Source organism: Centropristis striata, chromosome 8 (assembly GCF_030273125.1).
Source record: "Centropristis striata isolate RG_2023a ecotype Rhode Island chromosome 8, C.striata_1.0, whole genome shotgun sequence".
Lineage (NCBI taxonomy): Eukaryota > Metazoa > Chordata > Actinopteri > Perciformes > Serranidae > Centropristis > Centropristis striata.
Genome location: NC_081524.1, coordinates 39,079,650 through 39,334,701, shown reverse-complemented (window position 1 = coordinate 39,334,701; position 255,052 = coordinate 39,079,650). Strand labels below are relative to the sequence as shown.

The 255,052-nt window shown below is 38.5% G+C and overlaps 23 protein-coding genes and 1 long non-coding RNA gene across 32 annotated transcripts; 10 read left to right on the top strand and 14 right to left on the bottom strand.

Annotated features, from left to right (window-relative positions):
• Positions 1–10,278: 10,278 nt before the first annotated feature.
• Positions 10,279–19,802, top strand: zbtb32 (zinc finger and BTB domain containing 32). The gene is made up of 4 exons (XM_059338492.1): positions 10,279–11,299; positions 12,232–12,335; positions 15,531–15,701; positions 18,032–19,802. Exons 1-4 carry the CDS (start codon positions 10,284–10,286, stop codon positions 18,259–18,261), a joined length of 1,521 nt encoding a protein of 506 aa, XP_059194475.1. The 5' UTR covers positions 10,279–10,283; the 3' UTR covers positions 18,262–19,802.
• Positions 19,803–36,713: 16,911 nt separating this feature from the next.
• Positions 36,714–41,604, top strand: igflr1 (IGF-like family receptor 1). The gene is made up of 8 exons (XM_059338505.1): positions 36,714–36,847; positions 36,933–37,080; positions 37,297–37,324; positions 37,429–37,461; positions 37,988–38,054; positions 38,148–38,225; positions 38,402–38,503; positions 40,000–41,604. The coding sequence occupies exons 1-8, from the start codon at positions 36,763–36,765 to the stop codon at positions 40,323–40,325; spliced, it is 867 nt and encodes a 288-aa protein (XP_059194488.1). The 5' UTR covers positions 36,714–36,762; the 3' UTR covers positions 40,326–41,604.
• Positions 41,605–43,881: 2,277 nt separating this feature from the next.
• Positions 43,882–82,833, bottom strand: kmt2bb (lysine (K)-specific methyltransferase 2Bb). Of its 2 annotated transcripts, none has more exons than XM_059338452.1 (36): positions 82,469–82,833; positions 79,790–79,853; positions 76,068–79,613; positions 75,786–75,967; positions 75,510–75,629; positions 74,561–74,747; positions 73,955–74,186; positions 73,797–73,864; positions 72,781–73,029; positions 71,910–72,016; positions 70,429–70,554; positions 69,508–69,621; positions 69,195–69,341; positions 69,006–69,098; positions 68,539–68,656; positions 68,334–68,447; positions 66,585–66,769; positions 65,181–65,282; positions 63,481–63,591; positions 63,250–63,326; positions 62,486–62,709; positions 62,278–62,381; positions 61,992–62,129; positions 60,740–60,898; positions 60,536–60,653; positions 60,357–60,435; positions 59,744–59,904; positions 59,485–59,637; positions 56,281–59,392; positions 55,733–55,833; positions 55,434–55,571; positions 53,123–53,375; positions 52,183–52,290; positions 51,359–51,442; positions 47,871–48,000; positions 43,882–46,715 (listed from the first exon to the last, which is right to left on the bottom strand). In XM_059338452.1, the coding sequence occupies exons 1-36, from the start codon at positions 82,796–82,798 to the stop codon at positions 46,440–46,442; spliced, it is 11,610 nt and encodes a 3,869-aa protein (XP_059194435.1). In that variant the 5' UTR covers positions 82,799–82,833; the 3' UTR covers positions 43,882–46,439. The 2 variants fall into 2 exon arrangements, with proteins under 2 accessions (XP_059194435.1, XP_059194436.1); XM_059338453.1 differs by having other exon boundaries at positions 82,493–82,833.
• Positions 82,834–87,010: 4,177 nt separating this feature from the next.
• On the top strand, positions 87,011–90,035 carry psenen (presenilin enhancer, gamma-secretase subunit). Of its 2 annotated transcripts, none has more exons than XM_059338523.1 (4): positions 87,011–87,123; positions 87,455–87,533; positions 88,479–88,583; positions 89,553–90,035. In XM_059338523.1, the coding sequence occupies exons 2-4, from the start codon at positions 87,473–87,475 to the stop codon at positions 89,690–89,692; spliced, it is 306 nt and encodes a 101-aa protein (XP_059194506.1). In that variant the 5' UTR covers positions 87,011–87,123; positions 87,455–87,472; the 3' UTR covers positions 89,693–90,035. The 2 variants fall into 2 exon arrangements, with proteins under 2 accessions (XP_059194506.1, XP_059194505.1); XM_059338522.1 differs by having other exon boundaries at positions 87,016–87,123; positions 87,452–87,533; positions 89,553–90,034.
• Positions 90,036–91,592: 1,557 nt separating this feature from the next.
• hspb6 (heat shock protein, alpha-crystallin-related, b6) lies at positions 91,593–94,688 on the top strand. 2 transcript variants are annotated; one of them, XM_059338518.1, is made up of 4 exons: positions 91,593–92,187; positions 92,281–92,438; positions 93,315–93,437; positions 94,095–94,688. In XM_059338518.1, exons 2-4 carry the CDS (start codon positions 92,283–92,285, stop codon positions 94,251–94,253), a joined length of 438 nt encoding a protein of 145 aa, XP_059194501.1. In that variant the 5' UTR covers positions 91,593–92,187; positions 92,281–92,282; the 3' UTR covers positions 94,254–94,688. The 2 variants fall into 2 exon arrangements, with proteins under 2 accessions (XP_059194501.1, XP_059194502.1); XM_059338519.1 differs by lacking the exon at positions 91,593–92,187 and having other exon boundaries at positions 92,217–92,438.
• On the bottom strand, positions 94,607–101,772 carry proser3 (proline and serine rich 3). Its single transcript, XM_059338524.1, has 13 exons — positions 101,136–101,772; positions 100,429–100,537; positions 100,068–100,342; positions 99,780–99,931; positions 99,016–99,119; positions 98,359–98,444; positions 98,129–98,259; positions 97,687–97,925; positions 97,088–97,584; positions 96,395–96,587; positions 95,244–95,409; positions 94,876–94,957; positions 94,607–94,750 (listed from the first exon to the last, which is right to left on the bottom strand). The coding sequence occupies exons 1-13, from the start codon at positions 101,144–101,146 to the stop codon at positions 94,699–94,701; spliced, it is 2,097 nt and encodes a 698-aa protein (XP_059194507.1). The 5' UTR covers positions 101,147–101,772; the 3' UTR covers positions 94,607–94,698.
• Positions 101,718–106,251, top strand: lin37 (lin-37 DREAM MuvB core complex component). Its single transcript, XM_059338511.1, has 9 exons — positions 101,718–102,069; positions 103,583–103,658; positions 103,749–103,799; positions 103,941–103,970; positions 104,191–104,276; positions 104,435–104,595; positions 105,336–105,467; positions 105,613–105,686; positions 105,863–106,251. Exons 1-9 carry the CDS (start codon positions 102,036–102,038, stop codon positions 105,948–105,950), a joined length of 732 nt encoding a protein of 243 aa, XP_059194494.1. The 5' UTR covers positions 101,718–102,035; the 3' UTR covers positions 105,951–106,251.
• A 1,137-nt stretch (positions 106,252–107,388) lies between these two features.
• Positions 107,389–109,161, bottom strand: LOC131975746 (chemerin-like receptor 1). The gene is made up of 2 exons (XM_059338500.1): positions 109,032–109,161; positions 107,389–108,602 (listed from the first exon to the last, which is right to left on the bottom strand). Exons 1-2 carry the CDS (start codon positions 109,039–109,041, stop codon positions 107,524–107,526), a joined length of 1,089 nt encoding a protein of 362 aa, XP_059194483.1. The 5' UTR covers positions 109,042–109,161; the 3' UTR covers positions 107,389–107,523.
• Positions 109,162–114,067: 4,906 nt separating this feature from the next.
• On the top strand, positions 114,068–120,532 carry LOC131975757 (nonsense-mediated mRNA decay factor SMG9-like). 2 transcript variants are annotated; one of them, XR_009394748.1, is made up of 6 exons: positions 114,068–114,756; positions 114,846–114,953; positions 115,632–115,757; positions 115,848–115,992; positions 119,791–119,929; positions 120,232–120,532. XR_009394748.1 is itself a non-coding variant. In XM_059338514.1 (5 exons), exons 1-5 carry the CDS (start codon positions 114,585–114,587, stop codon positions 119,867–119,869), a joined length of 630 nt encoding a protein of 209 aa, XP_059194497.1. In that variant the 5' UTR covers positions 114,069–114,584; the 3' UTR covers positions 119,870–120,532. The 2 variants fall into 2 exon arrangements, 1 of the variants encoding a protein (XP_059194497.1); XM_059338514.1 differs by having other exon boundaries at positions 114,069–114,756; positions 119,791–120,532.
• Positions 120,533–121,462: 930 nt separating this feature from the next.
• Positions 121,463–123,657, top strand: LOC131975759 (urokinase plasminogen activator surface receptor-like). Its single transcript, XM_059338515.1, has 5 exons — positions 121,463–121,597; positions 122,092–122,208; positions 122,291–122,437; positions 122,852–122,965; positions 123,084–123,657. Exons 1-5 carry the CDS (start codon positions 121,552–121,554, stop codon positions 123,284–123,286), a joined length of 627 nt encoding a protein of 208 aa, XP_059194498.1. The 5' UTR covers positions 121,463–121,551; the 3' UTR covers positions 123,287–123,657.
• Positions 123,658–124,939: 1,282 nt separating this feature from the next.
• LOC131975766 (uncharacterized) lies at positions 124,940–126,131 on the bottom strand. Its single transcript, XR_009394749.1, has 7 exons — positions 126,039–126,131; positions 125,913–125,960; positions 125,806–125,832; positions 125,677–125,715; positions 125,515–125,580; positions 125,386–125,419; positions 124,940–125,137 (listed from the first exon to the last, which is right to left on the bottom strand). It is a non-coding gene; the product is annotated as an uncharacterized LOC131975766 (long non-coding RNA).
• Positions 126,132–128,672: 2,541 nt separating this feature from the next.
• On the bottom strand, positions 128,673–130,938 carry LOC131975745 (chemerin-like receptor 1). Its single transcript, XM_059338499.1, has 2 exons — positions 130,812–130,938; positions 128,673–130,382 (listed from the first exon to the last, which is right to left on the bottom strand). Exons 1-2 carry the CDS (start codon positions 130,819–130,821, stop codon positions 129,304–129,306), a joined length of 1,089 nt encoding a protein of 362 aa, XP_059194482.1. The 5' UTR covers positions 130,822–130,938; the 3' UTR covers positions 128,673–129,303.
• A 4,219-nt stretch (positions 130,939–135,157) lies between these two features.
• On the bottom strand, positions 135,158–137,301 carry LOC131975744 (chemerin-like receptor 1). Its single transcript, XM_059338497.1, has 2 exons — positions 137,288–137,301; positions 135,158–136,845 (listed from the first exon to the last, which is right to left on the bottom strand). Exons 1-2 carry the CDS (start codon positions 137,295–137,297, stop codon positions 135,758–135,760), a joined length of 1,098 nt encoding a protein of 365 aa, XP_059194480.1. The 5' UTR covers positions 137,298–137,301; the 3' UTR covers positions 135,158–135,757.
• A 368-nt stretch (positions 137,302–137,669) lies between these two features.
• On the bottom strand, positions 137,670–140,396 carry LOC131975752 (chymotrypsin-like protease CTRL-1). Its single transcript, XM_059338508.1, has 8 exons — positions 140,309–140,396; positions 139,833–140,034; positions 139,589–139,689; positions 139,406–139,485; positions 139,238–139,319; positions 138,954–139,134; positions 138,676–138,806; positions 137,670–138,062 (listed from the first exon to the last, which is right to left on the bottom strand). Exons 2-8 carry the CDS (start codon positions 139,876–139,878, stop codon positions 137,901–137,903), a joined length of 783 nt encoding a protein of 260 aa, XP_059194491.1. The 5' UTR covers positions 139,879–140,034; positions 140,309–140,396; the 3' UTR covers positions 137,670–137,900.
• A 211-nt stretch (positions 140,397–140,607) lies between these two features.
• On the bottom strand, positions 140,608–144,718 carry hsc70 (heat shock cognate 70). 3 transcript variants are annotated; one of them, XM_059338478.1, is made up of 9 exons: positions 144,697–144,718; positions 143,519–143,707; positions 143,202–143,407; positions 142,857–143,009; positions 142,231–142,786; positions 141,939–142,141; positions 141,638–141,836; positions 141,287–141,519; positions 140,608–141,082 (listed from the first exon to the last, which is right to left on the bottom strand). In XM_059338478.1, exons 1-9 carry the CDS (start codon positions 144,716–144,718, stop codon positions 140,888–140,890), a joined length of 1,956 nt encoding a protein of 651 aa, XP_059194461.1. In that variant the 3' UTR covers positions 140,608–140,887. The 3 variants fall into 3 exon arrangements, with proteins under 3 accessions (XP_059194461.1, XP_059194460.1, XP_059194462.1); XM_059338477.1 differs by lacking the exon at positions 144,697–144,718 and having other exon boundaries at positions 143,519–143,723; XM_059338479.1 differs by lacking the exons at positions 141,287–141,519; positions 144,697–144,718 and having other exon boundaries at positions 140,608–140,973; positions 141,773–141,836; positions 143,519–143,723.
• Positions 144,719–145,653: 935 nt separating this feature from the next.
• Positions 145,654–156,707, bottom strand: si:dkey-238d18.4 (TBC1 domain family member 15). The gene is made up of 10 exons (XM_059338494.1): positions 156,107–156,707; positions 152,744–152,929; positions 152,059–152,171; positions 151,307–151,410; positions 149,586–149,653; positions 149,320–149,466; positions 147,161–147,251; positions 146,900–147,048; positions 146,654–146,795; positions 145,654–146,568 (listed from the first exon to the last, which is right to left on the bottom strand). The coding sequence occupies exons 1-10, from the start codon at positions 156,315–156,317 to the stop codon at positions 146,400–146,402; spliced, it is 1,380 nt and encodes a 459-aa protein (XP_059194477.1). The 5' UTR covers positions 156,318–156,707; the 3' UTR covers positions 145,654–146,399.
• Positions 156,708–159,917: 3,210 nt separating this feature from the next.
• On the top strand, positions 159,918–163,336 carry LOC131976767 (uncharacterized). Its single transcript, XM_059339921.1, has 8 exons — positions 159,918–160,152; positions 160,249–160,638; positions 160,759–160,788; positions 160,962–161,000; positions 161,098–161,209; positions 161,899–161,973; positions 162,176–162,242; positions 162,374–163,336. The coding sequence occupies exons 1-8, from the start codon at positions 160,056–160,058 to the stop codon at positions 162,446–162,448; spliced, it is 885 nt and encodes a 294-aa protein (XP_059195904.1). The 5' UTR covers positions 159,918–160,055; the 3' UTR covers positions 162,449–163,336.
• Positions 163,337–165,957: 2,621 nt separating this feature from the next.
• Positions 165,958–167,287, top strand: LOC131975755 (myelin-associated glycoprotein-like). The gene is made up of 4 exons (XM_059338512.1): positions 165,958–166,046; positions 166,130–166,171; positions 166,258–166,635; positions 166,848–167,287. Exons 2-4 carry the CDS (start codon positions 166,132–166,134, stop codon positions 167,123–167,125), a joined length of 696 nt encoding a protein of 231 aa, XP_059194495.1. The 5' UTR covers positions 165,958–166,046; positions 166,130–166,131; the 3' UTR covers positions 167,126–167,287.
• A 2,237-nt stretch (positions 167,288–169,524) lies between these two features.
• Positions 169,525–175,605, bottom strand: LOC131975749 (myelin-associated glycoprotein-like). The gene is made up of 9 exons (XM_059338504.1): positions 175,557–175,605; positions 175,020–175,379; positions 172,701–172,991; positions 171,321–171,572; positions 170,964–171,221; positions 170,772–170,862; positions 170,237–170,329; positions 170,040–170,112; positions 169,525–169,949 (listed from the first exon to the last, which is right to left on the bottom strand). The coding sequence occupies exons 1-9, from the start codon at positions 175,603–175,605 to the stop codon at positions 169,914–169,916; spliced, it is 1,503 nt and encodes a 500-aa protein (XP_059194487.1). The 3' UTR covers positions 169,525–169,913.
• A 1,486-nt stretch (positions 175,606–177,091) lies between these two features.
• si:dkey-238d18.5 (uncharacterized) lies at positions 177,092–193,285 on the bottom strand. The gene is made up of 18 exons (XM_059339919.1): positions 193,211–193,285; positions 192,674–193,033; positions 190,383–190,673; positions 189,013–189,264; positions 188,663–188,920; positions 187,283–187,373; positions 186,773–186,865; positions 186,576–186,648; positions 186,466–186,489; positions 183,539–183,593; positions 182,972–183,337; positions 180,733–181,023; positions 178,869–179,120; positions 178,519–178,776; positions 178,327–178,417; positions 177,838–177,930; positions 177,611–177,683; positions 177,092–177,504 (listed from the first exon to the last, which is right to left on the bottom strand). Exons 1-18 carry the CDS (start codon positions 193,257–193,259, stop codon positions 177,469–177,471), a joined length of 3,006 nt encoding a protein of 1,001 aa, XP_059195902.1. The 5' UTR covers positions 193,260–193,285; the 3' UTR covers positions 177,092–177,468.
• A 2,463-nt stretch (positions 193,286–195,748) lies between these two features.
• On the bottom strand, positions 195,749–202,909 carry LOC131975737 (myelin-associated glycoprotein-like). 2 transcript variants are annotated; one of them, XM_059338491.1, is made up of 11 exons: positions 202,881–202,909; positions 201,556–201,670; positions 201,015–201,380; positions 199,759–200,049; positions 198,573–198,824; positions 198,223–198,480; positions 196,815–196,905; positions 196,381–196,473; positions 196,122–196,194; positions 195,966–196,031; positions 195,749–195,801 (listed from the first exon to the last, which is right to left on the bottom strand). In XM_059338491.1, the coding sequence occupies exons 2-10, from the start codon at positions 201,599–201,601 to the stop codon at positions 195,996–195,998; spliced, it is 1,506 nt and encodes a 501-aa protein (XP_059194474.1). In that variant the 5' UTR covers positions 201,602–201,670; positions 202,881–202,909; the 3' UTR covers positions 195,749–195,801; positions 195,966–195,995. The 2 variants fall into 2 exon arrangements, with proteins under 2 accessions (XP_059194474.1, XP_059194473.1); XM_059338490.1 differs by having other exon boundaries at positions 195,761–196,031.
• An 8,018-nt stretch (positions 202,910–210,927) lies between these two features.
• Positions 210,928–217,636, bottom strand: LOC131975748 (myeloid cell surface antigen CD33-like). 2 transcript variants are annotated; one of them, XM_059338503.1, is made up of 10 exons: positions 217,348–217,636; positions 214,791–214,872; positions 214,565–214,638; positions 214,077–214,460; positions 213,678–213,974; positions 213,450–213,549; positions 213,293–213,328; positions 213,148–213,180; positions 212,750–212,764; positions 210,928–212,119 (listed from the first exon to the last, which is right to left on the bottom strand). In XM_059338503.1, the coding sequence occupies exons 3-9, from the start codon at positions 214,608–214,610 to the stop codon at positions 212,752–212,754; spliced, it is 909 nt and encodes a 302-aa protein (XP_059194486.1). In that variant the 5' UTR covers positions 214,611–214,638; positions 214,791–214,872; positions 217,348–217,636; the 3' UTR covers positions 210,928–212,119; positions 212,750–212,751. The 2 variants fall into 2 exon arrangements, with proteins under 2 accessions (XP_059194486.1, XP_059194485.1); XM_059338502.1 differs by lacking the exon at positions 214,791–214,872.
• A 1,247-nt stretch (positions 217,637–218,883) lies between these two features.
• Positions 218,884–243,799, top strand: LOC131975717 (uncharacterized). Its single transcript, XM_059338461.1, has 30 exons — positions 218,884–219,096; positions 219,597–219,674; positions 219,772–220,164; positions 220,257–220,553; positions 220,667–220,766; positions 220,894–220,929; positions 221,032–221,064; positions 221,161–221,202; positions 237,415–237,441; positions 237,923–237,987; positions 238,087–238,464; positions 238,553–238,834; positions 238,918–239,211; positions 239,391–239,768; positions 239,868–240,155; positions 240,238–240,531; positions 240,816–240,845; positions 240,950–241,294; positions 241,393–241,683; positions 241,966–242,059; positions 242,165–242,212; positions 242,462–242,488; positions 242,617–242,661; positions 242,738–242,764; positions 242,843–242,890; positions 242,971–242,997; positions 243,088–243,126; positions 243,223–243,285; positions 243,381–243,414; positions 243,663–243,799. Exons 2-30 carry the CDS (start codon positions 219,629–219,631, stop codon positions 243,687–243,689), a joined length of 4,098 nt encoding a protein of 1,365 aa, XP_059194444.1. The 5' UTR covers positions 218,884–219,096; positions 219,597–219,628; the 3' UTR covers positions 243,690–243,799.
• An 856-nt stretch (positions 243,800–244,655) lies between these two features.
• On the bottom strand, positions 244,656–249,786 carry LOC131975760 (urokinase plasminogen activator surface receptor-like). Its single transcript, XM_059338516.1, has 5 exons — positions 249,676–249,786; positions 246,128–246,244; positions 245,899–246,045; positions 245,360–245,473; positions 244,656–245,244 (listed from the first exon to the last, which is right to left on the bottom strand). Exons 1-5 carry the CDS (start codon positions 249,719–249,721, stop codon positions 245,042–245,044), a joined length of 627 nt encoding a protein of 208 aa, XP_059194499.1. The 5' UTR covers positions 249,722–249,786; the 3' UTR covers positions 244,656–245,041.
• Positions 249,787–255,052: the final 5,266 nt, after the last annotated feature.

Here is a 255,052-nt window from a genome sequence, read left to right as displayed (position 1 = left end):
CACTATTCATTTAATGCGGAAGCCTAATTCCTTCGAAGTTTGTGGTAGGACCTTTTCCCTTTCATATTTTATTGTGAGACTCATAACCTTCTCTTTTATCTGCTGGTTAACTGGTTGTCTGTGAAAAACAAGAACAGTCTCAGTAGCATAGTTAAAGTGTGCATCAAGATTATTGGAGTTCAGCAGAAGGACGAGGGCACAATTTGGGAGAAACACATGGCTGAGAAAAGAAAACAAAATAAAATTATCAACTCACAAGATCAACGAATTCTCTCTGATGCCTTCAGGCCGATTAAAACAATGTGCCTACAGAGACTTTAAGTTGTTACTATAAGTCATTTTCCCTTCTGCTATTAAGCTTCTTAACACAGACCAGACCCAGTGGCGGTTCTACACAGGGGCCTCCAGGGGCCACTGCCCCTGTGAAGAAGCCCTTTGGCCCCTGCTGTGGCCCCTGTGTCAATTTAATAATAAAATGATCAATTTATAATGATGAATGACAGTAGCCTGGCTAACACCAGACCAAATCTCATTTGAGACACTTTCAAAATAAAAAGTAATGGTGCACAAAAATGAGAAATGTCATTGTCGTACAAAAATAGTTGTTATTGTTGGTGAGTCTCATTGTTTAAATCAGTGTATTTGTATCTTCCAAATATACTTAAATTAGATTTTTAAATAAGGTAAAATAAAGGTTTTGAATGCTTAAATATCATCTCTGCCGTTTTTTAATGTGCTAATGTGCCCCTCTGATTAAACACTGGCCCCTGCTTGGCCCCCACAGTAAAACTGGTCTAGAACCGCCGCAGACCATACCCATTTTAAGTGATTTGAGAGTTGTTCCTCCTACTGGTTTTATATGGTTTTCATTTAAATATGTTTTCCTTTACGGTTCTCATCGTACCTCGTCCCTCCTGCCGTCCCGTACCCCAAATATGTTTCCTTTAACTTATTTATTCACTTACTTTATTCATTGTCTGTTGTCTGTATGGATGTGCGGACTAGGAAAGCTTCAAATGGGGGGTGAATAAAGTTGTCTGATTCTGATTAATGCGCCTGCAGTCTCAGTGTTACTTTTTTGTGAGATAGCTATAAAATGAAATGCATTACTTCGGCAGGAATAACTATGAACCAGTCGTTAGAAAAGCCTGATTCTTCACATGCATGATTTCTCTCTTTAAGGAGACTGAGACTGTGGTCATACGACTAGGAAACTTAATTTAGTGATTCATCTCACTGAGGCACATGCAGGAGATTGAACATTGATCATGATGTCACCTGTATAATGAACCCTATAATGTAAAAGTCACAGTAAGAGGAAGGAAACTGTCTGACTAACCCATCGTGGAAATTTTGTTTTCTTCTTCTTTTTTTTCTCCTTTGTTGAATTCTCTAGAAAAAGAAACCTAAAGTACACCTAGAAGGTGGCTAGAGGAGTGAAAGCAATTGATGAATGTCAATTCATTCATGTGTCAGACATTGACGTAACATAAAGAACATTTGATTGTAAAACTTTTAGCAAAGATAAGAATCTTTAGGTGTAAGATAAGGTCTCCTCTCACTTCTCAGTATGGGGTTTCAATAACTCCTTAACCCACAGTGTCATCTCTGTGAGGCAGAAGTGAAGTTCACTTTCTCTGTCGAGAGATATCACCTCGTTGCCTTTAACAAAACGGAATAAACTAAATTTATCTTTCAATTAATTCAATTTAATTCAGTTTTGAATACTTGTATTAAAAGGCCCCATATAGACACATAGGGCAGCTACTATATGAGATGCAGTTCAGCTTTTTATCTAATTCCAATGAAAACCAATTTGCGTCATTATAAGATGCTCAGATAAACTAACAAGAGAGTGAAAATCTGTTAGGGGTGAGTGGGAGGTGTGGTGGATGTTTGTATCCTGTTTGAAAGGGAAAAGTTCCATTCATCCATGACCTTTAACCGCTAATACGAACTCGGATCGGTCGCACAGAGTCCCCATTAAACCTGAGCTGCATGTCTTTGGACTGTGGGAGGAAACCAGAGTCTCACCACTACACCACTGTTTAGCCCCAGTAAATCCTGTTATCCTGCTATTTTCCCAACTTTAAGCGAGTACATTCGGTGCCAGTACATTTCCTATGAACATGGACGTTTATTTTGAAAAGCCGATATGCATGTAATGAGCAGAAACAAGCCCGCTGTTCCTAAAACATCCAAAATTGACACTGGCGGGGTACTTAGAGGGTCCAATTTCACTGACCAAGCGTCAGTATATGATGAGTTGGGTGCGAGAACATGTTGGGTATTCAGAAACTTTAAACAAGTTGTCAGGACTTCAGTGAGGCTGTGATGCTACAGCTAACATTACAGTGACAGTCATTCCCCGGCTGCAATGAGAGTGCAGAGAAACACTGATTAATCAGAGCGCGTTTTGAACATTAAAGCATGTAAATATGTTCTAGTAGAAACCCAACGGTACAAGTATTATCTTGAAAATATGCGCAACATGTGCACCAGGGCTGAAGCATTTACATGAATTCTAAAAAACAATGGTACTGTACAGAGAAAACCATACAGTACTTTTAATGTCAACCTCCAAATCATTGTAACTTTGTTAGTGAGTAGTTTCCTTTCAACTTGCAATGAGTCATGATATACTGTAGCTGTGGGGGTTCATTTCCTGCCATTTCTACGCATATGACAGCTTCAAACAAATCATATTAATGCGCTGTATGCTGTGATAAGCATTAATAAACATCAGACCCTTGATACAAACCGACTGATTAGCTGCTTTGACACAGTTCCCAAGCACAAATTTACCTGACAGTCACTAGCGTGGGTAGGCCTCACACTTCCTTCACCCACAAATTACAAAGAAGCGTCAAGCCCCAGCCCCTCGCCCTGCACAGGTTCACTTCTTCCAAACCACAACACTGACGGGTAGTCCTGCTTACCCAGATTACTGTGAACAGGCTCTGTGGCTGTACAGTGACAGTTTGCCATTGATGCCTCCAGCGCACATCAGTCATCTTGGTAGCGGTTCCTCTGAAGTTGACTGCTTACATACCGCCACTGTGGTAATGTCAGACGACTCATATTAGCCCCGAGTTTTATCACATCGCACTCTGAGTGTGTCTTTTGTTTAGTTCACTAACACTTTGATTCATTCAACAAAAACAACAATATGAAACCCCTCAGTATGCAGAGATTAAAAAGCTCAGTAGGTAGATCAAAGGTGAAGTTGCTTACTTGTTGAATTAAAATAAAAATATCATGAACATCATATGAGATGCGTGGGTGCTGAGGGACACACTAATGCTTGTCGAATGTGCATCGGCAAGCATTTACCTCAAATACCCCACACAGTTAGACACCTCAGTGAGTCAGCATTGTGCCGGGCCTGATGGTGATTGTTAAACTGACGGTGAGGGGATCGGAGGTGCTGAGGAGTGTGGTGTGGGGGCCTGATAGTTTTGATATTACTGGAAGGTGAAGTTCTCAGCTCTAGCTGTCTCCTTTCCATGTAGCGCAAGATGACATTTAAATGTTGGTATAATGCTAATTTCTCTGAGATGAATCGATGAGATCACACTGTCCAGTGGTTTCACAGTCTTGATCAGCCTCGACTTGAGACCTTCAAATGTCACCATATACATATACATGTACATATGCACGCACACAAACACATACACACAGCCTTTATTTCCATAAAGTTATAATGGATGGTCAGCCGTTTATAGCTGCTAAAAAGAACGACTGAATATGGAACAGCAGTTTAGATCGGAGGAGATCCGAAAAAAGAAAAAGAAAAAGAAATGTCGTCATCGATTCCAAAGAATCCGCCTTGTGTTTAACACTAAATGTCCCTTTACCACATGTGTGAAAATGATGTATGGGTGTTTAAATGCCGCACTTGGAATTTAGTACACAACTGCAAAGTTGATGCAACTTGGGTTGTGTTTTGCAGCCACTCAGGATGTCAAATGTTTTCCAATACCAATTTTGCAAGGTTTAGCACACAAAAAAATACCCAAACTGGCCAGCATGTTTACTCATAATATCCATGACACATAACCATCATTGCATAATGGAAAAATGGAGAACAACAGTTAATCTACCAAATGTAAAATGTGTTTTTTATTCTTGACATTTACAACATATTACATGTATATATATTATGATCAACAACAACTCTGGAAAAAAAATGTTACTATTTATAACATTAATCTAAAATGTTAGGGTCATAATGTTTAAGAGCTATGGACCGATATTTATTTAATGGTAAATGGTTGACATACTCTGTCATTAAAATTGATTATTTATTTTTTTGGACATTGAGTGAAAACAAAACTTGAAAAAGAAGGACATCTTGTACAAGACTGTACCCCAATCAACAGTCCACATGGGAGGTTCTGGTTGTTGGGTTGTTGGTTTGGCAGCAGGATTATTATAACTATCATTATAACTATCAACTATATTATACTAGCCAGATGTTCATGAAACTTGGTGCAAGAGTCGAGCATTGGCCGAGGAATACCTCAATTATTTTTCACTTTCATTAACATTCAGAGATAGGGCCGAGACCACATCTGTGCTCTCATGTTTTAGCCATTTTCATTTCTCTATACTTAACCCTTTATCAGGCAAAGAACTATATTTGGTAGTTAGAGTCAGGTAATATTTCGAGAAAAAAGTTGCAAATTTACTAGATTAAAGTGGCAAACCTACAAGAAAAAAAGTTGCAGATTTAAGAGATTTAAAGTGGCGAATCTGCACGAAAAAAGTCACAGATTTAAGCGAAAAAAGTGGGAAAAAAGCAACTTTTTTCTCCCAGATTCGCCACTTTAAATCTCATAAATCTGCGCATTTTTTTCTCGTAGATTTGCCACTTTAATCTCGTCAACTTTTTTCTCAAAATATTATTTTCGTATGTTTTTGGGTTTTTTTACACATTCTGGCAGTATGTAATATCCTCCAATATTCTCTAGGGTTGAAATTTGGAATTTGCAAGTATTTCAATGAGTGTCCTATTAAGGGTTAAAGTGGTGAATCTGGGAGAAAAAAGTTGCTTTTTTCCTACTTTTTTCGCGTAGATTTGCCACTTTAAATCTCTTAAATCTGCAACTTTTTTTCTTGTAGATTTGCCATTTTAATCTAGTAAATTTGCAACTTTTTCCTCGAAATATTACCTGAAGTTACCAAATATAGTTCTTTGCCTGATAAAGGGTTAAATGTCCAATTTGGACCTTCTTACTAATCAGTCTGGACGACTGGAGCAAAGCTTCTGCATGAGGTCAACATACATTACTATATAATTCATTAAACCAGGTTTTTTGGTTCTATCTGTCAATGTATTGTGTTCTCAAAAACACTGATTCAAAGTATTACATTGTTGAGTTTGGTGTACCACAAGGCTTTGTTTTGGACCCACTGCAAATTCATAAATCTACATTATGTTTCCGAGCTAGCAACTATAAATTTGGCATTCATTTTCACAGATATGCTGATGACACTTAACTTTATACAGTATATTCTCTACTTGAATGATATTGAGCGTAACATTACAAAACAGGCAAAAAAATGTTTTGTAGGTGAACAATTGTTTTGTTGTTGACATAATGCCTTTGAAATAGTGTTGATAATAGAGTGATTATTCAGTTTGAGGTAAATATCAGACATTATTACAAAATTCACTTTTATTCACAGTTGTATTATTAATATTTCAAACAACAACAAAAAGCTGTGTTCAGAATTTTGACTATGAACAATAACATTTGGCACATAACACCATTGTATCTTCTTTCTGCTGCACCCAAATACATACTGTACCAGATGTGACTTCAAAGGGCTTTTGCATTGTCATATTACCTGGGCTTACACTCTCTCCTATTAATCAGATTGCATTGCATCAGAAATTCTACCATCTGCTCTCCAATTGCAATTTATTTGCAACAATCTATCCCAGCTGTGGAAGAGAAAAGAGCAGAGAGCACTTTTGGTTAATTGTTTAGTTTTCGTTTCAGTTTGTAATCAACATTATTTTTCTTTTTACATCTAGAACATGTCTGATTGTGCTAAATGCGTCTCTTTTTATGATGTTTTGTTTTTATTTTTTCTGTCAGGGTTGTTTCCAGTTATTGTTTCACATTTTTTGACCACTTGGAGGAGAAAAACTTCAAAAAAAACTTCCTCCAATGACCCATAAATTCAGTCTCTTTTAGCTCTGCTTTGGTCTCCATCAACTTCTGGGGGAAATGTCTGACTTTTTAGCTGCTATATGCTCCACTATCTTCACCAGCCTCATGGTAACTCTGTCTGCAGGATTACAGTTAGAATGTTTTTATAAATATACACATTTGATTTGCATTATATTGTATTACAATCTAGGAAAAAATAGCTCAAATAAGTAGAAGTAATAGTAGATCAAATAAGATAAAATGAACAAAAAGAGAGTACAAGAATAAATAGTCTGCCGATTAAATAGAAAATATGTAGTTTTGACTGTTAATGACTAAGTAGCCAAACACAAAAGGGTCATAATGTACACATGTATCTATTGAGGTCTGCTAACTGACCAGCTCTCTACAGTTGGCCTATTTTTACAGGTTTTCACACCACAGACATCTGACATGTCAAAAGGACGATATTTCTATTTCAGAGGTGCACGTTTTAGCGAGGCCTAGCCCTGCATACTGGTACCACTGGGCTTTTGTCTCTGCTTCCTGTCACAGATCGGTCTTTGATGTGGTTTTTGTCTCAGCACAGAACAACCTATTAATGTAGTGACCAGCGTGATGCTGGAGGGGCGGAAATCATGTACATCAGTAGGGCATGCAAATATCCTCTAACCACTGTCCTTGTTTCTCTCCCTCTCTTACTCTATGACACACACACACACACACACACACACACACACACACACACGCACGCACACAAAGTTTAATTATTTGCTGAAATGAAATCTTTCTTACTTTCAGGAAATGTGTTAAATCTTTTGTTACATAATTTAAGTTTTGATTTACATGCAATATTGATATACTGTATGTTGCCTGTACAACAATTGAAGAATATCAAATACTAAAACTGCCTCCTTGCTTTATTCACAATGAAAAAGACTAATTAAAGAACTGATTTACTTGGCAAAAAGTCAATCTTTTATCGCAAAAATGTAAAGAAACTGAAATAATAATCAATGAACCAATAAGGGACAGAGGAAAGTTGAAGAGGAGGGACTGTGAAGACAAAGGAGGAAACCACCGTGTCCCTCACCAAGACAGACATGTCACTTTACAAGTTACTTCACAGTCATGATGCGAGGTAGCTCACCATTCTCCAGGGAGAACATTCACTAAACACCAGGTAAGTGTCTCACTCACACGGCTTACTGCTTTTTAACTTTCCAACACTTGAAACCACAAGCAGCTATTTTTTAACGCTGCTCATCTTTGGTCTTGTTTCTGTGATGTACTGTAAACACAACCTGCTGTGCCACGATTGATCTCCTGTGGCCCATGGAAGCTTCAAAGTTGATGCTTTACTTTCGTGACTTTCGTCCTTTACATGTGAGCTGTGGGGAAGCTGGCTGTAAGTTCATGTCCTGTCAAAGGATGTGTAAATCTGACTTATGCATGCAAGTTTTTTTCCCCCTCGCTAAGCATTGAGATAGTACTGTGACTGCAAAGACCTGCTAACTATGTCACCACTCTGCAAGAGTGCATTGTAGATTTCAGCAGCATCAGGGGGATTTGATTATTGCACAAGCCAGTTGATTAAAAAACTCAAATATATTCTAAAGATTTACCCAATTTAGACACAGAAAAGCACAATAACAAAACAGAAAACAATACAATTAAATAATAGATTTTAAAGCCAGACTTTGAGGAACACTACATGCAGCTCTTCAATGCATAATTTAAAATTAAACATCTCATTAATGTGAGTATGAAGACAGCTGCAATACTTGAAAATACAATCCTTCAAAGTTAAACACTGCAGCTTATGGATTTGCGCTCCACTCGCACTAAAAGACAGCATTACGTAACAACACATACACTACTTTTAAAGTGTCTGCTAAATTTATCTCCCGGCACATAAAACAACCTGATTATTGAAGTTTCTTTAAAGTTATTTATTATACAATATATTGTCGAACACCGTGCAAATCCACCCGCGAAATTACTTTTGTCACAGTGCCGTTACTATGACTGCTATAGTAATAAAATTACTCCACGCTATATTAATAATAACAATAATAATAATAATAATAATATTATGTGACATTTATATGAATTAAAAAGACCAATGTTAAATTAAATACTTAAAGCATTAATTAAATATGTAATAATAATTATTAATTAATTAAATACATGAAGACATTTTAAAAAGGCATAAAACGTTTTTATTTATTTATTATTATTATTATTATTTATTGTTTTTGACAGGCTGAAGTTGTATGATAGGATGTTTGGGGAATAAACAGTCCTGATTAGGCATCGCATGACTTATGACAGCCGTAAATGTTGTTATGTCAGAATGCATAGTGCTCTATACTCATGTACGCAGACGATACAGTAAGCTTCGCTGAATTGATGGATGTTCAATTTGCATGAAAATTTCCATATACGTGCTCTCAACACTGTGCTATCATTGTGTTACTGTAATAGCTGTATTATGAAGTTAAATAAATAATTTACATAAACAAAAATAAACTGAAAGCTTGCTGCTGGGCCTTATCAAATACAGTAAATCTAAGTGACATTCTGATACTACAGCTGCAGTACTGTCACTTTCACTCTCTGCGTTACATGCGCTTTTAAATATAGATACATCATAAATTAAATAATTCAGAATTTATTTTGGTGCAATTTTTTTTTTAAGTTCCTTAATTTAACTTAACTTAAGACCAGAGAGATTGAGTTTTGGAGAGCGCGCAAAAAATGCATACACATTAAAAAGAAATTCCAGTAAGAGACAACTAAATGTAATTTCGTTTTCACATCTACTTTCCATTTACAGTCACCATCAGAGGACAGAACGGGGTTGCAATTGTGCAAAAAAACCTTCTGTAATAGCTCACAGTACTTGTGACCTCCGCTGCAGAAACCGACCACACACTGTATAATCATAAAAGTTCATTATAGACTTCAGACTGTGTGAAGATGACAACTTCTCAGGCATCCGGTACACTCAGCCGCAGCGTTTTCATCCATGTATTCTCAATTTGAGGTGTAAAATTCCAAGTATTTTTGTCATATACTTACCAATTTACATATTCCACCCCTGCATACTCTTGTATTTCGTGTTTATCATATCCAGATACAGACTTATTGTTGTTGACATTCAAACTTTACTCATGTTTACTAGTGTGTACAGTCATTAGTCATGGTTTCATATACTGTTAGGGCTTTGTGGCTTTAGAGCGTGTATGTGAGCGCTGAATATCAAAGCTTTCAGAAAACACAGTACATTTCCACACATAAACCAGATGTTCAGTCACGGCATCAGACACAGTTTTGATTGAGGAAAGTTTTACTGCAAATAATCATAGTCTCAAAAGAATTGAATGAATCCTACTGGGTGTGAAGATATAAATACAGTCATAGAAAAAATTATTAGACCACCCTTGTTGTCTCTAATATCTTGTTCATTTTAATGCCTGTACAACTACAGGTACGGTTGTTTGGACAAATATAATGATAACAACAAAAATAGCTCATAAGAGTTTAATTTAAGAGCTGATATTTAGCCATTTAACATGGTTTTCTTGATAATGATTTTGGTTATAATCAAGTAAACCATGTTAAATGTCTAGATAAATTAAACTCTAATGAGCTCTTTTTGTTGTTATCATTATATTTGTCCAAACAACTGTACTTGTAGTTGTACCAGGGTAACTATGTATGTGTGTATGTGTGTATGTATATGTATATGTATATGTGGGTAAGTCAAGTGAAATTTCATTAAAAAAAATGTATAACTGTAAATTACTTGATATTTAAATCACAGTTACACCAACTCATTGCAACATAAACAAATAATGAAATCGGCTCGGGTACATTGTGCCCCCTCAACTTTCACTACAGGTAATGCTGTCTGGAAAAAAAACTGTACAAACCACAGAGAAATATTTTATCTGTTAATCACAAGCCAATCCCTGCTGCTGATTTGCAAAGTGATTTTCCTACTTGCAATTTCTAGAAATGTCAAATACCACCCAGAGCACCGACTGTGGGCATTATCTGATGGGATCTCTCTTTTGTTTCCTTTGACTCTTGATAGCATTTCAACAAACTTCAGAAATGATCCGAATCAACAACACCCAATACTTCCACTTCCTGCAGCAGGCAGACATTTTACGCCGCTCGGGGTCACTTTGTGATGCGATCATCTCGGTAAAGAGTGAAACTTTCCGGGCCCATCGGCTGGTTCTGGCTTGTGCTAGCAGGAGACTAGCGCAGCAGCTAGCCCAGGCAGATATAGACAGCCCCGTCCACTGCACGCTGGAGTACTTCTCCCCTCACACCTTCCAGCAAGTTCTAGACTTCACCTACACTCAGAATCTGGAGGTGTCTGTGGAGGACCTGCACCTGCTGCTGGAAGCTGCTCAGGTGCTGGAGATGAGGCCGCTGGAGGACCAGTGCCTGAAGCAGCTGGACAACCTGGACTACAGAGCCGAAGAACAGAGCAGAAGACGAGACATCACATGTGTAAAAGAAGAAGAAGAGAGCAATCACAAGAAAAAAGGAAGTCCAGTTCAAGAGGAGAAACTCAAAGAGACATCTTCCCCGATCGAGGAGGCAAACGACTGCATTGTCGTAGAAAACCTGTCGCCCTCCGACCCCGAGGAGAACCCCATCAGTCCCCCGTCCCTCAGAAAGAAACCCAGACTCCACCCGGCCTCCTCCACCTCCCACAGCAGAGACAGTGTCATCACCCGGCCTGCCAGCAGCACCTCCTCCTTCTCTCCCCCCTGGACTTTCCCTACAAACATGTGGAGCTCCGTGAGCACCCTGAGGCGGATAGCCGAGAACTATTCCACCTTATTTGCAGCCCACCCTGTCCAGTCCCAGAACCAGTCCTCCGTAGCGTACCCCTTCTCCCTCTCCAGCCCACACACCTTCCCCCTACTCAGCTCTCACTTTCAATCCCCTGTTCACAGCTCCATGTTGGGCTACTCAGGCTTTTATCCACGTTATACACAGAACCTTTACCCCGGGGCCTCGGGCATGGGCAGCATCATCAAGCAAGGGCTGTTGAAAAGAAAAAAGCCCAACCAGAGAGCTTTTACTGGGACCATTCAAACCAGCGAGCAGAGGTTAGTCTACACTTGGACTTGATTTTGGAAACTTTTCGTTTTTTATTTTCAGTAATAATCTCCCTATTTTTCCTCTCACAGTCATTTGGAATCCCCTAATTTGCTCAATTGTTCCCTTGCGATGGCTTTGCTACCTGACTCACTGCTGTTTGTGTCAGTCGAGCCTCCTGCACTTTCCAACTAGAGCAGTTTCACCTGTTAACCCTTCCCTGCCAGTCCTAGTCACTCTTTTTTTTTTCTTATGAATTATAATTCTTGTTTTTAGACCAGTCATAGCACAAAATAAATATAATTTAACCTCCCAATGAATATTAATAAACATTTTAACTATTTTTGTTTGATTGTTTGACAACTCACTGCTGCCCTGTTGTGAAACCCACTTTGTTTTTTAGTGATTTACCTCCTTTTGTCATTGCTTCATGTACAGTGTTCCACACAGTGTAACTAAACAGCATTAAAGGGGAGCCCCCTAAATTTCTCCCCTCCTTTGCAGAATTCAAGCTTTTCCACCCACTGAAACACAGTTTCACAGAGTTTCAGTGTTTAGACTGGTCGCTTCTGCACCGCATTAAATTGTTCAAAACATTTTGTGGAAAAAAAAAAAAAACCCTGCAATTCTTCTGTTCATTCAGCTCATTAACCTGTTCCTTGTACTTTCACATTATGTGAAATTTAAATGAGCTTTTACCCTGAACGAGCACTATAAATATCTTGTGGTTGGAACTGGAGAGGAAGGAAAGGGTGTTAAAGGATGTAATCTCTGATAACACATTATGTTGTAGAATATGCAGACTGCGAGGCTTTTGCTTGCTGTGTATTCCTCCATTGATGTATCGCTTTTGAGCATTAAAAACTGCTTCTTTATTCATGTTAAAAGGGTACAATTCGTGGAATTTATTGCAATCAGAAAATGTATATTTTTACTGTTACAGTGAGGCACCTAAAGGCAGCAGAGAGAGAGTAAAAGACTGCCGACACTGCAGTCGAAGCCGACTCGGTGACCCAGTGCTGCGGGAGTCCGCCTCCACACCACCAGGTAACTACAGGAACACAAAAGAAAACTTTTTAATAAACACATTGAACATTTGAGTATCACTACCCAGTACCACCAGGGCTGCACCATCATGTGTATCCATTTAACAAGATAGTCAGACAGTTCTTGCCGTGACCCCTAACCTCTGCAGACACCAGCTACGTAGCTACGCAATGGAAAGTGATAAAGTAGAGTTGTGGTTTTGAGAGCATGGTGCAGCAGGAGCAGGAGTGTGGTTACTCGATACAACTAGATATATGCAGTACAGTATGCACTGCGTCTTAACAGTGGCTTGTCCTGTACTAAACAAACATCATACAAACTGATTTATGAGAATAATGACTGTAATATAAATGTAAGTCACTGCAATAGCATAAAAACATACTTAACCCATAAGAACCCATGGTGACACCTGTGTAAAAAACACTTACAAAAACAACAAAAAGTCAAAATAACGAGAATATAGTCAGAATGACAAAAAAAAGTTGAAATGAAAAAAAGTCAAAATGACAAAAAAGTTGAAATCATGAAAAAAAGTCAAAATGACAAAATATATGTACAGTTTTTGTCATAATATGCTTCTTGTTTTATATATATATACATGAACATATATGTACAGTACTGCGCAAGGGTTTTAGGCTAGTGTGGAAAAAATGCTGTCAAATAAGAATGCTTTTAAAAATAGAATTGATGAATTTTTTAAAATCAAAAACTAAATGCTAAATCTTCGAGAATCTCCCATATTCAGCTTTATGCTTCACATTAACTCATTAAATCCCTAAGAGACACATACTGTGACATGACTGTGGTCATGTGACTGTGACTTCTCCAAAATATATGTGTGACTGGAAACAGAAATGTGGAAAAAGTAGCTGATTTCAAAAAGCTTATTTTTTGTTAAGAGGCTAAATTTAAACCCATTTAACAATTCTAATCTATTAATAGTTTGTCCTGTATTGCATTTAACTCGTTCTGACCATATTTCCTGAATTATGATATATGTTATGGAGATGCAAACAAAAATGGTATTTCATTCATTATTAATTTATTATTTTGTTACTTAAAAACTAATCTGAAAAATGATTTATTGTTAAACAGCACTATTTTTTTATTTTAAAATAAGACATATTATAAACATAAATACCATAAACGGCCATTGTAACGTATATGTCACATCACAGATCTTTGACATTTAGGGGTAGAATTTGTGTGTGTGTGTGTGTGTGTGTGTGTGTGTGTATGACAGTTGGTCTTGTACAATCAGGCTGATTAACATGTTTTATCTGATGGAACATTATGTTCATACTCACACAGATAAGGTTTGTGCTTTACAAGTGACCTACTCCGATGCTGTGTAATAACTTAAAAAGTACTATGACTACATCATACAATTTATGAATTTCTATTCACATCATAGCTTTCAAGAGTGTCTCTCTGGCGAGGTTACTTTATTAATTCCTTGAAATGAATAAAACAGCACCAGTTTGATTGATATTTCTTTGATTACAAAAAAAAAATCTGCACATTTTATTAAAATAATCCAACACAAATGTCACTGATATTCCCTCCCTGGCTCGTACACACACAAAAAATCACACAGGAGAATAAAAAAAAAACAGATATGTCTGTTTTTGCAAATTAAAAAAAGTAAAGCAAGCAAAGAGATGTTGTTGTTTGTGCAACTGAGGCGAAATATTGGACAGGAAGCGTGTTAATGACAGCAGGTCTCTGCATGTTGTCTTTAGAGTGGTGAATGCTCAATTGTTGTGGTTCTTTCTCTCAATTTCCCCTACTACAGTACTCCCCCTACTTATTTCAGCATCCGGTCTATACTATGAGGCCCAGGTTTTTTACCTGAGAAACCCTAAAAAAAATATAAGGTACTGAAAGGTTTCAGTTAGAGCTGCTACCTAAACCTCAAAATCACACCTTTGTCATTTTTAAAAACTCGTAACTCGCACACTATGTGGCTGCAGACGACAAAGACGCGCAGACTGACAGGAAAGTGAGCTCGTACAAACTGAATTTATTGTCTTGCAACAGGATGCTGACCAAAAATAGATTTGAGCCTCTGAACAGTGATTAAAACAACTGTGTCGCTTAATATGTTTTTTACAGCATATGCAATAAACTGTATGTTTTTTATTGGTATTGTGAATAATTGCATGTTGAGGAGGTATTGGAGTATTATAATCCATTGATTGTGACTGCTGCTATCAATTTAACCAAGACTAAAACTAATCAATTGATGATTCGGTCTATACAGTAAGAATACAGTGAGAAATCCATCATCAAATGTTTGGACAAAAGTCGAAATTTTTAATTTAGGAGGTGAAAAATGACACTGGAGATGCTGGAACTAAAGAAATTAATTTGCCAATTCATTTTCTTAATTATTTGGCTAATCAAGCAGCTCTAGAATGATTTGAGTCGGTAATTTTTTAATTTGTTTGTCTGTAAGTGACATATAATGTTTCCCTATATTGTCTATATAACAATAAATATAAACAATCAGAGATAGAAAACGTAACAATACCACAGTGTAGAACTACTCCTCCATTAAAAATATTACTTTTGTAGTATTACCATCACGATATACTTAAAGAAGCAGCAGTAAAAAAAAAAAGAAGAAAAAAAGAAAAATGGCTCTTTTCAGAATAATATATATATTCTAGTATTGGGTTATAATTATTGATGCATTAATGTGTATATAACTTGAATGTTGCAGCTGGTAAATATAGGGCTAATTTTAATTATTTCCCATACTGATGGGTACCTTAATCCATAGCAATACATTATAATTTATAACTGATTTATAAAAATTTTAAATCAATAATCTGAATTTGTAGCTGCAACAAAATAAATGTAACAAACAAAAATACAACGTAGAAGTATAAAGTAGCATCAAATGGAAATACGAGTTCCTCAAGTTTATACACAAGTAGATGTAGTTAGTTACATTCCACAACTCAATTTACAAATAATAAGAGAAAAAGAAAAATGCATAAAAGTGCAGTTTTACAACTAAAATTAATGTTTGGATAGTATGAAACAGGAATAAAAGTGTTGTGGTGTTGGCTGTTGGAATTGAGAGTAAAAAAATCTCATTTTCTGTTAACACCAACACCCAGGCTTCTCATTTCCCACCCACAATGTTCACACCTTGACCTGTTTTCCCTCATCCTGTTGTTTGCGAAGGTTTGGCCTGTGCAGGGTGTCAGTTCTGTGGACGAGGAGATGTGGTGCAACGCAGACAACAATCACAAGATCAACAAGAACACAGAGGAGAAAAACCCTACCAGTGCCAGCACTGTCCCAAGAAGTTCAGTCTGAAACATCAACTGGACACACACCACAGAGTTCACACCGGTAGGAACGCTCTTTAATAAGCACTGCAAGATTAAAAACTTTTTCTGAGAGTAACAAAAGTTGCGTGTCTAAAGCCAGAGAGATCAGAGACATGATTGCTGTATATTGCCAGTAAAATAGGCCATTTATGACTAATGTTCTCATTGACTCTAACAGGGGAGCAATACTTTTACCTTAAAAGGGCCATGTCAGCACTTATGAATCTTTTAGACAATTTACTACAAAGCATTAATGATTAATTTCTTCCAAAACAGACTGATCCATTTTAGATTTTCTGACCAACTTCCAGGCAGCGGACAGGTTTCACTCATTTTAATACTATGAAACATACCATACAGGAACTGGAAACTTGCAGATTTGAAACTTGAAAAGCGTGAGATTGAAAATTAATTCACTCAACAATGAACATCACGTCTGCCTTCAGTGCCTATAAAGATATTTTGGTTATTTCTGAAGTAGAATGCTATCTAAAGTAAATATTACCATACAATGATACAAAAAATGACAGAAAAATCAGGCAGCAAAATAATAATAATAATAATAATAATACATTTTATTTGTAATGCACTTTACATTAAAGGAAATCTCAAAGTGCTACAGGTTAAAAGCATAACATTCTAATTATAAAAAGGATAAAAAAAAAAGGGAAAAAAACTGCTAAAAACAGAAAACATGCATACATAATCTAAAAACCATCTAGATGAATATTCACTGTGAGGACTACTTTTGTCACGTAATTTGCTTTTGCAAACTTTGCCGCTGTGCAAAGTGCACGTAATCAAACACTGGCCCAAAAAACTACAGCACGTGGTTTAAAAAAAATTGGAAAAAATGAAGCCGAGAAGATAGATAAGTAAATGTGCAAATGTGCACGCAAAGCAGTACATGACTAATGACTAGCATTAAAACATTAAATACTGATTAAAAACAGGAACTGTAAAAAAGCTATCATAAATTTCATCAATTTAATGTGGTTAAAATGTGTTAAATGACATACTCAAAAATGGTTCAGCATTTCAAATGAAATGTGGAACTAAACGACAATTTCTAAGAAATGTGTTGCCCAAAAAACAATGCAAATCATCGCCGACAGACTGTTTATTGTGTCCGATACAACTTAGATTGTTTCACTCTTTCTCTCACACACATGCATATAAATGATTTGCTGTTAACTTTTAATGTTATTTGAAAATTTTGCTCAGAATAATAATTGATACCAATTTAACTAATTTATTTAGTTTTTTGTTGTATCAACATACAATCATGAATATCCTCACATCTACGTTTTTAATGGAGATCTAAATTATTTGTTTAAAGGTGACCCAGGTTAGGTGATTTCGCTCTAAACAAAGAAATAGTAATAAAGCAAAATATATAAAATTATCAATTGGTAAAACATTACACCTACATGTATAAATCCCTCTCTTCCTTCCTGATCTCCTCTCAATCTGCTTTTTTTTCAGATCTTTATTTAACAATGAAAGAAATACAGGCATTCAGTATATTAACAAGTTATACAAAGAAAAATGTCAGTTACAGTAAATTAAATACAGTATATAAAAATAAAATAACATAATAAGGCACATAGGGTATAAGGTGCTTCTCTTTATATTAGTCTGGGGTTTCTGAAAATACGTTTTTAAAGTGTAAGAGAGCGCGTTCACATTTTTTTATTTGGCATCAACTCTAAAGTTTCGATATAACATTTTAATTCTCTTGTGAAAACGTTAAAGTTAGGGAGGGATTTGGAAAACTTCACCTTGTGGATGTGAAACTTTCCTATCAGAAGCATCAGATTTGTTATAAAGAATACTGTTTTATCATTAGATTCAAATTTTGAGATCTTTAGGTTTAAAAATGATCTGTCGGTCTGTCCAGTCTTATCAAGTATGAAGATTTCCATATCCCTCCAAAATATACAGTACAGGCCAAAAGTTTGGACACACCTTCTCATTCAATGCGTTTCCTTTATTTTCATGACTATTGATAGTGTTCATTAGATGATAGTGTTCATATAGTATATAGTATATTCATATATAGTGTTCATTCATAGTTTTGATGCATTCAGTGAGAATCTACAATGTCAATAGTCATGAAAATAAAGAAAAACGCATTGAATGAGAAGGTGTGTCCAAACTTTTGGCCTGTACTGTACATGACAATGGGCAAGTATAAAATAAATGTAAAGTTGTCTCTGGCTCATCTCCACAGAAAGTGCACATTTCACTTATATCAGCAAACCTGGAAATTGATTTATTACATGGGTAAATATGATGCAAAATTTTAAAAAGAACCTCTCTGATTTTATACCTCCTCCCTCTGCTTCAAAGGAGAGAAACCCTTCGAGTGTCGTCTGTGTGGTCAGCGTTCTCGGGACTACTCGGCCATGATAAAACACCTGAGGACTCACGGCGGGGCCACGCCCTACCAGTGCACCGTGTGTCTGGAGTTCTGCAACAGCCTGGTGGCCATGCAGAGGCACGTTAAGAGCCACGCGGTGCAGGACTTCCCTCCTGACTGGACCATCAACAGCACATACCTGTACAACTCACACATCTGAGCCAAACACACACACACACACCTCTGTCTACACACAGTTCTCATGAGTGAAGCTTTAGTTTGTACCACCTTTACATCTGAGTCACAGAGCAGAGCAGACATCTTTCTGATGATCATTTTACAACACTTATCATTGTTTCAAACAGATGAAAGGCACAAACTGGGGCTATCACAGGTGTTGCAATAACTCATATACAAACTGAAACTGCTGCATATTCACATCTATAGAACAGAGAAATGCAGCACGGATTTCCAATAACATGTCAGAAAAGGGACTGAAAGTGTTTATCATTTGACATTAGGTCATGTACGTGCATTAAAGCCACAACACAGCTCTTCCTCGTCAAATGATGCAGCCACCTTCCCTCTTACTTTCACAATTATTGGCATTGCTTGCGAGACAAAAGGCAGACAAATCCCAGACAGGTAGCCTACCATATAAGGACAGCTGTATTTAAATAAAAATGACAATAAGGATTGTAGTAGGCGACTAAAAATCTCACTGGACTGCTTTTTAAGAAATGAGACTTTAAAAAAAAACTAAAAAAAGACGAGCTTTTGCAGGCAGCTTGGTCTGTTTGGCGCACTGACTCCCTCCCACCACTAAGGGGCGCTAAAGCATCATAGATGGTCACAAGGCCTTCTTGCAACAGTGTGTGATAACTTTTATAAATATACAGTTGACCTATATTTTAACATTTCACTCAGTTTTGTGAATGAAATGGGTATTTTTTATGTTTTGAGATAAGATGGATATCGGACATTAACAGTGATAATAAGTTACCATGGCGACAGGCTCGTCCAGCATTATAAAAAGCAGTTAAAACAACCAAAGAGCTAATAAAACAATGACCAAGCATCAGGTATGAAGAAAACATGTGCAATTAAAAAATACAAAGTAAGAAGAAGCAATTGATTACTTTTTAATTTTTTTATTATTATTTTTAGAAAATATGCAATAAGGGCAAAGAATTGTATTACAAGTTCCTAAAAAAAGATCAGAAAAACATGATTCACAGACAACAAACTCATCAAAATGTATCTAAATCACTGTTCTTTTTTCACAAACTTCCTGCAGTTATTGGGTTCACTATTTGGTTTAATTGTACAGTTTATGAGTTGTTTACTTATGTGTTTACTTAGGTATACTTATGCTTGATTATTATACGAAATATCTATAAAATACTAAGTCAGGTGTCGTCGCTTTACCTAAAAAGAGAGAAATGGTCCCTTCAGGAGAAAGATTTAGAACCACTGATCTAGTAGTGACAAATAGTCCATATAACAATAGTGCATTTTTCTATTTCACTGCTGCGGGGCTGCTAAATTCACTAGTTGCAGTCCAAAGACATGGATATACTGAGTGAATACCAAGTGGTATTTAGCAACCGCCTTACCTCTCTGAAAGCATCACACAAGTTATACGACTGTGAAGTTATCCTCATGGAAAAGTCCTCATATCTTATCATATATCGTATTTATGCAGTATCTTTATGTGTGTTGTTTAAAATAAATAAAAACATGTTTAACTCATTCTTCTTGTAGAGGCTTTAATGAATCAATAATCTGTGTTTTGGACATCAAATGAAGCAGTTTACAACAGCTATCTTGGCTTAATACTAGTGTTCAAAATAATAGCAGTCCGATGTGACTAACCAGATTAATCCAGGTTCTTAGTATATTTTTTATTGCTATTTGGCTAACAAGGTACCAGTAGGTGCAGTAGATTCTTAGAAAACCAACAAAACCCAGCATTGGTGATATGCAGCTCTTAACCCTCTATGGCACGCGTTATGATGCCAGTTAGGAAAGAATTGTTGGGAGTGTTTTTGTCTTAAATAGACTAAATAAACATAATCTGAAGAAGTTTTATAATTCTTTTTTTTTTTTGGAAGTTTTTTGCCCGTAGGCAACATTGTCCCATAACGGTTCACAAGTGAAAAAGTGAATTAATTTGAACATCCTTTATTTAATAAATATGTGTAAAAGATTCAGTAGCTTCATCAGGGTAGAATACATAACATTTTAATTTTAATAACATTATAAAAGCAGCTTTTTTAACCGGTTTCTTGTCTGAATGTTGCCTGTAGGCAACATTGTACCATTGAACCAACGACCCATTGAAATGAATGTCTTGAACAGTCTAAGTGTATGAAACTATCAAAAATGAAGGTTTACTCTCCTATCAGTAGGAATATTTTTTTTCCAGATGGAAAAGGGCCAGGAAATGACATTTTGAGTGATTATTTGAGGCGCAAAATGGCAAAGCTGTTTCCTTTGGAAAAGTCTGCAAACTAGGGTTTCAATATGGCCTCCTGGAGGTCATGTGACAAATCAAAGCATTGCTATTGGTTCCATATACTCTTCCCTCTTTTTTAAAGTATTGCATCACTCAAAAACATGCATTGTAGAAATTTGACAGGCCAAAAATGAGTATGATGTCAGAGGGCAACACCGTACTATAGAGGGTTAAGGCTGTGACATTGGGCAATTAGTTAAAAGGGGCGTGTTCAAAAACATAGCAGTGTCTGCCGTTGACTTTAAAAACTCAAAACTATTTTGTACAAACTTTTTTGTTTCTAGGATTTATCAATCCTGTGATCACTAAACTAATATTTAGTTGTATGACCTGTTTTTTTTATAACTTCTTCACATCTGTGTGATGGATCAAACAACTTGTGGCTCCTTTCAGCTGTTATTCCACTCCAAGATTATTTAACAACATTCATCAATTCAGTTACATTTCTTGGTTTTGCTTCAGAAACAGCATTTTTGATGTCACCCCACAAGTTCTCAACTGGATGAAGGTCCACTCCATAACATCAATGTTGCTGGTTTGAACCAGATTCTGCTGGTTTACTGGTGTGTTTGGGCTCATTGTCTTGTTGAAACACCCATTTCAAGGCCATGTCCTCTACAGCAGTAGTTCTCAACCTTTTTGAGTCGCGACCCCCAATTTAACATGCATGTTGTCCACGACCCCCGCTCACTGAACAGAATCTCACAGTTCAGATCACCCAAAAAAAGAAACAAAATGACCAAAAAAAGTAAACAAATGACCAGAAAAGGACACAAATTGACCAAAAAAAGACCCAAAATGACCAAACAAAGACCCAAAATGACTAAAAAAGACGCAGTATGACCAAAAAAAGACTGAAAAGACAAAAAATGACCAGAAAAGGCACAAATTGACCACAAAATGATTAAAAAAAGACACAAAATGACTAAAAAAAGACACAAAATGACAAAAAAAAAGACAAATTGACCAAAAAAGATACAAAATGACCCAAAAAAGGAAACAAAATTACCAAAAAAAGACACAAAATTACCCAAAAAAAAGACACAAAATGACTAAAAAAAAGACACAAAATGACCGAAAACACATGAACACATGAACACTTTAACACAGTGGAGACAGAGCTGACTTCCAAAATGATTTGGCGACCCCCAGAAATCATCTCGCGACCCCAACTGGGGTCCCAACCCCAAGGTTGAGAATAGCTGCTCTTCAGCATAAGGCAACACGACCTCTTCAAGTATTCTGACATATCAAACTGATCCATGATGTGTCCTGGTATGAGATCAATAGGCCCAACACCATAGTAGAGGAACATATCATGATGCTTCATGTCTTCACTGTGTTCTGTGGTTGAATTCAGAGTTTGGGGCTCGTCTCACTAACTGTCTGCGACCCTCGGACCCAAAAAGAACAATTTTACTCTCATCAGTCCACAAAATGTTCCTCCATTTCTCTTTAGGCCAGTTGATGTGTTCTTTGGCAGATTGTAACTCTTCTGCCTTTTTTTAACAGAGGGACTTTGTGGGAGATTCTTGTAAATAGGCAAGGCAAGTTTATTTGTATAGCACAATTCAACACAAGGTAATTCAAAGTGCTTTACATATACATTAAAACAGCAAGAGACGATTGAAAACAGTAAAAACAGCCAATTAAAACAGGGAAATAGAAATAAAAATAGAGATAAGATAAAATAAGATACAGCAGGATAAAAAAAGAGATAAAATAATAAAAAGCACAAGTCAAACATTGTGTAGTTAAAAGTAAGGCCAGTAGAGCAGATAAGTGTTAAAGTTAAGATACGCTGCAGGAAACTAGAGTGTTTTTAGTCCTGATTTAAAGGAGCTGACCTCACATCTACAGGTAGTTTGTTCCACAGGTGAGGAGCAGAATAACTGAAAGCTGCCTCACCTGCTTAGTTCTTGTTTTTGGGACACACAACAAGCCAGTTCCAGATAGATTATCTTCACACAGACGTCTTCTAACTGTCACAGCACTAACAGGTAACTCCAGACTGTGTCTGATCACCTGGAGCTGATTATTGGCTGAGCCTTTACCATTCTCATTATTCTTCCATCCATTCTGATGGTTGTCTTCCGTTTTCTGCCACGTGTCTCTGGGTTTCTCTCCATTTCAAAGCATTGGAGATCATTTTAGCTGAACAGCCTATAATTGTTTGCACCTCTTTATAACTTTTCCCCTCTCCAATCCATTTTTTAATCAGAGTACGCTGTTCTTCTGAACCTGTCGTTCTCAACCTTTTTGAGTGGCGACCCCCAATTTAACATGCATATTGTCTGCGAGCCCCGCTCACTGACGAATTTTGGACGAATAATGAAGCAGAGAACAACTAAAACATCTCCCTGTCTGTGCTACTTTGGGATTTGTCAGAAAAGACACAAAATGACCAAAAAATTACATAAAATTAAGCAAAAAAGGACTCAAATTGACCACAAAATGACCAAAAATGACCACAAAAAGACACAAATTGACCAAAAAGACACAAAATGGCCCAAAAAAGAAACAAAATTACCAAAGAAATGACACAAAATGACTAAAAAAAGACACAAATTGACCAAAAAGGAAACGAAATGACCAAAAAAAGACACAAATCGACCACAAAATGATCAAAAAATGACACAAAATGACCAAAAAAGACACAAAATGACCAAAAAGACTAAAACACATGAACACTTTAACACAGTGGGGACAGAGCTGACTTCTAAAATGATTTGGCGACCCCCAGAAATCATCTCGCGACCCCAATTGGGGTCGGGACCCCCAGGTTGAGAATAGCTGTTCTGAACAATGTCTTAACGACCCATTTTCCTCAGGCTTTCAAAGAGAAATGCATGTTCAACAAGTGCTGCTTCATCTTAAATAGAGGCCATATGATTCACACCTGGTTTTCACTAAATTGATGACCTCACTGATTGAATGCCACACTGCTATATTTTTTAACACGCCCCTTTCAACTAATTGTCCAATGTCACAGCCTTAAGAGCTGCATATCACCAATGCTGGTCTTGTTGGTTTTCTGAGAATCTACTGCTCCTACTGGTACCTTGTTTACTATGTAGCAATAAAAAAATATACTAAGAACCTGGATTAATTAATTACCCCGATAATAAAACATGCAGATGTCGATGTTAAAAGAAAGTGCTGGGGGAAATGGGGGCACCTTAAATCTTTTAATTCATTAAAATAGATAATTTTTATCACTTTGCTGGAATCCAAACTACAGACTCTTCACTCAACAATGAACTTCACGCTCTCTGATCTTATTTGAGAGACAGAATTGGAAGAAACTCAACCATCTACGCCAGTTTATTACGTTCAATTTTGAATCCCAAAAGAACTTTCCTCTGGGGGAAATCTTATTTTGCCTCTGTACATTTTTTCTGATATGGTTGTTTGTGCATTTTTTATCCATTATATCAAAAACATTTTTTAGAGAAGGTATATGAATAGTAACATTTTGATAATTTAAGTGACGTTTTATGAACTCAATCATACCAGTTGGGATGGCCTTTACAATAGAAACAAACTCTCTGTATTTGACTGGAAAGGCTTTAGCTTCTAGGAAGTTTCCGTAACTACACTGTAAAAAATGTTTGTAGAAATTACAGTAAAACACTGTCAAATTATATCAGAAATAGGGTGTGAAATTAAAAATGTAATATCACCGTAGTAGACACTTTTAATTACCGTAAATCAAAGAATAGCACAAAACTTTTACTTTTTTCTGTCATAAACTTTAGAAAACACAGTTTTGCTGTAAAAAATATTAGATTTTTCATTTAAAATGAATGGAGAAATACCATAACGTCACAAGGACATAACTACCCTAAAAATAATAGCAGACCAAAGGACCTAACAAAGGACCTAAAATGACCAAAAGAGTCACAAAACGACCAAAAAAAGTGACAGAAAACGACAAAAAGAGACACAAAACCATCAAAAGAGACACAATAGGGATAAAATGGCAAGTGATTTTTCAGTCTAAATGACAGATTTAGCTGATATTTACATTTACATTTACAGTAGAAAACCCACTCACTGTATTTTTTTACCGTAAATTAAACAGAATATTTTTTACAGTGTATAAAGATTCCCTGTCAGTTTAACTTTCACTGAAGACACTTACCCTTCTAGTGAAGTCACGCTGGTCGACTTCAAAGCTGAATATTATTCATTATTCAGCTTTCGTCCGACTATAACATATAAACAAGTCGAGCCACGTGACTCCTGGGCTGCTATGGCTTACCATTTTTTAATTGTGTGAAGAAAACTAAATGAGATTTATTTAGAATATACTTTTTTAAAACCTGCAGACAAGGTACCTGCCTACAGAGGCCTCACTTTCTGCCAAACAGCATCTGGGAGAAGAAGAAAATACTGATTATGCCACAAAAAATAAGCCAATTAAGCATAACTATTAAAAATCTACAGAGAGCTGAATTAAAAGTTCCCTAAAGTAACATTAAAACTCATCTCTGATGCAATATTCAAAGGAAATAATCAGCTCAAAAGGCCTCCTCTTCACTTAGCTTTCACAACTTCCTGCACTTATTGCGTTCACCACTAAGGTTAACGGTACAGTTTATCAATTGTACTACACTGTCATTGTTATGCATTGAATATAATAAGAAATATAAAATATGTCACTTAGTCAGTTTACTCAATGATAGAAAAGGGAGTCTCTTATAGAAAAAAGTTAACAACCACTTGTTTAGCTCAATTCTTTAATATTATTATACCATGAGACTACATTTAATCCAGTACAGAATATTTTGTATCAGCTGCTGTTTCTCGAAAGCTTTTTTCAGCACTGCCATCACTTTCATCGCCCACAGACGCTCTCTCATCCAGAATGTTGTCAAAACTGAATTTACTATCTGCCAGAAACATGAGCTGCAGTCTGGCAGCGGCCCCTGGTAGGTGGCAGAGCCGGCCCAAGCCTCTATGGGGCCCTCAGCAAAATTAAATTTCGGGGCCCTCTATTTCTGCCAATAATATTGATTGTTGATCATTCACACACCTACTACAAACTCATTGTGGCTCTGGCAGTGTTGTTTACATTATGCTATTGTCAGCCTGATATGTCTTCACACATTTAAGGGGGTGTCCCAGTTAATTACATAAATAATAACAATGCAATAATGATACAAATGATACCAATGAATGAATGATGTTTTTTAATCTAAAAATGTATCACATTCAACTATAGAGTGACTTGGGGTTGATTTACACAACAATCCAAATGGTAAAGCATTATTTTTACTGTAAAAGTGTCATCTGGTTTATTATTTTTGAAAAACGTGAAAACATTCCTTTATCTTGGCGTTGTTGACATAAAATTGTATTTTTGTTCAATAATATATCTTTGATCATATAGAAAGTGTCACTCATGCATGCAAAATAATAAACAAAATATGTACATATTTTTTGTTAATTGCTCTTGGGGGCCCCCTAGTGGCCACGGGGCCCCAAGCAGTCGCTTAGTTCGCTTATGCTTGGGCTGGCTCTGGTAGGTGGTGTGGATAGTGGCGGTTCTCCACAGGGGCCTCCAGGGGCCACTGCCCTGTGAAGAAGCCTTTGGCCCCTGCTGTGGCCCCTGTGTCAAATGAATAATAAAATGATCAATTTATAACGATGGACGACGGAACCATTCTTATCTTTTTTTTGTTCAAACAATATCTCATAGTACACAAAAGGAACCCAGAATGTTACATTGTATAATAGTTTAATTGTGCAATAAAAGCTAGTGGGTGTGGAGCCAGCAGCCGGTCTTCTCCTGCACTGTAACAAATTGCTGTAAGAAAACAGCCAAATTATGACAGTAACATACCGTTTTCCATTAATAAGGTATAATACTGTAGAAAACAATGCATTCTGGGCAATATTTGTAGGTAGCCGTTTCCGTTTCCCATAATATATATATATATATATACACTACCGGTCAAAAGTTTTAGAACACCCCAATTTTTCCAGTTTTTTATTGAAATTCAAGCAGTTCAAGTCAAATGAACAGCTTGAAAGGGTACAAAGGTAAGTGGTGAACTGCCAGAGGTAAATAAAAAAAGGTAAGCTTAACCAAAACTGAAAAATAATGTACATTTCAGAATTATACAAGTAGGCCTTTTTCAGGGAACAAGAAATGGGTTAACAACTTAACTCTATGGAGTCTTGGGCTATTTTGTCATTTTTTAAATTCTTTTCATGTCTTTGTAAGTCATTTTGTGTCATTTTGTGTCTTTTTTTTTAGTAATTTTGTGTCTTTTTTTGGTAATTTTGTGTCTTTTTTAGTCATTTTGTGTCTTTAAGTGTCTTTTTTGTCATTTTGTGTCTTTTTTTAGTCCTTTAGTCCAACATAAAATGTGATTTTTGAATCTTTTTTTTAACTTTCAAAACACTATCATGCTCAATAAAGAATTTTAAATGTTGCAAATGTGCATTAATTTCAGAGTACACTGAGACATTAAACTGCATCATTTTCAATTAAATTCTGGAAAAGTTGGTGTGTTCTAAAACTTTTGACCAGTAGTGTGTGTGTATATATATATATATATATATATATATATATGATATTTCCTAAGTCTCTTCTTGTACACATTTTTAATGGCTGTATTTTACTTAACTAACTCATTCAGTATATGGTTTATTAAAGTTACTGAGGTTACAGTAAAGACAGCTCTTAATCCATAGTTATTGGCTTTCACACAGTAATATGCTCTATTTACAAAAAATGACTGCATTGTATAATGCAACAATATTGCAACTAGCTTCAGCACTATACTGTGTTTTAGTCTACTGTAAAAATCAATGAAATGCAGGATTGTTCTGTAATTCAGTTTGTGGTTTTATCACAGTAACATACTGTAAAGTAGATAACAATAGAGGAACTGTAAAAATAACAGTAGAATGCTGGAACCCTGCTGCCAGTATTTACTGCTAATCTAAAAGACAATTTTTTACAGTATCTGTCACTCAGGGCTCGAGACAAGGAAGTAATTAGTAAAACAGGATCTGTTTCAGTGTAGGAGGTTTAACTTGGCACATCATGCCTGTGTATGAAAAGATGACATGGAAGTGGCTGTTGTTGTTGAAGTACATGTCATAAATATAATTGGCCACAAGATGTCGCTATGTGTTTGAAACAAGAACTCAATCTTGATGATTTCACATAACCATTACTTAGAAAGTGACTAAAGGTATAAGTTCCCATAAAAACTGCTTACGATGACGTATGTGGTTTATCTTTAGGAATGAATTACTGGAAAGTAGGCATTATATTTTCTCAGCTCTTTGTTTTTATATCACCTCCTGGATACCTTGATGTGCAGAGCACCAAAACGTTGGGGTTGCTGGGGTTACTGTTGACAAAAGTATGTAACCACTGAATCTGATACAAGTTACTGCACTAATGATGACTTTAAAAGATTTAGTTTTCCAGTGTTCATTTGCTACTGGAAATGGCATTAAGGGCTGTCTGTTTTCAATCCAATTTAAATTCCATTGGGATGGAGGAGTAGCAGGATCATGTTTTTTTCTCCTCAGTAAGAACTTTCTTGGAAATATGTCACACACAATACTACAGACCCAATGGTATTAAAGCAGTAAATTCTATTTACAAAAACTTGGAGCTGAAACACTTATTCCTTATCTGTAGCACATAACACATATCATCCAAACACACACTCCATATAAGGGCAAACTTCCATAAAAACAAAGATTTATCTACCCACGTGTATTAAACACTGTGTACATATGAACTGATGCTGGATAAAACGGAACACCAACTTGGGTTAAACTTGACAAAAACAAACATATTTTTATAAGCAGGTATTATCCAACTCAAAATATGTCAGCCAACTGCCAGAGATCTTTTTAAAAATATGTTTTATCCAATATTCCTTCCAGACAGTCAGTGATAAAAACAGGATTAACGATTTCCTGCAGACTTTTTTTAGGGACATTCAACTTCCTGTTTTTCCCAAAAACCTTGTGCTTTTATTAGTTTTCTGCCCTCAGCATTACAAAAAAACAATTAGAGGTTATCTAAATGACTACCCCAATGACACAGGCTTAAGAAAAACAGACTATCTAGACTGTATGTCTCAACTTTCCTGTTTAGGTTTCAGCCTGCAGCCAAACCATTGAGATTGGCTTGGAAGTCTCCTTTGTGGTGATAAATTTCATGGGAAAATTCTGAACAGTTTTCATTGGAACCAACCACTGAAGAAAATGGTAATCATGTGTAATTTTCAATGCTGTGCACGCTATCATAAAAAATACCTTAAAAAGTGAAAGCAGAAATGAAACCAAAAAAGTGTTGCAATCATAAATAATGTGAAGCATTGTAGCAGATTTAATTATGTATAAACTTTCGTACAAACCGTATCTCTCTTTGACTTTGTATTGATCACTCACCTGTGGCCTCAACATTTCCCTCCAAGATAATAATTATCTTGAATTGTTGTCATCTGAGCTGCTAACGGACCAGTTTCCAGAGCTATTAGAGTATAATTAACTCAGTCTGACCCAGTTGCAGAACCAAATACAATCTCCAAACTCGCAGCTGTTTGGCATGAAGGACCTCTGCATCCACTAAGTGGAACCTAAGAACCTAAGAAGTCTGCCCGCTTCTTAGGTTAGGATATTTTGCCAAACATGCAACCAACCATAAATGCATTTATCACCAGCAGCATTTACATTTACATTTAGTCATTTAGCACAGTAGTTCTCAACCTTTTTGAGTCGTGACCCCCAATTTAACATGCATGTTGTCCGCGACCCCCGCTCACTGAACACAATCTCACACGCACAGTTCAGATCACCCAAAAAAGAAACAAAATGACCAAAAAAAGGAAACAAAATGACCAAAAAAGACACAAATTGACCACAAAATGACCAAAAAAAGACACAAAAGGACCCAAAAAAAGAAACAAAATTACCAAAAAGACAGAAAATGACTAAAAAAAAGACAGGAAATTACCAAAAAAAAGGAAACAAAATGACCAAAAAAGACACAAAGTGACCACAAAATTATCAAAAAAAGACACAAAATGACTAAAAAAGACACAAAATGACAAAAGAACACACAAAATGACCAAAAAAAGACATTAAGTGACCACAAAAAGACTAAAACACATTAACACATGAACACTTTAACACAGTGGAGACAGAGCTGACTTCCAAAATGATTTGGGGACCCCCAGAAATCATCGACCCCAATTGGGGTCCCGACCCCAAGGTTGAGAATAGCTGATTTAGCAGACGCTTTTATCCAAAGCGACTTACAGGAAGAGTAAAAGCAAACAATCAGGGTATAGTGCAATAAGAGCTATTAGTGCATCAAGTGCTAGTGATGATTCTTTAAGACAGTAGTTCTCAACCTTTTTGAGTCGCGACCCCCGATTTAACATGCATGTTGTCGGCGACCCCCGCTCACTGAACACAATCTCACAGTTCAGATCAGACAAACTCAGTTGATACGACGAATTTTGGACAAATAATGAAGCAGACAACAACTAAAACATCTCTCTGTCTGTGCATTTATATATTTTTTTGTAACAGTCAGCTTCGAGCCAGAGACTCCTTGTAAAGTAATAACTTGCTAATTTGGGATTTGTCAGAAAAGACACAAAACAACCCAAAAAAAGAATCAAATTGACCAAAAAATTACATAAAATTAAGCAAAAAAGGACTCAAATTGACCACAAAATGACAAAAAATGACCAGAAAAAGACACAATATAACCAAAAAGACACACATTGACCACAAAATGACCAAAAAAATACACAAATTACAAAAAAAACCCACACAAAATGGGCAAAAAAAGACACAAAATGGCCAGAAAAAGACTAAAAATTACCAAAAATGACACAAAATGACTGGAAAAAAAACAACACAAAATGGGCAAAAAAAGACATTAAATGACCAAAAAGACAAAAACACATGAACCTTTTAACACAGTGGAGACAGAGCTGACTTCCAAAATGATTTGACGACCCCCAGAAATCATCTCGTGACCCCAATTGGGGTCGGGACCCCAAGGTTGAGAATGGCTGCTTTAAGGAGTATAATTATGGTGTGGTCTAGGAGAGAAGATGCTCTCTGAAGGTCTTCAGGAGGTTTTTAAAGGTAGAGAGGGACGTTCCTGCTCTGGTAGGAACTGGTAGTGGTTCCACCAGCGGGGAACAAGAAACGCAAAGAGTCTGGATTGTCTTGGACCAACGGGGGGCAGAGCCAGAACCGTTCATTGGAAGAGCACAACGGTGGTGAGGTAGCATATGTCTGAATCAGGTTCAGGTAGGTAGGAGCAGTACCGGAGACAACTCTGTAGGCAGCATTAGAGATTTGAATTTGATGCTGCAGCAGGTAGAAGAGGAGCTCAATGAGCAGCGGTGGGACATGTGAGCAGCACACCCTCATGCAACCTGGTCTCACAGAAATCCGTGGAATAGCCACGGAATCGCTCAAATTTCTGTGAAACTGACACGGATTTCGCTACAATGCAAGTTAATGACAGTCATATCCCGTGGCTATTCCATGGATATTTGTTCCTATTGGTTTATTCCAAGTCATGTGACTTTCAAGGTCCCGGCGGGCAGAACAAAAAACATGGCGGACAGTTCTCTCATTTTGAGTGAAAAAAATCAGTATTTTGACTTAGTTTCTGCATAAAAATGGATTTTGATCACATTTCTAGCGAGAAATATATGTTTTATTTTCTAAATATTCACTCAGTGAATGTACAAAATCACTTTGTATGTTGGAATAGCCACGGGATATGACTGGCATTAACTTGCATTGTAGCGAAATCAGTGTCAGTTTCACGGAAATTTGAGCGATTCCGTGGCTATTCCACGGATTTTGAGTTAAGCGAAATCCGTGGCTATTTCACGGATTTCTGTGCGCCCATGTTGCCCTCATGGCAGGTTGGAGACACAGTGGATGACCAGTAACTGATGGTACGCTGTGTCTCCATGGAGAAGCGAGAGCTGAGATCAAACCGTCACACCTAACCGCTCCGGTCACCTCGGAGGAAGTAGAGCCCAGTAAACAGGAACCAGGTGGTGATGTCGCACAACTAGAATACACATAGAAACCAGCAGAACTGGAAGTGAATGTCAGAATTTCAGTCAAAATTACTTTGTTTATCCCCGAGGGGAAATTCAGTTATTCTGTTAGCTCCTGAAGAATGAGACAGCCTGATGGCTGCAGGACGAAGGATCTTTATCATCTCTCCAGACGAGAAACAGAGAGAGGAGCTGTCCACTGCTGTTTTTTGGTCCATAAAAGTGTGTCCAACCTGGCTCCAACCACAGAAGCAGCTCTTTAGACCAGTCTGATCATCTCTGTGTGTGATGCTGCCTCCACAACAGACTGCAGCATCTTATTACAGATGTCAAAAGCTCTGAGAGAAAAAGAGGAGGCTCTGCCCCTTTTTGCAGAGCGTGTCTGTTACTGATACTGATAACTTGGCACCACCTCCATGTCCACCCAACAGGCATTCACTGGCTGAAGAGGGGCTTGAAACTGCGGAAATCTCTGATCATTTCCTCAGTCTTTGAGGTGTTCAGTAGGAGACAGTTCAGTTCCAGTCCCTGAAGGCTCTTATCAGATCCCTATATTCAGATTCCTGTCCATTCCTGATACATAGTGTGGCAGGTGATAGGTATATCTGCTGTCCTATTATAACATCGCTTGGTTGCAAACTCAGGGAAAGCCCCTAGCATGATGTCTGAAAGAGGAAGAGCTGAGTTTACATCTCCCTAGAAAAAGGAAAGTACTCAGGAATGTCACTATTTATATATACTGTAAGGTTTAGTTTAGTCTACTATAATTCGAGAGGAATTTCCCCAACATCATACAAAACAACACATTGTTTCTGTTGGCTTAACCAGGAGCAGCATATTGATTAAACATTGTCAACAACTGTTACTATTGTGCTGCAATCAAGGTTTTGGTCAGTTGCTTCACTTTTAATTTTGAGCCAATAAGTTCTTAAAGTGGTCCAAAAAAAATCCACTGTTTATTCATATGTTTGGCAGGCTGCACAGACTTTCCGGGCAAGATGTCAGAAAACCCAAACCACTGCACACACACTTTTGACCTTTATAGATTTTGGACGTTGACCATCACCTAATCTACCCTGGGGAGGCCCCAGAGGGCCCGTGGCTCCTAGCAGGATACAGTCGAGAAAAAACAATACAATAAACACTAGCAGCACACGATCATTCGGATAATCATTTGGGCTCCAAGGTTCTTGCATTGATTTAAGACCTGAGGACATATTAGTAAAAAAGGACTGTCATACAGGCAGGCTAAAAAAGTATTCATATCGCTTACTTAAGTAAAAGTATTAATACACACTGTGAAATTACTCCACTACAAGTAAAAGTCCTGCACTCAAAACCTTACTGAAGTAAAAGCACAAAAGCATCAAAATGTACTTAAAGTATCAAAAGTAAAAGCACTCATTATGCAGAATGGACCCACTCAGATTGTTATTTATATTCCGAAAATATTATTTGATTATTATTATGATTGATGCATTTATATAATCAGCATTTAAATGTTGTCAAGGAAGGGCTTATTTTAACTACTAAATACACTGTTATGTGGTTTAATTTGTAAAAATGTGTAATCAACTTAAATGTATTATGTTTTTCATGTTAAATCTCAAACTGAAAAGTAACTAACGCTGGCAGCTAAATGTAGTGGAGTAAAAAGTACAATATTTGCATATATTTACAATATATAAGTATAAAGCTAAAAAAGTAAAATAAGACACAAGAGCACAAGACAGCTCGAAGGGTTTTTAAAAGTCACAACTTCAACATATAAAAGGAGATGTGCTGAGCTGAGAGGAGGCCAGTCCCTTCCATCCAAACCAGACACAAGACACTAATTACTTACATTTACATTTACATTTAGTCATTTAGCAGACGCTTTTATCCAAAGCGACTTACAGGAAGAGTAAAAGCAAACAATCAAGGTCTAGTGCAATAAGAGCTATAACGCGGCTGCTCGCCTCTTAACTGGAGTTCATAAGAGGGAGCACATAACTCCCATCCTGGCCTCCCTCCACAGTCCATTTTAAGATTTTTTTATTTGTTTTTAAATCTTTAAATGGACCTCTCTGAGCTCCTCCACCCCTACGCTCCTGCTCGGTGCCTCAGGTCAGCTGATCTGCTGCTCCTGGAGGTTTAAACGGAGCTCAGAGGGGACAGATCTTTCTCTGTTGCAGCTCCCAAACTGTGGAATGAGCTGCCTTTGCATATCAGACAAGCCTCCTCACTGTCCATTTTTAAAACTCATCTTCAAACCTATTTTTATTCCTTGGCTTTTAACCACGCATGAGACTCTGCTCTTGTTTTTAGTGTTTTATGGTTTGCTTTTATTGTTTTTTAAATTGTCTTTTAAAAAGCAATGAATCTATTCATTTTAGTGTTTATTTCCTGTGTTATTAGGGCCTCGGGGCAATCGCACCGAGCACTGGTCCCATACAGCAATAGCTGTAGGGACCAGTGCTGCACTACTGTTATACTGTGGATTTTTTCTTATTCCTCTTGCGGACGCAATTTCGTCCCGCTACTATATCAAAACGTGCGGTTTGATCGGGATCGGTGTGCTATTACTTTTCTCTACGGAATACGAATTTTGGGCAAAATTTTGCATTGAAATGAATGGGACGGCTGAAAGAAAATGAGAAAAAAAGAACATTAATTGAAGATTTTCAGACGTCTACTTCTCCGGCATAATTTCACCTAGAGACTCCATTTAAACTTTAAACAGTAGACACAAGTCTTGTGTATTGGTGTATTAATTTGCGTGTCGATAGGTCATATAGTTTTTTATCAATCCCTGTTCAATGACCATGATCATTTTTGGAGAATTTCTGAGATTATAATGGGTGTGTATTGCACGGAATGTTCGTGTCAGAGTGTGTGATGTCATCGCTCAGAGTGTAGAGGGAGAGGTAAAACTGTCAAAAAATACATTTTAAAACTGCGCTCCAGGCCGCAAATTCCACTCTACAGAAATAATTTTTACATAGAAACGTAGGAAAATTTGTCTTCTCACTCACAATCCTGTGGTAAAGCTGTCAGAGTTATAGTTTGGGCGTAGGACGCAGAGATGATCCACCAACACCACCAACAGCCTCATTGGGTCCCATATTAAAAACGCAGAAAGATTTCTGAGCTGTCAGTTTTTTTAGATCGCTCTAACAAAGCTATTTTTTAATTTTTCTTCACAAAAAACATATGTAGACGTTCAGGAAGAACTCTGGACGCTCAAAGTGAAGTCGGATCAATGATAGGTATTATGGTTTTGCCAAAAATGCTTTCTGTTCGAGGCCAGAAATTCCAGTCCAACTCTGGACCTCTGTCCACCTCTGCTGTCACTGAGCCGGAACAGGTGTCAGTTAATTCTGTTGATTGCTTTGATCTTTGATGTGATTACAGTTACACACACACAGGTAACTTTATGCGATTTTCGCTACACACACACACACACACACACACACACACACACACACACACATTTTGAGGTTAAAGGGCATAGTTTGAAATCTCTGAAGAATCTCATCATAGTGTACACACACCGGCAGTAGCCCCCATGGCCCTTTCAAAATTTCCCCAGAGGAAATTTTCTAGTTTATTTTATTGTCTTTTGTTCTGTTTGCTTTTGTACAGCACTTTGTTGCGGCTGTGGTTGTTTTAAAGTGCTTTACAAATAAAGTTGAGTTGAGTTGAGTTGAGTATTAGTGCATCAATAAGTGCTAGTGATGATTCTTTGAGGAGTATAATTATGGTGTGTTGCTAGGAGAGAAGATGCTCTCTGAAGGTCTTCAGGAGGTTTTAAAGGTAGAGAGGGACGCCCTGCTCTGGTAGAACTGGTTGTGGTTCCACCATTGGGGAACAAGAAATGCAAAGAGTCTGGATTGTCTTGGACCAAAGCCAGGCGCCGTTGATTGGAAGGTCGTACTTCCTTTTAAAGGCATGTTTTTAGTCTGTGAGCCACAACAAAGCACAAAGAGGGGAAGCTTAGGGAGAGCGTCTCCAGCTGGAGATGAACTATCATCAAAACCAACAGTGTATCCTCAGAGCAGACGCAGCTGCAAATGTTATCTAAATGTACTCTATTGGGCAATATATACCCTGATTTAACATTTAACATGTCAAAAACACATGGACAAGGGTATGCTATTTATTAAAATTAACAAAATGTAAATAGGGCCCCCTGTAAGCATATGGGAGGACATACATTAAGTGAGAGGTGAGAGAAGTGAGAGTGCAAATTGACATTAAAAGGTCAGTTTACTCGTAATGGAAGGTTCCAGTCAGACGGTGGAGCAGCTGTCTTTTCCAAAGGTTAGATAAATAAGACTGATGAAATAAAATGATACATCATAATTGTGCAGATTTTTGGGTCTTTCAACATCATACTCTCATAATATACTCAAATTGGGGAATTAGGATTATGGCCAGATCTTAAATTCAGAGTCTCCACAGCCAAACTGAGATTACATATTTTTTACCAATGTGACAATGTTAATATAAAAAAAACAAGTAAATATTAATTACAAAATAAAAGTAAGCAGCAAGCAAGGAAATGCCATGTAGTGACTGATGTGTTAAACTGTGTTATGGATATTCAATCAAACTATTCAGCAGTGGTGGAGTATGTGTACTTTATTTATATAGTACTATTTCCATTTGATGTAACTATACTTCTACTCCACTACATTTTGAGGTAAATATTGTACTTTTTACTCCACTACATTTAGCTGCCAGCTTTAGTTACTTTTTACATGAAAAACATGATACATTTAAAGTGCTTAGACTTCCTCATAACACTATGTTCAATAGTTAAAATGAGCACTATCTTTACAAAATTAAAACGCTGCTTACATAAATGCATTAACACAAACTATAAAATTGTATAAAAAATATAATTGCAAAAGCTTTGGCTTGTAACAGCTCAAAAACAAAACAACAACTAGATATATGTAGTATATGCAGTTTATTAGAAAAAAACTACAATATATTGCAATAGCAGAAAAACATACTTAAAGCAAACGTGTGTGTGTGTGCGTGTGTGTGTGCGTGCGTGTGTGTGTGTGGGCGGTAGTAGTAGTCTACCATAGGTAGTCTGCTCGCCGTTTTTCGTCTTGAGAGCAGTTTAGTGAAGATGGGGCACTCTATAAAATGCAAGAATCTGACGACCTACTGGGATAGGATCATTTCGAAGTGTATGCCGTGTGAAACAAAGCAAGGTAGGTCATTATTCTTTTCTATTCTACTCTAGTCTTATCAATTTTATCGCATTTTATTGTAGTGTTTTTTTTAATATAAATACAGGATATTATATCACGCCCAACTGTGGTAAAGCTGATGATGGTGGGGTGCACGAACCCCCCCTTAAAAAGTGTACAACATGTCCCGCTGGGTTCTACATTTCGAGCCCGTGCAGCAATACTACTGACACCAAATGTGACAACAAATCAAGGTGAGAGAGCATGTTCATTAACCTGAAATAAGATGCAAAAGTCGCTCCTAGTCTACGTTAAAGCCATGCAAGAAGTCACATTGCAAACCGTGACATTTTTTATCTTACCGTGATGCAGAAACAGGCAAGCGTATGTACTTTTTCCCACCATAAAAAGTTGTGGTATTGATGGTTAAAGCCCACACGGTAACTTTTTTTCTTCCTGAATTTCTATAGAAGCGGCGCGACGACGGTTCCTGTCGCGGTGAGTAGGCTGTTAGTAGGAATTTACCTAATGTATGTACGTAGTTTCATGTGATTTCATACTTGACCCAGTCTGTCTGTCTGTCTGTCTGTCTGTCTCCTCAGACACCAACAACATCTCAACATGTTCGTGCAACGGTAATTCAGCAGAATAGGCCAATTACTTCAGTTATTACGCTGATCACCGGAAATAATTACGTCATGATTTATTTATAGAAGGAATTAACAATTAGTTTCCATGCTTCATGGCATGATTTGAGTCAAGTTTTTTTCTAATGATCATTTAAAACTTTTTTTTCTTGTTGTTATTATCAGCATGTTTATATCACTAAATTAAATAAATGTGATTGAAATCATTCTAAGCACTAATACTAGTACATAATAATGAATAAAAAAAATGAAAAATAATTAACATATGGCTTTCCAATTTCCTCAAAGATGATGTATAAAAACCTTACATGTTCTTTATAATAGGCTTCTTGTCGAAGAATATGACTATTAATTAGCAATATAAATATGAGCAATTACATTATTATTCACAGTAAGTTGCAATAGCTCGAAGCATAAAATGAAAAGAACCAAAACAACTGGTTTTGATTTGCATGGCAGATGGTTTTGTTGTTTCATCAAAAAACAACAACAGTCCTCTCTGTTTTCATTTCAGACAAACGGATCGAGCTTAAAACCAACAACAACAGCAACCTCCCTGTCCCCACCAGCCCATTTACTCTGTAAGTTGCTGCTTTTAAAACACATTTCTTCTTAGCAAGTAAAAATAAACCCTAACCTTTGTTTTATTTTGATTTTTGTTTCTGTTTTTGCAGGGGCCGTACCCTTACTTACCCTTATTCTCCTGCTTGTTGTGATATGTGCTTGTCTTATCTACAGGAAGCGAAAACTAGGTTTGCATATTAAAAAAAGATTTACACACATGTAAATTACCAGTGGGACGTAATTCTGTGGTCAGACTTTTGTGCAGACGCCCAGACTTTGTCTAGAGCCAACATTTAATGAAAGATTCTTATTCTTCCAGCTGGATCTGGCATATAATAAAACGGTTTCCTCTTGGTTAACACAGGCCAGCACACAGTGTTGAGTTACAGCAGAAGATCCTCATACAGCGCAGGCTTCTCTTCGCTGTCTACTCCACCCAGCTGCAATGACCTCGAGGACCTTCTGAGTGAGTGCAAATTTATACAACTAACGCTAAATGTTCCATGTATCTATATATACATGTGTGAGTCAGTCTGTGACATTATAAGATCCAGGGGTGTCAGTAATGTGTCGGTGCTTTTACACAGATTAGATAAGATCCCACAATGGGGAAATTCACTAGACACAGCAGCAAAAACAGAAACAAAAGGTGTGAATATAAATAGAAGTAGTTTGAATGATTAAAAAGTAAATAAATAAAAGATTTAAACAGATCAAGATGATATAAAAGCTATGGTGAATAGTGTAATGTGTGATAGTGCTAAAAAAAAAAGGAGTGGTGATGTGAACAGAAACTAAAACATGATCAGAGTCAGACAGCGGTCGGAACTGACACCGTGGGTGTATTATTTAAATTATCATTATACTTAGCTCTAATAATACCAAGCAAAGGTTAAGTGGGTGGGATTAACCCTTTTTCAGGCGAAGAACTATATTTGGTAACTTCAGTGGATATCAAAATGGGGTCGAGAAAAAAAGTAGCAAATTTATTAGATTAAAGTGGAAAATCTACAAGAAAAAAAGTTGCAGATTTAAGACATTTAAAGTGGTGAATCTACAAGAAAAAAAGTTGCAGATTTACGAGATTTAAACTGGCAAATCTACAAGAAAAAAAGTTGCAGATTTACGAGATTTAAACTGGCAAATCTACAAGAAAAAAAGTTGCAGATTTACGAGATTTAAAGTGGTGAATCTGCGAGAAAAAAAGTTGCAGATTTAAGAGATTTAAAGTGGTGAATCTACAAGAAAAAACGTTGCAGATTTAAGAGATTTAAAGTGGTGAATCTACAAGAAAAAAAGTTGCAGATTTACGAGATTTAAAGTGGCAAATCTACAAGAAAAAAAGTTGCAGATTTACGAGATTTAAAGTGGCAAATCTACAAGAAAAAAAGTTGCAGATTTAAGAGATTTAAAGTGGTGAATCTGTGAGAAAAAGGTTGCTTTTTTTCCCACTTCTTTCTCGTAAATCTGTGACTTTTTTCCACGCAGATTTAAAACTTTAATCTAGTAAATTTGCAATTTTCTTTCATTTCGGATATCCGCTGAAGTTACCAAATGCGGTTCTTCACCTGATAAAGGGTTAAGCGGTGAGGTTGCAGATCGCAACCAACCAAACCAAACCCTTCCCTTCCCTCACCCCTCCCTTTCCAATCGTGAAGGAGAACCTACATTGGCCTTCATAAGATTATGTAATAATTTACTGCAAGTGTCTGAAATTGCATTTTTTGGCTACTATAGAAACATGGTGGGCTCTGTGGAAGAGGACCTGCTCCCTGTGTAGATATGAATGGTTCATTAAAGCTTAGTTTTATGCGATACACAGTTGAAAACACGATTCTGAATGTTATTTTTCATGTCTGCACAGGAAATCCCTAAATCACACCAGCCCTTTAAATAAACGGAAGAAATAAATTAGCAAAAGAACTCGTTGTAACCTGCGATAAACCTCCCTTTCCTCTGCAGGTCCCAACATCCTGTCAGCACCTCTCCAGGCCGTGCTCGACAACTTGGATGTTTTGGAGGAGCTGGTGATTTTGTTGGATCCAGAAAGCCATGGAGTAAAGAATACCAAACATCTGGCTTCTCATTGCTCCTTCCCCGCCACATGGATCACATACACCTACTCCATGAAGGAGGTTAAGAGCCCTCTGAAGGCCGTGTTGGAGGGCGTGACCAGCAGGCACCCTGACTGGACAGTCGGCCACCTGGCCAAGCTGCTCAGACACATGGAGCGCAACGACGCCATCGCCGTTCTCACTAAACTTGAACTGAATGTGATTTCCGTGTGATCACCTATAATAGCACATAATCCTTTGGCTGCAGGGTAAGGCCTGCAGATGTTTCACTTCGTGATCATTCCTGATTTTTTTTGTAGTTATGCAACCTGGAAACCACAAAGAAATGTCGGGAAAGCAGACATCCTGAACAGATTGTCAGTAATATGAAGGAAATATACAGGGCAAGGGGTTCAATGAAGGGAAATTATTTTTTGCTATGGTGCTTAACCCATTGACGCCTAAAACGCCTGTAAAACCTCTGGGCGATTTTAAAATCAGCCCCTAAAACCTGAAGTTTTTCTGGAAATTCAACAGAAGTGCCAACGCCTCTACTAAATAATAGATTTTTCTGTAGCAGATAGAAATGAAATTCAAAAAGTATTTGAGAGCTTATACAAATACTACAAAACGACGTATCCGCTTTCCAGGCTTCAATGGGTTAAAGCAAAAAGTGGCAGACTTTTGAAGCGTTTATTATTGCATCTAAATTGTGACTTAATTGCAAAAAATGAAGTTTACTGAATTATTTTATAACCGCAGAAATGAATGTATATCCTCATTTTGTTAATCAAATTTCATCGTGGTTTTATTATGATTAATAATTGCTTATTTCCAGACTAAGAGATCAACAGAGGTCTCAAGGAGTATAGTCAAATTCAAGCATACAATAATTAATCATTTTACACACTTTTAAGTCTTTGTAGGAGCTTTTGATTAGGCTACTACTCAGCTCGTGATATATGTATATTATGTTCTGTGTGGTTCTGTAAGGCAGAACTTTTATTGCTGCATTCTGGAAATTTTTTCTAGAGCATTGTATTGAGCATAACATTCCAACTCAGAAAAGAGTAAACAATATAGTAGTATAGTAAATTGTGAGTGCTTTTTTTGGCATTTTCAGATAGAAGTGGTGAAATGAATGATGCTCTCAAGTTGCATCATTGGAAATGAAGGTTTGATGTTGACCACTATACTTGGTTTGGTCAAAAACAAAGTGCAATACTTAATTAAAACAAAAGCACTTTTTTCCCCAAGTACCTGCATTTATAGACATAAGGGCTGTTTCCACTACGCACATAATTTGAATATGAGCAGACTTTTGTTGGGACTTTTTTCGTCCCTGTCGAAGAGTTCGGACGTTTTTCTCCCTTGAAAACAGCCTGGTTACTGATTGGATAGAACGATATGCAGGCTGTGACTTAGCAACTTTGTTGTGATAATTAGCCACTTTTCAGCTCTGTTTAAAGGAACACTCCACCGTTTTTTCATATTAAAACATGTTATTCGGTCAAGTAAGACGAGTTGATACAGACCTCTTGCGTCTCAATGCGTGCACTCAATCGCCCTGGCGCGCGGAGCTACTTGGCTAGCACTTAGCTTAGCCCAGTTCATTCATTAGGATCCAAACAGATGGACAGTTAGAAGCGACCAAACTCCTCCACGTTTTCCCTATTTAAATACAGCTACACTTCGACTCAGCGCAGTAATATCATCACTTCCGCTCCCTCTCACTTCCGTCAGGAGTGATGATATTACTGCGCCGAGTCGAAGTGCTCCCAAGTGCTATTCCGCCATACATTATAGTTCTCCTTTTTATCCGCTTAGAAAAGCGCCACGTTTTATTTTGTGTCGCCATACTTGGTCGTTTAACTACTCGTGTAGCTGTATTTAAATAGGGAAAACGTGGAGGAGTTTGGTCGCTTCTAACTGTCCATCTGTTTGGGTCCTAATGAATGAACTGGGCTAAGCTAAGTGCTAGCCAAGTAGCTCCGCGCGCCAGGGCGATTGAGTGCACGCATTGAGACGCAAGAGGTCTGTATCAACTCGTCTTACTTGACCGAATAACATGTTTTAATATGAAAAAACGGTGGAGTGTTCCTTTAACGAGCTGTGGGGGCCCGCGGCCGTTAAGAGTAGGAATGAGTTGAAGCTGCACATTCCTAAGTACATTCCTGTTGGTTTACAACAAGCACCGGACACTCTGTGCACAGTTCACGATGCCGGTTAACTCACGATTTTGTCGTGGAGACACACAGAGTGAGCGGACTTTTGAGTGGGCGTGGCCTGAGACTTTCCCTGTGGCGACTCTTCCCTCTAAAGGAAACACGGCTATACTGAGCTGATTAAATGTTTTCACATTCCTGACTGTATTAATCTTTTTTACTTTTTTCAATAATTTTAATAAAATAATCATCGTAAAGAAATGCTGCTCCTGAAACACTGATATGGATATTACAGCCGCGTTGAGGGAGGAAAAATGTGAGAATAAAGTCATAATAATACAAGAAAAAAATTCTCCTACTACGAGATCACTGGCAGACCTCTACAAAGACATGCACTATGCACCAAGGTTATAATAGTTTTGGATTTTTCATTAGTTTTAGTTTTAATTTTGTTGTGAATTTTTGTTTTCAAATTCAGTTAATTAAGTAGTATGTATGTATTAAGTAGTTAATTAATTCAGTTTTAAGAGTGAGTTTTCTAGTTTTAGTTTAGTTTTTATTTTTTGAAAATGCTTAGTTTTAGTTTAGTTTTTATTAGTTTTAGTGTTAGTTTTAGTTATTTTGTAATGGGCTATATGTTGGGTGCCAGATTCAAAGTGGTCATAATAAATTTTGCGTTTATTTCCTTTGGTTTATCCATTTTAGCCCCAATAAGGTTATTAACTCTTACAGTTCTGGGTGTTTTGAATTTTGGTTCTAGTGTAAACATCCCAGTCTCAGTAAACATATTCACCATGTGTTGCATGTTCAAATAGAAACACTGAATTATGAATGAAAAAAGTTGACAAAAACGAAAACTAAGGACATTTTCACTATAATTTGTTAGTTTTGTAACCACACAATACAGTTTCAGTTATCGTTTTTTTAAAAACTCTAGTTTTTATTTTTATTTCAGTTAACGAAAATGTTTTTTCAATTCTAGTTTTCGTTATTTCGTTCGTTTTCGTGAACTATAATAACCTTGCTATGCACAATGTTAATTTTTTGACTTGAGGAGTGACCAGGTACATTTTTGAACAGAACACAAACCACAATGAGAACATCACCTCATTCGCGGTGGTGGTTACAAGAACAAAAGTCATAATTGAATTGAGAATAAAGTCATGCTAACACAAAGTTGCACTCTAACAAGGATAAAGACAATTGAATCAGCAAATGAGGTCAGTCTGTCTGGTGTGTCACAGGAGAAATGTGTTAAGAGTCACGTTAATGACTGGACATTACTAAGTTTAACCAATGACACCATTATAAGAGGAAATGAAAGAAGTTGTCTAAGCAATGAGGGAACCAGAGATCTCTGCCGCCACCTGAGAGAATGGCCAGTCATGGGATCAGAGTTCAGCTGTTTAATGTCCTTTCCTGTCTATTATTGCTGTGTTGATATGGTTGGATGCCATTCAGGCCGACACAGTGAAACTACCATGTGACTAACTATCATGACTTTATTCTTGAAATGACGTTTTCACTTCAAAAATGACTATTCTTGAAATGTCATAACCTCTTTTCTTGTAATATTATGACTCGAGTTCTGGAAACAGCGGCTCTAATACTTGGTTGCTTGGATGCTAAACATCCCAGTTCAAAGGTTATTGCTTCACATGATTAGTTTTCCTCCTTTTATAATAAAAAATGGAATTTATTCAAACATCTTAACATCTTTATTAAGCAAATAACATTATAAATAAAAAAGTGCATAGAAAAATTAAACAGGTTTAGAAATATGTATACAAATATTTACAAACCCAGGGTTTATTTGTACATGGTAACAAAGACGTAAATTTAAAGATCACATATTTTCTCATTTTTATGTCTTTTACACTTACTTTAAAATAACCCTACTATATATTTATATATATATAACTTTGTATATGTGTGTATATATAACATACAGCTTTCTTAACAGACTCTGGGAGAGATGGTCATGATAACTTCAGGTTCTTACTAGTGCTTTCCATCCTTCATTGCAAACACACACACACACATACACAAAATGACAGAAACAGACATATCCACCAACACACACACGCACGCATGCACACACACACACACACACACACACACACACAGACACACACACACACACACACCAGCTCTGCAGGACATTAAAACCAAGCTACTCTTAAATTATCATCCTCTCTTTTTGCATCAGTATTCCCAAACATCTGTATAAACAGCTGAGGTAGAATCCTTGCAAGGAGTTGGGAGTGACTCTGCTCTTGTTATCAGCTAGGTGATTGACGTAAATCTGAGCTCCATCCCAGTGATTGGACATGCAAGAAGGAAAGGGGATTAAGATCAAGAAAAAAAACAAGATGAAAAATTTGCTCTAAGTAGTTTGAAAAAGAAAAAGGGGAGGGAAAACGATGATCATGGGCTTGGGGAGGCAAAACAGTGCTCACTTTACTCCTGTGGCTGATTCTAAGACCGACAGTAATCTACCGTAACAAAAAATAAAATAAAAATTATTCTTTAAAAATACCTGCTTTAGAACAATTTCTGTCATAAAGGCTTAAATGCATGACACAACTGCCCCAAAAGAAAATTCAAGTAAATTAGTGAAACAAAAGGACATCAGTTGTAAACAAATCGAAGCAAAAGATACAAAAAGGGGGAGATCTCCTATTAAACTAGACCGCCGCCGTTTATACAAAGCACAAGCAACACTTTTACCATTTAAAATAGAAATCAAAACATGAATAAATATAACTACCAATTTGAACAGTGTGTGAATTAGATTAGCCTCATCAATGACGGCACTGAACATCGACTAAGAACAACATTAAACATTATTTTAAGGTGCTGAGTGCATTCTCTCAGCTCCAGAACAGACTGAATGTTTTTCTGCAGCAAGCCCGGTGCAGGAGCTAAATGCACACACTCATAGGCGTTGCTTTATACCAGTGCTCTCCCTGATTAAGAGATAAACTGTAGCAGGTTTCACAACGATGAAGATAATTTGTACGTTTGATGGTTCTATGTGCAACTGTCGGGCAGCAACGTCTTATTGCAATAGGTAATGAGCATCTGCCATGAGTAATAAAATATATATTTTAAAAAAACTGATATTCACCACAACTCTTCACTTTTGGCTTGGGTAGTGTTTGCTACATACACTGTACATCAAGAAAAAATGTGTCTTAAAGACACATTTCTAATTATATAAATATGACACTATGGTACCTACTGAAACCGTTTACATTGCTATCTATGTTTGAAATCAACACACAGGAAGAGTAGGTGACAGAGAGCACAGGATCTAAGGTGTGAAACTTAGCAGACACTATTACATTCCAATGACAATAAGAGAGAGTACTGCTAGAGTGCAGACATTTAAGATAAATGATCTCAGCAGGGTGAATAAACAGCTAAACAATTCCTGATTTGCAGGACATCTTTGTCCAACTAAAGACGTTAAAGACCTTTCAAAGCTTAGCACCATGGTTGTCTTATTATTCCCGAAAAGAAATAAGTCTAAAAAAGAAAAAATATTAACAACGCTAGAAGTGTTAAATGTGAGATAAAACACACAAAGGTTTGAGTGAATGTATGGCTCAAGAACGGACTTCACCACTGCACAGATGGGGCAATAATGTTCCCATCACTGGAGGATGGAGCAATCATGATTACAAGGTTATTACAGATGGACAACCCTCCCCCCAGAAATGAATAAAACATAGAAGGAATCTCTCAGAGCCTAGCTATAGGGTTTCAGCAATGATTCAAACAGATAAGGCTTGACGTGTGTATCAAAGAAACTCTGTTGGTGTCATCCATACTTTCCAGGAACCCCTACATGTGAACCTCTGGTTTGTATATGTCCTGTTGGCATGGAAACAAAACCACTTCCTCCACTGCTGTGGTGATGTTGCTGCTTCAGCTGTACAAGCTGAATTATTCCAGACAAAAGAAGAAACTTGCCTTTTAGGAACTTTTTGTGCAAGTTCTCTACTTCTTCTAATCCATTAAAAATGTCCACACATCACTTCTGACCAGCCAAATATTCCTGACTGGTCTCATAGTGGCTAATTCCCCTTCTGTGCGGGCTGCCAGCTGCCTCCCAAAGCCCAATCCACCTTAATTTAAGGCTTACTAGTAAAAAGGATCATTTCATCCGAGGGGCGCCTCAGTTGAGGAAGCGCCGACATCGCCGGGCGCCACAGTTGCAGTTGAGTTTACTACTGGCGTCTTCAATGGGGAACTTGTAGTCGTAGGTGAGCTCCTCCCCTCTGTAAATCTTCCGAAGAGCAAAGATGACGATGTGCTTCCGGCCCTCCACGTTGATCACTCGAGAGTAGCAGTTAGGTTCACAGGAGTGGTTGATGAATCTCGCTGCATTGCCGTGCATGGTCGCATCCACCACGTCAAAGTCATCGATGCGGAACATGTAACAGCCAATACCCTGCGGAGGCCAGAAATAAAACCTATTGACACATCCTTTAACCCAGGGGGGAGGCAACCTTTACTAACTAAAGAGCCACTGTTGGCCAAAAAGAAGATAAAATCGCAGAATGGAGCCTCAAAACTTATATTGAGCCTAAAATTAAACAGCCTAATGAGTCTAAATTAGCCTACCAACATTATTAATCATCATATTGAGCATAGGGCTGGGCGATATGGCCCTAAAAGAATATCACGATATTGCAGGCTATTTTTGCGATAACGATATTCTTGACAATATTAGGAAATACTTAAAAAGATATAGAAAATATGATTTTTTTTTTGTCTGTTTAAATAATTAAAAATCTAAAATGTAGTTTGAAGTGCAAATCTCAACATTTGCCAAACAAATTTTTTTAGTCTTGACTCTTGAGTATGAGCAAATAATAAAAATAACCATTTAGGGGTTCTGGGGGCATATTTTAATGAAATTTTGTAAAGGAAAATAAAGGTTTGTGTATGTTTTATTTAAGGCATCTTATTTTGACAGTCTTCTTGTAAGTTCTGTGGTGGATTCTCTTAACACACCGTGCTCTTATTTTGAAAGCTGCATGTGTTTAGCGACAGGGAGTAAGTAGCTTTTTGTGATTAAAACAACTTTAACCACTACATCAAGAAGTAAGAACGTTGCCAATATCATGATATGCCTTTTTTTTTTAACCATAAAAAAAATATACCGATAATATTGTGAACGATACAATATGGCACACCCCTAATTGAGCATTTATTAATATGAGTTTGAAAACTAGTCTATCTAAGGGAACTCAAAACTTAACTCAAAGTCGGCAAAATGTAAAGATTAAGGCGCCGGGCCGGAGACTTTCGTAGGCTATGAAGCACATTTTAGTTGACTTAAATGTAAAAAAAATAAAAATAATATGCTGTAAAAAGGCTATACAATTTAACAATTGAAGATACAAACAGTTTTTGGTCTACACCATTGATAAATGAAAATTTTAATGTAAAAAAAATATATATAATTTTTTTTTCTCAGCCACGGGGAGCCCCTGCAGACTCTGGAGCCACGGGTTGACCACCCCTGCTTTAACCTTTCTCAACCTCAGTTATTGCAGATTACATTAGAATGAAGCTTTACTAAGAAATAAAGCGGACCAACCTTGCCGTCGTAGTACTTCTCCCTTTTGTCAGTGAGCACGGAGCGAATGACGATGCCAGCGTACTCAATAACCATCTCGCCTGCTTCAATGTTCCTCTTGCAGAAAAGGCCACGGCCATGGATAGCAGACCTGCAACACAATAGAAAAATGTGTTTATATAATTAGTTTTTGGAGCGCCATGAAGTGCTCCAAGTGCCGCCTGCACCAGCTGAAGCACATCTGGTGTTTATTTCTGGTGTCAAAGAGTTGAAAGATTGTTGGATATTGTAATAAATTGCTGCTTGTTCCCGTCACCCAGCTCTTCAATCACAGTAGAAGAGAGTTGGGATAAATACAAATGGTCACACGCCGTCATCCTAAGGTCACACGCCGTCATCCTAAGGACTTTGTGTTCCTTGTGTTGCTTGTGTTGCTTGTGTTAGCAACCAGCTGAGCTGCATCTCTCCTGAAAAACACTTCCCTCCCAAATCGCTGCAGCACCACCAGCTGGACGTTTTCAGAAGACTAACCGGTGTTTTCAGCTGGGAAAAAATGTTTTGGTGGACATCATGGACGGGATACAAATGTAGGAAAGTGATACCAACGATAGCTTGGTCGGACAAGTACTAGGGTGAAACTAGTGTTGTGTAACAGTTGTGTTTTTGGTAATGTTAATATTCTGTATACCTGAGTGTAAAAACTACAAAAAAAAAAAAACAACAGAATATTGTTGTAAACTAATCTAGTAGTTTAGTTTTATGGGGAGAAGTGTTACGGTTGGAGGTGTGTTGTGTTTGTTTTTTCTTTTGTTTTCTTGCTTCTTTATAGATCCGCCTCCTGCTCCTCCCAGTTGCTGTGTTTCCAGCCGCACCAATGATCTATTACTAATTAGGTGTTAAATAGACGAAATCCTGAAGCAGACGCAGCTGGTGGGCCATTGTCGCGCTGTGATTTTGCCGGTTGTAGAAGTGTTGGCTGTTTTAGGTGAAACCCCTGAGCAAGGTTATAATAGTTTTGGATTTTTCATTAGTTTTAGTTTTAATTTCATTGTGAATTTTTGTTTTCAAATTCAGTTAGTTTTAGTTAGTTTTTAGAGTGAGTTTTCTAGTTTTAGTTTAGTTTTTATTTTTTGAAAATGCTTAGTTTTAGTTTAGTTTTTATTAGTTTTAGTTTTTTTGTAATGGGCTATGTGTTGGGTGCGAGATTCAAAGAGGTCATAATAAATTTTGCCTTTATTTCCTTTGGTTTATCATCTCAGCCCCAATAAGGTTATTAACTCTTACAGTTCCAGATGTTTTGAATTTTGATTCGAGTGTAGACATCCCAGTCTCAGTAAACATATTCACCATGTGTTGCATGTTCAAATAGAAACACTGAATTATGAATGAATAAAAAGTTGACAAAAACGAAAACTAAGGACATTTTCACTATGATTTTAGTTCGTTTTAGTTAGTTTTGTAACCACAAAATACAGTTTCAGTTAGTTATCGTTTTTGTAAAAACTCTAGTTTTTATTTTTATTTCAGTTAACGAAAACGTTTTTTCAATTCTAGTTTTCGTTATTTCGTTAGTTTTCGTTAACTATAATAACCTTGCCCCTGAGTGCTGCCTGGAAGCTGGGGAAGGAGAACCCAGTTGGTCCTTATATCTTTGGTTTGTGTCCTCAGAGTGTTTTAGTGTGAAGGCATTTAGGTTATTGTCGCTGTCCGTTGGATAGTAGTTTTGTGTTCGCCATATATAAATAAATCCTATTTTTCTATAACTCAACTTGCCTGGTTTTCCCTTGTTTTTTAATATACAACATCAATGGTTACTCCCGAACCTCAATTTTGGGACGTAACAGCGACCAACTGAACATAAGGTCCTACAAATTTGATCTCATTTTCGTTCATATCCATGATGTGTTTTTATTTCGTTAGTCCCCACTGTTTTCCTAGTTTTGCACTTCTCTGAGTGATCGAGAGAACTCTTTCCAAAACAAGTAGAAAACTTTTAAATTTGAGGAACATAAAAATAGCACCCATTATATAAATAAATTGTTTTTGCGGGGCAATGGATTGTCCTGTACTGCCAGTACTGATGCTCTGTAAAAATCATGTTTTCTTTATTTACATTTTTTAGACAGTACATTGATTTCACTACTGCTGAAGTTCTTCTAGCAGTCTTTTTTTAGTGGCATCTCTCCAATTTTGGGGCATGTATCAGAGTATTAATAAAGCTCTTAATACATGTTTAGGTGGAATTACTTATGCTAATAATCAATAACGAAGTAGAATTCACCATTCACTACACCTGGATAAGAGCAGATTTGAATGGTTTAAAACATTTGGTGCATCTGGAGCTGACTTCTCTCTCTCTCTTCCTTTTATTTTCTCTCTCAAAACAAAATACAAGGGAAATTTCACTGAATGGTGTTATATGAGGCCAGTTTAGAAATAAACTGCGTCATCTGAGCAAATGTGGGGTTAGGAAATAAGGATTTCATCATTAAACTAATACATATAATTCAGTCCATTTACTGAAACTGTCGGGGAGAACACAAACACGTCTTATTTATGACCAAACTCATCACTCAGCTGTACAATTCATAAAACAACATCAACATGAGCAGATTTTCCAATGGGACAGTTTTGGTAGGATTTTTCTTCAAGGGCTACTGTGTCTAAGTACAGCCAGACAGAACAGAAATTGTTCTTGCTGTGTCAGTGTCTCCCACATTGTTTAATAAGTTGCTTGCTGTTAGCCAAACACTGAAACTAGGTGTTGATAATGTTACAGTCTCAGCCATGCATTACTGCCAGAGGCTTCTCTGTGATCAGCAGCCAAGCCAAACTGTATAAATGATCTTAACTGCTTGTAAACAGGGATAAATAAATGTAGTCACGCAACTACAGGGTAAGGTCAGTTCTCCCTTATTTGGATGCAACTTGCCATCTGGCCACAAAAACATTATGGGATTTTTTAAAATTAAGCAATACTTGCAGGGATTTTACATAAACTGCAGGAAATCTTGAATGCTCTGCAAGTTCAATTACATTTAAAGAACATTACGCAAAAATGTAAAGACCTTCCCCTATAGATTGCACTAAGGCTACATAATACATTTCAATGGACAAACTCAGAGGTGGTTTAAGCTTGCCTTGCTTAAAATCTTCCGCCAGTCATCTTTGTACAAAGCCCTTGTATTCTATTAACTACTGTCATGTTATTTAATGCTTTAATTCTGATTAAAACTCTAAACATTTTCTCTATCATTTTTTTATCTTTGTGCATTCAGACACAATAGATGGCTTGTCTTGTTATGTTATTTTCAGTATGATTTCCTTTTGTACATTTACTCAGACTACAAAGAGAAAATCATTCTTTTTACTTGGATTTAAAAATGTGAAATTCATGTATACAGGTGCAGTGCCCATTCTGGGTGCGGCCGTTTGAATCGTGGGCAGTTTTATCCCAGTTGGCCCTCAAAGATTACATATAATTGTCATTATTATGGTTCTGTGCTGACCTGTACACGCCTACAGCCTCCTTGGAGGTCCTTTCCAGATGTCTGAAGCGCATGGCCATGGGTAACTCCAAACTAGTAGCCCGCCTAAGAGAAAAAGGAGACAACAAATCAATATTAAATAGCAAAAAAAAACTTTAAAAGTAAAATGTAGAGTGAGCAAAACTTTTGAGAGGAACACCTTTTTTTTTTTTACATACACTACCGGTCAAAAGTTTTAGAAAACACCAACTTTTCCAGAATTTAATTGAAAATGATGCAGTTTAATGTCTCAGTGTATTCTGAAATTAATGCACATTTGAAACATTTAAAATTCTTTATTGAGCATGATAGTGTTTTGAAAGTAAAAAAAAGATTCAAAATCACATTTTATGTTGGACTAAAGGACTAAAAAAAGACACAAAATGACCAAAAAAAGACACAAAATGACAAAAAAGACACCAAAAGACACAAAATGACTAAAAAAAGACACAAAATTACCAAAAAAAGACACAAAATGACTTACAAAGACATGAAAATAATTAAAAGATGGACAAAATAGCCCAAAACTCTATAGAGTTAAGTTGTTAACCCACTTCCTGTTCCCTGAAAAAAGGCCTACTTGTATAATTCTGAAATGTACGTTATATTTTACCTTTTTTTATTTACCTCTGGCCGTTCACCACTTACCTTTGTACCCTTTCAAGCTGTTCATTTGACTTGAACTGCTTGATTTTCAATAAAAAACTGGAAAAATTGGGGTGTTCTAAAACTTTTGACCGGTAGTGTGTATAAAACAGCAAGGTGCAAGTGGACAAAAATGTACAACTAAATGAGTGAAGCCTGACCTTGTCGACTTCAAAAGAACTTCATCTTCCTCATCATCATAAGGCCCATTGTCAGGAAGCTGTCTATGCTGAGAAGCCAGGAAGTTAAACATGTCAAATGTGGACTTCCTGTTGAGAGAAAAGAGAAATGACATCAGGTTTAGATAAGTAAAAGTAGGAACTCATTTGAAGAAGATTAAAGCTACATTAATATACATCTAAAGCAGGGGTGTCAAACTCAAATACACAATGGGCCAAAATTTAAAACTTGAATAAAATCGCGGGCCAACATTGAACAAATAAACCTTTTAATATATACCAAACATGTTTTGCTTTAACATTAAATATGGAACCAGCAACGCTTATAAACATACAATATATAACTAAATAGTGCAGACATGAAAAATCAAATTTCAAATAAAAAACACATCAATGTCATTCATTTATTAAATAAAAATTGAATAAAAATTGTATGCCTCTTTTCTATTTGCATCCTTCTGATTTAAATATCAAAATAAAGTTTTTCAACAGGTTAATACATTTAAAAATAAAATAACAATAATAAATCTAGTATTAGCGGTAAATGCGCCGTATAATACCGGCAGGTCAGCTTTTATAGCACAATAATAATATAATAATTTGATATTGGCTCGCGGGCCAAATAAAATTACACTGCGGGCCAAATTTGGCCCACGGGCCAGAGTTTGACACCCCTGATCTAAAGCATCTCACTTTATCATTTGTTATGCAATATCAAATTTACTTTTTCTCCTGAATTTAATGAAAATAAATTAATAATAAAGCATCTAAAGCATCTCACTGTATCATTTGTTATGCAAATCAAATTTACTTTTCCTCCTGAATTTAATGAGAATAAATTAATAAGAAATTCCATGCAGACATAAGACCAAAAATGCAGAACAGATGTGTAACTGATCTAAAGAGCTATTGCTTTACTAACCTAAGGTAGAGCTCAGAGCGGGCACATCCGCTGGGGTTGACCGGGAGGTCGTCCTCCTGCGTGAACTGTTTGAAGAAACGGAAGGTGTGTCGTTGGCAGCGCTGGGCGCCTTGAAGCTGCTCCAGCAGGAACACCACTGCATCATGGACCAGACCCAGCATACGAGCACCGGTGACCCTCTGAAAGGTCAAAGGTCTCAACCTGGCAATAGCTCTGGCCTCCTGCACGCCGTCTATGACTGCTTTCCACGCCACTGAAGGGAGAGTTGAGAATTAGGCATCATTAGGAAACACAATGCAGCGGCACTCCGTTTGGTCTTCCTTCTTAAAGGAACACTCCACCGTTTTTTCATATTAAAACATGTTATTCGGGTAAGTAAGACGAGTTGATACAGACCTCTTGCGTCTCAATGCGTGCACTCAATCGCCCTGGCGCGCGGAGCTACTTGGCTAGCACTTAGCTTAGCCCAGTTCATTCATTAGGATCCAAACAGATGGACAGTTAGAAGAGACCAAACTCCTCCACGTTTTCCCTATTTAAATACAGCTACACGAGTAGTTAAACGACCAAGTATGGCGACACAAAATAAAACGTGGCGCTTTTCATCACTCCTGAGGGGAGAAGATTTTTCAGGAGTGATGATATTACTGCGCCGAGTCGAAGTGCTCCCAAGTGCTATTCCGCCATACATTATAGTTCTCCTTTTTATCCGATTCGAAAAGCGCCACGTTTTATTTTGTGTCGCCATACTTGGTCGTTTAACTACTCGTGTAGCTGTTTTTAAATAGGGAAAACGTGGAGGAGTTTGGTCGCTTCTAACTGTCCATCTGTTTGGGTCCTAATGAATGAACTGGGCTAAGCTAAGTGCTAGCCAAGTGGCGCCGCGCGCCAGGGCGATTGAGTGCACGCATTGAGACGCAAGAGGTCTGTATCAACTCGTCTTACTTGACCGAATAACATGTTTTAATATGAAAAAACGGTGGAGTGTTCCTTTAACGTCGCCACTTCTATAGTCAGTCGATAAAAACACTCTTTTTCCACGCGAGCAACGAGACATGACAACTTCTTTGTCTTTTAAAATGTTTACTTAAAAACAACAAAGTATTTTGCAGAAGAAAACATGGATGAAGGAAGGTTAACATGGGGCAGATAAACTCACTATTATTAAGGCTGTTATTATGATTTTCGAATTATCATTATTATCTTTATTTTATTTTTTTCTGATTTTCAAGTTGCCTATCAATTTAGGTATAAGTATGTCTTTGTAAGAGTATTGTGATAGAGTTTAATGCTTTTGCAAGGATGTGATTTTGATTTTATTTATATTATGTTGTTTATTTTTTAAAACCATTTCTTTCTTTGTATGTTTTGATGAAAAGACTTGACATGTTTACAAGATGTAGAGCAACATGTATGTGCTGTTTTGTTTTTCTTCAAATAAAAAGTTTAATAACAAAAACAACAAAGTAAATTACAAGCCTGACGCACGGTCAAAAGACTGTGTTGCTTCCACCATGTTCTGACTAAAAAACTAAACTTAAGATACACAGTCAGTTACCATAGTTACCACCATATAGTGACATCACAATGTAAAATTTAAAGGCATAGAAACATTTCTAACCCTTTAAACATTTCTAATTGTATATTTTAAACTAACATACTCTGGAGACTTTTCGATATACTAACTTTTGCTGCTAGAAAGAACATTTTACTCATCTGGATCAAGAATGTTGCTCCAACAAAAAAATCATGGCACAATATCGTTATGGACTGCATCCCTAGTGAGTACATCACATGTATGCTTCACTCCAAAATAGATGCTTTCTATAGGGTCTGGAACCCTTACTTACACTGTCATCCTCCTTGCTTTGTGGATTTCCCCAAATCAGCCTAGCTTGTTTCATAACTTTGTTCTAAGTGCCCACTTTCTAATAAGCACCTTAAGGCCTTGTTGTGTTTATATGCTCTGTATTTATTGTCATCTGGATATTGTTGTGTCTTGCTGCAGGAGATTAATAGGGAAGGGAACATTCTGTTTTGTTTTTTTACTCCTCTTTTTTGTCATGTCTGAGCAGTTCTGTGTGTTTTGTGTTCTGAAAAATGCAATAAAAATATTTTTCAAAAAAAAAAAAACTAACATACTCTTAGCATTGCATGAATTACAATGAAATTATTATCATTCATTTTTAACTGTTTTTAACTTAAATTATTATTGATGAAATGGCCCTTATTGGCCCTTACACACAATAAACATGCTTGACTACAGAATCACCACATCAAGATGTGTTGGATGTGTTAGATACTAGCTTACCCTCTATACTGTCTGCCTCCGCACTGAAACCATCATCACTGGTTATCTCAAATCTCAAGTGTGGCTGGTCTCTGTTAGTTGGAAATTCCTCATCCTCTTCAGACCGTGGTGGTTCATCATCTGAGGTAGAAGCAGCGCCTAATAAAAAATAAAGCAATATTTATTATTACTTTTTTAATATTATTTTTAAATGTTGTGGCCACAATTTCTGCAAAATCTCATTTATGAGTGTCATACCATATGTGGCAGACGTTGCTGAACTAAGGAATTATTTAATTTTATGAAAAACAAAAGAATACCAGAGTATTTTTTCCAGTCAGTCAGGGTGCTGTGTCCCACTGATTCCCATGCATGCTGTTTGTCTTGGTCGCCCCAAGACAAATAGTCCAACGGCTCTGATCTGAGACACACGAGAGTACAAAGGCTTGTTATTCAATATTGTTTTCAGAAGCAACAACGGGAACAGTGATGGTGTTCTGATCTAGGTCATTCAAGAATATTCCACTCATAAAGCACATGAAAGAAAGTATTCAACATTTGCTTTAAAATCTATGTTTTCAGAAACACATTTTTCTCTTTCTGGCAAAAATTGTGGATACTTCCTGCCACATGGTATTTTTTTAAAGTAATATGCAGCATTGGTTGTCTGAAGGTTTCTGGTAAAACCCTGATTCCAAAAAATGTTTGACATATATTGAATTTAACCCCTTTTTTTTTTGCAAATATCCACTGAATTCTGAATTTGATGCATCTGTTTTAGTTACATTTTCAGCATGCCAACTTTTTTTAAATCAGGGAGGAAATATTTTGTTTGTTGCAGCCCTCTTTAAGACATACAAAATCTTACCCCGAGCTATCAGACTCGCTTATATGCTCCTCCTTTAACTGGTCCAGGTTCAGTACTCCTTTCACTGTCGGGGTCTTGATGCGGACTCCTGAAGCTCTGCTGGAGATAGTTGGAAAGGTGGGTCTGCGGCGCTCCTCGTCCTCACTAATGGGCTCTGGTTTTAGGAAGTCCACTTTAGACTTCTTGGTGACGATACGGTCTGAAAGTGAGGACACTCGCTTCATGCGGACATGGGTGCGTGGCCTGGCTGCAGGAGCTGTTGGTGTGGGTGTTACTACTGGAGAGCAAGGCACCACTGGAGGCTCCGGTTCAATTAAAAGGTCAGGTGGCAAAACCAATGAGGTAGGGCTTAGTGTTCGAAGCCCGCCCCACTTTGGGGTGTAGTTACTTGCCATAGCTTGATTGATAATTGCTTGAGCACTTTCAGCAGGAGTCATGGGAGGAGTCTCAGCTGACGGAGCGGGCTGCCCTGGCGCCTTGGATGACTTGGATTTTTTGGATGCACCAGAATCCTTCTTCTTCTTTGTTTTTTTCATTTCTGGAGCGCTCTCATCTTTTGGTGTTTTTGCACTCTTTCTCGGCTTCTTCACATTAACTGACGCCACTGCACCGTTGCTGTTGTGAGTGAGCAGCTGTGTAATTGTGGTTGAAGTCTGAGCTGTGGGTGTAACTGACAGAGGAGCTGCTGCTGCTGGAGGGTTGGCGCCAGCGGGCGGAGAAGTCATATTCCCAGCTGCTGCCAGCGTGGCTGACAATGCATTGCTTTGCAAAAGGCTGGCGATCTGCGTCACACAGTTGTATGAGGGGGAGCTGGGAGTGGGCAACTGGAAAGTGTTGCTTTCTGGGTTCTTCACGAAGATCTGCCCGAGGCGGTTCACCAGCAGGACGTGTGGTGTAGGGTCCACATTAGGCCCTCCCACCTCCTTCACAGTAAGAATAGCATGTCCAGGTAAAGCCTGGGGAACCACTGGCTGCTGATGTTCCAATGCTGGCCTGGGTGTTGAGAAGTTGATGGAGATAGTGTGGCCTGACGCAGCTTCTTTCTGCATAGATGAAGAGCTGTAACCGTTTAAGATCACAGGAGTTGAGGTGGTTTGGACTGACATCGGAGCTGTTGACAGTCCAGAAAGCGACGATACTGATGCAGCAGAAGAAGAAACGATGGTTACAGCTGTAGAGCCCAGTGGCTGTGTTTGAGTGGAGAACATGGGTAGAGAGACAGTTCCACATGTTCCCGGTAGGGGACAAGTACCTGACGTGACTGATAGTACTGGATCGTTTTGAGGGGCAACGCTTAGCAATGCTTGCGTCATGTCTCCAACAGGAGTGAGGGTGGTTAGTTTGGTAGACAAAGGCCCCATCGATGGGAGGGTTGACTCTTGTGACGGTGTTACAGGCTGAAGTGTGATACTCGTTAGAGGAGGCTGACTGAAACCTGGTAAACAGGGATACATCTGCAGAGGATCTACAAGGCCTTGAGGGGGGGTTTGTACATCTGTGGATAATACAGGGGGCGGATGGAGAAGATCCAACAGGGAACCCTCACTGTTATTAGCAGAATCTGCTGATGAGGGTTCTATTGTATTAGCTGTTAAGTGGTTCATCAACCCAGTACAGTGGCTGCTGTCAGGCTCTGACTTCATCTTAAATGGTGTGCCTTCTAGCAAAGGAACCATCTCAGTTGAATGTGGACTAGTGTCACATTTCTCAAGAACAAGAGGTGTTCCAGCGGCAAATCCTAAACTGGAACCCTGGAATAAATCCTGTGAATAGGAGGTCTCAGGCACCTTTGTGAGTAAGTTAGGCAGAGCATCATGAGCTGGAGCAGGAAGCACAGTCTCCTGATTTACTGAAGGAGTGTCAGACCTTTGCTCTTTGAGTGGGAAGTTTTTGGAAACTTGTTGAGAAACAAATCCCTTACTTGACTGACTGGCATCATTGGATTTCGGTGGATCTTGAGGAGAACTATGTGTCGAACTTTTGCTGGGAACTGAGATGGTGACTGATGGAGAATCGGTGTGCTTATCATTGGCTGATTCTTTGGGAAACAGACTCTGAACAGCCTGTGTGCCGTTTGTAGCTTCTGATTCAGGGACATTTTTATTGTTTAGGCTTTTGGCTTGTATCTGAGCCCGTCCAGAAGCCTCGACTTTCTGAGCATCATCGTTGGTCGCTATACTTGCATCACTCTCCGTACCGTCATCTACACCATCCAGCTGAGCCATAGGCCGGGAGGAAGGGGAAGACGGAGACTTGGAATGATCTTTTGCTCCCGGACAGCTGACTATTGTCCGTGAAAAGTCAAAATAGTGCTCCATATCATCATCAGAAGAGGTATTGGCCAAGTCATCCCTGGCTGAGGCTGCAGACCGTGGCAGGTTGGGGATGAGAGACTTCCTCTTGTGTACCTCTTGTGCTCTTCCCCAAAATTCCTCCTGATCATCACCTTCCACCACTATTTGCCCCCCACAGTTCATTGCCACACCCTCATTCAGGAGTGTCTCTTCAATCTCCAGTTCTGTCCTCATCTCTTGGCCCAGACTCATGTTGGGATCCTTGTGGAATGAAGTGTAGGGAAATTCTTCTTCATCCTTCTGTTGGTCTAAATCCCCCTGTGGCGATGTACCATTTGCTGGAGAGACGTCTTCAGGTTCTGGTGAAGCTAAGAAGTTGTGCGGCACCTCGACTGAGTCTGGTTGGCTCAGATCAAAAGACAATCGATTTCTGGGTAGATGTTGTATGGATGAAGAGAAAGACAGACTTGGAGAGGGAAAGCTTCCTGCCCCGTCCTGCCAAGGAGACTGAGGAAATAAAGATGAGGTACAGTGGGTCATTGTGTTCCCAGGGCATCGGACCGAGGAAGCACTTCTACCTCCGACTGGGCGGGGTGATGGAGAATTTATCTGGTTGTCTGGAGCACCGATTGGGAACAGTGGGGAAGTGGGAAGGGAAGACTTTCCAGCACGGAGGGCGACTGGTCCAGCCAGAGGGCTCAGAGGAGGAGGGGGCATGTGAGTGCGAAGGCCAGTTTGTGGGCTGTGGCGACGAACCCTTCGAGTATCCTCCAGATCACTTATGGTCAATATGTGGTGGGGTTTCAACTTGAGTGATCCTAAGAGGAAATCAGATTTGAAAGTTACGTTTTTTCATTAAATGATTCTCACAAAAAAAAACATTTTTTAGGTGTAAGAATGTATATTTCACCTGGGGATGGCAAAGGTCGGGACATTCCTCCAGCTGGTCTCCGAGGAATCTTTGACCTGGTACCGTGATCTGACTTGGGGGGAGGTCCTGGAATATATGTTTCCACCGTTGGGGGTTGGCATTCTGTCATTTCTGTCTCTTGGACTTCAGATTCTGGAGATTCATAAAAATGTTTAGCGAACTAGTACTATTTTCATCTTTAAATTTACAGTAAATCACTCCCTAAGGTACAGCAGTTTTTCAGCAGTAAAATACATACCAGGAAGAGGACAGGGGCTGTGAGCAATGGTGTGATTGTCTCCTTGGTCAGGCATCTCCTCCACAGGCTTCTCGGGGACAACAGGCCGAACCTCCCGCACTGTGCATGTATATTTGCACCGGCGCAAAGGATTAACTGTACTCCAGTACCAACGAGTACACCTTGTGGAGAAAACAGTGTTTCAAAAGTTGCCTTTTATTCCATGTGATTTATTCAGGGATCCACAATATTGATTTTCACAACTGATTCCTGTAATCAACAATAACCTACTTCTAATGGCTGATACAGAGAACGGATAATTTCACATTTATGCATTGTAAAAATTACTTTGTAGTTGCATCCTGAGGGGAAGAAATGCTAAAGTGTAGTGAGCAAAGACAGATTTGCATAAAAATTATTATTCCGTAACCAAATCTTACTGGCATCACAAAACTCAATATGATTATTTGATGATTATTTGTTGGCTATGCTATAATAATAACCAAAAATTAAATTTACAAACTGTAAATTACCTATTATCAGCCAATAGTTTATCAGTACATGATATACAATATATTGTGCATCCCTGCATTTATGTTCAATTAAACATTTAAAAAGGTAAAAGGGAACTTACTGAAAACCCACAGGAAACAGTTTTCCTTTGCTTGCTGAAAGTTCTGTCAGAACACCCAGTTGGTCTATCTGTAAGGAACCTGTGTAGTGACAAAGGGGATATCAATTAATTAAACATAATATCGTTATTTGTAAAAGCCAAGGGGTGAACAGAAAACCAGCTGAAAGAAAGGCACTTGCCAATCATCACGTTGATTAATTCTGGTTCCAGTCCAGTCAAGAACTTTCTGCGGGAGCTGATCCCCTCAAAATCCACATACACCCTGCGGTTCACTTCAAATTCTTGACCAGCTATCATCTGTACACAAAGAACACAAGTGATGCAAATAATGCAATCGGAATCAAATTGAACTGATACGGTCAGAGATTGATTTTGGAGTTTACCTTGCCACTGATGAGATGTCGGTGTTTGTAGCAATAGACCTTTTTATCCTCCTGGAACACACAGTGGCGGGATCGGGCGCACATGAAGTGATAGTTGCTCTGACAAGATGTCAGGCAGCAGCCCACTGTGGCTCCTGTCTGGTTGCAGCGTTCACACCGCTAAGAGGGGAAAAAGCAATCAATTATAAGATTGCATGCATACCTCATTATATTGTGTAGGAATACACACTGTTAAAGTAACGCAAGTACCGTATTTTCCGCACTATAAGGCGCACTGGAGTATAAGCCGCAGGTGTTTTAATGTTTAATTACCATATGTAAGGGTTCGTGCACAGAGGGGATTGTCGGGAAAGAGATGGCTGCTTGAGGAAGCTTCTTTTACAGCCAGATTGACTGTCTTTAACTTAAAAGCTGCATCATATGCATTTCTACGTTTGTTTTCCATAATGAGGGTTTGTGCATGAAAACTTCCTTTGCACAAACTATCTTGCTCTCATAATGTCGTTCTGTCTCTCGTTCTGTCTCTCGTACCACTCTCGGTTTCACTTTTACTTTTTCGCGCTACCCGTTTCACTCTTTTCCGGCGCCCTGCCAGATTGGCTCGGGGTCCTTCGTCTGCCGCCGATTACGTCACACAAAACGCTACGGCACGGCGACTCCGACAAACTAAGTAGCTTTCGACACAAATACACACAGACAAGTGAAAAATAGCTTAAAAGTATCTGAAGGACCCCGAGCCGACCTGGTACGTACACCTGCCTCCAGCTTTTCCTGCTGGAGCCCGCCGCTCCTCGCGGACCGGTCATAGAGCCCAGAGAGTTAAAGTTGGTGGACTGTAACCTGTAAAATCCATAGATTTATCTGTGGACACCTTTAAAAAAGGGCTTAAAACTTTTCTGTTCAGGGAGGCATTTTTAGGTTGTCCCTAGATGTTTTTATTTTGTCTCAGCATAATGTACTTTATTACCTGTGTCTTTTTTTTATCTACTGCTGATTTTAATGAGTTTTCTCTTTCTTGTTTCTGTAGCACTTTGAGATTTCTGTATGAAAAGTGCTTTACAAATAAAATGTATTATTATTATTATTATAGATTTAGGAGGTAACCTAGTGGCCGTTAGCTGTAAAAATCCATGGATTAGCCGCACCGTTATATAAGCCGCAGAATCGAAAAATGGGGGAAAAGGCGCGGCTTATAGTCCGAAAATGACGGTAATGATTTATGAGATTAGAGATTAGTAGATTAACAACCAACCATCAAGCGACCCCTGGTGACAGCACTGTGTACATGCAGTAGAGAGCCATTGTCCTCTTGGAACACCTCAGCTGACCACAGACAGCAGTTGACATGTGCCCACTCATTCTGGCCCAAGTACAGCAACCGGCCTGCTTCCTATAGAAAAAAGACAAGAAAAAACATTTGTAACCAATCAATACTGCATGTACAGTATTCACAGGCAGTTTACCCGTCAAGTTAGGTGTTGTTTTTTTTTTGCTATTTACAACGTACAATTAACTTTTCATTTTCATGGTTTACTCACATTCGGTTTGAGGTCTCCATATTTTTGGCACAAAGAGCACTGTCTCTCGTCATCCTTAGACCATCCAGTGTCTAAATCAGCTTTTGAGAGGCGGCCCCTTTTCCCTACAGAAAAAAAGTTCAGACTTAAAATACACTGCACAAGATTGAAAAAAATATATATATACAAGTAGCCAATTCTATTTAGCTCTTCAAATTGACAGCATTACCTTTGAATTTGAGGCTTACAGCCCTGCTGGTTTTGAAGTGGTTCCGGCTTGTCGGCTCCCCAGACAATGGAGAAAGTGCCTCCTCTTCCTTTACATCTAAGCTCTGGCCATTGTCCTCCTGAAGGAGCCCCAGCGGAGTCCTGGGAGAGAGCTCCTCCCTCTCCTGCCACTGGGCGTAAACATGCTCCGTTGTAGGAGGATGAACAGCCTGGGACAGCATCCCCCTGAAAGAAATCGACAGTTAAAAGCAAAGATATTTATTGTCATGTCATAAAAAAGAGCAGTGCCTATAGTTTGTACAGAATCATGATGAACTATCTCCAAAAAGTACTTCTTGAGTTGTTTTAAAATGTACAGTACAGGCCAAAAGTTTGGACACACCTTCTCATTCAATGCGTTTTCTTTTTTTTCATGACTATTTACATTGTAGATTCTCACTGAAGGCATCAAAACTATGAATGAACACATATGGAATTATGTACTTAACAAAAAAAGTGTGAAATAACTGAAAACATGTCTTGTATTTTAGATTCCTCAAAGTAGCCACCCTTTGCTTACTAGAATATAAGACATGTTTTCAGTTATTTCACACTTTTTTGTTAAGTACATAATTCCACATGTGTTCATTAATAGTTTTGATGAATCTACAATGTCAATAGTCATGAAAATAAAGGAAACGCATTGAATGAGAAGGTGTGTCCAAACTTTTGGGCTGTACTGTATGCTCATTATTATCATACAAACCAGTAAATGGTATTACTCACATGGGCAAGTCTTTGGTACAAGGGTTCCACACCTTTGGGTCTTGGCTGTTGAACCAATTAAATACTTCCTCAAGGAGCTAAAAACAAAAATAATATCAGTTAATTATAAATGCTAACTCGCCTACATTTCTAAAATGATTTACATTGGTTGACTTTGCAGTTTTGTACATCCCAAAATAATTTATTATAATAAATCAGTAATTTCTGCACTACTTTTTGGGCGTACAGCACCTTTAAATAGTAAGAGCGTGCCAGGGCAGTGGGCCTCTGCTCTTCTGGAAGATCCTCCTCTTGCTCAAGCCTCTTTCGCACAACCTGAACCACATCTTCATGGAACATTTTCTATAAAGAAAAACATTTTTTAGTATGCAGTTTTATATTTCGGTTTTCCCCATTACTGTACAGGTATGACGCCTTGCAGAACGAAACACTATTACTCATATGACCACACACTGTATCATGTGTTACAGTGGGAGGAGGTGATGATCTGTTGTTTTACTCCTCCTTTTAATTAATCATGCTGCATTTCCACTGCATCAGATGGCACAGCTCTACTCAACGTGCTCTTTTCTTGGTTTTCCATAACCAAAAGTTGTCTTTTGCTATTCTCAACCTTGGGGTCGGGACCCCAATTGGGGTCACGAGATGATTTCTGGGGGTCGCCAAATCATTTTGGAAGTCAGCTCTGTCTCCACTGTGTTAAAGTGTTCATGTGTTTTAGTCTTTTTGTTCATTTCATGTCTTTTTTTGGTCATTTCAGGGGGTTTTTGGTAATTCTGTGTCTTTTTTGGTCATTTAATGTCTTTTTTTGGTCATTTTGTGTCTTTTTTAGTCATTTTGTGTCTTTTTTTGGTCATTTTGTGTCTCTATTGATCATTTTGTGGTCAGTTTGTGTCTTTTTTTGGTCATTTTGTGTCTTTTTTGGTCATTTTGTTTCCTTTTTTTGGTCATTTTGTTTGTTTTTTGGGTGATCTGAACTGTGCGTATGAGATTCTGTTCAGTGAGCGGGGGTCGCGGACAACATGCATGTTAAATTGGGGGTCGCGACTCAAAAAGGTTGAGAACTACTGGGTTAGAGAGCATCGTCTGAGGCGAAACATTTAGCAAGTATATCGTTCACGTGTTGCCTCTACAGCAACCATCTGCACTCAGGGGATACCATCTGGAAAAATATTAAGGGAAAAATATTGGTACTAAAAATAGAGTGAGTCAAGACAAACAGAGCTGTACCGTGCAGTGGAAAAAAAACAGTCAGTGGCTTAATTTTAGGATACAAGTTTCATTTTTAAACTTTGGTTGTCAGCACTTCTTAATTTTCCTACGTGGCCAGATTTCTTTCATATCAGAAAGTCTAATTTTTGGATGCACAAGTTAAAACTACCGTCTCTAAAAATGTATTTGATGTGTCACAACGTCAATGTTATATACTGGTATTATTGTAATTTAGTGGTTTTAGGGTATCTCTCAATTCTTACTGAAATTAAGAAGTTAATATACAGTACAGGCCAAAAGTTTGGACACACACCTTCTCATTCAATGCGTTTTTCTTTATTTTCATGACTATTTACATTGTAGATTCTCACTGAAGGCATCAAAACTATGAATGAACACATATGGAATTATGTACTTAACAAAAAAAGTGTGAAATAACTGAAAACATGTCTTGTATTTTAGATTCCTCAAAGTAACCACCCTTTGCTTACTAGAATATAAGACATGTTTTCAGTTATTTCACACTTTTTTGTTAAGTACATAATTCCACATGTGTTCATTAATAGTTTTGATGAATCTACAATGTAAATAGTCATGAAAATAAAGGAAACGCATTGAATGAGAAGGTGTGTCCAAACTTTTGGCCTGTACTGTACATAAAGGCCCATAAACTCAGACCACGTAAGTGTTCAGACAGACAGTGAATAAGATGTACTCACCAATGTAGTATAAAGGCCTTTGTCGAACTTCTTGCCTACAGCCCGGAGGTCACAGGCTGGCTGTCCTTCTATTCCAATGTCAGGATCAACCAACTTTTCACACTGCAGCAAAAACCAAACATATTTGTAAAGATGAATTTCACAAGTTTCAATCCCACATCAATACTAAAACAGAATATTAGCGTATTTTCCGGACTATAAGTCGCAGTTTTTTTCATAGTTTGGCCGGGGGTGCGACTTATACTCTGGAGCGACTTATGTGTGAAATTATTAACCCATTATTACCGGTATATCGTTTCACATGTTATTTTCACACTAAACCGCCAGAGGGCGCTCTAGGCCGAGTATGAGGATGAGTCTGACGTAAGCGACGTAGAAGAAGAAGCCGCATCTTCTACCTCCGGAGTTAGCGGAGTTGTTTAAAAGTGACACCGAGGATGAAGATTTCATTGGATTTTAGTTATTTGGAGTGACACGGATGGTTTGGTAAACTTCTTAGCATGTTATTTATGCTATAGTTATCTGAATAACTCTTAATATGTTATGTTAACATACCAGGCACGTTCTCAGTTGTGTCATGTAATGTAAGCATACCGTACAATTATTCAGCCTGTTGTTGCCTCTATTCTATTTTTATTTTAAATTGCCTTTCAAGATGACATGTCTGTTCTTGGTGTTGGATTTTATCAAATAAATTTCCCCCAAAAATGCGACTTATACTCCAGTGCGACTTATATATGTTTTTTCCTTCTTAATTTAGCATTTTATGGCTGGTGCGACTTGTACTCCGGAGCGACTTATAGTCCGGAAAATACGGTAAATAAGTAAAAAGTAACATGAACTCCATCATGAACACATCATGTGACCATCACCTCAAGAGAAAAAAAATAAAAAAAAAACTTTTTCCGGAGAAACACAAAACCACCGAAGAAGAAAAAAAACTCCGTCAGCGAAAAGAAAAACAATGCAGTACCTTAAATTAATGTCAGTTGGTGATTGCAATATGTCAACCAAGGGGAAAACTGCTCCGGGAGTTTTTAAGAATCTTATCCAGTGGAAAGGGGCCAGCCACAGAGGAAATCCGCTCCGGGAAACTACCGGTATCCAGGGACAAGGTACAGGGGTTTCGGCCGTTAGTGGGAGAACGAGGCGCATGAAGATTAAGCTATTCCACTGCCTCTATCCTATTAAGCTTGGGAGCTCCGACATATTTAACCGGCAACCGGCAACCGACATCCGCCATGACAGAGAGGGACGGGGATTTAAGAACTTCCGCCATTTACGCCAGGGCAAATCGGCGCCGCACACATCTCTAGTGGGTGGATATGAGGGCGTGGACAAGCTGGCTGTCACAATGTGTCATGTTACATTAGATTCCAAATAAAAGAGAGTTAAGTGTCATACCTGTGAGCAGGCAACAAGGTGCTGGGTGAGGGTGGAGGAGAGCAAGCAGGCCAGCACCTTCTCCACCCCCGCTCTGAGCTCGATGTAGAGCAGCTCTCTCCAGGCGCTGGGCTGAGTCACGCTGCATGGCCGACAGGAATACACAACACTCTCTGGCAAACTGGACAAGATCTCATACAGCTCATCTGAAATTATTCAACAAAACAGGAAATCAGCAAATGAATTTCTGACCAAAATAAATAATATATAGTATGTAGTACAGCTGTTCTCAACCTTGGGGTCGGGGACCCCAGTTGGGGTTACGAGATGATTTCTGGGGGTCGCCAAATCATTTTGGAAGTCAGCTCTGTCTCCACTGTGTTAAAGTGTTCATGTGTTAATGTGTTTTTGATAATTTTGTGTCTTTTTTGGTAATTTTGTGTCTTTTGTTGGTAATTTTGTTTCCTTTTTTTGGTCAATTTGTGTCTTTTTTTGTCATTTTGTGTTTTTTTTTAGTAATTTTGTGTCTTTTTTTAGTAATTTTGTGTCTTTTTTAATCATTTTGTGGTCAATTTGTGCCTTTTTTGGTTATTTTTTGTTAATTTTGTGTCTTTTTTGTCATTTTGTGTCTTTTTTTGTCATTTTGTCTTTTTTTTTTTCAGTAATTTTGTGTCTTTTTTTAGTAATTTTGTGTCTTTTTTAATCAATTTGTGCCTTTTTTGGTTATTTTTTGTTAATTTTGTGTCTTTTTTGTCATTTTGTGTCTTTCTTGGTCATTTTGTGTCTTTTTTTGATCACTTTGTGTCTTTTTTTAGTCATTTTGTTTCTTTTTTTGGTCATTTTGTGTCTTTTTTTAGTCATTTTGTGTCTTTTTGTGGTCATTTCGTTTCTTTTTTGGGTGATCTGAACTGTGCGTGTGAGATTCTGTTCAGTGAGTGGGGGTCGCGGACAACATGCATGTTAAATTTGGGGTCGCGACTCAAAAAGGTTGAGAACTACTGATGTAGTAGACCAGGGGTCTGTAACCTTGACTAACAAAAGAGCCATTATTGGCCAAAAGAATGGAGCCACAAACTTATTTTGAGCCCAACATTAAAGATAAAACAGCCTAACTAAGTCTAAATGAGCCTATCAAAATGACTAACAGGCCATAATGAGCATTTATTAATATGAAGAGCGAGCAGCGAAGGCCAAAGTGCAAATAAGAGGCTGGACACCAAAGAAATATCTCAGGAAATTTGGAATTGAAAGCTCGCCGAGCTAGAAAAACTCAAAACTAGACATGAAGTTAACAAAATGTTGAGGTTAAGGCACCGGGCCGTAGACTTTCATAAGTTATGATGCAGATTTTAGTTGAGTTTTTAATGTCATGCCACATATTAGCTGCACATGTTTACAACTGAAGAATACAAATTCCAATGGGCCACCGCCAATGATAAATAAAAATAAAAATGTAAAGAAATCAGTATTCATTTCGTATAATTGTTTTGTCACAGACACAGGGAGCCACTGCAGACGGCCTGAAGAGCCACATGTGGGTCCGGAGCCTCAGGTTGACTACCCCTGTCATAGACTGTGTGTGCTTATATATCAGCAAATATTAGGGAATAACAGGTAAAATTGGTATTAGATAACCTCTTTTGGGCTATTATTCTTCCTTCTCATTTCATTTTTTGCTATTAAAAGTGCCCTGTTTTTTCTTTTAAGTTATTTTGAACCTCAGCTTTGATACCATCACTTATCCTCAAGAAGATACAGAATAAAAATTACCTGTTAGATCCTCACACTTGGCATGTACCCAGTGGTTACAGGTGCCACACTGCATCATCTGACTGTCATAGTCATTGTCCTCGTAGCACTTGAAGCAAATTGGACAGTAGTTACCTGGTGAGAGAAACGATTAGCCTCAACATGGATCAGGAATGCTAGCAGATGATAAAGAAGCTAACAGGTCATTTATCAATTCACCCCTCACCCAGTTCATAGAGTTTTGAACAGTCTGGACAGAGTCCTTTGTCGTGGTTCCAGTCAGTGTCCCAACTTTTCCCCGGTGTGACACCACAGCTTTTACACCTGATGCATGTCATACAAACCTGCACAGAAACCAGAATATAAGACCAAAAATACAGGGTTTGTATAGCTTTAGAGGAGTAATATCTAAGCACTTTTAAACCAAAAACATCACAAATCTCAAAGCCTTTAGCAACACATCAGAATTGTTACTATAAATGCAATTGTGAAAAAACTTTACAGACTTCATTTATACCCCACAGCAGGCAATGTTTATCCTCACTCAATTTTACCAGCAGTTCTTACAAATTTGATGGCATGTTTTTGCTTAAGCTTTTTAAATGTTTGCTTATTTCCAGTTCTCCATTTTCCAAACCTTCCAGACTTTGTACAAACCCTGAATAATAAATAAACATGAAAAGTGAAACCTACCCAAGCTTTCCTCTTCTTGTTTTGCTTTGGATAGTTGGGCCCCAGACAGGAAGTATGATAACAGTTCTGGCATCGTTCACACTCCAACAACGGCTGGCAAAGACATGAAAAATGTAATGCTTAATGGATGAACATAACTTATACTGAGAAGTAATATATAGCGAGACAAGCCAAAACAGCCGGATGTACCTTTGAGTGCTTGTTTTTCCTGCCGCACACATGGCAGAACTTGCAGCGACGACAGCACCAGTTTTCCTTGTTCTCTTCAGAAGGGCGGTCCGCTGGTTCAAGGCAAAACTGGTGGTAGGGCTCACAGCATACTTGGCAATATAGCATCTGCAAAACAAAATTTTAAAATTGCTCTCAAATGATATATAAACATCCCAACCCGATGAGATTCGTATTTTTCGTTTATCTGTATCGTTTGGTGTTCAAATGGTAGTGAAGCCAAAGAAACAGATCAACTATATTGAAATAGACTCTAAATGTATTAATAAGTTACCTCGTGTTGCCCTTTACTGGCACAAAGGAAGCAGACGTAGGGTGGCATAAGCGATGCAGAGGTCAATATACTTAAGCCACCCATATTCCAGACATTGTCCAAAGTACAGTCCTCCTGAAAATAAAGACATTGTGCACACAACATGATTAAGAGCTGAGAAAAGTCTCTGCTGACCGATACATGTTGTTGTATCAGTGTGAGTGGGTTTACATTTTAAGTTCTGACAGAAGGGGTAAAGTGAACTGTAAGTCTTAATGCATCATTATACATCTGTTCAAATGTGTCACTGAATTGAAACTTATAATTAACGAATCACTGACCTCTAGTGGACAAAAGTAATAATGGTGTGTGAACTACTGAATGGTTATAATGTCCTACATATCTGAGTTTGTATAAAAGATGATAAGATGGAAAAGATCAGATGTACCCTCAACGGTTCCACTAACAGATTCCACAAAACCTGGGACCCTCTAATAACTTATGTGAACAATTTACCTGGCCTGGAACTGGAATTCTGAATGATTACACCTGCCCTTGAACAATCCTGTAACATGAAGTATTAGGTGCACTTGTTGTTGTTTCGTTTTGTTTTTGTTTGTTTTTCTCCTCTTGTCTTTTCCTGTCTGTTGTCTATTACAAGTTTGTCACGCTGATTTTGAGCTTGATCTGTCTCTGTTTGTTTTCAGGATTGTTTTTTGGTGATTATTTGTAAAACAGAGAATATGATTGTTTTGTATGAAAATTGAAAAATCACAAATAAAGTGTTAAAAAAAAAAAAAAAGATGATAATTGCTTTTCTGTGGAATGAATACAACAAATACAATATTTAACCCCAATCATAGTACATTATTGCCAAATGATGTGGCTCATTTAAGAAGTGTTTATATCACAATATGTGTCATGCACTGTAAAGTGACCTACCTTGAAGTCAACCCTGATTTTGTAAGTAGGTTTAGAAGACTCAACCTCTCGCTGCTCAAACCCATGAGCCAGGGCAGCCAGGACGCTGGGGGGCGTCTGCTCCGAGGGAGCCTGAGAGGAGAGACCCTGAAAGACAACCAGAAGATGAATGACGGCAGGAATGGATTCATGTGATTCACTTGCTTACGTCTGTTGGTCAGCAAGGATGCTCATCATCTTCATTCATATTTCCCATTCCACAGTATTCACTCATACATTTAGTATGTAATATAGAGCAACAATGAGAGATTATGTACTTATAGAACTGATTTTACATCCAAGTAACACCTTTATGGCTTGTTCCATTAATTAATAGATTATTACTTTTTATGTCGTGTTTACGTTTATTCACATTATTTTGATCATGGTCATCAGATAGTTTGCTGAAGACTGCTCCTTTTAAACTTTCTTGATATTGTCTGCACTTTCAACAATCTCGACCGGCATCAGAAACTTTTTTTAAAAAGGTACCACTAGCTATGGCATAGGATACAGTGAAGCTAAGGCAGTTTTGTGTGTACGCTCCATAATTATGATGGAAAGGCTCAGACACAGCGAACCGACATCTAAGAACTATGCAGGTGGAGGCTGATTGTTGTATCGTTAGTTTCTGGGACAAAAAGCTGCACTTGAAAACACCACAAAGACATCAACCAACAGCCAACTAGCATGTACTTTCTGCCCCTGAGCGAGAGGAATTAGCTCTCCAGACCAGAAGGAGGTAGCAATCAGTAGGCAAGCATCGTTCAAACGGCACATTGGAGCACCCATGACTGCAAATATACTGATTTTTATGATCACACATGAAACAAACCAACATTTGCAGACCATTCACAAAGACCAAATCCAAACGCTAAATTGGCAGAAAAGCTGCAGACAAGGACTGACTTTAGCAAATTGTGCAGAACACCTCACAGAAACTAGGGATATATACTAGGGCTGTCAATGAGTATTCAGTGACAGCTCTAGTATATGGTTCTTGTGAAATGGATGTGGCAGAGCATTGACACAAAATGATGCAAATGAGGACAAAAAAGTTCAGGAGTGTAGTAGAGAGTGAGGCTATTTAAGACACCACAATATTATTCACCTTAGTTGAAGAGTAGCTAAACATGAACTGGAACTACTTGCTTCATGAATTTATTTTGGAAAGTTAAAACTGCAGAAATAGACCTCATGTCCTGGATTTTGCGAAAAAGGAACAGGAAGGAATGAGGGGCATTCTCAGCTACACCATTTCAAAAGTTGGCAGTGTAATATCCCTGCATTAGTGTCATAGGCTGGTGGGAACGTGTTATAAATCAATCAACGCAGCATGCTCCTTCTGGCCAGCACACTAATTGTGTGATGAATCAAATGAAACACAAGAGAATACCGCCACAAATACAAGTTGTGCGTATGAATGTGATCCAACCGACCAGCACTGATCAAATCAAACTCACCTTCTCAGGTTTACGTCGAACAGATGGAACGCGGTGTGAACTGGACTTTCGATGCCTGACTTCTTCATCTGAAATGTCTCCGAGGAATCCATCCAATGACACAAAGTCTTTAGAAGGCAGGGAAAAAACAAAATACATTATTAAGAGGCATTTAAAAAAAAGCTAGAGAATCATTACTAGCAAAAATATATTTTAGTTTAGAGAAAAGACAACCGTCCTACATTATATATGCGCAGATATACACTACCGGTCAAAAGTTTTAGAACACCCCAATTTTTCCATTTTTTATTGAAATTCAAGCAGTTCAAGTCAAATGAACAGCTTGAAAGGGTCCAAAGGTAAGTGGTGAACTGCCAGAGGTAAATAAAAAAAGGTAAGCTTAACCAAAACTGAAAAATAATGTACATTTCAGAATTATACAAGTAGGCCTTTTTCAGGGAACAAGAAATGGGTTAACAACTTAACTCTATGGAGTCTTGGGCTATTTTGTCCATTTTTGAACTCTTTTCATGTCTTTGTAAGTCATTTTGTTTCTTTTGGTGTCTTTTTTGTCATTTTGTGTCTTTTTTTTTGGTCATTTTGTGTCTTTTTTTAGTCCTTTAGTTCAACATAAAATGTGATTTTGAATCTTTTTTTTACTTTCAAAACACTATCATGCTCAATAAAGAATTTTAAATGTTGCAAATGTGCATTAATTTCAGAGTACACTGAGACATTAAACTGCATCATTTTCAATTAAATTCTGGAAAAGTTGGTGTGTTCTAAAACTTTTGACCAGTAGTGTATATTGTCAGTGGTGTTGAAATAAAATTCTGTAGATTTAGATCATGAATGAAGCATCTTCTGTCCGGCATGTCGTTCCTGAGTTTACCGTTGCTAAAGCGGGATCCAGTGCCTCTTCTCCTGGCTGGCGAGCTTGAGACAGCTTTGTCATCCAGATCAGAGTCGTAGTCCACCAGGTCAAAGTAGACGCGAGGTTTCACAACACGCTTTGGCTGCTTCCTTACTGACGGACTGTGGTCGTCTCCCTGTTGACCAGATGGTGAGTCAGCAGCCTCGTTCCCTTCATCATTACTCGAATGACCCCCGCTGAGGGAGGATCGCCGTCGCTTCGAGGCACCTTTTAAAAAAAGAGGCAGCATGTCAGCAACACACTGAAAGCTATGGAAGTGTTACGGTGTGTTCAGACCGGACGCGTAGCGAATATTTTGCGCGACAAGATTACATACAAAGTCAATGCAAACACGCGAAAAGACACAAAGACGCAAATTTTTGCCGGCGGCGCGAATCGCGGGTTTCGCGCGACGCGAATGCCGCGATTGACGCGGCGCGAATGAAACAACGCGAATTCGCGTGAGTTCAATAAATTCAACTTTGCCGAAATATTCGCGTGACGCTGTGTCGGGACAGCCTATCAGCATTGAGATTCTGGACGACAGTGACGTCATGTATCCCGGGAACCCGCCTATTCCGGAAAAATGGAGGAGAAACTTATTGTTGCGGTCTGTGGGCTTCCCGAGCTTTGTGACACATCATCGCCCTCCTAACGCAACCGGAACCATAAAGATCTTGCCTGGAGGAGGGTGAGTGAGGTCACCGGTCTGCCTGGTAAGTTGTGACAATGTGATTTCAGCTATCTGTTGTCCGACGGCGTGTTTTCCGACGTATCTCGGACTTCCAGAGCAGGTACAGGGACGCTATGCTTGTCATGGTTGATGACAGAATGAAATGGAGGAAATTATTTGGCGCTAAATAGTCTCTTGGGCGAAAATTCGCGAGTAAATTCAACTACTCGCGCGAGTAACGCGACGCGGAAATTCGCTACGCGTCCGGTCTGAACACACGGTTAGAGCAAACAGAGCTTGCATGCTGAAGTGAAATAATTACCTTTGGGTGCCGTTCTTCCACTTAGTCTGCGTGCCTTTCTCTCTTCAATTTGATCACATCTCTTATACCTTATGGTAAAAAAAAAACAGACTTTTAATTATTTTGAAACACAGTGATGAGCTCCACTATGACTAAGAATTAAGTAAATGGTAACTTACACACAACATTGCCGTTTGGTATTGGGACCACCAAACTTGGGTTTGTCGAGGCAGTTCATGCACCTGCCACAATCATCCTCGTGGTTGCAGCCTTTGCAGACTCCACACCTCCGAGAGCGATACCCAAAAGGCCCGAGTCCTTTCCGCTTCACAAAATTTGTTGGCTTCTTGACCTTAGTGACCTTTGGATCTGACAACCCAGGACTGTCTGATTCAGAAGGAGACCCAATATCTGCAACAACAATAGACATTCATCCATTAATTAGCAAAGTGGCTTTGTCATTTGTCTTTCAAATGCTTTTAAAAATACTTTGGCGGCACTAATTTTGGTTCGGACATTGACTTGCACTCAGTAATTAATATCTGGCCACTCAAAAATGTTCTCATGAGCACAAAGATCAAATGCTGGACATGGGCAACTAAAACACAGGAGTGTAACAAATGTCAGCTAAAAGAAACTCCATCAGCCGCCAAGACTGAGAAGTTGAAACTAGTCCTATCACTACATCTACTTTTAATACTGCTGCTGCAAAGTCAAAGTCAAGTTTTATGAATAGATCTCATTAAACCAAATGCAGAAAGTCCAGCAAATCAGTTTACACCTACCTTTCGGGATAGCTGAAGGGGAAATGCCAGTTCTTTCATGCAGAGGCAAGGCGCTAAGTCTGGGAATGTCGTCTGGTACCAAGGCTCTCGGCTGCCCCAGGACCACTGATGCAGCACGACACACATGCTTGATACGAGGTCCTCCTGCTCTACGGAACTCCTGGCACAGGGGAGAAATGACCTGCAGCTGGGACAACCAAAATATAAAATGTGATCAAGATAGAAGCACTGATGGAAAGTAGGGGTGGGCGATATGGCCCTAAAAGAATATCACGATATTGCAGGCATTTTTTGCGATAACGATATTCTTGCAGATATTAGGAGATACCTAAAAAGGTTTAGAAAATGTATAAATAAATACAAATCTAAAATGTAGTGTGAAGTGCAAATCTCAACAGTTGCCAAATACAAAGAAATTACTCTCGACTCTTGAGTATAAGCAAATAATAAAAATAACCATTTAGGGGTTCCGGGGGCATATTTTAATGAAATATTGTAAAGGTGAAAATAAAGGTTCTTATATGTTTTATTTAAGGCATCTTATTTTGACAGTCTTCTTGTAAATTCTGTGGCGGATTCTCTTAACACACTGTGCTCTTATTTTGAAAGCTGCAAAACAACTTTAACCACTTCATCAAGAAGTAGGAATGTTGCCAATATCATGATATGCATTTTTTTTTAACCATAAAAAAAAAATATCAATATTATCGTGAACAATACGATATGGCACACCCCTAATGGAAAGAGGCTGGAATCGATAGAGAAATTATTTTAACATCTGAATCATTGGTCATACATTTCAGTAAAGTACTAGAAGCAAAGCGCCTTTGCTCTTGCTAAGTTTGCAACCATAGCTGAAGGTAAATTAACAACAATAAATCAGTAAAAAAAGGGACATAAATGAGATCCGTACTTGGATCACCTCGAGCCTATTGATTGGTACACTTACTTGTCCTTGAGGCGGCTCTGTCTTGACTGGAACATCTGCATCGACCTGAACCCTCTGTTTCCTCCTTTGTCTCTTGGAGGACACATCTCGAGACCTGGCGCCAGCCGGGCCAGACAGCAGCTACAGGGTTAACAAGCAAAAGCAAGGCATCAGTAACCGTTTATTAAAAAAAGACAGCACTTGTGGAGGTATTCCTCATTTATGACAGGCTCTATTACATAGGCGTTATCTAATAATGTGACAGAAGTGATGTGCATGTGGACATTATGACCGTACCCCAGACGACTTAAGCTGTTTCTGCTGGTCGATCTTAATGAGCTGGACCTTGGCTTTCCTGAGGAGATTGAGCATTCGTTTATTTGCACCAGTGAGGCGTGATCTTTGTGATGCTCCCTTCTCTGCAGATCCAGGAATATCGCCTTCACCTGCACCTGAGTTCTGTTCTGTTCGCAGCACTCCTGTAGATATAAAGTAATATATGCCAAATATCTTGTCTATTATATGTAATAAAACAAATGTCATTAAATAATCTGATGCTTTACAAATAATTTTGCTTACCTGAGTGAAGCTGGGAAGTGTCTTTCCCTGCTGAATCTTTCCTGGGCTGAAGGGCAAGGGACTTGGAGTTCATAGTCCTAACACACACAGAAACTTTTCTCACAACTCCGGGAGAATCAAGGTCTTCGATCTTAAGCTTGGATTTGCCTTTCTCTGCGATTGTATTCCGTTGCCTAAGACTGATGCTCATGGCCTCATCATCAAGTCCTTCTGCTAAGTCAACAGGAGGCTGAGGATGTTTACTCACACTATCCATCTCAGGTGTGTTTTTGCTTTTGGGAAGTCCCATTTGCGCCTTCTTTAGCCTTTGATAGATCTTGAGGTGAGCTGCTTGTTTATTAAACTTGGGGGAACATTTCTTTTTTGGGGCCTCCAGCAGGTCAGAAGATGTTTCTGTGGGCTTCTCAGCTGGTGTAGATAAAAACAGATCCTCACATTTGTCCTCAGAAGTTTTGTCCAGTGTATACACTTCCTCGCTCGGCTCTTCAGGCACATGCCACTTGAAAGTAGAGTTCTTTAGAAGAGACTTCTTCTTCTCAACTTTGCCACTTTTTCTCTCAGAAAATAGGCTGTTGTCTATATCTATATTGCCATCAAGGTCCTGAGCAGAAAACAGATCAACATCCAACTGAGCTTCACTCAATATGTCCTCCTCGTCAATGGGCAGGATGGGGGATATTGCTCTGCCTGTCCCATCATCTCGCCTCTTCCCCGGGCGTATTTGCAAACCCAGTTGTAAACCCTTCTTTGGTGAGTTTCTTCGGGGCAATACCGACATTCCAGCGTCATCCATAAACCTTTGAGGAGTCTTGATCACTCGTGAGGATCTGGCACTTACAACGGGCATGATGAAGTGCTTGATGTTTTTCACAAACTTTGATTTACCAGGCTGGGCATCTACAACATCTGCAGATCCCCGGTCGACTAATGTGTCAGTTTCTTCCTGTTTCAAACCATCGTTGTCAAGCCCTAATTCCATCAACTTAGAAATTATTTTAGACTGTGGTTTTGGCCTTTTAGACCCAATAAAATTAAGGCCTGGTGGTCTCTTTTTGCACTTTTTCACTCCAAAAAGTTTGGGGCTTGGGGTTGGTGAGATAGCTGCCAATGAGGTGGAAATGTCACTGTTGCCCTCAAAAATGTCCTGGCCTTCTGGTGATTTAAGTGGAGCAAACTTCCCGTCTCTGCTCCTGTGCCTGTGTTTCTGACGCTGCCCAATCAAACTTTTACGCTTCTTTTTTACTTTTTTGAGAGACTTCCTTTTTAATCGTGGTGTTTTTGGAGCGCTTGCTTGACTTTCTTCCATCACAGATGGTTGACTATCTATCAACTGAATGTCGGTTTCCTCTTTTACCGGTGGCTGTATCTGCTCTTCTTCCACTGACAGTGTGTCCTGTTTTGCCTCGGGCGGCGTACAATCTTTTGTTTCCGACTGAATAACTTCTGTTACTAAAGGTTGAGTATCTTCCTTTAGCACAGACTCTGTGATAGTAGCTTCAACTGTAGCCAACTCTGTGCTGACAGCAGTTTCAGTTTCGGAGAGAACAGCCTTCTTCTTCTGAACAGACCTCTTTTTCCCTGGTTTATTATTTCTACATCTTCTAGGTTTGGAAGGCACAGGCAATGGGTTGGCCTCTTTGACCGGTGGTTCTACCTCATTCTCCATCTTCTGTGGAGGAACCTCAACTGGCACAGGTGAGGGATCATCAGCGACCTTTGAGGAATCCTTGTCAGGAACTTCAGTGGAGTTTACATTCACCTCAGTCACCTGCGAAGGGTCCTCAGCCAAATCCTGAATGGAGTTTTTAGGAAGACCATGTGAGCTTGAATCTTCAGCAGAAGCCTGAAAAGGATCTTCAGCAGGCAGCTGCAGCGTATCATCGTCCTGTGGACTCGTTCGAAGCCTCCGTTTCGGAGTGGTCACTGGCTTATGACTGACAGACTTTGTTTGTGGTGAATCAAAGCTTGATGTCCTCCTTCTAAGTCTCCTAGTTGGCGTAACTTCAGTGTCCAGACATGATGATTTTTCCTCGGTAACTTCACTTAGATCTTTCAGAATATCCTCTTTCTTTTCAGACACAGGGCTAACTTGTTGAATTAAAAAGGATGGCTTCGAGCTTTTATGTTTCCCAGGAGAGGAGACCTTTTTAATCTGGAGAGGTGGAACTTTCCCGCAATCCATTTTAGTAATTTCTTGCAGAGGTGTTTCATTTGCATGTTCTACCTCAACTTCCACCTGTAAAGTGGAATTTTCTTCAATTGACGCATCAGCCTTGTTTTGGGAACACTTTTCATTTTCTTCCAAGCTTTTACTCTCCTGTGGGACTGCGTTATCCAGTTTTGATTTTTTATCCATCTCATTGGAACTCTTGTTGACACTGGTGTCACAGAAAGTGGACTGATCCACTTCACTCACAGTCTTCTCTGTTACTTTGACAATGTTTTCAGCACCATGTGTCTGACTTTCTCCTTTCACTAATATTAAAGCCCAGACAAATTTTTTTCTATGTTTTTTCTTTCGAGATGAGTTCTTCCCACTGGCCTGTGCATCATATTTTGGGTTTCTGATTTTTATCAACTTTAAACTTGGGATCAGTATTTCTTCATTTTTCAAACTGTCACTGGATTGCACAGATAAATGATCAGTGCCTGTGAGTGAGGAACCATTGTTTTCTGGCACTGTAGCATCCTTATTCAGCCTCTTACTTTGCCTTCGTCTGTCACTTTTTGCCGATGGTCTTGTCTCCGCTGTTTTAGAAACTTCTGGCTTTGACTCCACCAGAATGGCATCACTTTTACTCAGACTTTCTGGTTCAGTCACACTGTCTGATACTTTTTTAGTGAGTGGGTTAGTAACTCTATTGCTCCTCCGAATAACGTTTTGAGTAACTTCAGAAACTTGCTCTGACACTATTTCCTTGCATTTTAATTTCTTTGCATTTGTTTTTGGCTCCACAGTCCCACTCTCTTTTACAGTGTCCAATTGATCGGTTGATTTTCTCTCTTTTGATTTTTGGTCATCAACCACAACTTTGGCGCTAGTCTGGCAGACAGGCTCTGCTGTCTTTGAAGCAGATCTCCCGCGCCTTCTTGAAGGTACAGTCCCCCCTCCCTTATCTTCTGTGCCATGTTTATCCTCATGAGGTTCAGTTTTTAATTTGACATGAGCACTTGAAATCTGGTCGCCCTGAATGTCCTTGGCTTTAGGCTGATCCTGGATTCCTTTTATCTTCAACTTTTTTGCAGATTTTTTATGAGGCTCCTTTACTGTTTTCATTTTCTTTTTGGCCACCAACTTTATAGTAATCCTTGGTGCTGCTGATGAAGCTGCACTTTTAGTGGACTGTCGATCCAAAGCGTTTTTTCCTTTTGAACCTTTTCTTTTCGGATCCTTTGCAGGCTCTGCTTCAGGAGATAAGCCATGTGTTTCCTCCAGAGATTTTACATCCTTTACAGGATCAGGTGGGGTAATATCCGCCTCCACTGCTGGCGTTTTAAGCGGTAGCTTTTCACTTCGTCGTTTAGATTTTGTGTTAACAGCATTACCTGTAAAAACAAAAAAATTCCTTTAAATATTACAAAATCCATGGCTCCTCCAGTGAAGCAAAATTCAGAATAGTACACTCATTTATATTGTGTTGCATGCTTAACTTAAATTTGTCTGCTGTTCATAAATTGCAGGGAAAAAAAGTCATTTGTTGCAGTAATACATTTGTCTTTACCTTTGGAAGGATTTTGTCCTTTGGAGCCTTTTCTCTCAGCTTCAAATCCTCTGAAGTCGTCACCCTTGAGAAGCAATAAATAAAATAATTAACACTTAAAGCAAAGTAACACCACTCTGATGGAGGCTGCCAAACCATCAGCAGCAAAACAATGACTGAAATGTTTAGTTTTACAGCATTAATTTTCAATTCTAGAGAATGCCATTGTAACTACGGTATGTAGATGGAGGACAGTGAAAATGTCTCTGAAAGTTTATCTATTTAGTTAAACATCTAACATAACAATGTATGTTAATCTTAGCATACAGGACCAAATGCTATGTCAAATAATAAAAAACTGGCTATTTAGGCAAGACTTTACAGCAATAATATCAATGACAGACAACAGACAATTGTTTTCATTTTTTCAACATTCAAACCATTTTTCTAATACATTACACACTAATAGAGCTTGCATTGGTAATAACCAAAATGCATATAACTGTTTTGGTAGGTCTCTTTCTGAACTTCTTTATGTAGTTGCATGCACACCTACACGACCAACAAAAAACTGCAGGGAAAGGTAGGTATGTAATTAAGATTCCCTCCAAGCACTGTCCGTCCCCCTCATGCTTGCAGCTTTGACCTGCAATACTACCAACAGCTCCACTTTTATGAATCAGGGTTATGCATTAACGATTAACGTTGCATGTTTAATAGTAGGCAGCTTTCAGTTATAATGACAGGGGTGGAACCCACTGGCTTTGACACACTTCTGCACCTCCATTTAAACATGTCGTGTTTGGTAATGTTAGCTAGCAGTTAGCCATCTCCTGCTACGAAAGCAGTTAAACTCACTTCTGTCTGCAGAAAAGCAAATCAAAACTTAGTTATCCAAGTGTTTATATCACAGTAATTGCATGCAAAAGAAGAAGGACTCTGCAAGATTGGTGTGTGCTGTCGTATTTAAACTAGTTAAAAGGCAGAGGTGGAAAAAGTATTCAGATCTCTTACTTAAGTAAAAGTACTAATACCACACTGTGAAATTACTCCACTACAAGTAAAAGTCCTGCATTCAAAATGTACTTAAGTGAAAGTACAAAAGTATCAGCATCAAAATGTACTTAAAGTATCAAAAGTAAAAGTACTTGTTATGCAGAATGGAGCCACTTAGATTGTTTTATATATTCCAAATATCATATTATATTATTATTATTATTGATGCATTTATGTATACAGCGTTTTAATTTTCTCAAGGTAGGGCTCATATTGACTATTTAATATTCTGTTATGAGGTTTATTTAAAAAAGTGTCTAATCACCTAAATTTATTGTGTTTTTTATGTTAAACCTCGAGTGAAAAGTAACTAAAGCTGTCAGCTAAATGTAGTGGAGTAAAAAGTACAATATTTGCCTCAAAATGTAGTGGAGTAGAAGTATAAAGTTACATAAAATGGAAATACTCAAGTAAAGTACAAGTACCTCAAAATTGTACTTAAGTACAGTACTTGAGTAAATGTACTTAGTTACTTTCCACCACTGTTAAAAGGACAACTGTGCCCGCATCTGCACAGCCTATGAAAACAGAGCAGTTAGCTGTTAGCCGCTAGGCTAGCTCACACCTTCTTTGTGTTCGCTAGTTTTAGCTAGCTGCTACTCTGGCCCGCTCGGCCACAGATGAAATAATTGCGATCCCTGTTTACAAATTGGCGTACTCACTCACTGGCTTTATTAAAAATTATATTCCACTCAGATTTTAGCCCAATAATAATTTAAATGAGATCAGTTGAGGGGGAAACGGTGCTAATGCAACTTATCTGCTGCTAGTATTTTTCAGTAGCTTATGTTCATTAAATGTCATGGAAAGCTATGCTAACATTAGTTAGCATGTAATGTTAGCTTAACCCTATAAAGCCTGAACCATGAAATAATTGCCAGAAAATTCAATTTTTGTAAAAAAAATTGAGTGCTTATTAACCTGCTGACGAATTTTAAGAAATAAATAAATTGCATATATGAATTCTAATCTTTATCATATTTGATACATCAGGTCTTTTTGTGCATTTTGTTGCTCACAGTTTGTTTTTCTCGAACTAACAAAAACATATAAACCCTAACATATTTAACCTATTAAGACTTTGACTTTTCCTTTTTCCTCAACCATGCAAAATACATATTTTTTCCATATAACACAACATCATACATCTGCAGATATGAAGTTTTTTAACGCAGCAATAACCTGCATATCATTTTTGCTACACCTTGTATTTTTGTGTAATTTGTTGCTCAGTTTGTTTATCTTCAACACATGTTTACATCAGGTTTTTGATGATGTAGAGGTCTCAAAAATTACTGTATCTAATATGATACACTTGGCTTTATAGGGTTAACAAGCTTGAAGCTAAAGATAATATTTATATATTATAAATTTAATAAACCCTACCCTAAAAAATATCACACTGATGATGTAGAGGTCTCAAGAATTACTGTATCTATATGATACACTTGGCTTTATGGGGTTAAATGTCATGGAAAGCTACGCTATGCTAACACTAGTTAGCATGTAATGTTAGCTTGAAGCTAAAGCTAGCTGTAGGCTAGCTAGCACAGGGATGTTGACATTTCTCCATGGCACTAAACAGTCACACTGGCACACTTTACATTCACACACAATGTGAGAAGATGAAATAAAGATACTAACTCCTGGGTCGGTTTGGGACCTCACCTCTTCACTCCCACTAGAGCTGTACCCAGCCTGGCCGAGGACCTGGTGGCTCGCTTCTATCCCGAGTAAGCGCAAGTGAGACTGGTCATCGTTTAACGCCAGCGCCAGGCTCGCGGGCCTCGGCCCTCCGGTAGTCACATCATCAGCTTCTGAGCCTGATCGTCCGAGTTGCCACCGCTTCTCGGAGCGCAAACGACTGCGTGACGACCAAGGCCGACCGGGGAAACGACCTCTGGCCGTAGCGGGTCCACCTTGGCCTCCTACGGCAGCCGCGGTTGCTGATCCGCATCCCGCTGCCGCCATCATTGCTTCAACAACAACACACACCGACGGCTAGCAGCTCGCGGAGAGACAAGAGGGAAGGCGCGCGATGGGAGGGGGGCGGGGGGGGGGGGGGGCCGCAATGCAGCATGGGAAAGTGAGTTTTTCGGTGACGTTCCAACGTGAGTGGAGGAAAACAAGGAGGGCGACCTCTGCTGGTGATTGTACGCAGTGGCGGTTCTACACAGGGGCCTCCAGGGGCCACTGCCCCTGTGAAGAAGCCTTTGGCCCCTGCTGTGGCCCCTGTGTCAAATTAATAATAAAATGATCAATTTATAACAATGAACAATGGAACAATTCTAACCTTTTTTTTGTTCAAACAATATCTCATTGTACACAAAAGAAACCCAGAATGTGAACATTGTATAATAGTTTAACTCTGTGGAGTCTTATAGGGATATTTTGTCCATTTTTGAATCCTTTTCATGTCTTTACATGTCTTTGTAAGTCATTTTGTGTCTTTTTTGGACAGTTGTGGCTTTTTTTGGTAATTTTGTGTCTGTTGTTGTGTCATTTTTAGTAATTTTGTGTCTTTTTTGGTCATTTTGTGTCTTTTTTTGTCATTGGTGTCATTTATGTTTCTTTTTTTGTGTCTGTTTTAGTTATTTTCTGTATTTTTTTTTGGTCATTTTGTGTCTTTTTTGGTCATTTTGTGTCTTTTTCAAGACACTGAAAGATTTTGAATGCTTAAATATCATCTTTGCCATTCTTTCATGTGCTAATGTGCCCCTCTGATTAAACACTGGCCCCTCATTGGCCCCCACAGTAAAATTGGTCTAGAACCGCCACTGAGTAGGGCTACCTCTGGTGGTGATTGAACGTCAAAGCTGTATTCAGAAAATGTTCAATCTAAGACAAAGCCGTTATAATTTCAGAGGGGTGTGTATATTTAAGTAAATGTCACTCCAATTTTTTTCAGTTTGCTCCAGTGTAATATGTACACATTCATGAATGGAGCATTTTTTTTCGTTTCGTTTCGTTTCGTTTCGTATCTGTTTATTTCGGTCAATACATGTCATCAAAACAAACCAGAAAAAAACAAAACAAAACATTGATCAAAGTAAACAACATGTAAACAGAGAGAGAAAATTGATAATAGACATTTGGACCGAAAAGGCTGAAGCATAGCTTATTACGCCTTATTACCCTGTTATAATTCAAGTAAATTTAAAATTTAGAAATGTACAATCTGTTATTTATCAACAAAAGAGAGAAAAGAAAGAAGCTTATTACTCATTACTCTAACTTATATAAATTAATCATCCTATTTCTAAGTAATTTTTTGAATAAGTAAATGGTATTGCAAGTTTTCAAGTCTTTCTCCAATTTGTTCCATAAATTAACAGCTGTTATCGTGGTGCATCGTGATTTGGTGTTGGTTCTGGTTTTTAACTTTTTAACCCATAAGGACCCATGGTGACACCCTTGTAACAAACACTTTAAATCTTCTAGAATCTAAGTTTAAACCCACTTAACCCTCCTGTTGTCCTCGGGTCGAGGAAGGAAGAAGAGGGAAGGACGCAAAGGGAAGTAAAAAAGGATGGAGGAAAGAAGGAAGGAAAGAAAGAAGGATGGAGGAAGGAAAGAAGAGAGGAGGAAAAGGAGAAAGAATGGAAAGGAGAGAGAGAAAGGAAGGAGGATGGAGGAAAGAAAGGGGAGGAGGAGAAGAAAGGAAGGAAAAAATAAAGAAGGAAGGAGGGAGAAAAGGAGGGAGGCAGGTAGGAAAGAGGGCAGAAAGGAAGGAGGAAGGAAAGAAAGAAAGAAAGAAAGAAAGAAAGAAAGAAAGAAAGAAAGAAAGAAAGAAAGAAGGGAAGGAAAGGGGGGAAGAAAGGAGGATAGAGGAAGGAATGGAGGCGGGAGGGATGAAAGAAGGAAGGAAGGAGGAAAGGAGAGGAAATCAGGAGGAAGGAAAGAAGAGAGAAAGTAAAGGAGATAGCGGAAGGAGGAAAGAAAAGAAGGGAAGGAGGGAGGAAAGGAAGGAAAAAAAGAAAGGAGGATAGAGGAGGAAGGAAAGGGGGAAGGAGGATAGAGGAGGAAGGAAAGAAGGAAGGAAGGAGGAAAGAAGAGAGGAAGGCAGGAGGAGGGAGGAAAGAAGGAATAGTCAAAATAGATTGGGTCAATTTGACCCAGGAGGACGACAGGAGGGTTAACAATTCTAATCCATTAATAGGGTGTCCTGTATTGCATTTAACTTTTTCTGACCATATTTCTTGTCCTGTCACAATTTTGATATATGTTATGGAGATGCAAACAAAAAGGCAATTTATATATTATTATTTTCTTACTTAAAAACAAATCTGAAAAACAATTTGGTGTTAAACAGCACTATTAATGTCACAATTTTGATATATGTTGTGGAGATGCAAAGAAAAAGGCAAAATTGTGTTTCTGTATGCAGAAAATGTGTCTAGTTTATTTAATTTAAAATAAGAAATATTATGAACACAAATACCATCAACGCCCAATGCAACATATGTCACATCACAGATCTTTGACATTTAGGGGTAGTATTTTTTTTTTTTAAACATCATAAATGTGTTCTATGTGGTTCACTTGGTCTGTGGTATATCCCTCATAATTTTCCTTTAAGGATATTTGGGTCTGGGTTCTTATGGGTTAAAAAAAAAAAAGCTAGGCAAGTTTTTCCACACAGAAAATGTTTGTAATCTTTACTCAGGCTGTTTCTAAGTAATATTTATTTAATAGACCCACTTATTTTTTTAATGAAAAGACACAAGTAAATTGCAGATTCACTGATGTCCCTCAATTACATTTTACTTGGAAATATCAACTAATTAAGCCAATGAACTGGTTTAGTGAATATTACTTGGAACGAATGATTCAATTTACATACAAAACTGAGGAAACATAATAACAAACAATCACTAAGTAATGCATAACATGAAAAACTGCTATTTTTAAAGTGAAAGCACTGAATTGGTATTTCGTTGTAGAATTTATATAGATGATTTGATGATGAAATCTCTTTTTTTCAGTGCACTATACCACTACGCCAGACTGATACGAGTCATTTTTTATTGATTGCATGAATCTTAATCTTAAAAATATATTTTTTAAACATCATTCATATAACTTTATATTCAAATTATTACATATTTTAATATATGTACCTATATTTTTACTTTTGCACTTTTTCTGTCTTTTAATCTCTAGTCTAGTGTGTGTGTGTGTGTGTGTGTGTGTTTATACATATTTAATGAGCATTGTTGGAGAGAGTAGGAGATCCAAGATTTTCATTGCCAACGACTGGTTCTCTGTAATCTTTGTCTACATAACAATAAAAAAATATATTTAAGAACATGCATATTTGTGGGTCTAATATTGCATGACTTTACAGGCATGTATATGTAATAAAGGGAAACCACATACTACAGTTTGTTCTGATAATAAATGTCATGGCTCTACACATTGTAATTCAGTAGATGGCAGCATACGTCTGTATTTTTACCAGAAGAAACTAATGAAGGAATGGTGAAAAAGAGAAAGAAACTGAAGTCTTCAACAATGGAGTACAGGCCTAATCACTTTTGCAGTGCATGCTATAAATGTGTTATTATTAATGTAATGATCTTGCAGTATAAATAAGCAAAGGAAGCTTTATAAAAGTGTTTAAACCAGTGTTGTGTCTTGGTATCAGAACTCTTAATTACCAACCACATTTCAGAGTAAATAACCCCCTCCCTCCATTTTTTTAATTTTTATTTAAATGTATCAATCAGTTGTGTGTACCACAAGGAAACAAATGAATGGCGGCAGAGCATGTGTGGCAAAATAATATCAACCCTTAGCCTTTTCAGAGCTTTCTACAAAATAAAACTATTAAATGGACGTTTTAAAAGAAATGCAAAGAAAGACACAACTGACCTCAGGCTTAGATTTGTGGGGAGGAGTTGAGTAGGTCATAAAAGCATCGTTAAAAATAAAGCTTAAGTTTAAAAGAGGAGCAGACAAGGGAAGATTAATTTATTAATTAATTAATATTATTTATTTATTAATCTTAGCCCTCGGAGCAGTAAACTATGCTCAGGACACAGGCCCATCCAACGATATATTATTTAAAACGCGTAGAAAAGCACATCAAGGCATTTAGTTGTGGCTGTGATTGAGGCATCTGCATGGTGTCTCATGTCCTCCGGGCCACTAGGTGGCGGTGTGAGTAGCTTAGCGGGTGCTACACTTACAAAAAACATTAAAGGCGTAGAAGAAGAACCCGATCCAGAAGAAGAAGGAGGAAGTGTTTTGTTTCTATTTGCGACAATACTTTGACTTTTTGGTCTTAAAGATAGCAGGTAAATTATTACATTAATGCAAAGTATTCTAGATGGGTTGAAACGTTGTAAAACGACTCCACCAAGAATCTGGAACCCGATTAAAATGACTGCTACGGCTCTTTGTTTCAGTCGAAATAACATAACGTTATAATGCTAAGCTAACAAAATGCTAATGTTGGCCTGAGGTGAATTTCGAGTCACCTGACAATGCTAACTGAGCCAGCAGGCACCAGAGGGCTGTTTTACTGCTTGGGTTTCACACATTGTCCTTCAGATTACTAACCAGCTGCACATTTATCTCAAAAGTTTAAAATGCCGTCATTGTAACTTGTTTTTCTTTCTCCAGCAGGATCCAAACACATTTAAGATGAACCTGGAACGACTTCCCAACGAGGATAAGCTCAGCCTATGCAGAAAATATTATCTTGGTGAGAATACTTAAAATTAATCATAACAGGATAAGCATCTATTTAATGTTCCTTTTAGGTTAATGTAAATTATTTTTACTGTTTTTAGTGTTTTATTGTTTTCATTGTTTTTATTGTTTTTATTTATACCTATTTGTGTATGATTTATTCTATTTTAATAACTGTACAGCACTTTGGTCAACTGAGGTTGTTTTTAAATGTGCTCTATAAATAAACTTTGACTTGACTTGACTTGACTTAATACAGTCTTGGTACTTGCTAGCAGTATCAATACCTGCCCCCTTAAGTCATACATTCATATTGAAATGATCTGATGCATTATATTTAGGTTAGAGTGGTGATAGGTTAACATTATGGCTCCACTCCTTTTTAAAGCATAGCATAAGCAACTGTAATAGATTTGCCTAAATATTAATCCATTAGTATTGCCATTGATTTTGTTCTTTTGATTGATTGATTGATTGTCTTTATTTCGAACATGCAAGCAAGTAAAAAAACAACAACAACAAAAACACGTTTAAATATTGATAGATGAATAAATAAAAAACAAAACAAAAAAGCAAAAAAAAAAATTGAGAAGACGGACACTTTCTGCAAGCTCAAAAGGGAGTAGGAAGAAGTAAAAAAACGTATCGAGTCCTACCCCTTAACAGGTCTCTATATCTATATACATATATATATATATATATATATATATATATATATATATATATATATATATATATATACATATATATATATATATATGAATAATCAATATAGGCATATACAAATATTATAAACAATTTTATGTATATATATACTATAAACACTGAAAAATGATCTGTTTCATTCTGAAGAGTCACCTTTTTCAAAACCAACATGGCTCAGTTCAAAATGTTGTTTCAAAACAAAACTTCTCATCTCTTCTCTGACATCTCATTTCTTCTCCCATCTTTTTTTCAGGTGGATTTGCCTTCCTCCCATTCTTGTGGCTTGTTAATGTCGTCTGGTTTTTTAAGGAGGCTTTTGTAAAGCCAGTCTACACGGAGCAGCTCCAGATCAAAACGTGTAAGTGTCAGAATTGCTTCTCAAATACCGGATATTTTACAAACCATTGTTGAGCTAATTTATTTGAATAAAACATCTATTTTGAATCAGTATGCTTATTATTTACTTCTTATTTTACTCAGTTATTCTCTTTACACAAATCTAACAGAATATGTTCCATCAAAGTCAGACTAGTGAGATGAACTTAAAACATGCTTAGAAAAACTTCCACAACAGAGCCTGCACTGTAAAACCCAATGTTGTTTTTTTGTTATTATAACAACATTTTCCTTTTCAATACAACAAGATTTGTCCAAAAAGTCATTTTAACCTAAAATATTGACTCAAATAGCAAGATTCATTTGAGGTAACTCCTTTGCCTTTGTTGTCTTGACATAAAATTATTTCGCAGCATTGACACTCAAATATTTAAGTCGAAACAACAAGTGGGTTTTACAGTGTGACAATGATTATCGTTATATGCATATTATGCCTTTTATATAAAAGTTTTATTATTATAATTCAAGTATCTACATACATGAGACCCATATTTCTAAGACAAATATATCATGTATTTATTTTATTGACTATAGGGTTTTGTTTTAAGAAAACCCCAAAAAACATTTGAGTCAGAATGGGATGCTAAATTAGAGTTATCATAATGTTCATTTGATCCATCAATACACCTAAACATATAAAGTACAAAAAACTAGGCATCACTCATTTTAACTTTGTATAAATCAAATAATTTCATGAGATTCTTATTTCAAGAAAGCTTTAGGCAAAGCTAGATCATTATATCGTACAACCATGATTCCACAGAAATCAGGAAATTGTCTAAAAGTAAATAAAATAATTGATGATTTTATCTATTCTGAAATTGAAAACTAGAAAATAAATGTATGGTATGTTCAAAGTGATTAACTTTTGCCTTTGTAAAAATGCTCCTTATTTTAATTGTCTCTCGTGTTTTTATCTTTTTTAATCTAGATGTCAAGCGCTCAGCGCTGGGTTTACTGTTATGGGTCGCCGTACTGACCACATGGATAACCATCTTCCAGCACTTCAGAGCAGAATGGGGGGAGGTGGGGGATTACCTCTCATTCACTATTCCACTGGGGATTCCTTGAGGCCTTTTTCCATAAAATAACTAATGATCCACAACAATGGACCAAAGACTTTTCCCTCTGTAACTACAGTGAATTTTTTGCTGATCTGTCTGGTCTCTGGAGCTAAAATCAATGGCTAATTAACATTAACAGAGTAATCCTGTATGTCTCCAAAAGAGACATGCTGTAAGGTTAGAAAAGTCATGTTTTCTATGTGCTTGACAAGGCATTTGAGAAAGTTCTTTTTTTAAGAGTATGCTAATTAATCTTGTATAGCAAACAATGGTTGTTTATGTGTGATTGGGCACCCCAAACAGTTTTTACTTGTGTATGAATGACAAATAAAAAAAACAAAATCCATAATGCCTCCTAATGTTTTTGATCCATGTACCCAAGACAGAATTTCCCACCCCTGCTGTCATATTATCTCTCTCGTATCTATGAATCTGTATTGGCTTTTTGAACGGTGACTCATAGATGAGGTACATTCCAAGGTTATAATAGTTTTGGATTTTTCATTAGTTTTAGTTTTAATTTTGTTGTGAATTTTTGTTTTCAAATTCAGTTAGTTTTAGTTAGTTTTTAGAGTGAGTTTTCTAGTTTTAGTTTAGTTTTTATTTTTTGAAAATGCTTAGTTTTAGTTTAGTTTTTATTAGTTTGTGTTAGTTTTAGTTTTCTTGTTATGGGCTATATGTTGGGTGCGTGATTCAAAGAGGCCATAATAAATGTTTCCTTCATTTCCTTTGGTTTATCATCTCAGCCCCAATAAGGTTATTAACTCTTACAGTTCTGGGTGTTTTGAATTTTGGTTCTAGTGTAAACATCCCAGTCTCAGTAAACATATTTACCATGTGTTGCATGTTCAAATGGAAACACTGAATTATGAATGAAAAAAGTTGACAAAAACGAAAACTAAGGACATTTTCACTATAATTTTAGTTAGTTTTAGTTCGTTTTGTAACCACAAAATACAGTTTTAGTTAGTTATGGTTTTTTAAAAACTCTAGTTTTTATTTTTATTTCAGTTAACGAAAATGTTTTTTCAATTCTAGTTTTCGTTATTTCATTAGTTTTCGTTAACAATAATAACCTTGGTACATTCTCCATATATACTCGTACTATATTTTGCATTATTACAGAAGGCTCCTAAAGTCTGGACAATCACTGGCGCCTGTTGTGAAACCCAATACCTTAATCCCTCCAAATGTCGCCACTTCCCTATCATCCTATATGAGTCATAACATAATCAGTGCCATTTATAGTCACTCCAGTCAAAGCTTAAGTGACAGGTTCTACATTACTAACAGGGAGAACATGTGCCCCCTCCGTGCAAACTGCTGACCTCACCACAGCGTGCCAAGAACAAGTAAGAAGTATCAGGACGTACGGTACTTTATGATGCAGGGAGTCCCTTCATAAAACTGATTTACAGGGACTAAACTAAGGAATCCTTTTAGGGACATTGTTTCAAAGTGTTGTTGTACTTTATGTGTGTATACTGAGTGAAGTGATGGAAAGTAACTAAGTACATTCACTCAAGTACTTTAGATACATTTTATTGGACAGCTTGTGACTTCACTAATAAAGATTATATATTCAATATTCAAAACAGCTTATAAAACTTATGATGTGTTTGTTGTTATAGATTAAACTAACAGCAAAATGTAACAGTTCAATTTAACTCCAACTCAATTAAACTGCTGGTTACATAATACTTTACAATAACACCCACAGGTATAAATTATGAGTAGGTTTAATATTCCCAAGTATATTTAGCAGATATAATTATTCAATGCAGGGCTTTAACTTGGAACGAATTATTTTTTTTTTTACATTAAAGGTATTACTACTTTCAATTAAGTAAATGAGACGACATTTTTTCAACATTATAGGAGTGCGTAATGGGAGGAAAGCCCACGTGCTCCTGGCATGTGAAGGGACGTCCCTGCTGTCACTGTCTGTCTGGATCAGCTCACGAGGGTCAACAACATCTCTTTTGAACTTATTTTTGGATAGATCTTCCTTGACAACAGACCTTTAAGCGTAGATTTCATAACAGGTTTTTATAAGGAAAGGAAACAAAGGAAATCATTTGTTTATATCCGGACCATCAACCCTCGGAATAAACTCCAGGCTGTAATATTGTTAATGGCTAATAAACACGTTAATTGCCAATAAGCTCGCGACAGCTGCGTCACTCCCAAAACAATACACTCTAATCCTATATAGCCGAGCCTGAACACCCAAGGGTACGTATCCAGAACATAACAGAGGCAAGGTGCCCCACGGTGAATTCCCAGCTCATTATGCAACTCCAGTATAAAACACACGCAGGAACAGTCAGGCACGCCAAACACCCAGAGGACGCAGAGTTGGAGTCAGACAGACTGACGCACCAGATCATCATCTGAACTCACAGAGCCTCATTTAGGACTCAACACCAGCAGGAACACAAGCAGTTAAACAGGCAGTCCTCTCAGCCCGCACACTCATTTGGTCAGGGAATTTAAGCAGAGGTAAGTTGTGGCCAGTGTTGTAGTCTCACTAGACTCTATAACATAGCCTCAACTGCTGTCTCCTCTTTAAACTCTTTTTTTACCCCACTGTAGAAATGGATTTCATCCTTCCACCCACTCTGCCAGCTGGTGATATCCCATGGGAGAAGGTTTTACCGCCTCTTATCCCTCGGCTGACTGGGACTTATGGACAGTATAATTGGTCTCCGAAACTGTTGATTCCAGAGATTGATAACAGCAGTTCTGCAGAGGTAGGTTAACTTACTGTATCCCTGTGTTGAAGAAATGTTAGTTCGTTGCATTCATTTTGGCTTAACAGAACAGAATGAAAACAAAAACTTGTTCAATATGGTGGGGTTTTTTTTTAAAATTGAGAATATTTATAGATTAAAAAATATTGACTCCAGGTCATTTTTAGTAGTTTTTTCCAGAGCTTTCAGTTTAATCTTAGTCACCTTCAAGAGATGAAAACACTGAAATGCACTTGAAAGCTTAAAACAGCCATTACGAAGAACATTTTGTCAAACCACCCCAATTTTTCCAGTTTGTTATTGAAATTCAAGCAGTTCAAGTCAAATGAACAGCTTGAAAGGGTCCAAAGGTAAGTGGTGAACTGCCAGAGGTAAATAAAAAAAGGTAAGCTTAACCAAAACTGGAAAATAATGTACATTTCAGAATTATACAAGTAGGCCTTTTTCAGGGAACAAGAAATGGGTTAACAACTTAACTCTATGGAGTCTTGGGCTATTTTGTCCATTTTTGAATTCTTTTCATGTCTTTGTAAGTCATTTTGTGTCTTTTTTTTAGTCATTTTGTGTCTTTTTTTAGTCCTTTAGTCCAACATAAAATGTGATTTTGAATCTTTTTTTTACTTTAAAAACACTATCATGCTCAATAAAGAATTTTAAATGTTGCAAATGTGCATTCATTTCAGAGTACACTGAGACATTAAACTGCTTCGTTTTCAATTAAATTCTGGAAAAGTTGGTGTGTTCTAAAACTTTTGACCAGTAGTGTATATTAAATGCATGGTGGCAAGAAAGGATTTTTTCCCCGGTATGTTGTGCTCAGAAGGTATTTTATTTCTATATAATAATAATAAACTGTATGGTGACTTGTGTTGCTAGGTGAACTGTGACGACAGCGGTTTCACAGTTCAAGTTGATGTGAAGCACTTCAACCCAGAGGACCTGATGGTCAAAGTGATTGGAGACTTTGTGGAAGTGCAAGGAAAGCATGAAGAAAAAAAGGTTTGTATTCTCAACGGGACATTGCTGTTAGGGGTGTGCCATATCGTATCGTTCACGATAATATCCGTATTTTTTTTTTCATGGTTAAAAAAAATGCATATCGTGATATTGGCAACATTCCTACTTTTTGATGTAGTGGCGTAAGGTTACAAGCTAAGCTAAGTTGTTTAATCACAAAAAGCTACTTACTCTCTGTCGCTAAACACATGCAGCTTTCAAAATAAGAGCACAGTGTGTTAACTGAATCCACCACAGAACTTACAAGAAGACTGTCAAAATAAGATGCCTTAAATAAAACATACAAGAACACTTATTTTCCTTTACAAAATGTCATTAAAATATGCCCCCGGAACCCCTAAATGGTTATTTTTTATTATCTTCTCATACATTTTTTTTTATTTGGCAACTGTTGAGATTTGCACTTCACACTACATTTTAGATTTTTATTTATTTATACAGACGAAAAAAAACATATTTTCTATATCTTTTTAAGTATTTCGTAATATCGTCAAGAATATCGTTATCGCAAAAATAGCCTGAAATATCGTGATATTCTTTTAGGGCCATATCACCCAGCCCTAATTGCTGTACTTTGTGTTTTATTTAGTTGTTATGATTTGACCTATCCTAAAAATCTTTTTCCCAATGTTTTGTTAGAAGGATGGTCCCGGGGTTACAACGCGGCAGTTCAGTCGGCGCTACCGAATCCCGAAGGGAGTGGACACCATGGCTTTAGAGTCCGCGGTCTCTCCAGAAGGAATCCTGATCATATCTGCACCGATGCTGCAGACCTACGACTCCAGAATCCTGGCCTGATGACATTAATACCAAACACTCAAATCTGTGCCAATCTCCACTGTGCATGAAAACAAGACGCCTTTAAGAACACACAGGCGCACACAGAAATAACTTCTGGCTCCTTCAGTCACAGTAACACTCACCATGTGCCAAAACACCCATTTGTTGTATTCCTGGCACTGTTTTACTATTCCCTGCTCTCTGAGGTTTGTATATACTGCTCTGCTGGTACTCATTAATCTTACATCATGTTTCAAGGAACCAGTCTTTGTAAATATTTTGCATTCGTAGCTCAAACTTGGTAGTTTTTTTGTTTGCTAGTTTTGTAAAATGCACTGTGTTGTAATAACAATGAATGATGCACGCAAACATACATCCAAACTCTTTAATGTGGAAATATTCCTTCAAAAATGAAAAAAATAAACTTTATTTCTTTATAAAATTTAAAAAAAAGTGTCCGTTTTCAAGTAACATGTTGCTCATCCAGGAATTCACTCAATGTAGAGTCCACTTCACTAAAAGGAAAAATGCAGAAGATTATTTACTGGAATTTGGGGTGCTAGTTTAGAGGATTTTATTTTCTAGGATGAAGTTAGAATATGGCTAATTTAGCAATTCAATTTATAGGCTGTTGTTTTACCTGATTTGCTCCTTAACCCATTTTCTCTGCTTGCGAAGGACTTGTAGTAAAGGGTCGTCTTCAAACTCTTTTTCATCGGAATCTGAAAAAAACAAAACAGTACTGTTTAAAAGAGTTATTAATAGAATATTACCAGCATTAACAGGACCAATACTATAAGTTATCGCTTTGTTATTTAAATCTTATGACAACAGGGGAGTTCAATATGAATCACAAATGTTAAAGCATGCAGAAAAAGAGAAAGTTCTAGGGGTTTGGACTGAGAGGGTTGTGGCACGTTGGGAATGGAAACTATTCATAGGTCAGAATATATATTCCACAATTAACCACAGGGTAAAGGTTGGTGCTCTCTGCTGCCATAAGCTCACCTTCAGCTTCTTGCAGCAGCTGTGAAATGACCTCCATAGAGTTCTGTGCATTGCATGGAGGAAGTGGGGATTGTGGAGGTGCAGAGGAAGAAGGGGGAACCCACGAGTGAGGGGTCCTCTGCGCTGGAGATGAATCCACCGAGGGGAACATCACCTCTGAAACTACCTGGCAACCCAATGAGAACACGCTTCTGGTTAATAAACTGGTTAAAGTGATAGTAGCTGGCACACAGCAGGAGGCAGCAGCAGAGCATATTTTAGCTACTTAGGAAAAGGTTGACAAAAAAAGCTGAAGTTATCCATGCTCCATATCAAGCCACCAGACTTGGCTGTGTGACTTTGGTCTTATAAAGGGTTAAACTGAACAACTGAGGCAGCTCTAGACCACCAACTCTTTTTTTTTTAAAGGAATCTTGTGACTTCCAAGAGAGAATAGATGGTTGTAGCTACTTCAGTTCTTCAGTTGTTGGAAAGGCCTGTCTTACAGCAAGGTTAAGTATTGAAGGATTTGAAATAAAGTGCATACAAAAACTGACATACAATCTTTTAAAGTGGCTTAAATACTTTGGCTGCTGCACCTGTCCACAGCAGTAGATTGATTAGCCTCCATGTTGGTCCAAACTTGGGGCCATCTGACTATGGATAAGTACCTCATAGACCCTCACTTAAAAAAAATAAAAACTTTAACATCAATTGATGATTTATGACATCAAAATAACAACAGTGTGACGACAGAACTGATCAAAAATATGTGGTAAATAGATTCAAACATTTTTGTTTTTTTCATTTTTTCCATGAAATTCTAACATGGTAGACATTAACAGCTGCATATCTTATGATTTAAAAGAATAATGTCTCACACAAAGTCCATCTCTTAAAGATCTCAAGTTCTGTTTTTCTTGTTTTGGATAATCACCTTGTGTAAACTAGCCTGAATGTCAAATCTCAGATTAATAATTCCTCGCAATGCCTTTTGAGCAGCAACACACTAACATCTTTCAGTTCATCACATATACTGCTGGCAAGATATCAAGTTACTATGACAGCAGCAAACAGATAAAAACAAAATATGCAGAAAGAATCTGTGGCTTTATAAGGCTCTAGTATAAGTCATACCACACAGAGAGCATTAAAGAAAATAAGATGAGAACCTGGCCTAAGGCACTGTGGATTGGAGAAGGTGGTGGTGCATGATTGGCTGAGCAGCTCTCAGTAGGAAACCTGCTGCTTCTCTCCTGCTGCTGCTGCTCGGCCCACGGCGTGACCTTTTTGGGAACTCTTTGATGTGAAGAAGTCCTGTTTGAAGTGCCAGGGCCCTCAGCATGATCCCTGTCTGCAGCAGATCTGTAAGAAATGTATATTAAGCAATCAGATTTGATTTTTTTTCCTGCTGTGTGCATGTTTGCTTTGATAGATAGATAGATAGATAGATAGATAGATAGATAGATAGATAGATAGATAGATAGATAGATAGATAGATAGATAGATAGATAGATAGATAGATAGATAGATAGATAGATAGATAGATAGATAGATAGATAGATAGACTGACTTTATTTATCCCAAGCTGGGAAATTACAGCGTAGCAGCATTACACACAGAGACAATAACAACACAATTAAATAAAAAGAAGAACCGAGGCATACTTCAAGCAATAAAATATAAAAATACAATAAAATACAATACAGGTAGTGTCTAAAGAAGGAGTATGTATTAAGGAGTAGAATAGAATTCCAGTGCAGAATAAATATGAATGTACAGTATAAAAATGTTGGTGCTATGAAACAAATAAGGTGCAATGAACAGTGTGCATAAAAAACACATAAAGTGCTATAAAATACTACCTTGTTGATTGTTTCTGCATTCTGGAGGATGGTGCCGTCTTCTTCTCAGACTCTCTTGTCTGGGCTTTCTCTTTCTTTTTCCTCTCAGGTCTTTTGTGGTGACTAAGTCCTGCTCGGTCCAAAGCTTCAGATGAAGCAGGTGGTGGGGATGGCAAATGCTCACGAATAGGCTCATCGGTGAAGGTGTTCATTGAGTTTCCGTGGACTTGGCTCTTTGGACAGACAACTTTGGTCTGAGACTCATCTGCACTATGTAAGATGTTTTGTTGCATGCTAGCATGAGATGACTGGATGGGACAGGGCAAGACATCACAGAGTAAATGCATATGGGCAGGAACATGGGCAATAGCCTGGGGATGAGAGACTGAAGGGAAGGAAGGGGGACCTGTAGTTGGGGGACATGACCTGGGGGCTTCTCTGGTTTCTGGCTGGGGAACAGTGATTTGCGGATGTGTAGCTTTTTGTGAAAATTCAGGAAATTGAGCATTCTGGTGTTGCTAGAGGTGACGCACAAAAAGTAAAAATATAAATGATTCTGTTAGTCTGGAACAAATACTAAACAAAAATATGGAGTAATTATCACACACTATGACTCCAACCTTGTATGCCTGTCCACTGGCTGAAGGATGGCTTGAGCTGGAAGCCTGCCAACTGAAAGTGGGACCCTGCAGACTGAGGTGCTGCAGGGACGGGGGCCACTCCCTGGCTTGCTCAATCTTTCTCCTTAACCGCCACTGGAACAAGATGTCCTCCTCACGGCATTTGGGGGGAGCCAGAGAAGGAGTCACAGAGGGTTTTTTGGAGGACACAGTTTGAAGAGAGCCTGAACTGACCTTTGCTGCAAATGTTCATAAACACATTGCACAATAACACTGTCACAACGGTCCAGATTGAAACATCAAGCAATAAAAAAGGGTTGAGTAACATTGAGTAAAACGGAAAGGATGAGTAGTCGGAGGGAAAGTATCAAGTAAAGTTCAAGAAAAATAAGAAAAAGGAAGTCCGAAAAAGGAAAATATTATTTTCAATACGCTGCCTTACCAGTGGATTTTATAAAACTGGGAATGAAAGTTCTTTGCACCGGCTCATCTACACTGACTGGTGAAGAGAAGTCGGAGCATCCCAGGCCCTCGGAGCTGACAGGGACAGATCCATCACTCTCAATACATTCTCTGCAGTACAAAAAGTTATTCACAAATCATAATTTGTTATTGTTTGTTTGTTATTATTATCATTGAACGTATCATCTTGGTACTAACTGGTCTTCTCACCCTCTCAGTAGAAGTCTGTTGGCCTTTTCTTGAAGGTGAAATATCTCTGAGTCATCAAATTCACCCTGCGAGGTGTCTGACACAATCTGAGAGACAAAAGAACGGACAGAACATTATTAAGCCAGTTTTGTTCTTGATATTACACAATAATGAACAATCACAATAAAGTGCAAATTCATATGACTAGATAATTAAATTTACAGCAACTGAGTAAAAAATATGTATAGCCAGTCACATAATCCGGCCTCAGACTGCAAACAAATATACAGAGGATCTTTTAGAATTGAGTTGAGAAATAAACTTGCCATGAGCAGGCTGAACAAGTCATAAATATATCAAACATGGCTGTTTAAACTATGTCTTCCCAGGCATTTAGTAAACACAGAGGGTTCCAAATGGACATGTGGAGTGGTGTTGAAATGTAAATATTTATATGCACCCTTAGCCAGCATAAGGTGTCTCTTCTACAGACACTTTGTGTCCCGGGCATTTAGACAAACCTGGCATAAACCAGGACAGGGTGCAGACCCAATAATGTAGCATCATATGCAAAGAATAAAAAACAAGATCGAGATTTAAAGAAAGAAATAAGTATACATTTGCAGGTAAGAGAAAGACATTAAAAGGATAAATTGTGGCTCAGTCAAATGCACGTACACTAAGGGATCCTCTGCATGGAGAAAGGGATCTGTCATGTTGATGCTTTCCAGCTGGACTGAAAATACCAGACCCATGGTCATCCTTATGAGGCCTGATCGCATCTGTTCAGAGGAGATTCCACAGAAACAAGGTGCACATTGAGATTAGGGGTGTGCCATATCGTATCGCTCACGATAATATTGGTATGTTTTTTTTAGGGTTAAAAAAGATGCATATCATGATATTGGCAACATTCCTACTTCTTGATGTAGTGGCTAACAATTAAAGTTGTTTTAATCGCAAAAAGCTACTTACTCTCTGTCGCTAAACACATGCAGGTTTCAAAATAAGAGCATGGTGTGTTAACATAATCCACCACAGAATTAACAAGAAGACTGTGAAAATAAGATGCCTTAAATAAAACATACAAGAACCTTTATTCTCCTTTACAAAATGTCATTAAAATATGCCCCCGGAACCCCTAAATGGTTATTTTTTATTATTTGCTCATACTCAAGAGTCAACGTTTTTGTATTTGGCAACTGTTGAGATTTGCACTTCACACTACATTTTAGTTTTTTATTTATTTATACAGACTAAAAAAAACATTTTCTATATCTTTTTAAGTATTTCGTAATTTCGTGAAGAATAATCGTTATCGCAAAAATAGCCTGAAATATCGTGATATTCTTTTAGGGCCATATTGCCCAGCCCTAATTGAGATTTATAAACTGATGATAATCAATATTCTCTGCTTTAAAAAACAGGAAGTGAGAATGTACTTTTATCTGTGGTTTTACTTGGTGTTGAACTGTGTGGTAGAGGTGAGGATGACATCCACCAAAATGGCAACTGCGTCTCTCCAGCGGAAGAAGGAAACTGCTGGCGTTCCTCCCGACTCTGCGGTCGACCATGGCGAAAGCGATCTATGTACCTTGAAGATCAAAGGTTATAATTAGTGATGCAAATAGTAACAACAATGACAATTTTCTATATTTAACACCACATTTCTGTATTACTTAGGGCCTTGCTTAAGGCTATGGTCTTGACATTATGGAACTAAAACATACTTTGCCATCACTGAATCCTGCTGTGCACTTAGTTCTGAGGAAACTGTAGATCTTCCTGCTTTCACACACTGTTTGGGTGTCTCCATGTCAGACAAGCTTGTACTGCTGGGAGGAGAAGAGCCACACTCAGTGGAGGGCCAGGATTCTGTAAAAACAGGTTGTCCATCACTGGCGGAAAAATGTTGGCCACTTTGTCTAAACAGCTTTTGTCTCTCTGGGCTCTGAGTGTGTGATTGCAGACTGGATCGCTGGTTGGAGCGTACAGGACTCAAAGACTGCAAAAGAACAACAAAGTGCAATGACTTAGGGAAGTAAAATGAGATGTGTCTTACAGAATTGTAAAGTTAGCTTTAAAACTCACCGTTTTTTTCTTGTTTTTAGACAAGGATTGGTTGCTGGATGGGTGGTAGTGTGCCTTCCCCACTCTAGATGCTGGTGGGAAGGGATTCTGCCTTGTGAACAAAGGTCCACTGTTAAAAAAACAAAAATAGCACTCATGAATTACTGTAACAACTGCTTAGGGCAGTAGTTCTCAACCTTTTTGAGTCGTGACCCCCAATTTAACATGCATGTTGTCCGCGACCCCCGCTCACTGAACACAATCTCACACGCACAGTTCAGATCACCCAAAAAAGAAACAAAAATGACCAAAAAAAGGAAACAAAATGACCAAAAAAGACACAAATTGACCAAAAAAGGAAACAAAACTATACCAAAAAAGACACAAAATGACCAGAAAAAGAAACAAAATTACCAAAAAGACAGAAAATGACTAAAAAAAGACAGAAAATGACCAAAAAAAAGGAAACAAAATGACTAAAAAAGACACAAATTGACCACAAAATGATCAAAAAAAGACACAATATGACCCAAAAAAAAGACATTAAGTTACCAAAAAGACTACAACACATTAACACATGAACACTTTAACACAGTGGAGACAGAGCTGACTTCCAAAATGATTTGGCGACCCCCAGAAATCATCTCGCGACCCCAATTGGGGTCCCGACCCCAAGGTTGAGAATAGCTGGCTTAGGGTACTTTACCAATTTGACCATTAGCTCTTACCTGGATTTCATTACAGCTTTAGAAAGTCACAGGTGATTCATAATAGACAGGCTAATGCACAGTAGAAGTTGCTTCAGTGTGGGTCTGGTCCTAACTGGAAAAATAAATTAAAGCTGGACCCGCATGGCTGTCTGACTGTGTAACGTAGGTTTTACCATAATTTACCTATCTGATAACTAGAAAAGATGACCACAGGACCACAATAGCCTTCCGAGCTCACTTTGCATGTCCACAAAATAAAGTTACCATGGAGTCAAAGTACGACAGTACGACAGAAACTGTCCATAAAATAGTAAATTAAGATTCTACAACGGGTACTTTCAAAATCAATTCAGTCAACGAGTTCAATTCGTAAATAAAAACATAATTACTCCGCTCTTTTGCCAAATAAAACACTTGCAGAGAAACCAGAAGAAAGCGTCACTGTTTCACCGTTCGTTATTTACTTCGAGACTTACAGCCAATAGGCGCCGAGTTTATTATGATGGACACGAACATCAGCCAATCACATAGAAGATCCTCTCAGCACAAGAACCAATCAGTTGACAAGAAACCGGCAGCGCGCGGAAGAGGAAAGTCTGCAAAAGCTATGCGTTGATCAAAAACAAGCTACGTTAGCAACGGTAATCTGAGCTAGTAGCCGCTACGGTCCAACAAATTATAAATCGTCCAGTCTTCAGTTTATTTTCAGCGAATGTATGGTGACTACTAGTGGCAATTCCAAGTAAGCTCATCGGTAAAATACGTAAATGTAGACGAGACAATCTATCGTACACGTTATCCAGTGGTCAAGGTGGCTAGCTGATTGTAAACGGTCTTAATCTCAGCTAGCTAAACTAGCTAACTCAACATTAGCAAACCAACGTCCTACGTCATATAATTTATAGGACAGTGGAAATAATGCATCACGTCAAGATCAAGACTGAAAGGCCAGGTGAGTAACGTTACCTTAGTATATCTTCACACTGTTGAAATAAGTCATTTTTCTTCAAAATGTTTTTTTGTTGTTGCCTAAATCAGCTGTTCTCAACCTTGGGGTCGGGACCCCAATTGGGGTCTTGAGATGATTTCTGGGGGTCGCCAAATCATTTTGGAAGTCAGCTCTGTCTCCACTGTGTTAAATTGTTCATGTGTTTGTCTTTTTGGTCACTTAATGTCTTTTTTTTTGGTCATTTTGTGTGTTTTTTGGTCAATTTGTGTCTTTTTTTGATCATTTTGTGGTCAATTTGTGTCTTTTTTGATCATTTTGTGGTCAATTTGTGTCTTTTTTGGTCATTTTGTTTCCTTTCTTTGGTCATTTTGTGTCTTTTTTAGTCATTTTGTGTCTGTTTTTAGTAATTTTGTTTCTTTTTTGGGTAATTTTGTGTCTTTTTTGGTAATTTTGTGTCTTTTTGGTGATTTTGTTTCTTTTTTGGGTAATTTTGTTTCTTTTTTGGGTAATTTTGTGTCTTTTTTTTTGGTAATTTTGTGTCTTTTTGGTCATTTTGTTTCTTTTTTGGGTAATTTTGTGTCTTTTTTGGTCATTTTGTTTCCTTTTTTTGGTCATTTTGCTTATTTTTTGGGTGATCTGAACTGTGCGTGTGAGATTGTGTTCAGTGAGCGGGGGTCGCGGACAACATGCATGTTAAATTGGGGGTCGCGACTCAAAAAGGTTGAGAACTACTGGCCTAAATCATCATCTCATGAAGCCGGCCACCTATGGTAAAATCACCTCCATCCTCAGTTGATCAGATCATGATTTTACCCCTTTTAAGATCATCACTTCTTTAACAATTTTCCACATTCATAGGCATCAGATAAGAACCCAGCAAAGAAGAGCTAGAGGGAGATTGTTTAGTTATCAGTTTAGTTTATCAGTGTTTTATTGTTGACACTAATATTGGTAACACTTTACTCTAAGGTGTCTACATAAGAGTGACATGAGCGTGTCATAAACATGACATGGGATGCATCATGAACATTAATGACACTTAGAAGTAACATTAATGCTCATGATACTTGTCATGTCATGTTTCTGACAGGCTTGTGTGACTCTTATGTAGACACCTTCAAAATAAAGTGTTACCATATCTTGCTTAAGTCACAAAGGCATGTTCAAAAATTGCCTAAGTCATTTATTTCTCTTAAGTTACATAATTTACACACAGTGTTGTTACTATGCCAATAGCCATCCTTTGTTACATCCTTTTTGAGTGAAATGATCAATAAATGTCATATGTTACACTTTTGGTGAAGTTTTTTGTGTTTCCTGCAAAACTTGAAAAAATGAGTTTGCCGATTATTTTTAACAGGGTGAAGATATTTATCTTAAACGTCCTCCTGACCTGTGCTTGTTAGCAATTCAGTAATAACACATGTATTCAACATTAGCTCTTGATTGATCAGGTGATCAGGAACCATGTTTTTAAAGCGCCCACTGTTTACCACTCGTATCATTGCTCCTGCAGATCTAGAGGGGGCTGGTGCCCGCAGCAGATTGGATGCTGTGTTAAAGGGACTGGTAGAGAGGAGTGAAAATGAAAGGTCAATAAAACTATAATTCTCAAGATTTTAAATTAATCTTATCATTGTGATTACTTTTCTATCAGAGTAATATTGTTGTATTTTGAACAGGGAGCAGAATGAGGGTGATACTGGAAAAATATCAGCAGACTCCTTAAACAAGTATGACTCAATCATTTGGATTTCAAATGTATTTGTATTTGATTATACTGTAGCTGGTACTGTGAAGTTGGTGAATATCCTTTATATTATTTCAAAATTAAATATTAAAGGAAAATTTTCTGTTTCACATTCTATCTCTAGGGATTTGTCTCCATCATCTGCTGGGAAAAGGCAAGTGTCTACCTTCAACTGAACTGACAGTAACTCGAAAACATACATACTTCTCTTTCTAGATTTGTCACCGTTAAATGAAAAATCAATGTCCTGTCAATGATTCTATTATTTCACATGGACATATTGCACGTCTACACACCATCACTGATTTTAAAAGCAGTGATGTTTTTGAATTTAGAAAGTCCTCATCCTTGGTTTGTTTTTTGTTTTCTTCCAGGCCATCAGCTCGATTTCCACAGCACCGAAGGAAGAAGCGCAAAGAGATGGAGGAGGGCATACCAGAGAGCAATCAACACAAACAAAGTAAATTAAGTGCAAATACTGTAAATGAATAAGCAAGAAATTACATTGTAGTATTTGTCCTTTTTTGTCCCTTAGTTTCTGTGTGGCCTTTTACTTCATTTTACAGCGCCTTACCTTTTTCTTAATCTCCCCATCTTTTATCTTTCTCCCCTCGTTAGATGCTTACATTATTAAGTTGTTCGATCGCAGTGTGGATCTGGCTCAGTTCAACACCAGCACCCCACTCTATCCTATCTGCCGTGCCTGGATGAGAAACAATCCTTCAGTTCGAGAGCCGCCTGCTTCCCCAAGCCCTCCTCACAGCATGGTGGAGGAAGAGGTATGTAGGATAACTAAAACTTTATTTAGAATATGCAAAAAATAAAGTATTCCTTAGTTATAAGATATAGTTTACTTTTCAGTTTGAGGCACAGCTGTTCAAGGTTCCAAGCTTGTTTCCTTTGGGATGCTACTATTACTGTGACCAAAATTATTATGGAATATTAAGTCAAATCCATTTAATTCTACATAAGTATCTATAGAATCTGAGAAAATGTTTTATTTTGTTGCCACTGTTTTTAAATTATTTTATGTTTTGTTGTACAGTTACCTTGTGTGTTTTGAAAGGCGCTTATAAATAAAATGGATTATTACTATTATTATTATTATTATTATTATTAAAATGTGTGTTTGTTGTTTGAGGAAAGGTAGTTTGCTCTTGAGTATTTCAGCTTTTAAGTGGTTTAAGTACCACAAACAAAATTAAATTCCCATCTATGTGTATGGTGGTTGTAGATATCTCTGAATCCCTGCATATAAAACTGTATAACTTAACACCACCATTGGTTAGTGAGTATACGTTTTTTGTGTTTGTATTTTGTATTAATGTAATACTTTTTACTGTCGTTAACATGATCAGCCCTTTTGCAGACAATTGACTCACTAAAAAGTATTAGTTATTTCTTAGCTCTAAAGATGCCGCGATGCCATTGGTCTTCGAGCATCATAACGCCAGGAATGGTTTGGTATAAAGGACTGTTTAGCTGAAGTCCTTTTTCCAAATGCCTTTCTCTTCACCAGCTTACAGACATGATGAATGGTAAAGGTCAGAATGTGTACAGACTCCCTCCTCCGACCTCCTGTCCAATCAGCACCTCTGGTGAACCCATCAACCTCAGGATCCCACAGACTGAAAAACCCACTGTTTCCAAGGTTCGGTGAAATATACACATAAGAATGATTGACTGTGATTTACTTACATAATGCTATTGAATTACTAATTACAGCAAATTCATTATTTAAAAAGTTAACTGATCAATTGTAACTAACTGAATCTGAACATTTTCTTTTTTCATAGTTAACAGATTCAGTTCCTGTACCAGGTTCGCTCATATGTGACCACATGGAACGTTGGAAAAAGATAAGGCAAAAGTATGTTCTTTTTATTGACCTGTGTATTGTTGACAACCTACTTTGATGTCAGGGTTTCACCCGTGGGTGTTCTTCTGTGTTACTTGGTTAACACACATATATTTATATAAATATCACTGAAATGTCCAAAGGTTTAAAAATAAATTGTGCTAACAAATATTGCTATTTTTTTCCAGATGGAAGGAGTGCTCTAACAAAAACCAGTTAAGATACAGTGAGAGTATCAAGGTGCTGAAGGAGATGAAGGAGCTCTATGATCGCTAACTGTAGCTCCCCATCACAGAAAGACTATGCAGTTGAAAAGCAGCCATGGTGTAGCAGCCATTGTTTGAACACACCTTCCATCGACACAGTTGGAGTCAAAGGACAGCAAGTACAGAACCTTGAGCCTTAAATATACCACATCTGTCTTATGCATTGCAAGAAAAAGACATTTAAAAAAAAATAGTTTGAGTTTGTTTAATTTCCTGTGCGGGATTGTGTCCCAGTGTGATGTGGGACTACTTTTTTGGTTTTCACAAAAGTTCTGTGTAGATGTCTGAATAAATTAATTCGTTTTCAGGAACACTGTGACTTCCTTCTTTCTCTGGCATTCTCAGCATTAACAATACTGATTGACGGCTGTGGACCAGTGGTTTCCAAATGGTGCCCCGCAGGCAGCACACCGGTGTGTCATGAGACAAGCTCAGGTGTGCCATGGAATTTTGTGACAACCATACACTATTAATGCAGTATGGCTCACAGCAATATTGCCAAAATGAGTGGCTTCTACTGGCAGCAGGAGATCATCTTGTCCTCATACCTAAATGTAACAATTGCTATTTTAAACATGTGGTTGATGTCAACTAGGCTGTTTAACTTTAGGCCCAAAAAGAGTTAAATGGAGTTGCTGTGGATTGGCTGATTTCCATCGCACCTGCTAAAACCACCAATAATGACCTAAATGAGCCATATCACAGAGCATTCAGGAAAAAAACACACACAATTATTCATAAACATGATGGTTTACGGTTGTAAAAAAAAATAATTTGGGCTTCATGGCTGGGTTTCATTGAATTTGGGCTACAAAACCACTGAACCACAGTTAGTAAGGCTTTATAGAAGACTTTAGACTTCTATGGAAGACTATAGAAGTTTAAACAGTAAATAAATAATGGTGTAATGAAGGAATATGAATTCAGGTGTACGTTGAGATTTTGGCTTGCACTTTGATATGTCTTGGGCACAAAGTGTGAAAACCACTGATGTAGAGTATAGTCTCTGCCATTTCCAGATAAGGTTTGAAAACAGCAACTAAAGAAAACTGATGTGGTTTCCTGTAAGATGAGATCAGCCTCTGTAGATAGTGGTGTGCACTTGTGTTAAAGGAACAGAACAATTAATTAAAAATATGTTTTTATTTACAGTATTCAAATGCATACAGCTCATTATTAAAGCTCAGTTTTGTGGATGCTGCTATGAACAATCAATCATTAAACATGGGCAAAAAATACAAACTTAAACATGAACTGTTCTCTTAAACATATTAATTATAGACAATTCCATATCTGGTGTATGTGATGTCATCAAACTGCATGCACTTTTAAGACAAACAACAAATATTTCAACTGTCCCAGTGTGTAGAGATGTACTGTCTGAATCAATTCAACATGTCATTTTCAGTTTTCTTTCTCTACGATTGATTACAATAAAATAATATATATATTTTTATATATATAAAAATAATCCTGATTTATTTAATTTACATTGCTTGTATTGGTGGTTTTAATCAGTGCTCAGCATCACTCTCCTCAGTGATGACAACTGTTTTGTGGAAGTTTCAGGAGGCTGTGGAGGCTCATTCAGTGCTCGCTGTCTCTGTCTCGGCAGCGATCACCACTTTGCTTTCTGTAAAGTTGTAGGAAGTAGCTGTGACTTTCATATCCTCAGGTGCCGTAGAGTCAGACTTCCGGGCAACCCGAGAAAAGTGTGAGGACAAGGAGCGAGAGGACATGTGGTCCTCAGCCAGGGCACTCTCTAGGACAAAGAAAACAGACTGCCCGAGTTTGTTCTGGAATTCATCACACATGAAAACATAGAGAATGGGGTTCAGGCAGCTGTTAAAAAAAGCCAAACTCAAAAACGGAGGACCTAAAATCTCAACGATGCTACCAAGATTTCTGTCAGTGTAGGACTTTAATTCTATAAAATGCACAACATGGTAGGGCAACCAGCAGATGAAAAATGCAAGAACGATGGAGAAAATGATTGGGCGAGGTCTCTTTTTCCTTGTTCTCTGCAGACGCCCTGCACGAACACCTATGGCCACATAAGAGACAAATATCACCAGGAATGGGATGAGGAAGCCGACAACAAAGCGAAAAATGCCAAGAGTCCAAACTTTTTCAAGTGTCATGGATGAGGTATAGCCACAGACAGTCTTTCCATCCCTGATTCCAATGTCTCGAAAAGCTGCATAAGGGATGGTGCAGGCCGCAGCAGTTATCCAGATGACTACACATATGACCTGCGCTTTGCAAACGGTGCGCTCGTTTTGTGCCCACACCACCACCCAGATTGACAGGCAACGATCCAGACTTATGGCTGTCAAAAGAAAGATACTGGCAAACATGTTGACTACAACCACAAAGCTGTTGAGCCTACACATGATTAGTCCAAAGTGCCATTGGTGACCTTGAGAGGCAGAAATGATCGAGAAAATCAGGAAGGCCGTGAAGAAGAAGTCAGCCAGGGCCAAGTTGAGAAACCAAACGGAGTTGACGGTTCTCTTCATCCTGCAGCCGGTCACGTAGATGACCAGCCCGTTGCCCACAGTCCCCAGTATGAATATCAGGCAGTAGAAGACTAGGGAGGCCTTACGCACATTAGTGATAACCTCAGTCCAATCTGTTTGCTGTGCAGTGGAAGTGTCGTTACCTAATGAACAACAAAGAAATGTGTTACTACACACATTAGTATCTTCAACACATTCTTAGTATGCAAACAGAAAACTGATTATTTGATTATTTTTTTCACCAGACTACATAAATTATTTTAATAAGTGCATGTAATTAACTTGCATTTGAAAATACTCAAGTCCTGACACATTCAGGACACATTCCTGGCTGCCACTATAGTACTAAATAGGGTGACGCAGTCACAGAATACTTTGTTCTTAATTGCAAGTAAACATTTCCACTTATTTCACTCACTTGCTGTTGTTATCAGAAAATATTACCTATTAACTAAAAATCAAAGTTCATACAAGTCTTTTTAGATAACCTTGGAGAGATATTATGGTAAATCACCTTCATTGTTTTTACTGCAATTTAAAATCAATGCAATTTTATGTATAAAGTATCTTACCCGTCCCCATTTTTCTGGTGTGGTGAGAGTCTTTTTGATATCTGTCTGCTTCTGCCGTTACTTTCTCTCTCTCTCTCTTTAATTACTCCTCCTTCTCTGCCCAGCTGCCAATGAGACAGTACTTCTGCTACTGCCAGGGCGTTGGAGTGGCCAAAATAATAAGAACACCTTAGTATGTAATGCAATCCAACGAGACTGCATCATCTGAAAAAAAATCAAACCCCCCTTGGTACTTTACTTAAAGCTTCGTCTGCTTTTCATTTTCATTTAATTTAAAATGCTTTTTTCTTCTATTTTAATACTCTTAGTACACGTTAGTTGGAAGCAACAGTCTGGTCGATCCAGCCAGCAGATAAGACACAGGGGGGTACACAAGAGACAATACCAAGAAGGGACCACACTCCACTGTTCTCACAGACCAGAGGGCCACCAGAATCACCCTGAAAAGATACAAATATATTTTGAAGAGCATGTATGTGAAACCGTGGATCAAGCTTGTGACATTAATATTAATATTAATATCAATGCACTGAGAGGACTTGTGTTCTTTGCAGCTTTTTACAGGATGTGGGCTGGCCTGCCACTAGTTTAAAACTATCAGCAGGAAGCAAGAACCTCACCGTTGATGAGGAAGATAGAACTGTTTTTAGCAACATAATCAAGTTATTAACAACCCATTAATGAGGAAGCAATCTCTTTTGCTATAGTTATTTACTAAATCTATAAAAGCTCTGACAGTAAAGATGAAAAAATGTTGTAAATATTAAACTTTGGATATCATGTCCGTCATGTATAATTTGTAAGTAATTATTAATTTACAACTTATTTGTTAATATTAACTTAATATAATATTTATAATATATTAATATTAACAGTTTAATATCAATCAATTATATATATATATATATAGAGATATAGATATATACTCATTTCTGTAAACGATTTGTAAATGTATCAACAAATTATCTTTTGCCAATGTAAAACAATTTAGATTCAAAATTTTCAGCTGATTGTTTGTTGAAAAAATTATTTTGACAAATCAACAATCGACAGACCAACAATAAAAACAGAGAACAAGCAAAAATAACTAACACAAAGTGAGTCTCATGCTGGGTAAAAAAACAGTAAATAAAAGTGGGTTTTAAAATGAATCTCACTATTGCCAAAGGACCCAAGTCGACAGGGCAGGATTCCCAGGAGCCACTAGGGCCAAACACAATCACCTCTGTTTTTTCTGTGTTAAAATTGAGGAAGTTAAGGGCCATCCAGGCTTTTACATCGTCAAGACAAGCCACCCTGTTGGCCTGTTTAATAGAAAATGTCTCACTTTTCCTCAGGGGGACATAAATCTGGCTGTCGTCAGCGTAGCAATGAAAAGAGACGCCATGTTTTCTAAGGATGGACCCTAGGGGCAGCAAGTAAAGGGAGAAAAGCAAAGGTCCTAAAATTGAACCCTGTGGGACCCCATATAAGAGCGGAGCAGTGGAGGTAATGTTTTGGAATGTACGTGGTACACATTCATAATTACTGGGTAAATAGAAAGTAATTACTGGGTACTTACAGGTAAATATCAGAGTCATTACTACCCTCACTGTCACTACACAGGTTGGTTGGTTGGTAATACATAATCTATAATTCCTGGTAGTTTTCAGTATATATCTAGTAAATACTAGGTAACTTGTTGGTATTTACCAGGTAAATATCAGGTAACTACAAGTAAATAATTGGTAGCTACAGGTAAATATGTGATCATTTTTGAGTAAATACCTGGTAAGTACCAGGTAAATATATAAAGTTATTATCACCCTAACAAAGTCACATATAGTAACAAAGATCAGTGGGTTTATTGACTACAATATGCAATTGCAGGTTTTCTACCAGGTAATTATTGGGTAAATACCTGGTAGATGTCAGGAAAATATCTAGTAAATATCAGGTAACTTGTTGGTATTTACCAATGTAAATACTGGGTAATTACCTGGTAAGTACTTGGTAATTACAAGGCAATTACATTTAATTACCTGTTATTACTTAATAAATACAGCGTATTACCAGGTATTTACCTGATAATTACCGGACTGTAAAAGGAAGGGTTACCAAAGTCTTTGATTAACAAGCGTGCTGACGATCGCACAATTTTTCCTTTTTTTATTTACCTCCTCGTCTGGTCCTGTCTGCTCACCGCGGCCACTAGCCACTAGCTGCTGCCCTCTTCCACCCCGGCGCAGAGACGAACAGCCGGCTCTAGGCCTGCTAGCCGCCAGCTGCTATCTCTCCAATGTCTCTACCCGGGCTTGGCCTTCGTCTGCCTCGAGATTGGACCTTCCTTACTCCGTTTTCTCTCCATTCTTCTGTAGACCAGTCATTAGCAGCTAGCAACTAGCTGCTGCATCTCTGGTCCTCTGCTAATACTCCGCTCTTCAACTCAGGAATATTACCTGCCACTTTACTCCAAACTGCCTCGCTGAAATTAAATCCCTCAGACTCCTGCGTCATCCTCGATATGTGCACAGAGCAGCCAGACTCAACTTTGTGTTTTCCAACCATGCCACGCCCACAATACTGTCTGACTGGTGCTGCGCCGCACAGCTACGACGTCATCACAACAAAGAGCACCGGGTCTGAGCGACCGGCCCCCAAAATACAATAAGGAATTCTTAAGTGAGTTTTCAAACTTCCTTGCAGGAGTGATGCCCAACTATGATCGTGTCCCTCTTGTCGGCGATTTTAATCTGCATGTGTGCTGTCCTGATACGCCTATGGTGAAGGACTTTTTAAACATTGTGGACTCTTTTAACCTGAAGCAGTGTGTGTCCGGCTCCACACACAAGCATGGTCAAACTTAGAGATTGGTGATTGTGTGTTTTCTGATCATGCACCAGTCTTATTTAGCGTTGATCTCCTCTGTGTGCCAGCTAGACGTTGTTCACCTGTCAGCTCTGTCGTGCTATTAACCCCCTCACTGCTGGAAACTTCTCTGCTGCCTTCTCTGCTGTCTGTGTGCGCCCCGATTCAGCCACTGCTGATACGGAGGAGTTCTGTTCCTGGTTTAACTCCTCCGGCCTTTCTATAATGGACTCTGTGGCTCCTCTAAAACCCAGGCAGTCTAAGGCTAGAGCTGAACCCTGGTTTAATGACAGAACTCGTGCAGCCAGACGGGAATGTCGCAGAGCCGAATGCAAGTGGGAAAAGGACAAGCTGCAGATTTCATTTCAGATTTTAAAGGACTGCTGGTGCTCTTATCAAAATATTGTAGAGGAATCCAAAAGAGAGTATCTGTCAAGCATTGTCACAAAAAACTACAAGAACCCCCGTGTACTGTTCAGAACAATTGACTCTGTCCTGAATGTCCCACAGCCTGTATGTTTAGATACATCCATCAATGTGTGTAACAGTTTTCTGCACTTTTTCATTGACAAAGTTGCCTCCACAAGAGCTCTCATCTCTCCACCCACCTTTGACCCTTCTGTTTCTGTTCCTTGCCCAGCATTTGATCAAGTGACTCAAGTGTCAACAAGTGTCAGTGTTAGAGGATGTGGTGTCCCATATGAAACCATCAGGTTGATGTGGTCACTCCCCACTTCTTTAAAAAAGTTTTCTCTTTCCTAGGGCCCTCGGTTCTGACTATTGTAAATAACAGCCTGTCCTCTGGTGTTGTCCCCATAAGCCTCAAACATGCAGTCGTACAACCTTTGCTGAAGAAGCCTTGCCTTGACAGCACAGTTTTAGCTAATTTCAGGCCCATTTCTAAGTTGCCATTTGTCTCCAAAATCCTGGAGAAAATAGTTTATGCACAACTAAAAACATTCCTTGATGAACACAGTACCATGGAGGTTTTTCAGTCTGGTTTTAAAACATTGCATAGCACGGAGACTGCTCTTTTAAAAGTTTTTAATGATATTTGAATGGCAAATGATAGTGGCAACCATGTTGTTCTTGTGCTGCTCGATTTGACCGCTGCCTTTGATACTGTTGATCACTCTATTCTGTTGAAGCGTCTGCAGCAGCTTGTGGGCATTGGTGGTAGCGCACTGGAGTGGTTTAGGTCCTACTTAGTGGACAGGACTATGTGTGTTGGTCTTGGGGCTAGTGAATCCTGCACTGCTCCGCTCTTATATGGGGTCCCACAGGGTTCAATTTTAGGACCTTTGCTTTTCTCCCTTTACTTGCTGCCCTGGCGAGACATGGCGTCTCTTTCCATTGCTACGCTGACGACAGCCAGATTTATGTCCCCCTGAGGAAAAGTGAGACATTTTCTATTAAACAGGCCAACAGGGTGGCCTGTCTTGACAATGTAAAAGCCTGGATGGCCCTTAACTTTCTCAATTTTAACACAGAAAAAACAGAGGTGATTGTGTTTGGCCCTAGTGGCTCCTGTGAATCTTGCCCTGTCGACTTGGGTCCTTTGGCAGCTTATACAAAGTCGACTGTCACAAACCTGGGTTTTAAAATGGACAGTGATTTTAAACTGGAAGACCAAATTAGTGCAATAGTGAAATCTTGTTTCTTTCACCTCAGGCAGCTTTCTAAAGTGAAATCTTTTCTTGCACACAAGCACTTTGAGACAGTGATCCATGCTTTTATTACCTCTCGGCTGGATTGCACTTTAGGGTTCATTTTAAGATTCTTTTATTTGTTTTTAAGTCTTTAAATGGCCTCGCCCCGCCCTACCTCTCTGAGCTCCTACACCTCTACGCCCCTGCACGTTGCCTCCGGTCGGCTGATCAGCTGCTCCTCAGGGAACCGAGGTCCAGGCGTAAACTCAGAGGGAATCCGACTTTCTCTGTCGCTGCTCCCAGCCTTTGGAACATTTTACCTTTGCACATCAGACAGGCCTCCTCACTCTCTGCTTTTAAAATAAATCTTAAAACCCATTATTATTCACTGGGTTTTAACTCAACATGAGCCTTTGCTCTGTTTTATTTTTTGTTTTTATTTGTCCTTTGTGTGTTTTTTTTTTAAATTAAGATTAATTTTAAAATTGAGATTAATTTTAAAACCCACTTTTATTTACTGTTTTTTTTGTTTTACCCAGCATGAGACTCGCTTTGTTTTAGTTGTTTTTGCTTGTTCTTTGTTTTTATTGTTTTTATTGTTGGTCTGTCCTGCCATGTACAGCACTTTGTATCAGCTAGCGCTGTCTTAAAGGGCTATACAATTTGTGACACTGATCTTGAGTGCCCACTTTGACATTGTGCCTCTGAATGCAGTCGACATCACTTGCACCTGCTCAAACAACCCATAATGAACAATATGAGCCTTAGCCATTAAGCTTTTTTTTACTGTCTGCAAACAAAGTGTCCTGTCCTGCCCCCCTATAGTCCACCACAGGCTCAATTGTTTTTGCTGATATTAAGCTTCAGGGGATTCATTAGTTAAAATAGGGATAACTTTCATATTCCCCCAAAATACACTTAATTCCTGTAACTAAATTCCTCTTCACTACATATATTGATAAATGATTCTGAACACATGGATGTAAACTGCAACTTGACTGATTGACAGAGACATGCAACCCTGAGGCAGTAGTTCTAGTCTCAAAACAATATTGACATGCTCATATGTAAAGTGAAAGATGCCCAATTGCACACCATTGTTAATGTTTTATTTGTGGACAGGTTTCTTCAGACTGCTGAGATGCTGAAACCTTCCACTCCATCTGCGAGCCACGACAGCACCGGCTCTTCAAGCAGTGATGATGGAGCGGAGTATTACCCTCATATAGGTGGATTTGCAATACAAACACACAGTCTCATACACCAGACAGTATTTTAATATGCAAATTAATTTATTTGAATTTCATCCTTCCGGCAGTGTTCCTCCAGAATAAGGCCAGACGGGATGATTTCTGCCCGAGGAACCTGAAGAACATGCACATGGTGGTGGACAAATTAATGGCCCACTCTCATCTCAAATACAAAGGTTCAGGAATAATCTCTTCATACAAATATATTCTGTTCATGCTTAATCCCTTTTAAGGGTCTAATGCAGGCATGTCCAAACTATTCCATTACCAAGGGCAATGTGGCTGCAGGTTTTCCTTCCAACCAAGCAGAAGCACAACAGGCACGAGTCATTTAATCAACTGATCTCATTGTTCAAACAGCTATTGGTTGAATCAGGTGTGTCAGGTGTCAGGTCTTCTTGTCAGGTCGTCTTGGTTGGAACAAAAAACTGCAGCCACACGGCCCTTAATGGAATAGTTTGGACATGCCTGGTCTAATGGTTTAGAACATATTAGTATTTGAGGTTATTGAGGTATTAGTATTTGAGGTCGGCAGCATTCAAAAGTGACCAAAACATCAGGCAGAAAGGAGGAACATAGGAACTGAGAAGTGGTCTGTGGTCACCACCTGCAGAACCACTCCTTTATTGCTAATTGCCTATAATTTCCACATGTTGTCTATTCCATTTGCACAACAGCATGTGAAATTGATTGTCAATCAGTGTTGCTTCTTAAGTGGACAGTTTGATTTCACAGAAGTGTGATTGACTTGGAGTTACATTGTGTTCTCTAAGTGTTCCCTTTATTTTTTGAGCAGTGTAGTTGCTTCATGATGCCACACATGCACCCAACCCATACTTTCTTATTTGTTTAAGGCACTTTGTCCATGCTGGACTGCAATATCCTGCCTGGCTTGGGGCAGGACTTTCTGTCACCTGAAGTCAACATGTTCCTCCTCCCTATGCAGGAGAATGATGGGGAGGATAATCTGACCAAAGCAGGTTAGAGAGAATTTGTTTTCACATAAAGCAGAACTCAATGTCGTCCTGTATCTTGTGCAAGACATGAATCAATCTCCATACCGTGTCTAGGGTCAGGAACGTACCCACTCTTCTCTCTGCTGCCGGGGTACAGAGGACATCCTGCCTTCTCCACTATGGTTTCAAAACTCCGCAGCCAAATACTGGCCATGCCCCGCTGTCAGCTATCACACACCATCCTCACTGAGAAGAACTGGTAAACATCACATTTATCTTTGCTCACTTTCCATTTAAAATAATATGAAGTTCTGTCTATTAAAGTACCATACCACTGTGGCTCATTTGGTAGAGAGGTCGTCTACAGCCTCGGCCACCAGTATGAGTGTGTGTGTGAACGGGTGAATGAGCGTGGTCTGTAGTGTAAAGTGCTATATAAGTGCACCCCATTTACCATTTACCACTAATTAAAAACAGACAGGCCAAAAACAATGTGAAGCAACCAAACACGAAAATACAAATGCTTTAACAAAAAGGGCATCATTTCTACTGTGGATGTAGGGACATTTTCATCTCAGGGCCTGTTCAAATTGTATGCACACTTTTACTGCTTAGCTCATAAAATGTGCTCCTAAAAAGATAAGATAAGATAAGAAATACTTTATTCATCCCAGCAGAGAAATGTAGGTGTTCCAGCAGCCAACATACACACAACACAACACAACACAACACAACACAACACAACACAACACAACACAACACATGTATACATACATATTCCACCTATACAGAACATGAACCCACAATACATAGCCTAGTATAGAAGAAGTGGAATGGATGGTCCATGTGCATTAGTAGCTGTTACTCATAGATAACAGTTACAGCAAGTGTGCAAATATACAGGTGTGTAAATACATAAACAGGTGTGCAAATATACATGTGCAAAAAAACGTGCAAAAATACAGTTTGGTAAATACAGTATAAGCAGCTAAGCTAAAATTTAAATAATATTAAAAAAATATTATTTTGTCCTTACTAAAAGGGGATTCATTATAAAGTGCAATTGCAGTAGGTAAAAACGTATTCTTGAATCTGTCCTTTTTGCAGCTTAGCTGCCGTAGCCTCCAACTAAAAACACTCTTTTGTTTACACACTAGACTGTGCAAAGGATGCATGTTATTGTCCATAATACTCAACAATTTCTGCACCATCCTTCTCTCCATCACCACCTCCAGGGACTCTACAGCACAGAGCCAGCCCTCCTAATCAGCTTGTTTAGCTTTTTAGAGTCACAAGCCCTTACGCCGCTGCCCCAACTGCCACAACAGAATGATAAAACACACATAACATTTTTCTACACACATTAAAGGACCTAAGCTTCCTCAAAAAGTAGAGTCTGCTCTGACCTTTCCTGTAGACAGCTTCAGTGTGTTGCTTCCAGACCAGTTTATCGTTCATGTGCACACCCAAGTATTTGTAGCTCTCTACCACCTGCAAAAAGCAAGCTATAAAAAAAAAATGATACATTATATTCTACTTTCTTCATACTACTTTTTTCCACCTATATCTGACCTAATAATTAATATAAAAAACAAATTGATTTTTGAATATTTTTACCCTTTATATGCCATGTTTATGCCAGTACATTCTTGTTTGTATAAATCACATGTTTTTTCTCTATATGCTGAATATGGTCAAAATGATGCAATCTGATAGCCTGGCTAACACCAGACCAAATCTCATTGGAGATTAGGTCTGGACACCTACAATGTATTTCTCCGTAGAGGAGGTGTGGTTTACGATCCTCCAGAGCCGTTTATTGGACGCTTAGAATGTCTATCAAAGCGTCTGTAGGTAGCTCTTAGCCAATCAGATCAGTTATACCAGATGACGTAGTAGAGCAACAGAGATGGATGTTTGTTGTGTGTGTGTCTGTGAGAGAGTGTTGTTTGCTGCTTTGCTTCTCCAGTTCTCGCTTTCTGCAAGATTATTTATTTTCACGCTTTATTCCCCCTCATGTCATTCAGCCACACACATCCACTGATTTTATGGGCAATAAACAAGCTGCTGCGGGTCTCTGGGGGCTCCGCTGTCCCCCGATTCGGAGCGAGATCACCTGCGGTGACCGGCGGTCTCACCGGCTCGGCGCAACGAGCCGCAGAAACCGCCCGTGCGGCGCTAATAGCCCCGCTACCGGTGATCTCGCTACGAGCCGGGGGACAGCGGAGCTGCCGAGAGACCTTTCGCCTTTCAACTTTCGCTCTAAACAATTTAAAACACCATCTACAGCTAAAGAGAGTTTCGCGTCCGCAGCAGCCATGTTGGATCCGGAAAGCTTCCAAGTGCCGAGTAGTACGCGTCATCGTCTCACCGTCCCTCCCCGCTCTGTGATTGGATCCCTAAAACAGGGCTAAGATAATCGCCTCGTTTCCAGACCGTCTGGAGGTTCGAAATCAAATTCGAGCGCGCAAGGCAGTCTGGGTATACCCAGGCTAGCAATCTGATGGAAAGTAGTAAAAATGATCAATTCCAAAGATTTAACAAAATGCATGTATTATGCTTTAACGTAAGTGAGATCAAATGTTGCATTTGGGAGCTGAGCTGGAAGTAACAAGATCAAATACAAATACACAATCTTGCCAAAATTCATGCCAAATGCATGAACACAGCCTAACTATTAAAAAAAATGAAGAGTGAAAAGCGACAGTTAAAAGCATAGTGTGATACAGGAAACATGCAGGGGAATAGTGTGGTTTGAGGTGTACAATAACAAATGCTAAAGACATAGTGCTTCCTTTCTTTTCTACAGCACCACTAAATATTCTACTCGGCGTCAATTTCACCTGAGCTGCCCCCACCAGAGGGAAAAACAGTCTATGGCGCTCTATTCACTTTGTACTGAATGAAGGAGTGCCTTGATAATTCCATCCGCAAACAAAAGAAAAATGCCTAAAGGCTGCTGTGTGGTTAAATACACTGCCAACAAGGTAAAGAGTGCACAATTAATCTTTCATAAGCTGACAAACAAGTTTTTAAACAGACAAACGTGAATATAGGATGCTGACTCTCGGTATGCCTGACGGTACATGTGCAGTGCATTTTGGCACTAAGTCGTATATCCATACATATATTCAGGCTAGCTACATTTATTTAAGTAAAGTTACATAATTTTGACAAGATGTAACTTGTGTTGAGGTGGAATATGGATAAATCGTAAAGCTGTGCAGTATTGTGTTTGGACATTAGCTTGCTAACATTAGCTTGCTAACAGCCACCTTGCCCTCTCTGGTAGCTGTGCTAAAATAATCATTTGACTGTTTAAATTTTATGTTTTTAGAGAAAGTTTTTCCCTCAGGTGGGCATGGTCTTCAGAGTATGACCTCATGCATGGAGCTCTGTCTCTATAATCCACATGAGAGAAACTCTCAGGCAAGAGAAATGACCAAACTACGAATCTTGGTCATGCAAGGGAGCCATTTTCACTGGGTGTGTCTAAACATTGGTTACGGACTGTTTAACCACCATTCTCCAGCTGAGAGTAGATCCGGGTTTTAATAGTTGCAACAATATTGACAAGCAGCAGCAAGTGATGCTGTATGTGTATCTTCTCTTCTGCTAACAAAACAGACCAGTGGGGTTTAATGGCTTTGTACTGTAGCAACACAGATATTTGCATATCACAGCATTTGTAAGCTAGATAACGACCGTCACAGTAATTTATTTTTTGCTAGCTTAATATAAATGTATATTTATGCAATGAAATAGTATTCACTTCCTTTTATTTTTATTCATTAGATTTTTTTGTAGTTGTATACTGGTCATAAACTGAAGTTCAAGCTTGTCAAAAGAAATGTTTGGATTTAAATATCATGGTGTAAATATATATATATACAGGTCAGCCCCCCACATATTTCTAGGGCTTCCCCCTCCTGGTTAATTAGTCCACTAATTGGTTGCTTTGGTCTTATTTCCTTAGTCGTTTTAATGTTTTTTTTTTCATGCTGGAAGGCATCTTTCTTTAAAACTATTAATGTCTAAATATGTTGTGTTTTTACAGGTTTCACTACGCAGCTCGGATCTGGGACGGGGTGAAAAAGTCTTCGGCCCTCTCTGAATACAGCCGCCTGCTCTGTTAACACTCTGGTTGAGCTGTGTTATATAAACTCGCAGTGCACGCTGTAATGTCCAATAAGCAGGTCACATAATGAAAAATGTGTCTCTGTAAGTGGGGACCGTCGTCTGTACCCTGCAGGAGTTACACTGGAGGCCCGGTCAGTGGTGAAGACTCAGAGGGAATGCAGGACAATCCTCTGTAGACTTTGGTGGGAATGATGAACCTGCGGGCTCTGGGCACTCCGTGTCAGAAAGTTGTGAATGTTGAAGGGACACTGCTGCAGCCTGTACAGCTGCAGTGGTGAGAAAAGGAGAAAACCAGTCGTCTGCACGCGTTCAAGCAAAATGTGATAATCTTTTATTTGCATTATTGACTTTGTGATAGTTTTGGTGTACTGATGGTGCACTTATGTTTTCTGAGATAAAGATATAGAATTGTGTATTTTATTTTATTTTTTTCAAACGTCAATAAAAAGAGTAACTGTCACCCACTCAGAAATAAAATGAAACTCTTGTTTAAAATATTTTGCTCTTCTCGTACAGGACAGGGACAGTGTCACGCTCCAATAGCGTGCTTTAAAACTTTCCTCAATACAAAGACAGTGATGATATACAGGTGTGATAAGGGTTGGCCTCCTTCCCGATTTATCTTGACGTTATCTTTATGTGTATTTTATTATGCAAAAAATAATAAACCAACCTTTGTTAACCGTGACAGGTGTTTGGTGATGACAGGTGTTTGGAGATGGGTTGAAAAATGTAAATAGGTAAAACATGCAAATGTGAGGGGTGTAGCTTTCATTTCTCCGAAAAGAGAACACACAAGTCAGATCAAACGAAGAAATGAAACTTAAGAGTGTGTGTTGCAGGTGAAGGTTGCCCTAGATTTTAATGGCACATCTTTCCACAAAGTTGTTTGCAAATTCATAATATTTTATATATATCCTACTGTAGTAGTACAACAGACAACCTGAAAGATAAACATAATATAAATCTTATAAACTACTTATAAAGTAAGGGTTTACCATATTGACCTACCTCTAAAAAACATCATTTACATGTTCAAGGTAGAGTTGAAGGTCAGTGTCTGCTGTCAGGGAGCTGGCCCTGGCTGGATAACTATGGACAAAAGATCTGTTTCTCAGCATGACGGATGTTTTTGGTGTGTGAAAATGCTGCATATAGAAACATAAAGTCTCTTATTTTATCGTTCCTACACTTGCTGTGTATACAGTCATTGTTTTTTTCAATTTCTTATTAATTTTAATGCCTGGTACAACGAAAGGTACATTTGTTTGGACAAATATAATGATAACAAAAATAGCTAATAAGAGTTTAATGAAGCCATTTTCCATGGTTTTCATATATCATCATATTTCATTCATAACTGATAAAAAAAGTTATCAATGCGAAAACCCTAAACACAAAAGGGAACCAAACCCTAACAGCAGATTGACTTTTGTTGCAGGTAACCAAACACTCTAAACAGAGGATCATTATTTTTCCAGGACATGTTGCGTAATAAAATACACATATCAGTTTCATTTCAAATAAATTGTCCATGCTTTTTCTAAGTATTGTATTTAGTCACTGTCAAAGGAGGGATGAAGGTGTGGTCTGGGAAAGAGGGCTGCCCCTTCTCTGGACAGCTACTTATAGCTGTAACACGTCAAAGTGAAACTCAGTTGTGTCCCACCATCTCAACATGCGTCTTCTTGCACTGATCTTTGGGATTGTGTTTCTCCCTAAAGGTAAGTTTTTGTTCTGTTACGTGTCTCAAACTTTAAGAAAAGAGGGATTTTCAATTTTCAATTACCACATTCACTTTTACAAATTGTTGCATGTTATTCACAGTGTGATTTGGTATGCAAAAGTACATTTATATTTTATTGTGCATTGTTATATTTTCATTTAATTACAGATATTTTTGCACATATGTCATATTACTTTATCTCTGTAGGACATTTATTTAAACACATTACAAATAAAACATTAAAACAAAAAATGCTTTAGGCATTTTTCACCTCATTGCCAATGACTAGTAATACAGTCTAACTGTAATGCTGCTGTTGGATACTTTTACTTGCTATTGTTTTCCTCTTTGTTCCTCACCTGCAGATAAATCTGTAAGGTGAAAACTCTGAAATGCACCTTTTTTGTTGTCATGCTATGCAATGATGTTGTCCATCCCTTGTGGAGGTTGATTCTATGTTCTTATATTCTTTTGTGACTTGTGTTTTCTTAGTCTACACTCTAACATGTAATGAGTGTGAACTGGGGAAGACAGGAACCTGCGCACCCAAACTAAAAGAATGTCCTTCCAATCAGAAGTGTGGTGCAATGAGACTCACTTCATATGTTGGTAAGGTCATTTGCATTGTGCATGTTTTTTTATTTTAAAACTGCTTTGTATTGAAGTTTACAAGCATCCTCTTTTCTTGCAGGAGGCTTTAAAATGGTTGATTACACCTCGAAAGGATGCAGTTCTGCTGAAGAATGTGTCGAGGCCTCGTTCAACTTTGGAGTGGGCAGAACTGCAGTTGCTAACAAGTGCTGCAGCTCTAAACTCTGCAACGCCAACCCGGCCCCTGGTAACTTATTACATTGCTTCTTTGCAGTGGAATGTGTAAACAACTCTTCTTTAAAGTTGATGTTAGTTGCATTTCTTATGTTTCAGATGTCCAAAAATTAACTTGTTTTATTATAAAAACAAACAAACAAACGCTGACGCCAGTCCATGTATCAGAACCTGAGACAATATGTTTGGAGCAAATATTGTTAGAGAAACAAGACTCAGATTCCAAGACAAAAATTACTTTTCCCTCCATTACCGTCTGCTCGAGCGGAGCCCGAGGGCAACTGCCACTGTGCAGCTGTGTGTGTGTGTGTCAGAGAGAGAAAGAGAATTTCCAGGTTTACATCAATCTCTTATAATAGCTCAATCATGTCGTCATCCGTCGATTCTCCTTTACATCGTCAAACAATGTGAACAATGTATGTTACAGAACCCAGCAAATCCACTCCAAATGGTAAGAAGTGCTTCTACTGTGATACAACACAAGACTGCTCTAGAACTCTGGACTGTGAGGGTAGTGAGGACTACTGCATCTCATCAAAACGTAACTGGACTACAATATTAAACATCTTTTACACTACTTTAAAGACACTTTATTGACTCTAACAGATGTGTTAAAACTTTAAACCCACACAGTAACATTATCTTTTTAATCCCCTCAGTGACTGTTGCAGAGACAAAGGTGACTATGAAGGGCTGTGCCTCCAAATTTTTCTGCTCAGGCAAATCAACTGCAGAGATATCACAATTCACTGGAGGAGAAATTAGCTGCTGTCAAGGGAACTTCTGCAACAGCGCCAGCAGCACAAGTGCTGGCCTTCTGCTCCTGGTGGCACCGCTGCTCTCTTTGATGGCGCTCTTCTAAACGGTGGAGACGGCAGCACCACTTCAGTGTGACCTCATAATGCGCACACCCATGTCCTTATCATTCCAACCAGTGAGTTAAAAAGTTTAGCAGCAAAGTTTTAAAAATACCAGTAGTAAAGTTGTGATTTCAGCTTCTTTTCTCTTCTTCTTCATGTTGGCTATGGAGAAAATAAATGTCTTGCATAGTATGATTGTTGACACCAGCTAATTATTTTTGTCTTAAACAAGAAACAGGAAGAATGTAAAAGAAATAATCATGCCATATTTCTCTTCTGAAGTGCTTTTCTACACTTGAAACCTGTGTTTAATATCAATTATCAAGAATATTTTGATGCTACTGAAAATCTGAATAAATACATTTATAAAACTCCTGCTGTGTATTTTAATTGTGTTTTCCTTGAGTGCCATTAAATCTCTCTAATTCTATTTCATACCCAATCAAGGGGATGCTAAGTTGGTGCATGGAATAATTTGCTGTCCATACAGGAGTGTGTGCAATTCTGAGCTCCAGGTCTGAGTCAGTCTGTGTTTACTGATTCCCTTCAGACTTTGATTTAAGATTTTAGGCATCCTGGAAGTTTTTTCATTTTTTATTATGTCAAAGCCAGAGCATTATTTGAGTCACTGTGAAAAGTGATTTAACACGTTAAATTGAATTTGTTTAGAGTCTATTTTTCATAAACTTGCAAATAAGTTGACATTGGGCAAACACACACATGCAAAACTGCAGATAGCCTGACTGACTGTTGGCTCATGCTAATGAAGTTGATCATCCCAGATTGAAATTTATTTCTTGGTGTTATTAGATTCATAACATACTGGAATTTAAATGTAAAAGATGATAGCCCCTTGATAATAATTAAATACTGCTGATATATGTCCCTTCTCAGTTTATCACTCTTTAACTGTGTTTTGTTAGTTATCCCTCTATAGTACGGTGTTGCCCTCAGGCAACATACACATTTTTGGCCTGTCAAATTTCTACACTGTATGTTTTTCAGTGATGCAATACTTTTACAAAGAGGGAAGAGTATAGGGAACCACTAGCAATGCTTTAATTTGACACAAGACCTCCAGGAGGCCATATTGAAACCCTTCTTTGCAGACTTCTCCAAAGGAAACAGCTTTGCCTTTTTGTGCAACAAAAAAGAACTTAAAACATCATTTTGTTGCCCTTTTCCATCTGGAAAAAAAATTCCTACTAATAGGTGAGTAAACCTTCATTTTCGATAGTTTCATGCAATTTAGTTTTATAATTGACACATGGCAACAGGGAACAAACCCCAGAAACTTAAAAAATATATAAATAACATTTCTTCAGATTATGGTTATTTAGTCTATTTTATTATATTCTATTTTTGTCTATAAGACAAAAAAAAAACACTCCAAACATTCTCTTCCTAACTGGCATCATAATGTGTACCATAGAGGGTTAAGTGTATCCTGCAGGAAATATGAGGTGATAAGAGGGATGGTTGGTGGGCCAGTAACAGTGTACCCCCATCTAGTGGACAAAGTTGTTTTGTTTTTCATAACTGGCAGTCTTTATATTCTGCAAGAGCTTACAATCCATTTTGGAGTTTTTATGGACAGAAACCCCCCAAAAAACTGACGCAAAAAAAGAGAAAAGCATAGTTATGTTTATTAAGCAGATACACATATTCGGTTACTTGACAGCTGATATATTTTCTTTAAAATTCAAGCAGATTATATCCCCACCCATAAAACAAAAAATGTACTGTGCAGTATGTGTTTAAATGTAAAATAATAACAGCAACATGGTCCTGGATGCATGTGATGTTTCCAAGTTGGCTGGAAGAACTCAGTAGTTGCCATAGACACGTTGATCCTGCATCACATTTGAAGAAAAGTAGAAACAATTCAGCATAATTGCATAGGACTTATAAGCCTGGTAGTGCATCATGTGATTAGGTGAAACATTCCCTTATTTTCATAATGAAAAAACAATTTCTAAAAGTATTTTAATTTTTTGTTGCATGTATTTTTCCTAATTCTGTGAAACATGACATAAGCGATGGTAAAAGTCTTTCAGTGACATCTGATTATGGCATTACAGCTCGTCAAAGCTCTACTGACCTCAGACCTGCCAGAGTGAGGAGGTCTCCGGGGCCTAGGACAAATAAAAGTATAAAAGGAAGTTGATCATTAATGTACAACTTAATGCCATATAACAGATTGAGGAACACCTATGCTAGTAAAACTCACTCCTTTGGGGATGGAAAGTGTTGTTAGGAGATTTGAGTATCACAGTTTACAGTGGTGGTGTTGTTTCTATGGGAGGAGGAGGGAAACATACAATATCAGTTTCTGTCTTTAATCACTATAAGGGCGCTGTGATGTAGTGGAGGAGCTTTTAGGAACACTTACGAGTAGCCGACACTGAGGTTCCCAGAGTTGTTTTGGTCTCTGCAAGCATGAAACATATTTTTAACTACATTCTTTTCTATTTTTTAATTCTATTTCCTCCAATGCTATAACAAGAGGTTGAAATGGTACCTTGAAAATCTGCTCCAGAATGACCCCCTGTGAGAATAGCATTATGTTTAATATGAAACTGTTAGAAACATGAATAGTGAGAAGGGTAGAATCTAAAACACACTTACCTGGGTTCTCTCTCAGCTTTCCACCCAACACGGTCATCCTCTGCTCTCCTGAAAAGGGTTGAAAAGTTAACATAAGGAACTTCATCTAAGGATTAAAAGTCAATGTTCCCTCCTGTGTGCTCTTACCGGGACAATCGGTTCCAAATGGACCCCCTGTAGGAAAAGCAGAGCGTTACTACTCATCTACTGTGTTTATCTAGTTCTTAATACAAGCAGTCTGCTGACATACCGTTTGTCTGGCCTTGGAGGTCTCTCCCTGTCTCTAGGATTTCTCCTGGACATTTCAATGGGTAGAAATGATTTAAGGTATGACAGATAACAAGTTATCAACTGATTTTGTCTTGCATGATATGAGACCAACAAAATAGATTGGTCTTGAGATCTTTTTTTGACAAATCTTACCTGGATAATCTGTCCCAAAGTGATCTCCTGTGAAAGAGACAGAGACATATGTATGACAAATAATCTAACTTCCCCCATGACAATGCCTATAGTTGGCATTATTAATCTTTTTGCTCCATTGATTTGCTGATGCTTTAATTAATAACACTTAGTTAAAGTGTTTTAAAAACCTAAAGGAATCTTGGCTTTTCAATCTTGGTATTTACCTGATAATTACCAGACTGTAAAAGGAAGGGTTACCAAGACTTTAAATGAAAACAGGTTGAAATCAATGATCAGTTTAAAATTAACGCCGTTAAGGTACCGAAACATGGTTCCGTTTGATTTTACATGAATCGGTACTCGGTAGTACCGACGGAATTCGGTTGGTACCTATAAAAGTACAGAATTCGGTACCCAGCCCTAATAACGATGGTTGAAAACGGTGATATTTCCCACGAAAAAATCAGCAGCCCCCATTGTTTTACAGCGGAGATGAAAGTGACCGATCCATGAAACCGAAAGCGCTAGGCTAAGTCACCGGCATTAACGTCCTTTTGCCGACTCTGGTAAACCCAAGGCTAACGTACGCGGCTAAAATAATATACGGTTTGAAGATAAGAAGTTAGACCCTGGTTTCACACCTCTTCATTAATTGGAAACACAACATTATCATTTATATTAGTTGTTAATGTGAAATGTTGATAGAATGTTAGCCAATAGCCGGCCAATATGGGATTCAGTGATGATTGCTACTAGCACTGTACAGTACTGTGTTATGTTAAGCACCTAGCAACATTGCTAGTGAGCTTAGCGTGCTAATTTTACAGAAAGTGTCAGTAACAAGTTTGTTGGACTAGTTATGCACGAGTAGTGGTAAGAATACTAGTTGACAGGAACCAAAGCTGTTAAATCTGGTTTGGGTTATCTCATCCAACAGCTAGACAATCGTTAGTTAGCTCATGTTTGCTACTAGCAGCTTAACTTGGAGCATACATTTGTGTGTCTGTTGATCTTGGAGATATTAAGTTGGGAGTGGGCTCTCCCACACTGTTTTTCAATTCAAGCCTTTTGAAAACTTGCATAATACACAATTTTCCTCTAATTTCAGATTGCAATTAAAAGAAAACTGTGCATAATCATAAACTCATTCCACTGTGGTGTGGTTACTCAGGATGTCCCTCAGCTGACTGCAAGACATTCTGATATACAATTTTTTCTGTCTTGCAAAATGGCATATTTTGTCCATGGACATATCCTCCAGCCTTAAGTTTACCCTCCTTTTGCCTTAAAAAAAATCTTGTATGTGTCCATGTTTGAAATGTAATCAAATGAGGAAGCATGCCTGTGCTGCTGCGTGTTGCATGGAACCACGTGGACCTAATGAAAGAGGGAGGCGTGCGTTTACAAGACAGGTGGTTTGACCAGCTTAGACACAGCGCCTCCATCTAACTCTTTTTGTGCCTAAAGCTAAACAACCTGCGACACCTTGACAACATTAAATAGCAATTATTACATTAAGGTATGCTAATAGCAGGCACTCATTTTGGCAATACTGCTGTGAGTCATACTGCTTTAATAACTGAGCTTGTCTCACATCACACTATTTGGGAACCACTGCTGTAGACTAAAATCTCTTCCATTTCCAGATAAAGTTTGAAAACACAGCAACTAAAGATAAAGGAAAAGCAGTTTGTGTTTGAGGATTAAATTAGTCCACAAGAGCACCCTGTAAATAACATTTGATATTCACTTTGACTAATTCATTTGACATGCTTGCTAGTCTGTTGTTGATTTAGTCAATATATATTGATAGCTGTGGGCTTAAGTAAACTCTGTAAACTTTATTTTAACAATTGCATTCAATCACTTTTGGTTAGGTATTTTGAGAGTGCTTGAAAATGGCTTGAATTGTATTCTTAAAAAGCTGTATGAACCCTACTTGGATTATGCAGTATTAATATCAGAGGTAGGGAACAGTTATTAGGACTCCTATTTCCTGTAATTCTATCAATTTTTAGTCAAGCATAAATAATGTAGGAGTCAGTGCTGTTTTTGGTATCAGAAGCACAGTAGGTACAGTTACTGACTAGGAATTACCTCAGTTGTTGATATACAAATAAACATACAAAAAACAGATTAATGTTTTGTAAGATAAAGAACTAATATGGTATGAATATGTTTTTGAAACAATCGTGGTTTCACATATTTTTAATTTTTCCTGATGTCCTCATTTTAAACATGTGATTTGATTTAATCAAATGCAAGAAGTCAGGCATAAACTGATGTGGTTTCCTGTAAGATGAAATCAGCCTCTGTAGATAGTGGTGTGCACTTGTGCTAAAGGAACAGAACAATTAATTAAAAATATGTTTTTATTCACATTATTCAAATGCATACAGCTCATTATTAAAGCTCAGTTTTGTGGATGCTGCTATGAGCAATCAGTCATTAAACAAGGGTAAATAAGCTGGAGCATCAAAAGCTTTAACAACAAAAAATACAAACTTAAACATAAACTGTTCTCTTAAACATTAATTATAGACAATTCCATATAGGATGTCTTGTAGGTTACAGATTCATTGTACAAATAATTTCCTTTAAATGTTTACAAACAATCTTAATATCTACATCTTAAAGCGGCAGCACACTCACACAGGTTTTTTTTAAATTTATTTTTACAATTATTCTGGCTGATTATTCCTTGAACATATTCAGAGTTATGTGATGTCATCAAACTGCATGCACTTTTAAGACAAACAACAAATATTTCAACTGTCCCATTGTGTAGAGATGTACTGTCTGAATCAATTCAACATGTCATTTTCAGTTTTCTTTCTCTACGATTGATTACAATAAAATAATATATATATATATATTTATATATATAAAAATAATCCTGATTTATTTAATTTACATTGCTTGTATTTGTGGTTTTAATCAGTGCTCAGCGTCACTCTCCTCAGTGATGACAACTGTTTTGTGGAAGTTTCAGGAGGCTGTGGAGGCCTCATTCAGTGCTCGCTGTCTCTGTCTCGGCAGCGATCACCAGTTTGCTTTCTGTAAAGTTGTAGGAAGTGGCTGTGACTTTCGTATCCTCAGGTGCCGTAGAGTCAGACTTCCGGGCAACCCGAGAAAAGTGTGAGGACAAGGAGCGAGAGGACATGTGGTCCTCAGCCAGGGCACTCTCTAGGACAAAGCAAACAGACTGCTTGAGTTTCTTCTGGAATTCATCACACATGAAAACATAGAGAATGGGGTTCAGGCAGCTGTTAAAAAAAGCCAAACTCAAAAACGGAGGACCTAAAATCGCAACGATGCTACCAAGATTTCTGTCAGTGTAGGACTTTAATTCTATAAAATGCACAACATGGAAGGGCAACCAGCAGAGGAAAAATGCAAGAACGATGGAGAAAATGATTGGGCGAGGTTTCTTTTTCCTTGTTTTCTGCAGACGCCCTGCACGAACACCTATGGCCACATAAGAGCCAAATATCACCAGGAATGGGATGAGGAAGCCGACAACAAAGCGAAAAATGCCAAGAGTCCAAACTTTTTCAAGTGTCATGGATGAGGTATAGCCACAGACAGTCTTTCCATCCCTGATTCCAATGTCTCGAAAAGCTGCATAAGGGATGGTGCAGGCCGCAGCAGTTATCCAGATGACTACACATATGACCTGCGCTTTGCAAACGGTGCGCTTGTTTTGTGCCCACACCACCACCCAGATTGACAGGCAACGATCCAGACTTATGGCTGTCAAAAGAAAGATACTGGCAAACATGTTGACTACAACCACAAAGCTGTTGAGCCTACACATGATTTGTCCAAAGTGCCATTGGTGATCTTGAGAGGCGGAAATGATTGAGAAAATCAGGAAGGCCGTAAAGAGGAAGTCAGCCAGGGCCAAGTTGAGAAACCAAACGGAGTTGACGGTTCTCTTCATCCTGCAGCCGGTCACGTAGATGACCAGCCCGTTGCCCACAGTCCCCAGTATGAATATCAGGCAGTAGATGACTAGGGAGGCCTTACGCACATTAGTGATAACCTCAGTCCAATCTGTTTGCTGTGCAGTGGAAGTGTCGTTACCTAATGAACAACAAAGAAATGTGTTACTACACACATTAGTATCTTCAACACATTCTTAGTATGCAAACAGAAAACTGATTATTTGATTATTTTTTTCACCAGACTATATAAATTAATTTAATAAGTGCATGTAATTAACTTGCATTTGAAAATACTCCAGTCCTGACACATTCAGGACACATTCCTGGCTGCCACTATAGTACTAAATAGGGTGACGCAGTCACAGAATACTTTGTTCTTAATTGCAAGTAAACATTTCCACTTATTTCACTCACTTGCTGTTGTTATCAGAAAATATTACCTATTAACTAAAAATCAAAGTTCATACAAGTCTTTTTAGATAACCTTGGAGAGATATTATGGTAAATCACCTTCATTGTTTTTACTGCAATTTAAAATCAATGCAATTTTACGTATAAAGTATCTTACCCGTCCCCATTTTTCTGGTGTGGTGAGAGTCTTTTTGATATCTGTCTGCTTCTGCCGTTACTTTTTCTCCCTCTCTCTTTAATTACTCCTCCTTCTCTGCCCAGCTGCCAATGAGACAGTACTTCTGCTACTGCCAGGGCGTTGGAGTGGCCAAAATAATAAGAACACCTTAGTATGTAATGCAATCCAACGAGACTGCATCATCTGAAAATTACATCAGTCTGATAGAACAAAAGTTAAGTTTGCTGCACACAGGTAGTAGTGACTCTGATGTACATTTCATTGTGTTTAAAAGTATTGCTTTAAAAAAAATAATCAAACCCGCCTTGGTACTTTACTTCATTTTCATTTAATTTAAAATGCTTTTTTCTTCTATTTTAATACTCTTAGTACACGTTAGTTGGAAACAACAGTCTGGTCGATCCAGCCAGCAGATAAGACACACGGGCATACACAAGAGACAATACCAAGAAGGTACCTTACAAGGTATGTAGCCTTAGGTAAGGCTACATACTCATTTCTGTAAACGATTTGTACATTTATCAACAAATTATCTTTTGCCAATGTAAAACAATTTAGATTCAAACTTTTCAGCTGATTGTTGTTTGTTGAAAAAATTATTTTGACAAATCAACAATCGACAGACCAACAATAAAAACAGAGAACAAGCAAAAGCAACTACAACAAAGCGAGTCTCCTGCTGGGTAAAAAACAGTAAATAAAAGTGGGTTTTAAAATGAATCTCACTATTGCCAAAGGACCCAAGTCGACAGGGCAGGGATCACAGGAGCCACTAGGGCCAAACACAATCACCTCTGTTTTTTCTGTGTTAAAATTGAGGAAGTTAAGGGCCATCCAGGCTTTTACATCATCAAGACAGGCCACCCTGTTGGCCCGTTTAATAGAAAATGTCTCACTTTTCCTCAGGGGGACATAAATCTGGCTGTCGTCAGCGTAGCAATGGAAAGAGATGCCATGTTTTCTAAGGATGGACCCTAGGGGCAGCAAGTAAAGGGAGAAAAGCAAAGGTCCTAAAATTGAACCCTGTGGGACCCCATATAAGAGCAGAGCGGTGGAGGATTAACTAGCCCCAAGACCAACACACATAGTCCTGTCCGCTAAGTAGGACCTTAACCACTCCAGTGCGCTACCACCAATGCCCACAAGCTGCTGCAGACGCTTCAACAGAATAGAGTGGGCCTTGGAGATGGGCCTAAAATTTGCTAAAAGGAAGGCTTCTTCAGCGAGGGTTGTACAACTGCGTGTTTGAGGCTTATGGGGACAACACCAGAGGACAGGCTGTTATTTACAATAGTCAGATCCGAGGGCCCTAAGAGAAAACTTTTTTAAAGAAGTGGGGAGGGACCACATTACGAGTGGAACCTGATGGTTTCATATGGGACACCACATCCTCTAACACTGACACTTGTTGACACTTGAGTCACTTGATCAAATGCTGGGCAAGGAACAGAGACAGAAGGGTCAAAGGTGGGTGGAGAGATGAGAGCTCTTGTGGAGGCAACTTTGTCAATGAAAAAGTGCAGAAAACTGTTACACACATTGATGGATGTATCTAAACATACAGGCAGGAGTCAATTGTTCTGAACAGTACGAGGGTTCTTGTAGTTTTTTGTGACAATGCTTGACAGATACTCCTTTTTTGGATTCCTCTACAATATTTTGATAAGAGCACCAGCAGTCCTTTAAAATCTGAAATGAAATCTGCAGCTTGTCCTTTTTCCACCTGCGTTCGGCTCTGCGACATTCCCGTCTGGCTGCACGAGTTCTGTCATTAAACCAGGGTTCAGCTCTAGCCTTAGACTGCCTGGGTTTTAGAGGAGCCACAGAGTCCATTATGGAAAGGCCAGAGGAGTTAAACCAGTAGCAGAACTCCTCCGTATCAGCAGTGGCTGAATCGGGGCACACACAGACAGCAGAGAAGGCAGCAGAGAAGTTTCCAGCAGTGAGCAGGTTAATAGCACGACAGAGCCTGACAGGTGAACAATGTTTAGCCGGTACACAGAGGAGATCAACGCTAAATAAGACTGGTGCATGATCAGAAAACACACAATCACCAATCTCTAAGTTTGACACAGTCAGACCATGAGCAAGAACTAAGTCTAATGTATGACCATGGTTGTGTGTGGAGCCAGACACACACTGCTTCAGGTTAAAAGAGTCCACAATGTTTAAAAAGTCCTTCACCATAGGCGTATCAGGACAGCACACATGCAGATTAAAATCGCCGACAAGAGGGACACGATCATAGTTGGGCATCACTCCTGCAAGGAAGTTTGAAAACTCACTTAAGAATTCCTTATTGTATTTTGGGGGCCGGTCGCTCAGACCCGATGCTCTTTGTTGTGATGACGTCGTAGCTGTGCGGCGCAGCACCGGTCAGACAGTATTGTGGGCGTGGCATGGTTGGATTAAACAAAGTTGAGTCGGGCTGCTCTGTGCACATATCGAGGATGACGCAGGAGTCAGAGGGATTTAATTTCAGCGAGGCAGTTTGGAGTAAAGTGGCAGGTAATATTCCTGAGTTGAAGAGCGGAGTATTAGCAGAGGACCAGAGGTGCAGCAGCTAGTTGCTAGCTGCTAATGACTGGTCTACAGAAGAATGGAGAGAGCAAACGGAGTAAGGAAGGTCCAATCTGGAGGCAGACGAAGGCCAAGCCCGGGTAGAGACATTGGAGAGATAGCAGCTGGCGGCTAGCAGGCCTAGAGCCAGCTGTTCGTCTCTGCGCCGGGTTGGAAGAGGGCAGCAGCTAGTGGCCGCGGTGAGCAGACAGGACCAGACGAGGAGGTAAATAAAAAAAGGAAAAATTGTGCGATCGTCAGCACGCTTGTTAATCAAAGACTTTAAATGAAAACAGGTTGAAATCAATCGGTACTCGGTAGTACCGACGGAATTCGGTCGGTACCTATAAAAGTACCGAATTCGGTACCCAGCCCTAATAACGATGGTTGAAAACGGTGATATTTCCCACGAAAAAATCAGCAGCCCCCGTTGTTTTACAGCGAGGAGATGAAAGTGACCGATCCATGAAACCGTAAGCACTAGGCTAAGTCACCGGCATTAGCGTCCTTTTGCCGACTCTGGTAAACCCAAGGCTAACGTACGCGGCTAAAATGATATACGGTTTGAAGATAAGAAGTTAGACCCTGGTTTCACACCTCTTCATTAATTGGAAACACACCATTATCATTTATATTAGTTGTTAATGTGAAATGTTGATAGAATGTTAGCCAATAGCCGGCCAATATGGGATTCAGTGATGATTGCTATTAGCACTGTACAGCCCTGTGTTATGTTAAGCACCTAGCAACATTGCTAGTGAGCTTAGCGTGCTAATTTTACAGAAAGTGTCAGTAACAAGTTTGTTGGACTAGTTATGCACGAGTAGTGGTAAGAATAATAGTTGACAGGAACCAAAGCTGTTAAATCTGGTTTGGGTTATCTCATCCAACAGCTAGACAATCGTTAGTTAGCTCATGTTTGCTACTAGCAGCTTAACTTGGAGCATACATTTGTGTGTCTGTTGATCTTGGAGATATTAAGTTGGGAGTGGGCTCTCCCACACTGTTTAATCCATCATTTTAAAATTCAAGCCTTTTGAAAACTTGCATAATACACAATTTTCTTCTAATTTCAGATTGCAATTAAAAGAAAACTGTGCATAATCATAATCTCATTCCACTGTGGTGTGGAATCCTCAGGATGTCCCTCAGCTGACTGCAAGACATTCTGATATACAATTTTTTCTGTCTTGCAAAATGGCATATTTTGTCCATGGACATATCCTCCAGCCTTAAGTTTACCCTCCTTTTGCCTTAAAAAAATCTTGTATGTGTCCATGTTTGAAATGTAATCAAATGAGGAAGCATGCCTGTGCTGCTGTGTCTACTAATTGCATCACCCTACTTGGGTGATGCAATATTAATATCAGAGGTGAAATAGGGAACAGTTATTAGGACTTATTTCCTGTAATTCTATCAATTTTTAGTCAAGCATAAATAATGTAGGAGTCAGTGCTGTTTTTGGTATCAGAAGTACAGTAGGTACAGTTACTGACTTACCTCAGTTGTTGATATAGCATACAAAAAACAAATTCATGTTTTGTAAGATAAAGAACTAATATGGTATGAATATGTTTTTGAAACAATCGTGGTTTCACATATTTTTAATTTTTCCTGATGTCCTCATTTTAAACATGTGATTTGATTTAATCAAATGCAAGAAGTCAGGCATAAACTGATGTGGTTTCCTGTAAGATGAGATCAGCCTCTGTAGATAGTGGTGTGCACTTGTGTTAAAGGAACAGAACAATTCATCAAAAATATGTTTTTATTCACAGTATTCAAATGCATACAGCTCATTATTAAAGCTCAGTTTTGTGGATGCTGCTATGAGCAATCAGTCATTAAACAAGGGTAAATAAGCTGGAGCACCAAAAGTTTAAACAACAAAAAATACAAACTTCAACATAAACTGTTCTCTTAAACATTAATTATAGACAATTCCATATAGGATGTCTTGTAGGTTACAGATTCATTGTACAAATAATTTCCTTTAAATGTTTACAAACAATCTTAATCTCTACATCTTAAAGCGGCAGCACACTCACACAGGTTTTTTTATTTACAATTATTCTGGCTGATTAGTCCTTGAACATATTCAGAGTTATGTGATGTCATCAAACTGCATGTACTTTTAAGACAAACAACAAATATTTCAACTGTCCCAGTGTGTAGAGATGTACTGTCTGAATCAATTCAACATGTCATTTTCAGTTTTCTTTCTCTGCCATTGATTACAAGTTTTTAAAAATAATCCTGATTTATTTAATTTACATTGCTTGTATTGGTGGTTTTAATCAGTGCTCAGCGTCACTCTCCTCAGTGATGACAACTGTTTTGTGGAAGTTTCAGGAGGCTGTGGAGGCTCATTCAGTGCTCGCTGTCTCTGTCTCGGCAGCGATCACCACTTTGCTTTCTGTAAAGTTGTAGGAAGTAGCCACGACTTTCATATCCTCAGGTGCCGTAGAGTCAGACTTACGGGAAATCCGAGAAAAGTGTGAGGACAAGGAGCGAGAGGACATAAATGACATGTGGTCCTCAGCCAGGGCATTCTCTAGGACAAAGCAAACAGACTGCTTGAGTTTCTTCTGGAATTCATCACACATGAAAACATAGAGAATGGGGTTCAGGCAGCTGTTAAAAAAAGCCAAACTCAAAAACGGAGGACCTAAAATGTGAACGATGCTACCAAGATTTCTGTCAGTCATGGACTTTAATTCTAGAAAATGCACAACATGGTAGGGCAACCAGCAGAGGAAAAATGCAAGAACGATGGAGAAAATGATTCGGCGAGGTCTCTTTTTCCTTGTTCTCTGCAGACGCCCTGCACGAACACCTATGGCCACATAAGAGACAAATATCACCAGGAATGGGATGAGGAAGCCGACAACAAAGCGAAAAATGCCAAGAGTCCATTTTTTTTCATTTGTTATGGATGAGGAATAGCCACAGAAAGTCTTATCTTCCCAGAGTGCAATGTCTCGAAAAGCTGCATAAGGGATGGTGCAGACCGCAGCAGTTATCCAGATGACTACACATATGACCTGCGCTTTGCAAACGGTGCGCTTGTTTTGTGCCCACACCACCACCCAGATTGACAGGCAACGATCCAGACTTATGGCTGTCAAAAGAAAGATACTGGCAAACATGTTGACTACAACCACAAAGCTGTTGAGCCTACACATGATTAGTCCAAAGTGCCATTGGTGATCTTGAGAGGCAGAAATGATTGAGAAAATCAGGAAGGCCGTAAAGAGGAAGTCAGCCAGGGCCAAGTTGAGAAACCAAACGGAGTTGACGGTTCTCTTCATCCTGCAGCCGGTCACGTAGATGACCAGCCCGTTGCCCACAGTCCCCAGTATGAATATCAGGCAGTAGAAGACTAGGGAGGCCTTACGCATATTTGTGATAACCTCAGTCCAATCTGTTTGCTGTGCAGTGGAAGTGTCGTTACCTAATGAACAACAAAGAAATGTGTTACTACACACATTAGTATCTTCAACACATTCTTAGTATGCAAACAGAAAACTGATTATTTGATTAAATTTAAAACCAGATCACACAAATTATTTTTATAACGGCATGTAATTAACTTCTATCTGAAAAAACTCATTCAGGACATTCAGGACACACATTTCTTGCTGCCACTATAGTATTAAATAGGATGACATGGTCACAGAATAATTTAATTGCAAGTAGACATTTCCACTCATTTCACTCACTTGCTGTTGTTACCAGAATTTTTTCCTATTCAATAAAAATTCAAGTATAAATATATAAATAAAAGTTCATGCAAGTTTTTCATAGATAACCTTAGAGAGATATTATAGTAAATCACCTTCATCATTTTTACTGCAATTTAAAAGCAATGCAATTAGCTGTATAAAGTATCTTACCCGTCCCCATTTTTCTGGTGTGGTGAGAGTCTTTTTGATGTCTATCTGCTTCTGCCGTTTCTTTTTCTCTCTCTCTCTGATTACTCCTCCTTCTCTGTATAGCTGCCAATGAGACAGTACTTCTGCTACTGCCAGGACTGATCAGTCTTATTCAACAAAAATCAAATTTGCTGCACACAGGTAGTATTTATTGCATGACTCTCATGTTTTACACATCACTTTATTTAAAGGTATTGTTTTTTTTAATCAAATCCCACTTGGTTACTTTACTTAAAGCTGAGTCTGCTATTCATTTTCATTCATTTTAAAATGCTTTTTTGTTCTATTTTACTACTTTTCCCTCCATCCACATAATCACACAAACTCATCCTACACATGCACATTAAAAAAATGAATGTAAAAGACGAAAAAGGCTTTTTTCAGAAGAGTTTTACTTTATGCATGATTTCACACAAATGCACCAAACATTGCAGTACAGTAAGTGGTTGCTAATAGTAACATCCCTGTGACAGCTAATGCTGATTCTGCATATAATCACTCATTGATCACAGGGAGGAGCAGGACGATGGGGGAACATGCTCATGTGCATTGCAAGTTTTTGTGTGTTTGCACGTTAGTTGGAAGCAACAGTCTGGTCGATCCAGCCACGCAGATAAGACACGCGGGCGTACACAGCAGGGGCGCGCACGTTGCAGTTAGAAGTTCCCCAGGAGACAATACCAACAAGGGACCACACTCCACTGTTCTCACAGACCAGAGGGCCACCAGAATCACCCTGAAAAGATACAAATATATTTTGAAGAGCATGTATGTGAAACCGTGGATCAAGCTTGTGACATTAATATTAATATTAATATTAATGCACTGAAAGGACTTTGTGTTCTTTGCAGCTTTATACAGGATGTGGGCTGGCCTACTATTAGTTTCAAACTATCAACAGGAAGCAAGAACCTCACCGTTGATGAGGAGGATAACTGTTTTTTTTAACATAATCAAGTTCTTATCAACCCATTAATGAGGAAGCAATCTCTTATGCTATAGTTATTTACTAAATCTATAAAAGCTCTGACAGTAAAGATGAAAAAGTGTTGTAAATATTAAACTTTGGATATCATGTCCATCATGTATAATTTGTAAGTAATTATTAATTTACAACTTATTTGTTAATATTAACTTCTAACAGTTTAATATCAATCAATTATATATATATATATATATATATATATATATATATATATATATATATACTAATTTCTGTAAACGATTTGTAAATTAATCAACAAATTATCTTTTGCCACGTAAAACAATTTAGATTCAAACTTTTCAGCTGATTGTTGTAAAATTATTTTTAGACAAATCTGCATTTTAAGTGTCTATTTGTTTTTTACCTGACAGGAGGACACTCCAGAAGCACCAGCACAGATCATGGCATCAGTGATTCTGTTATAACCCCAGTGCTGTTTGCACGTAGCAGGGCTGAGCAGAGGCAGGGCAGTCTGCTGCAGGTAGCGGGGGCTTGCTGAGATCAGAAAATAAATGGAGGTGAGACTAACTGCACAAATTATTGTTTCAGATTGTTCTAAGTCACGTATAGTGGCTATTCAGCAGTGCCTTTATATGTTAACTTTGTGCAAATGGAGCTGTTTATATGCAGCCGCTCACTCACAGGTTTGGCCAGTCTTGCCCCACCCAGTGGTGACACACTTGGTTCCAGAGGGGATGCTGGTGCTGGAGGAGGCCAGGCACACAGGAGACACACGGGATGTCATCTGGACCGGGCGGGACAGCCTCAGCAGGGTGATGTCGTTGTTGAAGTTCTGGGAGTTGTAGTAGGGGTGAGTGATGGCCTGGATGGAGGGGTGAGCATAAATCATTAGCCATTATAATGCCATTTTCCAATGTGTCATCTACTCAGGAAATAAGTAAAAGATTAGATTTGTGTATTCTTACCCTGGAAATTGCCATGACCTGAATTGGCTCACTGTTGTACTGGCGATCATGTTCTCCCAGGATAACACGGTGGTTTCTTGGACTGAAGAGAATTAAAAACAGAGTAGAGATTACAGAGATGGCAGTGAGGGTTTTTTTTGCGAGATAAACATCAACAAATTTACTTACGAAACACGGCAGTGAGCAGCAGTGACAACCCAGTACTGGTTGATCAGGGATCCTCCACAGAAGTGGAATCCCCTACCATCCTTAAGGTGACAATGTATATATTTACAATCTTTTATTAATTAAATCTACTGAATTACACCCCAAAAACTACAGTGGGTATGGATGCAGCATTACTTAGCCTACCTGAAGTGACACCTGCCAAGGCCAGGATCCAGACACAGCATTGTGTCCATTTACAATCTTGTATCCATTGACTTGGGGCTTGATAGCAGGAACCCCACACCCTGAAGTCAAGTTGCACAGTCAAAAACAATCTCCCACAATAGGGCAAATACACCAAACTCTTCTGTGTATTACCTTTATTACACCATTGCAGAAAATCTTTCTATAGATAAATGCATCTGTTGGTAAACCACCAGTCACTCACCCAGTGTAGAGGCCACAAGAGCAAAACAACTGACAAGCAAGAACATGGCCACGTCTAGATCGTGATTCACTTCCCTGAGTGTCAGCTGTGTGTTGCACTGGCTTTTATATGTCTATCGCTCTCACTTGACCCTGAGCTCCATGTGTACCACTGGTACCCCATCACCACACAAACCAATGTGCGTGAAGTGGCTGTGATAAGTCTGGGAAGAGAACATCTGGTGATAAGTACTGAGATGACAAATAACTGAAACTTTCATCCACTCAGTTTTATGCTTGTGTGTCCTGTTCATATGCATACAGGTCATGGTTTTTAGCAAACAAATTGTTGCATAATCATTCCATTAAAAAGCAACAACATTGCACTGCTGTCATTGCTGTTAAAAGAAAAAGATAAGAACATTTCACAGTTCTGTGCTCTTGAGTTTCTTTTAAGGAAACATTTGCACCACATTCAACAAGCTAAGCTTTTCTCACCTTTGCTCTCACTCTGGTTTTACACCTAACACGTTAGTGGAAACGAGATGCAGCTGATGTTCTTAACAGATAATATTTGACAACTTCAGCAGTGACTAGCCAATATGTAGAAAAACAGATTCTTATCAAGATGTGGTTGTTTGCAGGAACCAGTTTAATCTACATGTTTCAACAACTGCATGTTGAAAGTCTCAGTGCATACCTATTATTTATGCACAAATTAATATTCTGTATATGAGTTATTCAGAAATGGAATGCCATTAAAAGACATAAATCACACGAAACACATAATATACTTTGCGAATTAGTATCCAATTGATCTTTATTGTTTATTGTTTATAAACCACACATAAAAGAGATTACTTTTTATCCTTCATGCAAATCAGCATTTGAGTGAGACAATGAAGACAACAGACTCATTATCCTATGAGTATTTTAACTGTGTGCATGTGTCAGATTTAGTTGCTTAGTTTTGTTAGATATTAAGTTTTGAACAAACATTACAGCAAGTAAATCTTAATAAGCCTGTGATCTAATATGTATTGGACAGTATGCTGGAATCTGAGCTGAAGACAGTTTTTAGTCGACCTCCTCGATAGTTGGGCCAGAGGAGGAGCCGCCTCCAGCTCCACCAGGGAAGCCACCAGGCATTCCTCCTGGCATCCCTCCAGGCATCCCTCCAGGCATCCCCCCTTGGTATAGCTTTGAGATGATGGGGTTGCACACCTTCTCTAGTTCCTTCTGCTGGTGATCGTACTCATCCTTTTCTGCCATCTGGGTAACATAAAGCACAAAGATTTTACTGCCCCAGAAATCTTGGTGGTTTATTGCAGCTGTCTGCAGCACGAAAATTATGTAAAAAGGAAATTAGGAAATTGCTTAACATTGTTTGCACGATTTAAGGTACCCCTCTTTCACAATGTGTGAGCCAAAGAGGAACCTAGCTCAAGACCCATAGTTCCGTCAACAGTATTTTACCTGGTTCTTGTCCAGCCAGGCAATGACTTCGTTGCACTTGTCTACGATGGTCTTTTTATCCTCAGGGCTGATCTTGTCCTGGAGCTTCTCGTCCTCCACAGTGCTCTTCATGTTGAAGGCCAGAGACTCGAGGGAGTTCTTGGCTGTGACCTTGTCCCTCTGGGCCTCGTCCTCGGCCCTGAACTGCTCTGCCTCCTGCACCATCTGCTCAATGTCCTCCTTGCTCAACCGCCCTATGGGAGAATGACATATGAAGCTGTTTACCTCATGTGCAACATTGATTTATTCTTTTTTTATTTGTTTCAGCTTTTGTGCCACATCAGCTCCTGATTTAAGGATATGGTTGCCAACCTTTATCATTGGTGATGGTGATCTTGTTTTCCTTTCCAGTGCTTTTGTCCACTGCAGACACATTGAGAATGCCATTGGCATCAATGTCAAAGGTCACCTCAATCTGAGGGACACCTCTGGGGGCAGGTGGAATACCGGTCAGCTCAAACTTGCCCAGGATATTATTGTCCTTGGTCATGGCTCTCTCCCCTTCATAAACCTGAAAATAATTACTCAAATCAGATTATGTTCCACCAGTGAACACTGTGGCAATGGAGAGTAAACTTTTATTTATTTTTTTTAATCTTCAAGGTTACTCTACCTGGATAAGCACACCAGGTTGGTTGTCTGAATAGGTGGTAAATGTCTGCGTTTGCTTGGTGGGGATAGTGGTGTTTCTTTTGATAAGGACAGTCATGACTCCTCCAGCGGTTTCAATTCCCAGGGACAGGGGTGTGACATCCAGCAGGAGCAGGTCCTGCACATTCTCAGACTTATCACCAGCCAAGATGGCTGCCTGCACAGCTGTGAAGAGTTCCCAGATGGTGAAACTAATGCTGTGATGACTAGAAAGCTTTAATATGAATTACTTAATCATGTTTAGAGTTACCCACCTGCACCATAAGCCACAGCCTCATCAGGGTTAATGCTCTTATTGAGGTCACGGCCATTGAAGAAGTCCTGCAGCAACTTTTGAATCTTGGGGATACGTGTGGAGCCACCCACCAGGACAATGTCGTGGATCTGGGCCTTGTCCATCTTGGCGTCCCTCAGGGACTTCTCCACAGGATCGAGGGTACCACGGAACAGGTCTGCATTGAGCTCCTCAAAACGGGCCCTGGTGATGGAGGTGTAGAAATCTACTCCTTCGTAGAGTGAATCGATCTCAATGCTCGCCTGGGTGCTGCTGGAGAGGGTGCGCTTGGCGCGCTCGCAGGCTGTGCGCAGACGACGAACAGCTCTCTTGTTGTTGTTGATTTCCTTTTTGAACTTGCGCTTGAACTCAGCAATGAAGTGGTTAACCATGCGGTTGTCAAAGTCCTCACCGCCCAAGTGAGTGTCACCGGCTGTGGACTTGACCTCAAAGATGCCATCCTCAATAGTCAGGATTGACACATCAAAAGTACCACCTCCAAGGTCAAAGATTAGGACGTTGCGTTCACTGCCAACCTAAAATATATAGAGAATTACTAAAAGGAACATGAAATAGGTTACGGTTTGCTGTTTACTAGCTAGCTACCTTTTTGTCCAGGCCATAAGCAATGGCTGCAGCAGTTGGCTCATTGATGATGCGCAGCACGTTAAGCCCAGAGATGGTTCCAGCATCTTTGGTGGCTTGACGCTGGGAGTCATTGAAGTAAGCAGGAACTGTGATAACTGCATTAGTCACAGGCTGTGAAGACAGACAGACAGTCAATAAATGGCATTTGTGTGTTTGCGGCAATTGAAGAAACCTTTTTCACAGTGTCCATTGAAGCAAAGGAAAGTGCTTGATATGATTTTGCAATATTAGATTTTAGATAAGCTTATATAGGGTAAGAGATACTGTTTACTGTTTTTTTACTGTTCATATAATGTCATGTACCTTGCCAAGATAGGCCTCAGAGATCTCCTTCATCTTGGTGAGGACCATTGAGGAAATCTCCTCAGCGTAGAAGGTCTTGATCTCACCCTTGTATTCAACCTCCACCTTGGGTTTGGATGCGTCATTCACAACCTTAAAGGGCCAGTACTTCATATCTGACTGCACCACAGCATCGTCAAACTTACGGCCAATCAGGCGCTTAGCATCTAAAGGAGATTTAAGACAAGAAAAAAAAAACCTGTAAGTCATTTGCTCATTTTTTTTTATTTTGGACCGGTTTCTGAGCCTGTTTTCCTTTTTGGCCTTGCAGTCCTTACCAAATACAGTGTTGGTTGGGTTCATGGCCACTTGGTTCTTGGCAGCATCTCCAATCAGTCTCTCACTGTCTGTGAAGGCCACATAGCTGGGCGTGGTCCTGTTTCCTTGGTCATTGGCAATGATTTCCACTTTGCCATGCTGGAAGATGCCCACACAGGAATATGTGGTGCCTAGGTCAATGCCTACTGCTGGTCCTTTAGACATCTTAGATCAAAGAAAAGAAAGTAAGTACTGAAGTAAGTAATTGTAGCCCTTTTTATTTTGGACAGTGAACCCAGACTAGTGTATGTATTCATTATCACTGAATAAAGGATCATTTTTGATGAATATTATATCTGTTTCATACTTTGACTTTAAGAATGTGTTTCCTGTCGTATTATTCAGCCAATGCGTATGCACCTGTATACTATGTACACACATGCGTAACTTTTGAAGGTGTATCTACAAAGGTGTGACCGTTCCTGTTACATAAGTCCAGAGGCAAAGCCACGTGAGGCTCAGCTAGTGGTGGACTGGCGCCCATGTTATACTGGATTAAAGCACCTCCTGACACTCGAGACCAAACGACCAGACTGTCAAACTGCCCTTTAATTCCCTCTCTCCACTCCTCCCTCTGCAACAGTCAGGCTGATGAAATGTGATGTACTGATCCTGGAGTAGTGATCTGTGTGTCTATTTTCCGACAGCTGGCTCCAAATAGCTCACAGTTACTATAATAAGTATCAGCGTATATACATGGCAATGAATGGAAGGTGGTTAAAAGTTACAGATCATTTATCACTGACTTGTAGTTGAAACTGGCCTGGTTCCCAATAAAAACAGAGCATTTCAAAACCACAAATACACACAGAGAACTACTGTCCTAAAGGGCAGTAACAAACATATTTGGTTAGTAAAGAACTTAACAAAAGCATCCTGTTGAGACATTTCTTGTGCTCTGACAAAATTAGAAGACTGAGGCATGACATTAACTTCTTTAAGAGCAGAGAAAACTGCAAACACATATTCCACAGAAATATTTCACCAAATCACTGAGCACAAAGCTACACTTTTTAGATGCACTCTTTTCTTCTGTATGCTCAACGGCTGAAAGTAGGAACTCTGTGCTTTTAATGTTCCAGAAGTGCTTCAACGAGAACACACTATTGAATTATCACTTGTTATCCAGTTGTGTAACACAGAGCAGAACATGCTGACATTGTGCTGTTGCTTCACTGCCTGTCGCGCACACTCACACTGCAACTTTCCATGTGCAGTACCACAGAAATACATGAGTACAATAACACTATGCAGTTTCCTGTTTTGAAGCAATCTAAAAGAGTAAAAATCACATTCAACTGACACTGTTGTATGGAAATGAATAATGAAAATCATCCAAAGTTTGTTTACTGGACAGGCACTAAACTGTGTTTTTTCCTAGGGATTCTGCTGCAGCTTTCCATGCCATTGTTTGTCAGAAACCATGCAGGCCTTACTCTTATTTGGGGTTGTTCTTTTGAAACATGCTTTTGAAAGCAGCAAGCAAGACAGACTATGAAGCCAGACTGAGTGCAATGCTTCTCTCAGAAGGGGTTACCTTGCGTTGTCAGACGTTCAAGACTTGAGAGTTAACTGAGTTAGAGCGGTGCTTTAATTTCGCCCTAGCACACAACAATCCTCTCCAGCACTCCTTTCCCTCTCCTGGCAGGCAGACTAAAAGGACGAGTGTATCTGCTCTCCAGTGTATATAGCGCATGGTGCAGGGGGAGCCCATCGGGGTGTCAGGTGACCCCACCAAGGAAAGTTCTAGGCCCATCTTTCTCCTCATCTGGATTTCCTTGAAAGAAAGCTTGCTGTCATTGCCTATGTAGCCCTGTGACAGCTAAATAAAACCAAGTAACATTTAAAATGATAGGGCTTTGATTTAGCATTAAACCAAACCTGCATTGCTCTGTTATAAAAAAAAGTAGTTTCTGAACATGCACAGTATTGTTCACATGCTCTTTTGCCCACACTGCTGGGACATTGAACAGCACATCATACAAAATCATTTCTAACTGGTGTAGATATCTCTGGATATAACTTCTGGAATCCTAGACAGTAAATGTAAACTTTGTCAACAGATGTTTGATCACAAAAGGCATCAAATGTCAGCCAGGTGTTAATGCAATTTGCAATAAAATACCTGAAATAAATAGATCACATTATTGGCTCACTTTAGAGGTGCAAATTGTAAGCAGTGATGTGTTTTGAGGGGTGGCTATGGCTCAGGAGGGAGAGCAGGGTGTATAAATATAGACATTTGGCACCAGTGTATTGATAATGTATTGCAGGAGAAAGTAATACCAAATATTCCTGTATTCTTGTTTTTTATTCTCTATGTAAGACACAGTCGTGCAGTAAATTTCCTTCCCCTTACTGCATGTTCCCTCTGCCAGAGCTCAAAAACTGCACATCTATTCTTGTTACATAGGCCTCTCTGACACATGGGCCATCTGGCATCAAATATAACTGCAGTTCGTTGCAGGCACCACCTGTTGCGACACACCAGATCTTAGTGTTCACACACACACACACGTGTCGAGTCGTTTTCTTCTAGCAGTTGAATATTGCATAACCTGGAAAAACAAATCCTCCAAAGCATGGATTCTTATTTCCTACTAAGATATTGAGCATTTTATATTCATGGACGTTCAGGAGAGCAACCGAAACAACTGCCATGCAATAAATACTATACATTTATAATAAGCAGCAGATAAACTTAAGATAAGCAGCCATCAGTGTGTTTCCCTCAGTAATAAAGATTAAGATAAAGAAAATGTGTCCATGTAGGGATTACATGTCCCTTGTTACAAATTACAGTCTTACAGTCTTTGACATCATGTATTTAAATAGCAGCTATCACTTTAAAACAAGTAAACTACGGAGTTGGTAGAGAAAGTCCTCTTCTTTGCTCTTGTGTGCTCTGCAGTGTCCATTCATATAGTCCCAAGCACATCGCTTGCAGTAGTTGTACAAATGGTGCTCTGCTTTCTTCAGCGTGCTATTCAGGTCCATTTTTCCCTGAAGGCTGCACAAAAACACAAATGTTTAACACATGCATTGATTCATTCCCTTTTCTTATGAGGTTTTTATGTCTTGGCATAAAGACAAACCTGCTGGTGAACTGGATGAGTTGTACATCGTCCCTGCAGAGCAGCAGGGACTCTCTGTTGTCTAACAGGATGGCTGCGCAGATGAAGAGCTCAAAGGTGAAGTCGGTGTTGATGGTTTTCTGCTTTGACTCTGTATTGTCCTCTGCAGAGACATTTCAACACATTAAATCAGACAATTCACAGAGGAAACTATCCCTCCACATCTAGCTGTGTTTATTCTGCCATTCTTAGGTATACGGGTCTCACCTGTGCTGTGTTTTTGTGCCAACCTTTCCTGATAACGGGCTCGGTCTACTTGCTGGGAGATAAGCTCCAGGTGGTCACAGCTCAGGATCTCGAACAAACGTAAGGCGTCACTGTGTTCAAACTCCCTCTGGAAACCCAGCAGCAGCCACCTAACACATGCATGACACGTGCACACACACAAAAACATTTGCATGTGGAATAAAAACACTTATAGACCCATATTCACAAATACAAAATGGCACCAAACATATACAGATATACCTGTGGCAAAAGGTGAAGCTCTCCATGTTGTCTGTGACCAAATGAGCATAAAGCTGAGGGTCCAGTTCCTTTAACAGGGCGGCCTCCAACTCTAAAAGACATTCAACACAACTCTTTCATAAGCTGACACTGCAGGGCCTGAACTCATTTATAGACTGTGCTTTCATGCTGTGGAATCTGAACAGAAAGAATAAACTCTCATACAGGAAATGCAGCTCAAAGTGTTTTTCATCAGAAAAATGACATGCAGTGAGTGCACTGTAAAAAAAAAACCCTGTTGTTTTTACGGTAAAAAAACCGGCAGCTGTGGTTGCCAGAACTTTACCATAATAAATACGGTGCAACTTTTTCTAATATTACGGTAAAATGATATTGGCACTGTTGATTTCACGTTTAAGATTGCCATTTTATTCAAATTTGTACTCTATCATCAAAAGAAATGCTATTTTTCCATATAATTGACAAGAAAATACTTCATAAATGAAAACGCATAAATGAAAGATTTTACCTTTGAATATTACAGTATATTTTTGTTAGAGATATGATGTTTAGTTCATTTAACAGTGAGAAAAGGTTTTTTTTTTTTTTTTACAAAAGATAAATGCTAAAATTACAGTGGTGGCTTCTATATATACATTTTACAGTGTATTTAACAGTGGAGTAATGTATTTTAAAAAAAAATACTGTTTTGGCTGATATATAGATTTTCAGTGTTTCATTGTTACTAAAACTGAATTAACTCATTTATCATTTTATGTCTTTTACTGTCATGGTTTAGCAGTTTTTCATCGTAAAATCTACAGACATTTTTTACAGTGTGTTTCACATAAAAATAGACAAAGAATAAACATAATGCAGGGACAGAATGCCATAATTAATGCAAAATACAAGGGGAAATAAAACCCATATAATAATAGCTAAAAATGAGTAAATTGTAAATTTAAGACGTACAATGCATACCACACAGAAAATAAAACCAACTGAATAATAATGATGAAAATAAAGTTAGGACATATAATGCATAATATCAAGCAAAATTCAACATTTAATTAATTGCTGCATTGCATAGGTGTGAAGCAATGTGCAAAAGAGACTTACAGGTCTGTATCAGGAAAGTTACAGCTAGGAAAGAGATGAGATGTAGTGGAACAGTTCATAACAACAGACAGTCAGTAACTAACCAGTCAGTGTTCATTATTTCTGAAATATGACATAAACTAACCAGAACTAATCAGTCCAATACATTGACTGGTTAGTTCTTTCTGAAATCTGACATAAAAAGATATCTGAAGTCTTTTTTTTTCTTATCAGGACTCAGATATTCATCAATAATTAGCCAACAACACAAAACATATCACAAATTATGTATGCATGAGAAATCTCCCCCAAAACTTTAATATACACTACCGGTCAAAAGTTTTAGAACACCCCAATTTTTCCAGTTTTTTATTGAAATTCAAGCAGTTCAAGTCAAATGAACAGCTTGAAAGAGTACAAAGGTAAGTGGTGAACTGCCAGAGGTAAATAAAAAAAGGTAAGGTTAACCAAAACTGAAAAATAATGTACATTTCAGAATTATACAAGTAGGCATTTTTCAGGGAACAAGAAGTGGGTTAACAACTTAACTCTATGGAGTCTTGGGCTATTTTGACCATTTTTTAATTCTTTTCATGTCTTTGTAAGTCATTTTGTGTCTTTCCGTGTCTTTTTTTTAGTCAGTTTGTGTCTTTTTTAGTCATTTTGTGTCTTTAGGTGTCTTTTTTGTCATTTTGTGTCTTTTTTTGGTCATTTTGTGTCTTTTTTTAGTCCTTTAGTCCAACATAAAATGTGATTTTGAATCTTTTTTTTTAACTTTCAAAACACTATCATGCTCAATAAAGAATTTTAAATGTTGCAAATGTGCATTAATTTCAGAGTACACTGAGACATTAAACTGCATCATTTTCAATTAAATTCTGGAAAAGTTGGTGTGTTCTAAAACTTTTGACCAGTAGTGTATAATGTGACAGCTGATTGTGTGTACTACAGTTATTGTTGTGGACAGGTTTTTAATGCTCTTGTTTTACCACTAGAGGTCTCAAGTCTTTTGTGATTACATATATATCTTGAAGCACAGCATTTATGAAACATAAAGTTGCATTTCTTTTAGGTAATCCCACCTATTTTCCTGTGCAGACCATCAGCCCTGAAGTCCTTGGAGAACTTCTCCATGTAGCAGGAGAAACTCCAGAAAGTGTCGACCTCAGAGTCAAGAACCTCCAGGAATCGGCTGCACAGGTCATTCATTCCTTGGGCATAACTGACCTCTGGATCAACAATCAAGACAGGTGGTGCACAAAAAACAACGAAAATCAGCGTCTTTCATGGCACAACATATAGCCTCTACTCTTGTTAATCAGCTGGTGGTGGACTTGTTGTTATTTACCTGGATGAAAAGCAGCATAAGTGATGAGGATGTCTCTCAAAACCAACAGATTTCCTGAACCTTCACCCCTACAGACACAGAAATGAGCAGAATGAGTTAAAACAATGAAGAAATTAATCGGATGTGCCCTTTTTTTTTGGCAGCCTAATTTGTGACAAGCCTTATTTATGGAAATAATCCACAGTTACATAGGACATGATGATATTTATAGGGCAGGTAGCAAGAAACTCAGATTTCCTTTTTCCATTTTGAAAAAAATCTAAAATAGTTTAATTAGTTTACTTGAATGGCAAACTCAAGGTAACATGGGCTAAGTATTAATATAAAATGTGTCATATTTCGAGTGAACTATTTTACTCATCTTTAAATTAAAACCAAAGTATTTCTTTTAACTGGTTAAAAAAAAAAAAATCATGATACCCTAGAAACAGCTGGTTGTAAATTTTAAGATTTACAGCCTCATGAGAAACCTGCGTAACAATATACCAGGATCCCTTATTATTTGTAAACCTTAAAACTGGATGTGGTCTTAAGAGTTTATTTTGTTGGCTTTCAGTCTCATAACAATATTTGAAAGATTTGGTAACGCTTTATAATAAGGTCCTTAATAACCATTAATTAACAAGTAATAAGGCATTGTTCTCGCTTTAGATCCGGTAGTTGCAAAAAGCATAGTTAACTTATAATAGATGAGCAATAAAGTATATTTTAATATCAATAAGCAAACAAAATAAGATTAATAAAGGCATGGCAAAGGCATAATGGGTGGGTCATGGGTGTTTGTAATGCCATTATTAACACTTATATAAGCTTATATAACTTAATATAAAGCGTTACCAAAGATTTTTTTGTGGCACTTCTCAGCTTTATTAGAAAGTGACAGAAAAAAATGGAAAGGAGGACCCAGAGGGGAAGACATGCAGCAAAGGGACCCCGGGTCAGAGGTCAGATCTGAACCCGGGTCTGCCATGGCGAGGACTCAGCCTTAGTGGTACGTGCTCTACCAGTGAGTCACTGGGACGCACCATAAACAATATTTTAAAGCTGACTCACAACAGCCTGTTGATTGTTGTATTTCTCTCTGGTTTGACTGAGTTGAGCAGAAAGAGAATGATCCCTTTTAGCTGCTTAAAACTACATTTCTGGACAGTGGTGGTTCTACACAGGGGCCTCCAGGGGCCACTGCCACTGTAAAGAAGCCTTTGGCCCCTGCTGTGGCCCCTGTGTCAAATTAATAATAAAATGATCAATTTATAACAATGAACAATGGAACAATTCTAACTTTTTTTTTTGTTCAAACAATATCTCATTGTACACAAAAGAAACCCAGAATGTGTACATTGTATAATAGTTTAACTCTATGGAGTCTTATACATTTGTGTCTTTTTTGTGTCTTTTTTTTGGTAGTTTTGTGTTTGTTGTTGTGTCATTTTTAGTTATTTTGTGTCTTTTTGTTGGTCATTTTGTGTCTTTTTTTGGTCATTTTGTGTCTTTTTCAAGATTTTGAATGCTTAAATATCATCTTTGCCATTTTTTTATGTGCTAATGTGCCCCTCTGATCAAACACTGGCCCCTCCTTGGCCCCCACAGTAAAATTGGTCTAGAACCACCACTGTTTCTGTATGTCAACTCCCACAAACATCCTGCCAAGGGTCAGGAACCACATCACATACACTCTCTGTTGTCACAAAAACCTGCAACAATGGCTCACAATCACTCACTGATAATAGCAGAGGTCTCTGTTAGTTCTTGGCACGTCCTTGTCGATGATTCTTGTAGCTTCCCGTAGCTCCTCTTGGTCAAACGTAACCCGCTCAAACAGTATCTGGTAACAGGATGGAAACACCTTTGACTGCTACTGATTGTGTTCTCTGTGTTAACGGTTTTTGTGGAGTCCACGCATATCAATACACTTAATCTAGTTCTCACAGTTGAAAGAGTAAACAGTGTCATTGTGTTGAAGCAGCATGTGAAGTGTCACTATCTGAAAACACCAATCTATCAACTGTTCCTAGGTGCACACACTCCCCAGAGAGAAAGAGATCAAATCATATGTAAATAAATGATTATAACATGTGTTTAACATAATTAGATCCTGCTGTGTAATTTCCCTAAACACATATCACTCCTCCCACTTTAAACACATAATCGCTTCTGTCAAACCAAGACAAGAAAATATATTTAGTGGAACTACAGAAATCTAAGAACATGAAACCGATGCAGAAAAATAACAGAAGTAGATATAACATTTAAACATATAGATTAGAATTATACAAACATATATTTCACTCACACAGATTTAAAGTGGCAAATCTACAAGAAAAAAAGTCGCAGATTTAAGAGATTTAAAGTGATGAATCTGCGAGAAAAAAGTTGCTTTTTCCCCCACTTCTTTCTCTTGCATCTGTGACTTTTTTTCCATGTAGATCTGCCACTTTAATCTAGTAAATTTGCAACTTTTTTCTCATCTAACCTGTGCTTGAAGCTCCAAGAAAGCCAGTCTGTCCCTGACCTCCTCAGACTGGTCCTGGGTCTGTTGCTGCGCCTGCCGCTGGTCAAAGAACCTGACTGCTGCTACCAACTCAGCTGAAAATGATGATAGATAGGATCATGTAGTCATAGATTAGAAAAAGGAGAAAGTAGGGCAGGAAAAAGAGAAAAAAAACAGACTAAAAGGTTGACACACTTGTGTTAACCAAAACTAAAAATAATGTACATTTCAGAATTATACAAGTAGGCCTTTTTCAGGGAACAAGAAATGGGTTAACAACTTAACTCTATGGAGTCTTGGGCTATTTTGTCCATTTTTGAATTCTTTTCATGTCTTTGTAAGTCATTTTGTGTCTTTCTGTGTCTTTTTCTAAGTCATTTTGTGTCTTTTTTAGTCATTTTGTGTCTTTAGGTGTCTTTTTTGTCATTTTGTGTCTCTTTTGGTCATTTTGTGTCTTTTTTTTAGTCCTTTAGTCCAACATAAAATGTGACTTTGAATCTTTTTTTTTTAACTTTCAAAACACTATCATGCTCAATAAAGAATTTTAAATGTTGCAAATGTGCATTAATTTCAGAGTACACTGAGACATTAAACTGCATCATTTTCAATTAAATTCTGGAGACTAAAAGGTTGACACACTTGTGTTGGTGCATGTTTAAGTTTATACCGTCAGTGCCGTTGAGGTGCATCCTCACAGCCGAGGGGAGGAACTGCTGCCACTTTCTCCTCATGACCCGATAACGTACCACCATCTGCTCCTGCAGCAGAGAGCGCTCTAAAGCTGTCGAGCCGCACGGGTACATCCCAAACAGGAAACGCCACACAAGGCCACGCTCAGAGGGGCACACGCCACCTGGAACAGGGATTGAAAACCTTTTAAACCTTTATCAGGCCAAGAACTATATTTGGTAACTTCAGTGGATATCAAAATGGGGTCGAGAAAAAAGTTGCACATTTACTAGATTAAAGTGGCAAATCTACAAGAAATAAAGTTGCAGATTTACGAGATTTTAAGTGGCAAATCTGCGCGAAAAAGTTGCAGATTTACGAGATTTTAAGTGGCAAATCTGCGCGAAAAAGTTGCAGATTTAAGAGATTTTAAGTGGCAAATCTACAAGAAAAAAGTTGCAGATTTACGAGATTTTAAGTGGCAAATCTACAAGAAAAAAAGTTGCAGATTTAAGAGATTTTAAGTGGCAAATCTACAAGAAAAAAAGTTGCAGATTTACGAGATTCTAAGTGGCAAATCTACAAGAAAAAAAGCTGCAGATTTAAGAGATTTTAAGTGGCAAATCTACAAGAAAAAAAGTTGCAGATTTAAGAGATTTTAAGTGGCAAATGTACAAGAAAAAAAGTTGCAGATTTAAGAGATTTTAAGTGGCAAATCTACAAGAAAAAAAGTTGCAGATTTAAGAGATTTAAAGTGGTGAATCTGCAAGAAAAAAGTTGCTTTTTCCCCCACTTCTTTCTCTTTTTTTCATGTAGATCTGCCACTTTAATCTAGTAAATTTGCAACTTTTTTCTCTAAATGTTTTTATTTTTTACCAAATACGGTTCTTCGCCTGATAAAGGGTTAATCACCTATAGCAGTCAATAGAACTGACTAACCAGTGTTTTTAAAGACAAAAGGGTCCTTGAGCTGTTGTCATTCAGTCAAACCAATCTTTAATTCACATGTGAGAATTAGAGCTTTGCAGAAAAGAATTCTAGAAATCAATTGCTGATCTAAAATTTGCTGAACTTTACCCTGCTTTCATCGGGATTTGAGAGGAGGATTTGAGATGTCTTATGTAATGTTTTGCTCCGCTGGTTCTTTAATCCTAAGTTCCCTTGTTTGTAGGGATGGAATGTGCGTAAAGGTCAAAAGGCCGAGGAAAAGTAGGGTGAGTTTCCACATTCCTGCTTATATATGATAGAGTCAGAGTGATGTTTTAGCCCAGCAAGAACTGCAATGTGTAGCTGTTGGTTGTCCTGTGCCCGCTGCTCGATCAGCATGGCAACAGATAATGCCAGGAGCAGGTGAGTAGCAGCATATCTGTGATCAGGAGCTGGTTTAGCATTTTTATGCACTGAAGGGAGGCCACTTCAGAAGATTTATCTTCATTTATTACACTGTAAAAAATGTTTGTAGAAATTACAGTAAAACACTGTCAAATTGCATCAGGAATGGGGCGTAAAATTAAAAATTGTGTATCACCGTAGTAGACACTTTTAATTACCGTAAATCAAGGAATAGCAAAATTTTTACATTTACTGTCATGAACTGTAGGAAACGCACAGTTTTGCTGTAAAAATATAACATTTTCATGTAAAGTTAATGGAGATTTGCTATGATGTGTGAATGAATGACACAATTACCTTAAAAATAACGAGAATATTCAGTCTAAATTAGTTTTTGCTGATATTTAAATTTACAGTAGAAAACTCACTCACTGTATTTTTTACGGTGAAGTTCTGGCAACCACAGCTGCCGGTAATTTACCGTGAATTTAACAGATTATTTTTTTTACAATGTAGCTTCACACACTTCACTGAATGTTTTTGGCTAACTGGTGAATCTCATGTGATTTGATTGGGCTCATACCGACCGTCTAAATGCTATCTGTTGTTTTCTCACTGTAGTCACGCTGTGCCTGTTCTTTGCTCCAGGGGGTCAGATGCACAAAGCAATGTTCAATTTTAGAGAATAGCTTGACTGTGGCTCAGCAGCTAATGCCTTGAAGCGGAGCATCACTTGACTTCCTCTTGTCCTGCATTTATTGACCATCATCTTTCCTGTTGTAACATTCCAGCAGCAAAATTCCACTTTTTTTCCCCAGACATCAAAGCCACATGTTAATCATCAAAACTGTATTGGAAATTATTATTTTTCTTGAAATTGTTTAGAATAAAAATCAGTCTCACCAAGTGTTCAGTATAAGAAAACTCATAGAATATGTGATATATAACTATTGAACCAGCTGTGCTGCACGCCAAGCACTTTCATGTCATACAATACTGTATTCATAGGGAATGTTATGAATAATCTTTCAAACATGAATTTCACTGGATCAGGAAGTACTTTATATGTCTAAATGGGCATTATGGGATTATTTGAGATTTCAGCTTGCCCTGTTGTGACCTCAGAATCATTATTTTCTACTGAATTAAGTTCAGTCTGAGCCACTGTCAAATACTTAATGTTGCATGCAAAAAAAAGTTATTGCATAAGAAGTTTGCTATAATGTTGCTATCTAAAGTTAAGCAATAAAATTGCTATGTATGCTATGTAGGAAAATCACATAATTAATTAACTGCAGGTGCAAATTTGTAGCCGAATATCTGCACCTATAGATAGATAGATGGATGGATGGATGGATGGATAGATAGATAGATAGATAGATAGATAGATAGATAGATAGATAGACAGATAGATAGATAGGATAGAAAAAAATATTTTTTGGTCCTGTAGATATTATTTCAATCATCTATATAAATTCTACAAAGAAATAAGAATTCAGTGCTTTTCCTTTAAAATAGCAGTTTTTCATGTTATACATTACTTAGTGATTGTTTGTTATTATGTGTCCTCAGTTTTGTCTGTAAATTGAAGTAAGTAATATTCACTAAACCAGTTCATTGGCTTAATTAGTTGATATTTCCAAGTAAAATGTAATTGAGGGACATCAGTGAATCTGCAATTTACTTGTGTATTTTCATTTTTTTAAAAAGTGGTTCTATTAAATAAATATTACTTAAAAACAGCCTGAGTAAAGATTACAAACACTTTCTGTGTGGAAAAACTTGCCTATAAATGTCACTCCAATTGTTTTCAGTGTAGATAGATAGATAGATAGATAGATAGATAGATAGATAGATAGATAGATAGATAGATAGATAGATAGATAGATAGATAGATAGATAGATAGGCTAGATAGATAGATAGATAGATAGATAGATAGATAGATAGGCTAGATAGATAGATAGATAGATAGATAGATAGATAGATAGATAGATAGATAGATAGATAGATAGATAGATAGATAGATACCGTTTTTAAAGATATGCATCCTGAGTCTTGACTCATCGACCCTTCCCTCGGCGTCCATGACTCCCGGTAAGGTGAGCCGTGCGGCGGACAGAGCCGGAGAGCTGACCGCTGCTACCCTCCTCTGGAGGCGGACATGAGGCTGCTGGCTGCCCGCCGAGCTGCTCTCCTCTCCCGCTGTCTGTCGCGGACTCCCGGCACTCAGATCTTCCATCTGTCCCGGCAGAAATCACACCACGCACAGGTGAAGAGGAGCTTGTCGCATCCACAGAGCCTCGACAGACAACAAACTGTCATCCTCCTCTTCCTCCTCCTCCTCCTCCTCCTCCTCCTTCTGCACACTACTGCTCCGCAAACAGCGCGTCTCTTCCCACCTGGAGCTGGAACCAGTCAGGACTGACTCCTGCCAACATGAGTCGACTCGTTCAAGATCACAGAACTTGCTGGGTGAGTTTCACCGATGAGTTTGCAGCTCTGTCGAGTCTCCTTCTGCCATCCCGGAGTCATATGACTGCACCTTGAGACCCGAGTCTGGCCCACATTCCAGGTGGACTTCAGTGCCAAAGTTCACTCTGGATTTACCAGAATATTTAACTCCACCTAGTGGTTTCATTCAGCTGCATCAAGCACCAACAGTTGTATTCAATTCAATTCAACTTTATTTATAGAGCGCATTTCATGCACAAGGCAGACACAATGTGCTTCAAAAATGTTTATACATAATTACAGTTAAAAAAACAAACAAATAAAATAAAAAAAATCAATTACAAATTAATTGAAGAGTGCAGGTAGACACACTGTAAAAAATGTTTGTAGAAATTACAGTAAAACACTGTCAATTTGCATCAGAAATAGGTTGTAAAATTAAACATTGTACATCACCGTAGCAGATACTTTTAATTACTGTCAATCAAAGAATAGTATAAAACTTTAAATTCTACCGCCATAAACTGTAGAAAACACACAGTTTTGCTGTAAAAATATACATTTTTCATGTAAAGTTAATGGAAATACCACAATGATACAATTATCCTAAAAGTAATGGGATTATTCAGTACAAATTACAGTTTTTGCTGATATTTACATTTACATACGCTCACTGTATTTTTACAGTGATGTTCTGGCAACCACAGCTGCCGGTATTTTACCGTAAAATTAAACAGATTTTTGTTTACAGTGCAAGCTATGCCATATTCACCACATACACATTTACTGACTGTGCCTAGAGTCCGTACTGAACTGGGGAAAAGGGCATTTAGTTATGCTGCTCCTTTTTCATGGAACCAGCTGCAAAATGCGCTAAAACTTAAGGAGCTGGTTTCTCTAAACATGTTTAAATCCTTACTTCATGATGTTGAAGCTGGCTCTTCTGTCTCTACATGCTTTGTTTGATGATGTTCTGACTGTGACTCTAACTGTGCTGCTGCCTGTCTTGGCCAGGACTTTTTTTAGAGATTCCAGAGATTTTTAATCTCAATAAGACTTTCCTGGTTAAATAAAGGTTAAATAAAAAAAAATAAAAACTTACTCACACATGTGCACCCACTCCCACAACCACACACGCACACATGCACGCACACAGTTCAACCGAATGCTGTTGAAAAAAGATTTAACCTTTGGAAAAGGTTTTTAATCTGTTTTTATAAATGGCTACCGATGTGGCATGTTTAACTGTGTCAGGCAGGGTGTTCCACTTTCGTGGGGCATAAACACTAAAAGCTGCTTCTCCTTCTGTGGATCTGGTGATGAGTAAGTTGCCGCTGCCTGTTGACCACAGTGTTCTTGCTGGCTGTAAGTGATGAGCATATCTGTGATGTACTGAGGTGCTTTATAAATGTTTGACCTCAGGCTGCCATTAAATGTGTCCCTAAAACACATCCACTGGACAGAATAAGCTCTAGATGAAAATAACAAACATAATTCCCAGTTATAGTTATATCATTCCTTGATAGTTTATTTTTTTCTTTACTAGCTGTGAAAACTACAAAGACACTCAAAACAGCTACAAAGAGACACAGAATGACCACAGACAGACACAAAACTACTATCTACAAACAGATGCAATACGACACAAAAAAAGGGCAAAACGAGCACTGATGAAAAATGACACGCCCAAAACAATAACTGAGTTACAAGAATTGTTGCAAACAGACACAAAATGACTACAAAGCCCAAAACAATTACAAAGTGACACAAAAATGGTACAAAAAGACCCAAAATGACAACAAAGAGACAAAAATATCCACAGAGAGCTACACAATGACCACAAACAGATACAAAACATCTAAAAAGAGATGCAAAATGACACAAAAAAAGGGCAAAACAACCTCTGGTGAAAAATGAAAAGCCCAAAACGATAACTGAGTTACAATAATTGTTACAAACAGACACAAAATGATTACAAAGAGACACAAATGACTGCAAAAGGTGCAAAACAACCACAGGTAAAAAAAAGAAAAAAAGGGAAAAAAAGCCCAAAACAATTACAAAGTGACACAAAAATTGTACAAAAAGACCCAAAATGACAACAAAGAGACAAACATATCCACAGAGAGCCACAAAATGACTACAAACAGATACAAAACATCTAAAAAGAGATGCAAAATGACACAAAAAAAGGGCAAAACAACCTCTGGTGAAAAATGAAAAGCCCAAATACGACAATACTGTTGATGACAACAAGCTGCAGAGTGACACAAGAGGGCATACAGAGTTCACAGCTATGAAACTATGAAGAGGGGCAAAACAACCACAAATACACAAAAAGTAACGACAAAGAAAGTCAAAATGATCATTAAGAGACACAACAGCACAGAGAGAAGTGTAGTAACTGCAAACAGACAGGTAACAACAGAAAAATAATACACTGTGTGTGTGTGTGTGTGTGTGTGTGTGTGTGTGTGTGTGTGTGTGTGTTAATTTTTTCAGGATTGTATTGAAAAAATGTTGCCAGTTATTTAACTTGGATGCTAACTTAATGGCACCAGTTTATTTTGGACAACACCTCTGTCTGTCTGTTTGAAACATTTATGTGTCTTAACCAGTGGTGGAAAGTAACTAAGTACTTTTACTCAAGTACTGTACTTAAGTACAATTTTGAGGTACTTGTACTTTACTTGAGTATTTCCATTTTATGTCACTTTATACTTCTACTCCACTACATTTAGCTGACAGCTTTAGTTACTTTTCACTCGAGGTTTAACATAAAAAACACAATAAATTTAGGTGATTAGACACTTTTTTAAATAAACCTCATAACAGAATATTAAATAGTCAATATGAGCCCTACCTTGAGAAAATTAAAACGCTGTATACATAAATGCATCAATAATAATAATCATATAATATGATATTTGGAATATATAAAACAATCTAAGTGGCTCCATTCTGCATAACAAGTACTTTTACTTTTGATACTTTAAGTACATTTTGATGCTGATACTTTTGTACTTTCACTTAAGTACATTTTGAATGCAGGACTTTTACTTGTAGTGGAGTAATTTCACAGTGTGGTATTAGCACTTTTACTTAAGTAAGAGATCTGAATACTTTTTCCACCTCTGGTCTTAACTTACAAAGACTTCCTCAGTGTCTTCACACTTCTGAGTGATAGTTTTGGGCGTACTTTCTTTTTTGTAAAGAGGTGTAAAAGCACTCTATTATGTCCAGCACACATTCACTGTTCTGTTTTTTGCATTTTTAGGTCATAATAAAAGTCATACTGGTGTCAGTGTTGACTTTTCTGTCCCAACTTCCTTTTTTTTTCAAGTCCCGCTGAAACAGGAAACACACCCAACAATTTCACATCAATGTAGAGATCTAATACATATTGACAAGGCACAACAAAGCCCTACGAGCGCTCCTGGGTCCCTCTCACAGTGAGTCTGTCTATTCAGAATAGAAGCAGTTTAACTCTAGAACCGTGTAGATATATTCTCTATTGGTCAGGGTTATGTGGGTTCACCTCACAATGTCTTTCTTGAATCAGATGAAGCTGCTGGGCCTGATTGATCTTATTCTCATATTGATGCTGGCTTCACCTTCAAAAGGTGAGTGATATAATGAGTTGTTGTGTTTTTTGTTTCATTTTTTTAATCTCATGAAATGTATTTTAATAAATGTAATTTTTTTGGTTTTCAACACAGGTGAAATCTGGAAGAGTACTGTATTCCCTAAAAGAATTAATGCAACACTGGGTTCAGACCAGATCATAAATTGTACGTTTTACTTTCCGAGCGAATACCTCCATGATGATATCAAAGTGCTCTGGAAAAAAGGGCGTAGTTACAGAGAAAAGGAATTCCTTTATCACTGGAATTCCTCGTTGGTGCTTCCGGAGTACAAAGGAAAGACATCGCTCATCTATCCAGTTGGACCTAAGATGACTGAAAATGAAACTGTAGCCAAAGGAAACTGCTCCCTCAAGATCACCAACATTACGAAAAAAGAAGTTTTCCATGTGAGAGTTTTTATAAAGGAAGAGAAGAATGGGAAATACAGTTTTATCAAGGATGCTGTCTCCATTTCTTTATCTGGTAAGAATTTTATGAAAACATTTATAAGTGTAATATAAATCATGTATTGTGAGTTCAGGGAAATTAATTAATATTGTTATATTATCAATAAAATGTAATAAAAAATCTATTCAAATCCAGGTAAACAGCCAGTCTCTGCTCCGCCATCCAGTTTTTTTATTACCTCAATTACATTTCTATAACCTGTTTCTGTTCTCCACAATTTGCAAGTACCTTTTATTTTTATTTAGTTTCCTGTTTTTTTAAAAATTATTTCTCCAATAATTCCAACAAAAGGAGTCGGGTAAAATGCACATTCTAATGAAAGCTCATTTCTTTTTCAGATTTGACCACCCCACAATTAGACACTACCTCACCACCAAGTGAGTTCACACAGTTTGCTTCTCAGAACAGTTTCAGACTAATATTTAATATGTCAGTTCAGTATCTTTTTATGAAAAAGGTTTGGTTTCTCCACAGTACTTACGCAGACTTCAAATCGATGGATATATATGTCCATCTTTGTACCTGTTGGTGCATTTCTGATCATCCTTTTTGTCACTGGAATGGTCTTTTTCATCAAACACAAAAGGTAAATTCAGTTTTAACTTGTTTGTAAATTGAATGTTTGATCATGAAATGAGTTTATCCTTCTTACATATATCATGTGCAGACATTAGAAAGTCCTCCTCCAATCAGAAATATCTTTCTTATTGTCATCTGGATGTTTGACCCTGGAAAAGATGTATCTGTAGTTTAACATTGAAAGGGCTACATATGATTTTGTCATATTCAGTTTGGAAGCCTATTCTGTAATGTAGATAATTGAAGTTTTCAAAGAAAACCCATATCAGACCCAATGATCTGAAGCAGAGGGGTTTTTTAAACATCTCTTTTTGTAAATATGTTTGTTTTATACAAGTTTAATCAAAATCAAATCAAATCAACTTTATTTATAGAGCCTTTTAAGACAGCGTTAGCTGATACAAAGTGCTGTACATGGCAGGACAGACCAACAATAAAAACAGTAAAAACAAAGAACAAGCAAAAACAACTAAAACAAAGCGAGTCTCATGCTGGGTAAAACAAAAAAACAGTAAATAAAAGTGGGTTTTAAAATTAATCTCAATTTTAAAATTAATCTTAATTTTAAAAAACCACAAAGAACAAATAAAAACAAAAAATAAAACAGAGCAAAGGCTCATGTTGAGTTAAAAGCCAGTTTACTGAGGCAGACCTTGCTACGCTCAAATGGCTGACATCTTTTAACTGTTTCCACAGGTCACAATCTTTCACCAGGGAGGAATCTGGATATTATGCAAATTTCAGCCGATCATCATCAAGCCAAGCCCAAAGGTTTGTTTCATGATACAATTAAAATCACATTAGAAATCAAAATTCGAATGAACATATTATTTTCATCGCTAAATGTATTTATGAGCAAAACAAGCTGACTTTTACCTGAAGGTTAGGATATTTCACAACACGTGAACACAGACATGTTGACACATTTCTGAGCTCAAATGAAAATCCAAACGGGTCTCTTTTGTCTTTTCAGAGAAGCATCTTGCAAGAAACTTCCTGAACAGAAGGCCATTGATGAACCTATCTACATCAACACTGAGGTACAATAACCCCACTTTGTTGCATTTTATTTAACTTGAGTGAGGTAACTAAGACAAAAAACACAACCATAGTGCTACAGGAAAACTCCACAGGATACCTTTAATGTAACACAACTTAACTGTCTTTGCAGGCCCCTCCAGTTCAGATGGACCAAAGTATGGATCACACAGAGAATGTATATGCAAACGTGGATTATTCAAAATAGTACAAAAGCTGCATCTCACTAGTCTATTAGCACCTCACCTCGTGCACATATTCATATCTATGTGCAAACATGGTTTTCTTATTACGAGGAACAAAGGATTCACAGCTTCCTCAAAGGGATTTTATGATGTTAAGATTACATGCCATTAATAAAAACAGAGAACAGCCAAATTACAATTGTTAGTTATTTGCTGGCCCGTGGTTGGAAATACTGTGAGATGCAGGGATGCTTTGTAAAACATGAACTTGCTTGGTATTTTTGAGAGAGAAATTCATGTTTGTTATCAGTCATGATATCATTCAGATTGTGGACTTACTGTCAGGTCACAAGCTTTAAAACAGCAGCATTTATTGGGACACAGGCAGGTCCCCCTAAATCTGACCATGTCTGCTTCTGTAGCTGCTGTGTGTCAGTTGCCTCTATAGGCACATCTAACCATCTGAATATTGCACTCTTCAAATAGCAGGAAAATACTGCACCAATGACTTTGGACCAGGCGTTTTGTTGGCTAATTGTTTAATTGCTTTCTGCTGCCTCAAGATAACAGTGCACCAACAATGCGCCTAGCCACACCTCATTTTAAGACCAACATGTTCATGGGCATACAGAAGGATGGTATATTATATATATATAAGGTATATTTGCTACTTACACAATGTGGGTTCTGTGAAAGGGAATCACAACTGTGTTGGCCTAAAACTAGCAATGTGCCTGTCTGTGTCCAGGGGCCAATTTTCCTTTACTTTAGGCTGTTTGAAGTTATTTATTTGCATTATTTCATACAATATTGAATGCTTATTTCGAATGTGTATATTAGATTGAATATGTAACCATTGGTAATGTACTGTTTATTACTGCTTATAACCAGGGTTTTAAATGTGTCTTAACACATTATTACTTATTTTACAAATGTGCTCATTGTGACCTGCAATTGATGTTCATCTTTTAAGTGTAACTGTGATGTTTCCCTTACATTAACAGAGCATTCTAGTTTGCTAACAATAACCATAGTTTATTTAGCCTACATTAACCATAATCTTTCCCTATAGCTTCACCGCAGTGAAAAAGTGAGAATTTCAAAATACTAACATTGAACATCAAGAGCAAAAAAATCAATGTGGGGTCTTCCAGGATTGTCTGGTATTGACGTTCTTGTCTAGTTTGGCAGCCATGATAACCTGCTCCCTGACCCTGATTACACTCCCATGTAACCGGTGAGCAAATCAATGATATAACAAAAAGGGTTGGGTTGATAAAATGAACAGAATTTGAAACATTTTAACTTTTAACTTTTATTTAAGACTATTGCCTTACGTGATATATGATCCTGTCCTGGCTTGTATTTGTTGCAGTACAACAAACACTGAAGTGACCTGTTAGCCTGCCAGCGGATACAGGAAATTATACCAAGCATTTAAATTAGCACATCAGTTTTGCAAGTTGCTTGTAACATCTCATGACAGGAGTTCTGTTTTCTGAAAACTTGAAAACTTTTGGGTGTAGTGATGTGTTTTTTCTCGTCTTTCTCAACATGTTTGCCAATTCACTTCCTGTGTCATCTGTGCTGGGGCTGAAACTTCTGTTTTCTTTTCTGATAAAGTCTCCTATTTAGAGATTAAGTTATTACTTGTAATGTGACATTTAATTTAATAATAACAAAGGGTAAAAAGTGGATGTTATTGCTTGCCCACCATGATCCACAGTGTCTATTCTTCTTGTACTGCAACTGGTGTATAAAACTGAACTAAACAATGGGTGAAAGCCTGTGGTCAATAAAGTGGAAGTGTGGAAGCTGCTACTGTTGCCACTGTCTTTTGTTTTTCTGTTTTCATTTTTGTTGAGCAAGAGTTGCATTCTGATAAGAGTTTGCTGAGAAATTAGTTTTTCTTGACCTTGGTTTATCAGAGTCTCACATTCTGCTCCTGCTTATCATCACAGCTGAGTCTGTTGTTGTCCCAGGGTTTGTAGTAGAAAGTAAACAAACGCTTATTCCATACTTCATAACAACATAACACTAGCTTTAACTGTGCCTATACAGTCCTATGTTGTTATGTTAGTGTCCCTGAATGTTACCTGTAACTTTCAACGCTGAATTTTATTCATAAAAGTAAATATATGTATTTTGTCAGTTAAATACATCTTTACAGTTAAGTGGAGACACTGCAGGTAAATAGGGTCTTTTTGTTTTTTGATTTATTACAATTTTTCTGAAATGTTATGTTTAGATTCGCAAATGAGGTGTGGACTCATTAATTATTATATATATTATGCCATAATTTGCATATATTTCCAGGACATAAACTTGAACATTGGAGAAAGCAAATTTCAGAGTTCTTATTTTATTTTGTTGATATATTAGATTTCCATTTTTTTACAGAAGGAAATTTATACATCTCCTTTTATCATTTTATAAATCAGGAAATACTGTCAGAAGCCATATAAATGGAACAAAATGCTATATAAATGAGGGTATGAATGATTTTTAGACACACCCTTCTGTAAAAACCTTCAGAATATGAAACTGATAAGTTTGGTGTCTGTAAGAGGAGCTGAAGTTGAGAATTACGGTTCAGAGCATGAGAAAAAACGTCTTTTTTGAAAACGGGCTGAAAAGATTTCATACATTCTTAATAGAAATGAAAAACACATAATATTGTGCAGGGCAGTGGGAGCTTTGTAATGATGCCTATGATGAGGTTTAGACTACATTCACGGTGCTACATGTTTCAACAGAACAATAACTTTTAGTGAATTTAGCTCAAATGTACAGATGCAAATGGTTAAAATATAGGCCTAGTAAAAAAAAACATCTTAATGTTTGTTTTGGTTGTTTTCTTTATACTATTCTGAAAGATGACATGTTATGGGACAAATATATCTCAAGACCTTAAAAATGATCACTGCATGAAAAAAAAACAACCCAAAATGGCACTAATACATTCAACAGCTAATAAAAACACAACGTCTGCCATTTCTTCTCTGTGAGGCTTTATGACCTCATTATCTGACTGTCACATGATTCTTCAAAACATGCCTGAACAGCAAAGCTGTGAAATTTAGGAATAGAAATTTCCCCGAAGTTGGTTTCCTCAAAATGAAATGTGGTGACTCTGTAATTTCCCTTGAAAAAAGTGGTGGTGTTACAAATGAAACTTGTAACTCATCTATCTCCTCCCTGTAAGTTTCCTCCCTTGCAGGCTGGGTTGGCCCGAGGGCCTCGAGTTCAGAATAAAGCATGTGATGGTCTTTAAAACACAACAGTCCTTTGTTAACTTGCCTTTTTTTTTTTTTAATTTAACTTGTGATTTTTGTTGTTATCTACAGTGAGATAAATTGTAGCATCTGCTAGTTACTGGAACTCAGTGTTCTGTGCAATTCCTTCTGTAATCATTTGTTGGTGAGAAAAGTAACAGAAGTATCATGTTAAACAGGTCAAACAATGAGAGAGAGTTCACATATTGCAACAACATTCTTGGTAACACTTGCTATTTTAAAGGTTACAGCTAGACTATAAATTTGACGCCTCAGGACCCTGCACAAATCTCACAAGCACCACAAGTGAAGGTGTATTCACACAGCCAGTATAAAGGATTAAGAGGTGAGTAAATAATTAGCATTTGTGCAAAAAATTCAGCTATAAAAATACATATGTATTTAACTTTTTTGACACTTCCTCATCAGGGATGCAGCTCAAGTTGTGGTTCTCGTTTCTGCTGTTTCATGGTGAGTCTTACATTAAAATACGGTTGCATGAAATATGTCATCTTACACTTAATGATCAGTGAATCAATGTTATCTATTGTTTTCAGGAATCCATGGCGTCCATTCCTCCCGCGGCCAATGGACAGCAAACGTCCCAGCAAAGATCCAGGTCCTGCAGGGCTCCTGCGTGGTTATTCCCTGCACCTTCACTTACCGCAAGCCTCTCTCAAAGGCGGTCATCAACAGGAGGATAGGGTTCTGGAAGAATGGGAGAAAGGTCGTCTCAACCACTGTCCCCAAATGGAAACTGCCCGTAGAGTACAAAAAAAGAACCCAGTTTTTGGGAAAACTGCAAGCACACAACTGCACCATGCTGCTGGATAGTGTCAGGAAGACTGATGTCGGCCCGTTCTACTTCAGGATCGAAATGCCTCAATACAAAAGCTACTCCTACACAAAGAAAGCAGTGTCCATTGATGTCATAAGTGAGTATTACGGGTCGTTTCACTCATTTCAAAGGCAACACTCACATGTTGTGTTACTAATATTAAATATTATATTAATAACCTTGATTGTTTGCTTTTACTCTTCCTGTAAGTCGCTTTGGATAAAAGCATCTGCTAAATGACTAAATGTAAATGTAATATTTGAATCATTGTAATATGAGTCATATTTGTTTTGTATTCTGACTCTGCAGGCAGTCCACAGCCTCCGTCTCTGACCGTAGAGGTGAATGATCAAATAAAAGCCTCCTGCGCTGTGTCCCACGCCTGCCCAACCATTCCCCCTGAAATCTCCTGGAACCATGCTGGAGCCGTCAAACTCAGATCCAAGAGGCTGAACACGTGGAAGTGGGAGACGGTGTCGACCTTGACCTTTGACCCTCGACCCTCGGACTTCAACAAGCCGCTAAACTGCACCGTGCGGTACCGAGGAGGGAAGCAGGCGATGAACTCCACCGTTCTCAGAATATGACGTGATGACCACCTTTCATTGTCCATGGTGAATGAAATCAAATCTGTAGTTTAACCCTTTATCGGACGAAGAACTATATTTAACTTCAGTGGATAACAAAATGGGGTCCCTATGTAATATTTCGAGAAGAAAGTTGCAGATTTACTAGATTAAAGTGGCAAATCTACAAGAAAAAAAAGTCGTAGATTTAGAGATTTAAAGTGGCAGATTTACAAGAAAAAGGGGGACATTTTTTTTCTTTTTCTCACATATTTACCACATTAAATCTAATAAATCTGCACATTTTTTTCTCGTAGATTTACCACTTTTATCTTGTACACTTTTTCTCAAAATATTACCCCCTCCCCCGGGTCCGTATGTTGTTGTTTTTTTACACATTCTGGCTTTATGTAATATCCTCCAATATTCTCTAGGGTTGAACTTTGGAATTTGCAAGTATTTCAATGAGTGTCCTATTAAGGGTTAATGTCTTACATCTGCTACATTTGTACAAGTATACTCTCCATAGAGATGTTAATTAATATTACACTCACACAGTATGATAAAAGGGAGATACTGTTGGACTGACTGAACTACACTGTGACTTAAAAAACCTAATCAGCCAGTTAACATTTCACTGAACACTGTTATGTAATTTGAGAAACCAGAAATGACTGCTGGATCTCTTTATTCAATATCACTCACACAATCTTCTTTTTTAACACATCATATGTGGTGAAAATAGGCTTCTGTCAATATGATGTCTTGTATCTGATTGCCATTTAATACCATATATAATGTATGCTTTGTTATACTTGGTGTTAGAAGGTAATTTTACCAGGAGTGTAATAAATGTACTGATAAAAAAAGCTTGTTATATGAAAATATATTTATATTATTTATAGTATGGCACACATATTCACCATTTAATAGCAGGAATGTCAGTTGTATATTGGATCTGCAGTGACACCTCTGCCATTCAAAAATCACCCCACCACTACTGTGAGAAAGTCTTAAATATAATATCATAGAAATATTTTATGTGCACTAATGAAACGTCAACGGTTTCCAAAGGTTAATACCATTTATTATAGCTTCTCAAACAAAAAATATGCTTTCCTTAAAAGACAAAATAAAGCTGTAATTTACAAAACTTCATTGCATTCGTGCAGTCAAAAAAACTGTGTGCCTCTCCCAAACATCTCACCAACAATTATTCATTCACAGGTGCCAAGTGCCCTTATTTACTCATTACCTCTGAACCTACATGGATAATGAGCGCTCTTCTCCAACATGTGGTGGGAATTTTAAAAAAACAAACAAAAATGGCTCTTACAGGCTAGTTATTAGTCACTTTAAAGCACTTATTAATGTATTTTTTTTGCATACTTGGCTATCAACTGAGAGTTTTACCTCATACACCTTTTAACCTCTCTACTGCTATCTGGTAGTAAGCAAGGAAGTTGTTGTTATGATCTTAATATGCTTTACTCAGTATGGGCCTAATAAGGTCGTAGTACAGAGTAGTCATTCCCCCTTTCTGTGTGTGTGTGTGTGTGTGTGTGTGTATATCTATATATATATATATATATATATATGGATGTTTTTGTTTTTGTAAACACTAAATAGGAATGAAACCTGTCAATCTCAATAGACCTTCTTATTTTGTTCGATGTGTAAGCCATCACTTTAGAGCAGGGCTTGTCTCCTGTCTGCAGAATTAAATTAAAAGCAAATGCATCAACTATATCAAGAACAGCTAGAAGTGAAACAGGACAACATGACATCAAAATTAACTTTAGATTGTTCTGCATGTTGTAAATGATTCTACATTATGAGGGGCTCTCTCTCAAATGAAAAATAACAACTTTTTATAAATGAATACTTAAATGTATGGGCTTTTATTGAGGAATATTGTATCTCCCAAAGGGGATTTGGTTTACAGTTTGGGATAGTTTCAGGTCTGAGGCTCGTGCTCGTGGTTAGAATAGTGCGGCGTTTGTGTTTAAAATATATGATTATTACTTCAGTATTTTTATCGACAATGGTCAGCTACCACCAGCTTCCTCTTTGTCATCCTGTCACTTTACCATTAACACACCGCACAAGGTGCTTTCTACATTGACCTGAGCAGCACACACAGAATAGTTTCACTTTGTCACATGCTTGACTTGATAAATGAGTGAACACAATTTAACGGGGTGGATGTGTCCACACATACAGATACATAAAGGCTTTCTTAAACTCATTAAGTCATATGAAATCTAAAATCTTCTTCCCTGAATGTTTTATGAAATATGAAACTGTTTTGAGGGGCAGCTCCACATACAGTAGATGCTCAGTGTATCTGTATTGTTAACCATGCTGCATGCTTTACTTTACAGTATGTGTTAGCAGCAGGAAGTCGGCATTTCACAGCTTTGACAGCTCTGTTCTTATCTGTCACTATGATAAAGCAATCATGCCTGCTAAAGAGGAAATTCAAAAGGTGTAACTTGCGCAGAATGTGATCTTACTGAGAAATGGATTGCATAGAAAATAACAGTCATAAAAAATATTAGCAAGTACAAAAAAGGCAGTTTAATGGAGATTTTTCCCAACACATAGGTAGTCAGAGAAAAGTTCTGGATGAGAAAGCAAATACTGAAAGTTATTTTTGGGAGGTAAAAAACTTTTTTCAAAAAATATATGTGAATTAAAGGAGGCAGATAAATAGCACTTATATACAGAAGGTAACATATGAATATTTTTTTTACATCTTTCTTGACCCACAACACACAGAGAGACTGCAGCTGTTCCTCCTTTGAACTCAGCAATTGGCGTATATTGCGTCATCCCAGTCAGTCTGTTTAGGAAACAAGAATAACTCGTTCTCATCTTTCATGCATTTAAACAACAAATGAAAGAATGAATGAATGAAGAAAACTTTACAAACCTCCATGTTGCCATAAACAGGATCATTGGCATAAATGTCAGAGCAGTGCACGTCTTCAAAGCTCCTCTCTTTCCTGAAATTACAATGCAGAAGATGGTTTTTAACAAATTTAACACACACACTTCTGTTTAAAGTTTGCTTCCTTATGTTATTTTACACCATGAGGATATTTCTATTATATATGTTGAAATAGAAACCTCTTGGTTGCAGTATAATGAGGGAGTGCCACATCTTTGTCTGCCTTCGTGGTGCTCATGTGAGGTGTTGGTGCATCCTCAGATCTCCCCCTGCTGGCAGAATAGTAGATTTCATTTAGGAACCTGAAAAACTATGGGCAAGTTTCACAACCAGTGAAACCCAACAATGCAAACTTTTGTTTTCTTCTTCTTCTGTAAAGAACTTTGTTTAGCTTAAACCGTGTATGAATGTACTCTAGAAATAAACTTAACTTTCAAACGGCAAAGTTAAACACATAGCTAAAGCATCATGCCCTATCAAAATTGGAAGCCAGCCTTGACTATTATAAAGACACATTTCCACTCACTACATTAACAAATACCTCTAAATGCATGACTTAAAAGTAGTAATTATTCGTATGAAAATGTACACTTTTTAAAAAAATATCTAATGGCACTCATATTTAAATGTTATAGTTAAAAAACAAGCTAAAAAAGTAAACTTTTTTAAACTGTTTGCTTTAAATGACAGAAAACATTTTCTATACCAACTTACCATTTTTTAACAATGATAATTGTTATTAAAAGCATCACCAAAATCCCGCCTGCTCCAGAAGCGATGATAATAGCAAGAGTCTGCATCTTACCTGTGCAAAACAAACCATGTGATGTCATTTACATAAAAAGCACTCCTTTAGTTTGCAGGTATCAGTATGTAATGCACACTGGTTATTAAAAGTGTCCTTACTGTTAACAGGTAAAGAGAGTGTGAGGTTGGAGTTGCCCAGCGTGTTGGTTGCCAGACAGATGACCTGAGAGGATCCAAACTCTGCCTGCAGGGTCCCGATGGTAGCAGAGCCGTGCTGCTCAACAATGGTGCTTGGCAGGACTCTGTCTGAAAGCACAAACTGGACCATGCAGGGAGGCTTGGACTCTGCAATGCACACACACTTCATCATATCGGCCTCTGAGGAGCAGGAAGACGCTATCTTAATCTCAGGGGCATCTGGAAGCACAAGAAATATACTTATTAGTATACTTATTAGTATTTAATAAACATCTTTAAATTAAAACTTTCTCCTGTATTGTTACATTGTTTACTTACATAACACATTGAGCCCCACAGGGTTGGATTTGCCTTGCCCCACTCTATTTATGGCAGTACAGTACAGAGTTGCTGTGTTTCTGGAGACATTCAGCAGCGTGTAGCTGTTTCCTTTATGCAGCAGAGCACCAGTTTGACTGTGCCACTGATAGCTGCTAGCAGGAGGGTTAGCATCACTGGAGCATCTCAGCCGCACATCCTCTCCCTCCTTTACATCTGACTTGTGCTGCACTTTCACATTCACTGGTGCGTCTGCATGGAAACATACAGAAAACTGTTCATGATGCCATTTTTGTTCTCTTTTACAAAGTAATGTTAAAGGTGAACTGATGCCACTGCACATGAACAAACAAGATAAGAAGAGTCTCCTCCAGCTTTAGCAATGCTCTCAATGACAATACTACATGCTGATGTTGATGAGTTTACCATGTTTACCATGTTTACCGTCCCACCACCCAGTTCACCTCCAAAACCAACCCAGTTTACCCAGTATGGGTATAAAAACACTGTTTTTTTGTTTGCTTTATACCTGATTTTAGTGTTTTTTACCATTAGGCTTTCTGTTGGATCGTGATATAAAGATGTGACAAACAATAAGATTGTGACAAACTGATTAATTATTGATGGATTAATTGTATATATTCTCAAAATTTTATCAATCAATCTCTCCCAAAGTTATTCCAACTTTATGAGCAACCATGTATATATAAACAGTATAGAACAGATGAAATGTCTGCAGTTAGTCTAACAGTTGACCAGATATTTGCTCAGAACCACTAATGTCAACCACCTGGTGGCACTAGTGCTATAGGATCAATCAGGGGATCATCAAAGTCACTATGATTTATTCTCTAGGGACCACAAATTGTTGTTGAGAGCCAAAAGTGTCAAAATAACGTGGGAAGTTTTTTTTGTCTGTGTGCGCATTAATATAGGTAGAAGCAGGCAGAATGTGCTGCCCTTCATGCAGCCAGCTCATCCAGTATAACTGACAGTCAGGACGCAACAATGCTCTTTTTCCAATGCAGATGATGACTGGAAATCCTCTGACAGTGACTAAACCTGCAATAAGAGATTTCGAAGCTGCTATATTTGAATGTATGTGTGTTTTGGTAAAACTGCTTCCACATTGGGGGAAAAACCCTGAATGCAGCATGTTGTTGTATCATACTAAAATACCTGTCCATCCACTTTTTTAAAAAATATTGATTTTTAGTTTATTCTCTTCATTGATTATCTCTCGCAGTGATTAGTTCTAATTCTTTAACAGTTTTCATATTCCTTGTAACAGTGAATTTCTTTACTTCAAGAGGGCTTTATATTAATATGACTTACTCACAGTACTAAGTTGCTGTTTAAACAACTGGTATAAACACTTACATTGGACTTTGAGGACCCTGGATGCTTGGTGGTGCTGTCCTCCCTTGTACGTTGCGGTGCACTGTAACGGCGTGTTGTTATCAGTGATAGAAGGCTGAAAGGTCAGAGTAGATGTCGCTTTCCACTGGCTGTCGTCAAGCTGCTGGGATTGAATATGTTCCTGTCCGGGGTGATTCCAGGTGAAGACAGGAGGAGAGGTGGGGCAGTAGTGAGGCACAGAGCAGGACGCAGACACATTTTGACCCTCCACTATTTTGTCTTCCATAGAGAAATGGATGGTATTGAGTTCAGCTGTAGAAAGATAAAAAATAAAAAAGGACAGGCATTGGAAAGATCAGAAGAAAAGGAAAGTTTGCACTAGTTTGAAACTTTACATTCTACCCCCAAATTTGAATTTCAATTATAAAGTTCAAAACACAACACAGGAACTGAAAGCATGTTAGAGAGAACTGTAGAGTAAAGGTATAGTATAGAGAAATTCAAATATTTCCTGTTTTTCAGCTTGTTTTGATGCCATGTGCCCTTAAGACGTTGCTGTTGTTACTTTATCTCATCTATCCCCCCTATTCAGATCTACTGGGCTACTGCCGGTGTGTGTACACTATGATGAGATTCTTCAGAGATTTCAAACAATTAATATTAGTAATGTTATGATACTAAATTATGTACAAGAAGCACACCTACAACAAGCATTCCTTTTCAAGTATTTATTTATACAGCAACCTATGACCTTTAACCTCAAAATGTGTGTGTGTGTGTGTGTGTGTGTGTGTGCGTGCGTGCCTGTGTGTGTGTTTGAAGCATGTGTGTCTAGAGGATTGTGCGCGCTTACGTGCATGTGTGTGTGCATTTATCTGTAACTGTAATCACATCAAAGATCAAAGGATCAATCAGAGAAAAGATCAAAGGCAATCAGAGCAGAGAAGTCAACAGAATTAATTGCCACCAACTGCCAAGGTGCCGTAACAGAGGTGGACAGACTGGAATTTCTGGCCTCGAACAGAAAGCATTTTTGGCAAAACCATAATACCTATCATTGATCCGACTTCACTTTGAGCGTCCTGAGTTCTTCCTGAACGTCTACATACGATTTTTTTAAAGAAAAATAAAAAAATAGCTTTGTTAGAGCGATCTAAAAAAACTGTTCCCTCTTCCTTTTTTCCGAAATCTTCCTGCGTTTTTAATATGGGACCCAATGAGGCTGTTGGTGGTGTTGGTGCCGCATCTGTGCGTGTTACGCCCAAACTATAACTCTGACAGCTTTACCAGAGGATTGTGAGTGAGAAGACGAATTTTCCTACATTTCTATGTATAAATTATTTCTGTAGAGTGGAATTTGCGGCCTGGAGCGCAGTTTTCAAATGTATTTTTTGACAATTTTTCTCTCCCTCTACACTCTTGCGATGATGTCACACACTGTGATACGAACATTCCGTGCAATACACAACCATTATAATCTCAGAATTTCTCCAAAAATGATCATGGTCATTGAACAGGGATTGATAAAAAACTATATGACCTATCGAAATGTGGATTAATACACCGATACACAAGACTTGTGTCTACTGTTTAAAGTTTAAATGGAGTCTCTAGGTGAAATTATGCCAGTGGAGTAGACGTTTAAAAATCTCCAATTATTGTTCTTTTTCGCTCATTTTTTTTCGCCCGTCCCATTCATTTCAATGCAAAAAAAAACCAGTAGTGCGGACCAGTGCTTCACCCCGAGCACTGGTCCCTACAGCAATAGCCAGTGCTCGGTGCGATTGCCCCGTGGCCCTAAAAAGGATTTCTATGTCAAGAAAAGGAACTGTTTCAGCTGTGTTTTGATCAAAGTTATTTAAAGCGAGATGGGGCAGCTGGTTAAAATAAACCAAATAAGGAAGTGAGAATGGGATAACTGTTGAGAACAGAAACTTAAATGACCACTGGAAGCAACTGAGCTTTACTGTCAAATAAACTGTGAAATGATTCCAGAAACACTGTTTGAATGTTTTAATATATATATATATATATATATATATATATATATATATATATATATATATTGATCTTTGCTTGTGTTGTGTAAACATTCAAATGTAGCTTACCTCGCTTTGGATAAAAACGTCTGTAAAATGAAATTCTAACATTTGGACTCTTGGCTGTTTGCACAAATGTAATATCACATCTAAAGTAGAAAAGGTAAATTAATAACACGAGGAAATTAATTAAAGTACTGATTTTCTTGACTTAAAATTGACTCATTTTGAAAGAGAATTCTGAGGAAACACAGGAATTAACTGTAAATGTTAAAGAAGTTTGGATAAAGCTGGCACTTACTAATCATTGAAATGGAGACTGGATTTTCTTTGTAGGAATACCTTACGTCCGTCATTTCGATCCGGAAATAAAAAGGCCCTTGGTCACCGTGTTGAAGGGGATCGATCTTCAGCGTGCAGTTCTTCTGCCTGACGTCTCCCAGCAGCTCTGTTCGACCCCGATATTGCTGCATCACCTTTGACTTGTCAGAGTGATAGATGACCTGATCTGACACCTTGTGCCATATCCCAGTGAATACAGGGCTCCTGTCATATGTACCTGGGTAGTTGAATGAGCAGGGGATCACGACACAGGATCCAGGGAGACCTTTAACTGTGGACGGCACCTTAACTGTCCACTGTGAGGCTTCAGTTTGAATCACTGTGGCAGAATGCAGAAGAAAAGGAGATTAAGAGGCACAAAGAGATAAGAGGCAAGAACAAGTTGCAAAAAAATACACATTCACCTGAAATTGAACAAAAATACAACTTAAATACAGAAATATTGTTTATATTTTACATTTGTTAGCAGTAAAACAGTGTAGAGATTGTACTATACCTTTAAAACAAAGGCACCCAAAAATCAGAACCCATCTGAAAGAATACATCTTGTCCTCTCGTGGTCAGACCTGCAAATGAAGTGAGAATTTTTTTTGTCTTGTCGTTTCCCTTTAGTGAGAAATGACTTGCTGAGTTTCCATTACACTTTTAAAACACCAGACATACACTGCCTCACAAAAAAAAAATCAGATTTCTGTCACGTGAGACATAGGGCAGTCTATTAATCATCATTCATCCTTTTTTAAAGCATGTCTTGTGCTCTGAACTCTTTTCACCTATGCTGTATACTTTCAGGGTTTTACTGTCATCAATTTGTACAAGTATACTCTCCATAGAGTTGTTAATTAATGTTACACTGACACAGTATAATAAAAGGGAGATACTGTTGGACTGACTGAACTACTATCTACTACTATCTCCCAAAGGGGATTTGGTTTACAGTTTGGGATAGTTTCAGGTCTGAGGCTCGTGCTCGTGGTTAGAATAGTGCGGCGTTTGTGTTTAAAATATATGATTATTACTTCAGTATTTTTATCGACAATGGTCAGCTACCACCAGCTTCCTCTTTGTCATCCTGTCACTTTACCATTAACACACCGCACAAGGGTTTTTCTACATTGACCTGAGCAGCACACACAGAATAGTTTCACTTTGTCACATGCTTGACTTGATAAATGAGTGAACACAATTTAACGGGGTGGATGTGTCCACACATACAGATACATAAAGGCTTTCTTAAACTCATTAAGTCATATGAAATTTAACCCATAACAACCCAGACCCAGTTATCCTTAAAGGATGTGTTCTATAAGTGGACCATATAGAACACATTTCTGATGTTTTAAAAAAAAAAAAATACTACCCCTAAATGTCAAAGATCTGTGATGTGACATATATGTTACATTGAGAGTTCATGGTATTTATGTTTATAATATTTCTTATTTTAAAATAGAAAAGAACAGACACATTTTCTCCTTACAGAGACACAATTTTGCCTTTTTTTTTTGCATCTCCACAAAACATATATCACATTTGTGACTTTAATTTGTTCAGGAAATATGGTCAGAACGAGTTAAATGCAATACAGTACAAACTAGTAACGGATTAGAAATGGGTTGAAACTTAGCCTACTAAGAAAAAACAAGCTTTTTTTTACATTTTTCACATTTCTGTTTCCAGTCACAGCCACATTTTGGAGAAGTCACTTCCTGTCAAAGTCACATGACCACCACACCAGGGTGTTGAGTATACGTCGCTTGGGGATTTAATGAGTTCAGGTGAAGCATAAAGCTGAATATGGGAGATTCTAGAAGATTTAAAGTGTTTTTTTACACAGGTGTCACCATGGGTTCTTATGGGTTAAAATCTTCTTCACTGAATGTTTTATGAAACATGAAGCTGTTTTGAGGGGCAGCTCCACATACAGTAGATGCTCAGTGCATCTGCATTGTTAACCATGCTATGCTTTAGTTTACAGTATGTGTTAGCAGCAGGAAATCAGCATTTCACAGCTTTGACAGCTCTGTTCTTATCTGTCACTATAATAAAGCAATCATGCCTGCTAAAGAGGAAGTTCAAAAGGTGTAACTTGTGCAGAATGTGATCTTACTGAGAAATGGATTGCATAGAAAATAACAGTCACGAAACATATTAGCAAGTACATAAAAGGCAGTTTAATGGTGATTTTTCCCAACACAGAGGTAGTCAGAGAAAAGTTCTGGATGAGAAAGCAAATACTGAAAGTTATTTTTGGGAGGTAAAAAACTTTTTTAAAAAATATATGTGAATTAAAGGAGGCAGATAAATAGCACTTATGTACAGAAGGTAACATATGAATATGTTTTTTACATCTTTCTTGACCCACATCACCCACAACACACAGAGAGACTGCAGCTGTTCCTCCTTTGAACTCAGCAATTGGCGTATATTGCGTCATCCCAGTCAGTCTGTTTAGGAAACAAGAATAACTCATTCTCATCTTTCATGCATTTAAACAACAAATGAAAGAATGAATGAATGAATGAATGAATGAATGAAGAAAACTTTACAAACCTCCATGTTGCCACAAACAGGATCATTGTCATAAATATCAGAGCAGTGCACGTCTTCAAAGCTCCTCTCTTTCCTGAAATTACAATGCAGAAGATGGTTTTTAACAAATTTAACACACACACACACACACACACACACACACACACACACACACACACACACACACACACACACTTCTGTTTAAAGTTTTCTATTTCTATTTCTATTATGTATGTTGAAATAGAAACCTCTTGGTTGCAGTATAATGAGGGAGTGCCACATCTTTGTCTGCCTTCATGGTGCTCATGTGAGGTGTTGGAGCATCCTCAGATCTCCCCCTGCTGGCAGAATAGTAGATTTCATTTAGGAACCTGAAAAACTATGGGCAAGTTTCACAACCAGTGAAACCCAACAATGCAAACGTTTGTTTTCTTCTTCTTCTGTAAAGAACTTTGTTTAGCTTAAACTGTGTATGAATGTACTCTAGAAATAAACTTTACTTTCAAACTGCAAAGTTTGCCTTGACTATTATAAAGACACATTTCCACTCACTACATTAACACATACCTCTAAATGCATGACTTAAAAGTAGTAATTATTTGTATAAAAATGTAAAAAAAAAATTAAATATCTAATGGCACTCATATTTAAATGTTATAGTTAAAAAACAAGAAAAAAGAAAATATTTTTTTACTGTTTGCTTTAAATGACAGAAAACATTTTCTATACCAACTTACCATTTTTTAACAATGATAATTGTTATTAAAAGCATCACCAAAATCCCGCCTGCTCCAGAAGCGATGATAATAGAAAGAGTCTGCATCTTACCTGTGCAAAACAAACCATGTGATGTCATTTACATAAAATGCACTCCTTTAGTTTGCAGGTATCAGTATGTAATGCACGCTGGTTATTAAAAATGTCCTTACTGTTAAGATGTAAAGAGAGTGTGAGGTTGGAGTTGCCCAGCGTGTTGGTTGCCAGACAGATGACCTGAGAGGATCCAAACTCTGCCTGCAGGGTCCCGATGGTAGCAGAGCCGTGCTGCTCAACAATGGTGCTTGGCAGGACTCTGTCTGAAAGCACAAACTGGACCATGCAGGGAGGCTTGGACTCTGCAATGCACACACACTTCATCATATCGGCCTCTGAGGAGCAGGAAGACGCTATCTTAATCTCAGGGGCATCTGGAAGCACAAGAAATATACTTATTAGTTAGCCGTTTAATAAACATCTTTAAATTAAAACTTTCTCCTGTATTGTTACATTGTTTACTTACATAACACATTGAGCCCCACAGGGTTGGATTTGCCTTGCCCCACTTCATTTATGGCAGTGCAGTACAGAGTTGCTGTGTTTCTGGAGACATTCAGCAGCGTGTAGCTGTTTCCTTTATGCAGCAGAGCACCAGTTTGACTGTGCCACTGATAGCTGCTAGCAGGAGGGTTAGCATCACTGGAGCATCTCAGCCGCACATCCTCTCCCTCCTTTACATCTGACTTGTGCTCCACTTTCACATTCACTGGTGCGTCTGCATGGAAACATACAGAAAACTGTTCATGATGCCATTTTTGTTCTCTTTTACAAAGTAATGTTAAAGGTGACCTGATGTCACTGCACATGAACAAACAAGATAAGAAGAGTCTCCTCCAGCTTTAGCAATGCTCTCAATGACAATACTACATGCTGATGTTGATGAGTTTACCATGTTTACCATCCCACCACCCAGTTCACCTCCAAAACCAACCCAGTTTACCCAGTATGGGTATAAAAACACTGTTTTTTTGTTTACCCGATTTTAGTGTTATTTTTTTTATCATTAGGCTTATGGGTATGTGGTTATTTTGACCCAGTAACAATGTGATATTTACATTTCTGTTTAATTAATAATTATAAAAATACATATATATATATATATATTACTATTATTATTATTATTATTATTATTATTATTATTATTATACAAATAATATATATTTTTTAGCTCTTTTCATGAAATGATTGTGCCAATGACATTATTTATTGATAGATAAATTGTACATATTCTAACCAAAACTAGCACCAACCCAGTTTATGGGTATAAAAACACAGTTTTTTTGTTTGCTTCTTTACCTGATTTTAGTGTTATTTTTTATCATTAGGCTTATGTGGTTCATTTGACACCCCCGTGATATAATGATAATATATATATAATAAAATGTAATTTATACAAATTATTGTTCATCTCATATATGCAAGATCACCCATAAAGCTGAAATAATATATATATATTTTTTAGCTCTTTTCATGAAATGATTGTGACAAATTGACAGATAAATTGTATATATTCTCAGAATTGTATTAATGAATCTTTTCCAAACATATCACAATGAAAATGAAACCACAATAAACAGAGGATTGTGTCTGAAAACAAAGTTATTCCATCTTTATGGGCAACCATGTACATATAAACAGTATATAACAGATGAAATGTCTGCAGTTAGTCTAACAGTTGACCAGATATTTGCTCAGAACCACTAATGTCAACCACCTGGTGGCACTAGTGTTATAGGATCAATCAGGGGATCATCAAAGTCACTATGATTTATTCTCTAGGGACCACAAATTGTTGTTGAGAGCCTTTAGTTTTAGTCCAAAGTAGTGGACCGGCAGAGACGTGCTACCAGCATGGCTAAAAAACAGCAGGAAGAGTGTCAAAATAACTTGGGAACCTTTTTTGTCTGTGTGTGCATTAATATAGGTAGAAGCAGGCAGAATGTGCTGCCCTTCATGCAGCCAGCTCATCCAGTATAACTGACAGTCAGGACGCAACAATGCTCTTTTTCCAATGCAGATGATGACTGAAACGGCTATATTTGAATGTATGTGTGTTTTGGTAAAACTGCTTCCACATTGGGGGAACAACCCTGAATGCAGCATGTTGTTGTATCACACTAAAATACCTGTCCATTTTTTTTAAAATGGACAGGTATTTTACAGGGATTTTAGTTTATTCTCTTTAGTTAGCAGTTATTTGTTCTGATTATTTAACAGTTTTTATATTCCTTGTAACAGTGAATTTCTTTACTTCAAGAGGGCTTTATATTAATATGACTTACTCACAGTACTAAGTTGCTGTTTAAACAACTGGTATAAACACTTACATTGGACTTTGAGGACCCTGGATGCTTGGTGGTGCTGTCCTCCCTTGTACGTTGCGGTGCACTGTAACGTCTTGTTGTTATCAGTGATAGAAGGCTGAAAGGTCAGAGTAGATGTCGCTTTCCACTGGCTGTCGTCAAGCTGCTGGGATTGGATATGTTCCTGTCCGGGGTGATTCCAGGTGAAGACAGGAGGAGAGGTGGGGCAGTAGTGAGGCACAGAGCAGGACGCAGACACATTTTGACCCTCCACTATTTTGTCTTCCATAGAGAAATGGATGGTATTGAGTTCAGCTGTAGAAAGATAAAAAATAAAAAAGGACGGGCATTGGAAAGATCAGAAGAAAAGGAAAGTTTGCATTAGTTTGAAACTTTACATTCTACCCCCAAATTTGAATTTCAATTATAAAATTCAAAACACAACACAGGAACTGAAAGCATGTTAGAGAGAACTGTAGAGTAAAGGTATAGTATAGAGAAATTCAAATATTTCCTGTTTTTCAGCTTGTTTTGATGCCATGTGCCCTTAAGACATTGCTGTTTTTACTTTATCTCATCTATCCCCCCATTCTGATCTAGCATAAAACACGCAGGAAATTTGGAACTTTTTAGCTGAACAAAAGGCTTTTTCCCCCTTGACTAAACTCTCACATCACAAATATAAATGTTTCAAGTATGAGGGCAGATGAAACTGTTGTCTAACCTGCTGTGGGCACAGGATATAACAATAAAAAAATAAACTAGAATATTTCCTCTGGGGAAATTCTGAAAGGGCCACGGGGGCTACTGCCGGTGTGTGAACACTATGATGAGCTTCTTCAGAGATTTCAAACAATTAATACTAGTCATGTTATGATACTATAATATATACAAGGAGCACCTACAACACCTACAACAAGCATTCCTTTTCAAGTATTTATTTATACAGCAACATATGACCTTTAACCTCAAAATGTGTGTGTGTGTGTGTGTGTGTGTGTGTGTGTGTGTGTGTGTGCGTGCGTACGTGTGTGCCTGTGTGTGTGTTTGAAGCATGTGTGTCTAGAGGAGTGTGCGCGCTTACGCGCATGTGTGTGTGCATATATCTGTAACTGTAATCACATCAAAGATCAAAGGATCAATCAGAGAAAAGATCAAAGGCAATCAGAGAAGAGAAGTCAACAGAATTAATTGCCTCCAACTGCCAAGGTGCCGTAACAGAGGTGGACAGACTGGAATTTCTGGCCTCGACAGAAAGCATTTTTGGCAAAACCATAATACCTATCATTGATCCGACTTCACTTTGAGCGTTTCTATGTATACATTTTTTCTGTAGAGTGGAATTTGCGGCCTGGAGCGCAGTTTTCAAATTTATTTTTTGACAATTTTTTCTCTCCCTCTACACTCTGGTGATGATGTCACACACTGTGACACGAACATTCTGTGCAATACACACCCATTATAAGCTCAGAATTTCTCCAAAAATGATCATGGTCATTGAACAGGGATTGATAAAAAACTATATGACCTATCGAAACGTGGATTAATACACCGATACACAAGACTTGTGTCTACTGTTTAAAGTTTAAATGGAGTCTCTAGGTGAAATTATGCCGGAGAAGTAGACGTTTAAAAATCTCCAATTATTGTTCTTTTTCGCTCATTTTTTTTCGGCCGTCCCATTAATTTCAATGCAAAAAAAAAACAGTAGTGCAGACCAGTGCTTCACACCGAGCACTGGTGCGATTGCCCCGTGGCCCTAAAAAGGATTTCTGTCTCAAGAAAAGGAACTGTTTCAGACCAAATAAGGAAGTGAGAATGGGAAAACTGTTGAGAACAGAAACTTAAATGACCCCTGAAAGCAACTGAGCTTTACTGTCAAATAAACTGTGAAATGATTCTAGAAACACTGTTTGAATGTTTTAATATATATATATATATATATATATATATATATATATATATATATATATATATATATATTGATCTTTGCTTGTGTTGTTTAAACATTCAAATGTAGCTTTCCTCGCTTTGGATAAAAGCGTCTGCAAAATGAAATTCTAACATTTGGAGTCTTGGCTTTTTGCACAAATGTAATATCACATCTAAAGTAGAAAAGGTAAATTAATAACATGAGGAAATTTATTAAATTACTGATTGTCTTGACTCAAAATTGACTAACTTTGAAAGAGAATTCTGAGGAAACAACGGAATTAACTGCAAATGTTAAAGACGTTTTTATAAAGCTGTCGACATCACTTACAAATCATTGAAATGGAGACTGGAATGTCTTTGTAGGAATACTTTTCATAGTCCGTCATTTCGATCCGGAAATGAAAAGGCCCTTGGTCCCTTTGATGAAGGGGATCGATCTTCAGCGTGCAGTTCTTCTGCCTGACGTCTCCCAGCAGTTCTGTTCGACCCCGATATTGCTGCATCACCTTTGACTTGTCAGGGTGATAGATGAGCTGATCTGATTCCTCGGCCCATATTCCAGTGAATTCAGAGATCCTTCTGTCAGAGGGATCTGGGTAGTTGAATGAGCAGGGGATCACGACACAGGATCCAGGGAGACCTTTAACTGTGGACGGCACCTTAACTGTCCACTGTGAGGCTTCAGTTTGAATCACTGTGGCAGAATGCAGAAGAAAAGGAGATTAAGAGGCACAAAGAGATAAGAGGCAAGAACGAGTTGCAAAAAAATAAAAAATACACTTTCACCTGAAATGTAACGAAAAACACAACTAAAATACAGAAATATTGTTTTGTTTTTTTTTGTTGTTTTTTTTACATTTGTTAGCAGTATAACAGTGTAGAGATTGTACTATACCTTTAAAACAAATGCACCCCAAAATCAGAACCCATCTGAAAGAATACATCTTGTCCTCTCATGGTCAGACCTGCAAATGAAGTGAGAATTTTTTTTGTCTTGTTGTTTCCCTCTAGTGAGAAATTACTTGCTGAGTTTCCATTCCACTTTTAAAACACCAGACATACACTGCCTCACAAAAAAAAAATATTATTCCTGTCACGTGAGACATAGGGCAGTCTATTAATAATAATGAATCCTTTTTTAAAGCATGTCTTGTGCTCTGAACTCTTTTCACCTATGCTTTATACTTTCAGGGTTTTACTGTCATCAACCAATGACAAACTGGGGGGGGGGGTGAACTCGGGATGACGTGATGATCACCTTTCATTGTCCATGGTGAAATTAAATCTGTAGTTTAATGTCTCACATCTACTATATTGTAATAGTATACTCTCCATAGAGTTGTTAATTAATGTTACACTGACACAGTATAATAAAAGGGAGATACTGTTGGACTGACTGAACTACACTGTGACTTAAAAAACCTAATCAGCCAGTTAACATTTCACTGACCACTTGAGAGACCAGAAATGACTGCTGGATCTCTTTATTCAGTATATGTGTGTGTGTGTGCGTGTGTGTGTGTGTGCGTGTGTGTGTGTGCGTGCGCATGTCTCCTGTCTGCAGAATTAAATTTACCACCAGCTTCCTCTTTGTCATCCTGTCACTTTACCATTAACACACCGCACAAGGTGCTTTCTACATTGACCTGAGCAGCACACACAGAATAGTTTCACTTTGTCACATGCTTGACTTGATAAATGAGTGAATACAATGTAACGGGGTGGATGTGTCCACACATACAGATACATAAAGGCTTTCTTAAACTCATTAAGTCATATGAAATCTAAAATCTTCTTCCCTTAATGTTTTATGATACATGAAGCTGTTTTGAGGGGCAGCTGCACATACAGTAGATGCTCAGTGCATCTGCATTGTTAACCATGCTACATGCTTTACTTTACAGTATGTGTTAGCAGCAGGAAGTCAGCATTTAGTTCTTATCTGTCACTATCATAAAGCAATCATGCCTGCTAAAGAGGAAATTCAAAAGGTGTAACTAGTGCAGAATGTGATCTTACTGAGAAATGGATTGCATAGAAAACTAGAAAATTTCCTCAAACAATTAATACTAGTAATGTCATGATACTATATAATATACAAGGAGCACACCTACAACAAACATTCCTCTTCAAGCATTTATTTATACAGCAACCTATGCTCTTTAACCTCAAAATGTGTGTGTGTGTGAAACATTTGTATCTGGAGGAGTGTGCATGCTTACGCGCGCATGTGTGTGTGTGTGTGTGTGTGTGTGTGTGTGTGTGTGAATGTGTGTGTGTGCGTGCGTGCGTGTATCTTTAACTTTGGGTGACCATATTTTGATTTCCAAAAAGAGGACAATCGGCACGGCCTCGAGACACAAATTCAGACAGGCTTCTCGGAGGTTGATGAACATGCTTTATTATGCTTCAATGGTGCAAAATTAACTTCTGTAATAAAATAAAATGAAATCTGTAAAAACTTGTAACAAAATAAAAGCTCTCGTAGACTCTTTTCAAATAAATGAATAAATAATATGAAATCATGTACTAAATATGAACTCTTCTGTTAGAAAATCCAGCTTCAACAATATCTTAATAACTGCAATAAGATAAATAATAGCTGTTGTGGTGTTTCATAGTATGAAATACCATTGCACCTTCCGTTGCATTTACAGCATCCTCTGTTTTCCCAGGTCTAACAAAGAACTCTCACCTCGCACAGCTTTTTTTTAATGTTTTTCAGTGTCCATGTGAGCTTTGAGATCTCCAGCACCTTTATTAGACACTGAGACATATGTGCCAGCTTTGCACACGGTGCACTCCGCCTCCCACCTGTCCTGACGTCGGAAATTTTTTTTGCAGTTCATCTGTGAAGCTGCACTTACGCTTCGGCATTTCCCCCATGCTGCTCCACTGTTCGATCTGCCCTCTGTCTGCTTTGCTCTCTGTCTCTGTCTCTCTCTGTGGTAATTACGTCTCGCAAAATTGTGTGCAAAGCGCCGGTCAATTTACGTGCACGTGTACTGGTCCTATGAAAAACAGTGAACACCGGACATCTTCGTGAATTTATAAAACCTGGCCGGACGCCCCGGACAGGACGTAAAAAGTGGACATGTCCGGGCAAAAGAGGATGCCTGGTCACCCTACTTTAGCTGTTATTACATTAAATGACCAGTGTGTGTGCGCGCGTGTATCTTTAACTGTTATTACATTAAATGACCAGTGTGTGTGTGTGTGCGTGCGTGTATCTTTAACTGTTATTACATTAAATTACCAGTGTGTGTGTGTGTGTGTGCGTGCGTGTAACTTACGTCGCAAAAAAATCGTATTCTGTAGAGAAAAGTAATAGCACACCGATCCCGATCAAACCGCATGTTTGGATGTATAATTTGTCCTGCAACTCTTCAAGTTGTAGGACTAGTAGCGGGACGAAATTGCGTCCGGAGGAGGAAGAAGAAGAAATCCACAGTATAACAGTAGTGCAGCACTGGTCCCTACAGCTATTGCTGTATGGGACCAGTGCTCGGTGCGATTGCCCCGAGGCCCTAATAACAGTCACGAAACATATTAGCAAGTACAAAAAAGGCAGTTTAATGGTGATTTTTCCCAACACATAGGTAGTCAGAGAAAAGTTCTGGATGAGAAAGCAAATACTGAAAGTTTTTTTTGGGAAATAAAAAACTTTTTTCAAAAAATATATGTGAATTAAAGGAGGCAGATAAATAGCACTTATATACAGAAGGTAACATATGAATATGTTTTTTACATCTTTCTTGACCCACATCACCCACAACACACAGAGAGACTGCAGCTGTTCCTCCTTTGAACTCAGCAATTGGCGTATATTGCGTCATCCCAGTCAGTCTGTTTAGGAAACAAGAATAACTCATTCTCATCTTTCATGCATTTAAACAACAAATGAATTAATTAATGAAGAAAACTTTACAAACCTCCATGTTGCCATAAACAGGATCATTGGCATAAATATCAGAGCAGTGCACGTCTTCAAAGCTCCTCTCTTTCCTGAAATTACAATGCAGAAGATGGTTTTTAACAAATTTAACACACACACTTCTGTTTAAAGTTTGCTTCCTTATGTTATTTTACACCATGATGATATTTCTATGATATATGTTTAAATAGAAACCTCTTGGTTGCAGTATAATGAGGGAGTGCCACATCTTTGTCTGCCTTCATGGTGCTCATGTGAGGTGTTGGAGCATCCTCAGATCTCCCCCTGCTGGCAGAATAGTAGATTTCATTTAGGAACCTGAAAAACTATGGGCAAGTTTCACAACCAGTGAAACCCAACAATGCAAACTTTTGTTTTCTTCTTCTTCTGTAAATAACTTTGTTCACCTTAAACTGTGTATAAATGTACTCTAGAAATGAACTTAACTTTCAAACGGCAAAGTTAAATAAAAGTTAAAAAATAAAAATTGGAAGCCAGCCTTGACTATTATAAAGACACACTTCCACTCACTGCATGAACACATACCTCTAAATGCATGACTTAAATGTAGTAATTATTTGTATAAAAATGTACACATTTTTAAATATCTAATGTAACTTTTGAACACTATAGTTAAAAAAAACAGCAAAGATTTTTTTTAATGTTTGCTTTAAATGACAGAAAACATTTTCTATACCAACTTACCATTTTTTAACAATGATAATTGTTATTAAAAGCATCACCAAAATCCCGCCTGCTCCAGAAGCGATGATAATAGAAAGAGTCTGCATCTTACCTGTGCAAAACAAACCATGTGATGTCACTTACATAAAATGCACTCCTTTAGTTTGCAGGTATCAGTATGTAATGCACACTGGTTATTAGGGCCTCGGGGCAATAGCACTACTGTTATACTGTGGATTTTTCTTATTCCTCCTCCGGACGCAATTTCGCCCCGCTACTAGTCCTACAACTTGAAGAGCTGCAGGACAAATTATATATCAAAACGTGCGGTTTGATTGGGATCAGTGTGCTATTACTTTTCTCTACAGAATACAAACTGCCCAAAATTTTGCATTGAAATGAATGGGACGGCCGACAAAAAATGAGCGAAAAATAACAATAATTGGAGATTTTTAAACGTCTACTTCTCCGGCATAATTTCACCTAGAGACTCCATTTAAACTTTAAACAGTAGACACAAGTCTTGTGTATTGGTGTATTAATTTGCGTTTCGATAGGTCAAATAGTTTTTTATCAATCCCTGTTCAATGACCATGATAATTTTTGGAGAAATTCTGAGATTATAATGGGTGTTTATTGAACGGAATGTTCGTGTCACAGTGTGTGACGTCATCGCCAGAGTGTAGAGGGAGAGAAAAAATTGTCAAAAAAATAAATTTGAAAACTGCGCTCGAGGCCGCAAATTCCACTCTACAGAAATAATTTATACATAGAAACGTAGGAAAATTTGTCTCCTCACTCACAATCCTCCGGTAAAGCTGTCAGAGTTATAGTTTGGGCGTACGACGCACAGATTCGCTACCAAAACCACCAACAGCCTCATTGGGTCAAATATTAAAAACATAGGGAGATTTCGGAAAAAAGGAAGATGGAACATTTTTTTTTAGATCGCTCTAACAAAACTATTTTTTCATTTTTCTTACAAAAAATCACATGTAGACGTTCAGGAAGAACGCGGGACGCTCGGATCGATGATAGGTATTATGGTTTTACCAAAAAGGCTTTCTGTTAGAGGCCGGAAATTCCAGTCTGTCCACCTCTGGCTGCTTTCACTCTTTCATTAACAGGTGTCAGTTAATTCTGTTGATTGCTTTGATCTGATTGATCCTTTGATCTTTGATGTGAGAACAGTTACAGATACACACACACACACACACACACATGCGCGTAAGCACGCACACTCCTCACACATGCATACACACGCTTCAAACACACGCACGCATGCACGCACGCACACACACACACACAGTAACTTTATGTGATTTTAATTACACACACACTAACCCTGAGGCCCTTTCAAAATTTCCCCAGAGGAAATTTTCTAGTTAAAAATGTCCTTACTGTTAAGAGGTAAAGAGAGTGTGAGGTTGGAGTTGCCCAGCGTGTTGGTTGCCAGACAGATGACCTGAGAGGATCCAAACTCTGCCTGCAGGGTCCCGATGGTAGCAGAGCCGTGCTGCTCAACAATGGTGCTTGGCAGGACTCTGTCTGAAAGCACAAACTGGACCATGCAGGGAGGCTTGGACTCTGCAATGCACACACACTTCATCATATCGGCCTCTGAGGAGCAGGAAGACGCTATCTTAATCTCAGGGGCATCTGGAAGCACAAGAAATATACTTATTAGTTAGCCGTTTAATAAACATCTTTAAATGAAAACTTTCTCCTGTATTGTTACATTGTTTACTTACATAACACATTGAGCCCCACAGGGTTGGATTTGCCTTGCCCCACTCTATTTATGGCAGTACAGTACAGAGTTGCTGTGTTTCTGGAGACATTCAGCAGCGTGTAGCTGTTTCCTTTATGCAGCAGAGCACCAGTTTGACTGTGCCACTGATAGCTGCTAGCAGGAGGGTTAGCATCACTGGAGCATCTCAGCCGCACATCCTCTCCCTCCTTTACATCTGACTTGTGCTCCACTTTCACATTCACTGGTGCGTCTGCATGGAAACATACAGAAAACTGTTCATGATGCCATTTTTGTTCTCTTTTACAAAGTAATGTTAAAGGTGAACTGATGCCACTGCACATGAACAAACAAGATAAGAAGAGTCTCCTCCAGCTTTAGCAATGCTCTCAATGACAATACTACATGCTGATGTTGATGAGTTTACCATGTTTACCGTCCCACCACCCAGTTCACCTCCAAAACCAACCCAGTTTACCCAGTATGGGTATAAAAACACAGTTTTTTTGTTTGCTTTTTACCTGATTTTAGTGTTTTTTATCATTAGGCTTTCTGTTGGATCGTGATATAAAGATGTGACAAACAATAAGATTGTGACAAACTGATTAATTATTGATGGATTAATTGTATATATTCTCAAAATTTTATCAATCAATCTCTCCCAAAGTTATTCCAACTTTATGAGCAACCATGTATATATAAATAGTATAGAACAGATGAAATGTCTGCAGTTAGTCTAACAGTTGACCAGATATTTGCTCAGAACCACTAATGTCAACCACCTGGTGGCACTAGTGCTATAGGATCAATCAGGGGATCATCAAAGTCACTATGATTTATTCTCTGGGGACCACAAATTGTTGTTGAGAGCCAAAAGTGTCAAAATTACGTGGGAAGTTTTTTTTGTCTGTGTGCGCATTAATATAGGTAGAAGCAGGCAGAATGTGCTGCCCTTCATGCAGCCAGCTCATCCAATATAACTGACAGTCAGGACGCAACAATGCTCTTTTTCCAATGCAGATGATGACTGGAAATCCTCTGACAGTGACTAAACCTGCAATAAGAGATTTCGAAGCTGCTATATTTGAATGTATGTGTGTTTTGGTAAAACTGCTTCCACATTGGGGGAAAAACCCTGAATGCAGCATGTTGTTGTATCACACTAAAATACCTGTCCATCCACTTTTTTTAAAAATATTGATTTTAGTTTATTCTCTTCATTGATTATCTCTCGCAGGGATTTGTTCTAATTCTTTAACAGTTTTCATGTTCCTTGTAACAGTGAATTTCTTTACTTCAAGAGGGCTTTATATTAATATGACTTACTCACAGTACTAAGTTGCTGTTTAAACAACTGGTATAAACACTTACATTGGACTTTGAGGACCCTGGATGCTTGGTGGTGCTGTCCTCCCTTGTACGTTGCGGTGCACTGTAACGTCTTGTTGTTATCAGTGATAGAAGGCTGAAAGGTCAGAGTAGATGTCGCTTTCCACTGGCTGTCGTCAAGCTGCTGGGATTGGATATGTTCCTGTCCGGGGTGATTCCAGGTGAAGACAGGAGGAGAGGTGGGGCAGTAGTGAGGCACAGAGCAGGACGCAGACACATTTTGACCCTCCACTATTTTGTCTTCCATAGAGAAATGGATGGTATTGAGTTCAGCTGTAGAAAGATAAAAAATAAAAAAGGACAGGCATTGGAAAGATCAGAAGAAAAGGAAAGTTTGCACTAGTTTGAAACTTTACATTCTACCCCCAAATTTGAATTTCAATTATAAAGTTCAAAACACAACACAGGAACTGAAAGCATGTTAGAGAGAACTGTAGAGTAAAGGTATAGTATAGAGAAATTCAAATATTTCCTGTTTTTCAGCTTGTTTTGATGCCATGTGCCCTTAAGACGTTGCTGTTGTTACTTTATCTCATCTATCCCCCCTATTCAGATCTACTGGGCTACTGCCGGTGTGTGTACACTATGATGAGATTCTTCAGAGATTTCAAACAATTAATATTAGTAATGTTATGATACTATATTATGTACAAGAAGCACACCTACAACAAGCATTCCTTTTCAAGTATTTATTTATACAGCAACCTATGACCTTTAACCTCAAAATGTGTGTGTGTGTGTGTGTGTGTGTGTGTGTGTGTGCGTGCGTACGTGCGTGCCTGTGTGTGTGTTTGAAGCATGTGTGTCTAGAGGATTGTGCGCGCTTACGTGCATGTGTGTGTGCATTTATCTGTAACTGTAATCACATCAAAGATCAAAGGATCAATCAGAGAAAAGATCAAAGGCAATCAGAGCAGAGAAGTCTGGAATTTCTGGCCTCGAACAGAAAGCATTTTTGGCAAAACCATAATACTTATCATTGATCCGACTTCACTTTGAGCGTCCTGAGTTCTTCCTGAACGTCTACATACGATTTTTTTAAAGAAAAATAAAAAAAATAGCTTTGTTAGAGCGATCTAAAAAAACTGTTCCCTCTTCCTTTTTTCCGAAATCTTCCTGCATTTTTAATATGGGACCCAATGAGGCTGTTGGTGGTGTTGGTGCCGCATCTGTGCGTGTTACGCCCAAACTATAACTCTGACAGCTTTACCAGAGGATTGTGATTGAGAAGACGAATTTTCCTACATTTCTATGTATAAATTATTTCTGTAGAGTGGAATTTGCGGCCTGGAGCGCAGTTTTCAAATGTATTTTTTGACAATTTTTCTCTCCCTCTACACTCTTGCGATGATGTCACACACTGTGACACGAACATTCCGTGCAATACACACCCATTATAATCTCAGAATTTCTCCAAAAATGATCATGGTCATTGAACAGGGATTGATAAAAAACTATATGACCTATCGAAACGTGGATTAATACACCGATACACAAGACTTGTGTCTACTGTTTAAAGTTTAAATGGAGTCTCTAGGTGAAATTATGCCAGTGGAGTAGACGTTTAAAAATCTCCAATTATTGTTCTTTTTCGCTCATTTTTTTTCGGCCGTCCCATTCTTTTCAATGCAAAAAAAACCCAGTAGTGCGGACCAGTGCTTCACCCCGAGCACTGGTCCCTACAGCAATAGCCAGTGCTCGGTGCGATTGCGCCGTGGCCCTAAAAAGGATTTCTATGTCAAGAAAAGGAACTGTTTCAGCTGTGTTTTGATCAAAGTTATTTAAAGCGAGATGGGGCAGCTGGTTAAAATAAACCAAATAAGGAAGTGAGAATGGGATAACTGTTGAGAACAGAAACTTAAATGACCACTGGAAGCAACTGAGCTTTACTGTCAAATAAACTGTGAAATGATTCCAGAAACACTGTTTGAATGTTTTAATATATATATATATATATATATATATATATATATATATATATATATATATATATATATATTGATCTTTGCTTGTGTTGTGTAAACATTCAAATGTAGCTTACCTCGCTTTGGATAAAAGCGTCTGCAAAATGAAATTCTAACATTTGGACTCTTGGCTGTTTGCACAAATGTAATATCACATCTAAAGTAGAAAAGGTAAATTAATAACACGAGGAAATTAATTAAAGTACTGATTTTCTTGACTTAAAATTGACTAATTTTGAAAGAGAATTCTGAGGAAACACAGGAATTAACTGTAAATGTTAAAGAAGTTTGGGTAAAGCTGGCACTTACTAATCATTGAAATGGAGACTGGATTTTCTTTGTAGGAATACCTTACGTCCGTCATTTCGATCCGGAAATAAAAAGGCCCTTGGTCACCGTGTTGAAGGGGATCGATCTTCAGCGTGCAGTTCTTCTGCCTGACCTCTCCCAGCAGCTCTGTTCGACCCCGATATTGCTGCATCACTTTTGACTTGTCAGAGTGATAGATGACCTGATCTGACACCTTGTGCCATATCCCAGTGAATACAGGGCTCCTGTCATATGTACCTGGGTAGTTGAATGAGCAGGGGATCACGACACAGGATCCAGGGAGACCTTTAACTGTGGACGGCACCTTAACTGTCCACTGTGAGGCTTCAGTTTGAATCACTGTGGCAGAATGCAGAAGAAAAGGAGATTAAGAGGCACAAAGAGATAAGAGGCAAGAACGAGTTGCAAAAAAATACACATTCACCTGAAATTGAACAAAAATACAACTTAAATACAGAAATATTGTTTATATTTTACATTTGTTAGCAGTAAAACAGTGTAGAGATTGTACTATACCTTTAAAACAAAGGCACCCAAAAATCAGAACCCATCTGAAAGAATACATCTTGTCCTCTCGTGGTCAGACCTGCAAATGAAGTGAGAATTTTTTTTGTCTTGTCGTTTCCCTTTAGTGAGAAATGACTTGCTGAGTTTCCATTACACTTTTAAAACACCAGACATACACTGCCTCACACAAAAAAAATTATTATTCCTGTCACGTGAGACATAGGGCAGTCTATTAATAATAATGAATCCTTTTTTTAAAGCATGTCTTGTGCTCTGAACTCTTTTCACCTATGCTATATACTTTCAGAGTTTTACTGTCATCAACCAATGGGGGGGGGGGTGAACTCGGGATGACGTGATGATCACCTTTCATTGTCCATGGTGAAATTAAATCTGTAGTTTAATGTCTCACATCTACTATATTGTACAAGTATACTCTCCATAGAGTTGTTAATTAATGTTACACTGACACAGTATAATAAAAGGGAGATACTGTTGGACTGACTGAACTACACTGTGACTTAAAAAACCTAATCAGCCAGTTAACATTTCACTGAACACTTGAGAGACCAGAAATGACTGCTGGATCTCTTTATTCAGTATATGTGTGTGTGTGTGTGTGTGTGTGTGTGTGTGTGTGTGTGTGTGTGTGTGTGCGTGCGCATGTCTCCTGTCTGCAGAATTAAATTTACCACCAGCTTCCTCTTTGCCATCCTGTCACTTTACCATTAACACACCGCACAAGGGTTTTTCTACATTGACCTGAGCAGCACACACAGAATAGTTTCACTTTGTCACATGCTTGACTTGATAAATGAGTGAATACAATGTAACGGGGTGGATGTGTCCACACATACAGATACATAAAGGCTTTCTTAAACTCATTAAGTCATATGAAATCTAAAATCTTCTTCCCTTAATGTTTTATGATACATGAAGCTGTTTTGAGGGGCAGCTGCACATACAGTAGATGCTCAGTGCATCTGCATTGTTAACCATGCTACATGCTTTACTTTACAGTATGTGTTAGCAGCAGGAAGTCTGCATTTAGTTCTTATCTGTCACTATCATAAAGCAATCATGCCTGCTAAAGAGGAAATTCAAAAGGTGTAACTAGTGCAGAATGTGATCTTACTGAGAAATGGATTGCAGAGAAAACTAGAAAATTTCCTCAAACAATTAATACTAGTAATGTCATGATACTATATAATATACAAGGAGCACACCTACAACAAACATTCATCTTCAAGCATTTATTTATACAGCAACCTATGCCCTTTAACCTAAAAATGTGTGTGTGTGTGAAACATTTGTATCTGGAGGAGTGTATCTTTAACTGTTATTACATTAAATGACCAGTGTGTGTGTGCGTGCGTGTATCTTTAACTGATATTACATTAAATGACCAGTGTGTGTGTGCGTGCATGTATCTTTAACTGATATTACATTAAATGACCAGTGTGTGTGTGTGTGCGTGTATCTTTAACTGTTATTACATTAAATGACCAGTGTGTGTGTGCGTGCGTGTATCTTTAACTGTTATTACATTAAATGACCAGTGTGTGTGTGCGTGCGTGTATCTTTAACTGTTATTACATTAAATGACCAGTGTGTGTGTGTGTGTGTGTGCGTGCGTGCATGTATCTTTAACTGATATTACATTAAATGACCAGTGTGTGTGTGCGTGCGTGTATCTTTAACTGTTATTACATTAAATGACCACTGTGTGTGTGCGTGCGTGTATCTTTAACTGTTATTACATTAAATGACCAGTGTGTGTGTGCGTGCATGTTGGTGGTGCCCAAACTATAACTCTGACAGCTTTACCAGAGGATTCTGAGTGAGAAGACTAATTTTCCTACGTTTCTATGTATAAATTATTTCTGTAGAGTGGAATTTGCGGCCTGGAGCGCAGTTTTCAAATTTATTTTTTGACAGTTTTACCTCTCCCTCTACACTCTGGCGATGATGTCACACACTGTGACACAAACATTCCGTGCAATACACACCCATTATAATCTCAGAAATTCTCCAAAAATGATCATGGTCATTGAACAGGGATTGATAAAAAACTATGTGACCTATTGAAACGTGGATTAATACACCGATACACAAGACTTGCGTCTACTGTTTAAAGTTTAAATGGAGTCTCTGGGTGAAATTATGCCGGAGAAGTAGACGTTTAAAAATCTCCAATTATTGTTCTTTTTTGCTCATTATTTGTCGGCCGTCTCATTCATTTCAATGCAAAATTTTGGACAGTTTTTCGTGACTTACTGCGCGAAAAATTCATATTCTGTAGAGAAAAGTAATAGCACACCGATCCCGATCAAACCGCATGTTTTGATATATAATTTGTCCTGCAACTCATCAAGTTGTAGGACTAGTAGCGGGATGAAATTGCGTCCGGAGGAGGAATAAGAAAAAATCCACAGTATAACAGTAGTGCAGCACTGGTCCCTACAGATATTGCTGTATGGGACCAGTGCTCGGTGCGATTGCCCCGAGGCCCTAATAACAGTCACGAAACATATTAGCAAGTACAAAAAAGGCAGTTTAATGGTGATTTTTCACAACACATAGGTTGTCAGAGAAAAGTTCTGGATGAGAAAGCAAATACTGAAAGTTATTTTTGGGAAATAAAAAACTTTTTTCAAAAAATATATGTGAATTAAAGGAGGAAGATAAATAGCACTTATATACAGAAGGTAACATATGAATATTTTTTTTACAACTTTCTTGACCCACATCACCCACAACACACAGAGAGACTGCAGCTGTTCCTCCTTTGAACTCAGCAATTGGCGTATATTGCGTCATCCCAGTCAGTCTGTTTAGGAAACAAGAATAACTCATTCTCATCTTTCATGCATTTAAACAACAAATGAAAGAATGAATTAATGAAGAAAACTTTACAAACCTCCACGTTGCCATAAACAGGATCATTGGCATAAATATCAGAGCAGTGCACGTCTTCAAAGCTCCTCTCTTTCCTGAAATTACAATGCAGAAGATGGTTTTTAACAAATTTAACACACACACACACACACACACACACACACACACACACACACACACACACACACACACACACACACACACACTTCTGTTTAAAGTTTGCTTCCTTATGTTATTTTACACCATGAGGATATTTCTATTATATATGTTGAAATAGAAACCTCTTGGTTGCAGTATAATGAGGGAGTGCCACATCTTTGTCTGCCTTCATGGTGCTCATGTGAGGTGTTGGTGCATCCTCAGATCTCCCCCTGCTGGCAGAATAGTAGATTTCATTTAGGAACCTGAAAAACTATGGGCAAGTTTCACAACCAGTGAAACCCAACAATGCAAACTTTTGTTTTCTTCTTCTTCTGTAAATAACTTTTTTCACCTTAAACTGTGTATAAATGTACTCTAGAAATGAACTTAACTTTCAAACGGCAAAGTTAAACACATAGCTACAGCATCATGCCCTATAAAAATTGGAAGCCAGCCTTGACTATTATAAAGACACATTTCAACTCACTACATGAACACATACCTCTAAATGCATGACTTAAATTTAGTAATTATTTACTTTAAATGACAGAAAACATTTTCTATACCAACTTACCATTTTTTAACAATGATAATTGTTATTAAAAGCATCACCAAAATCCCGCCTGCTCCAGAAGCGATGATAATAGCAAGAGTCTGCATCTTACCTGTGCAAAACAAACCATGTGATGTCATTTACATAAAATGCACTCCTTTAGTTTGCAGGTATCAGTATGTAATGCACACTGGTTATTAGGGCCTCGGGGCAATCGCACCGAGCACTGCTGCACAGTGCTGCACTACTGTTATACTGTGGATTTTTTCTTATTCCTCCTCCGGACGCAATTTCGTCCCGCTACTAGTCGTACAACTTGAAGAGTTGCAGGACAAATTATTTTTCAAAATGTGCGGTTTGATCGGGATCGGTGTGCTATTACTTTTCTCTACAGAATATGAAAAACTGCCCAAAATTTTGCATTGAAATGAATGGGACGGCCGACAAAAAATGAGCGAAAAAGAACAATAATTGGAGATTTTTAAACGTCTACTTATCCGGCATAATTTCACCTAGAGACTCCATTTAAACTTTAAACAGTAGACACAAGTCTTGTGTATTGGTGTATTAATTTGCGTTTCGATAGGTCAAATATTTTTTTTATCAATCCCTGTTCAATGACCATGATAATTTTTGGAGAAATTCTGAGATATATAATGGGTGTGTATTGCACGGAATGTTCGTGTCACAGTGTGTGACATCATCGCCAGAGTGTAGAGGGAGAGAAAAAATTGTCAAAAAATAAATTTGAAAACTGCGCTCCAGGCCGCAAATTCCACTCTACAGAAATAATTTATACATAGAAACGTAGGAAAATTTGTCTTCTCACTCACAATCCTCTGGTAAAGCTGTCAGAGTTATAGTTTGGGCGTACGACGCACAGATTCGCTACCAAAACCACCAACAGCCTCATTGGGTCAAATATTAAAAACATAGGGAGATTTCGGAAAAAAGGAAGATGGAACAGTTTTTTTTAGATCGCTCTAACAAAGCTATTTTTTCATTTTTCTTACAAAAAATCACATGTAGACGTTCAGGAAGAACGCGGGACGCTCGGATCGATGATAGGTATTATGGTTTTACCAAAAATGCTTTCTGTTCAAGGCCAGAAATTCCAGTCTGTCCACCTCTGGCTGCTGTCACTCTTTCATTAACAGGTGTCAGTTAATTCTGTTGATTGCTTTGATCTGATTGATCCTTTGATCTTTGATGTGAGAACAGTTACAGATACACACACACACATGCGCGTAAGCACGCACACTCCTCACAAATGCATACACATGCTTCAAACACACGCACGCGCATGCACGCATGCATGCACGCACACACACACACACACACAAATACACACACACACACACCGGCAGTAGCCCCCAAGGCCCTTTAAAAATTTCCCCAGAGGAAATTTTCTAGGTAAAAGTGTCCTTACTGTTAAGAGGTAAAGAGAGTGTGAGGTTGGAGTTGCCCAGCGTGTTGGTTGCCAGACAGATGACCTGAGAGGATCCAAACTCTGCCTGCAGGGTCCCGATGGTAGCAGAGCCGTGCTGCTCAACAATGGTGCTTGGCAGGACTCTGTCTGAAAGCACAAACTGGACCATGCAGGGAGGCTTGGACTCTGCAATGCACACACACTTCATCATATCGGCCTCTGAGGAGCAGGAAGACGCTATCTTAATCTCAGGGGCATCTGGAAGCACAAGAAATATACTTATTAGTTAGCCGTTTAATAAACATCTTTAAATTAAAACTTTCTCCTGTATTGTTACATTGTTTACTTACATAACACATTGAGCCCCACAGGGTTGGATTTGCCTTGCCCCACTCTATTTATGGCAGTGCAGTACAGAGTTGCTGTGTTTCTGGAGACATTCAGCAGCGTGTAGCTGTTTCCTTTATGCAGCAGAGCACCAGTTTGACTGTGCCACTGATAGCTGCTAGCAGGAGGGTTAGCATCACTGGAGCATCTCAGCCGCACATCCTCTCCCTCCTTTACATCTGACTTGTGCTCCACTTTCACATTCACTGGTGCGTCTGCATGGAAACATACAGAAAACTGTTCATGATGCCATTTTTGTTCTCTTTTACAAAGTAATGTTAAAGGTGAACTGGTGCCACTGCACATGAACAAACAAGATAAGAAGAGTCTCCTCCAGCTTTAGCAATGCTCTCAGTGACAATACTACATGCTGATGTTGATGAGTTTACCATGTTTACCATCCCACCACCCAGTTCACCTCCAAAACCAACCCAGTTTACCCAGTATGGGTATAAAAACACAGTTTTTTTTGTTTGCTTCTTTATCTGATTTTAGTGTTATTTTTTATCATTAGGCTTATGTGGTTATTTTGAGACCGACGTGATATAATGATAATTAATGATAAGTAATTGTTGTTGAGAGCCTTTAGTTTTAGTCCAAAATAGTGGACCGGCAGAGACGTGCTACCAGCATGGCTAAAAAACAGCAGGAAGAGTGTTAAAATAACGTGGGAAGTTTTTTTTGTCTGTGTGTGCATTAATATAGGTAGAAGCAGGCAGAATGTGCTGCCCTTCATGCAGCCAGCTCATCCAGTATAACTGACAGTCAGGACGCAACAATGCTCTTTTTCCAATGCAGATGATGACTGAAAATCCTCTGACAGTGACTAAACCTGCAATAAGAGATTTCGAAGCTGCTATATTTGAATGTATGTGTGTTTTGGTAAAACTGCTTCCACATTGGGGGAAAAACCCTGAATGCAGCATGTTGTTGTATCACACTAAAATACCTGTCCATCCACTTTTTTTAAAAATATTGATTTTAGTTTATTCTCTTCATTGATTATCTCTCGCAGGGATTTGTTCTAATTCTTTAACAGTTTTCATATTCCTTGTAACAGTGAATTTCTTTACTTCAAGAGGGCTTTATATTAATATGACTTACTCACAGTACTAAGTTGCTGTTTAAACAACTGGTATAAACACTTACATTGGACTTTGAGGACCCTGGATGCTTGGTGGTGCTGTCCTCCCTTGTACGTTGCGGTGCACTGTAACGTCTTGTTGTTATCAGTGATAGAAGGCTGAAAGGTCAGAGTAGATGTCGCTTTCCACTGGCTGTCGTCAAGCTGCTGGGATTGGATATGTTCCTGTCCGGGGTGATTCCAGGTGAAGACAGGAGGAGAGGTGGGGCAGTAGTGAGGCACAGAGCAGGACGCAGACACATTTTGACCCTCCACTATTTTGTCTTCCATAGAGAAATGGATGGTATTGAGTTCAGCTGTAGAAAGATAAAAAAAATAAAAAAGGACAGGCATTGGAAAGATCAGAAGAAAAGGAAAGTTTGCACTAGTTTGAAACTTTACATTCTACCCCCAAATTTGAATTTCAATTATAAAGTTCTTAAAACACAACACAGGAACTGAAAGCATGTTAGAGAGAACTGTAGAGTAAAGGTATAGTATAGAGAAATTAAAATATTTCCTGTTTTTCAGCTTGTTTTGATGCCATGTGCCCTTCAGACGTTGCTGTTGTTACTTTATCTCATCTATCCCCCCATTCAGATCTAGCATAAAACAAGCAGGAAATTTGGAACTTTTTAGCTGAACAAAAAGTTTTTCCCCCCTTGATTAAACTCTCACATCACAAATATAAATGTTTCAAGTATGAGGGCAGATGAAACTGTTGTCTAACCACCTGTGGGCACAGGATTTAACAATAAAAAGGGTTTTCTGTCTCGAGGAAAGGAACTGTTTCAACTGTGTTTTGATCAAAGTTATTTGAAGCGAGAGGGGGCAACTGGTTAAAATAAACCAAATAAGGAAGTGAGAATGGGATAACTGTTGAGAACAGAAACTTAAAAATCCACTGTAAGCAACTGAGCTTTACTGTCAAATAAACTGTGAAATAAATCCATAAACACTGATATGATATGTATAGTGAAAGAATGTTTTGGAAATATATATATAATTTATCTGACTTGATCTTTGCTTGTTTTGTATGAACTCTCAAATGTAGCTCGCTTTTGATAAAGGTGTCCGCTAAATGAAATGGTAACATTTGGACTCTTGGCTGTTTGCACAAATGTAATATCACATCTAAAGGAGAAAAAGTAAAGTAAATAACATGAATAAATGATTTTCTGACTATCTTGACTCAAATTTCACTAATTTTGAAAGAGAATTCTGAGGGAATAAAGGAATTAACTGTAAATGCTAAAGAAGTTTGGATAAAGCTTTCACTTACAAATCATTGAAATGGAGACTGGATTGTCTCTGTAGGAATACTTTTCATAGTCCGCCATTTCGATCCGGAAATAAAAAGGCCCTTGGTCACTTTGTTGAAGGGGATCCATCTTCAGCGTGCAGTTCTTCTGCCTGACGTCTCCCAGCAGCTCTGTTCGACCCCGATATTGCTGCATCACCTTTGACTTGTCAGGGTGATAGATGAGCTGATGTGACACCTCGGTCCACATCCCAGTGAATTCAGAGATCCTTCTGTCAGATGGATCTGGGTAGTTGAATGAGCAGGGGATCACGACACAGGATCCAGGGAGACCTTTAACTGTGGACGGCACCTTAACTGTCCACTGTGAGGCTTCAGTTTGAATCACTGTGGCAGAATGCAGAAGAAAAGGAGATTAAGAGGCACAAAGAGAGAAGAGGCAAGAACAAGTTGCAAAACAATACACATTCACCTAAAATTGAACAAAAATACAACTTAAATACAGAAAGATTGTTTATTTTACATTTGTGAGCAGTAAAACAGTATAGAAATTGTACTATACCTTTAAAACAAAGGCACCAAAAAAACAGCACACAGAAAGAATACATCTTGTCCTCTCGTGGTCGGACCTATTAATAAGATAAAGTGAGAAAAAAAATGTGTCTTGTCATTTCCCTCTAGTGAGAAAAATGACTTGCTGAGTTTCCATTCCACTTTTAAAACACCAGACATACACTGCCTCACACACAAAATCTGATTTCTGTCCTGTGAGACATAGGGCAGTCTATTAATAATAATTAATCCTTTTTTTAAAGCATGTCTTGTGCTCTGAACTCTTTTCACATATGCTGTATACTTTCAGGGTTTTACTGTCATCAACCAATTAAAAAAAAAGGGGGGGGGGGGGTGTCTAATCAGCTGTTTACATTTTTTTTTACATTCTTTTTTATCTAATTTCTTTTGTGAATAGGAGAACCTATCTCTTGACTTTATCACAAGGTGTGCTGTCCTGCTGCTCTCACTTCCTTCTTTGGGTATTTGACATATTTTAGTAATCATCACTTCTCCAATTTTATTTTTATTGAAGCAGATTCCTCTCTTCATGAAGCATAGACTCTTTGCGCTCATGGCCATCAAGGAACAACTATGTAGCACATTTTCTGATGCAGGAATTGAAACTTATAACTCACATTATAACTCCTTTAATTATTAATTTCTTATTTGAACCATAGAAAGCACTATTGATTTATTGTGAGTACTTTAAATGCTAATGGGCCATTTGTTTGAGCCATTACTTTAACTAAAGAAGTACTGATTTTAGGAATAATGAGTGAGTCACTTTATAAAAATGATTGTTAATGACGTGTCATTTTCAGATTAAGATTAAGATTAAGATTCCATTATTAGTTCCACAATATTAACCCACTTCATTCCTTGACCTGACAGTCAATCAGTCCGCCAGTTACAAGCCTGATTCTCTAAGCTCTAGGCCACAGACTGCCCATGCATACATAGCATTATGTAGTTTATTATTTGAACAGCCTGTGTGTGAATCCGTTTTCTGAGGAAAGGCAACAATCAAAAGCAGCAGCTGAAAGAAAATGACCTTTTCTTGCACTAAAAATAAATCAAGAGGCCAAAACAGCATCAGTTGAAAGGTTGAATGTATTTTACCGACAACATTTCTCGAGAAAATACCTTAAAATAACAACGACATGCAAAGACATAATAAAATGACATAAAACCAGAGTTTTACAAAGATGCAAACATGTTCCGGAACAGCAAGTGCTGGTTGAAGGCAGTGACATATAAACTCTTCAAAAAGTCCATAAATGGTTTGAATGATACATCTTGACGTTTTTAACAAGGAAATCACATGTGGCCTACCTCACAGCCTGTGTTTCACAGATGCAAAGATGTGAAGGCAGCATCTCCTTTGCAAAGTCGATGCACAAAACTACACCATGACGAGGTGTGGCATGTGTGAATTTTTCAGCTCAAATTATTAATAACTTGTAGCTGTTTATCTAAGCTATATAACACCCAATTGGTATGACCAGAACACACCCATTGGCAGCAATAAGACATTCATACATTTCATTTCTACAGAAACCTCTTGCATAGATACAAATGCTGATGCCTCACTTCCTGCTAAATTCACACCTAGAGTCTTGTGGTGAAAATGGTTTTTGCAGAGGCCGACCTTCTGTGCTGCAGTGTTTTCACAGCAGCAGTGACCCCCTTTAAATATCACAACTGAGGAGATCTTCTTGCTGAGTTGTAGACTAAATTGTCCACAGGGAGTCCAGTCAGTCACGGCCCCTGATCTCCAACATAAGCAGGGTTCAGCATCCCGCCCCTGGCTGGGTAGAAAAGGTCACTCTCTGGAAGAGCTAGGTCAACGTAACGGATGCGGCGAGAAATATGGACCCTTTTAACAGAAAAACTCAGCTTTCCTTTGGCTCTCTGGAGTTCCTCCTCACGTTGTGTCAACAAGTCCTCCAGCTTGACCGTGTCCTCTTTTTGGCGCCCCCAGGACAGTTTCCTCGGAGTAGGGGTGATGAAGCCGGTAGACGCTGAGTTACCCATGACAGCAAATGTGCTTCAGTTGGAAAATCTGTGAATCAAAAAAAATGAAAATGAGTAATTGAATAAAGAATTACAATGCTAAAACTGTAGAATCCACTCAAATAGGGTTTTTTTCTTACCTGGTAACTAAAACCGGTCACAGTGATGATGTGCCTCCTCACTTCTGGTTTGTTTGCTGTTGAATAAGATGTGGTCCTGTGGTCTACTCCATTATAAAGACATTCCTGCAGAGTGGATTGAGAGCCTGACTACGTGTCATCAAAAGAACAATGAATTGTATCTGTCTGGATGAGATTAAACACAGCTGTCACAATACAAGTCAATCACTGCTGATGAATGGGTTCTACAGTCACTTTATCTTATTTATCAGTCAGTCAATCAATCAATCAATCACTGGAAGTTCCTTTAATCACAAACACACAAAGCATGTATACATTTCATCATGTTTAAAGTTGTAATTGTTTGAATTTACTGTAAACTTTAGTCTTTATCACCAGTGTGTCACTTTAGCCTGTATATGCAGCATTTCAGTTTTTCAATAGGCGTATAGCTGGATAGCTTTAAAACCTTTAACCTTAATGGGATTATGATTTTCTTGTACCAAACAGGATAGAGAGACTGGGTATGTTTGTAACATGGGGAGAGTTTTAACACCACAAATTCCACAAATCAGGGATAAGATGGGAGTCATATGATCAATTCAGCATTTATTCCCCGATCACACATGGTGATTGTCAAGGCTGAAAACGAGTCGAGTGTGTCTGCAGTTCTAGACCTCTTGTATTTTGCAACAGCGTCCCCAATTTCCGTGGAAGCATTACAAACTATTGCAACTATTGAACATGGACGAAGACGACGATCTGCGTGTGAGTATTGAATGTGAATCACATTATCTGTTTAATAAAGAGTTTTGTTGACATGAAGTAGACAGTGAAATTTATGTTTGACTGTGATATGTTGTGGTGGAAATGTACTACCTCTCTTGAGTGAGAAGATGAATCAAAGACCAAAACTCAGAACTAAATTCTGCTCAATATTAATGTAATCGCTTTATAAAATACAGTAAATTATCTGGTTTTGAGCTGCTACTGATAGGAACACATGTTATGATGAGACTGTTAATATGGAGTAAATCAAATATAGCAGTAAAAAGTAGTAAATACTTCAACTTTTCCATTTATTTTAAACACAACTGTAAATGACCTTTAGCAAGGTTCCTATTTATGTTTTTGTATGATATAGCTTGTTTTTTCATGTTTGTACATTTTCAAGGTGTTTTACAATGTTGTGATGCTTTTATTTTGAAAAGGTGTTGTCACCTGTCATATATATTAGTGGCTATATTTGTTGTCTTAACTATAGTAAAAGTGCTTGTTAGCTCTAGTGCTAATGATAATGTTTGCTATTTTTTTTTCAAAATAAAGGCATTGCGGTTATATTGATTTCTAATTTCTCTGGGTAACCTCACGCGGGCCGGACAAGGACAGCCAACGGGCCGGATGTGGCCCGCGGGCCGCCCATTGCCCAGCTCTGATTTAAACAATTCATTTATTACATCTGTTAGAAAAATTGCATGAGTAAACCTTGAAAATTGAATTATCTGACACCAACAGGAAAATACCTCACCAATTATTTCTGCGCAGTCTTTGATGGGGAAAGGATGAGCTGGAGACGTCCGAGTTCTCAGTTTAACATAGTTTTATTACAATACGTCAAGAAATGTGAATTACAGAGCTCTGGGATTCACTTTAGGAATCAGTTTAACTGTATATGTATTATGCTGTACACTAATATTTGATACATGAACTACAAGCAAGGTAATGGTCTCAGAACATTTTTATTTTTAGAAACTTTAGGAACTTTTCCAACAACAACTGAATTGAAAATACGAATAAATAAATAAGAAAACACAGATCTTCATCAAATTAAGAATGGCAAAGACTGAAAATAAATAAAATGTAGACATACAAATGCAATAAAAATAAACATAAAAATGAAATTTAAATGTACATTTATATTTGATACATGAACTACATACAGGCAATATAATGGTCTCAACATTTAAATTTTTAGAAACTTTGGAACTTTACCAACAACAACTGAATTGAAAATAAGAATAAATAAATGACAAAACACAGATCTGTTGATTGTAAAGACATTGTGTAATAAATAAAATGTACAAATGCAATAAAAATAAATATAAAAAATTAAGAAATGTAAAAATGTAAGTACTATGGTATTTCACCACCAAAGGTTAAAGTAATATGGTATTTCACCATCAAAGTGTAAAGTAGTATGGTATGTCTGTGCACCAGACAGTTTGGTCCTTTTCATTTTGCTAGTTGACCTTCTACGACCGTTAGCGTGATCTAGTTCTAGTGTTTTGTGACTTGCAACTGCATCGTCATGACGAGTGACGACACTCATGCACGTATCATATTTTATATAATATAATATTACATTTTCATTCGAAATATGGGTTGGGGCATGTTCATTTAATTCAATGAGGGTTTTATTGCCCATGCTTTTTAAAAAATGTTTCGTTAATCAATGTTGTTAAAACAAAGATGTATGCTTAAGGGCGCCACAAGGGGGCGCCCCCTGCCAATTTGGCACCCTAGGCAGCCGCCTTGGTGGCCTGTAGGAATAACCGGCCCTGCAGACAGGTTTCAGGTCATGAATCTGAAAACCTCGTCTCTACCCCTGCAAAAAAACCCAGTTCCCCACTAACATTGTTTAATTATATCATGAAGGTAGATTTCATCCAGGAAGTCCCGCCCTCCCCCTCCGCTCATTCGCCAGTCTTCTTTCATACCGTCACACGTCAGGCCACCTGGGCATCCAATCACTGCTGCCCAGGACAAGGCCATGTGACCTGCTAACAAACTTGTTATGACGAACATACTGCCTTATTATGTTCTACAAAAATATAACAAGAGCCCAACTATTCTTCAATATCTACATGTTCTTTTAAAGTTTAAAAAATATAAGACAGACAATACTATTTTTTGTGATTATAGAATCTTAATTAGTTTAAGCAAATGGAATATATGTAATTAAAGTAATCATAGTTTTCTACATCAATATTAACACACAAACACAATCATTGTATAAAAATCATATTACCTAATTAATACAGTATAAATGCATAGAGATAGACATTATCAAGGTTTAGTGAATTACGCATGCATAGTGACCTGTGATGACTGTTGGAGAAAAATCACAAAGAGGAAAAAGAGAGGAACTTTCAACAACGTATAATATTCAAATTATTCTAACACATCCCACACCCAACGTATAGAGGACGTTTTTTAAAAGGTTACAGCTTATACTGTTTATATTCTGCCCCCAAACGCCTCTACTGTCTGACAAATCCCAGATCCTACAATACGTTATTTCTGGTTTAAACCGGCTGTTACATGATCAGGAGGTCATACTGAGGCCTTTTAGTAAAGCAGAGAACTTAAAAGTAACAGAAAATATACCACAATGTTTAAAATGATGTTTTTAGCACGATAATCTGAACGGCATGTCAGATATGGGTTAAACTAGAAGGTAATAGTTTAGCTTGTTAGCAATGAACAGTTTGACCCGCACATTTTGTTTCATGAAACCGAAGCGATGACGAATAATGTTAGTATGTGCTTTAAATTAAACATGATTAATGATTAAAGCAATGACATGGATGATATGAGAAAAACATTCGTTTTCATACAAGCATAGAACTGTTTAGGCTACATATTGGTAATTAGTGTACTTTATGCTAAAAGTTATTTTTGTATGGATTTATGTATATCATGTAATACACCTACACACATTTTTCCTTTATTATTCATATTATATATCACATGCGTATATGTCACTACATTATAATTAGTCTCCTCTATAGCATATATATATAGAGAGAGAGATTTATTGGACAGTAATTAAGCTCATCCAGCGCAGAATATCCAAAATGATTTTTTGTCTATTATTAGGTTTTGGCCTTGTTTATGTCTTAATTAATCAGAGTTAATAATTTTTAACCGTTTTACACTCTCTTTTTATTATTATTATTATGTTGTCTTTTTACCTTTACAGTGAAGTGGAGGTTTTGTTAAAGAATTGAAAGGCAGATGAGGAAGGAAGGGGCACTGCTGAAATGCTAGGTAATATTATTAATATGTCAATGTAATTATGTATTTGCTATGCTCCAGAATCTTCAGTATTTCAGTAGACTGTGATAGGTAATTACATTTTTTTAAGTGTTTCTGTTTTTTTCTCTGTAGCTCTTCCTGATGACGTAACTGGGAAAAAACTGCACACTTTTTGTTGTTTTATTCTGTGTTCAAATACCTTTTTTTATTTATTCATTAGTTTGTTTATTCAATAAAACATGTTAAACCATTTCAGTATTTCACAGCCTTTGTTTCAAATTCCCACAACAAAAGTGAGGACTGGACACCCAAGACCAGTCATTTCCTATTTCATGTTGTAGCGGGTTTGATCAATGCAGTGCAAGTTTTGTGCTCTGATGAATATTAAGAAATAAAGAACTGAAATAGTTGGATCAAACAACATGTATTAATTATATAAATGTATACAAAAATGAATATTTGGTTGTGATTAAACGTAAAGAAAACATAGGTGTAAAAAAACCTTTAATCATTTGTTAGTATTTTGTATTTTAGTGTAATCACCCTCCAACTGTTTAGTATTGGGCTGTACTAAACCTTTAAACTGTTAGAATTGATGGTGTTAATAAATCTTCAAAACTTGTTAAAAGGGAGACTTATAGCTTCATCAGAATCAGACTGATTTCTGGAGGGAAATTCTTTAGTTAGAAGCTTCATGCTTCATCAATAATTAAATCTTAGTATTTTTATTCCGGTGTAGTAAAAATTGTAAATTATTAATTGTAATACAAGTGTAACTTATTTCAAAAAGTGGTGTTTGGGTGAGACACAGGTCTGAATCTGCAGCCTCCTGCAGTTCTACATCCATCCAGTAGGGGCACTGACAAGAGGTCCAGAACTACAGGTCTAAATCTGCAGGTCCAGATCTTCAGTCTCCGGGTCTGCAGTTTGTATTTTTATATTTTATTGCTTGAAGTATGCCTAGGTTGTTCTTATTTAATTGTGTTGTTATTGTCTCTGTGTGTAATGCTGCTGCTACACTGTAATTTCCAAACTTGGGATAAATAAAGTCTATCTATCTATCTATCTATCTATCTATCTATCTATCTATCTATCTATCTATCTATCTATCTATCTATGTACATACTATTGCTGAAAACAGGTGCATGCAGATTATAAAGAGAAAAGAATATATTGAGGTAGACTATATTTTGTTTCGTACTTCTACTATTGCAGATAAAAAAGCAAAAAGCGGAACAACCACACCCAGTATCCCCTGTTAACATGATCCCTATATAGAATATTGTCATATCTGGAATATAAGTGGAATAATGTAATAAGTTATAAGATGTAAACATTGTCACTGTCACTTTATATATTACTGGTTTATATGAACAGTATATCTCAACTCTAAAAAAGCTGTGAAGACTACCAACATATGCACTGCATTTAATGTCCTTACTAACATGTAATATTGCGTCTATTTATTTTATTATATTTTATTTGTTTGTTTTTGCTTCATTCTTTTCCATTTAATTACTCCTCTATTTTATATTATTTATTTCTATTTAATTTTTAGATTGTTTACTTTTCTGTAACTCATTTCTTCTTCTTTGTAACTGTGCAATATATTGCTGTTTGATATATATAAATAATTAAATAAAACATATAGGAGAAAGAGGCAGGGTCTCACAAGATTTAACAGTCAGTTCACTAATGGTGCTCTCTGACTCATCCCTAAACAACAATAAATAACAGAATGAACATAAATAACTAGACATTAATGTAATGTAACCTGTGTAAGAAACCTAACATATCAATCAAACACTCTGATTGCTTCCAAACCCTTATTTACATGTACATGTAGTGCTGCAGAGCATTCTGGGAAACACACCCTATGCTCTCTCCCAACACGTTACAATATTGTTTTAGTATGAATAATTTAGGTCACATCTCATGCACAACTTTGTGATTTTGAAAACATCTCATTTAAATGAGAATTTAAAGATGCAATGTCATTGCAGAATTAGAAAACATTTTCCATCACACTCATCTAATTCAGTTTGTTTCCTCTTCTCGTTTCACTCTCGTTCTTTGATTACTTCAGCTGCTCTTAGATAATGTTAAAGCGCCACCATCTGGCCGATCTGGTGTAGGAGCTCCAGATAAAGGTACTTGAAGTGTCAAATATCTCAAACAGTTAAATATTATACGGTATGTTCATATACAGACTTATACATCATATATTATTTGAACAGATGAATGTGGAACCTTCAGGCATCTGGAAGTTGCACCCAAGGATGAACCAGACTTGTGCAAGTCCACAATTCTCTTCCTGATATCTTGGTTGATTTCTTTTGACTTTCCCATGACTTGACACAAAGAAGCAGTGTGTTTCAGGTGTGCCTTAAAATACATCCACAGGTGTGTCTCCAATTAACTCAAATGTTGTCAATAAACCTATCAGAAGCTTCCAAAGACACGACAGCATCATCTGGGCTTTCCCAAATTGTTTCAAGGCATAATAATGTTACTGTATGTAAACTTCTGACTTTGAAGAAAGTAATAAAAAATTGTGTTAAAAAATCCTTCTCTTATTATTCTGACATTTAGCAAATAGAAATAATTTTGGTAATCCTAACGGACCTAAAACAGGAAAAGTGATTGTCTGATTTCATGTCGGACAGTGAGAAAAAACGCATATGTGTCTTTTTATATAGTGTATGTAACGGTAACACTTTACAATAACCCTCATTTATAAATGGTAAACAGATAGTTTATTAATGTTTAATCAGCATTTATGAAATGTATATAGACCATTTAGAATGTTAAATACATAATTTGTTAATGTTTAACTAACTTCATAAATGACAAATCGATTAGAATAGATATTAATGTAAGTTTATAGTTACTTTACCATTAAGAAACCAATAAATTATAATTAATAGTTAATCAATAGTTTTAGTTACACTCATTTTAATATTTTAACACCATATTAAGTATGTTAATGATTCATATACCTTTAAGAAATTGGTTGAAAACATTTAAAGATTAAATATGTATAGCACGTTGTAAATGGTTAATAATTGGTTTATAAACCATCTATAAACATTACTTAGATGGTTATTGTAAAGTGTTACCTATGTAACTTCTGGTTTCAACTGTAGATATCCCCGCTATAGAGAACAAAGGCATTCTGAAGTAAAGAGGCATCACAACCAGGCTGAGCAAAAATCAAACTTTAATGTAGGCTACAAAGAAAAAAACAGTTTACATTACTGGTGACTGTGTTCAGGAAACAGGAAGTGGTGGGTGTTGGTGAATTCAAATTGGCTTGTTGTTGATTTTTAAATAGAAATAATGTTTAAAATATTTCTTTTTCTCAGTAAGCTCAATAATTCACACATTCACACAAGGCAGCACACTGTGTCATCACTGGCTATAATTAACAACTGAGAACCTCACACACCTGCTAATATATAAACTCAACATATCAAATTTAGCTTTTGCTTTTTAGAGAACTAGGCTGCTAAAACTTTCAAGCATCAACAGAATTTTACATCTTGTTTTTTGTCTTCTATATTTTAAGTGAAGATTTAACATAAAAACATGATCAATTTAACATTAGACATTATTTTTTTAAATTAAACCTCATGGCAGTATATTTAAGTAGTAAAAATGAGCCCTACATTGAGAAATAAAAAGCTGATTATATAAATGCATCAATAATAATAATGTATAAGTGAGTGGATCCATTCTGCATAATGAGTACTTTTACTTTTGATACTTTAAGTACATTTTGATGCTGACACTTTTGTACTTTTACTTCAGTAAGTTTCACTTTTCATAGCATGGTATTAGTACTATTACTAAAGGTCTGAAGCTCATATATGTGAAAGCAAGCTTGTCAAACTACACTGTAAAAAAAAATCTCTTTAATTTACGGTAAAATACCGGCAGCTGTGGTTGCCAGAACATCACCGTAAAAAATACAGTGAGCGTATGTAAATGTAAATATCAGCAAAAACTGTAATTTATACTGAATAATCCCATTACTTTTAGGATAATTGTGTCATCGTGGTATTTCTCCATTAACTTTGCATGAAAAATTTATATTTTTACAGCAAAACTGTGTGTTTTCTACAGTTTATGGCGGTAGAATTTAAAGTTTTTTACTATTCTTTGATTGACAGTAATTAAAAAGTATCTGCTACGGTGATGTACAATGTTTAACTTTACGACCTATTTCAAAATTACAAATTCTGCCTCTTAAGGCAAAATTAAACTGAAACTTTTAAAACAGATTTAGGATTTGAAAGTTTATGGTGAGTCCAGAGTGGGAGCATAAAAAAGACACTGTGGCAGTCAGCGAGGGACAGAAATAGAGGCTTCTGGTCACTTCTTCTGCTTTCTCTTCATTATCTGAAAGAACAAGAAAAAACATGTATGTGGGATCTAATCAGATTTTTTATTTTTGACATTTTAAAGCTGCATTAACCAATAAGAACTATTGATCTTTTTATTGATGATGTGTTTTTATTTTTATTTATTGAAGTGTTGTTGTTTTATCTCACTTCATGTAATTGTTGTTTTATAGCCGTGTCGAAAGACAAATTTCTGCTCTGTTGAACAGACAATAAAGATATAATCTATTCTATTCTATTCTATATTCTATAAAGTCATGGCATGTTAAGTGAAAAGGGTCACAGATAGTTTTAATTATAACTTTGCAGCTCTGCCGGGCTTCGTAGAAAGTCAAACACCAGGCATCAAGACAGCAGTACTGAAGTATGAGGGCTAAGAGAATAATTATATTACTTGGTATTAACATGTGACTGGCTTTGAGATTGTACATCTGATTATCTTAACAGAGGGCACGTGTGTAAATGCACACAGAATGCATTGCAATCAGAGAACAACTTCTTCTGCTCATTTGTGGCCATGATTGTATCAATGCAGCTTCATATATATATATATATATTAAAAAAAACTGTGAAAACATCACAACTAAAAAAGCCAACTGTAGTGATAAGAATAATTTCACTTCCTCACCTTTAAGTTCTCCTTCTGAGAAAAAGAAGAACAGAAAACAACGTCATTTTGCATTTTGTTAACGATCATAGATTTTATCAAAACGCAGTGTGAAAGATAAACATGTTATTTCTGAGAAGATACATAGAGATCAGTGATGCATTGCTGTGCGAGTTTACTGTAAGAACAGTCACCAAACTATAATATAATGATATATTTATAATTACAATGACATAGAAATACTTGAAATGCCTCTTGCCTTGAATCAGAATGACCAACAGTTGTTTAAGCTTTTTAAAAATATAATCCTTGACAACTCACACCTCTTTGCTCTCACAGATTTCAGACATTTTAGGAACAAAATGTATAGTTGTCGTATCTTGTGCTCCCCAGTTCTAAATATCGACTATTTTTCTCACCTGCGAGACAGTCTGGAAAGCCGGTTCCACACACTGTGTGACCAATAAAGAAATAAATACATGAATCACAACCATGAGTGAAAAATAAGTGAAAATGAATGTAGCACTATAAACTGGATCTGATCTAGAATATTTAGCTCCTTACGTGCCCTCTTGATTCTGGAGCTCTGCAATGCGGTTCCTTAAACAGACAGAAATAACATTAATTAACAAGCTCAAAATAAACTTAAAATAACACAGGGGTTAGAGGATGCATTCTCTATGTAAATAACTCATAATTTAGTTTGCTGCAATAAACTCACTTGTATCTTTTCATCATGAAAATGCAGCAGCCTGCAAAGATCACAGCTGTACCAATGACCGCCACTGTGGGAATGATGATGTGGTTGTAGTTTTCAGAACCTGCAAATACACAGAGTCATACATAGGAGAGTTTGTTCTTTTATATTGCACAGAAAATATAAATATAACATATATAAACTTTAAATAAAGAACATCCTCAAAGCTCAGAAAGAGTGAAAAGCTCTCACGTTTCACGTAGAGGGTCATTAATGCAGAGGATTCACCGCCTCCATTAAATTCTGCAGTGCAGGTGATGTCAGTGTGGTCGTCCTTTTCCTCAGGAGTGATGGTCAGGATGCTCTCTGCCTCCCAGTAGCCAAAGCGACTTTTTTTGTGCACCTCATGCACTGCATCAGGGTCGGCCCTGCTCCATTTGAGACGAGGTGCATGGCTCGGGCAGGTGTGGGTGACTGAACAGGTGATGGTGAAGGGACGTCCTTCAGTGGCCGTCACTGAGTGAGACAGTGTCGGTTTTGGAGGTTCAGCTGTGAAGTAAAACAGGCAGAGATAAAGTAAGTGGTGAATAATTTTAACATAAAATAAAAATGCAAATGAGATTATGAATTTATAGTTTGTCGGTGACGTACGGAGCATTTTGAGGTCAACACAATCCTCCACAAAGGAGAACTTGTCAGAGGCGGCTGCATTAGTTAATTCAATCCGGAAACAGAAAGGGCCGTTGTCATGATCTCTAACTTTAGTTATTTCTAAGGTGCAGTTGCTCTGACCCAGATGTCCCAACAACTTTGTGCGGCCCCTGAAGTTCTCCAAGATCAGTGTCTGGTCCTCATGATAGATGAGTTGATCTTTGCCACTTCTAAGATGCCAGATGCCTCTGAGTCTGGAGGTGGGCAGAGGACCCCCAGGATGAGAGAATGAGCAGGGAACCACAACACAGGAAGTGACCAGGGCTTCTAGTTGTTTTATTACATCGGCCTTCCATTCTGCAGTAACCACAGGGCTGCTTAAAGCTGAAAGAGAGTTATGGAAGTGCCATATGTTTTCTGTTTTTGTTTTTAAAAGTGGGATGTATGAATGAATGAGATTGGGAACAAAGAGGTGATTATTGCATTACCTGCTAGAAACAGACAGAATATCATCATCTTGTTGTCTCTGTCCATACCTCAGAGGTTTTGTTGGTTTGAAACACTGTGGGATGTTTAAGAAAAGAATATTAAAGTGACAACGTGGGAAAAATGCATGCAACATCACAAATGTAATATTAAATGTGTATTTATTTCAGTTTGTATTTTACGTGACATCGTTGAGAAACTTAATGCAGCGTTCCAGAAATAGTTTACCCAATTCCTCAGGCAAAGGCAGGTCGATGAATGACCTCAGTCTCCTTTGTATATCCACTTTAGATTGTGTTGTGCCTTTAAGCTTGAATAACACATATGACAGGATCTTTAACACTACGGACTGCCTGCCCGCTTTCTCAATCAAGTTATTTCATTGAGGTTCATGCCATGCCCTGTAGTTATAATGCCTCCTGAATTTCTTTGTGACGTAATGGATATAACTGCCTCTTATTTGATCTTAATAATAAAGCTGTTTTGAATCAATTATAGCAATTAAAGACAAATTGCAAAACTCCTTGAGAAGACCGGCTCCCTACAGTTCTGTATTGAGACTGTTCTGATTACACACATGATCATTTAAGATCGCACAACAATGACATTTCTCATTTTTGTGCACAATTACTTTTTTTTATTTTGAAAATGCACTATAGTGAGAATTATCTTTTTATTTTTTTTGCACACACAACCAAACCAATTATGGGTCAATAGGTAAGAAATGTTCCGTTGTTCATCATAAATTGATCATTTTGTTATTAATTTGACACAGGGGCCACAGCAGGGGCCAAGGGCCCTGTGTAGAACCGCCACTGTTTATTGCTATGCCTGCAAGCTCCTGTCATACCAAAAGCACACATTTATCAGCGGATTCTGCAATTGGAAACATGTAGAGGGCGAGAGGATGTTTTCCGTTTTGAAACGAGTTAAAAATTGAGCTGAGGACCACAATATCACAGACACGGCTCTCTGCTCTGTCTCTCTTGGCCATCAAACATGAACTTGTTAGTGCCCTTGATTTTGAAGATCTTGTACACCAGTTTGCACATTCAAAGTCTAGAAAATGCCAGTGTAAGATGTGTTTGCCTAATTAAAATGAAATCAATGCAACATGCATCATAAACATGCACTTCCTATTATTTAGGATTCAAATTGTGTAATTTGCCAGATCATTTAGCATTTCTTTTTGTCTCGTCTAATTGAGAGAAACTAACAGATTTTCAAATGTTTATCTTGCACTAAAATGTTTAACCCTTGCCTGTTTTGTTGAATTGTGAGGTTGTTTTCAGTTAAGTGAAAATTAATTTAGGAGCAGATTAAACTGCATTTTATTTATTTTTTCCTTGTGGTGGCTCCATGAAAATGCTGTAAATAGTTTATTGTTGTTAAGAGAAAACAGGCATATTTCATATTCAAATGTTTATATTGCACTGTAACTTGATTGTCCTGTTGAATTTTGAGGGGACAGGGTGATTTCTGTTTTAAATGTTATTTCTAGATTTTTACTTCTTGACTTGTGTTTGTGTCTTGTCTTTGGACTTCCTCTGTGATAGCGGATCGCTGTGATAGCGATCAATTCAATACATTTGTGCTGGCAATAGGTTAAATAAATATTGGATGCTTTGAAAGTGGTTGCTTACTTATTTTTTTGTGAAAATTGAGGACACTTCCTTCCCTTTCTTATTCTATCTTTTTGTACATTGTCCTTGAGTGCCAAGAAAGGCACCTTCCAAATAAAATGTATTATTATTATTATTATTATTATTATTATTATTATTATTATTATTATTATTATTATCATTATCTATGTACACCATATGTGAGTGAGTGGCTTGACAAGAGGACATTATGGTGCATTTGTAGTTCTATGAGCGTTTGCACATCTGTACATAAAAAATGCACTTGATGACAGTTAGTTATTGATGTATTAAGTATATTTACTGCATATTACTGTAATTTATTCTGTATTTTGCCAGATTATGGTGATCCTGGGGTCGTGATGATGGGGGGCTTGAATATTGTTGGTACCGCAAAGTGTTAATCTGGCCCTGCTGCTATCCATCCCACTAACAATTTGTCCGGCAGATACTAAAGAAAGCAAATTTTCTTAAATTAAACTCTGATAAAACTGAGATCCTAGACCAAATGTCGAGAACACGTGTGTGCTCTTTGACCAGGGGTGTCAAACTCAAAAACACAATGGGCCAAAATTTAAAACCTGAATAAAATCACGGGCCAACATTGAACAAATAAACCTTTTAATATATACCAAACATGTTTTGCTTTAACATTAAATATGGAACCAGCAACGCTTATAAACATACAATATATAACTAAATAGTGCAGACATGCAAAATCAAATTTCAAATAAAAAACACATCAATGTCATTAATTTACAATAATAATATAATAATTTGGTATTGCCTCGCGGGCCAAATAAAATTACACTGCGGGCCAAATTTGGCCCGCGGGCCAGAGTTTGACACCCCTGTCTTAGACGAAGTCAATTAGTGAAGTGAAGAGAACACATTACTTATTACTTTTATAATAATTATAGTAATACTACTAATACTACTAATACTACTAATAATAATAATCATTATAATTATTATTATATCCCCTCTTTTAATGTATATTCAATGACCGAACAAACAAAATGAAATCACTGTAAATAAGTTGACAAACAATTAAGCATCATGTAAGAAACTCCTAAAAAAATGTTCACATTCATATTTATATTCCAGTTTATATTCCAATTTAAAGCAAAAGATTAGAATCTTACCTGATGTTGCTTCTGTTTGTTAAGACTGGAGAAACACAGGGACAGGAACTTTTTAAAACAAAAAAAGTCTTTACTTGTCAAAAATGGTAGGCAGAAAACTATCAGAGATTTAAAATAATAATAAAATAACATGAACGCTTAACACTATGAAAATAGCTGGAGCTTTAGACTTACTAAATACAAATACTGTATGGAGGGAAGGACAATGAGGGACATGTTAAATTTATCTTGGAGGAGGAGACACAAGGGCTCCCGCCTTTGTGTTTGAATGACGTTTGAGTGAAGTTATCTGAAACAAGAGCAGAGGTGTGAATGTCAAATTAAAAAAGGAAAAAGTGAAAAATGTCATGAAGTACATAAGCTAAGGAGCAGGGCTGGATATGACAATGTCTGCTATCCTTTATTTCATGACTTTTTTACACATACAAATCAGTATAGTCGAGACATTTTAAGAAACATAAACAAAATCACATAGGCTTATTGAGTGGAGGGGGCTTTAAATAGCACAGGAGCACCATTTGTTTGTGGTTAGTCGTGCGGTTTGTGGGTGATATTCACACGGTTTCTTTTTTGCCTTATTTGTGCAGGTTTGGTGACAATCCTTTTGTGAATTTTCGAGGATTTATTTAGGATTTTTTACCTTTAAGTCTGCAGGTCTGCAGAGCCTTTTAGTCCCATTTAGACCAAGAGGTCAAGCCTTTAACAGCTAAAAACAATCATATTTCCCATTCAGGAGTAAATTAATAATTACATTCCATTTATATTTTATATTAATCTTTTCATTGGATCAGGACAAAAAATTTTAAATACAAGGGTGTAAATGCATGCTCCCATCGTAACAGAGAAACATAGATCTCAATGTTGCCTTGGACAGTTTAGCACGATAATGCTAATTAATACCAGGTTGGCTTCAATTGTTAATAACAGGTGTGAAAAGACATGGTACAATTAGTCTGCTGCAACTGAGTGAACAAGCTAATTTTTGTATTTCTTCTGCCCCCTTGTGGCCATAAATGTAAGAATATAGATTTCAATGTAAAAAAGTTTTTTTAATGGCAAGTACAGTGAGGCCAACTGTATGGTATCACAATTTCAATAAAGTTGTTTTTTTACTTCCTCATCTCATGTTCTGCTCCTGATTAGAATGTTAAAAAAAAAAATTAAAAAAAAAACAGAAAATATAGAAAATGTCATTTTATACAAATAAGCATAGGTCTTATCAAAAAGCATCGCCACAAATAATCTGCTTCTTAGTTCTGCAAAGAGGGGTGAGACCAACGTCCGACTTAAAAATGCCAGTCATTTAAGCTGTTTAATGCTCTTTGAAACATGGGGTGTATCGCCTAACTAATTTTTTCAAGTTTTGCAGGAAACACAAAAAACTTCACCAAAAGTGTAACATATGACATTTATTTTTTTTATATGACCTGGTTTTGGGATAAAGGCATCCGTTAAGTGGTTATAATATCATCTTGTCAGGCTGCAATATCTGAAGCATTTCATATTTACTTTCCTTTTCTTTAATGTGAAAGAGGAGACCACTCCCTGCTTTCTACACCATTAACTCTCTGCTACAGCCTCAGCTACGTCTGTGCTCATCTTCCCCAAAATGCAGTTTTTTCTGCTGCCTCTAGAGTTCATAACATCGTCAGCTTAAGTGCAGAATAACACACTGCATGTAATCATTGTCAAGGAGGTGTTTTTAGTAGAAACAGACAGCTCTCTGCAGCCAGACAGCAGCCTCATCAGGTAAGAATGACATTATACTTCATTATGGTACAACAGTGGATCTATTGAATGTTGCTTCACTGCATTTGCCTTGTTGCTCTGAAAGTTTCTTTGGCACGGCCGGCTCAGGAATATTACAGTTGATCAACTCTGGCTGTTTCGTTTTTACATAAATCAACCACAGGCTTTTTACAATGTCATTTATGATCATTCTTTGTCTGAGTATGTAAAAAAAAAAAAAAGTCATGATAATGAATAAAAGACATTACAGGGATTTATATGAAAGGAACTACTATTTATTATAGTGTAATCTTGTGTAATCTGGTAATCATGTTTGTGTTGTTTCAAATGTGTGATTGACACACAATGCCAGTATTTGCTGTATTAGTAAATGGATCTTGCATGTGAAGATTAGTGCCGTTTAAAGATGTTTCACACAGCTGTGTTATAATTTGCATACAGTGGGAGTAGGTTTATGATTTTATGTTTTAAGGAGTTTCTTTTCATTAAACATCCCACAGTGTTTTACTCCATCAAAACCTTAAAAAAAAGTATGGACAAGGACAAAAAGATGATGGTATTCTATCTGTTTCTGGCAGGTAATATACTTACTCACCTCTTTGTTGTTTCTGAAATACATACTATTGAAAATCTGTCAAAGAGAAGATATTTCTTACTTCCATAACTCTCTTTCAGCTTTAAGCAGCCCTGTGGTTACTGAAGAATGGAAGGCCAGTGTAATAAAAGAACTAGAAGCCCTGGTCACTTCCTGTGTTGTGGTTCCCTGCTCATTCTCTCATCCTGGGGGTCCTCTGCCCACCTCCAGACTCAGAGGCATCTGGCATCTTAAAAGTGGTCGAGATCAACTCGTCTATTATGAGGACCAGACACGGATCTTGGAGAACTTCAGGGGCCGCACAAAGTTGTTGGGACATCTGGGTCAGAGCAACTGCACCTTAGAAATAACTAAAGTTAGAGATCATGACAACGGCCCTTTCTGTTTCCGGATTGAATTAGCAAAATCGACTGATCCATCCACCCCTGACAAGTTCTCCTTTGTGGAGGATTGTGTTGACCTCAGAATGCTCCGTACGTCACCGACAAACGCAAACTTCATGAACTCTCACACCAATTTTCTGTTAAAATAATTCCCCTCTTATTTTGCCTGTTTTACTTCACAGCTGAACCTCCAAAACCGACACTGTCTCACTCAAAGACGGCCACTGAAGGACGTCCCTTCACCATCACCTGTTCAGTCACCCACACCTGCCCGAGCCATGCACCTCGTCTCAAATGGAGCAGGGCCGACCCTGATGCAGTGCATGAGGTGCACAAAAAAAGTCGCTTTGGCTACTGGGAGGCAGAGAGCATCCTGACCATCACTCCTGAGGAAAAGGACGACCACACTGACATCACCTGCACTGCAGAATTTAATGGAGGCAGTGAATCCTCTGCATTAATGACCCTCTACGTGAAACGTGAGAGCTTTTCACTCTGTTGTTGAACTTTGAGGATGTTCTATTTTAGGTTTATATTCTTTGTGCAATATAACAGAATAAACTCTCTTATGTATGACTCTGTGTATTTGCAGGTTCTGTAAACTACAACCACATCATCATTCCCACAGTGGTGGCCATTGGTACAGCTGCCATCTTTGCAGGCTTCTGCATTTTTATGTTGAAAAGATACAAGTGAGTAATGCAGTTCACTGACAGAACACATCAAATAATAAACAATGATTTTATTGCATGTGTCGTTATGTTTCACATGTGTGTACAGTATATGCTCCTCAATAAAACAGTTTTCTGTCTGCTAAAGGAACCGCATTGCTGAGCTTCAGAGTAGGGACGGCAGGTAAAAATGTTGTAAAGCAACAGAGCAACACATAACTTCAATAATCAATTATTTTGCTTCATTATAATAATGTAATTTTTTTGTATCATGTGTCATGTTTAGCGTGTGGAACCGGATGTCCAGACTTTCACGCAGGTGAGGAATCAAAAGTGTTTTTTAATCCTTTTTATTTTCTCATCCAACACTGTTAATATAGGAACTTTTCATTGTCCTCATCTGTAACATTTCCAGGATTCGTTCTGACGGTCCAGGACCATCTCGTTCCGATCAAAGGTCTTTATCTCTCTTTATCTCTCTCAATACTCAGTGACTAGTTCTGTACTCCCCCTGCAATTATGCTGCTATTTTGCATGTCTTTGCAGAAGTTTGGTGCTTGATAAAAATCTACGCTTTTATTTATGTGTCTTGCAACATTTGCATAGTTTCTGTTCTTCTTTTTTTGTGCAGAAGGTCTATTTGGAGCAGATTTTCAAGGTAATTCAAATCATTGACGTGAGCATGCCTGTTTCCACTGTTAAGTTGCATGTGCTTTTTATCACCTGATTGTTTTCACAGTTCAAACACTTTGATAATGCATTTTTATTAAAATTCAATTCAATTCAACTTTATTTGTAGAGCGCATTTCATGCACAAGGCAGATTCAATGTGCTTCACAATGGATATACACAATTACAGTTAAAAAACAAAACAACTGAAAACAAACAAACAATTAAAAAAAATCAATTACAAGTTAATTGAAGAGTGCAGGTAGACAAGCTATGCCATATTCACCACATACACACTTCACACGTGTGAAAACATAAAAAAAAAATATAAAATGAATATATTACATCTGTTTATTTTCTGCATTAATATAATGTCTGTGGTTCATATACTTTTTCTTTATAACAGAAGGGCTCATGGGGACACAGTGGAAATGGGTCATGGGTAAGTGTGTTAAATGTAAGAAAGCAGCTAATTGTTGGTTCCCGAGCTGTGTAGTGATGTGACTTTTAATCCACAGGCCCAAAAATCTCAATTCAAAATCCAGTGCTGACCAGAAAGTCACCAAGGCTCGTTTCCCGTCCCCCAAAAGGTACGTGGTTAACTTCTCTTGAACCTGGGCAGTGAATAAAATATAGATATTGTAAATCACAGTACATAAATGTCTTAAGTAATTGTTTTTCTCTCTCTTCTTGTTATTGCTGTTGTTGTTAATGGGCCACAGCCAGCCAAAGTCCTGCAATTACCAAGAGGTATAATTAGACTACTAATAATTAATTCCTAAGAATTCTATACAGTACAGTGGCACTGCCAGCATTATAGTATAATAATATAGACAATATTGACCTTATCTCTCACAGGACTGTGATGACGGTGACGACTACATGAACACTGTGGACCTCAACATCTATGGAAACATCTGAGAAAAAAATATATGTAATCATGCTCATTATGATCATTTATATCAGGAGGATTTGATGACTGCAGTTTTGTTATACATATCTACAGTGGTCATCTTAAACATTTTTTCTTTTGCTTATGTTAAACTTTTTGTAGAATGGTACCATTATAATCACAATGTTCAGCCAGTGTATGTCTTTATTAATGCCTGATGTTGTTGTTGTTGGGCCTAAAATCCAGTTTAAATTATATACTGGGGTTTAATTAACCCCAGTAAAATTACAGACCAAGTGGAGCACATAGAACACATTTATGTTTTTAAAAAAATTCTACCCCTAAATGTCAAAGATCTGTAATGTGACATATACGTCACTGTTAAAAGAATTTTTCAGAGTGACCCTTCAATAAAGACAGTTGGATTCAGAGTATCAAAGTTTACATTGAATTTAATTAAAGTCTTGTACAAGAGGAGCGTTTAAATCATGCAACACAGCGAGTAAGGTTACAGAGAAAAAGGCTCATATGATAGTCAAAACTGTTGGCTTATATGCCTAAAAATGCTGTTATTCTCAGTTCCCCAAAGTCAAAGTTATGGTCAGCAGAAACACGTCTGACCAGTGTCTAATTCCCCCTGTCATGTGTACTTCCCTTTATCTATATATATATATACATAACCTTATAACCTTATCTAGCCTGCCAGCCTTTCGCAGAAACACTGGTCTGATGTAACCCAAAGCCAGTGCCTCTACATACAGTAGACAGGGTCACATTTGCTTAATATGATTAAAACGTTGGAAAAACCCCAGATTAATACACATTTTTATAACAGTCACATTGGGCGTTCATGGTATTTATGTTTATATTTCTTATTTTTAAATGAATAAACTTGACACGTTTTCTGCTTACAGAAACAGACATTTGCCTTTTTCTTTGCATCTCCACAACATTTATCAAAATTGTGACATTAATAGTGCTGTTTAACAATAAATTATTTTTCAGATTTGTTTTTAAGTAACAAAATAATAAATCAATAATAAATAAAAACAAATAACCATTTGCCACTTTGTTTTCATCTCCATAACACATATCATAATTGTGACTTTAATAGTGCTGTTAGACAACAAATTCCATTTCAGATTTGTTTTTAAGTAACAAAAAAATAATAAATATAAATAACTGCCTCATTTGACGGCTTCTCAACAAGCTACTGTAGCTGTAGAACACTGAAAAACACACCTATGTACTTGAGAAAACATACATGGTGCTAAAAAACAAAATATGTTGAAGGGTAACAAAACTTTTGTATAATCAGCAACATGTTTGAACAATTTTTCTCAGTTCTTACATCTATTAAGCATCTTCCGCATTTAGCCTCGGCCAAAAGGTAAGATTTGAAGCAACTTTTTTTCCTCAGTGAAGCAAAGGGTGGTTGTTACGACCTTAATTTGAGGTCTAGGGGTCACAGGAAGTAACATATTTGGTAAACATAAAACTATGCAGAAAAATGCAAACAATTATAATATTTATTAACAGGCAAATGGAATAAACAGAGGTAAACCAACTAAGTAGCACAGAAAAAGGAAGCAGCTAAATCTTCAGGGTCTCCAAGGCCAAAATAAGAAACAAAAATAAGATTCAGCTAAACCTACCAAACAAAACAGACAATGCTAAGCTCCCTAAATAAGCAAAAACAGGAGAAAACAGGTTAACAGAAATGGCAGAGAACCCCTACCAGGCTTCCAGACACTCTAACAAGTTGACTCTATACTATACTGATTATATGTAGCTGTGAGACAAAACACAGAGCAGCTACAACACAAACTATATGCAGTCAACCAGAGCAGATCAGAGGCAAGAGAGAGGGGAGAGCAGTGGATCTGGAGGTAGATAACAGCTCTCCTGACGAGCAGATCACCCTCAGGTGTGAGTGAACCAGGTATGCAGAGAGGGGCGTGGCAGGGCCTGAAACACACAGAGAGAGAACACACCGGTCCTCCAGAAAAAGGCTTAGAGACAGCCCACAGCCGTAACAGTGGTGATTGCATTAATTTTACAGAATTTGCAGCGATCACACTTATGAAATTTTACAGGCCAGTGTGCGACCTGGTCGGTGCGAACTACATCTGAAACTCTGACACAAACTCTCTGGGGCAGTGTTGGAGGAGGTGGGTGGCCTCTTTGTGCCTGCAGAATGAGGCTAGTGCAACCTCTGGAAGCTCCTTTGTTTCATTGGCTTTGGGACACTATAGATATCCTTTATTTAACCAGGTAAAATTCTCCTTGAGATTTAAAAAAAATAAAGAATAAAAAAATCACTTTTCCAAGAGAGACCTGGCCAAGAAAAGCAGCATAAAATGAGACAAGTTACAACATTTAAACACAGTTATCATAACAATTAAATACAAATACAGCCATCACAACAACACTAGGTCATTTACAGTCATGGTGGTAGATCAACCACACTGTAAAACCAAACTCTTGTTTCAACTTAAATATTTGAGTTTCCATGCTGCGAAAGAATTTTATGTCGAGACAACAAAGACAATGTAGTTAACTCAAATGAATCTTGCTATTTGACCTAATATTTTAAGATAAAATTACTTTTTGCACAAATATTTGTTGTATTGAAAAGGAAAAATGTGTTATAATAACAAACAAGCAACATTGGGTTTTACAGTGCAGCATTAACAAGGCCTAACATGATGGTTTGCCAGAACAGGTAGAGATATCACCTCCCTGACCTCATGTGGTACTTGGATTTTGGAAGTGTTGTACTTCTTTAAAATGTGTGGCCTGTTGACCTCCACTAATGCCTTGTCTAATTTGCTCCAGCGTCGAGCTTTGTCCTGAGGCTCATCTGCACATGAGGAGATCAGGCTAAAATATAATAATAATAATAACTTTATTTATATAGCACCTTTCAAAAGCAAGTTACAAGGTGCTGTACAACAGAAATAAAACATGTCAAATACAATTTACTGACAACAACAAAATAAAACAACAAGAAGAAATTACATGAAAAAAAACTTTTAAAAAATGTAAAATGTCAAATTCAGAATCACCATATAGGATTATTTTTTGTTTATATTTTGTCAAAGGTACTTTAAATTGAACAGCAGAGCATATATTCATTCAAAAATGATTTGAAAAGTGAAAATAATTGAGTGGCCTATTACCATTTTTGTTATTGTGACAAATATGTCACATCAAGTTTTCCATGACGATTGTTAGGTTAATAGCCCGATGTGACGTATACGTCACTGTAGGACTTTCCAGCAGGTGTCTCACTTTTTAGTTTTGGTTTCATTTACATACTAGTCAGGACTGGTACGCCTTGCCGGTGAGTAGCTGCAGACTAGCATGGTTTATGTTTAAATATCATATGAGTGAGTGTATAATTTCATTCAGTAATTCTGGGTTTTGTGTTTATGTTTGCATTACAGGTTTACAACCTAATCAACGTCACTGTCACTGTTTACTTTTCTAATAAACGGCACTAATAAGCTAACGAGCGGTAGGCTATCGTGGTGTAACAGCTACCCAGTGTGTGGATGCTTATTGTGTATGTTGAGAAAATAAAAATCATAAAAGTGACTGGAGTTGTATCCGCCGTACCTGTCCCGATAACCCTTCCAGAGGGGAGTTTATTAAACTATAGAAGATAGATTAGTAAAAATCTGGACAGTTGTAAACCGCTGTCGGAGCCGTGCCACAGAGTACACGGACCCCGAGCGGAGAACAGCCATCGTTGAGGGCTGGCGCCGGGACCGGAGACCCGGAGTCTGAGAAGGAAGCGGCCGTCAACAACGCTGATACAACGGAGGAGCCGAAGCCAAGAGCTAACAGGGCCGTTAAACAAGCTGAATAACTTCCACAACCGTAAGTAAAGCTGCAGAGCCGTTGAAGTGACTTTGTAAAGCAACCGGCCAAAGACGTCTGTGTCGTTCGTGAACGAGTCGCCCGTTTCGAACGAGTCTTTTTGCCGAGCCGTTCGTTAGGAACAAATCTTTTGAACAAGTTTTTTGCTAAAAGTGATTCTGCTCACCTGGAGGAGACAGAATGGCAGACGACAAGCCAGATCTGGAGGGCTTAAAGCGGAGGCGCTCAAACGCGCAACGAAACTTTACAACACGAATAAACCGCCTTGATGTCAGTGCTGGCCGTTTACGTGAAGTTGAGTTGGCAGAACAGTTAGCCAGATTGAAGGATGATTATAATAAACTCCTTGATGCCAGTAATGAATATATTGACGCACAGAGGCAGATAGAGCCTACAGGTGACGACGGTGAGTCGCAGGACGCCCTGATGAGGAGAGACGCCAGTGAGCAAAAGTTCCTTGACACGGAGAGCAAGATCTTGGAAATACTGTGGTCCAAGTATGCAGCACCAGACATAGATGCCCTCGTGACACAGTTCAAGACAGCTTTTGATCGGGCTGAGGCACTCGGGTCGGACAAAGTAGTGCCATGGACGCAGCAAGGGGTCGAAAGTAGTAGACTGGATAGGAAACTCCATGGACTCAGAGAGGCCCTGTACCCTTGGAGAGACTATCGGCCGTACGGGAAGGACGGGTGGACGCTCTTTTTATCATTGAGAGAGGACAAGGAGCAACTGATGGATGAGTGGACATGCCGACGTGACAATGAGGTCATGAAAAGGAACAGTACAGATGACGATGACGACGGTGACAGAGGTGAGGGGGAAGAGGATGAAGATGTGGGAGACGATAACGCGGTCGGTGGGCGTGTCACATCAGTTAGTGACAGCCTTACAGCTGCGGATAACATCCCTTCTACCAAACCAGTAGCCCTTGCTGTTGCTACCCCTCCTCTTACCACCCAGTCCGCTGTTGTCACTCCGCCCGTTGATGGGCAGGGAACTGTATATGTGACAAGCTCTCCTCCGTTCATTTCCGCTGACAGAGCAAGCATCACTACCAGCGCTGCTCAAGTTGCTACTGTCAGTAGTCAACCCCCGAGCGGGTATGTAGCAGCTCCCACACTCAGTACTCCCCAACAGACATTACAGCCCACCCTGCAGTCACGACGGTCTGACGGTGGTCTTGATGTCAGTTTCGCGCTACTGTCAGCCCTCGCCAGCAAGCCACAATTGCTGAGTGCTCACGCTGCTCGGCCTGTCGATCTCAGCATGGGACAAGGTAGTAGCATACCGTACAGCGGCTCTGGTGCGTACGTCGGGGGGGGTAACAGCTCTCAGTTGGCCCGACCTAAAATAAGGCTCACACCCATAAGTTTGCCTAAGTTCTCCGGGGACAGGAGGGACTATTGGCGCTGGAAGACTGAATGGGAGAGTATCCAAGCACAAGCAGAACCTACTGGATCGCGGGAGTGTAAGAAACTTCACTTACTAGACAGTATAGATGAGACTGTGAAAGGTGAACTCAGACTGTTGCGTTGCAGAGATGCGAACAATATCTTCAGGGAATTAGAAAATTGTTATGGTGATAAAGCACAAACGGCCGAAGAGATCGTGTTTGAACTACAATCACGACCTGCTGTAAAGAACCACCAGCCACGAGAGACGTTAGAGTTGATCCTAGCAGTGGAGAGGGCGGCATTGGACCTCATGGATCTGGGGTGCGCAGACGCTATTCAGAATCAGCTTGTAATTCGGTCTTTAGAGAGTAAACTCCCTGATGTCATGAAAAGAGAGTGGCTCATGTATGTGAGGAACCCTGTTAACAATGTCCTCCCAGGAAACCGTTTTGACAGGCTCTTGCTGTTCCTGGAAGACCAAAAGTCGTTACTCGTGAGGTTGGAGCAGTTGCTACCCAGCAAACCATGGCCTGCTGGCGCTCCTGAGAGACCAAGCTGCCGGGAGAAGCCGGGTAACAGAGAGAAAGAAAAGAAGTCGTTCACTAAAACGACAGCAAGTGAAGTCAGGCGAGACACCCAGCAGATACCATGTGCTGTGTGTGGTGATGAAGAACACGGAGGAAAACTTTCAGGAAGGCCAATCTGTCCGAAAAGAAAGCTCAGGTGAAAAAGGCAAAAGCATGTATAAAGTGCCTGGATGTTCACGGGGTCGATGGTGCCTGCACTCCGAAGTTCCTCTGTCGTAAGGAGGAGTGTAAGAAAGGTGACGCTACGGCAGACCACCACTATTTCCTCTGCCCTAAGGCATCAACAAAGAAGGATGCTGCCAAAAGGGAAGGCAACGCAGAGGAAAAGAGGGGACCTCGTGGTCCGACAGAGGAGCAAGAGGCTGTGTTCGCCGAGTTAGGACTGACTCCCCGCCAGTTGGAAGCCGTCCGCAGAGCCTGTACAAACAAGGTAACGTCAAGAGTGTGTGTCGGTGATGGTCTGATAAAACAGAGCGGCTTGAAAGAACATCCAGTCCTCATGATGCTCGTACCTGTCACGACAAAGAGAGGAGACAGTCTCGGAGCCTTGGTGGATCTTGCTTCCGACACTAATTACATTACACACCAAGCGGCGGAAAGACTCGGACTAACCGGTGAACCAATCTCACTTGTTGTGTATGGTGTCGGCACGATGAAGGTGAGAGTTGATACAAAAAGGTACCTTGTGACAATAAAGGTGTGGACCTCACGAGGAACCCTGAAGTTCCACGAGATGATCTGCTACGGGATGGAAGACATCGCCAAAGTGGATCGAGTGGTGAGATCGGAGCGGCTGGAGCAGTTCTTCCCTGAAGTTAAGCCGGGAGAACTGGCCCGCCCAGAGAAGATTGATCTACTGATTAGTACTCGCGAAGGCCGATTAGCTCCACAAAGACTGCAAAGGGTCGGCGACCTGGTGTTGTGGGATGGTCCTTTAGGCAAGATCGTGAGTGGTATGCATCCAGACCTCTTCGAGGAAGTGGAGGTGACCACGTGGCACTCAAGGACGCACTTCGCACACTCCATGAGGACGGTAGCCATCAAAGTCGAAGAACACGTCGTGGGAAAGCCAGGAAGCCATTTCGAACAAGACAGCTGCGTGCAAGTTCGAACGACAGCAGCATGCAATAAAGAGGTCCTTGAGTGGCTAAAATGGGATAGCATCGGAGCTGCCTGTAATCCTGCCTGTGGAGGGTGTCACTGTGGAAAGTGCCCACCAGGAGGAAAGGAGATGTCCCTGGCCGACGAGAAAGAGCTGGAGATAATAAGGGCAGGTCTTACCTTCAGGGAGAGTGACGAAAAACCCAGCTTCTCTTCCCAACAACCGAAAGGCTGTGAAGGCAACGTTCCTGAGGGCTGAGAAGCGGCTCATGAAAGACCCCATGTGGAAAGAAGCTTACATGAGGCAAGTCCATGAGATGGTTGGGAGGGGAGCTGCTGTTAAGCTCACCAAGGACGTGATGGACAACTGGGATGGCGCCGTGTGGTGGGTGAGCCACCTAACCGCTCCAAACCCCCACTCAGTGACTACACCAGTGCGCCTTGTCTGGAATAGCAGCCAGGAGTTCAGAGGGGTGAGCATGAATAGCATTTTGCTCAAAGGTCCAGATGTCCTAAATCCCATTAGGGCGGTGCTCCTCAGGTTCCGGGAAGGAGAACATGCAGCCATCGGAGACATCACCAAGATGTATAATTCGGTATGGCTGGAGGAACAAGAGGTCCATATGCATCGGTTCCTGTGGAGAGACTCACCAAAAGATGAGATTGAGGACTATGCTGTCTGAGGGTGAACATGGGAGACAAACCGGCGGGGTGCATTGCACAGGTTGCAATGCGAGAAACCGCAAAGTTGCCCCAGTTCCTTGATATGAAGGAGGAAAGAAGAGTCATCGTGGAAGACTCCTACGTCGATGACCTCCTCACGTCCCACAATGACTCACACTGTCTAAACAAGATCCTAGAGGGAGTGGAGAAGATACTGAAAGCAGGAGGCTTCTACCTCAAGCCCTGGGTCCGGTCCGGTCAAAGTGGCAGGCGGGACGGGACAGAGTCCAAACCAGTTACTCTGATGTTGCCCAACCAGCTAGGGGAGGAAGACAACAAAGCCCTGGGGGTTGGGTACCTCGTACAAGAGGACAAACTCTTTGTGATGGTCTCCATCAACTTCTCCAGAAGGAAGAAGAAGATGAGAACTGAGATCGACCTCACTGAAGAAGAAGTGGAAGTAAGGACACCAAACCCACTGACTCGTCGCAGAAGGGTCCCGAGTTCCTGTCTAGTCCGGTCGAGGATTGGCCCATGAAGTCTGCTTCTGAAGTGGCAGCTGATGCTAGAGAGATGGTGAGTAAACTCCAGAGAAAGGCCTTTTCTGCAGTCCTCACCAGAGCTCAAGCCAAGATGTTGTTAAACCCTGACAGTCCTGGTGGTGATGTTTCAGCAGTCACAGATGGAGTAAGCCTGGCTCCAGCGTCCGCAGGAAATGGGTCTAAATTGACCACAACCAAGGCCAAGGAAACGGAGTCACTGTGGGGAGCCAAGCTCATAGACCAAGTGGATCCAACAAGGTGCAGTTCTCTAGCTAAGCTCTGTGGAGTAGTTGGTTATGTCCGCAGAGCTGTGAGGAAGTTGTTGGCCCGTCTAGGGAGGGCCCCTATGCCAGCAAAGTGGGAGGCAGTACTGACAGTAAAGGAACGCAAAGCTGCATTCCAAGACCTGTGCCTGGCTGCCCAGGAGGGAGTAACGTTTCCTGTGACAACACTAAATAGACTCGTTGTCGGCAGAGATAAAGCTTCAGGGCTCCTGCATTGCCATGGTAGAGTCCAGACCATTACCCAGGGAGAGACCGGTGTGCCCTTGGTCCCCTACAATGCGTGGATCAGCACCCTTCTCACACGAGAGGCCCATGAAGCTAACCACGAAGGTGTTGCTGGTACACTTCTCCGGGTGAGGTCTAAAGCATGGGTGGTGCAGGGACCAAGGATTGCCAGAAATGTCATTGACTCCTGTATGCACTGTCGAAAGACCAAGGCGAAAATGTGCAAACAGGTGATGAGTGAGCTTCCCCTCGAAAGAACTGAACCAGCTGCACCCTTTGAGTTTACGGCCCTGGACCTCTTCGGCCCCTACTTTGTCAAAGACACTGTAAGACGAAGAACAAAGATGAAAGTCTGGGGTGTGGTGTTCAGCTGTATGGCTTCGAGAGCAGTGCATGCAGACATCGTGGAAGATCTGTCAACGGAAGGATTCCTGAAAGCATACCAGCGCTTCACGGCTCTTAGGGGTCACCCAAGGAAGCTCTGGTCGGATCAAGGAACCAACTTCGTGGGAGCTAAGCCAGTGTTACAGGAGCTTTATGAGTTCCTAGGGAGCATCAACAAGGATCAGGTCCAAAAGAAGGCAGCAGCTGCAGGAACGGACTGGTCGTGGGTAGGGATGGGTACCGAATTCGGTACTTTTATAGGTACCGACCGAATTCCGTCGGTACTACCGAGTACCGATTCATGTAAAATCAAACGGTACCATGTTTCGGTACCTAAACGGCGTTAACTTTAAACTGATCATTGATTTCAACCTGTTTTCATTTGACGTCTTTGATTAACAAGCGTGCTGACGATCGCACTATTTTTTTAAATGTATTTACCTCCTCGTCTGGTCCTGTCTGCTCACCGCGGCCGCTAACTGCTGCCCTCTTCCACCGCGGAACAGAGACCAACAGCCGGCTCTAGGTCTTCTAGCCGCCAGCTACTATCTCTCCAATGTCTCTACCCGGGCTTGGCCTTCGTCTGCCTCCAGATTAGACCTTCCTTACTCCGTTTGCTCTCTCCATTCATCCGTAGACTTTTCATTAGCAGCTAGCAGCTAGCTGCTGCATCTCTGGTCCTCCGCTAATACTCCGCTCTTCAACTCAGGAATATTACCTGCCACTTAACTCCAAACTGCCTCGCTGAAATGAAATCCCTCGGACTCCTGCGTCATCCTCGATATGTGCACAGAGCAGCCCGACTCCACTTTGTTTATTCCATCATGCTATGCCCACAATACTGTCTGACCGGTGCTGCGCCGCACAGCTACGACGTCATCACAACAAATCACACGTGCACTTGCAACTTTTTTTTTTTCTCCTCCGTGCTTTGCCACCTGAGAGCGCTCCTCTGCATTCTTTAATAACACTGCAACCTTCATGTTACAAAATGCATGTTCACTCAACAATAAAGCACTGCTCATCCTGGATTTTATATTGTTTTGATATATTTTTTAAAGTTTATATTTTGAGAAATAAATATGTTACACAAAAGTACCGAAAATTGGTACCGTTGAGTACCGGTACCGATTCCCAGGTACCGGGTATCGGTACCGTATCGATTCAAATGTGAAAGGTACCCATCCCTAGTCGTGGGTGTTTCACCCGGCTGACTCTCCCCACCGAAATGGTGCAGCTGAAGCAGCTGTCCGTGTGCTCAAGAGAGCATTAAGCAGCATTGGCGAGGAAGGTAACCTGACCACGTTGGAGTTCCAGACCCTCCTCTACCTGGCTGCTAACCTGTCAAATGAGAGACCAATTGGTGCCCGAGCTCAGGTACAAGACGAGACCGTGGAAGTCATCACTCCCAACTCTCTTCTGCTCGGTCGTGCAGGACCCAGTGGAGACTCCCGAGGGTTTGAGTATCCAACTTACCCTGTTGTGCGTCTGAGAGCAATCCAGATCGAGGTCGACAAGCTCTGGAAGCGGTGGAGCCAGCTGGCGGGTCCGGGCCTCTACATTCGACAGAAGTGGCACGCGCCTGCTAGAAACGTCGCGACGGGGGACCTGGTGTGGTTAGCTGACCAGAACGCGCTGAGGGGCCAGTTCAGGCTGGGTCGAGTCATTAAAGCATTTCCTGACGTGAAGGGCGTAGTACGAGATGTGAGAGTGAGAACATGCCATGGTTGTCCAGTTTCCGGCGGACAATCCAAGAGAAGCCGAGGTGTAGAGAACTATCCCTCCACCACCCTCCACAGGGACGTTAGGAGGTTGGTGGTTCTGCTACCAGTGGAGGAGCAGTAAAGGATCCCCGCCATGGTGTGTTTCGGTTGGTAAGGGACAGTAAAGGATCCCCACCATGGTGTGTTTCGGTAAAGGATCAAGACGCCCCCCACCACCATCCTCTCGGAGGCTGGTGGTGTGTTTCGGTGAGGGATGTCATCACGTTATCAAGGACTATGTGTGTTACTTGTGGACATTAAAACCACCTTGAGGTTATAGTTACTCATATTCTAACATAGTAGGTTCATATCCTAGAATGCAATGTTATGTGGATGGTCATGGGGTAAATGTCATAACTAGAAGTTAAACTGTTTGAACGGGTTATGGTGGCCTACTTGGATTCCAGAATCAGTAGGCCAAGTGGGAGGTGTAGGACTTTCCAGCAGGTGTCTCACTTTTTAGTTTTGGTTTCATTTACATACTAGTCAGGACTGGTACGCCTTGCCGGTGAGTAGCTGCAGACTAGCATGGTTTATGTTTAAATATCATATGAGTGAGCGTATAATTTCATTCAGTAATTCTGGGTTTTGTGTTTATGTTTGCATTACAGGTTTACAACCTAATCAACGTCACTGTCACTGTTTACTTTTCTAATTAACGGCACTAATAAGCTAACGAGCGGTAGGCTATCGTGGTGTAACAGCTACCCAGTGTGTGGATGCTTATTGTGTATGTTGAGAAAATAAAAATCATAAAAGTGACTGGAGTTGTATCCGCCGTACCTGTCCCGATAACCCTTCCAGAGGGGAGTTTATTAAACTATAGAAGATAGATTAGTAAAAATCTGGACAGTCACAGCGATATTTTTGTAACTTGTTTTATATTAATTTGGTCAGAACAGGTTAAATGCAATAAAGGACACCTTTTTAACAGATTACAATTGTTAAATGGGTTTTAACCTAGCCAAGTAACAAAAAATAAGCTTTTTGAAATTAGTATTAGTTACTTTTTTAGATTTCTGTTTCCAGTCACACCCACATTTTGGAGACATCACTTCTTCTCACAGTCACATGACTGTCACATGACCACCACACCAGGGTGTGTCACTTAGGGATTTAATGAGTTTAAGTCAAGCATAAAGCTGAATATGGGAGATTATAGAACAGACCTGGGCAATACACACCCATTATAATGGGTGTGTATTGCACGGAATGTTCCTGTCACAGTGTGTGATGTCATCGCCAGAGTGTAGAGGGAGAGAAAAAATTGTCAAAAAATAAATTTGAAAACTGCGATCCAGGCCGCAAATTCCACTCTACAGAAATAATTTATACATAGAAACGTAGGAAAATGTGTCTTCTCACTCACAATCCTCTGGTAAAGCTGTCAGAGTTATAGTTTGGGCGTAGGACGCACAGATGATCCACCAACACCACCAACAGCCTCATTGGCTCCCATATTAAAAACGCAGGGAGATTTCGGAAAAAAGGAAGATGGAACAGTTTTTTTAGATCGCTCTAACAAAGCTATTTTTTCATTCAATTTTTTCATTCAATTCATTCATTCACTCAAACACACACACACACACACGCAGGTAACTTTATGTGATTTTAATTACACACACACACACACACACACACACGCACACACAGGTAACTTTATGTGATTTTAATTACACCTACACACACACACACACACACATATTTTGAGGTTAAAGGGCATAGTTTGAAATCTCTGAAGAATCTCATCATAGTGTACACACACCGGCAGTAGCCCCCGTGGCCCTTTCAGAATTTCTCCAGAGGAAATTTTCTAGTTTTAATTATTACATAATACAGATGCACATGCATATAAGTCAGGTGCATTTGGTATATCACAGTTAACAAAAGATATAACATGGTTTAAACATTTGAAAAAGAAAGACTTATGAACGGTGTGTTTAACTGTCATGATTGCATCTTAATGACAGTAAACACTTTTGGGTTTTTAATAGCAATATGTGTGAGTGCAGTTTGGTAAGGTCCATTGATTTTGTTGCATATTTGAGGTGTTTTTAGAACAATTTGTTTTTACATAAGTTTTGTGCCCTCCTTGTGGTTGGCAAGTTAAGGGGGAGGTTCATCATAATGACTGGTGGGACTTTAAAAGGTGGTTAAACATTTCATAATCATCCAACTCTTGAGGTAAGTCAGACTGATCTTTAAGAAATAGTATTGGATACAAAAGAAGCGTTTGTCTTTAATATGCTGAAATGCTGAATTTGTTAAGTTAATATATTTAGTTGGATTTTCATTAGAAGCCTGAGACCATGAAGACAAAATATTTCAATATTGTCTGTCTTCACTTTACAATTTAGAATTAAATATAAATTATGATTTGTACATGGGGGGAAAAAACAACATATGACAACACAGTAATTTCATTCTGAGATGATTTTGCTTCTTACCATTATCGGTAACTTTTTTCTTGAAAGCAAATGTACCTTGTTCTGCTTTTTATAGTATGTTACCAGAAGTTGAGACCACCTGGCTCAAATTTACAACAATGAAAACTTTAACTGTGGAATTATTTCAGTCAATTGACATCATTGCTTTCTTGCTCTAAAAACACAACAAAACAACAGTAGTTTGAGTATGCTTTTGCATTAATAATTTTAATAATGCTGCAAATGTTGTTATTAATTATGATTTCCTGTTTAATTAAATAAATGCATATTTACATGCATAAAAGATTAAATTTATTTTTTTGATAAAATGCTCATTATGTTGTTGTGTTGGTAAAAATGTTTCATTATATATGAAATCAAATGATGTTGAGGCTCCTCTGTGTTGTATTTGTGCTCTTTTTACTCAACAAAAAAACCTGTTCTGCTTGAATAGTGTGCCACCTGGCAGGATGTATGAGTGTGGCTTTTAAAATAATATTCTTCATCAGTCTCTTTAACAGGTGGCTTTATTTGCTTTAAAACATGTCCACACAGGACATCTTGGCATTTGCAGCTTTGATCCTTATTGTTTCTGTGAGTCTGTGAATTTATACAATTTATGCAAACATTTTGGGCATTTAATGTTAAATAGCTTGACTAATTTTTAAACATCGGAGCTGTAGAATAAATATGATTTGTTTTGAGGGAAAGCAGGTAGTTTTTTAAAATGTTATTTTTAATATTCAACACTTCATACGAGAATGCTCATTTCACGGTTTTTAGGGTGTGTATCTAGAGCAGATCTGGGCATTGGGCGGCCCGCGGGCCACATCCGGCCCGTTGGCTGTCCTTGTCCGGCCCGCGTGAGGTTACCAAGAAATTAGAAATCAATATAACCGCAGTGCTTTTATTTTGAAAAAAATAGCAAACATTATCATTAGCACTAGAGCTAACAAGCACTTTTACTATAGTTAAAACAACAAATATAGCCACTAATATATATGACAGAAGAAAATAAACTTTAACAAACCTTGTTCCTGTCAGCCACTATAGAAGCCTTTTTCATACTTTATATCAACTTTATATGAATTACGACGCACTCGTTATTATTTACCGTTCGTTTTTTCATTTAACCGTTCTACCGGTTATTTCCTGTCACTACCTTTCAAAATTAAAGCACCCGTTTTACACTGGACGACACCTTTTCAAAATAAAAGCATCACAACATTGTAAAACACCTTGAAAATGTACAAACATGAAAAACAAGCTATATAATACAAAAACACAAATAGGAAGCTTACTAAAGGACATTTATAGTTGTGTTTAAAATAAATGGAAAAGTGATATAGTGATTGGAGTATTTACTTCTTTTACTACGGCAGGTAAAAATGTTTTATAACATTTACAAATGTTGTAAAGCAACAGAGCAACACATAATTTCAATAGTTAATTATTTTGCTTCATGATAATAATGTCATTTTTTTGTATCATGTGTCATGTTTAGCGTGTGGAAGCGGCTGTCCAGACTTTCACGCAGGTGAGGAATCAAAAGTGTTTTTTAATCCTTTTTATTATTTTCTAGTCCAACACTGTTATTATAGGAACTTTTCATTGTCCTCATCTGTAACATTTCCAGGATTCGTTCTGACGGTCCAGGACCATCTCGTTCCAATCAAAGGTCTTTATCTCTCTTTATCTCTCTCAGTACTCAGTGACTAGTTCTGTACTCCCCCTGCAATTATGCTGCTATTTTACATGTCTTTGCAGAAGTTTGGTGCTTGATAAAATCTACGCTTTTATTTATGTGTCTTGCAACATTGGCATAGTTTCTGTTCTTCTTTTTTTGTGCAGAAGGTCTATTTGGAGCAGATTTTCAAGGTAATTAAAATCATTGGTATGAGCATGCCTGTTTCCACTGTTAAGTTGCATGTGCTTTTTCATCACCTGATTGTTTTCACAGTTCAACACTTTGATAATGCATTTTTATTAAAATTCAATTCAATTCAATTCAACTTTATTTATAGAGCGCATTTCATGCACAAGGCAGACTCAATGTGCTTCACAGTGGATATACATAATTACAGTTAAAGAAAACAAAACAAACAACAGAAAACAAACAAACAATTTGAAAAAATCAATTACAAATTAATTGAAGAGTGCAGGCAGACAAGCTATGCCAAGCTATGTGAATTTATCTGCAAACATTTTGGGCATTCAATGTTAAATAGCTTGACTAATCTTTAAACATTGGAGCCGTAGAATAAATATGATTTGTTTTGAGGGAAAGTGGGTAGTTTTTTAAAATGTTATTTTTAATATTCAACACTTCATACAAGAATGCTCATTTCACGGTTTTTAGGGTGTGTTGTACCATTTACAAGATGTCTGGGTCCAGCCATTTGCTCCTGAGCTTCTGTATTCTAGGTAATGCAATTTTGCACTATTGGATTTCTGATAAACATATAAACACTGACATAACATGTAGTTTTTTAATTTTCTGAATCCATATTGGTGCTTCTGCAGGATCCTTATTCGGCTGTGCCCGGGCTTGGTATGTATGGATGCCAAACCATATCAAAGGCTTGCTGGGTTCCTGCCTTGTCATCCCTTGCAGGTTTGACTACTATCGGTATCCACCGAAGAGACCAGATCGTGTGGTTTGGTATCAGTACGTGTCTCGTGGTTATCCTCTAGTTTATGACAACTGGTACCGAAGTAAAGTCATTAGCAAATTTAAAGGAAAAACAGAGGTTTTTAGATCCGGTAAGCGATGCAGTCTTCAAATCAACCCAGTGACATGGTCACACCACAGAGAGACTGTATACCCGTGGATAGATCCAGAGAATATTGGGAAAAGCACCCATGCTTTCTATGACAAAACTGTAACAATTGAAGTAACAAGTAAGTAATCATAGTGAGCTTGGAAAAAACATTTTTAGATGGATGTATTTTCATCTTGATCATTCATTTTTACATTCCCTTTGTGAAGGCAGGGCAAAAACACCTGTTATTATGTTCTTTGGAAGCATGAAGGTTGGCCAGTCTGTGACAGTGCACTGCTCTGTTGACCACACCTGTTCCACTTATCCACCAACTCTGAGTCTCTCAGGGCAACGCCAGAGTCTAACTCATGTCACCAGTTCTGAGGGCACAACCAGAACCACCTTGAAGAACACACTGTTGATAGAGAGAGACCGCCAAACTGTGCAGTGCTTCGCCCGACACAAGGGTGGTGTCACTGCAAGTGCTACTAAAACCTTAAATGCAGAATGTATGTATGCGTAAATACAAGAATAACAACAATTTTATTTCATGCAGATATACAAATGTTGAGATTTACCATCTGTATTTCAGGCTCCTTTTCACCCTTGACTATCAGCCCTACTTCGTATGAGTTTCTGGAGGGACAGGCAAGCACAGTAACCTGCACTGCCTCATACACATGCTCGCAACATATACCAATTTTGACATGGAACTATGGTTCCATGCCAGCCTCCACTGATACCAGAAAGCCTGGATATACGTGGGAGACTGTCTCCAAACTGACATTCACAGCTTCAGGAAACGACCACGGACGATCTCTGACATGCTATGCACAATTCACTGGGGGACAAATACTGGAAAGGAGCATCACTCTGCGGGTAAAGAGTAAGTAGAAGTAATAATATTTTTAATATAACAAGTATATGGGCGTCTCTGTGAAACACTGGTAGAGCGTAAACCATGTCAGACTGTGTCCTTAAAATATAACAAATGAAGAAGTGCTTATTTCTTGAACTGCTTATAAAAAGCTGCAACTTTACTTCAAATGTTTCCTCTTTCTACAGGAAACATGCTCAAGCGCGGCTGGTCCTTCACTACTCCCCGCAGCATCACTGGCCTGAGAGGCTCATGTGTCATCATTCCTTGTACATTCAGCTACAGTGTCTCCCAGCCTGCTGACCTCCAAGTTATATGGTACTTGTTCCAGAGCAGTGGGTATCCAGCTGTTTTTAACCAAGGACAGAGTGTTATCAGTAAGTTCAGTGGGATAACCAGCTTAGTTGGATCTGTGGGGGAGAAGAATTGTAGTCTTAAGATTGGGAAGCTGGAGATGTCGCACAATCAGGACAGACTTTACCCATGGGTAGACAAGAATCCCATCCAATCCTACCAAAGCCCGGGTCACACCTTTTATGAACAAACCTCTCAGCTTATTGTTTCAGGTAGGTATCTGGATGCGTATATTCCCCATTTCTGGTCAGTTCAATGCAAATTCCAATGAATGCACTTTTTTAAAGTCTATTCTTGCTTTGATTTTATAGACAATGCACAGGAACCAGAGCTGAGCATCATTGGTATCCCCAGGGTGGGAGAGGAGAGCACAGTGTCCTGCAGCGTGCACCATACATGTATCTCTGCTCCCCCCAGCCTGACCCTGGAGAGTAGACCTGGTAAAGACAACCTGAAGGACACTCTGGTGTCTGATGGGATTTGGGAAAGGACAGTAGAGCGAACTTGGACTGTAAAAGAGGAGGACCAGAGTGTGAGGTGTACTGTGAGTTACACCGGAGGTCAGAAAGCCACACGTGAGCTCAAGCTGAATGTTGAATGTGAGTACAATATCATATGATGTGTTATTTTAATTAAGATTAAAATGTTCCAGTATAAGTCTCACTTTGACATTTCTCTCAGGTCCATTTGACAAAATCAATATGACTGAGCGGCCAGGGAACATGACAGAGGGAATGGCAAAGAGTGTCATTTGTTCTGTTTCCTACAAGTGCGGGAAAAATAAACCATCTATCACGTGGAACTATGAAGACATGCAGAGTTCTTCAAAAACCACAGCCCTCCCCAGTAATACCTTTATCACAGTGTCAAATCTAACTTTCATTGGCTCTCTTGAGGACGACGGTAAATCTCTGAACTGCACTGCTCAGTTTTCTACTGGGGAGACCACACACTCTGAAATCCTCCATATAAAAAGTGAGTTCCTACTTGTTCAAGATAATGGGAGTTAGTTCTGGGTATCAGTACTTGATAGCTTAAGGTATCAGCTAAAATAACCCAATAGCAAGAAGTATCAAAACCAGTCAAACAATACCAGAATGGACCAAATCTAGAAAAAAAATAATATTTTTATGTTTTGAGTCGCAGCCAATAACCACGAACGAGACCACGTTTTTGAAGTCACTCGTCTTGGTCTCTGGTCTCTGATGATATAACATTTGATTTAATTGATATTTTCTTGCTGTCATTTCCTTCTACAGAATACGTGAGAGATCCATATGAAAATGACAGTGGGTGCTCTTCCTAATTCTCTCAAAACTATCCTTCCTGCCATGCGGACTCATTTCCCAGCTTCCCATCATTGCTAACTTTTTTCTTTTTTCTTTTTTTACAGCGGTCTACCACGAGCCTGCTGACGTCCCTTACAGGTTCAGCGCCCTGAGCGGCTCCTGTGTGGTGATTCCTTGCAGCTTCCCACCTGACGTGGAAGAGCCTTTCACGCGCGGCATATGGTCCAAAAAAAAAACTGGGGCCATTATCTACCATAATGCCCGGGGCGATGTGGAAGACCATTTCAAGGGCCGCACCAGACTTTTAGGAGACCTGAATGAGGGAAACTGCTCATTAGAGATTGATGACATCAATCCTTTTGACAATGGACCTTTCTGTTTTTATGCACAGAGGAGCGAAAAAGATAAAACCAGATTCAACAATAGCTGCGTATTCATTATTATGAAAGGTCTGGACTCAATAGAAATTCTTCATCTTCTTCAAATGTCCATCTTTGTTTCTGCTTTCTTTCTCATTGGCTATCTGCTTTGTGTTTCACATGTTCAGCATCCCCAGAAAAACCAGTGATGACTTCAGTCCCAGCAGAAGTCGATGCCGGCTCAACCATTACTGTCTCTTGTTCTGTGACGCACACATGTCCTTCACATCCTCCAGAGTTCTCGTGGAGTGTCCCTTACCTCACCAGCGAGGTCAGGCACACCTTGACGTCACAGGGCATCTGGGAGACGACCTCCATGATCACCTTCAAGGCTGCTGGAGGAGTCCGAAGCCTAACCTGTACTGCCACCTCCTGGCGTAACAAGCATCAAAACAACACAGTCCAGCTGACTGTGAAAGGTTAGAGACACAAACTTCTGTTCATGTCTTGGGCTACTGGTTAGATTGGAGACTGTAAATTGCCCGTAGGTGTAAATGTGAGCGTAAATGACTGTCTGTCTCTATGTGTGTGCCTGTTTTAGTCTGGCGCCCTTTCCAGGGTTTACCACACCTCTCACCCAGTTTTAGCTGGGATTGGCTCCAGCCCCAAACGACCCAAGTTCGGCTGAGCGGTTAAGGATAATGAATGCATGTCTTGCAATTCTATCATCTACATTGAGTTTTTTTCACTTGCATCACCAGGATCAAGCTCTCCCGCAGCCATTGCAGTGTCAGTTCTAGTCCTGATTGTGATTATCCTAGCTGCAGTGTTTGGAGTGGTCTTCTATAGGAGAAGGTAAATACGTGCAGATGGGTCATATCAATGCTATTGATGCTTTCAAGTGTTTTCTATAGAATATAAAAGTCAACATTTATTGGTAACACTTTTTTGAACAAACAGGAAGCGCTCTGATGACTCTCAGGGACCACCACCTCGCCCAGAGAAAAGGTAAGCTTAAATGCATAATGATGACATCATTGATGACGTCAGGATCACTTACATTAAGAAAATGACCACTCAACAAGTAGCACATGAAAAGCCAAGATTCCTTTAGGTTTTTAAAACACTTTAACTAAGTGTTATTAATTAAAGCATCAGCAAATCAATGGAGCAAAAAGATTAATAATTCCAACTATAGGCATTGTCATGGGGGAAGTTAGATTATTTGTCATACATATGTCTCTGTCTCTTTCACAGGAGATCACTTTGGGACAGATTATCCAGGTAAGATTCGTCAAAAAATGATCTCAAGACCAATCTATTTTGTTGGTCTCATATCATGCAAGACAAAATCAGTTGATAACTTGTTATCTGTCATACCTTAAATCATTTCTACCCATTGAAATGTCCAGGAGAAATCCTGGAGACAGGGAGAGACCTCCAAGGCCAGACAAACGGTATGTCAGCAGACTGCTTGTATTAAGAACTAGATAAACACAGTAGATGAGTAGTAATGCTCTGCTTTTCCTACAGGGGGTCCATTTGGAACCGATTGTCCCGGTAAGAGCACACAGGAGTGAACATTGACTTTTAATCCTTAGATGAAGTTCCTTATGTTAACTTTTCAACCCTTTTCAGGAGAGCAGAGGATGACCGTGTTGGGTGGAAAGCTGAGAGAGAACCCAGGTAAGTGTGTTTTAGATTCTACCCTTCTCACTATTAATGTTTCTAACAGTTTCATATTAAACATGATGCTATTCTCACAGGGGGTCATTCTGGAGCAGATTTTCAAGGTACCATTTCAACCTCTTGTTATAGCATTGGAGGAAATAGAATTAAAAAATAGAAAAGAATGTAGTTAAAAATATGTTTCATGCTTGCAGAGACCAAAACAACTCTGGGAACCTCAGTGTCGGCTACTCGTAAGTGTTCCTAAAAGCTCCTCCACTACATCACAGCGCCCTTATAGTGATTAAAGACAGAAACTGATATTGTATGTTTCCCTCCTCCTCCCATAGAAACAACACCACCACTGTAAACTGTGACACTCAAATCTCCAAACACTTTCCATCCCCAAAGGAGTGAGTTTTACTAGCATAGGTGTTCCTCAATCTGTTATATGGCATTAAGTTGTACATTAATGATCCACTTCCTGTTATACTTTTATTTGTCCTAGGCCCCGGAGACCTCCTCGCTCTGGCAGGTCTGAGGTCAGTAGAGCTTTGACGAGCTGTAATGCCATAATCAGATGTCACTGAAAGACTTTTACCATCGCTTATGTCATGTTTCACAGAATTAGGAAAAATACATGCAACAAAAAATTAAAATACTTTTAGAAATTGTTTTTTCATTATTAAAATAAGGGAATGTTTCACCTTATCACATGATGCACTAACAGGCTTATAAGTCCTATGCAATTATGCTGAACTGTTTCTACTTTTCTTCAAATGTGATGCAGGATCAACGTGTCTATGGCAACTACTGAGTTCTTCCAGCCAACTTGGAAACATCACATGCATCCAGGACCATGTTGCTGTTATTATATTACATTTAAACACATACTGCACAGAACATTTTATGTTTTATGGGTGGGGATATAATCTGCTTGCATTTTAAAGAAAATATATCAGCTGTCAAGTAACCGAATATGTGTATCAGCTTAATAAACATAACTATGCTTTTCTCTTTTTTTGCGTCAGTTTTTTGGGGGGTTTCTGTGCATAAAAACTCTAAAATGGATTGTAAGCTCTTGCAGAATATAAAGACTGCCAGTTATGAAAAACAAAACAACTTTGTCCACTAGATGGGGGTACACTGTTACTGGCCCACCAACCATCCCTCTTATCACCTCATATTTCCTGAAGGATACACATAACTAACAAAACACAGTTAAAGAGTGATAAACTGAGAAGTTTATTCTCAAAGGGACATATATCAGCAGTATTTAATTATTATTAAGGGGCTTTCATCTTTTACATTTTAAATTCCAGTATGTTATGAATCTAATAACACCAAGAAATACATTTCAATCTGGGATGATCAACTTCATTTGCATGAGCCATCAGCCAGTCAGGCTATCTGCAGTTTTGCATGTGTGTGTTTGCCTAATGTCAACTTATTTGCAAGTTTATTAAAAATAGACTCTAAACAAATTCAATTTAACGTGTTAAATCACTTTGCACAGTTAGGCATTACTCAAATAATGCTCTGGCTTTGACATAATAAAAAATGAAAAAACTTCCAGGATGCCTAAAATCTTAAATCAAAGTCTGAAGGGAATCAGTAAACACAGACTGACTCAGACCTGGAGCTCAGAATTGCACACACTCCTGTATGGACAGCAAATTATTCCATGCACCAACTTAGCATCCCCTTGATTGGGTATGAAATAGAATTAGAGAGATTTAATGGCACTCAAAGAAAACACAATCAAAATACACAGCAGGAGTTTTATAAATGTATTTATTCAGATTTTCAGTAGCATCAAAATATTCTTGATAATTGATATTAAACACAGGTTTCAAGTGTAGAAAAGCACTTCAGAACAGAAATATGACATGATTTTTTTTTTACATTCTTCCTGTTTCTTGTTTAAGAAAAAAATAATTAGCTGGTGTCAACAATCATACTATGCAAGACATTTATTTTCTCCATAGCCAACATGAAAAAGAAGAGAAAAGAAGCTGGTTTGAAACTGAATGTTACTGTGAATGAAACTTTACTACTGGTATTTTTAAAACTTTGCTGCTAAACTTTTTAACTCACTGGTTGGAATGATAAGGACATGGGTGTGCGCATTATGAGGCCACACTGAAGTGGTGCTGCCGTCTCCACCGTTTAGAAGAGCGCCATCAAAGAGAGCAGCGGTGCCACCAGGAGCAGAAGGCCAGCACTTGTGCTGCTGGCGCTGTTGCAGAAGTTCCCTTGACAGCAGCTAATTTCTCCTCCAGTGACTTGTGATATCTCTGCAGTTGAATTGTCTGAGCAGAGTAATTTGGAGGCACAGCCCTTCATAGTCACCTTTGTCCCTTCAACAGTCACTGAGGGAATGAAGATAATGTTACTGTGTGGGTTTAAAGTTTTAACACATCTGTTAGAGTCAATAAGGTGTCTTTCAAGTAGTGTAAAAGATGTTTAATATTGTAGTCCAGTTACTTTTTGATGAGATGCAGTAGTCCTCACTGCCCTCACAGTCCAGAGTTCTAGAGCAGTCTTGTGTTGTATCACAGTAGAAGCACTTCTTACCATTTGGAGTGGATTTGCTGGGTTCTGTAACATACATTGTTCACATTGTTTGACGACGTAAAGGAGAATCGACGGATGACGACATGATTGAGCTATTATAAGAGATTGATGTAAACCTGGAAATTCTCTTTCTCTCTCTGACACACACACACACAGCTGCACAGTGGCAGTTGGGAGCATCATGCCCTTGGGCTCCGCTCGAGCAGACGGTAATGGAGGGAAAAGTAATTTTCGTCTTGGAATCTGAGTCTTGTTTCTCTAACAATATTTGCTCCAAACATATTGTCTCAGGTTCTGATACATGGACTGGCGTCAGCGTTTGTTTGTTTGTTTTTATAATAAAACAAGTTTATTTTTGGACATCTGAAACATAAGAAATGCAACTAACATCAACTTTAAAGAAGAGTTGTTTACACATTCCATTGCAAAGAAGCAATGTAATAAGTTACCAGGGGCCGGGTTGGCGTTGCAGAGTGGAGAGCTGCAGCACTTGTGAGCAATTGCAGTTCTGATCACTCCAAAGTTGGCCGAGGCCTCGACACATTCTTCAGCAGAACTGCATCCTTTCGAGTTGTAATCAACCATTTTATAGTCTCCTGCAAGAAAAGAGGATGCTTGTAAACTTCAATACAAAGCTTTTTTAAAATAAAAAAACATGCACAATGCAAATGACCATACCAACATATGAAGTGAGTCTCATTGCAACACACTTCTGATTGGAAGGACATTCTTTTGGTTTGGCTTCGCAGGTTTCTGTCATCTCCGGTTCACACTCATAACATTTTAGAGTGTAGACTAAGAAAACACACAAGTCACAAAAGAATATAAGAACATAGAATCAACCTCCACAAGGGATGGACAACATCATTGCATAGCATGACAACAAAAAAGGTGCATTTCAGAGTTTTTACCTTACAGATTTATCTGCAGGTGAGGAACAAAGAAGAAAACAATAGCAAGTAAAAGTATCCAACAGCAGCATTACAGTTAGACTGTATTACTAGTCATTGGCAATGAGGTGAAAAATGCCTTAGATAGATAGATAGATAGATAGATAGATACAACTTTATTGTCTGTCACGAGTGACAGAAATTCATTTTTGACAGGCTCATATAAAAAACACTAAGAAACAAACAAACATTAAAAACACAAAAAAGTGTACAATCATGCTAAAAAGGAGGGGGGGGGCTGTTAAAAGCAACAGAGTGTTCATTTTTTGTTGTTCAGGGTGGTTATTGCAGAGGGGACGAAGGATTTTTTGTAGATGTTTTTCCTGGCCAGTGGAACCTTATAGCGTTTGCCTGATGGCAGCAGCTGGAAGCAGTGGTGGAGGGGGTGAGAAAAGTCTTCTGTGATCAGGGTGGCCTTCCTGATCACAGACCGGCTGTACAGTTCTGAGAGGGGGGTTTGTGGTGCTCCAATGATTTTGCTGGCCTGGTTAACTGTACGGGAAAGTTTGGTCTTGTGTTTGGATGAGAGGAGACTGTACCAGGAAGAGATATTGAAAGTGAGTATGGATTCAATGAGGGACTGGTAGACCAGAGTTAAAACATGTGTGCTGACATTGAAAGTCCTTAATTTCCTCAGCAGGTAGAGGCGCTGTTGGGATTTTTTAAAAATGGTGTCTGCATGCTGAGAGAAGGAGAGGCAGTTGTCCAGGTCAGTTCCAAGGTATTTAAAAGACTCAACCTGCTCCACCAGCTGACCCTGGATGCTGAGTGGTTTAAAAAGAGCGGTTGCTGACTCTCTTCTGCCCCCACAGCACAGCTCTTTGGTCTTCTGGACATTTAGCTCAAGACAGAGCTGGTTAAAAGTCTGTGCCAGGTTTTCAACAGCCTGCTGATACCGGTCCAGAGCAGTGGTGTCAGTCAGGTGAGCCACCAGGGCCATGTCATCTGCATATTTAAAAAGGTTCATTCCCTCACTGTTACAGGTGAGGTTGTTTGTGTACACAGAGAAGAGAACGGGAGATAAAACACAACCCTGGGGAACACCTGTGTTTAAAATCAGCTTCTTTGATTTAAAACCATTTAAAAGCACCTGTTGTGGCCTGTCAGTTAAAAAACTCTTGATCCATAAAACCAGTGTGGGATGAACTTGGAGGTCTAAAAGAGCATACAGCAGGGTGTCAATGTGCACAGTGTTAAAAGCAGAGGAGAAGTCCATAAACAAGATCCTGGTGTGAGGGTGAGGAGAGTCCAGATGTTTCGTGACGGTGTTCAGCAATGTGAGACTTGCGTCCTCAACCCCCCTTTTTGCCCTGTAGGCAAACTGAAAAGGATCCATTTTATGTGACAGCATTTTGGCCAGGAGGTCACACAGGATTCTCTCCATGCACTTGCACAGCACGGAGGTCAGGGCCACTGGTCTGTAGTCCTTCAGCTCCTTAGCTGGAGTTTTTTTGGGGATGGGAATTATGGTGGATTCCTTCCAATTTGTGGGGACATTTCCTGAATCCAAGAGGCACTGAAACAGTCTGGTGACCACTCCACCTAGCTGAGCAGAGCAGTCCTTCAGTACTCTGCCTCTGAGCTTGTCAGGGCCAGAGGCTTTATGTGGTTTGACCCGGTGAAGGATGGAGGTTACCTGCTGCTTGTTGATGGTGATGGCTGGGTGGGGGGAGATGGTGGTTGAGCAGTCAAAGTCAAAGTTGGGTGGAGTGCTATTGTTGTTGAACCGGGCGAAGAAGATGTTGAGTTGTTCTGCAAAGGGGGCGGGGTCCGGAAGGCTGGCCACTGCGGGTTTGGCAGCTCTGTCCATCATAGTATTTAGACCCTGCCACGCTTCCCTTGCATTGCCAGATGTTAATTTTTGCTCCACCTTGTTCTTGTAATTGATTTTTGAGAGCCTAGCCATCCTTCTGAACTCTTTCTCCAACTCCCTCACTCTGAGTGTGTCCCCTTGCAGGAATGCTGCTTTCTTTTGGACTAGGCAGATTTTCATGTCCTTTGTAATCCATTTTTTATTATTTGGGTGAATAGTTATCTGTTTAGTCTGTGTCACTGTGTCCTCACAAAATAAAAAGTAGGAGGTTAACACATCAGTTAGCATGTTCAGATCATTATCACAGGTGTCAAAAAACAAATCCCAGTCTGTCAATTCAAAGCAGCCTTTCAGTGCTTCAGTTGTTTCATCATTCCAGACCTTTATTGTTTTTGTGATGGTTTCACCTGTCTTTAGCTTTGATCTGTATGTGGGAAGCAATAAAATAACATTGTGGTCAGAACGGCCAAGTGGGGGTCGTGGTTTTGAGGTATATGCACCAGGAATATTGCCATAGCACATATCCAGTATATTCTGTTTTCTGGTGGGGGTCGTAACATACTGCTCTAGGTCTGGCAGATGTGTGGTGACATCACACCGGTTAAAATCCCCCAGCAGAAATACAGGCTGTTCTCCAGTTTGGTTGACTACTCTGTTGTAGTGGTCAGATAAATGTTCAGCAGCAAGGTTAAAATCAGGGCCTGGAACATATGCTAAAATGACAGTGATCTGGGAAAATTCTCTTGGTAAATAGTGTGGTCTGAACGACACAGTCATCAGTTCATAGTGTTTGCAGCAGACAGTCTCTCTCACTGTGATGTTTGTTGCCCAGCTGTGACTGACAGCCATACAGAGCCCGCCCCCAATTGACTTCCGTGTTCTCGCTGCATCCCTGTCAAAGCGGATGATTTTAAAACGATCCAGACAGAACTCCGTATCCTCCGTCAGCCATGTCTCTGTAAAACAGAAGAGACTAGTCTGCCGGTAGTCCTGGTCAAACTGGATGAGTGTGGAGAGCTCCTCCGTCTTATTCCGCAGCGATCTTACGTTAGACAGCGCTATTGCAGGTAAAGGTAGACGGCTCCCTCTCCTCCTCAGCCTGTTCCGTATCCCTCCTCTTGACCCCCTTTTCCTTCGTATCCGTCTCCTTTTATGTCCACGGAGTAGTTCGAGAGGTATATTGTCTGTGATGGGGGGTATTTGAGCGGCTGTCAGTGGCTCACGGCGGCCCAGCTCCAGCAGGTATTCCCGTGAATAGGTGAGCCTCTCTGGGCTGACAGTGAACGGCGATTGATAAAGTCCGTTTACATGCCTTGGACCGATGATCAAAAGCCAGAGATAGACCAGGGAAAAAACTGTTGCTATTAACATGCTGCCCTCCAAAAGACGAACAAAGACAAGCAGTAGAAGTACCGAAAAAACTTTTCTTAAAGTTTGAGACACGTAACAGAACAAAAACTTACCTTTAGGGAGAAACACAATCCCAAAGATCAGTGCAAGAAGACGCATGTTGAGATGTTGGGACACAACTGAGTTTCACTTTGACGTGTTACAGCTAGAAGTAGCTGTCCAGAGAAGGAGCAGCCCTCTTTCTCAGACCACACCTTCATTCCTCCTTTGACAGTGACTTAATACAATACTTAGAAAAAGCATGGACAATTTACTTGAAATGAAACTGATATGTGTATTTTATTAAGCAACATGTCCTGGAAAAATAATGATAATCCTGATTATTAATTTGTTTAGAGTGTTTGGTTCCCTTTTGTGTTTAGGGTTTTCACATTGATAACTTTTTTTTATCAGTTATGAATGAAATATGATGATATATGAAAACCATGGAAAATGGCTTCAAGAAACTCTTATGAGCTATTTTTGTTGTCATTATATTTGTCCAAACAAATGTACCTTTCGTTGTACCAGGCATTAAAATTAATAAGAAATTGAAAAAAACAATGACTGTACAAACAGCAAGTGTAGGAACGATAAAATAAGAGACTTTATGTTTCTATATGCAGCATTTTCACACACCAAAAACATCCGTCATGCTGAGAAACAGATCTTTTGTCCATTTGACCTTCAACTCTACCTTGAACAATGTTTTATTTTTTTCAAACCTTGGAAATCTGCCCTAACAGACTTAGATTCCCACAGCCCGTTGAGTGCTCTGAGAGCGAGATGTGAAAAAATAAAACTTTGTCATAGAGCTAAACCAAATACATCACCGGAAAGGTCTTGGCCTGGAGAGTAACATATATCAATTTCAAGGTTCTATAATATTCTTGCTTTGAGATATTGACCTTTGAACCTTAACCCTGGGGCATATTTAAATGATTATAACTAAGAGACAAAAAGGGTTACAGACATGAGACCTACTGTTATAGAAAGGTGTTGACATGGACTATAATGTGAGCATAGTCACTAAGCGGTGGGAGTGGGGGGGGGGGCTTTAGGATATGCTGAAAAAAAAAAACAAATCCCCCATTGAACAAGACAATATTTAAATTCTGATGCCAAAAATGTGATTGACATCCCCTTAAACCCATGGAAAGCCACTAATTAAGTATTTCCAACTTCCAATTTTAGGGGAAAACCTGTTTTATTAAAAAAAACTACAACTCCCTAGACCTCTCGTTTTGTAGTTCTTCCATATTAGGGTTGTGAAAACCTATTTCTACCCAATATATCGAATATCACACACTGTCTAATAAATAATTATACTGTATGTATATTATCTATGCTAAAAAAATACAACAATGTTTGTTTAATGAAGATATTTTAACTAAAACAGGAGAGCAGAGTCGGGGCCATTTACAGTGAAGCGCGATTCAATGAGATCGCACAGCACATCCGCGAGGATCGGACCACATCCGGTATGATCGCGGTAGATTACAAAATAAAACAGATTTCAAAATAAAACACAGCGGATCGTCTTTTTCTGGCGAGATCTTCGCCACAAAGTGATTATGTACATTCACTGAGTGAATATTAAGAACACAAAACATATATTTCTCGCTAGAAATGTAATCAAAATCCATTTTTATGCAGAAACAAAGTCAAAATATTTATTTTTTTTCACTAAAAATGAGAGAAATGTCCGCCAGTGGAGTGCCGTAAAACAAACAAATAAAAGTTTATTTCTCAGAATCGAAGGAGAAAAAAATGATACTGAGAGCCACAACATGAAGCTATTTAATTGTTGAATTATCAGTGAGACATTGATGTGTTTGTGTTGAGAAATGTTGACGATGTCATTAAAAGAAATCCTTAAAATAGGGAGAAAAATACTTCCGTGCACAGGGTCCTCGGTTCTCCATTCAGATTGTCGCTGGCAGCGTCATGGAGGGCCGTGGTCGGGATATTATTGGAGTGAATAGACGGCTGTAAGCCTCTGCTCTAAGCGTTTCTCAGCGCCGCGAGCGGGTTTATATTGGAGTCAATTGAGAACCCAGAGCGTTTCACACAGACGTGGAAGGGTACCCTTTGCCTCAGTATGATACGTCTAGGGGTGTGACAAATCGTCGGTATATTACGCTTTGGGAATGAGAACGGGTGGATTCACGTTCGTCTGTTTAAAAACTTGTTTGTCAGCTTATGAAAGATTTATTGTGCACTCTTCACCTTGTTGGCAGTGTATTTAACCACACAGCAGCCTTTAGGCATTTTTCTTTTGTTTGTGGATGGAATGATCAAGGCACTCCTTCATTCAGTACAAAGTGAATAGAGCGCCATAGACTGTTTTTCCCTCTGGTGGGGGCAGCTAAGGTGAAATTAGGTGAACAGTCAGAGACCAAGAGCCACATTTTTTTTACTGTGTTACCGCAAAGAGCCACATCATACACATGGGCATAGATGAACATCAGCACATCCCTTCCTCACACACACACACACACACACACACACACACACACACACATACCTTTGCTCTGCCAGATTTATTGTAAATGTCACACACCAACATGATAATGACAGAAATTGACTCCTAAAGTACTAAGACCACAGGCCAGTCTTTTCAACAATGAACATTGTGTGCACTGTCTCACACAGACACACTCCCAGTTCAACCAAGTCCACAAACATAAATAAAATAATTTACAACAGCGTTTTTCTTTTATTATGCATGTTACTTAGCGTTTGACTAAAATACCTTATTGAACTTGTGCAATCTTCCCTGGTCTGCCCTGTTCGGGACATCGCCGAACGTCACTGGAAAGACCCGAGTAGTCCCGAGTAGACCCGAATGAACGACGAACAGTTCCGGAGGAAAAGTTACCAGTTAAGTGCGCCGCTGCTGCCGCACATCCTCGTTGGTTACGGCAGAGTCAAACTGAGCCTAATCATAACTGTTATCACTTAGTGGTCGTTGTGTGTGAGTACAAGTTATTTGCATCGGTTGATAATTATTATTTTCTGTATAATGTGCGTTTTTGTGACGGGGTCAGTTTTTAGTGTGTTTTTGTGTATTGCTTTGCTGTTTTTCCTCTGCATGTCTCCCTGGGCCCGCCCATGAAACAGACTCACTCTGAAATCTAGAGGTGGGAGGGACTAGACTGAAGCAGAACTCATCAAGCCAAGGAGAGACACCTGGGGTTGATTGCCATGGAGGGACACCTGGGAAGGGATAAAAGTGTTGGGAGACTGCTCAGGAGTGAGAGCAGGCAGTCGTGAGGAGCAGGCAGCCGTGGAGATCGAGAGAGCAGGAGATCGAGAGAGCAGGCAGCCGTGAGGAGCAGGCAGCCGTGGAGAGCCAGAGAGCAGTTTGGAGCACAAAGAGGGCCGAAGCAGTGGGCAGCAGCAACCAGCACGGTGGAGGAACCACGGTTGGCGGGACGACTTTAGCCTTGGCCTCTTCTGAGGGGACCGACGACTTGGACGAGTGACGATCCCTGGCCAAGACGCTACTGCTGCGACCAGGAAGGGGGAAGGCGACAGCGGAGGGCAGAGGGGTGTGGTCGCGATCACCCCCTCTCTGAGATAAGTACCGCTCCCCCACTGGTCTTTTTGTGTTTATCTGAAAGCACATAATAGCCATTTAGTCTGCCATTTTTATTGACTTTAGTTTTAGTATTTGATGGAACTTTTGCCCTACTCCATAGCGACATTTTAGATTTATTAAGTTGTCCCACATATCTGATTCGACTAGGCCTCAAAGTCCTGTCTATAGCTGGGGTGAATAATCCACAGGCCACCTATGAGTCCCCTTTTTCTTTTGAGTGTGAATTGCAGTGCAAACCCTTTTGAACTTTGGGTCCTGTTTCTTGGACTATTTGAGTAATATTTTTGTTTGCTGTGCAGAACTGTGTGCTGGGACGTCGTCTGGTGTGCCACGGATTGAGGCCCCAATTCATCCCTTTGGAAAAGGAACTTTGAACAGCCGAGTGGACCAAAGGAGGACTAGAGACTGGCCAATGGTCCTGGAGTTTGGGCTGGGACAACTTTTAATATACAGTTTTTATATAAAGTTTTATACCATTATATTTGCCCTCTGTGTCTTATTCTCTGCTCAGTAACAACCTGATACCCAAAGAACCTGTGCGTATTTTATGTAGTGGAGTGCTAGGCTCCTTTTAGAACCTCTAGCTGGCGTTGTCGGCAACATTCTGTACTTTAAAGATTCTAGTAGTAAATCCAACCTCGCCACAGACGAATTTCTGGCGTTGTCGGCAGGATCAGGTTCTTGAGCAGAGTTTAAGACCAAGGATTGTTTTCTGATTCTCATTTTAAACAAAATGATGATGATGCCTGTTTTCCCGGGTGCACCATGGGTGCCAGAATTTGGGGGTCCAAATGGAGAACTTAAAAATGGGGACTGGAAAGAACAATTACAAGGACTGGTGCAATATGCAGGGCAAACAGAACAGCAGAGAGTGGGTGTTTTAATGGGGGCAGTAACAGGGGAGGCAAAGAGGCACATCAATGTGTTGGTAGAGGATGAACGTAACACAACAGCAAAAATCTTCACAGCACTCGATGGCCTTTATTGTGGACAGGTTCCGGTGTCAATGATCCGAACACAGTTTTATGGGTGCCGGCAGAAGTCTGATGAACCTCTAAGAGTTTATGTTCTCCGATTAAGGGAGCTCCACCGTAGGCTGCAAAAACTTGACCCAGACGGCGCCCCTACTGACGACCACCTGAAAGAGCAGTTTCTGCTCGGATTGGAGGAAGGACACTTAGCCCAGACCTTGAGGAGATATGCCCGTCAGCATCCAGATGGAACTTTTGATGCCCTTCAGCAGGAGGCTTTGCTATTAGAAGAGGATGGATGTGGACGTAAATGGCCAGAGGTAACGTGCACAGCTGTTGGGGGGAGTAATAATCTTAATTCTCACCCACAGAAAGCAGATTGGAAAGCGGACCTTAAACAGGAAAACATGACTGAGTTGAAAGACCAGCTGAGAGACTGGACACAAGAACTCATCAGAGAACTCAAGCCGAGAAGTCCACCAAGGCAGATGGGTTACGCACCGCGACGCGAGCCAGAGCGACAGCGTAGCCAGGTGCCCGCTTCTTCAAACTTGTGGTCCGCAGATGGTAAGCCTATTTGCAGACTCTGTCGCCAAGTAGGTCACATTGCTCGTTTCTGCAGAGACCACAACCAACCAACATCACCTTTAAACTAACTTTCCCCACTACTGAGGCTCGGGCGGTGGGGTTAGGTCAGGAGGAGGGATTACTAGAGCCAGCTGAAGCATTGATTGGACAGTGCCCACATGTTGAGGTGAAGATGGGAGGAGTCACAATGACAGGATTGTTAGACACAGGTTCGCAGACCACATTGCTACGACATAGCGTTTTTGTACAACATTTCCCTGAATATGTGGTTAAAGAACTTCCAGCCAT

What these genes read in the sequence shown, in the direction of transcription:
- hsc70 (XM_059338478.1), bottom strand. Translation starts at nt 144,718, where the DNA reads ATGTCAGCATGTTCTGCTCTGT. An exon ending in CTGAGGCCTATCTTGGCAAG is followed by an intron (nt 143,010 to 143,201) that starts GTACATGACATT and finishes CTGTCTTCACAG; the next exon opens with CCTGTGACTAATGCAGTTAT. An exon ending in CCTGGCTGGACAAGAACCAG is followed by an intron (nt 141,083 to 141,286) that starts GTAAAATACTGT and finishes TATGTTACCCAG; the next exon opens with ATGGCAGAAAAGGATGAGTA.
- LOC131975752 (XM_059338508.1), bottom strand. Translation starts at nt 139,878, where the DNA reads ATGTTCTTGCTTGTCAGTTGTTTTGCTCTTGTGGCCTCTACACTGG. An exon ending in GGGCAAGACTGGCCAAACCT is followed by an intron (nt 138,807 to 138,953) that starts GTGAGTGAGCGG and finishes TTCTGATCTCAG; the next exon opens with CAAGCCCCCGCTACCTGCAG. An exon ending in CTGGAGTGTCCTCCTGTCAG is followed by an intron (nt 138,063 to 138,675) that starts GTAAAAAACAAA and finishes GTATCTTTTCAG; the next exon opens with GGTGATTCTGGTGGCCCTCT.
- LOC131975717 (XM_059338461.1), top strand. Translation starts at nt 219,629, where the DNA reads ATGGACAAGGACAAAAAGATGATGGTATTCTATCTGTTTCTGGCAG. An exon ending in CTCTCAGCTTATTGTTTCAG is followed by an intron (nt 239,769 to 239,867) that starts GTAGGTATCTGG and finishes TTGATTTTATAG; the next exon opens with ACAATGCACAGGAACCAGAG. An exon ending in GTGGTCTTCTATAGGAGAAG is followed by an intron (nt 242,060 to 242,164) that starts GTAAATACGTGC and finishes TTGAACAAACAG; the next exon opens with GAAGCGCTCTGATGACTCTC.
- si:dkey-238d18.4 (XM_059338494.1), bottom strand. Translation starts at nt 156,317, where the DNA reads ATGGAAGATCTGAGTGCCGGGAGTCCGCGACAGACAGCGGGAGAGGAG. An exon ending in GCACCTCAACGGCACTGACG is followed by an intron (nt 152,172 to 152,743) that starts GTATAAACTTAA and finishes CATCATTTTCAG; the next exon opens with CTGAGTTGGTAGCAGCAGTC. An exon ending in TGGTCTGCACAGGAAAATAG is followed by an intron (nt 147,252 to 149,319) that starts GTGGGATTACCT and finishes AATGTCTTTTAG; the next exon opens with AGTTGGAGGCCGCCCTGTTA.
- psenen (XM_059338523.1), top strand. Translation starts at nt 87,473, where the DNA reads ATGAACCTGGAACGACTTCCCAACGAGGATAAGCTCAGCCTATGCAGA. An exon ending in ATGCAGAAAATATTATCTTG is followed by an intron (nt 87,534 to 88,478) that starts GTGAGAATACTT and finishes TCTTTTTTTCAG; the next exon opens with GTGGATTTGCCTTCCTCCCA. An exon ending in GCAGCTCCAGATCAAAACGT is followed by an intron (nt 88,584 to 89,552) that starts GTAAGTGTCAGA and finishes TTTTTAATCTAG; the next exon opens with ATGTCAAGCGCTCAGCGCTG.
- hspb6 (XM_059338518.1), top strand. Translation starts at nt 92,283, where the DNA reads ATGGATTTCATCCTTCCACCCACTCTGCCAGCTGGTGATATCCCATGG. An exon ending in ATAACAGCAGTTCTGCAGAG is followed by an intron (nt 92,439 to 93,314) that starts GTAGGTTAACTT and finishes TTGTGTTGCTAG; the next exon opens with GTGAACTGTGACGACAGCGG. An exon ending in GAAAGCATGAAGAAAAAAAG is followed by an intron (nt 93,438 to 94,094) that starts GTTTGTATTCTC and finishes ATGTTTTGTTAG; the next exon opens with AAGGATGGTCCCGGGGTTAC.
- LOC131976767 (XM_059339921.1), top strand. Translation starts at nt 160,056, where the DNA reads ATGTGGGTTCACCTCACAATGTCTTTCTTGAATCAGATGAAGCTGCTG. An exon ending in AGTCTCTGCTCCGCCATCCA is followed by an intron (nt 160,789 to 160,961) that starts GTTTTTTTATTA and finishes TTTCTTTTTCAG; the next exon opens with ATTTGACCACCCCACAATTA. An exon ending in AGACACTACCTCACCACCAA is followed by an intron (nt 161,001 to 161,097) that starts GTGAGTTCACAC and finishes GTTTCTCCACAG; the next exon opens with TACTTACGCAGACTTCAAAT.
- LOC131975757 (XM_059338514.1), top strand. Translation starts at nt 114,585, where the DNA reads ATGCTCATATGTAAAGTGAAAGATGCCCAATTGCACACCATTGTTAAT. An exon ending in CTCTCATCTCAAATACAAAG is followed by an intron (nt 114,954 to 115,631) that starts GTTCAGGAATAA and finishes TATTTGTTTAAG; the next exon opens with GCACTTTGTCCATGCTGGAC. An exon ending in GGATAATCTGACCAAAGCAG is followed by an intron (nt 115,758 to 115,847) that starts GTTAGAGAGAAT and finishes TACCGTGTCTAG; the next exon opens with GGTCAGGAACGTACCCACTC.
- kmt2bb (XM_059338452.1), bottom strand. Translation starts at nt 82,798, where the DNA reads ATGATGGCGGCAGCGGGATGCGGATCAGCAACCGCGGCTGCCGTAGGA. An exon ending in AAATCAGGGTTGACTTCAAG is followed by an intron (nt 69,622 to 70,428) that starts GTAGGTCACTTT and finishes CTTTATTTTCAG; the next exon opens with GAGGACTGTACTTTGGACAA. An exon ending in TGTAAGCCTCAAATTCAAAG is followed by an intron (nt 62,382 to 62,485) that starts GTAATGCTGTCA and finishes TTTTTTCTGTAG; the next exon opens with GGAAAAGGGGCCGCCTCTCA.
- LOC131975749 (XM_059338504.1), bottom strand. Translation starts at nt 175,605, where the DNA reads ATGTATTCTTTCAGATGGGTTCTGATTTTTGGGTGCCTTTGTTTTAAA. An exon ending in TGGGTGCCTTTGTTTTAAAG is followed by an intron (nt 175,380 to 175,556) that starts GTATAGTACAAT and finishes ATTCTGCCACAG; the next exon opens with TGATTCAAACTGAAGCCTCA. An exon ending in ACTCTCTTTACCTGTTAACA is followed by an intron (nt 170,863 to 170,963) that starts GTAAGGACACTT and finishes TGTTTTGCACAG; the next exon opens with GTAAGATGCAGACTCTTGCT.
- LOC131975760 (XM_059338516.1), bottom strand. Translation starts at nt 249,721, where the DNA reads ATGCGTCTTCTTGCACTGATCTTTGGGATTGTGTTTCTCCCTAAAG. An exon ending in GATTGTGTTTCTCCCTAAAG is followed by an intron (nt 246,245 to 249,675) that starts GTAAGTTTTTGT and finishes GTGTTTTCTTAG; the next exon opens with TCTACACTCTAAAATGTTAT. An exon ending in GAGACTCACTTCATATGTTG is followed by an intron (nt 246,046 to 246,127) that starts GTATGGTCATTT and finishes CTTTTCTTGCAG; the next exon opens with GAGACTATAAAATGGTTGAT.
- zbtb32 (XM_059338492.1), top strand. Translation starts at nt 10,284, where the DNA reads ATGATCCGAATCAACAACACCCAATACTTCCACTTCCTGCAGCAGGCA. An exon ending in ATTCAAACCAGCGAGCAGAG is followed by an intron (nt 11,300 to 12,231) that starts GTTAGTCTACAC and finishes TTACTGTTACAG; the next exon opens with TGAGGCACCTAAAGGCAGCA. An exon ending in GTCCGCCTCCACACCACCAG is followed by an intron (nt 12,336 to 15,530) that starts GTAACTACAGGA and finishes TTGTTTGCGAAG; the next exon opens with GTTTGGCCTGTGCAGGGTGT.
- igflr1 (XM_059338505.1), top strand. Translation starts at nt 36,763, where the DNA reads ATGGGGCACTCTATAAAATGCAAGAATCTGACGACCTACTGGGATAGG. An exon ending in CTACAGGAAGCGAAAACTAG is followed by an intron (nt 38,226 to 38,401) that starts GTTTGCATATTA and finishes TGGTTAACACAG; the next exon opens with GCCAGCACACAGTGTTGAGT. An exon ending in TGACCTCGAGGACCTTCTGA is followed by an intron (nt 38,504 to 39,999) that starts GTGAGTGCAAAT and finishes TTTCCTCTGCAG; the next exon opens with GTCCCAACATCCTGTCAGCA.
- proser3 (XM_059338524.1), bottom strand. An exon ending in CAGTTTTATAAAATCCACTG is followed by an intron (nt 97,926 to 98,128) that starts GTAAGGCAGCGT and finishes GAACATTTGCAG; the next exon opens with CAAAGGTCAGTTCAGGCTCT. An exon ending in GCTGCTGCAAGAAGCTGAAG is followed by an intron (nt 94,958 to 95,243) that starts GTGAGCTTATGG and finishes TGTTTTTTTCAG; the next exon opens with ATTCCGATGAAAAAGAGTTT.
- LOC131975755 (XM_059338512.1), top strand. Translation starts at nt 166,132, where the DNA reads ATGCAGCTCAAGTTGTGGTTCTCGTTTCTGCTGTTTCATG. An exon ending in CTCGTTTCTGCTGTTTCATG is followed by an intron (nt 166,172 to 166,257) that starts GTGAGTCTTACA and finishes TATTGTTTTCAG; the next exon opens with GAATCCATGGCGTCCATTCC. An exon ending in AGTGTCCATTGATGTCATAA is followed by an intron (nt 166,636 to 166,847) that starts GTGAGTATTACG and finishes CTGACTCTGCAG; the next exon opens with GCAGTCCACAGCCTCCGTCT.
- lin37 (XM_059338511.1), top strand. Translation starts at nt 102,036, where the DNA reads ATGCATCACGTCAAGATCAAGACTGAAAGGCCAG. An exon ending in CCATCATCTGCTGGGAAAAG is followed by an intron (nt 103,971 to 104,190) that starts GCAAGTGTCTAC and finishes GTTTTCTTCCAG; the next exon opens with GCCATCAGCTCGATTTCCAC. An exon ending in GAGCAATCAACACAAACAAA is followed by an intron (nt 104,277 to 104,434) that starts GTAAATTAAGTG and finishes TCCCCTCGTTAG; the next exon opens with ATGCTTACATTATTAAGTTG.
- LOC131975748 (XM_059338503.1), bottom strand. Translation starts at nt 214,610, where the DNA reads ATGGACAGAGACAACAAGATGATGATATTCTGTCTGTTTCTAGCAG. An exon ending in ATTCTGTCTGTTTCTAGCAG is followed by an intron (nt 214,461 to 214,564) that starts GTAATGCAATAA and finishes ACTCTCTTTCAG; the next exon opens with CTTTAAGCAGCCCTGTGGTT. An exon ending in CTCCAGAATCAAGAGGGCAC is followed by an intron (nt 213,181 to 213,292) that starts GTAAGGAGCTAA and finishes TTGGTCACACAG; the next exon opens with TGTGTGGAACCGGCTTTCCA.
- LOC131975759 (XM_059338515.1), top strand. Translation starts at nt 121,552, where the DNA reads ATGCGTCTTCTTGCACTGATCTTTGGGATTGTGTTTCTCCCTAAAG. An exon ending in GATTGTGTTTCTCCCTAAAG is followed by an intron (nt 121,598 to 122,091) that starts GTAAGTTTTTGT and finishes GTGTTTTCTTAG; the next exon opens with TCTACACTCTAACATGTAAT. An exon ending in CAACGCCAACCCGGCCCCTG is followed by an intron (nt 122,438 to 122,851) that starts GTAACTTATTAC and finishes TGTATGTTACAG; the next exon opens with AACCCAGCAAATCCACTCCA.
- LOC131975737 (XM_059338491.1), bottom strand. Translation starts at nt 201,601, where the DNA reads ATGTATTCTTTCTGTGTGCTGTTTTTTTGGTGCCTTTGTTTTAAAG. An exon ending in TTGGTGCCTTTGTTTTAAAG is followed by an intron (nt 201,381 to 201,555) that starts GTATAGTACAAT and finishes ATTCTGCCACAG; the next exon opens with TGATTCAAACTGAAGCCTCA. An exon ending in ACTCTCTTTACCTCTTAACA is followed by an intron (nt 196,906 to 198,222) that starts GTAAGGACACTT and finishes TGTTTTGCACAG; the next exon opens with GTAAGATGCAGACTCTTGCT.
- si:dkey-238d18.5 (XM_059339919.1), bottom strand. Translation starts at nt 193,259, where the DNA reads ATGTATTCTTTCAGATGGGTTCTGATTTTTGGGTGCCTTTGTTTTAAA. An exon ending in GGGGTGCATTTGTTTTAAAG is followed by an intron (nt 183,338 to 183,538) that starts GTATAGTACAAT and finishes ATTCTGCCACAG; the next exon opens with TGATTCAAACTGAAGCCTCA. An exon ending in ACTCTCTTTACATCTTAACA is followed by an intron (nt 178,418 to 178,518) that starts GTAAGGACATTT and finishes TGTTTTGCACAG; the next exon opens with GTAAGATGCAGACTCTTTCT.